The following is a 288,358-nucleotide window of genomic DNA, read 5'->3' as shown; positions in this document are numbered from 1 at the left end:
GACTCCACCAGGGGTATACTGCCCACCTGCCAGTCATAACACAGCACCGCGGGAGACAGCAGCATCCACGCGTTGAACGCCAACAGGTAGCAGTAGGTCAGGAACCTAGAGCGAGAAGACAAGAGAAGAGGAAAGAACGGAGACAAATAGAAAGAGAGAGGGGGTTCAAATGTTAACTATTGGTCACATTCGTTCATTACATGTACAGGAAGTTGAATCGCACTGTAGTCAATCACACTGTTTACTGCCAACAGTCATGAAAGAACATCCTGTTCCTGTTCTGTTGGTCATCATGTCCTCTGTGAGTTTAGATATGGGGGCTGTGTCCCAAATGGAACCCTATTCCCTCTGGTGCACTACTGTTGATCAGAGCTCTATGGGTCCTGGTCAAAATGTAGTGCACTACAAAGGCCATATGGTGCCACTTGGGACGCAGGAGCCCGAGCGGCTGCGCTATTGATTCTGTCGCACTGGGGGAGCTACCTGAGACCATTACATGGCCACGGACAGAAAGAGAGGAATGAGAGGTCTGCTTGACTGAGCAGGAGACAGAGAAGAGATGGAGAGAGGAGATGGGAGGAGTGGGGGAGTAGGGGAAAGGGAAAGGACTGGTAGCTGAGAGAGGAGAATGAGTAATGAAAGAAAACAGAGCGAGGGGAGCGGGAAGCGATAGAGAACACACACACACACACACAGACACACACACTGTTAAATCACAAAATGATTCTCCATTACAGTCAATGGCTGCCCCTTATCATTTAGAACAGATAAGCTGGCTCCTCTATGGAAATGGAGAGGCTTTAGCTCCAGTCTGAGTGGGTGGCCGTTCCTCTACTCAAGGACTAACTTCTACAACAAACACAGAGCTGTAAGGAACGGTTCTGTATGAACTGCTCTGTAGCTGAAGCTATGACTGGAGATGAGTTAGTGAGTTCGGTACTTGGGATGGTGAACTGTAAGACAAAACTTTTCAAATGGACACATAGTCGATGTGACTTGAAACAGCGAATGGTTAAGGGCATATTTGTGTGCTTCAGTGCACTGAAGAAAATGAATCCTAACACCCACACAAACCCTCACGGGCAGAAACACACACACACACACACACACACACACACACACACACACACACACACACACACACACACACACACACACACACACACACACACACACACACACACACACACACACACACACACACACACACACACACACACACACACACACACACACACACACACACACACACAATAGGGCGATGCTAGAAGTCATTTGCATGTGTGTGTTTCTGCATCCAAATGGCACCCAGCCCTATCTCTGGTCAGAAGTGCATGAGAACACTGTGATACCCTATCAGCATTCTCCTCCCACGCAGAAGAGCAGCAGCTTCAGAGATATGCATAGATTACACATTGATTATCTCTCTGCAGCAAAACAAGCTTCCCATAGAATAGATGGGGAAAGTCAATTCACCATTGATTTGGACAGGCGGGTTCAGATTGCCTGTTGATTTGAGAGGGGATGCAGGGTGAATATGAACTGCTGATATGTCATCGATTTACGGAGGAACATCTAACGCCGGGGGACGACATTAAGTGATCTATTGATAGCTTCACCTAACCTAGTGCTATAGTAGAATGAGGGGAAATCCCTGTTGAATAGGAGGCTAGATAAGTGCAATGGATGCATAGAATATCAACCTTCTCTTTCTGTTTTTGCCATCCAGTCAGGCTGGCTATTGAAGAGAAAGGAGCGGTAGAGATACTCTCTATGATCGGCTATGAAAAGCCAACTGACATTTCCTCCTGAGGTGCTGACCTGTTGCACCCTCGACAACTACTGTGATTATTATTATTTGACCCTGCTAGTCATCTATGAAAGTTTGAACATCTTGGCCATGTTCTGTTATAATCTCCACCCGGCACAGCCAGAAGAGGATTGGCCACCCCTCATAGCCTGGTTCCTCTCTAGGTTTCTTCCTAGGTTTTGGCCTTTCTAGAGAGTTTTTCCTAGCCACCGTGCTTCTACACCTGCATTGCTTGCTGTTTGGGGTTTTAGGCTGGGTTTCTGTACAGCACTTTGAGATATCAGCTGATGTAAGAAGGGCTATATAAATAAATTTGAATTTTAAATTTGAAAGACATACAGATAGACAGACATGCACAAGCATGAACAAACATGTGCACACACACACACACACACACACACACACACACACACACACACACACACACACACACACACACACACACACACACACACACACACACACACACACACACACACACACACACACACACACACACACACACACTTGGCGACTGACAGAACCAGAGAGTTAAACATGGAGGAGTATGCTCACCAACTGCCATGATCAGACTGGAACGGGACATAGATTCAATTCCCCCACCGCCCACAACCCCCCTCTCTCCCCACTAAGCACAACACGCACAGCATTTCCTAACAGAGGAGGAGGAGACAGGGCAGGGAGAAGTGAGGGAGGAGAAAAGAGAGAGAGGAAAGTGATGCATGTTTGAAAAAACGAGAAAGAAAAGGAAAGAGAGAGAAAACGGGAGAGGGAGAAAGAGAGTAATCAAGAAACAGAGAGGGACAGAAGAAAGAGAGAGAGACATCGAGACAGAGAGAAAGAATAAAGGAGGAAATGAATAGCAGTTGCTGACAGGTAGGTGATAGGAGGTTTGAGGACTGTAGCTGTGTCTCCTCGGTCTCCTGTGTTCCAGCATGTTCTCTCTGATCAAGAGTCCTGAAATCAGGTGTCAAACCAACCAGCTTAACAGTCTTAAAGGCTCACACAGTCATTATGTGAGGAGAGCACTCCACACCACTCAGCGCAGAGGATACTGACACACCAGAAAGACAAATACCCTTGAAATACACACACACACACACACACACACACACACACACACACACACACACACACACACACACACAGGTAAATAAATACATGCACGCACATGGGCACACACACACACACACACACACACACACACACACACACACACACACACACACACACACACACACACACACACACACACACACACACACACAGAAAAAGGCAATCACAGACAATGGCACTTGATGTTTAATGGATTAGAATGTGAGTTGCAGTATGACACTCAAGATTCTCAAAAAGCTGTCAGCATTAAATTTGATGTACACACTCAACTAGACAATTACACACACACACACACACACACACACACACACACACACACACCACACACACACACACACACACACACACACACACACACACACACACACACACAAATAGGCAATAACACACCTGACCTTTATGAGAAACGAGAGAGGAATAGAAAACGCTAAATCAACAGAAATGTCACTGGTCTGCAACATGGTCAGTTGAAGATAAAAACACGCCCACACAGTCCCATTAACCAGGCTGGGCTAGACTGTTGCATATCATTTGATAGGTTTGGTTTTTGAGCTTGAACTATTATGAATCATTAGTTATAAAAGGAGACGTGAGGGGGGCCATAATGAAGTTTGGGAGGGGCTGAGTGCAGGGAACACGGTCACATGGGGCAGTACTGATAAGGGGAGGAAGTGTTTAAGGCCCATATCTCTTAGCTCCCTGCCTAGCAATAAGGATGCAATGTGTAGCCATGAGGAGGAGACTCCACCCAAGGTGGGGTATGTATACAGTACCACGGGTGAAACCATGTCTAACGCAGCTGTATTGACCCTCTGGGCAGAATACATTTAGTTTAAAGCTTTCATAGAGTCTGTAGAGTTTTTACTCTGAAAATTAGAACCCAACAAATTCATATAGGAAGCAGCTACTTCTCCAGTCCCCCGCGGTTGATAAATCAGTAATACAAAACTGTAAACCGCAGTCCGCTTGTTTATTCAAATGAATCACTTAAGCACCTACACACACACCCACGCGCACACACACGCACGCACGCACAACACACACACACACACACACACACACACACCACACACACACACACACACAGCTACTTCTCCAGTCCCCCGCAGTTGATAAATATGTCATATCAAGCTGTAACCGCAGTCCGCATGTTTATTCAAATAAATCACTCAAGCACCTACACACACACACAGACAGACATACCTACACACACACACACACACACACAACCTCACACACACCATCACACACACACACAGGGTAGATTAATGACAGAAGGGAGGGCGCTGTGATGAATTATAAATGGATTGGCAGAGAACCGCTGACATGATGGATAATCACTTCTGCATCACCACAGATGGAGTGGGAATGAATGAACACAGACCACACGCACCAAGGACGATACACACTCTTCACACACACACTTCTCATACACACATATCCATATCTGACTGATTGGCAGAATCAAAAGGACAAGGTTAGTCTCAATCCTCAGTATTCACTACGAGACGCATCTCTTCATTAAAACATTATGGAGCACACTGACTGATGGATACATAGACAGCAAATAGATGGCTAGCTGGATGGAAATGTTTTTAACACTGAAACTGACATTCTCCTTTCTCAATGACAAGAGCATCCTTGAGACAGTGCCAGGAAGAAAGTAGGGAAGGAGGCAAAGAAGGATTGGATGTAGGGTATGAAGCGATTTGGGAAGTACATTTCCCAGGTGGCCTTGCAAGAGCTAATGACAGATAATCTGTTGCCAGAGGACAGCTACAGTGTCTGCCACTGCAGATAGGGACCAGAGTGCTACTGCTCACGCACTCGGAGGTCTACAACCATGGGGTAGGCCCTGAAGCCTGGGGAGCGGGTAGGAGGCTAACCCAGGGAGGGAGGCTGTTGTTTGGGTCTATTTGTGGTTCTCTGTATATTCATAGCCTTTTATACAACTTTTAATATAGTGGTTACATGTAGCAGGAAATACAGTATCCTAGCATTTTAGCATTGGAATTGATTTAACATGTCTGTGATAGGGCTAGGAATAACCTGGTGAGCAGGTGAGGAGAGAAGGAGGCTGGGTTGTCCTGCTCCGAGAAGAGAGGCATGGAGCCGCCCATCAGCCAGAGCCTGAAGGACATGATGATCGCCACCTACAGGAGGGAGGAGTGAACAGCAGGACATTACCATTCAACTCGACCTACATTTACAAATATCAACTTAACAGTGAAATGTACCAAAACCTAACATCAAACCGGTGCTTTAACCTACACATTCATCAACTTATATCATGTTAACTGTACCGAACATAACATCGAACCTGTCCTTTAACCTACACATTCAACATGATTGCTATACCAAACAGATGTGTACTGAGATATAGACATAGTTGTATGGTTGTGGTTGATTCTCACATAGAGAGAGACGGCACAGGCTCGTTTGAGGAAAGGGACGGAGATTCTGAGAAGATCCTTCATCTTGGAGCTGGAGAGGTGCCTGGAACACAACAACACGGAGAGATGAAAGGTCAGGGAACAGACCTATAATATTTGAGTCAGAGAACTGACACATACAGTTGAATCCTCCAACAGGGTTAATGGCATGTCTAGTCTCATCGGTTTACCTGTTCACTATTCCACATGTACACTCACTAAGGGCATTGAGACTCCATAATGGGGGATAGAGGAGGATGAGAGGAGAGGAAAGGAGAAGGGAGGTGGAGGAAAGAGAGGGGAAGAGTATGAAGTGTCTTATATAACAGAGGTGCACAGACAGAGACCTGGGGAGAGAAAGACAAGGGGAGAGAAAGAAGAAGAAATCAGTAGAGACAGATAAAAGAAAGACGGAAGTGAGAATATCTGCCAGAGCAAGTCAAGGAAGTGAGAGAGAGAGAGGAGAGAGAGGAGAGAGAGTCTGGAACTCTGGTGTCTATCTAATGCTACAGAGACATTAGAAAGAGAGAAGGAGAGTTTAAAAGAACAAAACAATTGCAAACGGGTGTCATTATCTTGTCACGATGTGTTTGTAAGCCTGTGCAATGCTGTGAAGTGCATTCTAAAAATCCCACAGTCACTGAGGCAGCAACACAGCGAGAGAGAGAGAGAGAGAGAGAGAGAGAGAGAGAGAGAGAGAGAGAGAGAGAGACAGAGAGAGAGAGACAGAGAGAGAGACAGAGAGAGAGACAGAGAGAGAGAGAGAGACAGAGACAGAGAGAGAGACAGAGAGAGAGAGACAGAGAGAGAGAGACAGAGAGAGAGACACAGAGAGAGACAGAGACAGAGAGAGACAGAGAGAGAGAGGGGAAAGCAGGGAGAGAAAGGGGCGAGAGATTCTGAGAGTCGGCAACGCTCACGCAGACAAAATTCCGAGCACGGAATGTAAAGAGACATGTCGACTTTGGGAAACATTACAGATTTGAGCTCCGCTGAAAAGACAGATTTCATGCTGTGTAGAAGAATGAGATGTAACAAACAAACAAACAAACAGACAAACACACACACACACACACACACACACACACACACACACACACACACACACAGAGACAGGTATTGTTGCGTTCTCAGACCTCTCCCTCTCCCCAAAGGCCTGATGGGCAAGACATCACCACGCATCCACACAACAGGACGTTCATTTGTCATGACAACTGTGACCGTGGTTTCAGGGAGGGATGAATGACGAGGTGGAGGGAGGGGGTAGTTTGGGGGTGGAGGGGAGAGACATTGAGATGTGGTTGATTGTTCAAGAGTGGAGCCACCTTCCTCGCACTGCTTAGTGATGCAGTGTGTGTGTCTGTGTGTGTGAGTGCAAGAGTGTGTGCGTGTATTGTCTGTCTTAGACATTATACACCAGGGATCAGTTACACACCATGGAAACATAGACAGACAACACACACACACACATCTCTATATGAAGCACACACATACACACAACATGGGCTTGCAGGAAAAACCCTCCAAAACCCCAAGGACTGAATAACATAAATAACTGTCACTGTGTAACTACTCTCGGCTGGGTGAATAACAGTCCATTCACAACAGGCTATGCTCCAGGCGGCAGGAGCGTTGGGCCAGTAACTGAGAGGTCGAAACCCCGAGCTGCCCTTGAACAGCGCAGTTAGACAACTGCTCCCCGGTCGCCGATGACCTGGATTAAGGCAGCCCCCCCCCCCCCCCCCGCACCTCTCTGATTCAGAGGGGTTGGGTTAAATGCAGAAGACACATTTCAGTTGAATGCATTCAGGTGTACAACTGAATAGGTTATCCCCCCCCTTTCCCTTCCAGTCATTTTTGTAACTCTCCTGCTCGGATGTGGTATTTCTTTCTCCTCCTCCCATGCCATTCAGTCTGTCGCCCTCACGTGCCACTGTTATTTATGCCCCCCTATCAGCTCAGTGGGGAAAAAGGGCCTGGGGTGAAAGTGTTCTGTATAGGAGTTCTGGATCAATGGCAGCGCCTCTCTACCTTCAAACTAACCACATTGTGTTTAAGGTACAGAGGAAAGAATTATATTCTGTCACACACACACACACACACACACACACACACACACACATATATACAGGTCTGACTTCTGCTTTCCACACATATGAAAAAGGAATGAGTTCTGCCTCTCTGCATGTGAGTGGACGTGTTTAACTATACTCGTGGAGACCAGAAAGGTGTGTGTGTACCTATTCCTGTTAATCCCCAGTAGATGTGATGATACCCTGGCACTTAACACTGTCTCATGTTACAATGGATTACCTTCTACTTAGGACTATCTTAGATGACAGCCCTGCACGAGGGAGGTGTGTGTGTGTGTGTGTGCGCGCACGCACGCGTATAAGAGAGTGCAAGGATGCAGCATTCATGGTTAAGTGTCTGTTGGCTTGGTTGGCACACTCTCCTTCTCAGGGGCGACTGGATGAAGCAGTCCCCAGCGTCTGCCCTGCCTTACACCTCAGGTCACCTCTGGGTCAAAAGGGCCGTAGGGATTTCTGTTCCTGTGGTGTGATGGGTGATGTAATGTGAAGGGCTGCGCACACAGCTACAGTGTAGAGGCCAATACAGGCAGGCCTTTGTCGCATCATGCAACGTGTGTGTGTGTGTGTGTGTGTGTGTGTGTGTGTGTGTGTGTGTGTGTGTGTGTGTGTGTGTGTGTGTGTGTGTGTGTGTGTGTGTGTCAATCTCTTGGTACCCCTTCCCTGTGTCTGCTGCCTAATGTCTGCCCGCCCCTTCTACCTGACCCATCCCATCACTACAAAGAGTGGTTCCTGTCCCCCTCTTCCTCCCCCATGGAGGCCCCTCCACTGTCTACAGAAACACAATCATCTCCCAGGCTATTCTCCTCAAGTGGGGAATCAATAAATCATCCCATAACACAAACACAATGGAACAGGAGTCCAGTGAAACTGTAGAAGCTCATCTGATTGGACCCTGCTGCAGGAAAGGACGCAGTGCTGTAATAGCCTCTGTAATACATCTGAACACACCATCCCCCTGTGTCTGTTCGCACGCACGCACGCACGCACGCACGCACGCACGCACACACACACACACACACACACACGCACACACACGCACGCACACACAAGCTTGTACACACATGATTATTTAAAACACAGAAAAAGGGCACTGTCCCTGGTCCGGGGGCATTGGCTGACACAGACTAGGTGCTGTTTGCGCAGCAGTCATGCTACATCTCTGTCCCTGCTGCTTCTCTGTGTTGAATAAGTGATGAGTTCTTTGCTTTATTATCGTACGACGCCGAGTTCAAACAGAAAGGGAGATCAGAGACTGGGTGCTACGGCAACCACCCTGCGGGGCTGGCCCAACCCACAGCGCTCATTTATGCTCACGGTTTATTGACTGGACAGAAGGAAAGGAAGTACCGTTTGGTGAGAATACGTTTTGGAGGAGACCGGAAAGACAATGTTCATGCAGTGTTAGGTGTTGTATCAATGGTGTGAGATAAGGCGTGGTCATACCAGTGTTTGGCAACCTGACAGTCAACCAGATTCCTCAGTGTATCTTAAGAGTGTGCCTCAAAACACTTTGTCAAGGAGTAGAAGGAAAAAGACAGGCAAATGGATAGGGAGTACACAAACACACTCTATAAAATAGCTTTGGAGTGAAACACACACTAACCACACACACACAATAAAACACACACACTATAAAACACACTACAAAATAGCTTTAGAGTGAAGGAGGAGCAGAACGTGATAGGGCAGAGAAGGAGTGTGTGAAACCTATGCACACAGACGCAATCTCACGCACCCAAGAGACCACTTTTATCCTTCAAGAAAGGGATAAACTACAGCAAAGCGGTGTGGGTTGGATGCTGAATCATTGAGCAGTGACAGCGCAGACTATCCTGGAGGGAGGAGGAGAGGAGGAGAGGAGGAGAGGAGGAGAGGGGGAGAGGAGGAGAGGGGGAGAGGAGGAGAGGGGGATTGGAGAGTTGGGGACAGTAATACGAGAGCTCTTAAATCCATGACGACTGTTTCCTTTGTTCAATCCTGCAGGTGATGTCCTGCCAAACGATCTCCTCTGTTGCGGTTGCTTTTAAAACACACCCCCCCCCCCATGTTCATTATGTCATAATCAAGATTAGGTTGCAGGGCTTTGAGAGCAGTGAAGCACAGAAATAACTGCAGCAGTACCCCAAACAACACTCATCCCCCTGCTAGATAGGGTCAAAGTCTGAATTATATAATCACCAAGAGAAAGATTAGGATTGGGAATCCGTACGGAAATAAAAAATTGAGTTTGTTTTACTGCGTGTGTGTGTGTGTTTGTGTGTGTGACATAAGGTCTACCATAGGCTTGACTGACAATGCTGACCAGTCATTTATCATACACAGAGAAACACACACACACACTTCTTGCTTACCAATCAACTCTGCACAGACCTTTTAACGAGACCCAGAGGCGTATCAGTGGAAGTGTAGAGGGGCATCTCTCCCATATTAAAACACATCTCTCCCATATTCCCTCAGTTTAGCCTCAATCTCACAATCTGTTTACTGAGAAACTTCTTGCTTTGCTGTTTTTTAAATCCCTCCAGTCCCTCACAGGGGCTGGAACTGAATGCTGTAGGGGAACTAAAATTGAGAGGGTAGAGTGATTACACACACACACACAGATCCGATTCATAATAGTACACTTAGCGCTCTACTGCTAGTCAGTTCCATTGTTGACCAATCAGCGTACATTCAGAGCTAGCCTGCTAAACTGAAATTAACACAGCTTAGTGCACATGACAAAAGGCCCACAGCCCAAAATCACACAAGACCAGGAAATGGGTTCCGCTATGCTGAGCCTGCTGCTTCACGCTCATTAGGATAGTGGGCTCCATTTTGGCTCTGATTTAGGCCGTTTCCTCCCAGTGAGGAGGTCCTGTCATAGGGAGAGGGTTACCATGTGCTCCATTCTGTGGCTGCAGGATTCTACTTCATTAGTAAGGCTCCATGTGTGGGTGAGTGTGGGAGGGAACTTGAAGGAGGTATTGTAGTTTGGTCGTAGGCTTGCCCAGGTAATTGGCGAAGGTGGTTGTGTATGAGAGAGGTTTTGTGTACGCACAGTAGTGTGTGAGGGTGTTAGTGCGGATATACCGCCGCTTGCCGGGAAGGTATTGTTCCAGCTACAGTGTGTGTGTGTGTGTGTGTGTGTGTGTTTGTTCCCTGGGTTGTGTGAGGCAGCATAACAATGACAGCCCATCACAGCTGTGAGATAATAGGTAGGGGGAAAGAGTGCAGGGATACATGTACCAATCCCCTTCACCTCGTTCACCCTGGGATTTAAAAACAAAACGCTTTTCACATCAGTCTGATGTCCGCATGAATTCACTTCTGTCCATAAGCCACTGGAAAGCTCCCCGCATTTCATGGAAATATGGAATTAGATGAGAGCGAGAGAGAGCGAGCAACCTGCACATGTCCTCTCCTCTTATTGCTATATGTATGGTTATTTTGACCCTTGATTATTGTTGTTACTGTTGTCCCATTGACAACATTGATTATTATTATTTTGTTAATATTGCAAATCTCCAAAGTAAGCTTTGGCAATATGTACATTGTCACATCATGCCAATATAGTAAATGTAACTAGAGAGACAGAGAGACAGACAGACAGACAGACAGAGAGACACAGACAGAGAGACAGAGAGACAGAGAGACAGAGAGACAGACAGACAGACAGACAGACAGACAGACAGACAGACAGACAGACAGACAGAGAGACAGACAGAGAGACAGAGAGACACAGACAGAGAGACAGAGACAGAGAGACAGAGACAGAGAGACAGAGAGACAGAGAGACAGAGGGACAAAGCGACAGAGAGACAGAGAGACAGAGAGACAGAGACAGAGAGACAGAGACAGAGAGACAGAGACAGAGAGACAGAGAGACAGAGGGACAGAGAGACAGAGACAGAGAGACAGAGAGACAGAGACAGAGAGACAGAGAGACAGAGAGACAGAGAGACAGAGACAGAGAGACAAAGCGACAGAGAGACAGAGACAGAGAGACAGAGACAGAGAGACAGAGACAGAGAGACAAAGCGACAGAGAGACAGAGACAGAGAGACAGAGACAGAGAGACAGAGGGACAAAGCGACAGAGAGACAGAGACAGAGAGACAGAGACAGAGAGACAGAGAGACAGAGACAGAGAGACAAAGCGACAGAGAGACAGAGGGTATTGTAATGCAGAGGATGGTGATGGTGCTGAGGGCCAGGGTCAGCCCCTCTCTAGTCCTCTTTAGGAACAGGAAGGCAGAGGAACGTGCCAGGAAAACCAAAGGACTAGAACATTCAGGAAATGGCCACCCATGATTTCAACTGGCAAATATGTTCCCATCTGCGCCTCCATAGATAGCAATCATCTAACTCAAGTCCCTGAGTTGTAAAGCATAAAGACCCCTCCTCGTCTGTTTCCTTTTCTATATCACCAGCAGATTTCTTGGGGTTAGGGGTCCCGTATGCTCTATGCTTCTGCAATCATCTAACTCAAGTCCCTGAGTTGTAAAGCATAAAGACCCCTCCTCGTCTGTTTCCTTTTCTATATCACCAGCAGATTTCTTGGGGTTAGGGGTCCCGTATGCTCTATGCTTCTGCAATCATCTAACTCAAGTCCCTGAGTTGTAAAGCATAAAGACCCCTCCTCGTCTGTTTCCCTTTCTATATCACCAGCAGATTTCTTGGGGTTAGGGGTCCCGTATGCTCTATGCTTCTGCAATCATCTCACTCAGGCATGAGTTCTATTTACAGAATCCATGTAGGCAGTCACAGTAGGTGGTGTTACGTGGTCGTCTAACGCTTAACGTCCCTGTATAATGTCTCTAATAGGTGCACACTGCCAGACGTCCTGTATGGTATAGCAGGTAGGCAATCATCTGAACACACTCCCCCTCACACTATACGGATCACTCAGTTTCTCCTTTACCTACATAACCCACTTATAGTATAATCATCTCCATCATTTCACATCTACACTAACATCTTTAACAATAAACACACACACACACACACACACACACACACCACAGGAGGCTGGTGCTACCTTAATTGGGGAGGATGGGCTCGTGGTAACAACTGGAGCGGAATCAGTGGAAAGGTATCAAATACATGGTTTAATGCCATTCCATTTGCTCCGTTCCAGCCATTATGATGAGCCGTCCTCCCCTCAGCCGCCTCCTGTGACATATACACACTAGGGCTGTGAGTAAACCAGTATCGCAATATTTTTTTCCATGGCAAACACAATGCAGACCAAACTCTGTGGTCCTTCAAAAACCTGCTGTATGTAACATATTGTGCTATAGGCTGGAAAATAAATACCTGTGTCTCTGGGTGACAGCATAATGATGTTTTTAATATTACAGTGGTTTTCCTGAAGAAGTTAAATCTGCTTTGTGTTTTGTTTCCTTGCCACGATACTAGACACACACACACACACACACACACACACACACACACACACACACACACACACACACACACACACACACACACACACACACACACAGTATAGAAAGGATAATGATGTTCTACAGAGAGGCAGTGTGGTACCAGAGTGGTAGTGAATAGGCTGCTAGGGAAACGGACAGGGCTCCATGCTGATTGTATTAGCATGTTAAGAGTATTCAGGTCTATTTCTGGCTGCTGGTTATTAATACTGAGGCCCAGCGCTGAGAGCAGCCCCTTCATTAGTAACTCTGCAGATACCACGGACCAAGATGTACCGACGCACACATGCATGCATGGACACACACAGAGATGAATAATGACACACGCACACACACTCACAGATGGACAAAGACACACACCCGAATGAAGACAAATACACACACCACCAACACTTTCAGCGTGCTTGACCTAAAGGAGAGAACAGATTCCTTGACATGGTGCAGCAGAGGGTTTTCCTGCAGTGTGTTCTCTCTCTGGGATATGACTTATTCAGGAGTGACGGACAGTCAGCTCATCCACCAGAAGACAGAAACCACCAGGGAGGTGAAGTGGTGGTCCAGACAAGAAAGACACAGGAAGAATAAGAGAATGAGAAAGAAAAAGAGATGAGAAGAGAAGAGGAGAGGTTATCATGGGAATCTATAAGCTCAGCATTCAAATCACTTGACTTTTTCCCACATTTTGTTACGTTACAGCCTTATTATAAAATTGGTTAACGTTTTTTGGAAAATTTTGCAAATGTATTAGAAATGTTAAACTGAAATATGACATTTACATAAATATTCAGACCCTTTACTCAGTAATGTGTTGAAGCACCTTCGGGCAGCGATTACAGCCTTGAGTCTTCTTGGGTATGACGCTACACATGTATTTGAGTTTCTCCCATTCTTCTCTGCAGATCCTCTCAAGCTCTGTCAGGTTGGATGGGAGAGGTTCTCATGGGAATCTATAAGCTCAGCATTCGTATACGCACTGTACACCCAACTCACTACACACACAAAAACAAGGGTGCTCAGCTTTCCGAGCACACACCATTCGTACCAGTCGACAGTTGTGCATGGGAACTTCATATACGCTTCAACCCTAACCGTCCCACTACACCCACACACCCCACCTGGGACAGACGAGCCAATCAGCTGTGTAGGAATGAAAGAGAGGCATTGTGGTCTGCTACAGAGCCTCAAGCCTGGCCAATAGGATCAGTACAGTGCCTTCAGAAAGTATTGATCCCACTTGATTTATTACACATTTTGTTGTGTTACAGCCAGAATTCAAAACGGATTAAATAGATGTTTCTTTTTTTGGGCAAATTAATTGAAAGTGAAATACAGAAATATCGAATTTACATAAGTATTCACACCCCTGAGTCAATACATGTTACAGCTGTGAATCTTTCTGGGTAAGTACGGAAGAGCTTTGCACACCTGGATTGTACAATATTTGCACATTATTCTTTTTTAATTCTTCAAGCCATTTGCAAGTCTTGCCATAGATTTTCAAGACGATTTAAGTCAAAACTGTAACTAGGCCCCTCAGAAACATTAAATGTCGTCTTGGTAAGCAACTCCAGTGTATATTTGCCCTTGTATTTTAGGTTATTGTCCTACTAAAAGGTGAATTGGTCTCGCGGTGTCAGTTGAAAAGCAGACTGAACCAGGTTTTCCTCTAGGATTTAGCCTGTGCTTAGTTTTTTTTTAAACTCCCTAGTCCTTGCCAATGACAAGCATACAATTCAAACTTCTACTTTTAAAAATCCATCTTTCCAGAAACAAGTCTTTCACCGTTGCCGCTTGCTATAGACCACCCTCTGCCCACAGCTGTGCCCTGGACACCATATGTGAATTGATTGCCCCCATCTATCTTCAGAGCTCGTGCTGCTAGGTGACCTAAACTGTGACATGCTTAACACCCCGGCCATCCTACAATCTAAGCTTGATGCCCTCAATCTCACACAAATTATCAATGAACCCACCAGGTACAACCCCAAATCCGTAAACACGGGCGCCCTCATAGATATCATCCTGACCAACCTGCCCTCTAAATACACCTCTGCTGTTTTCAACCAAGATCTCAGCGATCACTGCCTCATTGCCTGCATCTGTAATGGTCTACGGTCAAACGACCTCCCCTCATCACTGTCAAACGCTCCATAAAACACTTCAGCGAGCAGGCCTTTCTAATCGACCTGGCCCGGGTTTCCTGGAAGGATATTGACCCCATCCCGTCAGTAGAGGATGCCTGGTTATTCTTTAAAAGTGCCTTCCTCACCATCTTAAATAAGCATGCCCCATTCAGAACCAGGAACAGATATAGCCCTTGGTTCTCTCCAGACCTGACTGCCCTTAACCAGCACAAAAACATTAGTATCGAACAGCCCCCGTGATATGCAACTTTTCAGGGAAGTTAGGAACAAATACACACAGGCAGTTAGGAAAGCAAAGGCTAGCTTTTTCAAACAGAAATTTGCATCCTGTAGCACAAAATCAAAATCGTTCTGGGACACTGTAAAGTCCATGGAGAATAAGAGCACCTCCTCCCAGCTGCCCACTGCACTGAGGCTAGGAAACACTATCACCAGCGATAAATCCACTATAATTGAGAATTTCAATAAGCATTTTTCTACGGCTGGCCATGCTTTCCACCTGGCTACCCCTACCCCGATCAACAGCCCTCCACCCCCCACAGCAACTCGCCCAAGCCTCCCCCACTTCTCCTTCACCCAAATCCAGTCAGCTGATGTTCTGAAAGAGCTGCAAAATCTGGACGCCTACAAATCAACCGGGCTAGAAAATCTGGACCCTCTCTTTCTAAAATGATCTGCCGAAATTGTTGCAACTCCTATTACTAGCCTGTTCAACCTCTTTTTCGTATCATCTGAGATTCCCAAAGATTAGAAAGCTGCGGCGGTCATTCCCCTCTTCAAAGGGGGAGACACTAGACCCAAACTTCTACAGACCTATATCTATTCTACCCTGCCTTACTAAGGTCTTCGAAAGCCAAGTTATCAAACAGATTACCGACCATTTCGAATCCCACAGTACCTTCTCCGCTATGCAACCTGGTTTCAGAGCTGGTCATGGGTGCACCTCAGCCACGCTCAAGATCCTAAACAATATCATAACCGATATCGATAAGAGACATTATTGTGCAGCCGTATTCATCGACCTGGCTAAGGCCTTCGACTCTGTCAATCACAACATTCTTATTGGCAGACTCAACAGCCTTGGTTTCTCAAATGATTGCCTCGCCTGGTTCACCAACTACTTCTCTGATAGAGTTCAGTGTGTCAAATCGGAGGGCCTGTTGTCCAGACCTCTGGCAGTCTCTATGGGGGTGCAACAGGGTTCAATTCTCGGGCCGACTCTCTTCTCTGTATACATCAATGATGTCGCTCTTGCTGCTGGTGATTCTTTGATCCACCTCTACGCAGACGACACCATTCTGTATACCTCCGGCCCTTCTTTGGACACCTTGTTAACTGACCTCCAGACGAGCTTCAATGCCATACAACTATCCTTCCGTGGCCTCCAACAGCTCTTAAATGCTAGTAAAACTAAATGCATGCTCTTCAACCGATCACTGCCCGCACCTGCCCGCCCGTCCAGCATCACTACTCTGGACGGTTCTGACTTAGAATATGTGGACAACTACAAATACCCAGGTGTCTGGTTAGACTGTAAACTCTCCTTCCAGACTCACATTAAACATCTCCAATTCAAAATGAAATCTAGAATCGGCTTCCTATTTCACAACAAAGCATCCTTCACTCATGCTGCCAAACATACCCTCGTAAAACTGACCATCCTACTGATCCTCGACTTCGGCGATGTCATTTACAAAATAGCTTCCAACACTCTACTCAACAAATTGGATGCAGTCTATCACAGTGCCATCCGTTTTGTCACCAAAGCCCCATATACTACTGTAACGGCTGTCTTCTGTGGAAATGGACCAAGGTGCAGCAGGTTGCGTGTTCATCATGATAATTTATTAAATAAACGTGAACACGGGAAAAACAATAAACAAAAGAGAACGACAGACCGACAGTTTTACAGGCTAAGTACTTACATACAGCAGTGCAAAATCAACTACCCACAAAACCAAGTGACAAACATACTCCTACATATATGACTCCCAATCAGGAACAACGATCCCCAGCTGTTCCTGATCAGGAGTCACAAGACCAACACAGAACACAAGACTGCCACGTCCTGACCCCAAAACTACAACAACAGCTCCATCTGCTGGTCAGGACGTGACAGTACCCCCCCCTCAAGGTGCAGACCCCGGAATGCACCTAACAACGAAAAAACACCAACAAACAAAATCCCCAACAAAACCCATAAACAATAACCCCTAAACAATAAGGGAGGGAAGGGAGGGTGGCTGCCGTCAACGACGGCACTGTGCTACACCCTCCCTCCCCAACCCACCTATCCTGGAGGTGGCTCCGGTGCAGGACGTGGACCCTGCTCCACCCTCGGCGTCGCCCACTTCGGTGGAGCCGATAGCTGCGCCAGGCAGACGGACCCCTCGAGCCGGGCCGGAGGACAGGAGGGCCCCTCGGGCCGGGCCGGGGGGCAGGAGGGCCCCTCGGGCCGGGCCGGGGGGCAGGAGGGCCCCTCGGGCCGGGCCGGGGAGCAGGAGGGCCCCTCGGGCTGGGCCGGGGAGCAGGAGGGCCCCTCGGGCTGGGCCGGAAGGCATGCGGGCCCCTCGGGCTGGGCCGGAAGGCATGCGGGCCCCTCGGGCTGGGCCGGAAGGCATGCGGGCCCCTCGGGCTGGGCCGGAAGGCATGCGGGCCCCTCGGGCTGGGCCGGAAGGCATGCGGGCCACTCGGGCTGGGCCGGAAGGCATGCGGGCCACTCGGGCTGGGCCGGAAGGCATGCGGGCCACTCGGGCTGGGCCGGAAGGCATGCGGGCCACTCGGGCTGGGCCGGAAGGCATGCGGGCCACTCGGGCTGGACCGGAAGGCATGTGGGCCACTCGGGCTGGACCGGAGGGCAGGAGGACCACTCGGGCTGGACCGGAGGGCAGGAGGACCACTCGGGCTGGACCGAAGGGCAGGAGGACCCCTCGGGCTGATCCTGACAGGCCGGGCACCTCTGGCAGAACAGGGCAGTCCGGCCACTCTGGCAGAACAGGGCAGTCCGGCCACTCTGGCAGAACAGGGCAGTCCGGCCACTCTGGCAGAACAGGGCAGTCCGGCCACTCTGGCAGAACAGGGCAGTCCGGCCACTCTGGCAGAACAGGGCAGTCCGGCCACTCTGGCAGAACAGGGCAGTCCGGCCACTCTGGCAGAACAGGGCAGTCCGGCCACTCTGGCAGAACAGGGCAGTCCGGCCACTCTGGCAGAACAGGGCAGTCCGGCCACTCCGGCAGAACAGGGCAGTCCGGCCACTCCGGCAGAACAGGGCAGTCCGGCCACTCCGGCAGAACAGGACAGTCCGGCCACTCCGGCAGAACAGGGCAGTCCGGCCACTCCGGCAGTTCAGGGCAGTCCGGCCACTCCGGCAGTTCAGGGCAGTCCGGCCACTCCGGCAGTTCAGGGCAGTCCGGCCACTCCGGCAGTTCAGGGCAGTCCGGCCACTCCGGCAGTTCAGCGCAGTCCGGCCACTCCGGCAGTTCAGCGCAGTCCGACCACTCCGGCAGTTCAGCGCAGTCCGACCACTCCGGCAGTTCAGCGCAGTCCGGCCACTCCGGCGACTGTTGACTGGCGGGCAGCTCCGACGACTGTTGACTGGCGGGCAGCTCCGACGACTGTTGACTGGCGGGCAGCTCCGACGACTGTTGACTGGCGGGCAGCTCCGACGACTGTTGACTGGCGGGCAGCTCCGACGACTGTTGACTGGCGGGCAGCTCCGACGACTGTTGACTGGCGGGCAGCTCTGGTGACTGTTGACTGGCGGGCAGCTCTGATGACGACTGTTGACTCCTGATGCGTGGGGCAGGTATTGGACGTACCAGCCTGGAGACACGCACCTCCATGCTAGTGTGTCTAGCGGGAAACACCGGACCGAAAGGGCGCACTGGCGGTCTTGAGTGCAGGGTTGGCATCACCCCTTCCAGCTCGATGCTCCCCTTGCCCTGGCACCTGCGGGGCGCTGGTACTGGGCGCACTGGGCTGTGCGTCCGTATAGGCGAGATGGTGCGCACCTCAGCGTAACATGACGCCCTCCACCTCGTACGCACCTCCCTGTAGTCACGGGTAGCTGGCTTACGGCTCTTCCCTAGCCTGGCCAAACTACCCGTGTGCCCCCCCCAAAAAAAATCTTGGGGCTGCCTCTCGGGTTCCCTTAGCTCCCTTAACTTGTCCGCCCAGAATTTTCTTTCGTCCTGCCAGGTCCATTCTTCCATTTCCTTCTCCTGTGGCTTCCTCCTCTTCTGCTGCTTGGTCCTTTGGTGGTGGGTAGTTCTGTAACGGCTGTCTTCTGTGGAAATGGACCAAGGTGCAGCAGGTTGCGTGTTCATCATGATAATTTATTAAATAAACGTGAACACGGGAAAAACAATAAACAAAAGAGAACGACAGACCGACAGTTTTACAGGCTAAGTACTTACATACAGCAGTGCAAAATCAACTACCCACAAAACCAAGTGACAAACATACTCCTACATATATGACTCCCAATCAGGAACAACGATCCCCAGCTGTTCCTGATCAGGAGTCACAAGACCAACACAGAACACAAGACTGCCACGTCCTGACCCCAAAACTACAACAACAGCTCCATCTGCTGGTCAGGACGTGACAACTACCCACCACTGCGACCTGTACACTCTCTTTGGCTGGCCCTCGCTTCATACTCGTCGCCAAACCCACTGGCTCCAGGTCATCTACACGTCTCTGCTAGGTAAAGCCCCGCCTTATCTCAGTTCACTGGTCACCACAGCAGCACCAACCCGTAGCACGCGCTCCAACAGGTATATTTCACTAGTCACCCCCAAAGCCAATTCCTCCTTTGGTTGTCTTACCTTCCAGTTCTCTGCTGCCAATGACTGGAACGAACTGCAAAAATCTCTGAAGCTGGAGACTCATATCTCCCTCACTAGCTTTAAGCAACAGCTGTCAGAGCAGCTCACAGATCACTGCACGTGTACATAGCCCATCCAACTACCTCATCCCCGTACTGTATTTATTTATCTTGCTCCTATGCACCCCAGTATCTCTACTTGCACATTCATCTTCTGCACATTCTACCATTCCAGTGTTTAATTGCTATATTATAATTACTTCGCCACCATGGCCTATTTATTGCCTTACCTCCCTTATTTGCACATGCTGTATATAGACTTTTCTACTGTAGTATTGATTGTATGTTTGTTTATTCCATGTGTAACTCTGTGTTGTTGTATGTGTCGAACTGCTTTGCTTTATCTTGGCCAGGTCGCAGTTTCAAATGAGAACATGTTCTCAACTAGCCTAGCTGGTTAAATAAAGGTGAAGAAGAAGAAAAACATAACATGCTGCAGCCACCACCATGCTTGAAAATATGAAGAGTGGATTTGCCCCAAACATAACACTTTGTATTCAGGACATTTCTTTGCAACATTTTGGGAAGTTTTACTTTAGTACCTTATTGCAAACAGGATGCACTTTTTTAAATATTTTTATTCTGTACAGACTTCCATCTTTTCACTCTGTCATTTAGATTAGTATTGTGGAGTAACTAAAATGTTGTTGATCCATCTCAGGCTTTCTCCTATCACAGCCAATAAACGACGTAACTGTTTTAAAGTCACCATTGGCCTCATGGTGAAATCCCTGAGCGGTTTCCTTCCTGTCTGGCAACTGAGTTAGGAAGGACACCTGTATCTTAGTAGTAACTGAGTTTATTGATACACCATCCAAAGTGTAATTCATAACTTCACCATTCTCAAAGGTACATTCAATGTCTATTTTTTTACCCATCTACCAATAGGTGCCATTCTTTCCGAGGCATTGGAAGAACCTCTCTGGTCTTTGTGGTTGAATCTGTGTTTCAAATTCACTGCTCGACTGAGGGACCTTACAGATAATTGCATGTGTGGGGTACAGAGATGAGGTAGTCATTCAAAAATAATGTTAAAACACTATTACTGCACACAGTGAGTCCATGCAACTTATTATGTGATTTTGAAAACACATTTTCACTCCTGATCTTATTTAGGCTTGTCATAACAAAGGGTTAAATACTTATTGACTCAAGACATTTCAGCTTTTCATTTTGTATTAATTAGTAAACATTTCTAAAAACATAATTCCACTTTGAATTTATGGGATATTGTGCGTAAGCCAGTGACACAAAATCTCAATTAATACATTTTAAATTCAGGCTGTAACATAACATAATTAGGAAAAAGTCAAGGGGTGTGAATACTTTCTGAAGGCACTGTAGATCAGCCAAAGGTAGAGGTACAGAGGCTGTGATAAACCATTACAAAATCAGATATATGCAAACACTCCTGTATTGCACAAACTGAATAACACACACACACTCTCAATAACTGAACTTACTGTACATTGTGTGGTTGTGCAGCAGAGAAAAACGTTTGAGCACTGAACTTGAGGCTGAGTCTGCAGGACTACAAGTCAAATCTGAGATCAGCAAAGTGAGGGTGTGTTGAGGTGGAGTTAGTGGTTTACTGCATGTCTACACCAGGAGAAAAGTCATTACTGTAAGACCACACACTCTGATCTAATCAGTCAATAACGAGGCCGACCCAGTGTGTAAGTCAATTCTGTTTGGCCTCATCGTTTTTGAAATTAGCCTACTGGCTTTATTTGACTTGGCCCAGGCTTTCTCTAAAACAAGAGGCCAAACGAGAATTGAATTATCTGCCAGAGTGAACCATCAACTCTAATCAATGACAAATGAAACCTCACCGCCCAGAGAACTCTAAGCCACTCAGGGTCTGGTTTGGTTACACTGAAAGGTGTGTGTGTTATAGTATTATGGTCACCACTGAAGTAATAAACATCTCGGCTCCACAGAGTGGTTAAACCACATTATAAACTGGGTGGTTCGAGCCCTGAATGCTGATTGGCTGACAACCGTGTTATATGACAAAACATTTATTTTTACTGCTCTAATTACGTTGGTAACCAGTTTATAATAGCAATAAGGCACCTCGGGGGTTTGTGATATATGGCCAATATACCACGGTTAAGGGCTGTGTCCAGGCTCTCCGCGTTGCGTCGTGCATAAGAGCAGCACTTAGCCGTGGTATATTGGCCATATATCACACCTCCTCGGGCCTTATTGCTTAAGTACGCCTCTAAGAAAGGAGATGGAAAGGAAGAGCAGAGAGGAAGAGCAAGATAAGGAGGGAGGGTAGAGGGAGAGAGACCTACTCATAAATCTTTGAGAGGTATGTACACATAGGCTCCCTAGTTGCTAATTAGGAACGTCCAGAAGATACATTGAGCAGCTGCTCCGCTGAGCTACGAAAACAAATCTCTCGCCCTCTCTCTTTCCCTCTGGGTGTGATACAGTCAATTGTGCTGAGTCACAGGACATTGTCTCAAAAGGCATAATCACACTCACTCCCCAGGTCATTAAGATTTGATGAGAACGGGGTCTCTGCCTGTCTGTCCAGGTGTGTTGTTGTGTGAGCAGCTGTGCAGGCAGAGTGACAGCCCAGTCATCTAATATCCATAGAGTAACAGAGAGATGGCAGCTCCATCACTCAGCAGGCACCACCAGTCCCTATCCATCCACTTTTCATTCAGTCACCCACACACAGACACTCACTTCGTTTACAGTGAAGGGGAGGGAATACAAAAAGAGATAGGGGGACATTTTTACAATGCACAACAAACTAATAACCTCATGACAATTCATAGACAGATCTAATGCATAAAGTATATCATATTGCAGATTTCTCCGAACCCCTTTCAGAAAATCTAATAACACTTCAACATTGTGCTCAACAGAAACAGTAAAACCCCATTAAGCCTCACGGTGCAGTAAAAAAAGGCTACAGCAATATCGTACAGGAAGTACTGGTAATGCACCTGATGAAGGAAAACTTTAAAGTTGACCACTAGAGAAAAATCATCTCTATCTTACAAAAAAGTATGTCATTTTTTAACAAATGTCAAGCTATTCTTATAATTTAACGTTTGTTAACTTTTGTCTCTGAAGTTTCGAAGGACACTTGAGAGTTCATCCATATGAAGGGTTAACGCCATCCCCCTTACTGTTCATCCATATGAAGGGTTAACTCCATCCCCCTTACTGTTCATCCATATGAAGGGTTAACTCCATCCCCCTTACTGTTCATCCATATGAAGGGTTAACTCCATCCCCCTTACTGTTCATCCATATGAAGGGTTAACTCCATCCCCCTTACTGTTCATCCATATGAAGGGTTAACTCCATCCCCCTTACTGTTCATCCATATGAAGGGTTAACTCCATCCCCCTTACTGTTCATCCATATGAAGGGTTAACTCCATCCCCCTTACTGTTCATCCATATGAAGGGTTAACTCCATCCCCCATTACTGTTCATCCATATGAAGGGTTAACTCCATCCCCCTTACTGTTCATCCATATGAAGGGTTAACTCCATCCCCCTTACTGTTCATACATATGAAGGGTTAACTCCATCCCCCATTACTGTTCCAAAGTGCATAGCAATATTGTGTGAGGCAGAAATTTTAATGGAGACATAATTTTACTCCGTGAAACTGAGACACACAGTATATTATGCACGGGAGCATACCATCTCGATCTCTTCAGAAATCTCTTCAAACGCTAAACTTGATCAACTTTTAATAATACAGACAGAAGGAACAAAGAAAATAGCCACAAACAGGTGAGTAGAGAGATCGTTTTATGTATTCTCTTGTTTTCTTAAATTTAGAGTAGCTACAGTATCTGGGTTAAATTCTCTTTGGTAAAAATGACCCATTTATATGGCATGTAAAGAAATGACTTATCAAGATTGGTCCCATATGTGATCCCATCAGAATAAAACATCTCAACTGGAAACCATGAAAAGCAGTACCATAGGGTACTGACTCCAGTAAATACTTTATGGTTTCACCTCTGGTCTCTGTCTAGATACGGCCGCCTCCAGCAGTCGCCTGTCTGAAGAGCAGTTCCTGTTCGGTCTGTCTACATGTGTTCACTGAGCCGGTCACCACTTCATGTGGACACAACTTCCGCAAGGCCTGTATCAGCGGATATTGGGATACCACTTACCTGAGCCAGTGTCCATTGTGTAAGGAGAAATTCTACAGAAGACCTGAGCTTCGTGTCAACACAACGTTGAGAGGTTGTAGAACATTTTAAGATAACGATCAGAGGTAAAAATGAGTCCTCTGCCAAACCTGGGAAGTGTCCTGTGACATCTGCACTGGGAAGAGGCCCTGAAGTCCTGCCAGACCTCTTACTGTGAGACTCACCTGGAGCCTCAGAGTCTCAGCCTTAAAGAGACACAAGCTGATCAACCCTGTGGAGAACCTAGAAGACAGGGTGTGTAAGAAGCACGACAGTCCTCTAGAGCTGTTCTGTAGGACTGACAAATGTGTGTGTGTCGGTTCTGCACAGACCACAAGTGTCATGACACTGTCCCTCTAGAGGAAGAGTGTGGAGAGAGGAAGGACCAATTGGGGAAGACCGAAACAGAAGTGCAACAGTTGATCCAGGAGCAACTGCAGAATGTTTAGGAAATCAAACACTCAGATTTCAGCAAGAGAGATATTTGCATTGACTGACCCCTCCCTTTGTTTTTAACACTGCTGCTACTCTCTGTTTATTACCTATGCATAGTCACTTTACCCCTACCTACATGTACATATGACTGACTCGGTACCGGTACCCCCTGTATATATAGCCTCATTATTGTTATTTTATTGTGCTACTTTTTATTTTATTTTTTACTTTTGATTATTTAGTAAATATTTTCTTAATTCTATTTCTTGAACTGCATTGTTGGTTAAGGGATTGTAAAGTCAGCATTTCACGGCAAAGTCTACACCTGTTGTAGTCGGCGCACGTGACAAATTAAATTTGATTTGAAATGTGATTATGGTGGTAAAAACTCTGCCCCTCTGATCATCTCAGCTGTCAATCACACAGACTGATTAACAAGACTTATGTCTTGCTGGAACGGGAAACTATAACAGATCATAAATATATTAAACATAAATATACATGTATGTTTAATCAAGTGACATTACAAATGATTAGTATTTCAACTACTGTCCTCTGAAATCTTACAATCAAATAAAACATTTTGACTGCGATTTGTCTGAACCTTACAATCATTTATTTGTATTTACTGAAAAGGAAAACTAATCAAAGGAAATTAACCTGAATAAAAACAGTATTAAAAGTTGGATGACTTTGATTATTAATATTATTATTATTATTATGTCTATATATTTCTATGTTCGAAATTCCATGGGCTAAAGACAATGGGGCATATACACTCCAAATCTTAAGTGGATGATGCATCACTGTGTATATACTGTTATGATAACAGATCTTCTGTGGTGAATGGAAAAGAGGAAGAGGAGATCCTTTCCACTGAATGAATGTCAGTTAGTCATGTAGAGAGAGTTGGGGTGCATGTCTGGAACAGATAACAAATAGGCAGAGGTAGGAACTGAATACCATGTGTTCATTAATAACAGTCTGTCTACAGCTCATCTCCATGTGGAACAAAGTTATTAAGGAGGTCAAAGCAATGACGGTTGAGAAACAATTAAAACAGTGTAAGGGAACTTCAACCTTATAGTGCTGTAAACACAGACACATCACACAGTAATATTTCAAAAGGAAGGAGCTCAGTAATGTCATTTCGCTGTACGGGGGATCTTATGAAGGGTTTTGTATGTTTAACACCAGCACTAACCGCCTCAAATTTCTAATTGCTCTTCACGGACAGAAAACACACCAGTGAAAATAACTAGACACAAAAACCATTTAGATGGTCACATCACTTGCTATCTAGACCGGTGAAAATGATGAGAACATCCCTGTTTAAACTGTCTTCTTCATGTTACTCCGTCTTGGTTGACTTGTGATGGTAAAATAAATGTATCAAGAATGTTTGTTATCACTACATATTTTATGGCTGAACAATTCTAATGAATACATGTAAAGTTCTATTGCAGTAGATTTCAAGCAGTCCTTATGATTGTTCTATTGTCAAAGGGTCTAAGAGCACTTGAGAGAGAGTTCAGCCATGTAAAGGGTTAACTCTGTTCCAGGAAGTGTCACGCTCTGACCTTAGAGATCCTTGTTATTCTCTATGTTTGGTTAGATCAGGGTGTGACACAGGTGGGAAATTCTATGTTTTCTGTTTCTTTGTTTTTGGGCCAGTGTGGTTCCCATACTTAGGCAGCCTGTTTTCCACCTGAGTTTGTGGGATCTTGTTTTCTGTTTAGTGTCGGTGCCTGATAGAACTGTTCGCTTTGTTGCTGTAGTTATTTTTGTTTTAGTGTTTCTTGAATGAACTAATCATGACCACTTACCACGCTGCGCCTTGGTCTACTTCTAACATCAACAAGAGCTGTTACAGGAAGAGAAAACCTCACTGCAAAATAGTGTGGGGAGGAGCATTTCAACGTCACTATGCTGAACTGAAACTAAAGTGGAGAGAGATATTGTATGTTGTGTATGGGAGCAAACTCTCTCAACCTCGTCAGAAATCTCTGTTAAACAACTTCACAGTCTCCAGGCTTGATTTGATATCACAAATAGAAAGAACAGACGGCACTCATACAAGTGAGTAGAGATATTAACCTGGACAAGTGAACCTCAACTCTGTGTTTTAACGTTATTCTATTCTTCATCTCCAGTATGTTAAAGAAGCAATCAGCAGTTTAAAAAATAACAATGTGTGCTCCCCACCACTGAGGGATGTGGCTGGAGAAATGTAACCATTCTCAAACCCATAGACAGAGCAATGGATGCAAGGAATGACCATCCATGATATAAAAAAAATATAATTTTAACCATATTTTGAGGCTATACGTTACTTGTTTACATTTATTTTGTCTACAAACATTGGAGTAAAACAAGCTTATATTTTGGGTTCTGATGGAGTACAACAGTTGAACTAAGCTCATGAGGCATTTATAAGTTACATTCTTCAAGAATCAATGGGTACATATATTCATTTATAAGTCCAAATATGGCTGTATCTTCTGCAGAATGCTTCTTTAAACTCTCTTATGTAAAACTACTCATTTCTATGTTTAAACCATGTATTACGCTGGGTTATTATCATCCCATAAGGCCATGTTGACAACTTTAAAACTGAAACTATCGAGAGCTGACAGATACCAGGAAATGCTTTATTGTTTCACCTCTGGTCTCTGTCTAGATATGGCCACCTCCAGCAGTCTCCTGTCTGAAGAGCAGTTCCTGTGCTCTATCTGTCTGGATGTGTTCACTGAGCCGGTCACCACTCCATGTGGACACAACTTCTGCAAGGCCTGTATCAGACAGTACTGGGATAGCAATGACCTGTGCCAGTGTCCAATGTGCAAGGAGAAATTCTACAGGATGCCCGAGCTTCGCATCAACACTTTCATTTCTGAGATGGCTGCTGAGTTCAGGAAGTCAGTTCAAGCTAAAGCTACCAGAAGCCCAGACCAACACCAAGCCAAAGCCCAAGAAGTCCCTTGTGACATCTGCATTGGGACAAAGCTCAAGGCCCTGAAGTCCTGCCTGGTGTGTCAGACCTCTTACTGTGAGACTCATCTGGAGCCTCATCAGAGAGTCGCAGCCTTAAAGAGACACGAGCTGATCGACCCTGTGGAGAACCTGGAAGACAGGATGTGTAAGAAGCACGGCAGACCTCTAGAGTTGTTCTGTAGGAGGGACCAGACATGTCTTTGTGTCTTCTGCTTGAAAACAGACCACATGACTCATGACACTGTCCCGCTAGAGGAAGAGTATGGAGAGAGGAAGGCTCAGTTGGGGAAGACCAAGGCAGAAGTGCAGCAGATGATCCAGGAGAGACTGCAGAAGGTTCAGGAGATCAAACACTCAGTAGATCTCAGCAAGAGAGAGGCAGAGAGAGAGATATCAGACAGTGTACAGGTCTTCACTGCTCTGGTGCGCTCCATTGAGAGAAGCCAGGCTGAGCTCATTGAGGTGATTGAGGAGAAGCAGAAAGCAACAGAGACGCAGGCTGAAGGGCTCATTAAAGAGCTGGAGCAGGAAATCACTGAGCTAAAGAGGAGAAGCACTGAGCTGGAGCAGCTCTCACACACACTGAGGACCACCTCCACCTCCTCCAGAGTTTCCCATCCCTGTGCACCCCCCTACCCATCAATGACTGGTCTGAGATCAGTGTTAATAGTCATCTGTGTGTGGGGACTGTGATGAGAGCTGTGTCTCAACTGGAGGAGACACTGAATAAACAGATGGAGAAGCTGCCTGAAGTCAAACTGAAGAGGATACAGCAGTATGCAGTGGATGTGACTCTGGACCCTGATACAGCACATCCCTCTGTCATCGTGTCTGAGGATGGGAAACAACTGAGGTATGAAGACACAATCAATAATCTTCCTGGCAACACAAAGAGGTTTGCTAGATCTGCCTGTGTCCTTGGTAAGGAGGGCTTCTCTTTAGGTAGATTTTACTATGAGGTGATGGTTAAGGGAAAGACTAAGTGGACTTTAGGAGTGGCCAGAGAGTCTGTCAACAGGAAGGGGGTGATAACACTGACCCCTAAGAATGGATACTGGACTGTGTGGCTGAGGAATGGAGAGTACAAGGCTCTAGCTGGCCCTGCTGTCCCCCTTTCCCTGAGAGAGAAGCTCCAGAAGCTGGGGGTGTTTGTTGATTATGAGGAGGGTCAGGTCTCCTTTTATAATGTGGAGGCCAGGTCTCATATCTACTCTTTCACTGGCTGCACCTTCACTGAGAAACTCTATCCATTCTTGAGCCCCTGTTTGAATGATGATGGTAAAAACTCTGCCCCTCTAATCATCACTCCTGTCAATCACACAGAATGATTAACAAGTCTATGAGATTGTCACAGTATCCACAGAAGGTGGCGCCCCTCCTCAGTCGGGCGGCGCTCGGCGGTCGTCGTCGCCGGCCTACTAGCTGCCACCGATCTATGTTTCTGTGTCGTTTGGTTTTGTCTGTCTAGGTCTGCACCTGTTCCTTGTTTGTAATTAGTGTGGGGGTATTTAGTTTGTCGTTTTTGTTCAGGTATTCGTGCGGGATTGTTTTGCGTCTGTTGAAAGGGTTTTCGTATTTCACGCCGCCCGTTTTTGTGGAGCCGTTTGTTTATTGTTGCCGGGTTGCGCCCCGTGCGCTTTATTGTTTTGGAGCTGTGCTCCTGTCGGGTGTGTAGGCTCACTCAGCTTACCTCTGCATCTTCCCACCTGAAGGTGTTGATAAACATCTTTGTTTTTGGGACCTCCGTCTCCTGCCTTTGACTCTGACCCTTTCCGCTACCTGATAGTCGTGACAGAGATGCATTGTTGGAAAGGGAGCTATTTTTCGTAACAAATCATACAAATCAGTAGCCTACATTAAGTCAAGTCACATGAAAAAGTTCATTATTTAACTTTTCATGTATATTCTTGCAATCTTACAATCAAATAACACGCTCTCAAACCCTCTCTACCTCTTTGTCCCTCTATTACACTGTCAGTGATCTGTAACAGTGTTTAGCAAGAATTGATGTCAATGACTGAAATATAAATGTGTTGCCTTGAAAATGTTTGCTGGGCCAAAACAATCTATCTTTACTGCTAATAAAGATGTTCACGACACATATTTCATGTCTTTGTTCAAAATTGCATTGGCAAAAGACAGTGGAGGCATGGACACTAAAGATTAAGTGGGTGATGTATCACAGTGATGATAACAGAGTTTACAGTATTGTATTGCTTTTACCAGCTGTCACAATGCTTCCCGCTAACGTGGCAAATGCAAAATGTTCAGGTGCATTTAAAAAGCAGTTTGTTTTATTCAAAGCCTCACGCACATAATCGCACTCACACGCACACACTATAGGATTAACCAGAAGTCAGTGTGTAAACTGTTCAGGTAAATCCTGCAATATAAATGGGTTGGACCGCGGGTGTGAAAGCTTCAACAGGCTAGATTAATTTAAATCAGAAGCCACTGCCAGATTTCTGGATTGGGCTGCGCTCAGAGTATCCTTCCTTGGCAAATCATGCTGTTAAGACACCGATGCCCTTTGCCACCACGTACCTATGTGAGAGTAGATTCTTGGCCCTCACTAGCATAAAAACTAAATACAGGCACAGACTGTGTGTGGAAAAAGACAGACTCTCTCCAATACCACCAAACATTGCAGAGTTATGTGCATCCTTTCAAGCACACCCTTCTCATTAACCTGTGGGGAGTTATTCACAATTTTTGATGAACAAATACAGTTCTATATGTAAGATGGCTAAATAAAGAGCAAAACTATTGATTATTATTATATTATTATTTGTGCCCTGGTCCTATAAGAGCTCTTTGTCACTTCCCACGAGCCGGGTTGTGACAAAAACTCACTCATTCTAATGTTAACTAAACGTATCGTATACTGTGTGTGTGGAAGGCTTACAATGATGGCAAAAAACAACATTTGAGAGTGCGCTGACCCTGGTGCTAGAGGGGGTACGCAGCTGGAGATTGAACGTTTGAAGCAGTACGGGACTATAAAAAGTTTGGGAACCACTGCTCTACAGGAATTGACGGAGTCCATCCAAATCATCTCAGCTCCTGGACTCTTTCCACGCATTTCAATGCTGCATTAACACAATTACTTATCAATGACCCAAGACAAGCTCAGTTCATTCCTACCACTGTGACAATGAGTCTTCATAATGCTGCATCAACTGTACATTATCCCAGGGGCGTTGGCAAACACAATGTAAGTAACTTAATTGATGTCCCTCTAACTGCCCTGAATACCTCTGTTGATCCTACAGCTATTGTATGCAGTGATCATGTGCCTATGAATCAGAGTTATACTGTTAGCACTGAGGCGGTGTGCCCTAGTGGGAAGTCCACTGTGCGCAGCGCACCATGCACTATCAGCTCCAATATAAATAACATGAGCAAGCCTACTTCTGATAAGCTTCCCCAGAAAAGCATCGAAAACAATCAAGCAACCAAGAAACATGCTAAAAATATCCCATATTAACATATGTAGCCTAAGAAACAAGGTTTGTGAAGTCAAGAACTTTCTTGTAACAGATGACATTCATATTCTGACTAGGGTTGCACATTTTGGGGAATATTCAGAGGTGGAAACTTTCTGTGGGAATTAACGGGAATATATGCAAATTAATATTAATACCACTTAAATGTAGATGTTTTATGCATTGGATATATTTACCATATCTGGAGACAGAAACTTTTTACCTCATCATACTGTAAGTAGACATCATTGCAAATTATTAAATCCTTCCAATAGAAAAAAATTAAATGTAGTTATGAATTGAACATGAATTAAATGAGTTCTCTTCACATGGGATGATTTCACTGAACAAAAGGGAATATTGAATGTTCCCCAATGATCCATCTCATCTTCAAAAAACATTTTCAACATACATCTGGAAAATGATAGTCTGGAAACTAAAGCTGTGGTTGTCTTCCTCTCAGGCTTCCATGTCTTCTCCCTGGACCTCCTCAATGTCCACCTCTTGAACATCAGACTCTGAGGCCTCATCTTCACTGTCACTTTACAACCTTGTTGAGGATGGCTCGTTGTCAGGCTCAAAAAGCCTCAAATTTGCCAGGATGGACACCAATTTTTCAACCCTTGTATTGGTCAGCTTGTTGCGTGCTTTGGTGTGTGTGTTCCCAAACAAGGACCAGTTGCACTGAGGCGGCTGATGTTGGTGGGATTTGGAGGATGATGGAGGCAACAGGGGAAAGAGCCTCAGATCCACAAAGTCCCTTCTACCAGGTGGCTGATGAGATATGTAGGCACGACTGCCATATTGCATCTCCATCCCAAAGCCCTTGCTTGGAAGTGTACTTCGCCAGACTGCCAAGAACCTTGCACTCATTCAGGCCAAGGTGGCGAGACACGGTAGTGATGACACCATAGGCCTTGTTGACCTCTGCACCAGACAGGATGCTCTTGCCAGCATATTTGGGGTCCAACATGTACGCTGTGGCGTGTATGGGCTTCAGGCAGAAGTCTTCACGCCTTTTGATGTATTTCAGAACAGCAGTTTCGTCTGCTTGGAGCAACAGTGAAGTGTGCAGGGCAGTACGGATTTCTTCTGTTACATCTGCAAACAGAGTCTGAACATCAGACAGGATGGCATTGTCACCCTCAATCCGTGCAATGGCTACTGCTATAGGTTTCAGGAATTTCAGGCTGCTTACCACTCTCTCCCAAAATACATCATCCAGGAGGATCCTCTTCATGGGGCTGTCCATATCATCAGACTGTGATATGGCCATTTCTTGGAGACTCCTTCCCCTCCAGGAGACTGTCAAACATGACGACAACACCACCCCAACAGGTGTTGCTGGGCAGCTTCAATGTGGTGCTCTTATTCTTCTCACTTTGCTTGGTGAGGTAGATTGCTGCTATAACTTGATGACCCTTCACATACCTAACCATTTCCTTGGCTCTCTTATAGAGTGTATCCATTGTTTTCAGTGCCTTGATGTCCTTGAGGAGCAGAGTCAATGCATGAGCAGCACAGCCAATGGGTGTGATGTGAGGGTAGGACTCCTCCACTTTAGACCAAGCAGCATTCATGTTCACAGCATTGTCTGTCACCAGTGCAAATACCTTCTGTGGTCCAAGGTCATTGATGACTGCCTTCAGCTCATCTGCAATGTAGAGACTGGTGTGTCTGTTGTTTCTTTTGTCTGTGCTCTTGTCAAATACTGGTTGAGGGGTGGAGATGTAGTTAATTATTCCTTGCCCACGAACATTTGACCACCAATCAGAGACTATTGCAATACAGACCGCTTCTCTATGATTTGCTTGAACTCTGTTGAACTCTGCATCCAGCAAATGAGTAGATAAAGCATGTCTGGTTGGAGGGGTGTATTCAGGAATCTCTTCCAATACACATTGCCTGTGAGCATCAGAGGTGAACCAGTTGCATACACAGCTCAAGCAAGACATTCATCAGCATTTATCTGACTACGTTCCTCCATTGAGTAAAAAAAAAACGTCTGATTCCAGGAGGATGGTTATTTGTTGCTATCGATAAGGTGTCTGATTCATTATTTTCACCTCGAATAGAAGTAGAGGGACTTCTGTCAGAGGTTGCTTGTTGCTGAGGGAACTTTATGCACTTGGCCAGATGATTCTGCATCTTTGTTGTATTCTTCACATATGATTTGGCACATTATTTGCAAATGCACACAGCTTTTCCTTCTACATTAACTGCAGTGAAATGTCTCCACACATCAGATAGTGCCCGTGGCATTTTCCTGTAAAGATGAGAATAAAAAAAGTTTAAAAAAAAACTCTAATCCAATTCCATGTACAGATAAATAGCAGTTAGATTAAACAACTCCTTTGTAAGATAAATGTTTTAAAATGAAACATGTATGGAAACAGGTGAATTAACACTCCTCAGTTAGCAGGCTCAAGCAGGCTAAAACCCCCATAGTTAACAAGTTATAAATGATTTAAAAACACACTTTGCTGTAGGCTACTATTTACTAGTTAAGAAAAAAATCATGTATGTCATCTAAAATATATTCACCCCACTAAGTACTGTAATCAAAACTTACCAGAAAGCCTGTAGTCCGTGGCTCAGACAGTGTAGTAGTGTGGGCTCAATAGCATCTCATTAGTGTGCAAGATCTTGAGAATCAGCTGTACATGTGATGGAAGAGTGCACTGCACATGTGATGGAAGAATGCACTGTGCATGCAGAGGGTTACAATTCCATTGAATTGGGGATAGTTTAACCAAAATATGCCACAAGACCTAGAATTGCCTTATGTGTATCCTACAAAAACAAGTTACACTGTTTTAAGCTAACTTTTTGGATGAATTTAACAAAATTCCCCAAATTCCAGGGTTAACTTCCCCTTGGAAATTTCCAAAATAATTCAGGAAATTTCCACAAAGTTTCCGACCCTTTGCAACCCTAATTCTGACTCTCTCTGAAACTCACTTAGATCAGTGATTCTCAACTAGGGGGTGGGAGGATTTTAAGGGGTCGCGGGACAAGAAAAATAAAATAAAAACATTATTTTGAAAAGGTATGTGACACATCCAATGAGAAAATACAGATCTTCTTCTGACAGCTAGCTTGATTGACAGCTAACTATGCAGATTTGTTCTGCAGTTATTGCACATGTGGATAGGTAGCTGTCATTTAACTCATGTAGGCTTGCTGTCAGAGTAAAATCATGGACAAGTTTTTAAAACGTGCAGCTCCCTCGTCTACTGCTGCTTCCAATGTCAACAACAAGGCAGACAACCCGGTCCCTGTCAAGAGAAAATACGACCCCGACTACACCAAATATGGTTTTACATAGGGTGCATTCGTAAATTCGCTCTGGCTATCTACTCAGATTTCAGAGCACTCTCGTCTGAGTGTGCCAGAGTGCAGAATAACTGATGAATTTCCGAACACACCGATATACAGACGACAGACAGGGTGAGTAGACAGTAGTGCGTCCTATTCAACGAGCTGTTAGCTAATGGGAGCATGAAACCCTCCAAAATGAAACGTCACCTGGGCACCAAGCATCCAAGCAACAAAGATAAAACAGCTGATTTTCTTTTTTTTGTTTTAAAGGAAATGTCGATATCCGGAGGCCTCACAAGATTCATTGAACAAGGTATGCATGGGACATGAAAAGGCATTTCACGCATCATACCTTGTGGCCAAGCGCATTGCTAAGTGCAAAAAAGCCCACACCAATGCACAGAATATCATACTCCCTGCTGTGATTGATATGTGCATTGAAATCTTGGGAGAGTCAGCCGCCAAAAAACTTAAAACCATCCCACTATCCAATGAAACCATGAGGAGGAGAATCCTGGACATGTCTGAGGACATAACGCGCCAGACATCAGAGAGCATTAGTGCAAATGGCCATTACGCACTGCAGCTTGATGAATCCACAGATGTGGCTAACCATGTCATTCTATTGGTCTATGTCAGACACCAACTCTGCAGAGACTGTCTTTAACACAATGGATATGTACCTGGGCTCCTTGGGACAGGCCTGGGATGGGTGCGTCGATGTGACCACTGATGGGGCAGCTGCCATGACAGGAAAGCACTCCGGGGTAGTAAGAGGGATCCTGGAGATAGCACCGAGTGCGACGTGGAACTACTGCTTCCTACACAGGGAGGCATGGGCAGCGAAGCACGTGGTGCCTGAGCTCCACACCACTCTTCAGGATGTGATCAAGTGTGTCAACTATATCAAAAAGAGTTCCACGAAAAGCAGGTGTTTCCAGGCCTTCTGTAGGGATATGGGGAGGGAGCACCAGCAGGTGCTTTATCATGCAGAGGTCTGCTGGCTTTCCAGGGGTAAAGTGTTGGATCACTTTTATGAGCTTCGAGCAGAGATTGCTGCGTTTCTTTCGGAAAACATGTAAATCTCTGGCGGACTGAGCATGCGTTTCCCGGAAATGACACTGCCAAAGTTCTGGAGCAGCGTAATGGGAGAGTATCCTGTTCTCGTCTGTCACGCAATCAGAATCATGCTACCGTTCAGAACTACAGTTCAAGTCGGAAGTTTACATACACCTTAGCCAAATACATTTAAACTCAGTTTTTCACAATTCCTGACATTTAATCCGAGTAAAGATTCCCCGTCTTAGATCAGTTAGGATCACCACTTTATTTTAAGAATGTGAAATGTCAGAATAATAGTAGAGAGTGATTTATTTCAGCTTTGATTTCTTTCATCACATTCCCAGTGGGTCAGAAGTTTACATACACTCAATTAGTATTTGGTAGCATTGCCTTTAAATTGTTTAACTTGGGTCAAACGCTTCAGGTAGCCTTCCACAAGCTTCCCACAATAAGTTGGGTGAATTTGGCCCATTCCTCATGACAGAGCTGGAGTAACTGAGTCAGGTTTGTAGGCCTCCTTGCTCGCACACGCTTTTTCAGTTCTGCCCACAAATCTTCTATAGGATTGAGGTCATGGCTTTGTGATGGCCACTCCAATACCTTGACTTTGTTGTCCTTAAGCCATTTTGCCACAACTTTGGAAGTATGCTTGGGGTCATTGTCCATTTGGAAGACCCATTTGCAACCAAGCTTCCTGACTGATGTCTTGAGATGTTGCTTCAATATATCCACATAATTTTCCTTGCTCATGATGCCATCTATTTTGTGAAGTGCACCAGTCCCTCCTGCAGCAAAGCACCCCCACAACATGATGCTGCCACCCCCGTGCTTCACAGTTGGGATGGTGCAAGCCTCCCCCTTTTTCCTCCAAACATAACGATGGTCATTATGGCCAAACAGTTCTATTTTTCTTTCATCAGATCAGAGGACATTTCTCCAAAAAGTACAATCTTTGTCCCCATGTACAGTTGCAAACCGTAGTCTGGCTTTTTTTAATGGCGGTTTTGGAGCAGTGGCTTCTTACTTGCTGAGCGGCCTTTCAGGTTATGTCTATATAGGACTCGTTTTACTGTGGATATAGATACTTTTGTACCCGTTTCCTGCAGCATCTTCACAAGGTCCTTTGCTGTTGTTCTGGGATTGATTTGCTCTTTTCGCACCAACCACATTCCTGTAAAGCTTAGAGAGGATCTCATGTTAAATACTGTTGAAGTAATATGGCTACAGGTTAATCTGCCTCACCTAAAGCCCATTCTTGTGGGAAGCTGCTATAGACCACCAAGAGATAAGTCGGTATCTGGATAATGTGTGTGAAATTCTTGATAATGTATGTGATATCAACAGAGAAGTATATTTTCTTGGTCATTTAAATATTAACTGGTTTTCATCAAGCTGCCTACTCAAGAAAAAGCTTCAAACTGTAACCAGTGCTTGCAACCTTGTTCAAGTTATCAGTCAACCTACCAAGGTAGTTACAAACAGCACAGGAATGAAATCATCAACATGTATTGATCACATCCTTATTAACGCTGCAGAAATGTGATTTAAAGCAGTATCCAAATCCATAGGATGTAGTGATCACAATATAGTAGCCATATCAAGGAAAACCAAAACCAGTTCATACAAGAAGTTCTGTATTGATTCTTATGTTGATGATGTAAAGAGTATTTGCTGGTCTGTAATGAGGAGTAAACAGACGCTGCACTTGACACATTTATGAAATTGCTTATTCCAGTTACTAATAAGCATGCACCCATTAAGAAAATGACTAAAACTGTTAAATCCCCTTGGGATGAGGAATTGAAAAATGGTATGGTTGAGAGGGATGAAGCAAAAGTTATGGCAAATAAGTCTGGCAGCCCAATCAATTGGCAAACGTACTGCACATTAAGAAATCAGGTGGCTAAATAAAATATACTACGAAACAAAAATGAATGATATAAATAATGATAGTAAAAAGCTTTGGAGCACCTTAAATACAAATTTGGGAAAAAGGGCAGACTCGGCTCCATCATTCATTGAATCAGATGGCTCATTCATCACAAAACCCACCGATGTCACCAACTACTTTAATGACTTTTTCATTGGCAAGATAAGCAAACTTAGGCATGACATGCCAGCAACAAAACGCTGACACTACTTATCCAAGTACATCTGACCAAATTATGAAAGACAAGCATTGTACTTTTGAATTCCGTAAAGTGAGCGTGGAAGAGGTGAAATAATTATTGTTGTCTATCAACAATGACAAGCCACCGGGGTCTGACAATCTGGATGGAAAATTACTGAGGACAGTAGCAGACGATATTGACACATATTTTCCATCACTTCAATTTAAGCCTACTAGAAAGTGTGCGCCCTCAGGCCAAGAGGGAAGCAAAAGTCATTCCGCTACCCAAGAATAGTAAAGCCCTCTTTACTGGCTCAAATAGCCGACCAATCAGCCTGTTACCGACCCTTAGTAATCTTCTGAAAATAATTGTGTTTGACCAGATACAATGCTATTTTACAGTAAACAAATTGACAACAGACTTTCATCACGCTGATAGGGAAGGACATTCAACAAGCACAGCACTTATACAAATGAATGATGATGATTGGCTGAGAGAAACTGATGATAAAAAGATTGTGGGGGCTGTTTTATTAAACTTCATTGTGGCTTTTGACATTATCGATCATAGTCTGCTGCTGGTAAAAAGTATGTGTTATGGCTTTACTCCCCTGCTATACTGTGGATATCGCAGACCAACTGGCAAGTGTCATCCCTGACATTTTGAACCTCTCCCTGACCGAGTCTGTAATACCTACATGTTTCAAACACACCACCATAGTCACTGTGCCCAAGAAAGTGAAGGTAACAAGCCTAAATGATTACCGCCCTGTAGCACTCACGGCGGTCGCCATGAAGTGCTTTGAAAGGCTGGTCATCGCTCACATCAACACCACTATGCCGGAAACCCTAGACTCACTCCAATTCACATAAAGCCCCAACAGATCCACAATCACACTCCACACTGCCCTTTCCCACCTGGACAAAAGGAAAACATATGTGAGAATGCTGTTCATTGACTACAGTTCAGCGTTCAACACCATAGTGCCCACAAAGCTCATCACTAAGTTAAGGACCCTGGGACTAAACACCTCCCTCTGCAACTGTATCCTGGACCTCCTGACGGGCCACCCCCAAGTGGTAAGGGTAGGTAACAACACATTTGCCACACTGACCCTCAACATTGGGGCCCCTCAAGGGTGTGTGCTTAGTCCCCTCCTGTACTCCCTGTTCACCCAAGACTGTGTGGCCAAGCACGACTCCAACACCATTACGTTTTCAGAAGATGCAACAGTGGTAGGCGTGATCACCAACAACGATGAGACAGCCTATAGGGAGGGAGTCAGAGACCTGGCAATGTGGTGCCAGGACAAAGGAGCTGATTGTGGACAATAGGAAAAGTAGGGCCGAACATGGCCCCATTAACATCAACGGGGCTGAAGTGGAGCTGGACGAGAGTTTCAAGTTCCTTGGTGTCCACATCACCAACAAACTATCATGGTCCAAACACACCAAGACAGTTGTAAAGAGGGCACGACAACACCTTTTCCACCTCGGGAGACTGAAAAGATTTGGCATGGGTCCCCAGATCCTCAAAAGGTTATATAACTGCACCATCGAGAGCATCCTGACCAGTTGCATCACCGCCTGGTATGACAACTGCTCGGCCTCTGACAGTAAGGCGCTACAGAGGGTAGTGCGTATGGCCCAGTACATCACTGGGGCCAAGCTTCCTGACATCCAGGACCTATATACTAGGCGGTGTCAGAGGAAGGCCCAAAAAATGATCAAAAAGACTCCAGTCACCCAAGTCATAGACTGTTCTCTCTGCTACCACACGGGAAGCGGTATCGGAGCGCCAAGTCTAGGACCAAAGGGCTCCTTAACAGCTTCTACTCCCAAGCTATAAGACTGCTGAACATTTAATCAAATGGCCATCCAGACTATTTATATTGACACCCCCCCTCCTTTGTTTTTACACTGCTGCTGTTTATTATCTATGCACAGTCACTTCACAAATTACCTCGACTATCCTGTACCCCCACACATTGACTCGGTACCTGTACCCCCTGTATATAGCCTCACTATTGTTATGTAATTTTCTTGTATTACTTTGATTTTTTTTTTTTTAAATGACTAATTTATTTATTAAATATTTACTTAACTCTATTTCTTGAAGTGCATTGTTGGGTAAGGGCTTGTAAGTAAGCATTTCACTATAAGGTGTTGTAATAGGCGCATGTGACAAATAATATTTGATTTGATTCGTCACACCTAGAATACTGTTCAGTAGTGTGGTCAGGTGCCACAAAGAGGGACTTAAGAAAATTGCAGTTGGCTCAGAACAGGGCAGCACAGCTGGCCCTTAAAAGTACACAGAGAGCTAACATTAATGATAAGCATGTCAATTTCTCATCACTACTTGTTTTTGTAAGAAGTGTTGACAAGCTGAATGTACCGAGCGGTCTGTTTAAACTACTAGCACACAGCTCAGACACACATGCATACCCCACAAGACATGCCACCAGAGGTCTCCATGGTCTCACGTCACCCCGCTCCTCCGCTCTCTCCACTGGCTTCCAGTTGAAGCTCGCATCCGCTACAAGACCATGGTGATTGCCTACGGAGCTGTGAAGGGAACGGCACCTCCATACCTTCAGGCTCTGATCAGGCCCTACACCCAAACAAGGGCACTGCGTTCATCCACCACTGGCCTGCTGGCCCCCCTACCTCTGAGGAAGCACAGTTCCCGCTCAGCCCAGTCAAAACTGTTCGCTGCTCTGGCACCACAATGGTGGAACAAGCTCCCTCACGACGCCAGGACAGCGGAGTCAATCACCACCTTCCGGAGACACCTGAAACCCCACCTCTTTAAGGAATACCTAGGATAGGATAAAGTAATCCTTCTAACCCCCCCCCCCCCCCCCCTTAAAAGATTTAGATGCACTATTGTAAAGTGGTTGTTCCACTGGATATCATAAGGTGAATGCACCATTTTGTAAGTCGCTCTGGATAAGAGCGTCTGCTAAATGACTTAAATGTAAATGTAATGTAATGTCTCTTCACAATCCCCAAGTCCAGAACAGACTATAGGAGGCGCACAGTACGACATAGAGCCATGACTGATGCAAGCAGTAGAATCAGATTTAATACACAAAAATACACATTATGGGACAACGGGGAGTGTGAAGAGACACACAAGGTACAAACACACGCATACATTGTAACATTGTTGTATGGCGGTATTATACATTTTGTATTGTACATTTTGTATTGTAGATACAGTGCCTTCAGGAAGACTTTTCCACATTTTGTTACGTTACAGCCTTATTCTAAAATGGATTTTAAAAAAAAATAGATATATATATCCTCAGCAATCTACACACAACACCCATAACGACAAAGCAAAAACAGGTTTTTAGAAATGTTTGCAAGTTTATTACAAATTTCAAATAGAAATAACTCATTTACATAAGTATACAGACACTTTGCTGTGAGACTCAAAATTGGGCTCAGGCGCATCCTGTTTCCATTGATCATCCTTGAGAAGTTTCTACAACTTGATTGGAGTCCACCTGTGGTTAATTCAATTGATTCGACATGATTTGGAAAGGCACACACCTATATAAGGTTCCACAGCTGTAAGTGCATGTTAGAGCAAAAACCAAGCCACGAGGTAGAAGGAATTGTCCGTAGAGCTCCGAGACAGTATTATGTTGAGGCACAGATCTGGGGAAGGGTACCAAAAAAATTCGGCAGCATTGAAGGTCCCCAAGAACACAGTGGCCTCCATCATTCTTAAATGGAAGAATTTTGGAACCACCAAGACTCTTCCTAGAGCTGGCTGCCCAGCCAAACTGAGCAATAGGGGGAGAAGGGCCTTTGTCAGGGAGGTGACCTAGAACCCAATGGTCACTCTGACAGAGCTCTAGGGTTCCTCTGTGGAGATGGGAGAACATTCCAGAAGGACAACCATCTCTGCAGCACTCCACCAATCAGGTCTTCATGGTAGAGTGGCCAGACGGAAGCCACTCATCAGTAAAAGACACATGGCAGCCCACTTTGAGTTTGTCAAAAAGCACCTAAAGACTCTCAGACCATGAGAAACAAGGTTTTCTGGTCTGATGAAACCAAGATTGAACTCTTTGGCTTGAATGCCAAACGTCACGTCTGGAGGAAACCTGGCACCATCCCTACGGTAAAGCATGGTGGTGGCAGCATCATGGTGTGGGGATGTTTTTCAGTGGCAGGGACTCGGAGACTAGTCAGGATCGAGGCAAAGATGAACGGAGCAACATACAGAGAGATCCTTGATGAAAACCTGCTCCAGAGAGCTCAGGACCTCAGACTGGGATGACGGTTCACCTTCCAACAGGACAACCTCCCTAAGCACACAGCCAAGACAACACAGGAGTGGCTTTGAGAAAAGTTTCTGAACATCTCTGGAAACACCTGAAAATAGCTGTGCAGCAACACTCCTCATCCAACCTGACAAAACTTGAGTAGATCTGCAGAGAAGAATGGGAGAAACTCCCCAAATACAGGTGTGCCAAGCTTGTATCGTTATACCCAAGAAGTCTTGAGGCTGTAATCGCTGCCAAAGGTGCTTCAACAAAGTATTGAGTAAAAGGTCTGAATACTTATGTAAATGTATTTGTTCATTTATTTTATTAGCAAAAATTTCAAAAAAAATGTTTTTGCTTTGTCATTATGGGGTATTGTGTGTAGATTGATGAGTGAAAAAAACAATTTGATCAATTTTAGAATAAGGCTGTAACGTAACAAAATGTGGAAAAAGTCAAGGGGTCTGAATACTTTCAGAATGCACTGTATGTGGTGGTGTAATAATGTTATATGATGTAATGTCTTTAGTTTTATATGTAATGTAAGTGTTTTAATGTGTTTGGACCCCAGGAAGAGTAGCTGCTGCCAAGGCAGCAGCTAATGGGGATCCCTAACAAATACAAATCCCCATATTTGACTACAGGAAAACACTGAGCAGATCTCCCAATTAGACATGCCCTGATGGCCTACAGAGTTATGAAAGCTACCCAGCAGGGCACGCACACACACTAACACTATCTCCAGTGCTCCATTTCATAGGGACAGACAGACTCTCTTCAGAGGCTTCTTCATGTTCTAGAAGTTTCAAAGGGTTCTGTCTGAGTAAATAGAATCTTCAAAGTATTTCATCTCAAAAGAACTCACAGAAACATCAAAATACGTATCTCCAATACACATTTACACAAGGACACACACACATACACTTCAGGGACTTATTTTATACTATGTCTCATCATAATCATCATTTGCATCATCATCAACTTTTTAAACCAACTTAAAAAAAAAAAAAATTTAACACATAAAACACACCAACAAAATCCCTTGGGATAATTGTGCCACATGCACTGACTATAAAGACTCCTCTGAGGAGAGAGAAAATGTGTCACAATAGAAATCGTGTGAGTTTCTCTGTCAATTAGAGGTCTCTTTAGAAGTACAAGCAAGGCAGGGGGAGCAGAACACCCACGGAAAGCCACAGAGATCATTCCTAATAAGAAACACAACTGACAGTTGTGAACCTCCCCTGAAGAATGAGGGACAAAGCCCCAAATTGAACACACTCTATCATAAATACAGCAGATACACACAGGCACACACACACTAACTTGCATTAAGTTGTGTAGGTATGCAGGTTTATGGAGAGATGTACTCAAGAGTTGAACTCTTTGGTCAGCCTTATGCTTTCACTCATATCGTAAACCCCCCCCCCCCAACCCCGGACTCTAGCTCTCTCTGTCTGAATATTTTTAAAGCAGAGGGCCCCTCATATCTCCTAGTCGGCCTGTAAACATGAGGAGATGACATTATCGGGCAGAGCTAACACAGACCTAATGGAGCTGGAGGAGGGCTAATTCACAGGGCAGAGAAACGTCCCATAAACACTGTCTACCGCTGGGTTTCAAATGGCACCGTATTAACCATCTAGTAGACTCTCTGTATAAGGTAGACTCTGCTTATAGTGAATGTGGATATAGTGATGAAATTCTCCTGCACGGATGTGAACACTGTATGAGTTCTCTGTATTTCCATATGCAGGGCACTTTTGGCAAGGCGTACACAGTACATCAGGATGCTTGGAATAAGAGTGAAACACTGCGCTGTCAACCCAGACAGGAAGGGTTAAAACATCTGTACTCCCATCTGATAGGCTGCTCTCCAGTTGTGTGGGCCGGCGATAAACGGGTGCCAAACAATTTAGGCAGGAGAAAAAAAGCTCACCCCAACAAAAATCACCAGACATCTTTTTGATGAGGCATTTACAAAACAATCTCCCAATAAGTGTTCAGGCCCCTGGCCTGTGTGTGTGTGGGGGGGGGGGGGGGGGGGGGCTGGCTCATGTGTTGAATATTTGAATGACAATGCAGGGCAATCATCCATCTAAAAACAGGCCCTCACACCCCACTGGGCCAGATACACCGGAGAAAGACGTGATGGCTATCACTCTGTGACATTTTTTTGCTCTCTTCATCTTTCTCTCTTATTCCCTCTGTCGCGATCTCACTCACTCTTTTCCGTCACTCTCTGTCCCTCCTCTCTGTTGCATGCTCCCTTTCTTTCTTTCTCTCATCCCTCATTGTCTTTCTCTCCCTCCATTGTCACGTTGGCTTGTTTAAAATCACAGTTCCGGACCGCTTATCACCAGAGTATGTGAACGGAACTGGAGCGAAGCGAAGAGTGCCCAATTTGACTGGAGCGCGGAGTGAGATTACAAAAAGGCTGGAGGGTCGGCCTTCTCTCCTGCTTCAATTTCGCTCCAGTAGCGCTCATTTCATGAGCTCAGAGCATGCCTGGCCCAGCATGCATTTGTAGTCTACTTGTGTGCTGCTATAGCTCCTCGCTTTAACTACTGTCACGGAGTTCGCTAAATATTTCCGTAAAGAAACTCATAAAACACACAGGTGCTAAATCAAGGTGACTTACAAAGATGAGGAGCAAGAGAGGGAGTGTGGCGATGTAATGTCCACAACTAAAGAATCATTGTGGAATCTGAAAAGACACCTATCCCGAAAGCATGATGGTGTACTTTATTACGTGCACATGCTAAAAGAAAGGAACGAGGTGGGTTGCTAATTAAGTGGGAGATTTCTGTTTTGATTGGTTTATTTTGCCTAAAAACCTTTTGGCCTACCTTTAAACATTTTTATAAACAACTCTGCATTTCCGCCCAGCCTGGCAAGAGTGGCCAAAAGGGTGTCTAGCATCCCCAGTGGCTCTGCAAGAGCGGAGAGGGTGCTCTCTGCTACTGGCCTGACCATCACATGAGCCTAAAGCCACAAACTGGTTAAACTCGTGCTTCTAAAAATCAATTCAAAAAAAGCACTGAACCTAATAAAACATTTTTCATTTCAATTTTTGATTTAATACAACTAAAATGTTAAATGCGGAGCCCTTTATGTCCCTACCAGCCTATTGTGTCGCACTTGAAAATGTTTCACAATGTATTTCTTTGTAAGCTATAGCCTTGAAATAATATAGCCTGAGTCATTCCTTTTCGTTCCTTCTTAGTCTCCCTGTCTGGCTCCTGACCCATTTAGAGTGTTTATATGCGTTTTAATATGACATGTAGCCTATTTGAAATGATGACATTCACCTTGTCATGTTTACCAAAATAGCCTACTTTTCATCCAATCATATGGTTTGGTTTCAATACTTCAAAACCAAATGGTAAGACCAAGTAGTCACAAAAATAGATAGGTTTTGGTTAAATTGTGATTTTAATGAATGGAGCGAATGTGGGGTCAGTTTTTATTTCCTGTAAGCATAGACCGGTTTTTAGCGGCACGGTTGGAAAGGACTTGGAGCGCTGAGCAAGCAACGCTCGGTGAGCGATGAGCGGGATTTCCCACCGCTCAACACCGTTCACATACCCTGCTTATCACAGGCAAGAGAGCTGTGGCCCAAGGGCTCTCATTACAGAGTGCACACACACAGTGCACACACACAGGCTCACATACTATCTCCATCTTTCTCTCCCTCCTTAATTCCTTCCCTCTTGCTCTCTCTCTCTCTCTCTCCCTATTTTCCCTCCTACTCCCTCCCTCAGTTCCATCAGTTAGGCCAGCCTGTAGATACATGAACAGCTGTTGGTGTTTAATTAAGGCCCAAATTAAATCAGCATCTATTAAATCTTCCCAGCGTATCAAAGAGCCAGGCACAGGACAGGTGTGGGGAGAGATCTAACGCACCCCCAACATATCACTAACCTATCTCCAACGCATATCTAATGCATGTTGACAGCTACTGCAGTCCAGAACAAAGGGCGACCGGAGGGAAGAGGGGGAGAGGGGGGGAAAAGAGAAAACGAGTGATGGAGTGGGTGGAAATAGAGAGGGAGAAGAGAGTGAAAATGGACAAGAGATAGAGAAAGATAAAGCGAAGGAGAGAGGAAAAGCGGGGGTTTGGCTAGAAATGCTATTGGATCTTCCTCGCTGAATTCTTGAGATGATCCGCATTTCCTGTTCCCTGGCACCAGTATCAAAGACAGCACAGTGAGACGAGAGGCCGGAAAAGAGTGTGTTTTCACTGAATACTCTCTCCCTCTCCTCATCCTCTCTCTATGCCTTCTGAAACACATCCGTACACATAGTCTCTGTCTCTCGCTGTAACAGGCCCGTGGAGCTCACAGCAGACACATCACTTTTCTGCTCTATCCCTTTCTGCTGGGTTCATTCACAGATCACAGCTCCACTCACTCACACTCACACACACAGTCCGAGGTCTCCCAAACCGCAGGCCCCATGGCAGATACTGTAGGCTTTCAGAGAAGAAATATGCTGTGCGTGCGGTCAAATGAGAGATTCAATCTACTGCACTTCCACACACGCCATCCCTCAGAGAGAGTTCCTGTCACCACTGGTTGAGACAGAGCTCAGGGGAGAGACAGCGGACACTGATAGGGCTCTGGGCTCGTCTTTGGGGCTTTAACATACTGCAAAGGATTACACAAAAACCAAATGCGGGCGCACACGCACGCACACACACACACACACACACACACACAACCATTATTCTTTCACATCTGTCTCTCACCCTCTCTCCCCCCACACCAATTCATCCCTCCCTCCTTCCATCTCCACTCATCTCTCCATCGTGTTGTGTTGTGATGTCATAGCCACACCATAGAGATGGTGGTGAGGTTGGTGTGTGGTGAGTAGCAGATGCTAGTAGTGATGATGTTGGTCTAGGGGGGGATGAGAGAGAGTCCAAGCCCAGCATCAGTGCTTGGTTTGGGGTAGGACTCAAGACTGCAGTGCCTAGTGGTGGTGGTTAGAGGTATGGAACTCCACACATGAAAGAGGGGATGGAGAGGGGACTGAGGCCCAGGAGCGGTTTTGGTGGCTGAGGACAGGGAGCAGAGATCAGGGTTGTGGCCCAGGCACGGTGCCTGATTGTGGCAATAACTCTGGGCGTTCCCTGGTGGGTGGAGGGAATTGAAGTTGTGTGTGCAGTTTGTGTGTGTTTTCTGGCTGGAGACACAGAGGCATGTTACTGTGCCATGTAAACACACAGCCAGGCCAGGCAGCAAGCCAACACAGCTGTTCGGGGGTGTGTGTGTGTGTGTGTGTGTGTGTGTGTGTGTGTGTGTGTGTGTGTGTGTGTGTGTGTGTGTGTGTGTGTGTGGAATAGAACAATAAAACAAGTAAAACACAATTTCCTGCAAAAGCAACAACAGTGTACTGTAACTTAACAACAGAACAGTGTCTTAAAGCTATAGGAGTCAACATTGAAGTCACCACTAACTATTTAGCAGGCAGCTTAAGTCCAGAGCAACAGAGAGAAAAAAAACAAAGCCACAAGTAAGTAGCAGCAGTAGTGCTATGCACCATTCATCAGCCCACAGTAGGGGTTAGTGGTGCACTCATTCACTATCAGACCAGTACAGCTGTTGTAATACTACAACAATACTGAAGGCTATTACAGAGGCTTAGCAGTGAGTCTCTATGAGAGGCCTGTAGTCCAGGGCTGTCTGTCAGCGGTAGCACTCTCACACACACAGTTTGAGCGCTCCACTGTTATATTAAAAGGTTATATCAGATTAGCATGTCCATCCAGAGGAAGACATAAACAAGAGACACAGGACATGGCTTAGAGAGAGACAATGCCAAGAGTAGATTTCTGGCAGGACGGGGTGTGATGAGCAAACACAAAGAAAAACATCCAACTACTAAGCGACACATTTACACACAGAGACACACATGGATAGTGGCGTACACACACACACTCAGAAACACACTCTCACAAGGGTCGTGTGGCTGACTTGAGTGTTCAAGTCCCGCAGCCACACGACTCAATGACAGACGCCTGGGGCAGTTACCCTAACATAACCCCCTAATACACACACAAACGTCCCCCCTCACTGTTTGATTTGATTTGGATCTCTTTTAGTCCCCATTTGGACTAATCTTCCAAGAGTGCTGTTAAATCCTTTACTGTGTTAGAGGCCAGCCCACTGAACACAAGCTAATTCCAGCACATTCCAACACTTAATGGGGTGGAGGCCCCCAAAACATCTGGACCTGGCAGGGTGGACTACACACACACACACACAGCTGTCTATGTAACAGTAGTTTTCACCCGTCTCTCCCTTTGTCTGATGCTGTGTTACAATCCTTTGTAATATACACCCCAGAGAGGCAGAAACCAGGACATTCCCATACCAACATTTGGCCATACTGTTACTGTACACACACGTTATTCTGTTTCTCTTAGATGGTTGATCCACCAAATTAAGTGGCTGGCATATAACTAGCTCATACACACACACACACACACACACACACACACACACACACACAAGCTGACAATGGTGACAAAGGGCTTCTTAGGCAATCAAGCCATCTTAACACACACACACACAAGCTGACAAAGGTCTTCTTAGGCAATCAAGCCATCTTAACACACACAGAGTGGACTTACAAGAGGAGGGGCTTGCGGCAGAGCACCAGGGCGTCGTAGAACACACACACCCCGAAGACGGTGATGCCCGTCTCCTTGACCAGCATGGCACAGGTGCCCAGCAGCAGACTGGCACCCAGCGCCCACACAGACACAGTGGAGGGCAGACAGTCTGCAGAATCACACTCACCCACACTCCTGGAGAGAGAGAGAGAGAGAAATTAAGTCAAGAGAAAATGCCGCCCAGTGTAAAAAAAAACTCCACACAATCCGCCCTCCATAGTAGTGACAGAGAGAGGGTTGTCTCACCTAATATAGGAGAGAAAGGCCAGGAGGAACAGCATGCAGGCCAAGACATCTGCCCTGCCCACGATACCAGACACCTGCAACATACAGAGTTTGCATTAGTCCTGTGGCTCAGGTGACCCGGACAAACTGTAGACTAGCGACAGTGTAGAGTGGGTGTCCATAGGGAAGTCTATTATGTTACTAGGTTACACTGAGACACAACTCTGTTACATAACACTGTGTGTTGGTACAGTCTGTCAGAAAAGGTTCAGAGACAGTTTGGGGCAGGTTGGAGATGAAAGTACAGCATTACTAATTTCTGTATATTTACCACAAAGCGCCCTGATGTTTGAGCCTCTTCTCCAAGAGAGAGACCTAGTTAGGTGGCATTACATACGGTGTGATGTGTTAGCTGGTGATATGTTAGGTTGTGTTACAGTTCTGTCTGGGTCCGGGGTACGTTATGTTCCAGTGAGGTCTGCAGTTTTTAAGTCTCCGCTGCAGTGAAGTAGTTACAGACTGGATGAGCACACTGACATGTCCAACTGGGACTGAGATAAAGAACACAGAGAGAGACACAGATTGAGAGAGAGAGAGAGAGAGAGAAAAAGTCAGACTCTGAGAGATGAACTGGGTCAGATAGGAGTTGTGAGATCATAAATCTAAAAACCTCCAGGATAGGAAGACAGGGGGATGGAGAGAGGGAGGGGGTAAGGAGGAAAGAGGAGTGGGATAGCTAGGAGGACAGAGGAGTGGGATAGCAATAGATGAGGAGGCCGGGAAGAAGTAGATTGATTGCCACCCTCCAGAGAGTCTGTAAATATAACAGTCAGGTCCCAGAACCATTTAATCTAACTGGCAAGACAGCCTACCTCTGTCACTGTGTGTGTGTGTGTGTGTGTGTGTGTGAAGGTACAGGGACCTCGGTTTGGTCTGCACTGTGAACCCGAATGAATACATACAAAATATATTTTAAAAATACTAGGCCTACACTGCATTGTTTTCGTAAATCTGAGCTAAAAATAAAACAACATTTCAAGCTTTTCAGTAAAAGAAAACTAGAGCCTATGTGCACGTTGTAATCACTACTACAGGCCAAAACTAGTTTTGTGCAATGGCTTGGTCGTTAAACCAGGAGTCTCCATCATCCTTTAAATCTCCAGTTCGGGAACATTTGTGCTTCCCAGTAGATTAGAACGGCGATGGAGAGAGAGAGTATGTTGCCACTGCTCAACGAGAGTACCCTATGCAGCTGCCAACACATTAAACACGTTGACACATTTACGCTGACGTCACCCCTGTATTCCTACATCCTGAGCAAGACGGAAACGCCAAAAAATATAATTAAAAACACAACTTAATCTCCCCTCTGAATTCAAGCAGCCCTTCGCAGCTAATTCTGACCGGGCCAACGAAGTTACAAGAGCGATAGGTAGCCTATGTTAATAGCCGTGGATATGAGCCCATTATTGGTGGTTGAGAAGAATGGGGGGGTTTCAGCACTTTGTGAAAGTGCTCGAGCCACGCTTCGAACTTCGCTCCCATTTCAGAAAACAGGTAGTATCCGCTCTATATAAGCAAGCTAAAGCCGACGTTGTGAATGAATTGGCCAATGACCCTGTGTTGCGCTTACTACAGATGGATGGATGGACGTCCAAGGGCCACAGAGAGCTACTTAACAGTAGGTAGGTTTCCAATGGCCCAGATTTATTCGACAAAAACAATAACGTTGCGACATGTGTAATGGAAACTGCAGATATAGGAGACATTTTCAAAATATCTACAACATTTTTATCCATTTGACAAGTGTGGATTTTTATTTTGTCTTTTTTTTAAATATAAATTATGATTGGAGAATAGTTTTGAAGGTACGCGTAAGGTCATCATTTAATTCTAAATGCCTGCTGCTTGATAAATACATTTTTTCCAACTATAAAAAATATATATATCAAGGATTGTCCTGACTTTCAAGAATACCAGAATTGCTTTTCTGGTTGGCTGGCAAGTTTCACCATCCACTTATTTCAGAAGTCCAGTTGTGCACGTTTCACCATGGCGATATGTTGGCACATGATCATTATTAGAACATGGCTAATATTAGTAAAATATTGCATTCTATACATGCTGGCTTTCGCCGGCTATACCTGAGACATGAAACAGATGGGAGGGCATACAGTCTGTCACAAATGTATTAATGCGCAATTTGCCTAAATGAGTAATGGAAACACTTCAACCACAAACATTTTATTCGACATTGTAGGTTTTTGCAACAACAACAAAAAGGTTTGTTTGTTTCTGTGGCGTCATTGTGTCCAGCTGTTTTTTTTATCGACAATATAGTTAAACGGAAACGTACCCGAGCAGGCAATTGTCGCATCTATTTTCTATGCTAACGTTTTAAATTTCGAAGAAAAAACTAAAATCACTGGACAAGTTAATGGTACCATAGCTAGTGACAGCCCATTGCATTACCCAGGAGTGGGAAATGAGACGTAGCCTGCCGTGCTACAGACACGCCTCCTTTATGAGAGTAAAATAAGAGCGCATGTTTTCCTCTACCTAAGAAAAAATTATAGCATGATATGTCTGAGCCATGTTTGCATATTGATTTCACTCGCATATTGCACTTATTTGAGTGTTGTTGTGGAGTAATCGTTTGTTTTTATTTTAAGAAAATACAAAGTGTTGGTATTATTCCTGATGGTGCACTCATTAGTCATTTGTTGACTCATGATCATATATGGAATCAGGAATAGCAACACTTTGTATTTCCTAAATAAACAAAAATTAACTACAGTAACTGTTGGCATTTCCTTTTCCTGCTGTAGAAGCTCATCAGTAAAGCAGGGGGAGGAGCCCAGTATCTTATACATTTAATTCATGAGGAAGAAGAGAAGAGTCTTCCACCCTTCCCTGTCCTCACTCTCCTCCCTCTCTCCCTTTCAACTTCCTCTTCTCTCCCACCCCCTCATCCATTGCCCTTCATCCTTCACTTCCCCCCCTCTGTTCTTTCTCCCCTTTCATCTTCCTCTATCCATCCCTGCCTCCCACTGTGACTGAAACTGACTCGGCAGTGTCATCTCAGTACACACACACACACACGCGCGCTCTCTAACAATGTATTTCAACTCAAAAACACTCCCAGCCCTAACACTCACTTAAAATATCTAAATGTCCTACTCCATGGAGTACCAGCTGTGTGTGTGCAGTGAGAAACAGATATTCTAGTACATTCTGAGCCACACCCCTATAGGGCTGCAGCTGTTTCTAATAGAATGTGCTTTAGAGACACACCCTGCCCCCTAGAATTGTCTAATGGGACATTTGGTACTGATTTACAGTGTGTGTGTGCGTGCGTTCAGGTGTGTTCATGCGTGTGTGTGAATTAGCCTACATAACCCCACAACTCTTCCTGGTATGAGGCACGGCGTGAGGCGAGAGGGTTCCTCATGACTGGAACTCAGGATAATGCTGTTTCCTTAGGGGGGGGGGTGTTTGAGTACTCTATCCTGATCACACACACCCCTATTACAGTAAAGAACTACCTTACCACACACCCCTACTACAGTAAAGTACTACCCTACCCCACACCCCTACTACAGTAAAGTACCACCCTACTACAGTAAAGTACCACCCTACCACACACCCTTACTACAGTAAAGTACTACACTACCACACAACCCTACTACAGTAAAGTACTACCCTACCGCACACCCTTACTACAGTAAAGTACTACCCTACCACACACCCCTATTACAGTAAACTTATTTTTGTAACTTATTTTATACACAATGTTGCCGCTACCATCTCTAATGACCAAAAATTACTTCTAGACATCAGGACTGCGATTACTCACACCGGACTAGCAGAATCCTATTTTCCTTTCACGACTCTGACGAGCCCGACGTGAAGGATACACTGCTTCCTCGGGAACAGGCCCTGATCCCCATGATCTGCGTGAAGAGGAGGCGGAGAAAGAGGGGCCGAAGGTCGGGCTGACATCTGAGAATTCGTAGGCGATCGAATAAACCCCCACTTCCGTCCATTCTGCTAGCAAACGTGCAATCTTTGGACAGTAAAATCGACGAGATATGCGGAAAATTAAACTACCAACGGGACATTAAAAACGAACATTTTATGCTTCAAAGAGTCGTGGCTGAACGACGACAACATCAACATACAGCTGGATGGTTATTCGATGTACCGGCAGGATAGAACAGCGGTGTCTGGTAAGACAAGGGGCGGCGGCAGTCTATGTATTTTTGTAAATAACAGCTTGTGCATGATATCTAAGGAAGTCTTAAGCTATTACTCGCCTGAGGTAGAGTATCTCATGATAAGCTATAGACCACACTACGTACTGAGAGAGTTTGCATCTCTATTCTTTGTAGCTGTTTACATACCACCACAGTCAGAGGCTGGCACTAAGCATTGAATGAGCTATATTCCGCCATTAGCAAACAAGAAAACGCTCATGGAGAGGTGGCACTTCTAGTAGCCGGGGACTTTAATGCAGGGAAACTTAAATCAGTTTTACCAAATTTCTATCAGCATGTTAAATGTGCAACCAGAGGAAAAAGAACTCTGGACCACCTATACTCCACACACAGAGAGGCTTACAAAGCTATCCCTCGCCCTCCATTTGGCAAATCTGACCATAATTCTATCCTCCTGATTCCTGCTTACAAGCAAAAATTAAATCAAGAAGCACCAGTGACTAGATCAATAAAAAAGTGGTCAGAGGAAGCATGCTAAGCTACAGGACTGTTTTGCTAGCACAGACTGAATATGTTCCAGGATTCCTCCGATGGCATTGAGGAGTACACCACATCAGTCACTGGCTTCATCAATTAGTGCATCGATGACGTCGTCCCCACAGTGACCATACGTACCCCAACCAGAAGCCATGGATTACAGGCAGCATCCGCACTGAGCTAAAGGCTAGAGCTGCCGCTTTCAAGGAGCGGGACTCTAACCCGGAAGCTTATAAGAAATCCCGCTATGCCCTCCAATGAACCATCAAACAAGCAAAGCATCAATACAGGACTAAGATCAAATCGTACTACAGCAGCTCTGACACTCGTCAGATGTGGCAGGGCTTACAAACCATTACAGACTACAAAGGGTAGCACAGCCGAGAGCTGCCCAGTAACACGAGCCTACCAGGCGAGCTAAACTACTTCTATGCTCGCTTCGAGGCAAATAACACTGAAACATGCATGAGAGCACCAGCTGTTCTGGAAAACTGTGTGATCATGCTCTCCGCAGCCAATGTCATCTATGCATAGTCACTTTAATAACTCTTAACTACATGTACATACTACCTCAAATAACCGGCACATTGACTCTGTATCGGTACCCCCCTGTATATAGTCTCACTGTTGTTATTTCACTGCTGCTCTTTAACCTGTTAGGGCTAGGGGGCAGTATTGACACGGCTGGATAAAAAAACGTACCCGATTTAATCTGGTTACTACTCCTGCCCAGTAACTAGAATATGCATATAATTATTGGCTTTGGATAGAAAACACCCTAAAGTTTCTAAAACTGTTTGAATGGTGTCTGTGAGTATAACAGAACTCATATGGCAGGCCAAAACCTGAGAAGATTCCATGCAGGAAGTGGCCTGTCTGACAAGTTGTGTTTTATCTTGGCTCTTTTTATTGAAGACTGAGGATCTTTGCAATAACGTGACACTTCCTACGACTCCCATAGGCTCTCAGAGCCCGGGAAAAAGCTGAACGATATCGAGGCAGGCTCTGGCTGAAACACTTTATCGCGTTTGGCAAGTGGCCGATCAGAGTACTGTGGGCTTAGGCGCGTGCCCGAGTCGACCGAATGCTTTATTTTCTTTCCTCTGTTTACCTAAATGCAGATTCCCGGTCGGAATATTATCGCTTTTTTTACGAGAAAAATGGCATAAAAATGGATTTTAAACAGCGGTTGACATGCTTCGAAGTACGGTAATGGAATATTTAGAAATGTTTTGTCACGAATTGCGCCATGCTCGTGACCCTTATTTACACTTCGGATAGTGTCTTGAACGCACGAACAAAACGGCGCTATTTGGATATAACGATGGATTATTTTGGACCAAACCAACATTTGTTATTGAAGTAGCAGTCCTGGGAGTGCATTCTGACAAAGACAGCAAAGGTAAGAACATTTTTCTTATAGTAAATGTGACTTTGCTGAGTGCTAAACTTGCTGGGTGTCTAAATAGCTAGCCCTGTGATGCCGGGCTATCTACTGAGAATATTGCAAAATGTGCTTTCACCGAAAAGCTATTTTAAAATCGGACATATCGAGTGCATAGAGGAGTTCTGTATCTTTAATTCTTAAAATAATTGTTATGCTTTTTGTGAACGTTTATCGTGAGTAATTTAGTAAATTCACCGGCAGTGTTCGGTGGGAATGCTAGTCACATGCTAATGTAAAAAGCTGGTTTTTGATATAAATATGAACTTGATTGAACAAAACATGCATGTATTGTATAACATAATGTCCTAGGGTTGTCATCTGATGAAGATCATCAAAGGTTAGTGCTACATTTAGCTGTGGTTTGGGTTTATGTGACATTATATGCTAGCTTGAAAAATGGGTGTCTGATTATTTCTTGCTGGGTACTCTGCTGACATTATCTAATGTTTTGCTTTCGTTGTAAAGCCTTTTTGAAATCGGACAGTGTGGTTAGATTAACGAGAGTCTTGTCTTTAAAATGGTGTAAAATAGTCATGTTTGAAAAATTGAAGTTTTTGCATTTTTGAGGTTTTTGAATAACACGCCACAGGATTACACTGGCTGTTACGTAGGTGGGACGATTTGGTGCCACCTAGCCCAGAGAGGTTAATTACTTGTTACTTTTATATGTATTTTTTTGAAACTGCATTGTTGTTTAGGGGCTCGTAAGTAAGCAGTTCACTGTAACGTCTACACCTGTTGTATTTGGCGCATGTGACTAATAACATTTGATTTAAAGTACTACCTCACCACTCACCCTTACTACAGTAAAGTACTACCCCACCACACACCCTACCTCAGCAGAGTACTACCTTACCACACACCCCTACTACAGTAGTCAGTTATTAGCCTTGTCCAAGCCAGACCGGCCTGGGCCCATCCTGTTTCTGTAGCGTGAGGCAGCTTGATGTACAAGTACACCCCCTGAGCAGGACGCTAGTCAGTACCATACTAATCCTCTTCAACCCAGCACCAAACATGTCCATAAACCTATAGTGATAGACGGTACCTCTGACAGTGGTGACATAATGGTGACAGTGATACACTGAACTGTCCTGAACTGACACGAAGGTGTTTTAATAATAGCTATTGTGTTAACCAGAGCTGCTGTAATAGTAAGTATGGCTCTCCCACATCTCCACTGCTGTCTCCTGGCCTGCTCTGCTCTACACACACTGGGCTCTGTTCACTGGCGCGCACACGCACACACAAAACGCAGACTACCTCCTTCTAGCCAATTACATAATTTTGCAGGAATTTGAACACAGCTGCAGCTCCCCCACTCTAAACTTAACACGTGGAGTAGAATATACAATACAGCCCAAGGATACAGACCCAAACACATATTTTTTTCTTTCATATATCACACACACACTCTCTCTCAGGTCTGCAAAATATGTATTTTCTCAATAACATGGTGTTAAAAGTCAGGAGAAAATGATTCCATCTGCAGTATGGCGTCCCTCACCTCTGTCTGGCCTGTCTTTTCCCTACAGCTAAGACACTCAACGTCGACTTCGCCATGCCAACCATGTGTGTGCCTAAGTGGACCGCGAGACACACAGACGGTCAGCGGAATCCCCACATGACCTGACCAGTCTGTCTCAGCAGCCGCCATTGAGAAGAGAGGAGAGTGGGATGAATAAAGGGCTTTCAGCCTTGAACAGCACCTCCATTCACTGGCGGCAGATCCGAATGACTGCATCTTTATGGTGGCCATATTGGACAGGGAGACAGGGACTGTGTGATGCCAGGAGCTCCACAGAGAGGGGGGATGAGGGATAAGCCACTTTTTAATCTCTTGTCTTATTGTGGTGTTTGTGTGTCCCCCTCATCATCAGTATAAGTGAAGTGAACTCCAGCTGGTCCCCTGGCTAATGACGTAACCGGTTTACTGCACTGAGTTCATCAGACTCTGGTACCACTGGCACAGTCACTCACTGCAGAGACACAGCACTGCCAAAGACCTGCCACTACACAGCCCCGGCATCAGCCCCAGTCCTCAGAATGACTGACTAACTACTTACTGCATGACTGCCTAGCAGACCGACGCTGGGTGGAAATGGGACTGGGACTGAAGCTCCTGAAAATGTATGCTAGGGAGGCTAGTGCTGGTATGAGCTAGGAAGCTAAAGACTCATTCGAGTGGCTGTGGATGTGGACAGGGGTTATGAGCTGGAGGTTGGTCCATGATTAGTTTATGGTTTAGGGAGAAGGTTGGGCGATGAAGCCTGGGCTGAAACTCACACTGGGGACAGATGGAAGGATGAAGGGAAGTGCAGGATGAACACTAGAGAGACTAAGGCTGATTGGGATGCTAGACACAGACTGGGAGCAGCCCTGGTCTCGTCTCTCCCCTCCCCTCTGCATTTTCATCCTCCCTTCTCTGCTCCCTCTCTCTCTGTCTGTTAGGGGCTCAAGGGAGCACCCTGTAGAGCGCTATAGTGTTGCTCAGCTCTCACCCCTGCTGCTCTTTATTCAGCTCCCGCTCTCTCTCCCTCGCCCGCTCCTCCTTTTATCCTTCGCTCTCTCCTCCACCTCATGCATTCCTCTGCCCCGTCTGCCTCGCCCTCTGCACATTTTTCTCTTTCGCCCTTTTCATCTCGCTCTCTGTTTCACTCAGTGTCTCTGCAGAGCTCTAACTTCAACACATCAGCCTTTCTTCTTCCTTCACCTGTGAGAATGAATTATAATTCTCCTCCACACAGGATTTGCATACATTTCCCAAATTGTAAAAATTGCCTCGCTACTTCTCAAACATTCAAAACTAAATTCATGGAGCTGGAACTGCAATATGAAAACAGGAAGGTTGCCTTTTCCCGGACCTATTGAACAGGGACCTGATTCACCAGTAGCGAGACGAGTGAGTGAGAGCCCTGAGATTGTCTCACACGTGAAGGCACAGTTCGTCACAGATTGTCATGTCAGAGGATGACTGCATGTGTCACCAGGTCGTGGTACTCTACAGTATGTGAAGGAATCCATGTCATTGGTCTTACATGTGAGGGAGGAGTCATTGAGAAGAAGCATGTCTGCTAGAGGGGGTGTCATGTGTGTGTGCATACTCACAGCCTCAGTGTGTATGGGGTGCACCGCGAAGAGGAGGGCGGTGAGGAAGGCCAGGCGGGGGTCGTCGAACACGCAACGATCACACGTGTGCATGAGCAGACAGGTCACGGCACAGTGAAGACACACGTTGACCACATGGAAGTAGATTGGGGTCATTCCACCCAAGAGGATGTTCAATCTGATGGAGAGAGAGAGAGAGATTTGTAGTCACCATTTTACCATCATAATTAGAGAGAAAAGAGACTTATTCAAACTAAAACTGCAGGATATGAAACAGTCGCTGCTAATGTATCACAGCCACATTGTCAGGAACTGTGACCCTCCTTTACAGTTTCCTCCATCACCAATGACTACAGTCCAATCACGACTGGGGTCAATTCCATTCGACCTGAGTCAATTAAATTCAGGACGGGTATCTAACTTAAAGGCAATTACATGAATGGAACACAATTCAATTCATTTTTGTTGAGGATATTCCCTTCCCTTAATTACCCGATTTGAAACGGATGAGCCTAACCCTAATTATTTTACACATGAATGAAGCAGAGCATTTTGGAATCCCAGCACAGAAACACATATAATCTCCCTCTAAAGAAGCTTTTTGATGGTGTAATAAGGCTGAGATAAGCCAATTGGAATCTTCATAGAATATATCTCATATCTGCATATATTAGTCTGTTCAAATGACATTTTTACCACCCACACACAGTTATGACACATACTAAAGTCTCCATTACACACCCAGGTACAGAAAACCATTAGTTCAGGTTATATAAAAGCATTTCTCCGTCAGATTGTAATTACGATTCCTCCCCCGTCTCAGAGAAGAGAAGAATCCCAACCTCAAACCTCCATTATGAATTCAATTACAGTATTACACCATCTCTGTAAAACAGCCTGTTTCTCTCATCATTAAACAAGCACAGTCTGACTCCTAATGTGAAGAAACCCACACATTTCCAGGATGAAAGACTTGGAGAATCTGAAACTGAACTAAACTAGACCGAAGGGAATCTGAAGAGAACGTAACATGGGTTTTAAAATGGGGGAAAGACCGTAGAGCTGATTGTCATACCTAAGCGATAATGGGGATGCCTCATAAAAGCCAACGTCCAATCCATTAAGTGATGATGATAAGCAGGCTCCACCCCTCCTATATCCTGTGTTACATCCTAGATCATACATAGTGGATGTTGTAGGATGCCCTGGGGAGAGGGTATTAACCTGTGTAGGCCAGCCCTTTGATGTGATCTTGTTGTAGACCTTCTCAGTGTCATGGCGGATGTGCACTCTGTTATTAAAACTAATGCATTTCAAATAGTGACCAGAGACTGGACAGCGGACAATTTCCTGGCGATGTGATCTGACCAGGAAAAACAAGGCCTTTCTTATACCCTACGACTAGGATCTGGAGGTTTTCCACACCACATCCTCTGACCAGGAAAAACTCTAGGCCCACCACTGTACAGGTGTCATTTTTTTGTTTCACCATTGCCTAGCTACAGCACTGTGGTCCCTGTATTGTGATAGAAGAGAAGCGTTGAGCCCTGCAGGTAGAGTGGTTACACTGGTCAATGCTGAAACAGACAGGTATCCAGCTCCCAAAGGACACAGTAACTGTCCCCAGGCAGCCTGGCTGTGTTGGAGGGGACAGGGGATATGACAGAGGCATCAGCAGTTTGTGTGTCTTTACACTGCTGTATCATGTTTATACTGTCCTCTGGGTGGGATCCGGGAGGGGTGGGGTGCTGGACCGTAAGCTGTGACGTGATCTCATAGCCTGTTTTTCTGTCATTCTCTGTTGTTATCCCCCTCTCTTTTCATCCCATTCCCTCCCTCCCTCCCTCCGCTCTACCTCCTTATCTCCCCCTCAGTCCCCTCCTGCTCGCTCCCCAAAGCCATCGTTCCATTAACAGGCTACTTTAGAGTGCTTCAGGGGTGTGTGTCCTTCACCTTGAGGACCGTCTCAGAGGCCCGACAGTGATCACAGAAACACACTGCTATACTGAGCACAGAGCCCCCACAGGCACAGGTGTGTATGTGTGTGTGTGTGTGTGTGTGCGTGTGTGAGTTTGAGTTTATTTATTTATTTTTACAGGGACAGTGCACATTAATCAACGTTTCAGTAAAAGTGCCGGTTTTAGCCAGCCGGCTCATTTTCAACCGCAGTCGCTGGGCAGGTTATTAAAAACAATTACAATATAGACAATCACTGAGCGGTGAGCACACGCAGAGCAACATAGGACAAGCAAGACAGCATACACGCAGAGCAACATGGCACAAAAAGCAACAAGACGTGTGTGTGTGTCCATATGTACCACTGTCCCTGGCCCATATACGGTACATGTGTGTAAATAGGCACTTCGTCTCCCATAATAATGAAGCATACATGCAAATGTGAGTCAGATTTGCCCCTTTAGTCTGAACTTAAAGAGAACACAGAGGAGACCAGACAAGGTACTGTAGTGTCACTGAGACACTGACAACTGATCTCCTCCCTTCTCTCTGTGCCGTCACAAAGTATTAGACTACAGGCTTGAGACAGTCAGGAGTAGCTTGTGTATGTGCATGAGTGTACACACCACAGAGAATGCATCTGGCCCGGCTTTGGGCTGTGTGTAGATGGAGATTCAGCTGCTTGGCTTGGCAGCAGTGTGTGGGTAACCAACTGCAGAACCAGAAGGAGAGCGCTACACAACCAGATGCTCCATCCATCGCCTCAGAAGAGAGAAACCCATTCAAAGCCTCAGCACATCAGCCTTCCCTCTCCCCCTAACCAGCACACTAAGTATTCAGCACTCACACACAGCAGCTGACAACCTCTCTGTTGTCATAATCAGCATCTCGGGTCTTCAGCTCACTTATTTGAAATGCATTCTCTGGCGCATCGTGCGGTGTCGGGGAGCAGCAGCACATGGTTTTCAGACGGTTCAGGCTCTGAGAAGAGGTCAGAGGATGCAGCGACAGAGTGACAGTGGAGACGATGTCTTACTAAGCAATCAAAGTATTTGAATAGATAAGTCCCATACATAGGATGGTGTGCGTGCGTGTATCCACAGCCCTGTGCAAAAAGAAGCACAAAGCTTTACCAGGCAGAGAATGGGTCTGTCCTGTGGTTGTCTACCGCTTGATGGTTCATATTACTATTCCAGTCTTTTCATATGTATTGTTTATATTTCAACTGTATTGCCTACTAGGCCGCCATTGTAAACAACAATTTGTTCTTAACTGACTTGCCTAGTTAAATCAAGGTTAAATATCAAGCCTACATGTGCTAGATAGGAAACTATAGGCTCTGTTTCTGTCGACTTTTTTTGTGTGTGTAGTTTTCATATTAACACATCTTTCAAATAGTCTGCAGTATGTTTTTCATAAATCTGTGAAATCTGTAGGCTATTAATGTTTCTGGTTGACTAACGCCTGAGCCGAAAGCCAGAACTCTCCAGCGTCCCATGGCGCCGCCTGTGACACGCCCGCTCCAGTGTGTGTGCCCGGAGATTAAATTGATACTGGCTGGAAAGGTTCCCTTGCATGACGACTGTTTGTTTAGTTGATACAACACCATTCAACACTAACTTCCCAAAATGTGTCCGATAAATGTTCTGGAGTGTCAAACATATCCACCAAAATACATTGAAGTGAACGTTGAGTGCAAATTCAGGGATTCCACAGCAAGCAACAAGTGTGTAGGCAAAAAACGGTCAACATCTGCCCGGTCCAGCTAACATACTGTATGTCGACTAGGCTATTTGAAAATGTTTCAAGTTGCATTTCTGTAGCGTATTCTAAGATCAATGAGCACAAATAAAATCGGATTTTCTTGCGAGCGAGCAGTGTTCATGGCACGCTTCAGCAAGTTTATTCAACTGCGCAACCGGACCGCCGTAGCAGTCTGTTTATAACCCATTAGGCTACATACATGTTTGTTTATGGTAGGTGCAGATGTGCGTCTTTCATGACCGCTGGCGATCGTCCAAGCTCAACCCAGCTCAAAGCAAGAAGTAACCTACAATAGGCTAGCCTATGACTTAAGCCTATTTCTGGGAGCGGATACATGGTATTAATTGTATCCGATCACAGGTTGGATAGCTGACGAGGCCAGCGCATTTCTGGGCATTGCCACCAACTTCTGCAACATTGTTTCTCATTCCAGCCCGAGACCCAGCTGTTCAAGTTAACTACAGAGACTTTGCAACCGATGCTGGGAAGATAACCACAGAGAGTTATGGGGGAGAGGGGAGAGCGCGAACTTACTTGAAGGTGAGGATGCATAACGGTCTGTAGGACTTGTGGCTTGTGTTGTCCGCCATCCTCTTGCCCCAAAAGTCGTTGGAGAAGATGCTCTGCAGGCTGGACCCGGGCCGGACGTCGGGGTTATTGCTGATAGCCCACACATCGTCGTGCACGAACTCCCCGTGCAGAGAGTTGCTGTAGCACAGCGCGCACAGAGCCAGCAACACGGCATAGCGACCCGCTCCTTTTCCCGCTTCTAACGGGACCGACAGGCGGAGCCGGCCAGGGGTCTTCTCTCGTCCGTGTACTGTCATGTCGGCCCTTGCCTGGCAACAAGCCGCTTGGGTCTGGGAAAAAGCCGGGGTGAGTGGGGAGCCATATCCGTTCCGCTAGACAGGCAGGTAGCGACTGTGTTGCCTACTGTGGGCTGCGGGGACTGACTATGAAGCAGCCAGCGAAATGAGAAGCCTCCTCTTGACGCATGCGCACGGCGCAGTACCGGCCTTCGCAGAGCTAGAGGTTCATTAGCACCATCTAGATAGAAAATCAATAGCGCGCGGCGTACTGTTTCAGCCGACATGACCTTTATCTTTAGACTAGGACAATGATAAACGAATGATTGTCTAGGACGGGCCAGGCGGGGACGCGCTAATAGAGTGAGTTAGATACATGCCCGTGTCCTGTCAGTCTGAGTGGGAGAGATGAGAAAAACAAAGACCTTGTCTGTCTCTGTGAGCTCGAGGTCACGGACTCTTACCCTGTCAAGCGGGTTATTATACACTAACAAAATTAGGGGTTCAGCAAGGGTTCTTCTAAGATCCTCAACGTTTTTTGAAGAACCTTAGGGTTCTTGGCACTGAAATTTGCCCCCAAAGGGTTATTCCAAGAACCCCATAGGAGGTGGGGTTCATCGAGGAACCTCCTTAGTTGTTGGAGGTTCTTGCAGGAACCTAACTGCCCAACTGAAACACTTGGATTTTAATTTGGAAGGACAGCAGGTGCAGGCACTTAACTGAAAATGTAAAGATCTCCTCGTGATCTACATTAATATTGTTTTAGGATGATATTTGTGCAAATCTTTCTAAAACAGAAAATAGACACAATCCAATGGATATCAATCAACAAAGCAGTAAGAATATGTAGGCTATGAGAATATGTTGAAGGCTCGCTGTATTGGGTGCAGATGACTGAACTGCTCACTTCTGTGTCTGCAAGTACCTGAACAAAATCCAAGGTATGAATACTGTCATGTGCATGTTTTGTTAATCATCTGTATAATTACAATTTTTTGGATTCACAGACTTCACCCCGTACACCTCTGATGAATATAACAAGACACCTGTTCAATCACCATGCACTGCAAAATCATTCTGGCTATGGATACGGAGAACATCAACACATTAACATCAACACGCCAGGGAATTTACCCACTGAACTTGGGGCTCTAATGGGAGTTTACCTCATATTTACATGTTTTATTCTGTTTGGCACTAAAATCATAATAAACACTGACAACTAAACTATTGTGTTATTGTTATGCATATTATTATTATTATTATTAATAATAATAATAGGGGAGGGAGGGGTAGATTAAACAAATTAACCCCAAAAGGTTTTTCAAAAAGTTCGAGGATTCATTAAAAGGGTTCTTCGGCGAACTTATAGGGGTTCCCCCACAGTTTCAATTTGAAGAACCCCTAAATGATACCCCAGGAACCTTTTCTTTTTAGAGTGTACACTGAGTGTACAAAACATTAGGAACACCTGCTCTTTCCATGACATAGACTGACCAGGTGAATCCACATGAAAGCTTATTGATGTCACCTGTTAAATCCACTTCAATCAGTGTAGATGAAGGGGAGACGGGTATAAAAAAAAAAAGATTTTCAAGCCTTGAGACAATTGAGACATGGATTGCGTACACTTTAAAAAGAAAAGATTCCTGGAGTATCCTTTAGGGGTTCTTCAAATTGAAACTGGGGGAACCCTTATAAGTTCTTCAAAGAACCCCTCTTAATAGATCCTCAAAGAACCTTTTGAAGAACCTTTTGGGGTTAATATCTGAACTACCCCCCTCCCCTATTATTATTATTATTAATAATATGCGCAACAATAACACAATATTTTAGTTGTCAGTGTTTATTATGGTTTTAGTGGCAAAGCAGAATAAAAAAAATCTAAATGTGAGCCTCAAGTTCAGTGGGTAAATTCCCTGGCGTGTTGATGTTAATGTGTTGATGTTCTCCGTATCCATAGCCAGAATGATTTTGCAGTGCATGGTGATTGAACAGGTTTCCTGTTATATTCATCAGAGGTGTACGGGGGTGATGTCTGTGAATCCAAAAAAATAGTAATTATACAGATATTTAACAAAACATGCACACAACAGTATTCATTACTTGAATTTTGTGGTAAAATACTGTTTTGATGATGGTTTTCATTCACATATCTTGTCCATAATGTAGAGGCCTATGGGATATTCATTGAAGAGGCAAGGGAGGAGGATGGTACACGTGATCTCCATAGCATACCAATAGACATACCCTTGTATGCCTCATCGTCTGTATACCTGCAGACACAGAAGTGAGCAGTTCAGTCATCTGCACCCAATACAGCGAGCCTTCAACATATTCTCATAGCCTACATATTCTTACCTCTGTTGATTGATATCCATTGGAGTGTGTCCATTTTCTGTTTGAGAAATATTTGCAGAAATTTGAAAAGACAATATCAATTTAGATCATACAAGGGACAAACCTTACTTTAAATTGAGGAGATCTTTACATTTTTCATTTAAGTGCCTGCACCTGCTGTCCTTTCAAATTCAAATCAAAATGTTTTGGTTGGGCAGTTAGGTTCCTGCAAGAACCCCCACCAACTAAGGAGGTTCCTCAATTAACCCCACCTCCTATGGGGTTCTTGCAGGAACCTAACTGCCCAACTGTTAGTGCCAAGAACCCTAAGGTTCTTCAAAGAACTTTGAGGATTATAGAACCCTTGTTGAACACCTCATTTTTAGAGTGTATATGTGCCATTCAGAGGGGAATGGGCAAGCCAAAAGATTTAAGTGCCTTTGAACGGGGTATGGTAGTAGGTGCCAGGCACACCGGTTTGCGTGTGTCAAGAATTGCAACGCCGCTGGGTTTTTTATGCTCAACAGTTTCCCGTGTGTATCAAGAATGGTCTACCACCCAAAGGACATCCAGCCAACTTGACACAACTGTGGGAAGCATTGGAGTCAACATGGGCCAGCATCCCTGTGGAACGCTTTTGACACCTTGTAGTCCATGCCCCGATGAATTGAAGCTGTTCTGAGGACAAAAGGGGGGCAACTCAATATTAGGAAGATGTTCCTAATGTTTTGTAAGCTCAGTGTAGACACTGGTAATAAACATGTTTACAAGAGAGATAACCATAAATCAATGAACCATGATGATGGTTACGATGTGGGATATTGACCTGACCATAGCAGGTTACGATGAGTATAAGATTTAATATCCATCCACTTCCTTGTAGGCTACTGTACAGGGCCTACTGAAAATCAATCCATTGAAAAAACATCCACTAGGTCAGTATGTTAAATCTACACTTTCCAAAAACACCATACATAAAAAAAAACTCTTTCAAAGCATTACTTTAATCATTTCTAAATAGGCTGGTGTTGAGTTTGCCCTCAGCAGCAGAATGCAGGTATAGTGCCAGCCTGGTTGGTGGGAACGGCTGTTGTATGATGATCATCCATCCAGCGGGCCCTGCTACAGGCACACCAGCTGGCCACTGCAACCCCACACCACTCCTGCTGCTATTCTCCACAGAAACCTGTACAGTCAAGATGGCAAGTAATGAAGGGCTACATTCATATGCAGCAGGTAAAGGTGAAGGAATCGTCCAGTCCCAGTACAGAGACAGCGGCTATTCTCACACAGTTCAGAGCCAGTGTCAAAACCATCCCCGCTGACGCAATATGACTAATGGAGACCATTGCATACAGGTACTTGACTTCCAAATGATGTAGCACTTAAAAATAGTGTGTGTGTGTGTGTGTGTGTGTGTGTGTGTGTCCGAATATGTCCGTCCAGTTAAACATAGCCGTTGTCCCTCTTGTGGTTAAAACTACTCATTGCCATTCCTGTCCTGCCATGCCTGGCCAAACACCAGCCGACCACCAGTGCCCATGCCAATGACCCTCTCCATAAAGTTGCATTGGCAAGGCAGCATCATCACCTGTTGATGAAGAGGAATGGTTATACTTCTACAATGGCCTATTTGTTTTACCACCATCTGTTGGGAGGGAAATATGCCAACACAATCACATCCAGTATGAATTTGTTTGGGTTTGGTGTTTAATAATGCTAACAGTGTTTTAGGATGAATCCAATTCACACAGGCTGATACATACATACACAGATGAGGATGGACACACACACACACACACACACACACGTATGCACGCGCACACCACACACACATACAGTTCCCTTAAATATCCAGTGTTCCCACTCACATTAACATATCTGCCAGTTGCAGTCTGACGCCTGAGACGACTTTAGCTCTCCGACAAATGAAGGGTAGAGAATTAGGTCTCTTTGTGCCCTGTGAGGATGGTGGGCACAGAGTTTGTGTGTGTGTGTCAGTTTGTATGTGTGTGTGTCTGTTAGTGCAAGACAGTGGTGTGTATGTAGCCTACTCCATGTGTGTGAGGCTGTGGGCAAATCCAGCGCCACAACCTTGACAGACTGAGCCAAGGGTAGGATGTTTTTTCTCTGTCTGTTTTAGAGGCTTCAGGACAGGACTGAGCTGTGAGCTTAAATCACAGCTGCACTGAAGGACAAGCACAGATGGACCAGACTAAATAATGTCTCATTCAAGCAGTGTGGAGGACACCCATATAGCAGCTTCCCATAATCCATCAGGTTAGTCAGCTGATCTAATGCATATACACACAGTGGCGATTTTAGCATGTAAATCTCTGTGGGCAAAAAAATAAAATAATGTGGGATGCATGCCAGCAAAGCCACGACACAGCACAATACATTAATTGCACTATAACGGTGACAAACGGTGCCCACAAACTGTTAGGGCTTATATAAAGCTGTCCCAACAGCAGTCCCAACACCTTACCACTGCTGCATCTGGCTATCAGCGGAGCCTTGTCTGGCAGCAAAACAGTTCATTCAGCCTCATTTACTGCCTTTAAAAAAACATAGCTGATATGGCTGACTTGCTTAAACAAATGTGGGTTCTACTGACAATTGAGATGTACAAACTATGGCATAAGGGAACGATGAGCCGATAAGAGTCAATCCATCAGTTTGATTAAGACATCAATGAGCGAGCTAGGATGGACGTAGTCAATATAAATATTTGTTCAGCACTTTTGAAATGTACATTGACAGAATTCAGAACGTGGGCCGTTCTTATAGTGTTCTCCCTGTACACCAAGTCAGAACCGTCGGATAAATAAAGGGGGCATATAAGCAGACAATGAAAGCTCTTACAATATTCAATGATTACATTTCTCAAAAACAGTTTATAGGCTACATGTGCACCACCAAGTCAGAATAGTAGGTGAAATTAAGAGACCAAATTATTAGGGTGAGGCACATGGGCTACTAACAACTTACTACACAACATACATTTAGTTTTACCTCCTTAGCTACAGTATACATATCTCCCTGGAATATTACATAATTTATGCAGCAGCATACAATACATTTTTGGACTCACCTTGTGCTGTGCTCACTTGAACAGGAAGGTGGCATGGCGGTACTTTGTGGGCAAATGTTGTCATCAAACTTTGTCATCAAAGTCTGGCATTCTCTGGATTTATGGTGCTTTCAAGATAACTGGGAACTTGAAAAAAAACAAGGTTGAATCATGATGACGTCAGTGATCTTCAGGTTGTAGCTCTAAAAGGAGGCCAGAGTTCCGGATTTACAATTCCGAGTTGGATGACCTTTCAAAACGTATTTTCCCCAGTCGGAGCTTGTTTTTCCTGAGTTCCCAGTTCTCTTGAACTCATTGAAGTCAGATTTCGCTGAACCAAGTTAACAGTTGTTTTGACTGCGGCACAAATCATGCTTCATTGACAGCATGGCCAATGTTGAATGTTTATAATTTTAAACTTGGAAAAGAGACCCTTAATCCCAGACTTGGGACCACACAGGCACTCCAATGAATAGAAGGCTAGTGATTTCTTTGCAAGGCTTGCAGTTAGCCACTGATTCCTTCTATACCATTCATTGCTGAATTTGCGATTTCCAACTTGTTGTGTAATGTTTATGTCCAATGGCCGATGAGCACCGATACGTATTATCTATAATTTCTCTTCATTATATCTCTTCATATGACAAGGATTAAAAAGGATTTGCCAGTAGATTGTCGACTTGATTCATGATGACTGCTTGCTAAGATTTAGAAAGTATGATGTTGACATGATCAGTCCAATCAAAGCTACTGTAGATATAACGTGATTTGAAGTCATTTTATCTGTGGCCAATAGCCTTCTAATGTAACTCTATGGCAGCACCCAAGGGGCTTGAATTTTGTCCCCATGAGTAACACAACACTGAGCTAATCACTGAGCCAAATGTGGGGTTGAACCCCCCCATGTAAGGACATAGTGTGTAAGCATGGTTTGAGTGTGTGCTAGCTGGACCCAAGTTTGTTACTAACACTCATTCACTGCAGCAGAGTGTGTGTAACAGTCCCTGGATGTGGCAAGTCAGCAGCTACATGAGTGGCGGTGAGAGCAACACAGACTGACATCTATAACTGCCTACAAGACACTCATGCAACACTGCACCGCGCTAAGTTACACAAACACGCACAAAAGTGTGTTTCCACTCGTGATGAAAACGCATAGGCTATGTGCTTTAAATCAAATCATGTGCCGAATACAAGTGTAGACTTTACCGTGAAAGCACATTTTTAATAATGTATGAATAACATGTTTGACAAACACACTTCAATTGCCCTTTCTACTACTTGAGAATAGCTTTCTGTCACTACAGCTAGTGGGGGGTACTAGGGAGGGGGCTCTGATGGCACAGTAGGGGGTTGGCAAAGGGCACACTGATCACTGAACCATGTACACACCGCCAGGAAACAAACTGGCGTGCAACACCTGCAGACAACCACCTCCTGTGCCCTGAGTCCAGCATGACAGGACCTGGGGAGGAGGAGGGGGTGGGGCGTGCCTACTGGGAAAGACATGCTAAAGGGCAAAACAACTAAGTTGTCAAGTACTCCTTCCCTTACTCTCCTTCCTCCCCCTCTCTTGCTCTCTAGTCATTGCCAGAGGGTTGTGCAGTGACAGGATATCCTATCAGGGATGGACAACTTTGATGGTGGTGGGGGGCCACAACAAATCTGAACTCATGAGAGCCACAGTTGCTCACGGGGTGTAGAGAATGTTAGCTTTAGAGCAACTGCTGCAATCCTACACATTTTGCCATGGGACAGAAGATTTTGCAATTTGTTAACTAATTTCATGCAATTCTGCTCATTTTGCCATTGGGCAGATAGGAAAATGAGCTGTTTTACAGCTAATTTCCTGCAAGTGAACACGTTTTGCCATAGGGTGGAGAGATGTTTTGTGTAGAAATCGCACCTTGTATATTCTAACTTGCAACAGTTGAGACCCAACTGGAGTTTCTAAAAAAGATTGTATTTTGTGGAAATTGATCCAAGGGCATTTTAAATGTGGTGGGGTCCTTGGGCAGCCAGTTGTACATCCCTGACTTATAAAATGCATTTGATACTGTTGCTGTATCTACATCATCATGAAGGCTGTTCCAGGCCATTTCTTCACCCAGCAGCTGGCGTCCATCTGGCTACACAGATCAAGGTAGTCTTCTCGACCATTTGTTTCATCCATTAGCAGCTCGCTATTCACCTGGGTATAAATATCCATTTTGCGCACCAATGATCGCTCTAAACTGCGCAAGCGCAGTAGCCACGAGACTGCAGCGCAGAAATATCAGTCCGCAGAGAGAAGCAAGAGATTGCTCTGGTAAGTTGAGTGATGTTCAATGGTCACCAACCCGATTGGTCAATCGCCAAACATTTCTGTAAAAAAAGCAACGATAAAGCCTGTTTCTGTTTTCTTTTTATTCGTCTCGTGCTGTTGACCCGCTGGCCAATCGAATGGCTCAGATGACCGTGTCTGCAGTAATGAAGCAGGCACAAAAAAAGCTACAGCAAAGTTGATACTGTGAGATTTCTAAACGTTTAAAAAACATGTCTAGAGAGAGACTGTCAACAAATACAGCAAAGAGATGCTGTTTTTATGAATGAGTTCATGTTTAAGTTTCTACTCAGCACTGTCAACTGTATTCAGCGCTACAACAAGCATTGCACCAGTAATTAATGAGTAGGAACGTATTAATAGGCGTATTAATAGGCTTGCGTTATTATTAGTGGGTTGGGGGGTTTTTTTATATCAAGGAATATTTCACTTTCTCTGTTCATAGGAGTAACAACATGAATTTGTGCACGAGGCAGAAATAATGCTGTGCGACTGGAGTTTTGTAGTCAGCTGGAAGACATTGTCCCTTTTTGGTCAGTGTCAGTGGAGGAAAGAGAGAGAGGAGAGATGTTGCGAGGCAGATCCCCAGTCTGCTGCTCTCTCCCTCAGCTGACTGACCATCGGATGCAGGCACCGTCAGCCCAGTAAAATAAAAATATTGAAAATGTATGCTCACTCCTCAAATTTTGAACTATTATTTAAAAAGATATCAGCGCAATTCAAGCAAAGCCAATATGCAGTGATAATGTATTGGGCCTATAGCTTTCTGCACAAACCTCATTGCTACAGTACTGTTTTTAATTGGTTAATGTTGCATAGGCTTACGTTTTTTAAGTCATGTTAAAAAAAAAAATCTGAGCGGTAGATCTCGGCATGCATGTCGATCTTGACTCAGAAAAGGTTGGTGGCCACTGTTCTAGAGTATTTCCTGTTAACACTATCAACGTTTCCCTTTACTGTGGCAATTGTGATCGACTCAACATTAGCCACTTTCAATGCAACATACTGAAACAAAACAAACTATGCAAGAGATTTTGTTGTAGGCAGAACGCATCGGAGTAAGATTCTATTGCACTGACAGCACTACTCAGCCGGAGTAGGATTCTATTGCATTGACAGCACTACTCAGCCTGTATGGTGCAGCATAAACAATCAGAGTTGCAGTAGGCCTATATGCAAATAGACCATTGCCATATATGGATCTGTGCCGTTTACTTTGAACTGGAATGTGTTTACAGCATGAGCAGTCATGAGTAGATGAACTTGTGAGATCAAAGCAAGAGCTGCATGTAGCCACATGCACATTTTGTTCATATCCTTTGCTAGTTAGAGAATTAGTAGCCCAGTTATAGATTATTTGTAGTCAGCAGTAGGGGAGTGATTGCTTCCAACAAGAGCACAAAACATGTCCATTTCTAGACACTTTTGAAAAGCCAGTCAGGTAAAGAGCTTTTGTTTTTGTCTTAAAGGGGCAGTGTTGTATTTTGAGACAGGTTTGAATAATCTAAGTAGCCAATAGGCAGAGTGTAGCATAATTCGTCTAATTCTCTGTAGTAATGGTATGAGAATAATAATGCATTTTTCTTTGTGTTGGTTACTTGCATCAAAACAACACAACAGCATTGTCAGTCACCTTGTCTGAACAACAAGTGGATAAACAGGTTAATGTCAAGCCCTGCGTGTTCTTTTTCAAAAGTCTCGACATTGAACACCACACATTAGCTGCTACTGTCGGCTGAATGATAGAACAGCTATTTCCATGTTAAAATGTTATGGGATGCATTTTCTCCATAGTTTTTGTATGGCAGGCCTCTCTGGTAGGCCTACATTATGATCAAGTAGCCTACTTGGGAACTGTTAAAACTGTAACTTAAAGAGGGTACCGCCTCAGTGTTCCCAGTAAACTCCCTGGAAGCTGTACAGAATTGTCCATGTTTGCGCTCAGCAGACCTGAAATTTGCTCAGTGCCGGAAAACATTTGAGGGAACATTGCTGCCCACCGTATATTCACCTCACCATTCTGGGACCAGGAGAAAATCAAACATCTGCTCTCTCCGACTATAAAGAATTAAACGGTTTTGCCTCGTTAATTTGCTTCCCCCCCCCCCCCCATTGGAATGGTGCATCTGTGAGTGTTCAAGGTGGCGTTCTGTGCGCTAATTGCTTTCAGAATGCATGGTGCACTCACCAACTGCCGCAGCGCTCAGCAGGGCTAGGCAGGCCTACATTCCTGTGGGAGACGGAGCGTGTCGACCGCAATAGCCGTCATCCATCGGTTATGATACGGTGACATGTTCGAGGCGAGTGTGGGCCTCTCTTTCTACAATAGCGTTTGATTTCATTACCTTAGGCTTATAGGTCGGTGGCTGATTGCCACTAAACGAGCCTGCCTGGCAGTTATTCCACCGCCAGGCCCATCGCAGCACGAGGTGGTATTACATCTCACAGGTGTGTACTTGAGGAGGAGTCGCTCATTAGGAGGAGAGATGATTATGGTACTACTCAGGTATGAAGAGATTTGGGATGGACTCGTCAGACTAAACCTGTTATGGATTTTCCTGCCTGTGAGGTTTCTAATTTCATGAAGCTCACTCCACCCATCACCTGATGGTGCCAGAGACTAGGGGATCATAAACTGTCTACCCAAACTTCCAGTTGACCTCTGCCATCAGGCCACCAATAGGTTGCTTGGGGGCAGGATACCAGAGTCCTGCCTGCTCAGGTCAGAGCCTCCTCAGTCTCTCTCCAAGTGGACAACGGTGAGTGATGTTATTGAAAAGTGTGCATTTACTGTTGGTTGTTACTATTGCTAGTTGTTAATAGTAGTTTATGCTACGTGGTACTTAGTCCTTTGCTGATGTCACTATCTCCTTATAGTCTATTATTGCTCTTGTGCCGTTACTGGTTCCGTCTCATGCGGTTTACGGGTATATTCATTCACATCTCTGCTCTGTACAGAAGCATCTCGTATGTCCTCTGGAAATAAAGTTCTTTAGCGTGTGGAACGCTCTCTGAGGTTGCCTTATTCCTCTGAACGGGAAAGTTGACAATGAATCACAGACCAGCCCAACTGGAGAACCGCTCTCTTTCAAAACCCCTCCGGGGTTCAAGTAGAAGGGGCACGAGGGCAGGAGAGTGGCGCATGATTCATGATACGCAATCAGACTCCCTCATTACCAAAGCAAATGCAATTAACTGGTGTGTGAGCAGGGGTTGCAAAGTAGCCAAGACCCCCATTTAGGAATCAAATATCCCATTACTAATGCAGCGGGGGAGGGGGAGTAGTCAGCCGGAATGGGGCTTTAACCAGTGACCCTGTATTGTTACAATGCGAGGCAGCACACTTCAACCTGTGCCATAGAAGTCCACTCCTCTTAGCAGAGGCCAGTTTAATAGGGAGGCTACACTGTTTGTGGATGCTCCCTAAAAGTTGAGACCAGCACCTGGGAAACTTGAGAACTGTTTAAATATATATATCTCTATATATATGGCCGATAGAGACAGTCAGCACTGTCAGTCTGCATCTCTGTCTCAGCTTCATTGGCGTGTGGAGACGGTCCCTGTGTGCCCTGGACACACACACAACGCAGGAGAGAGTTCTCTGTGTGAGTGTGTTTTTGGATGGCTATAAAGGGCAGGAACTACCACATGACACAACATTCACTTCACCTGAACTTTGCCTACCCCCATCCATCTATCCATCCATCCATGTAAATGTTTCTGACAGAGGCACACACTGCAGAGACCACAGGCAGTTAGCTGCCCCAGAGAACAAACACACATCACAGTACTCCACGCAATAGTTAGCTGGAGACTTCAGCTCACTTTTTAACTGTGAGATGAAGTTATTTGGTTGCTGAACTGCAGCGAGGGCTCTCTCTTTGACTCGGCCCTTGTTTGCCCTTCTCATACTCTGCTTTAGTAAGACCACTATCAGATCTGATTAGCTTTGCCCAGCACACCAGGGTCTATGGCCATCACCATTACCTCCACTCTGCTCCCCAGGGGGAAAAGAGGCCACCAGGCAGGCTGGAGGAGAGGCACCCTGACTGGGACACAGGGGCCAGAGAATCCCCTTCATTATTACCAGGGCAGTAGACTAGAGTTTACTCTGTCTCTCTCTCTCACAGATTAGTGTAACAGCATCCTAGCATGGCCTGGAAGTGTCAGGTATACGCAACATCACCTACATAAAACTATCACACAGACCAATAGAAATGGAGAGAGAGGGAGGCTGTTTGAGAACATAATTCACTGCAGTGCTTAATTGCAGAGGCAGATTGCAACAGAACATTTTCTGGAGAGAAACAACTCCAGACACTAGTCGACAACAAATAACACACAAACCCTATGTTGGTTTCACCGCCCACAGAGTTCGGCAGCTCTTCAACGCTTGGCTGCTCCTTACTGTCCTGCACACACACACAGTCTTCAGTAGAAACTGCAGTGGGCTAGAACATACAAACTGCAGCCGAACACGCACAGAATACTAACACAGGGAGAGAGAGAGAGAGAGGGAGAGCAAGAGTGCCGTTGCCGCACCAAAACCCATCCAAGCGTCCCATCTGAAACATCAGGATCTGACTACCAATCCTGCAAGCAGAGCCCACTAGAGAATCAAATACGGACTATAAAATGCCGAAAGAAGCCCTTTGGTATTTGGACATCTCTAACATTCCAGAGGAGACTCCTTCCACAGTCGGCTCCTCTTTCTGGACAGCTGGGGAGATGAGAGAAAGAACTGTCGGTCGTGGAGAGATTCCCAGCTGTGATTTGAATTTGATACCCAAGTCCAGATAGTTGGTAGACTGGTGAAAGCCAGATCCCACCATGTTATGCCCTCTGTCTTGTGTCAGAACCATGGAGGAAGGGAGGAATCCCTTTTGAAGTATTTGAACAGGGCCCTGAGGGAAGCCTGTAAATGATGTTATGAGAACGTATTTGCTGATACTGTTAACCTACATGATGGCCAGTAGTTGTTCAATCCATCTGTGTGTTACTGAGCTGGATGTTTTAGAAATGAGGATTGATCGCAGCAGTGAACTCTGACCTAGTATTGATTCAACAGAGCAGGAAGAGGATGTTCAAAGATGGAATGTTTCAGCTACCGCAAGATCCTCTATGTGAAATCAAAATAAAATCTTAACACCCCCCCACACACACACACTAGTAACATAACAGGAAAAAGCACAGGGCTAGATGTTATGGGTAACCACTTACTGAGTAGGGCAGCGGTGAAGAACTGGTACTCGTCCTCTCCATTGTCATAGTCCAGGGGCGTGTTGTACTCCTCCAGGGGTGTCCCCTCCAGCCCCTCTTCATCCCAGTAGTCTTCATCATCATCCTCCTCCTCATCGTCGTCCTCGTGGCCTACGGGTGTGCAGGTCTGCTGTTGCATCATGGCGTTACGGTTCTCATTCACCTCGTCCTCATCGCTAGGGATCTCCTCTGTGGACACAACACACGTGCAGACAGACAGACAGGCAGAAAAGCAGGATGAATAGAAAAAGATTACCTTTCACCTTTTTGAAAGGCACAATTTTTCTTAATGCCATTTTAAATATGCCAAATTACAGTAACAGCTGCTTAGCTAACATACCTAACAATTTCCTTCATCCTAACCTTCCCTGAACCCTGCTGTTCCCAATAACACTCCTATATTCCCAGAAGGTAAATTAACTCAAATGGAGCGAATATGGAGACTAAATGTGACAGAGGAACACTCCAAGTCATTCCCTCTGAGATAGTCTCATCTACTACCTTTGTGTCTGACTGCACAACAACACTACAACCCCCAGAAGCACTCTGAATATTCTGGAACTCCCCAGGTTCTTTACACTTGACTGAGGAATGCCAGCACAGCTGCCCCGCGGCATGTAGGGAAATGTAGTGATGATATGACCTGAAGGCAGAGTGAGAAGTCAAGCGAGAGAGAGAGAGAGGTCCAGAGGTGTTGAAACCTGACCATAGATGTGTAAAGCAACACACATGAACAGCTGAGGACTGATTCCTACCACATCCATAGCTAGGGTTAGTAGTGTCTTAATCTTCTACCATTGACATTATCCCTGGCCCTACCCAATGGCTTCCAAGAAGCGGGTTTGATTCAACAGCATTAGCATCGCTCTTTTCCTTTCCTCTCCTCCTCTCTTGCCTGTTCTCCCCATTCCCCTCTCATTTGTCCTGTCTCCTCTCCTCCTCTGTCGCCCGTTTCCCTCCTCTCACCGTTCTGGTCTTCCTCCGGTACCCCAGTGCAGGCCAGAAGGTCTGGCTTGTTGAGGCGGGAGGAGTAAAGGTGTTTGAGCCCCAGGAAGAGGAGCAGGACGCTGGGGACAATCTGAGCCGCTATCTCCTCTACCACCACCGGCCTGGAGGGTAGCTCCATCAGAACACTCAGTCCGATGATACACATCTTACGGTCATGGAGCCTGGGAGAGAGAGGAGTGGAGAGAGGGAGAGAAAATGAACTCCAGGTAGGTGGTGAATAAATCATGTACAGTGTACTTACTGTAGGAGGTATAAGTATTGCATATCCCTTATGTTTTTACACTGCTATAGGAAGAACACAGTGTGACTCAGCGATAACTAACAATATAGTCGATGAAGTGGACCGTATACAGTGTGGCTCTAGTAGTATTTAGGGCACACGGTTTAGGGCACGTTGTTCATCCACTGTGTACTTTATAGTGGGTATTGTATAGGGCGTCGGACGTAGGGCGCATGGCTTAGTTTATACACTTACCCCAGGAAGAACTCGGTGTCATTCATCCACTGGTTGATGAAGTGAGCGGTGATGGGCTGTGGGGTGTGGGGGAAGTGCATGTTGTCCAGCGTGTGGATGAGCAGGGCTGGGTTGTAGTAGAGAGCAGCGATGGCCACCTGCAGACACATGGTCCTCAGCTCACTGGACTTCACACCTCGGGTTAGCCGCTCCAACACAGCCTCCACGAACAACGGGATACACTGGAGGAAGGGGGGAGAGAGCGAGAGAGAGCAAACAAGAGAGAGACAACTGTGCCAAATCACATGGGGGTGGAGAGAGAAGAATCAATACAATATTGATAGCAATCATCCCTCACAACAGGAGATTGAGGGTATGGAAAGGGAAAGACCGTGCAAACTTGATTTGGGCTGAACTGGGACCACGTCTACCCTTAAATACTACCCAGAAGCCTTCGCGGTCCCTCTCACCTGGTCGATGCCCCTCCCCCGACACTGGAGGATGATGACCTCTAGCAGCTTTGCAGCGTGACACTCTGCATCCTCACCTGCATCACTGGTCAGCACCTACAGCACAGGAGTCAAAGGTCAGAACATCAGACACTTCATCAAACTCTACCTGAACACACACACACACACACACACACACACACTCACCTTTTTGCACATGGTGTATATGACCTCTAAATATTTGGGGTTGGACAGGAGCATGTCTGTATCCACGGTAACGTAGTTGTGCAAAAGAGGCATCATATCTGAAAGAGACCGGACCGTGATCGTCAGCATGTTTGGCCAGTATCAGCGTCACCATCATGCCAGTCGACATTACATTCACTGTGATATTCAATGTTCTCCTAGACAGGCGTGTAAGTCCAATATTCTCACTAACAGGCTGTTGTCCAGTGACTCAGTACTGTACCCGTGAAGTAGTCAAAGCAGTCGTGCTGGAAGACCTCGTAGAGCACAGCCAGTAGCTGCCACATCTGAGGGGAGATGGTCTGGCAGGTCAGCCCAAACGCCAGGGACAGAATCTCCTCGTAGAACTCTGGAGGGGAGAGAGAAGAGGAGGAAACAGATCACAGAATTTATGTTTCCCTTTGAGAGATAAACAATCTTCCACAGTGACCCCCCCACTCTTCTTGAAGGAAACTACCATTATACAGGTTATTAACACAGAGCTGTATTGTCTCCACACACACACACACACACACACACACACACACACACACACACACACACACACACACACACACACACACACACACACACACACACACACACACCAATTACAGGCATGAATGGTGCTTGGTCATCTGGGATTTAGGAAGCACAAGGGGAACATCTTTTGGTAATTAGACAGTGCTCATTGTGCGACGGAAATGGACAAGGTGTTATACAAGACAGGGGGGTAGCTCAATGGAACAGGAAAGTGAGATTAATATGGTTATTGTGTAATGTGTGTGTGAAAAGCACACACACACACACACCCACACACACACACCCAAAAAAGGTCACACAGAAGAATAGACACACACAGCAAACAAATGAGCATGTGTGTACACACAAAAACAGACAGTGACGTGAGCACACACACCTGCCATACCTATGATGGGCTTCTGCAGCACCAGGCCTATCACCTGTAAACAGATGCCCTCCAACTGCTGAGTGATCTGAGAGAGAGGGGAGACGGAGAGAGGGGAAGAGAGAGAACACGATAACGAGAAGAACGAGAGGCAGTCAAGAGGGTGGGAGAGGAAAGATACAGGCAGAAAGAGAAAGAGATCCCAGGCTAATATCTGTCTGACGTGGGGCTGGCACAATTAACGTAGGACCAACAGTTATGGATAAAATAACAGTCATAAGCGGAAAAATGTGGAGCGAACAGCAGACTCAAGACAGAACGGCAGGGCATTGGTACGGTTGAGTGTTTCAGCGGTAACATGGACTCGTAAACAACGTTATGAAACGTCGTTGCTCCTCGCTGAAATGCACATTGTTCACTCAAATGACGTTAACTGACGTGGCTCCACGGACGCCAGTCCACCCATCATGCCATCGTCGATTTTGAATGGGGACGCCCGTTCTATTCATTCTATTTCTATGGCGGCACACGCAGTCAGGAGCGGAGAGGAAACACGGTTATTACGGAGAGAACAGTCATTTGGCTGGCCAATTACCGCCATCCAAAATTCCATGACCGTCACAGCCCTAGTCTGACATAGCATTTACAGCATGTTCAATAGCACTGTGTGTTCAAACAAAGCAGGGGAGAGGGAGCAAATCAATCACCAATCATCACACATTCAACTGGAGCTTCAGGGGACTAGATTTGGAATAGGGTGAGTGTGTGTGTGTGTACATCTGTAGAATGTGTGAGTGAGTGAGTACACGGTTTGTCTCACCTCCTTGTGATCCTCCATAACAGTGAGTATGGTGTCTATGGTGCTGAGGATCCCCAGAGCCATCACTGTCTTGTCTTCACTCTCCTCATACTCTTCACTCTGTAGCACCTTGGTGAAGATCTCAGCCTGGAGACACACATACGCAGGGGGAGTGAAGGCTTTCGCGTGTTTCGGTTTGGCTGTGCTCGCTTAAAAAATACCTTCGCTTGAAAAACGGGGGGGGGGGGGGGGAGCGACAATAGTACTGTCTGTCCATTTTGAGACGCCATAGCCAAAATAGTCTGAATTAACCTAACTAAAAAAATGTCATGCCTAGGAGATCTGAGTCACGCAATTTTACATCTAACTATGTTTGGTGCAGTATTTCTCCGCTACCGAAGTCGGCTTGCCTCGAGAGAAAAGTGTTCACGAACAGCCGAAAAAACCCCTAGCTGAAGACCAATAAAACCAATCAAACAAACTGTTTCAGATAGGAAGCATGCCTTTACTTACGGACCGACGGACAGACGGACGGACCCACAGACCGACAGGTAAGATGCACTCTTGCTTCTCACTCTTAATGTAGGATCATACTGGTGAAGATCGTATACATACAGACTCTTTCACTCACACACACACACACACAGAGAGAGAGAGATACTGTTAAACAGTAGAGCAGGCCAGTGGAGGCGTACCAGGTTCTGGGTCATGTCGACGGCGATGACAGCCACTTCCTGGTTGTACTCGCAGATCATCTTCTGAATGACATTAGTGAGGTCATCGTTCTCCGTCTCCTTAATGACGTGGAGCAGCTCCTGCATGACAGGCCGGATGTAGGGCCTGATGTAGACCTTAGCTAAAGAGAGGGAGAGAGAGAGAGGGTTCAGAGTGTGTGTGGGTGTCTGTGCTAGCGACGCTTGTGCATTTGTGTAAGCGTGTGTGCACGTCCATGCGTGTGTGTGTGAACCTCAGACCTTGCTCCTGGTTGCTGACCAGTGTCTGCAAGGCGATAGCAGCCTCCACCTTGACGGGCATCTCCTTGTCTGCTACGAGGCCCTGTTTGACCAGCTCCACCGCATTCCTCAGGACCAACTCGTTATGGAAACGCAGCGGGCTGAACGAATGCAGCACCCAGCACGACTGAAGACAAACACAGGGTCACAAATCACTGATCTATATACCACATGGATGGGCATCGCTATCAGCGTGGAGCCGATCCACATTATGTACAAATCAGCACTGTCCACTTCCAGTCACCAAAATGTGCAGTGGTGCTTCCCAACACGATCACCAGCCTGAAGATGGCCAGTAAGTAAAATAGCAGGGGTGAGGAGGGTAAAGAAATGCAGAAAGGGGAAGGGGGATGTTTATTCAATATAAAACAGGACTGACAGACCATTCTGACTCACATGGATGGACTGTAGGGAATGTAGCACCCAACAGGACTGTAGGTATAAAGAGGGAAGGAGCCATTTTAAAGATCGAAGAACTGCTAACACACAATCACACACATCATTTAATTTTTTTACCTTTATTTAACTAGGCAAGTCAGTTAAGAAAGCAAATTCTTATTTTCAATGACGGCCTACCGGGTAACAGTGGGTTAACTGCCTTGTTCAGGGGCAGAACGACAGATTTTTACCATATCAGCTCGGGGATTCAATCTTGCAACCTTTCGGTTACTAGTCCAACGCTCTAACCACTAGGCTACCTGCCGCCCTACATGTTCTTACACACCCATTCTCAGCTCCATGAGAAGAGTTGGGTTAGAGGGGCCCTGGAGTGAAAGCGCGTGTGTGTGTGTGTGTGTGTGTGTGTGTGTGTGTGTCTCACCCTGGCCCGGAGGTATCCCAGAGGGGAGTTGAGTAGAGGGAAAACGTAGTTCTGTAACATCAGCTCCATCTGCTCCCTGTACACCCTCTTCTACAGGACGACAACAGGAAGAGAGGACTCAGTCACAGATAGACTAAACAGGCCATAAAACAAGAGGGGAAAGTACAGACACACACACTGCTGACCTTCAGGAGGAGTTCGGCCAGTGAGCCGATGACGTGCAGCGCCCCATCCTTCCTGCGGGGGTCAGCAGAGGGCTCCATCATGATCTGGTGGCAGAACTCCATCATCTGGGGAAGAACCTGGGAAGGGGTGGGGGGGGCAGAGCAGTGATGCAAGTCATATCAGAGAAGACTCAGTTAAGGAAATTAGGAAAGTAAGCTATTTAGGAGTGCTGGGTAGTTTTTGTTTGGTTCTCCACTCACCTCCTTCCTCTTGCGGGCTGCTTTACACAGGAGGCTCTGGGCGGCGGTGGCAGGGAGGGCATGGTCATCATACACATCTGGAACAGAGAAACAAACCCAGCCGAGCTCACAATTTTCACTATGTCTATTCTATGGAAGCCATACATTTTCAAATCTAACATGTCATTATGTATACTGACCATACAATGTCCCACTACCTCCGTAACTAGGAACGTGTGTGTACTCACTGAACTTCATGCGGATGTACTCGTATGGATCCTCCTGCCACAGTTTCTCATCCTCGTCTTTGTAACACATTAGAGGGAAGATCACCTCCTGGCTGATGGTCTGTGGAACACACAGTACACACACACACTCAGGTTAACTACTAAAAGTGGAATTGTAACATCGTTTTCAGAAGCATAGCAGTATTCTGATTAGCTCGATTACTAAGTATATAAAACAGCTGATCTAAATGCTGACATAAAGATTAGACAAATTGAACTTTGACCATCACCTGCCACATACTGTAACTCAATCCAAAGTTGTAATGTCACAACTTTATAACAGACACACCACCATAATAACAATGTGTAATTTCACACATAATCCCACATTTGTGATGGAAAACCACTATATATATATATATATATATATATATATATATATATATATATATATATATATATATGGGGTACAGGTGTAGTGGTGTCTGTCTGACCCGCCTGCATGTGCGGCTTCATGTGTTTCCAGGTGAGGGAGTGAGACAGGCCCTGGTTCAGGTAGTTAAGAGACTTCTGGAGGACGTGAGGCGTGACATACTGCTTCTGACGGTGTTGGTCCAGCACCTTCAACAGGACCTGAAGGAGACCACCCAGAGACGAGGTCACATCAGATCGTACGGTGTCAGACTAAAACAGAAGACTACTGCCACACACACACACACACACACACACACACGATGTCATATTTAGAGTGTTACAAACTCTTACCTGTTGGATCCCTACAGCGTAGGTCTTCAAGAAAAAGTCTGCAAACTCAAAGTACTCCTTTGTCACGTTGCCTGGGCTTCCGTACCTACCGCACAAGTACAGAACAACATGGTTAGACTGAAAAAAAAAATCCAACGATCCACAAACACACAAACATATTCACGTCAACACACAAATACATCTCCCGTGCCCCCTCACCTCTCGAACAGTCTGGTGACGATGTGTAGGGCCCACTTCTTACTCTTCCACCACACCAAGTCAGGACGGTCGTCCTCATCCACCTCCAACGTCTCCTAGCAACCACACACACACACACACACACCCAGAGGTTCGCTACTCCCCTTCAATAAAAAGAGGTCGAAGAATTCGCAGAAGGCAGGTCTACACAATGAAGAAGGATGAAATTAAACTTACTGGGGGAACATCTCTGTCCATAACAGCTCTGAGGACCTCCATCCACTGGGTAATGACTGTGTTATTAATCAGCTGGAGAGGCAGGGAGTACTGCAGGAGCAGAGTAGAGACACGCTGGTATTAGTATCACACAAAGGTGCACACGCATGCCACGTGCAGTCAGTCCACAGACACTTGCACGCACAGTCAGTCTGTCGGTCACGTACACACACAGTCCCTTCTCTCACCTGTACGAGTGCGTGGAAGATCTTGAGGATCTGTTTCTGTATGAGGACGGAGAAGATGGTGCCGTCAGGCAGTAGCTGGGTGATGAGCTGCTGTATACGGGGCAGGAAGATCTGCATGGCTGCTAGCAACGGATCCCTCTCGTCCGCCTTCTTATACCTGACACACACACACACACACACACACACACCAGCAAAAGACAGCACGCAGACGTGATATCGTCGACAACAGGCTGGGTGCAATGACTGAAAAATGTAAATGGAATAATCATTTATATCATTCAGCTTATACACTAGAACTACTAAACTAGGACTGAAAATGGTGGCTCAAAACACAGCATCGTTACGACTTGGTCACTAGTGAGAGTGACGGGTCCTCAGGTGGGACAAACAGCGCCGGTTGGTTGACTCACTCGTATGTCTTGACCAGCTGGTAGAGGGCCAGCAGGCTGCCGTACCAGCTGCTACTGTTCTGAGACTGCAGGTACAGGCCGATCTTATCCACTATGGCCGTCCAGCGCCCAGGGAAGTCGTGCTTTATGATGGCTCGCAAACACACTGTCAACTGGGCCCTGGGAGAGAGAATACACACACACATACATCAGCATTGTATTCTGTCTATAACATGCCATCACTAAATGATCCTCCCATCCCTCTTCATTGGGCACTTGTAGTCACAGATTATCTATACAGTCAAGTGACCCGGTTTCAAAGGCTCTAGGTAGAGCAGAGGACCAGAGCAGGGCACCACCTGCCCTGAGTATCAGGCTAAGAGGTAAGGGTTAGTGGGTTAAGGGAGGTAAATGAGGTTAGGACCCACCGGATAGACTCGGGACACTGGATAATGCCCTCCACGATGTTGTCTCTGATCTGCGTGCGGTCGTTCTCGTGGATGTTGAAGGGGAACACCACCTCCCCTAGAGAGGGCTCGCGGTCCTGCCAGTACTGGCTCACCATGTTCTTTAGGTAGATGGCCGCTGGCGAACAGAGATCACTCAGACTGGCAAGACTGACACAATTCTACCTTACAATTCATTCATTCATTCAGTGTGCCAGTTTCCCGGACACAGATTAAGCTTAGTCCTGGACTAAAAAGCATGCTCGATGAAGAATCTTCATTGAAAGTGATCTTTTGTCCAGGACTAGGCTTAATCTGTGTCCGGGACGTCGGTCCAAAGTGAGACTATTATCAGTGTTGTTTATAGTTGTTGCATTGGTCCAGTGATGTTTTAAAAACAGCCAGATGCAGGTCTTTATGTAATGTTCTGGGGCAGGGTTTTTACCTGCTTGGCGAACAGGGAACTCCACCTGTTCAGACACAATGATCTGGAGCAGAGTCGGGGCGAAGTTGATGATCTTGTACGACTGGAACACACAAAATAAGACACTGCTTTTTAAAATGAGCTCAACCCAAATAGGACCACGTACAGTCAAGCGCCTGACTACTTCAGCGGTCAGTTTCACATCTAGAGCACACAGTGAGCACAGTGGTCAAAACCATTATATGACGACAGAGCGGAGTGTAAGGAGGTGGATTCCCCGGTTGTTTGTTGAGGTCAATACTAACTGAAGAACAAGGAAAATACAGAGCAGGTGAAGCATGTAGCCTATTCGCTTGCCAGACCAGTTATCAGATTTAAGGTAGTAAAAAAGAGCCATGGTCTGTCAAAGATATAACCAGCAAACAACAATTAAAAAAGGAGGGATATTTTGTACCGAATGCTTTCTCTTTACCTTGCTCTTTCTTTATCTCCCTCTATCCCTCCTCCTCTCCCTGTCAGAACTGCTCCTCCGCTGCAGAACAGTCAGCGTTCTGTCTCCAGCAAATTCTCCTAATTTCACTTGGTTGCGTCACTGACTGACAGGCATTTCATACACACACCAATAATTTGTCCTGATTAGAATTCACCGGTCAAATCCAATGAACCGTCAAAATTGTAAACTTTTACTATCGCTGGCTGAAATTGCTGCAATTGTTACAACGTTTCAACTCGCGCGTGACGTCTACAATGACAATCCAATCGGACACTTGCTAGCTACATTGTTTCACGATCAGCCCCATCTCCGGACTGTTGCACAGTGTGCGCACACTCCCTCACAATTCTATTGTTCTCCGGTGCAACAGTTTGTGTTGCCAGTTACATCACATGTCAATCTACTGTTTCGTGTCCTACACAATAAACAGAGAGATGCAAACATAAGTCCTTCTATAACTTATCATTGATCCCGAAACACGGCCTTATTGCGATCCAAATCATAAACACGGACAACCCTTTCTGGAAATTGGTTCATGCTGACCGGATAACAAAAACAACAAAGTTATTTTGGGCATCCACCCACCTGATTGAGTTCGTTTTCAGCCGCTATCCGGAGGTTGCGATCTATCGTCCCTTTCAGGGCTTGAATTATACGATTGGGATCCATAATGTCAAATCCAGGTCTAATCGAGTGGTAATTTCTATGTTTCACAATCACATATATGAACTGCTCCAGATTCAGCAAAGCGTTATGGAACTGCCCTAGCCCTGCCCCATTTTACCGGCAATCAGCAGGCGGTGGACGCAAAGCAATGTAAATAGTGTCGATTTACGGTAGCACTTCTTTCTTCTTCTCTCTGTAATAGGTATGGACAGTGCAACGATTAGACTTTACTGCCACCTTAAGAGCTGGAGTGGTCATGACTGAAAATATCCCTTCAGTCAATCATTTGTGGTAACCTTTGATTTGACGTGATGTTTCTTAACCAGAGGCGTAGGCAAGGGTGGGCCCACTGGGGAGCCAGGACCACCAAATTAGATTTAGCAACAACAAAACTGCTCTTTACTTGTCAGTGTTTCAAACAGGCCATTAGTCTTTTTACGTAAACATGCAAACACCATCATATAGAATTCATAGCAAGCAGTGCACTTAGTCCGATTTGATGAAATATAACAGAACAGATTAACTCACGGGATGGGTGGCCAAAAAGAGCATACTGAAAGCCACACCCCCAATAACCAACCAATATGACTGCATTGAGGCATGTCACTGTGCTTCTATGGCTAAATACACCATGCCACTGCCTACTTCGTTTGTTCATTTGACACAGCTGCCACCTTTTGAAGAAAGCGTGGAGTGAGATTTGCTATGTGAATTTCATTGCCCCCTGGCGCAACTCCTAGACAGGGGGAAATGTTACTATTTTAAAGCTAATTTCCTGCAATTCTATGTATTTTGACATGGCTTAGGCCTATGACCAGGGTAGAAAATATATATTTTTTAAAACACAGGTCAGGCGTATTCAGAATGCGTTGAACATTAAATGAACACTCAAAATTGGACGACTTGCTACTTTGCAATTTTTGGTGGGTGAAATGTAAAGTATGCCAAAAAAATGTAAACACTTTTTTAGGTGGTTTGACACTTTATTCAGACAGTAATGAAATCAGATAGGGAGACAGGCCAATGCTAGAAACGGTGGGAAGGTTGGAAGCAGGGATTAATCCCTGTTCTCAGGTGGAAAGTAGTGTGCAACATGTGGCAGGGTGTTACCGCTACATCAAGATTTTGGCCAGGACATTTTAATGGTTGATGGCAGTGGGTCTCCTTGTCCATATACTACTTTCAAGGTAAGGACGCCACAGACTAGTACACGTCCCAAGGCCTGGAAATGATTGATTTCCCACTCCAGGATGGAGAAGCTGACTTCATTATAGTATGGGGATTCTAGTGAGGGGATATAGGTAGCACCCAGGAGGGCATTTCTCCGTTAAGATCATTTCCTTTTGAATTTCTAGCCAAATGTAAAATGTTCCTGTTTTGATTAATTTAATAGAGTGATTTAGGTCTGCTCTATACAAAATTAGCATACCCTGAGTCCCTTCCCTGTTTCACAGCTGGTAGTTTGGTGGATGGGACTATCAGCTCTCTGTAACCTAGAGGGAAACCAGTGGGTCCGTCTCCTCTATACCATGTTTCTTGTAGGATGACAATGTCTGTATTTCTGATTTCTTTGGTGAAATCCAGCTTCCTGCTCTTTATGCCAAAGGCAGATGACCTCAGCCCTCGGATATTCCAGGAGATAATGAAGGCTTTTCCATAAAGTGTCCAATGTTGTTGGTCGTTTGGTTTGGGGGATGTTGATTGGTTGGGGTGGGGGTGTGGCGCTGTGCTCTGGATGTAAGTCCTCTCGGCGTGAGTCCACTATGTGTAGGTCGAGGGGGAATTTGTTTTAGAGAATTTGGCAGTATGTCCAACCGGCCCCACAACGTATAACCATGCCAGTCCAGGACCTCCACATCTGGCTTCCTCACCTGCGGGATCGTCTGAGACTCAGACAGCTGATGAAACTGAGAAGCATTTACCCTTTATTTTAGCCCATTGTTAAGAATGAGAATTGTTGCACTGATCATGCCAAAATAAATAGATAATATCTCCTTAAGACAAGTAGACATTAAATCTGCCACGACACCCAAGCCAAATGTTTTTATATTTATTGTCCCCTTCCCTCTAGAATCAAACTCACACTTTCGGGTTCACAATCTGTTTAACAAAATGTACATAGCTACAAATCAGGTCACCCTACCAAACGTCCCTGCTAAAACATACTGTAGGTCTGGTGCTGCCTTTTCGCTGTCAGAGCCTAAATGCCAATCTCTAAATCGACTTTAGTACATGCTGTCTAAAGGTTGCCTTGTGCAATGGGGACGGGAGTAAAAACATAACTTTGTTGACAATACTGTACATAAAACAGAATTACTCTTTTCACAGTTTCATCAACTGAGTGGATAACTTTCTTGATCTCCATTCAACTCCAATCTTGAGGGGCGTTTCTTTAAAACATCCATCCAATCCCTTACATAACTAGACCAGTCATATGCTACAATGTGCCGCAGTTCACAGTGCTGTGGCAAGACGAGACATGACAAGAGGTTACGCACGTGATATTAAATTGCAGGCGCAGATGCTCCGATTTCAAAACAATTTGGAGCATAGATGAAAAGTTAACTCGCCGACTATACAATGGACGAAATATTTAAATAAAATCTGTACTTTTCAATGCGTGAGATAAGAGGTGTGTGGTGAGTGCGTGAGAAGAGGGTCAAATGCATAGTTGGCTGGTCTGGATTTAGCGAACAAGACGGCAAATAATCCTGTGCCCTTATCACAGTCAACACCTCGTTTTTAGCTTTAAAAATAATACATTCTCTAAGCGCAAAATGTGTAGAACAGCATGAGATGAGCAATAAAACTGCACATTTCCTCTATGCCCCTGTTTTACAATTTCCTGCAACATTCTCTCAGCCCTTATTCAACATTCTATTCTCGCTTGTAGAGTTCGTGAGAGGAAACTTTCCTGATTCAAACGCTAGTTTCTGCCTGAAGTAGAATTCAATGTAATTTAACGTCGGGCTTCCAGTCTACGCTCAGCCCTACTTATAAGTAGACTACACTTAGTATAACATGGGTAGCCTTCACAAAACACATTTTATTAGGATATTTTAGTCCTCATTCGGACTCATCTTTAAAGAGTTCTTAACATTAAAATACATGAATAACATTGATACATTTTCTTTGTCGACAGTGTGGTCCTTGGGGAACCGATCTATACATGCCTGTAAAACAGAATGGTGGTGGGGAGTTGGTATTATACATTAGCATAATACAGCATATACTCTCATGGTGTTTCTGGTTGGAATGTAGACAACCTGTACGTACCATACTCAATGAGTGACCTGTCTGGTGAGTATGCAGGCCATGGAAGAACTGCCACATTGTCACCTTCCAGGAATTGTGTGCAGATCCTTGCGACACGGGGCCGTGCGTTAGCATGCTGAAACGTGAAGTGATTGCAGCGGAAGAATGGCACGAGAATGGGCCTCCGGATCTCGTCACGGTATGTCTGTGAATTTACATTGTAATCGATAAAATGCAATTTTGTTTGTTGTCCGTAGTTTATGCCTGCCCATACCATAATCCCACTGCGACCATGGGACACCGTTCACAACATTGACATCAGCAAACCACTTGCCCACACAACGCCATTCACGTGGTATGCAGTTGAGTCCAGTTGGATGTACTGCCAAATTCTCTAAAACGGTGTTGGAAGCGATTTATGTACACAAGTGTACCTGTTTAATGATTTATGGTTAAGCCATTACATCATGATGTTTAATCAGTTTCTTGATATGCCACACTTGTCAGGTGGATGGATTATCTTGGCAAATGAGAAATGCACATTTTAGAGATACGTTTTGTGCATATGGAACATTTCTGGGATATTTATTAGCGCATGAAAAATGGGACCCAAACACTTTACATGTTGCATTTATGTTCAGTGTAAATACATTTAAAACATCACAGCCTACATATCAGTATATACACACACAAAACAATCTAGGTTAAATAGGGGAGCAGTATTGTGCAATGAGGTGTTGCTTCGTTTTTTTTTTTTTTTAAAACCTCCTTTGCTGTCCACTTGAGCAATCTGAGATGGAACCGAGTTCCTTGCAAGGATGGCTCTAAATAATACTGTACGTTTTCTTGAATTTGTCCTGGATTTGGGGACTGAAAAGATCCATGTCTGGTGGGGTAAGTCTGTGTGTAAGTTGACTATGCAAACGATTGGGAATTGAACACTCCCAATTGAAAGAAAAGTGATGGTCAATGTCTCCTCTACCTTTTTGCCAAGAGACTGGAATGCATAGTATTGACATTAACCCTCTGACAATACCGATTAAGATGTGCCTCAGTTCTGGGCCAGCAACAGTTTTTCTAGGCCCTTTGCAGCACCTGACCATATAACTGGGCAATAATCAAGATAAGAGTACATTAGAGCCTCCAGGACTTGCTTTGTGGAGTGTGGTGTCAAAAAAGAAGAGCATCTCTCACAGACAGACCTCTCCCAGGCTTTACAACCATGGAATCAATATGTTTATGACCATGACAGTTTACAATCCAAGGTAACACCAAGTAATTTCGTCTCCTCAACAGAAACATTATTAATGATCAGATTCAGCTGAGGTCTAGAACTTAGGGAATTATTTTTACCAAATACAGTGCTCTTAGAGATGTTCCAGACTAGTTTATTACTGGTCACCCATTCTAAAACTGACTGGAACTCTTTGTTTAGGGTTGCAGTGATTTCACTAACTGTGGATGCTGAGCCCATAGGGTTGAATCATCAGCATACATAAACACACAGGCTTTGTTTTAATGCCAGTGGCAGGTCATTAGTAAAAAATAGAAAAGCATAGAGGGCGCACCACACTTTAGATGTTTAACATTAGAGATGCATCCATTAAAGAGAACCCTCTGATCTATTAGATAGATGGCTCTGAATCTGATATGGCAGAGGTTGAAATGTCATAACAAGTATTTTTCAACACGTTGTGGTCAATAATATCAAAAGGCTGCACTGAAATTTAACAGTACAGCTCCCACAATCTTTTATTATATATATATATATATATATATTTTTTTTTACCCCTTTTTCTCCCCAATTTCGTGATATCCAGTTACGATCTTGTCTCATTGCTGCTACTCCCACGGCTGGTTGTGACACAGCCTGGAGTCGTTGAAAATATGTATTTTCCAGATGTTGAAATCAGGCACATTTTTGGTTCTGAATGAAAGTTGAAAATAAGTCATTTATAAACATCAAGGCTATGATTGGTTCAGATTTGGTCTGGACCAGACCAAAATTATCCGTGGATGTTGAAATCAAGGCCGGTCTGGACACCACCAAATCTGAGCCAAACATAGACGTCAATGATTGGTTCAGCTTTGGTCCGGAAGTACCAAAAACCAATGTTCAGTTGATGTAGAAGTCAAGGCCCTTCCGGAACTGCACCAAAAAATAAAACTTCCAAAAGGTATCAGCGTCGGTCCGTGCTTACTGCTTACTGAGGTGTAGACTAGGTGTTGCCTTTAATGAATGCCCATCTTTTTGGTAGCATACAGTTTGCAAAACATAAAAACTATGTCCGGACAGGACCAAACAAAGATGTTTGCTCGTGCTTACTGGGGTGTAGCCTACAATGTCGGCCAGCAAGGGAATGTTATGAATGCACACCCATGTGGTAGGTCCACAGTTTGTAAAACAGGCCATTGCATTGGCTTTATTAGTCCTGATTGCTTTGACTATGTAAACTGAATATCAGCTACCCAACTTTATCGGGAGTTATCGCAAGCCTATTTGCAATGTCTTTACACAGCGGAAAATGCAATAGTATTTTCTTTTTCACTATGATCAGCTTGTCAACAAACAAAAAAAACTTACGGACACAAACTTAAACCACTAATCATGCCAATGGGGTAAAACTCCTGGACGTATTTTTAGGATACTTTGTTAATTAACATGACAGCGCATATTTTTGATAGAGGGCCATTTAGGTTAGACTATTTGATCGGAGAAAGCTTCATGATGTAAAAAGTGTCCGTCTCATTAAATTGTCATACATTTTATATCCTGCCTGTAGGCTACAGAAAAGGCCACATACTTTCGTCCATATCCTATATCTGCTACATGATGTATGTACATTTTTTGGACGGCATGTTGGTGGAGCGCTGCGTCTCTGGAGAGGCGCGCTGGGAATGGACAAGCAAACTATTTGGCGTCCCTGCCTTTGACAAAGTGGGCACTGCTTATTAAAGGGCGGCGTCAGAAATCACCTAAAAAGCCTATATGCCACTGGTTGAGAGATTGTTTTTGGTCAGAATTATGTGAGGTTGTGTGTTGTTGGTGAGCCTTTGGTCAGTTTAGCTCAGAAAAGGCCGCCCTCGTCAATCTGCTGCCACAGGCGGCGGCCTAATCCTACCTACAGAGCGGACCGGCCGTGCGGCTGCCATCCTCAGTAGCGTTCTAAATTGTCAAAAACAGGGGTTTCTCATTTATGGACAATACATTTTTCCTCCTCACCCAAACTAACATTAGAATTTTAAATTACAATGCTTTTCTTTCATTATTAGGCATTTCGTGCATGAATAGGATGGCTCACAGTTTGTTGTTGGCGTTTCATGACTGTTTGCTACTGAAACAGTAATTAAAGTAATTGGCACCATCAAAAGGTTGTGATAAATGAGCAATCTGATTCAATGCAAAATACACTGCTCAAAAAAATAAAGGGAACACTAAAATAACACATCCTAGATCTGAATGAATGAAATAATCTTATTAAATACTTTTTTCTTTACATAGTTGAATGTGCTGACAACAAAATCACACAAAAATAATCAATGGAAATCCAATTTATCAACCCATGGAGGTCTGGATTTGGCGTCACACTCAAAATTAAAGTGGAAAACCACACTACAGGCTGATCCAACTTTGATGTAATGTCCTTAAAACAAGTCAAAATGAGGCTCAGAAGTGTGTGTGGCCTCCACGTGCCTGTATGACCTCCCTACAACGCCTGGGCATGCTCCTGATGAGGTGGCGGATGGTCTCCTGAGGGATCTCCTCCCAGACCTGGACTAAAGCATCCGCCAACTCCTGGACGGTCTGTGGTGCAACGTGGCGTTGGTGGATGGAGCGAGACATGATGTCCCAGATGTGCTCAATTGGATTCAGGTCTGGAGAACGGGCGGGCCAGTCCATAGCATCAATGCCTTCCTCTTGCAGGAACTGCAGACACACTCCAGCCACATGAGGTCTAGCATTGTCTTGCATTAGGAGGAACCCAGGGCCAACCACACCAGCATATGGTCTCACAAGGGGTCTGAGGATCTCATCTCGGTACCTAATGGCAGTCAGGCTACCTCTGGCGAGCACATGGAGGGCTGTGCGGCCCCCCAAAGAAATGCCACCCCACACCATGACTGACCCACCGCCAAACCGGTCATGCTGGAGGATGTTGCAGGCAGCAGAACGTTCGCCACGGTGTCTCCAGACAGTCACATGTGCTCAGTGTGAACCTGCTTTCATCTGTGAAGAGCACAGGGCGCCAGTGGCGAATTTGCCAATCTTGGTGTTCTCTGGCAAATGCCAAACGTCCTGCACGGTGTTGGGCTGTAAGCACAACCCCCACCTGTGGACGTCGGGCCCTCATACCACCCTCATGGAGTCTGTTTCTGACCGTTTGAGCAGACACATGCACATTTGTGGCCTGCTGGAGGTCATTTTGCAGGGCTCTGGCAGTGCTCCTCCTGCTCCTCCTTGCACAAAGGCGGCGGTAGCGGTCCTGCTGCTGGGTTGTTGCACTCCTACGGCCTCCTCCACGTCTCCTGATGTACTGGCCTGTCTCCTGGTAGCGCCTCCATGCTCTGGACACTACGCTGACAGACACAGCAAACCTTCTTGCCACAGCTCGCATTGATGTGCCATCCTGGATGAGCTGCACTACCTGAGCCACTTGTGTGGGTTGTAGACTCCGTCTCATGCTACCACTAGAGTGAAAGCACCGCCAGCATTCAAAAGTGACCAAAACATCAGCCAGGAAGCATAGGAACTGAGAAGTGGTCTGTGGTCCCCACCTGCAGAACCACTCCTTTATTGGGGGTGTCTTGCTAATTGCCTATAATTTCCACCTGTTGTCTATTCCATTTGCACAACAGCATGTGAAATGTATTGTCAATCAGTGTTGCTTCCTAAGTGGACAGTTTGATTTCACAGAAGTGTGATTGACTTGGAGTTACATTGTGTTGTTTAAGTGTTCCCTTTATTTTTTTGAGCAGTATAGTTGAATTAGTCTCTGTCCATAATTTCATTTAAAGTATTTGAAAGCTTTTTTTCTATCATATCTTGTAATTTATCTTGGTTTAATAATACAATTTCTTTTCAGTTTAGTCAATTTCTCAATACAGTAAGTTTGCCAGTCAGATGTGCAGCCAGACTTATTCACTCTTTTTGCCTCATCCCTCAACCAGACGGCTTTAAGTTCTAACAGTCCGTTTCTTATTAGGTACAAGTGTAACCGATGTGAAATGGCTAGTTAGTTAGCGGTGGTGCGCGCTAATAGCGTTTCAATCGGGTGACGTCACTCGCTCTGAGACCTGAAGTAGTTGTTCCCCTTGCTCTGCGCGATGGGTAACGATGCTTCGTGGGTGTCAGTTGTTGATGTGTGCAGAGGGTCCCTGGTTCAAGCCCAGGTTGGGGCGAGGAAAGGGACGGAAGCTATACTGTTACACAAGCTTATCAATAACTGGAATAAACTACTTTGTAAATGCATCAAGTGCAGTGTCTGGGATGCTCCTCATTACACACATTAGACCACAAATACTTTTTATATCTCCCGACATAGGAATCAGTACAAAACGTTTTTTATGATCTCACACTATTTTAGACCCAGCCTTTGGAACTTTGGCTTTTCTAGATATGTCCATCCAAATACAGCCAAAGGGTCTGGATACAGCTTCAGAGAGTTATGCAGCATTGGTCAAAATGTGATCAATACACGTCGATTTATATAGTTGCTGTGCTGTTTTTAAACACCTTCATAGGTTGATTAATAACCTGAACCAGATTACAGGCACCGCTGATTACAGTGAGCAGTTATCTTAAGACAGTTTGAAAACCATTCTATATTCGGGTCATCCTTTGCATTATGAACTATTGCTAGTTATCACTTAGTGGCCTATAGCAGCACCCTAAAGAAGAGGCTTTAGATGAGGCAGGTGAATGTGCAACCACAACACTTCAACAGCATTAGACATGAGATCCTCTAAACTTTACATGAATATAACTCTGAAAATGTACAACTGAACCATAGGCATTCCTGTCTGTTCGCTAGATGTTATATCCCGGTATTGCTACTGCTGTATCAAAGGGATTATTAGACTGAGACTCAGATGGCCAATATATTAATGTTACTGATTTCATAAACCTTATTTCTAAGGCTACATACAATGAACAAAAAATATAAACGCAACATGTAAAGTGTTGGTCCCCTGTTTCATGAGCTGAAATAAAAGATCCCAGAAATGTTCCATATGGTGAGGAAATAGAATCAATTTTAGAATAAGATTGCAATGTAACAAAATGTGGAAAAAGTGAAGGGGTCTGAATACTTTCCGAATGCACTGGAAGAAGGGATAAAGTGACTAGGCAGAAGGATAGGTAAACAGTAAGAGTGTATGTGAGGAGTTAAAAAATAGTTAGTGCAAAAAGGGTCAATGAGAGTCTGGGTAGCTATTGGTTCAATGTGCTATTAAGGCTTCATATAGGAATGATTGGTGTCACCATATATACAGTCATTAGAGTAACTTACGACAATATACCTAATATCATCCTGTCTGGCCATAGGCTATGTAATCTAAATAGCAACACAACCTTTATAGGCTACTTGAATTGATTTTGGCAAGACAGCTTCAAAATTGTTCCAGTCAGTTGAGCAAAATCCAAAATTAAATCTAGAACCGGCTTCCTATTTCGCAACAAAGCATCCTTCACTCATACTGCCAAACATACCCTCGTAAAACTGACCATCCTACCGATCCTCGACTTCGGCTATGTCATTTACAAAATAGCCTCCAACACTCTACTCAACAAATTGGATGCAGTCTATCACAGGGCCATCCGTTTTGTCACCAAAGCCCCATATACTACCCACCACTGCGACCTGTACGCTCTCGTTGGTTGGCCCTCGCTTCATATTCGTCGCCAAACCCACTGGCTCCAGGTCATCTACAAGTCTCTGCTAGGTAAAGCCCCGCCTTATCTCAGCTCACTGGTCACCATAGCAGCACCCACCCGTAGCACGCGCTCTAGCAGGTATATCTCACTCTCACAAAGCCAATTCTTCCTTTGGCCGCCTCTCCTTCCAGTTCTCTGCTGCCAATGACTGGAACGAACTGCAAAAATCTCTGAAGCTGGAGACTCTTACCTCCCTCACTAGCTTTAAGCACCAGCTGTCAGAGCAGCTCACAGATCACTGCACCTGTACATAGCTCATCTGTAAATAGCCCATCCAATCTACCTCATCCCCATACTGTATTTATTTATCTTGCTCCTTTGCACCCCAGTATCTCCACTTGCAGATTCATCTACTGCACACCCTACCATTCCTGTGTTTAATTGCTATTGTAATTTCTTCACCACCATGGCCTATTTATTGCATTACCCCTCTTATCCTACCTCATTTGCACATGCTGTATACAGATTTTTCTACTGTATTATTGATTGTTTATTCCATGCGTAACTCTGTGTTGTGTGTGTCGAACTGTTTTGCTTTATCTTGGCCAGGTCGCAGTTGCAAATGAGAACTTGTTCAACTAGCCTACCTGGTTAAATAAAGGTGAAATAAAAATGGCCTCTCTCAACCAGAACCCAGGAGATATGCATTTGACACAGGCTTTTTGCGCCCTGTAAGCCTAGCCTACAAACTGAACTGGGCATTTGAGAGGGTAACAGGCAGCATTAATTGCAACCATACAGAGCAGAGGTGGCGCACCACAGGTGCCAGTGGTGAAGCAAATCATTTTTCCTGGGGCCTTTAGTTTTTCCCTGATCTGGTAGCCTAACCAGGTAAAACTCTGGACCTTACACATTGACGTGATTAGACTGTTGTAAAAAGGCTGAATATGGGCTATGGGACTAGAGTTTCTAATCAGGTCACGTGGTAAAAAGAAAACTCCCGGAAAAGCTCCAGGGTTTGGGGAAGATGGAAACCCTGTCAAACTCCAGCAACCTCAAGTTCATATGATTCATATTTAAGCTGGAGTGGTTGCACAACTAAATGCATTTAACAGAAATGTGTCTTCCGCATTTAACCCAACCCTTCTGAATCAGAGAGGTGCGGGTGCCTGCCTTAAAATTGACATCAACGGCGCCCGGGAAGTAGTTGTTGGGGGTTAACTGCCTTGCTCGAGGGCAGATTTTTCCACCTTTACTGGCCCAAAGTTCTTCATTGCTAGGCTACCTGCCGCCAATTGGAAAAGACAGTGCATTTGTTCTGGCTCGCCCATTGTTGAAAATAAATGCTGCTTTAAAAAAAATATGGACTGGGAATAGAGTAGGGGAACTCCAGCTAAATGATGCTGTAGGGCTAGCTAATGAGCCATCTTACTTTGTCAGACTAACGAAGAGGCTAGTTTAAGCTAGCTTGCTAATTTCTGTGGTGGTTCTCCCAGTAACATTACAGAATATAATGCTATCAAATGTAGCTTGGTTTAGGTCAAATGGTTAGACATTTAATGGAGCAAAAGTCACTAAAATATTTTATAAAAGTTCAAGACAAACTCCCATTTTAGCTAACCTGAGTATTTGTAGCTCTTTTGTCATTATAAAAATGTACTTGAATGGCTATACATAGAAGCTCAGTGACACCAGATGGATATGCAGGCACAATGCCTGCCGCAATCTGATGGACAGACTAGCTGCGGTGTTGTCCTTGAGGATGTAGGCCATGAGGACAGGTCTGGAAGGCACAGGGCCTACTTAACCAGATTGACATAACTTTTATTGGGCTGCTAGCGACATTTAGGCAAGTGCTGGGTGACACCAAATGCATTTCTGACATGCTTCAGTCACCCTCACTTGACCTAGCTAGAGCTGTGGACTATAAGCACGTCATTACATTTCAGCACTAGAGATTAGTTATTTTACGAAGCTAAGGAGAAAGGTCATCTATATTGCTCAACAGTGCAATCTCAGCATTGACAAGGTGACAAAAGGCAACAAGACTAGTCACATCCACTTTTGATAAGCGTAGGAATGAACAAGATAAATGATTTTTTTTTTTTGAAGGAGCATCTTCTATCCTATTTTTTTCATTATTTTTTTTGTTTTATTTTTTAAATAGTGTCAAGTCAGTTAAGAACAAATTCTTATTTACAATGACCGCCTACCCCGGCCAAAGTAGTTTTCCCACCCAGCGTCGAGTCAAGGAGAGCCAAGTTCCTGGTCATGGATGACTTTATTAGAGTATTCAGTAGTTCGTGAGCAAAAAACCCTGCAGAACACAGCTGTTCTGAGGCTGAGCTGCATAGCCTACATGTGTACTGTAAGATAGTCAGGATGGGCCTCTCCAGGTAGTCCATTGAACCCCCTTTGAGAGAGAGAGAGGGGCCAGTAACCCAAAGGTTGCTGTTTTGACTCCCCGAGCCGACTAGGTGAAAAATCTGTCTGTGCACTTGAGCAAGAAACTTGACTCTTGGTAAGAGCATCCAAATGACTAAAATGTCAAATGTAGGAGGGTTATCACAGTACTTGGCACAAATAATGCTGGTTAAAATGAGATATCAGAATATAACTCATAACAATTTATAAAAAATAAGACATGAACAGGTTGGAGGACGAATATATTAATAAGTCACCTTGTCCGAGAGTGATTTACATGGTTATCATGTCACACCAGGGTTGGCCTACACAAAACACAGCCCTTTCTTTAAGTGTTCCTAAAATCCCCTATGGGAAAAATGAAATGGAACCATTTCCCTGTTTGACCTCTAGGTTTATCTGGAACCTTGAGGGTTTTTCTTAAGTGACAGAATGTTTAAAATGATTTGTAAGTCACTTTTCATTACTGAATAATATCCAAGTGCATAATAAATAAAACACCCAAAAAGATAAGACAGGGTAACCAAAGTTATAGTTTAATATAACTGTTGGTTTCCAGGTTCCCAACTTATTGTTTTCAAGCTAATCAGATCAGTGATTAAAATCATAATCTCATCATTAATGCTGCTTTCAAAGGTTGATAATTATTCTATTCCAGTGAGGATACTGTTGTCAGACTTCTCTCTGCTACACGGCAAGTGGTACCACAGTGCAAAGTCCGGAACCAAAAGGCAACTTAACTGCTTCTACCCCCAAGCCATAAGGCTGCTGAACAGTTAATTCAAATATTTCTCTCAATTTGTTTACATACCTGTTAGTGAGCGTTTCTCTTTTGCCAAGAGAATCCATCCACCTGACAGGTGTGGTTTACAAGAAGCTGATTAAACAGAATGATCATTACACAGGGGCACCTTGTGCTGGGGACAATAAAAGGCCACTCTAAAATGTGCAGTTGTCACAACACAATGCCACAAGTTGAGGGAGCATGCAATTGTCACGCTGGCTCTAGGAATGTCCATCAGAGCTGTTGCCAGAGAATGCAATTCTCTTTTCTCTACCATAAGCTGACTCAACAATTTTAGGGAATTTTGCAGTACATCCACCCATCCTCAACCACAGACCATGTGTAACCTCGCCAGCCCAGGCCCTCCATCCGGCTTCTTCACCTGCGGGATGTCTGTCATGAACTGGCTCATAGCCGTAACAAAAAGGGATACAACATGGAGATCAAGGAATAACAAATATTTAACTAAAGTAAACAAGTAACAATGGTGTGTGACTCATCTGTAGTGTAAGTGAGTGTTACGTGCATACATGTGATGAGGGGTGTTGAGGTGCCAAAGCAAACAAAAACAGCCACAACTAAAATCCAACGGTGTGTCTGCATGGCTGTGGAGAGTCAATGAATGGGGGAAGGTGTATTCACCCCCAGGACACACCCGAGCCCATGTGTGTCCCATTTAGCTGACAACCCTCCCAGCTCCACCCACCAACATCCTATTAAGACAAACTAAGAGCAAAGAGATTGTCAGAGTGGGAGGGTCATCACCCCCATCAAACCAGGGACCACCAAGGACCCCAGACCAACAAAACAATAACCATGCCCAACATATTCCAAAGTGGAACACACCGCTAAGCCTAACAGGGGAAAAGACAGGCTATAGCTCCAGGTAACAAATGACATTATCCTCACCAAATCTCCCACTGAGGTACACAGCAGACTGTACTCACCTACTCAGACCGATGCTCTACTTGCTGTTGGTACAAGAGTTTCCAGTGTAGGCAGGGGCCTGGAAACTAACCAACGTTACTCTCCAAACGCAGACCACCAACTATCCACCAGTGGTCAACAACAACAAAAAAGTCAACAAAAAAAATTACATAAAACCTGCCGACACGAAGCCTACCAAAACGAAGCAATTCAAAAAAGCTGTCACAAAAGAAACAAAACACCTACAGAGTTATCACTTTAACTCCACATTTTCTCCCAAACAAATTACTCACACCAGTTAACTTAACACTAGTATTGGGTGTCCCGGTCATCAAAACAATGTCGCATGGATATCACCGGACAACCAAAAACACTGACACGTCTCTAAGGCACTATACCGAAGACTTATGACTAGGTAGTGAATACCAACCAAAGCACATCCCAAATACCATTAACTCATAAAGCAACAAAATACTAACCACCAAAATGTTTAAAAACCAACCTTATGATCCCAGATGAGCCCCCACGTCACAAACGGGCTCGTAACCAAAATGGAGACAACTTGGAGATCAAGGAGTAACAAAAATCTATTTATTAACTAAAGTAAACTATAAACAAGTAACAATGGTGTGTAAGTGAGTGGTTGCATGCATAAATGTGATGATGAGGGGTGTTGCAAGCTGCCAACGCAACAAACAAAATCCAACAGTGTTTCTGCATGGAGAGAGTCTCCTCAGTGAATTGGGGGGGGTGTATTTATCCCCAGGACACACCCGAGCCCATGTGTGTCCCATTTAGCTGACGACCCTCCTGGCTCCGCCCACCGACATGCTTTGAAGGAAAACAAGAGCAGAGAGAAGGAATTCGGCAGTCGGAGTGGGAGGGTTGTCACAGTTTGAGACCAGGCACCCGGACAGCTGATGAAACTGAGGAGAATTTATTTCAGTAATAAGGCCCTTTTGTGGGGAAAAACTCATTCTGATTAGTTGGGAATGGCTCCCCAGTGGGTGGGCCTAGCTGACAAATGGGTGTGCCTATGCCCTCGCAGGCCCACCCATGTCATGTGAAATCCAAAGATTACAGCGTCATTTATTTATTTAAATTGACTGATTTCCTAATATGAACTGTAACTCAGTAAAGTCATTGCATGTGTAACAGTGTAGGTTCCGTCCCTCTCTTCGCCCCAACCCGGGCTTGAACCAGGGACCCTTGCACACATCAACAACTGACACCCACCGAAGCATCGTTACCCATCGCGCCACAAAGGCCACGGCCCTTGCAATGCAAGGGGAAACCCTACTTCAAGTCTCAGAGCGAGTGACGTCGCTGATTGAAATGCTATTAGCGCGCACCACCGCTAACTAACTAGCCATTTCACATCGGTTACACTCACCCCCCCTTTGACCTCCTCCTTTTTCCGCAGCAACCAATGATCCGGGTCACGGCACCAATGTAACAGTGTAGGTTCCGTCCCTCTCTTCACCCCAACCCGGGCTCGAACCAGGGACTCTTGCACACATCAACAACTGACACCCACCGAAGCATCGTTACCCATCGCGCCACAAAGGCCGCGGCCCTTGCAACGCAAGGGGAAACCCTACTTCAAGTCTCAGAGCGAGTGACGTCACTGATTGAAATGCTATTAGCGCGCACCACCGCTAACTAACTAGCCATTTCACATCGGTTACACATGTTGAGTTTAGATTTTTGTTCAGTATACATACACTAAAGATCTTATATCATGGTCATACAATATCATGCAGTTACAGTGTTAGACACTCCAGGGAAACCATCCAGGCTTTAGTTCTTGCCCAGTGGGCTACTAAAGCCCCTGATCGGTTGAGTCATGTTTGTTAGTACTGGGCTGGAACAAAAGCCTGTACAGTGGCCAGGAACAGCACTGTGTTAGAGACTGGCTGCCTAGAGAAGCGTTTGAGCAGCAGCAGTAACCCTGGTGTGTCTGGGTTGTTCACTCCGCTGTTTTACTATAGGAGGTGGTATAAGTGAGGGCCTCATGGTGTCAACTGATCTCAGCTATTACCACCAGCAATGGGACTTGGCTACATACTGTACACTGAGTGTACAACACATTAGGAACATGGTCTTTCCATGACAGGCTGACCAAGTGAAAGCTATGATCCCCGATTGATCACTGATTCTATCAGCGTAGATGAAGGGTAGGAAACAGGTTAAAGGAGGATTTCTAAGCATTGATACATGGATTGTGTATGTGTGCCATTCAGAGGGTGAATGGACCAAGACAAAAATATTGAAGAGCCTTTGAATGGGCTATGGTTGGTCCCAGGCGCACCGGTTTGTGTGTGTGTGAAGAACTGCAACTTCCTGGGTTTTTCACACTCAGCAGTTTCCTGTGTGTATCAAGAATGGGTTAGCACCCAAAGGACATCCAGCAAGCATTGGAGTCAACATGGGCCAGCATCCCTTTGGAATGCTTTTGACACCTTGTAGTCCATGCCCCGACAAATTGAGGCTGTTCTGAGGGCAAAGTGGGTGCAACTCAATATTAGGAAGGTGTTCCTAATGTTTTGTACACTGTTTTGTACTTGACAATAATTACAGTTTTCAAACACAAGTATGAACAAAATCTAGTCTGTAGTTTAAGTCTCAATGGATAATTGACCCTTAGGGCTGGATCAAAAGCCTGGACAGTGGTTCCTCAGGACCAGGACAGAGGAAGAGAAAGTTACATTAACCCTTGCTCACCTTATCAGGTAGTGGCAGAGGAACCATCAGTTTTCCCCTTGGCCATCAGCATAGCATTGGTCTTAGCAGCCATCTCCACGCCTTCCCATTTGCTGTAGGCTTGCCCTCCTGAGATGTCCAGGGCCCCAGGAGACCTGCTCCAGGGAAACAATAGCTGAACTGGGACACTTCATATAGAGAATAGATATCCAAGAGCTAGGGGCTAATTTACCTGGCTGGCTAGCTTTTCATCTTGCTCAAGCCAATTTTGCAAGGAGGGCTAGCTAGTGTCTGCGAGGTTCTGTTACAAACAATATATACATTTACAATAGGGATATACTTAACATTGACCACCACAATAATACATTACTCACGTTCTACAGTGTACAATCTGTAGGACTCTGTTGAACTAGTTTTGTTGGTGGAAAGAGGGATAATAAATGCAGGTGAGAAACCTTTTATAGGAATGGCCCGCCTCTTTCCAGGTGGTTGTTATTGTTTTTTGATGGAGGTGTGTGGTGGCCAATAAGGAACAGGCTCCCCTCCAGGGTAGGGGGTAAGCGAGATTTTTCTGCAGTACTTGGCCGTGTTCCCCTGCTCAGACATTGCTGACGAATGCCAGATCTTACAACGCCTAGATAGGTATTTTACATATCAGCTAACCACATATGTTACAGCAATCTGATGCCCGACGGCATAGTTGATGACATGGCATGCAACCATTAGTTGATGCATGCAACGGGCACATATCTCGTGTAGTGGATATTTTAATCAATAATGAGGAGAGACAAGGTCAATCACCAATCAGGAGATTCACTTTATTAAAAACGTATCGATAAGGGAACTGGTCACACCACCAACAATGTGGTATACCATCTCGAGATAGGTGTAACATCAGAGATGACGTACAATGGTTCCAAACACCAACCCCACACATCCTGTGCCAGCACTTGACTTCCAGTACATAGAACTTGTTGTTTTGTTCAGTACTAAGAACACAAAAATACATATTTCATTACTTAGTCTCCACCTTGCTAAAAAAGAAACCAGGGTAGAGGATAATCTCCCCCAAGGCCCAAAGAGGGGGTGACTGACGCACAGACATTGTGGAGACAAGTGATTGGTTCCCCATTACTCACACCATACCTTCACATGGTTCTGATTAGATACACATTCACCTATGGAAACAATGTTCCCTTCTGACCTCCTTTGCCCTATTCTCTTTCTGATATTTTGCATAGCAACAGGGACATGTGATAGAAAAGCCTGACTTCTCCCCTTTCTGGGCCCCAGGTGACTGAGGCCCGTATGAGGGAGGAAGTGCAGCTGCCAACACCAGAGTCTGAAGGGAGACATTCTAATAACAAGATTTCAACAAGATTTCAACGTGCCCACATTTTGGGCATGTTCCTCTGCCCAGATGTTGCTGACGCATGCCAGATCTTACAACACCTGGATAGGTATTTTACGTATCAGCTAACCGCATATGTTATAGCAATCTGTCAGTCGATGGCACAGTCAAAGACGTGGCGCTCAATCATTGGTTGATGCATGCAACGTCTAAGCAGGGGAACACGACCAATATGTTATGCAGTGTTTTTTAAACCAAGTGGGAAGGCGGTAATTACCAGTTGTGAAGTTGTAAATACCAGTTGGATGCATTCGTGTGCTTTGAACTCATTGAGAAACGCAGACTAGCTAATGGCCAACAAGTTGCGTCAACCATGAACTAAAAGTACAGCTATCATGCTAGTAAACAAATTATAGTGTTAAAAAAACAGATTGCATTTTATGTTTTGTTACATTTAACTGCCCAAAATGATGTTAGAGGTAATTTCCTTAGTCTGGAATGCATCAACGTCTGAGCAGGGGAACACCACCAGTATTTGAGATGTACTCTATACACTATTAAAATGTATTGTGACACAGAAAGCTATTCAAGTAGAAAGTACAACTGAAGTGTGTCAATGTCACATGTTTTTCATACCCTATAAAATGTGATTTAGTATTACAAATACACTGCAATGTAATGTGCTCAACACCATATAAATGCACTGAAATAAGACAACACAAGTTTGAAGAAAGTCTACTGAAGCACAGATTATCAAGTGGCCGCTCTAACAATGGAAAGAAATGTCTTAAAAAATGGAAGGCAGTCGAGAGGCGGCAAGATCACGTGGGACCATTCTATCCAATGAGAGGGCAGATACGTGTGTGAACAGGAACAACTCCAAATTTGACACTCATTGACCTCCATACAAAAACTCCTTGCTTGGTGAGCATAACATTTTTTAAAAGCCATCTGCTGCAGAAGACAGATTTTGGGACCAGTTATCCCTGTCGCCTGACCTCTTTCTCTGAAGTACTGCAATAGTTCACCAAAGCTATTGTATTTTTAATGTACAAGGGATATGCTAGTGATGTTACACACTTGTTACATTAGTTTAACGGTGTAATTATACCTGTAGGAATAGCCAACTACTCTTAGACAGCAATACATTCACTGTAATCTGTAGGCTGAGGTGCTAATGCAAAGAGTGATATCATTTGACAAACGTGACAAACCATGCAGAGATGACAATATATCCTTTGGGAAAATAAACTAATACACTTGCCTTTCCACATGGACTATACATTTCAAGAAGATGCATGTCGTTGAGTAGAACTGTACAGCATCTAAAATGCATTTAACAATTGAGATAAGATGCCCACTTTTCTTTACTTTTACTTCACTGACTTTATTGTCCCCGTGGGGAAATGTTGCAGTGTTATGTACACGTTAAAGTGGCGTTTAAATACAAAACAAATTGACAATACATTGTTCATAACAGTTACATACCAATAAAAAGAGACTATTCTGCTGGCCTCACTGGGTCAATAGGAACATTAGCCCAAGCTATTTAGGAGGGATATCACATCTGGCACAAATGATTGTCTAGTTGTGTTTTTCCTGCTGAGGGGTGCCCTATACCTGCGCCCAGAAGGGAGTAGTTCAAAGTCCGGGTACAGGGGGTGGCTTGGGTCTAAAATGATTTTGTGAGCCTTGCGGAGGTCCCTGACCTTAAAGATCTCATCCAGGCCTGCCTGTCTGACTCCAAGTACCTTGCTTGCTGTGGTGATAATCCTTCCAGGCATATGTCTCTGGCTGACAGTGGCATTGCCAAACCAACAAACAATACAAAAAGTTAAAACACTCTCAATGAAAGATTTGTAAAACAGAGTCAGTACAGTACAATTAACGTTAAAAGATGCCAGCTTTTTGAGAAAGTACAGTCTCTGTTGACTCTTTTTGTAGATCAGGTCTGTATATTTACTCCACTGAAGCTTATTGTCCAAGAGGACAGCCAGATATTTGTTCTGACCTCTGATAGATGTTGCAGAGGTATTTGTTGTACGCTTCCTGAAGTCTATGCACATCTCTTTGGTCTTATTGGTATTGAGGACCAAGTGTGATTCGTCACACCACTCATTTAGGACCGGGCCATGGTGTGCCTCGTCGTCGTGCAACAGGCTGATCAAGGCAGTGTCATCAGCCAACTTAACGAGGTGTCTGTCAGGATGGGAACTAGTACAACTATTAGTGTACAAGATGTACAGGAGTGGGGACAAAACACATCCCTGAGGAGAGCCTGTGTTGGTGTTGCAAATGTCTGACCCACTGTGACCGTCGGCTCAGGAAGCTAGGTAAAGCCCCGCCTTATCTCAGCTCACTGGTCACCATAGCAGCACCCACCTGTAGCACGCGCTCCAGCAGGTATATCTCACTCTCACAAAGCCAATTCTTCCTTTGCCCGCCTCTCCTTCCAGTTCTCTGCTGCCAATGACTGGAACGAACTGCAAAAATCTCTGAAGCTGGAGACTCTTACCTCCCTCACTAGCTTCAAGCACCAGCTGTCAGAGCAGCTCACAGATCACTGCACCTGTACATAGCTCATCTGTAAACAGCCCATCCAATCTACCTCATCCCCATACTGTATTTATTTATCTTGCTCCTTTGCAACCCAGTATCTCAACTTGCACATTCATCTTCTGCACATCCTACCATTCCCAGTGTTTAATTGCTATATTGTAATTACTTTGCCACCATGGCCTATTTATTGCCTTACCTCTCTTATCCTACCTCATTTGCACATGCTGTATATAGAGTTTTCTACTGTATAATTGGCTGTGTTTGTTTATTCCATGTGTAACTGTGTCAAACTGTTTTGCTTTATCTTGGCCAGGTCGCAGTTGCATATGAGAACTTGTTCTCAACTAGCCTACCTGGTTAAATAAAGGTGAAATAAAAAGTCCAACAGCCACAAAACCAGCCCCCCCCCCCCCCCCCCCCCATCTAAGGAGAAGTCCCGAATGAGTCTCTGCCAGAACATAAGGCTGGATTGTGTTGAAAGCAGAAGAAAAGTCAACCAAAATCCTGACATGGGGGCGGCAGGTAGCCTAGTGGTGTGAATAACCAAAAGGTTGCAAGATCAAATCCCCGAGCTGACAAGGTAAAAATCTGTCGTTCTGCCCCTGAACAAGGCAGTTAACCCACTCTTCCTAGGCCGTCATTGAAAATAAGATTTTGTTCTTAAATGACTTGCCTAGTTAAAGGTCAAATAAACATGGGATTTGGCACCCTCTAGATGTCTGTAGACCATATTGAGGAGAGTAAGAATTGCATCAACACCTCTGCTGGGCTGATAGGCAAACTGAAATGGGTCGAGGAGCTTCTGGGTGACGCTGAGAATATGACTTCACAATTTAAGGCATTTCATTACTATGGATGTCAAGGCGACAGGGTGGATGTCATTCAGCACAGAGGGATTAGATGCTTTAGGAATTGGTACAATGAGTTTTTCCTCAATACTGGCACGTGTTGCTGGTCGAGTGAGGATTGGAAAATGTCTAAAAACACCAGCCAATTGTTCAGCACAGTGATTTAACACATGTCCACTTATTTTGTCTGGGCTTTTGTGTGTGTTATATCCCCTGAACTTCAAAACATCAGCCTGTTTAACAAACCTCAAACATTAACGCTTCCATTTGTTTTACAGCCGACAAAGTTGCCCGATTCAATTCTTGAGAAAACATTTAGTTCATTAGCCATGTTCTGGCCCTCGTGTCTCCCAAGGTCTGCACTGGTTCTCCCTGCCTTTGTGGGGGGCACTAGGCCATGGATTTAATCCCTTGCTAGGCCACCCTTGAGTTTCCTGAGAAGAGGGTCCCCTCCACAGTTTGCTTGTATGCCTCCTTGTCCACCAGTATCTGTCTTTTGATCTCACGTTGTACATCTCTTAAAGCCGGTCTGTCACCCTCAGCATTAACTGCCTTCCTATTAAGTAGTGATTTTAGATTTGATACCCAAGGCTTGTTATGGAAGACTTCACAGATTTTAGTAGGCATAGCCTACTGCTGACAATGGACCAACCACTACAAGTGAAGAAAGAGGTAGTGCCATGCAAAAACAGAAGACAACTGTTCAACTGCTGAAACATATTTTTTTTATTCAGGCACATTGAGGGATTACATCTCCATAGGCAATATGGCCTTTAGTGTTCAGAATCACACCATAATCCCCACCCAACCCCGATCACCCCACACAGCAAGGCAGCACAGAATGCATTTAAAGTGCTTAGCATTGTCAAGTACAGTCCATTATAATTCATATTTCACCCATCATACATTAGCCATTCAATGAATTTACCCAGTCATTCAGAAAACAAACAAAAAGCCACCAATTCATAACATCTCATTTAAGGTCTTAGAGACCTGACACATTGTAACTAAAGCGGACCTGCTACTAGAAATAAAAGTGTGACACCCAGTACAGCAGCAGTAGTGTATAGTAGAGGCAGCTTTCTGGGTTAATGTGTAACAACTATTCACAATATAACAGTTTTAGTCAGAAAATGGAGGGTCGGTCTCTAAGCACCACAACCAAAAACCAAACATTACATGGGAAAATTCTCACATTATGGGTCATGAAAGGTCAAGCCAGCAGGAAGTCTTCCCCTCTGCCCCTTAGTGACCCGGAAGTAGTTAGTGGTTGCAATTTACAGGGTAAACAAAAGGGTGATCCTGAAAGGTTTGAACATTGAACACACCCCATACACTCCAGGACTGGGGTAGGCAATGAACCCAGCACTGGGTGGGGTATGCAGTCTGCCACATGAAATGGAAAATGTAAGTTTCTCCTTTTTAGTGCAAAGCAATAGTCTCTCCTCCACCTGTATCCTCCATGTTGGCTCAAGAGGCCACAATAGCTCAGTCCTGGTAGAGCAGGAAGCCAGAGAATGTGCTGTACTTCCAGCTGCTGCCATAGATGGAGCCGCGGTGCAGCCGCAGCCACACCTGGTCTCCCTGGTACAGCTGCAGGATGGAGTGGTTGCTGGCCGTCTCGTGGTCCGGAGCCCCGTCGTTGGCGTACGCAGACACCATCACCTCGTCGTTGCGCATCAGGTTGACGTAGAGCGGCACGTTGACCGCCAGCTTGAGGATGTGGAAGAGGAAGACGTAGGTGCCATTGGCTGGGCAGGTGAAACGACCCACGTTGGTGTTGAACATTTCCCCCAGGTTGCTGTGGAGCTGGTCAAAGGCGATGGGCTGGTCCAGGGTGCCCGGGGTGTAGTTGGCTGTGCGGGCTGCTGTGAAGGCCACGCGGAGGGGCTGGGGATTCTGGGGGAGCGGGTAAATGGGTACGTGCATCAGGGTGTGGGGGGCATGAGGGGTGAGGTCCATGCCAACACCATGCAGCGAGTCGCCGTGGGCGGAGTCCACCAGGGAGTAGTTGCCCTCCCGGTCTGGGCTGCTCACCTGGGAGGAGTCACTCCAACCTGTTGCGGAGGACCAATCCAAAGCCAGTTAACTAAGCCCCCCAAAATACCCAACCAATCAGAGATTTTGTTTTGTATCAAGCCAGAAGAATGAAGTGAACTTGCCACTATTATTGTGCCTTTGTCCTGCATTGCCTCCACCGCGCCTGTAGCTGTGTTGGTAGCCAGTGTCCTAATGGTGAAGAACACACCATTAAACAAGTCAAAACCTCAAAACGTATCACTTCAGCAATCTATACTAATGTACATAAAATATCTGATTGTGCACACAGATTTGGGAAGCAGTGTCTTACCCGAGCTCCGTACAGGTGAGCCTGGGGGATGAAGCCTCCTCCTGGGGAGAACAGACCAGCACGAAACCCATCAAACCCAAGGGGAAGGGGACAGATGAAAATTGGATTGTGAAGGCTAACTCAAAACCTTGTAATATTATGATAATGTCATGTGGAAACTGTAGTGAGGCAAGGGAAAGGAGTTTACTTGATCCAATCCATTAAGGTTTATAAGCTCAATCTGAATCAGTAGGAGACATGCATAAGCAGAACAAGATAGGATAGAGGGAAAGGATGAAAGATGGAATTGAGGGATGAGAGAAGAGAGAAGAGGATAAATACCTCTGTGCCCACCAGAAGAGCGAAAGTAGGAGTGTGCCAGCCCCTTGCCACCACGTGCAATACCTCTAACAGATCCTCTGTAGTATGATTGGTCAGAACGGCCCATGGTGCCACCTGATTGGCCAGGGGACAGGAAGATCTGCCCACCACTACCCACCAGACATTCAGACTGGTTCACTGCCCAAGGGAGAGAAATAAGAGTAGACTTGGTCGTATTCATTAGGAAGAAAACAGACAAACAAGGGGTGTATTCATTACGTCTTACAATGGAAACCGTTTACCAATAAGAACCAAACTGGATGACAATGGGGAGGGAGGCAACTGAATTTGTCCAATATAAACTCTCGTTTCCTGCGTATTGAATACACCCCTGGACTTGCCCAATGAACTAATTTGAGTTTTACGTTGCAAAACATTTTCTATTTCCTGCCCTAATGAACACAACTCTGGCATACCCGACTGTAGGTGTTCGTCCTCCGACGGAGCAAACTCCGGTGGGGTCTGGGTGCTGGTGGTGACATAGCACAGGTTGTTGGAGTCCGAATAGGGGATAATATCGGATTTAAAGTCTCTAGTCGGAAGTAAGGGGGCGTTCACCTTGAATACCTTCAACGACAAAAACAGACCCAAGGCTCATACTAAAATGTCTCTCAAAGACTAACTAGGAGTGTATTCAGACTAAAGCCTCTTTGCCCATTCTATGACCACGTTAAAAGCATGGTAGGGTAGACTTACCGAATGCATGGTCTGGAAGGGAACAGGGGGGTCCATGGGGAGTGTACGTCTGCTGGGAGGGGTTGAAAAGGGCTGCCCTTGGGTGGGGGTACAAGGAGGCACCACCCCGTTACAGGGGGATTGCTTACCGGATTCAGAGATGGGAGTCTGGGTACAGAGAGGGAACACTGTCAGGGGAGACCTAAAATCAGAATAGTATGCACTTTAGGCTTGCCAATCCTACATGTTCAGGGAATGAGTTGTTTTACCCGAGCAGAGGTCTTCTCATCCAGGGTGATGGAGGACTCCCTACGGTAGAGGGGAGGAGGAGCGGGGCAGGAAGTCTCACTCTCAGACAGCAGCAGACATGGATCCTGGAGAGGACAACCATTGTGCTTTATAAAAAGCTTCATAACAGTTGTGGAATCTAAAATAAGAAAATATCATTGCTTTAATGGGTCTCATTTAACAAACGGGAGTTCTTACAATGGTTATGACGTGAGCCAGGTCCTCTGTAGTTAGGTCCAGGTCACAGCTCTCTAGACAACCCCCATCTCCATTGGTCAGACTGGGTTTGTCATCAACAGGGAGGAGTTTAGAAGGCAATGGAGTGGACTGAGGGAGGACAAAAAGATTCATCTTAAAATACTTACTCCAATAGTCAAAAGCTTAAATAACAGAGCCCTGGTCAAAATTAGTGCACTAGAATATGGTGCCATTTCACACACTTCTCCAGATCTTACATGCAGTGTTTTGGGGAGAAGGTCCACTGGGCTTCTCCTTGAATCTCTCTGTGCTGTTGAGAAGAGGTAAAACATATGTTAAATATTCTCTGTTCTGCTAGATGTCAGCCACTTAAATAACAACTTTGTTGTGATAGGCTACCGAGTGGAGAGGGGGATCCAGAGGCACGCCGGCCCAGTCTAGGATGGCCGTTAGTGGGTGATCCTTCTCCATCCAGAAGAGAGTCCTGGAGACGGGATTAATCCAGGATTGTATTTATTAGGCACCCAACAAAAGACAGACTTAAGTCCATGTAGTCCCTCCCTGTTTAACGTTTATTTTTGTTTTCGGCGCAGTGTGACGTGGTAAACCCGACCCAGGTGGAACATTGGAAATGATCGATGGTTTTTCACCTGGAAATAACCTCTGAGCAGTACTGTACCTGCATGAAGCTGAAGGAGCCTCTGATCTTGGTCATCAGGTCCTCCAGCTGCTGTTTGCGCAGGATGGGGTCCTTGGGCAAGGAAGACTGGGAGTTGAACACCTCCACAGGGGTGTCCACACGAAGTGCCTGATGGAAATTACAATATGATGGAGTAATATGGACAGGTCCATCAAACCTAAGAGATGCAAGGATAAGAGTACTCACAGCTGTGGCGTCCCGCTCCCTTTTAGACTTCGCTCTTCTCTGCGGAAACATAGTCATTGAGTTGTATGATTGATCTGAATAAGATCAGCTAGCCCAATCCCAGTGTTAAACCTGACCATTATTAGAGGTCACAACTAGTCTCAAGTTCCAACTGCCCTGAGAGTTCAGCTATCAGAGAATAGCTCACCTGTTTGGGTTCGGCATTTTGTTTCTTGGAGGTAACTGGAACTTTGGAGATTAACACAGCCGCCCCTCTAAATGCTTTCTGGATTACAGGTTGAGTGGAGTCGGACTCCATATCCCATGAGTCCGGTGGCTCCTGTTCCTTCATAGCCTGGAACTCAGCCTTCCAGTTCTGAGTAATGGGAGTGTCTCGACACCCATTGGGGTCTGTGTCAGGCAGGTAGTGTCTGTTAAGAAACTGGCATCACCCACAGACTATCAGCACAGCAGTACGATATCCACAGTGCATTCAGGTAAATAGCTTAAGGAGAACGCTGGTTGAACGTTGATAAAGTAGTGGCACACAACTTGCAGGAAATGCATGTTGGTGGTTCTTACCTCTCTGCTAGGCACGTCTTTTTTGTTTGACATCATTAGGGCTGCAAGGCAAAATAACATCCAGCTAAATGACTAAATGTTGTATACATTCATTGTTCTATAGCCAGTCTGATAAGTAGCTTTTGAATAAGAATAGTGGCACCGTTGTAGACTTACTAGAGAGGCTGGCTGTCTGAGACACCGTCTTCTTGGTCATCGGATCCTCTACTTCCTTGGGACTCTTGCTCGGAGGCGGCGGTACACAATCAAAGTACCCACAATCCATCAGCTTCGCCAACTTTGCCTTCAGGACCTTGTCTGCAAACATTCAAATGCATGCGTTTTAATCATGGCAGCTAAAGTAGTTCAGCAAATGGCAGATAAAGTTGAGGATACCAGTCATAGTAAATGGAGTATCTGTGCAGGTGTTTAAAAAGGTACAGGACAGGTAGTGTTTAAACTCACAGGTGGTTCCGGCTACTGCTTTATTTTTCCCCTCCAGCAGGTCCAGGTAGACCAGGGCTGCTCTCTCCATCTGATCCTCCAAACTGGGACACAGTAGAGGGGGATCAGACTAGTCTTCAATCAACACAGACATGTGAGAGTGTGTTTCATAGTAACTTATGCTGTTGTCCCTCAAGTCCAACAGAATGTGTGGGTGTGTGTGGGGTGTATGGTGCGCACATCTGTTTCCCCAGTACCTCACATTGTTGTCCCTCTTCACGCCCAGTAGTTCAGCGAGCTCAAGCAGGCTCTGTAGCTCTGCAACCTGGAGGTTGCGGGCAGAGAGGAGGTCCTTCCTGATGTGCTCGTGCTGCAGCAGGGTCTGCAAGAGGAACTTAACCTGCAGCACTATGCACAGCCTCCTCCTCTCTACCTCCTGCTTGGCCATCTGCTCCTTCTTCAACGCCTTCTTCTGGGCCTTTAGCAGCTAAAGGGGGGTGGTTAGATGGATTTTATGGACCAATCCCAAAAATACTCCTACACATAGGCCTGATCACTAGACCTAGGCCAATCAACTGGCTGTTGTGGATTTCAAATGTCTGAATGGGTGTTAGTTAAAGTCCATTATGTTGTCTTGCAAAAATACAAGATGATTCATCATGAATCTGGAGAAACAAGTGATCTGTTGACCAGCTAACAGTTCTACATTACTGACCATGCACTTATACACAGAAGCAAGGAATGTCAAACTTTACCATGAAAGCAATCAAGGCATTCAAGCAGGAGAATGGACCAGCAGTGTGCTAATTCCCAACTCAGCTGTTCAATGGGCTAAAGCCTCCAGTGTACAATCCATTGACGAGGCTGGATTCCAATCCAATAGGTCACACCCTTTCTACCCTCATTGACCTATTATCAGACACTTGAAATGAATGGAGAAGCACCATTCTGACTATGCATAAGAAACTACGCCTGGTCTACCAAAAGGAATGCATGTGCTGCTCTGCCCATCCCCATACATACACACAGCAGCACTATGATAAGCAGTGGCAAACAGAGATCCTTACTTCCTGTGTTAGGCCACCAAGGGTCTTGTGCAGCTCCTGGGCGAACTGCAGGTTGTGGATCACTTCATCATACTTCTCCACTGCATCCTGAGACACATGGAAAGAGTTCAAAAGGCAACATCTCAATCGTCTGGTTGAAAGAAATGTACTGCTTTTATTACCACAATTGGAAATCCTGTTCTTACTATCTGGTCTTGATTGAGTGATTCCCCATGTTTCAAACGCTTCCTGTAGTCTTCCAATTTAATCTGTGGATACAAACACTTACAATGTCTATATGTATAGTAACATGCAGGAAACCCTGAAAGGAATGGTAATGTCTCCATCTACTCAAACACCCACCAAACCCCTAATCTTGTCAAGTCACCCATCCTACCCACCTTCTTTTTCTCCAGGTTGCGGATCTTGTGCTTGAGGCAGATGAGGCCGTCCTCGATGTAACTATCGTAGCCCTGGTAAATGGTGGTGGAGGCTGCCAGGGCCAGCTGGAGAGAACTCAGCCCACCAGGGGAGCCAATCTTGGGGCTACCTGCCTTCAGGCTCCCCCGCCTCCCCTTCTCGGAGCACTCAGGTGAAGGAGAGACATCCCGGGCTGGGGATGGAGAAAGCTGCACCATGTTCAGATTCTCACTGGAGGGGGTTCAAGACAGAACAGGTCATGTCATGACTGGTGTCCATTGGATATAAATGTTGGCTATGAAATGTGTGATATTCTTGCATCATCACTATCAGATGTTGCTTTAAAAAAATGGGCCAATTTAATTTCTAATAGAAAGGATATCGTCGTCGTCCCCCTCCTCCCAATTATCCTTTCCAACTGTGAGTTTTCACAAATGTGCTAATGTTCCAGTAACGCGCTAGCCTCAACCGCCACTGGGTGATTGCCAAACCGGTGATAGTGCATTTTTGTCCATTGCACAGCCGGTGTGATTACGTATGGTGTTGATGGATTTTAATTAGAGAATCGTGAAACAACAGATATAAATCACATAGCACGCGACAACGTTACTAACAGATCGTTAAAACAATGGTTATTATTTTTAAACGGATTCCCAAACACATACCGAATGTGTGCGCATTTTGTGTCGCCGATGGGATTCATCTCATGCTTAAAGTTGCGTAGATTTTTTACATTTTGTTTGGGCATCATCAGGCGTGGATTTTCATTCTATGGAATCTTCTAAAAAGCTTCAATCTTAATCAGTATCACATCTTTCAGACCCCGACATGCCCGCATCTCTTCTTCAAAAGCCTACTCTCTCTACTGAGCACAGATGCCCCAAACACATCCCAAACCAAAATTCAAAAAATGCAGAGCAACTCGAATACTGCATTTTCCTATGCCATCATTATACAACTAGTATGCAGTTCTTGAAAAATATGTAAACATTATAAATTGAAAACCCACGTCGTCATCCTTGTTTAAAGTGCCACGTCTAGAAAACAGCTGACTAACCTCGTGGCTGGTTGTGTTGAAAATGCTGTTGCTGCAAATCCCGAATCCAGGCGCTTGCTATCCAAACACCAGATAAAGTACTGGTAGACCTCTCTAACCCGTACAAACAGTGATGTAAGTTTACAGAGGGAAACGTGTGCGAACTCATGCCTTTATATAGGCCTACCTTTCTATACCCAAACATTGAGGGAGTTCGATTAGGCGTAATTGCTATGGCCCGTGACATGAACGTGCAAAAGCGGGGAGGGAGGAGCAACCATCTCAAATTGAACAGTAATCTGTGCGGATCGGTCATGTTGTCAACAAGGCAGCATACATCGTTCAGAAACATGCATCATCTATTTTCTATAAAATGTATGTTCGAATTTTCAAGTTTGTTTTAATTGGAAAGGCAGATAAAGCCTTTTTATCAAACGCTTTTGTGCAACAACAAAAATATTAATTACTTTTGCCTGTGAAAACATAGAATCGTGCTCATTAGTGCTACTCCACCTGCTTAACCTACACCACTTTAATTTTGAGCCCACTTCGCTTTCGGCCAAAATGGGGCACCTGGCTCACGCCTGGGAGGCAGTCTGGTTCCAAAACGAAAATAATCAAACCCGGTTCACCGGGGAAGTTCCGGGGCATTAATCGAATTCCCTTATTGGGACCGCTGGGGTGCAGAAAATCGACGTGACATCATATAGCACCTGATTTGCACGCGCATCCACATCCAACACCCCAATTTAGGGCTGGGCGATTAATCGTATAAGCTGTACATATTTATTTTACTATATACCAAGTGAGCTACACCGGTAAATCATCCACGGAGCGTTTTGGATTTTTAAAATTTTAATGGTTAGTTTGTTAAATTGAGTAATGAAACTAGAACAATTATAACTGAGAATTTACTAGCACAGCCAAAGACACTTTATTGTCTATAACTCAGTGTTGGGACCATAGACATTATTGGGACAGCTTCCGAAGCGGGAGAAAAGGCATAGAAATCGGTTCAAAATAAGAACTGCCATTAAATTATTAAAACATACATTGTCACAGAGGGAAATCAATAAAAATAACTGTTTTTTTTTTACTAAATAGAGGCAACGTAAGTGTGTAAATAACGATAGTACATGGGGCGGCAGGTAGCCTAGTGGTTAAAGCGTTGGACTACTCACCGGAAGGTTGCAAGATCGAATCCCCGAGCCGATAAGGTGAAAATCTATCGTTCTGCCACTGAACAAGGCAGTTATCCCACTGTTCCTAGGTCGTCGTTGAAATGTTGAATTTATTTTTAACTGATTTGCCTTAACATGAAATTAAGAAAATGAAGGACTACAAGGAAATGCTGGAATTGAACAAATAACATTACTTCTAATCAAGAGGATTTTGATTCCAATGAAAAGTTAATAGGATGCTTTTGTCCAATTTCCTGTAATTCTGAACATTGTTTTCATGTCTTATGAAGTGTTCATACATTGCCTTCTGACTGTATTCATCCCCCTTGACTTATTCCATATGTTGTTGTGTTTCAGTCTGAATTCAAAATTGCTGACATAAAAATAAAAATCTCACCCAAAACATATTTTTTTGAAATTTTAGCAAATTTATTGAAAACGAAATACAGAAATATCTATAAGCATTCACACCCCCAAGTCAATACATGTTAGAATCACCTTTGGCAGTGATTACAGCTGTCTTTCTGGGTAAGCCTAAGAGCTTTTCATACCTGGATTGTACAATATTTTCAAATGATTCTTTTTAAAGTTCTTCAAGCTCTGTCAAGTTGGTTGTTGATCATTACTAGACAGCCATTTTTAAATCTTGCCATAGATTTTCAAGCAGATTTAAGTCAAAACTGTAACTAAGCCACAGGAACATCAACGTTGTTTTGGTAAGCAACTCGTATATTTGGCCTGTTTTTCCTTTTCACTCTGTCATTTAGGTTAGTTTGTATTGTGGAGTAACTACAATGTTGATCCATTCTCAGTTTCTCCTATCACAGCCATTTAACTGTTTTAAAATCATCATTGGCCTCACGGTTGAAATCCCTGAACAGTTTCCTTCTGCAACTGAGTTAGGAAGGACATCTGTATCTTTGTAGTTCTTGGGTATTGATACGTCATCCAACGTGTAATTAATAACTTCACCATTATCAAAGGGATATTCAATGAATGCTTGTTTTATTTGTGCCTATCTACCAATATGTGCCCTTCATTGTGAGACATTGGAAAACCTCTCTGGTCTTTGTGGTTGAATCTGTGTTTGAAATTTACTGGTCGACTGAGGGACTTTACAGATAATTGTGTGTGTGGGGTACAGAGATACGGTAGTCATAAAAAACAATATTATTGCAGAGTCCATGTATACTGAACAAAAATATAAAAGCAACATGCAACAATTTCAAAGATTTTACTGAGTTACAGTTCATATAAGGAAATCAGTCAATTTAAATAAATTCATTAGGCCTTAATCTATGGATTTCATATGACTGGGCAGGGGTGCAGCCATGAGTGGGCCTTGGAGGGCACAGGCTCACCCACCTGGCAGCCAGGCCCAGGGAATCAGAATGTCTTTCCCCACAAAAGGGCTTTATTACAGACAAAAATATTCCTCAGCACTCTCCGACAGACGAAGAAGCCAGATGTGGAGGTACTGGGCTGATGTGGTTACACGTGGTCTGCAGTTGTGAGGCCGGTTGGAAGTACTGCCAAATTCTCTAAAACGACATTGGAGGCAGCTTATGGTAGAGAAATTAACATTAAATTAGCTGGCAATAGCTCTGGTGGACAATTCTGCAGTCAGCATGCTTAATTGCACACTCCCTCAACTTGAGACATCTGTGGCATTGTGATGTGACAAAACTGCACATTTTAAAGTGTCCTTTTATCCCCAGCACAAGGTGTACCTGTGTAATGATCATGCGGTTTAATCAGCTTGTTGATATGCCACACCTGTCAGGTGAATGGATTATCTTTGCAAAGGAGAAACGCTCACTAACAGGGATGTAAACAAATTTGTACTCGAGGAAAATACACTTTCTGTGCATATTGAACTTTCTTTTTTTTTCAGGTCATGAAACATGGGAACACTTAACATGTTGCACTTATATGTTTGTTCAGTGTAAGCACATCTTTACTACTGAACTTATTTAGGCTTACCATGAAAGGGGTTCACTACTTAGATGCAAGACATTTTAGCTTGTAACATTTGTAACATTTCTAAAAACATAATTCCACTTTGACATGGGTATTACGTGTAGGCCAGTGACTCAATTTTAAAGTTAGGCTGTAACAAAGATGTGGAACACGTAAAGGGGTGTGAATACATTCTGAAGGCACCATATCTAGGGGGCCTGACTTCCAGGGGGGGACCCAAACTCTCCTTCCTTTAGGTGTTAAAAATAACCCTGTGTAGGTCACCCCCCCCCACCTTGCGCAAGGTTCAAAATAACAGTACACAACCTTCATTTTTACAGATTTAAGTAGACACCAATTTAAGATTACCACAGCTATAGTTCCATAAAACTATAAAACACCCACAGACATTGTCAAATACATGCATATTAAGTAGGCCTAGTGTTAAAATACATTATGGTGGCCCTCAAGTCGAGCATCTTGGTCAGCCTGTAAAACCAAGAGTATCCACTACCTTTCCTGGGTACTTCACCGTTGCTTAGGCGATTTCACTAAATACTACCACATCATCCAAATATGCCTCTGAATTTTCCAGAACACGTAGAACGATTTGCATAAACCTTTTGAAACTACCACTCAGGGGCTGGCCAGAAACATCTGTGGAGGCACCGTAGAAAAGAGCGGGTTAACAACCTAGACAAGGCTGGTGAATCATTAAAAAAATAAAGATCCCTTAAGTGCATATGAAATTTGACTACCGTTAACTAAATGGCTATAGAGACTAGCCTACTTTATAAAGACTAGATTTCACACAATACATCATTATTCAGATAGTTTTATGATCTGAAAAAACATGGTTTGTTTGAGGATGATGATGATGACAGATGGTTTTACTATAAAAACACAAACCATGTCAAAACAGGGCATCTTCACATGGGCAATAAAGGAAATATACTTGAACTTTAAGATTCTACATGGTTGCTACAAAATTAGCAACAATCAGTATTCAACACAGGCTATAGCAATGATTGAGGCTTTAAATATGGCCTCCAATTAGAACGCTTAGTTAAAAACATTGTTAAAGACAAACAATATATACATTTGGGCTATACACCACACCCATTACTACATTTCTATACAAGCATCTTTGACTCTGTTGAACCAGTTTGGTTGGTGGAAAGAGGCCTAATGAATGCAGGTGTGTACCATTTATACTATGAATGGCCCTGCCTCTTTCCAGGGGGTCATTATTGGGTTTTTGATTACCCCTGAAGAGCCGTTCCCCAAATCGCCACCAAGGGCCACACACACCTTTATAATACAGTATGATAGTAATATTCTGTGTCTAATGTAGACCGTCTTCATGATGGCTGGTTCAGACAGTATAGTCTTAGTACAATCATGGTACAAGTGATCTTTCAATTTCATTATAGTTAAAGTTATACTTTTTAGCCATGCTATTGTATCCTTGAATTAAAAGGGACAAAGCTTCAAGAAGGTTCATGGCTTTTGTGTAAAGATACATTTATTTCAAAACAATTAGGCATATTCCAGAGATTGAGAAAAATGTGACTGATACCTAAAAGCAAACTCGACAAACTACATTTAATGAACAAGTTTAAATTAAAATGTGTATAAAAATACAAAATTTGCTTTGAGAAATAAATGGGTACATTCCGAGACAAATAACAGTGCATAAATCTACCACATGCGAGTAGCACTACCACATAAACTAAGCATATTCTACAGACGTATAGGCCATCTCAGGAGAATTACACCTAGTTTGGTTACAAACAAAATCTATGAATAATAGTATAGTTTTGATATAATCCATATCACAGTATATGGCAACATTTTACATAATGTGAATTGAATAGTATTGGCCCACTGAACTTTAATAGAACAAAGGTTATGGCAGTTACAGGAGAAAGTAATAAAAGTCAATAACCCAAAAAATATATACAAGCACATACAAATACATTAAGGGAGCAATGACCACTTTCCCTAACGTTCAATCAAACATGAAGATTAGAGGAATCTAAAGGAACATAAAAAAAATATTACTACTTTATATAGTCCATGTCTGATGCCTTTATACATAAATACATTACAAATAGGGTTGCGTAGTAAAGCTTTGATCAAACCATGGTGACCATCTGTATATTGAAATAGCTGCCATCATACACAGAGTACAAAACATTAGGAACACCTTCCTAATATTGAGTTGCGCCTCCTTTTGCCCTCAGAACAGCCTCAATTCGTCGGGGCATGGACTATACAAGGAGTTGAAAGCGTTCCACAGGGATGTTGGCCCATGTTGACTCCAATGGTTCCAACAGTTGTGTCAAGTTGGCTGGATGTCCTTTGGGTGAGGGATCATTCTTGATACACACGGGAAACTGTTGAGCATGAAAAACCCAGCAGTGGTGCAGTTCTTGACACAAACCAGAGCGCCTGGCACCTACTACCATACCCCATTCAGAGAAACGTTAATCTTTTGTCTCGCCCATTCACCCCCTGAATGGCACACATACCCAATCCATATTTCAATTGTCTCAAGGCTTAAAAATCCTTATTTAACCTGTTTCCCCTCCACATTGATTGAACTGTACATCACAGGTGACAATAAGAGATCATAGTTTTCACTTGGCCTGTCTCATGGAAAGAGGAAGTGTTTTGTACACTCAGTGCTAATATTAACCATATGCAGAGAATAAAATACTGTATATTGAACATGATAGTTTACACAATAATGAGTATGCATTAATTTGTCATGTGAGCTTTCACATCTAGATACTAATAGAACAAATACATTGACAGCTCTACAATACACCCCCCCCAGTATGCAATGCAAATACAGGCTCTAGTCCATTTCACTGACATGTAGAATAAAAGGCTAAGAAATAAAATGTCTGTTTCAAAAAATATTACCATGGTTTAAAAATATTTAAATTATATGAACAGTAGTGGATAGGGCAGGAGATACAGAACAAGACTACACATTTCTTGAAATAAAAGTGACGACAACAGTAGCCTACATGAGGGATGTTGGAGGGGCTTTCTAGATTATCATGTACTGACAATTGTATAGAGCCACCCTCAATATCCATGACAGTCTTGGGACATATAACAAGACTAAGAACAACATTTTTGTGATCTATTCATTACGTTGTAGCCTTCTTCCTTATATACACACACAAAAATATCCATAACTGTACAGTATTTGCGCCAAACAGGCAAAGTGACAGACGAAAATAGTGTTATTATTTCACCACTAACATCATGCAAAAGATGTAGACGGATTTATACAACCTAGTCCTGCAGGACTCAAAAAGTTCTGGAAAGGCATCAAACTTAAAGCACAATTAAAGGGCATCAAAATTCTCAATAGAAGAAAACCAGGGAAGCTTTTTGGTTGGCCCACTCAGCCAGTCTTTTCTTGACATCATAAGAGGGTCCATAGGCCTCGTTCCATTTAGCACCATAGCCCCTTCCCAGAACCCTGTTTGCGTTCAAAGAACTGAAAAAGGAATAAATAAGTGTCCACTATACCATCGCCTTCAGATATGCTCTAAGGGGCTAGGAAACTAAATGGAACTGGTCTGTAGACTGAGATAGGAAGTGCTCAAAAAGTGCTGCTCCAAGGTCAGTTTGTGGGTTTTAGCTTATATTGGTTCAGGTGAGGACTGGAGATCGAGAGCACTTGCATCAAGATCACTGCTTAGAGGGCACACTATAGGCTCCCTCAAACATTTGAATGTGCTTTGTATGGACATCCAAAAGACACTGAACAATATCACTGGCCTTACATATTACAATATCAAATATTAAATGTGCACTGGAAAGACTATAGTATCAATAACAGAGAGTACACCTGGTGCACAATCAAGGCTGGATATGACATTGGTTGTGTACACATGTCCCTTTACCAAAGAAACCTTCTCCAAAGAATAAGGCTCTGGTCAAAAAAAAAAAAAAAAAAAAAAAAAAAAAAATCACTGAATTGCTTCCCACTTTTCACACCTCTGACAAATTGATTGCCAAATTTCTACAGCTTTACCCTTACAATATTAGGTGTCCGATCAGTGACCATGTGGATTAAGGGAAGGACAAGCAAAATAAAAAAGGAGAGAGTAAATTCTTTCAGAAAGTGACCAGGGCCAGTGTGTATGTGTGGTACAGGACAGGAGAAGGCAAAGTGTGGAAGGCTGTTCTCTATCCTAATGCATATGGCTCTATCCTAGTGGATATGGCTCTATCCTACTATAAAAAAGGTACAGTTCCAGAGGTCTCCATTTCTCATACAGCTTTAGTGGATCCAGCATTTCATATTGAAAACAAATATTCACAATCTCATAGCACTCAGAGAGAAGGGGGGGGGGGGGGGGGGGGTGCAAGAGTCCATCGTTGTTAACAGATATAAAATAACAAACCTTGCCCTCCTGGTACAGAACACAACATTTGATAAGTAGTCCAGCTGCTCTTGAATAGAAAGCAATCCCAGAAGACTGTCTTGAGAGCGCTCCAGGACGTCAAAAAATCCCAACGGTCTCCATCTGACTTCTGTAGAGTGTCATGCGATTTCTCTGTGAGATATTACGACATCAAATCCCCACTGTTCCTCCGCCCCTCCTCATCTTTGACCTGGGGGAGTGGGTGGGATGTTCGGTGGCGTGGAGCTCATCACGTTCCCTCTGCTCGCCTGTGCTTCCTCCTCCTCTGGCTTGTGCTGTCGTTTCTTCTGGCAGCAGGGCTTGTAGAGGTGGGGGTCTAAGAGTACCTCTCCGAAGCGTCCCTTGTAGATGATGCCACAGCACACCTTCTGCCTAAAACCCACAGAGGACGGTCAAGACAGCAAAGCATTATAGTGAGAGAGGGAACCAAATCAAACAAATGTACCATGAAGGAGGATTAAATAGGGCTATGGAGTTAATGATGCATTAAAAGGATGAAATACAGCGTATGAACAAAAACTGGTCGAGTATAACATGGGTTGTATTCATTTGGGCACAAGGTAGCAAGGCATTTTGCAACAGAAAAAAAAAAAAAGTTTCTCATTGGAAAAGTTCAGGTAGTTCCTCATTAGTTTCAGTCCATTTGGTGCCTGATAAATATGACCCTGATTCCACCATCCTAGCTATTACCTTTTCCAGTAGGTGAGGTCCAGGAAAGAGAAGACTGGCGAGTGGGTGGCACCTGGTGAGAGTTCCACGTCCGAGCCCTCGTCTGATTGGTTGCTATAGCTGGGAGAATGGGCAGGGGAGGCACTGGAGGTGGTGCTGAGGGCATCAGAGTCTGTGGGGGCAGGGCGGAGCACAATCAGAAACTCATCTCAACTTATAACATAGCAGGCATGGTTCAGATAAACATCTGTAATATTTATTTTGGAATTAATCCAGAAATATCAATCAAGGTCTCTTGTTTCACAGCCCTTTAGGCAGGACAAATAATGGAGAGAAGAGTTGTGATCCATTTACTTTTGAAACCCCAAAGTTTACACTGCACAAGGCAGCGTAGCCGAGCACAGAGTATCATCTGCTTACTGCGTCTCTTGAGCTCCTTCTGCACTTGGCTGATCTGGCTTGGCCTGGCTCGCCTCTTCATCTTAATCTTCTTGGACCTCACTGTCATCTTCCAACTTGACCCTGAACCTTTAGCATCAACAACCTGTGACCCAGGAGAGAAGGGTTGAGTGACGGATGGATGTCTGTTTCCAAGGTAACTGCATGAATGTATAGAATGGCCTATAGGGCAGCAAATAAACAGTGTACTGTATCTAAGGAAAAGCGGTTATTATACACCTACAGGTGTTGCGTCAGTCACTCCCTGTAATAGTGTTGTCTTAAGACCTATTATATGGAATACTGAGAGTGGATGGATTCTGAGAGGCCTTACATGATTCCAGTTCTTTATGGATCCAGCTGGGAGTTTCTTCCACCTTTTCACCAGGAGAACACAGGCATTACAGATCTCCCCAAAACGCACCTCACTCAGCCTGGAGGAACAAATTAGAAGGGAGAAAGAAAGAATGAATGATGACAGCCTTGAAGCTCAGCGTATGGTTATTATTATCCCTGCTCCAGTCAGTGCGAGTCGGTCAGAGCTATTTTCTGCCAGAACGCTTCTCCTGTTGACTTACGTCACCGGTTACCATAGCAATGAACCGACGCATACTGGCCTGGCCAATTGCGGACAGGCAGAGTGACAAGGTGAGGACGTAAAACTCTTTCAATTCTGGTTTCATACAAAAATACTTATTTAATGAGATGAAAAGGGAAATGTGTCCTAGTTTGATAAACTCCATGGGTAAAAGACTCAATTATTTAAGTTATTGCACTGGGAGTTAAAACAAAACTGTTTCCAAAACGGAATGAAAATCTAATTGCATTACAGTGACTTGAGTGCGTGGCGGTAACGGGGTAGCATAGTCATGAGAATGAACACTGAGAAAAATCCTAAAACAATTACAATTTCTGTATTGTCCAAATCTGACAGTCTTAAGGCCTCAGACCTCTCTACCCCCAGAGTTGAGCTGCAGAGAGGAGCTGGACCTGCCCAGGGTCTGAGCCAGTGTATAGAGGAGTGGTCCACTCACCCAAAGCAGCTGTGAAAGTCCCTCTCATAGCGCTTGCTGTCGGTGAAGCGGGAGCTGGAGGACTTGGCCCGACAGATACAGCAACCGTCTAGGCTCCGGTACATCTTGGGCTTGTGGAAGCCAAACATCTGGAACACACAGGATGGGGGAAATGAAGCAATGATCACTTACAAATATGTTTATGTACAAATCTGTGGATATGATATGTAATCTGGCAAGGATTATGATGACACACCTATGGGTCTATTTCTCAGAGGATAGTTTACTAATTCTGCAGTATACAGGTAGGTTGACTTTTTATTCAAAAGGTCCACTGTTCATAAGAGTTAACAGTCCTAAAACCATCTCATGAGACTTCAGTTCACAACAGCATGGAATAACAGTCTTCATAATTCACGCACATGGCCGTAACTACATACAAGGACAGAGGTCCGGACTTCAGTTATTTTTTATAATTTGAAAAAAAGGACAGTTTAAAACCATCCTGCAACTCCTATCTACAGATCCCCCAAACAAGCAAAATCAACTCTTGAAGAATGACTGCACAATTGGCAAGTAGTTTCTTATATGTCAGTCAGGAGGCTAGCTGCCGGCAGAGACTTCTATTGTGGTTATGTTGAAGGGTTCTGACTAGAATTACTAAACCAGCTGATTGATTGTGTATACACACACACAAAGTCGGTTGTTTACATACTCAGATTGGAGTCATTAAAACTTGTTTTTCAACCACTCCACTAATCTTTTGTTAACAAAATATAGTTTTGGCAAGTCGGTTAGGACATCTAGTTTGTGCATGACACAAGTCACTTTTCCAACAATTGTTTATAGACAGATTATTTCACTTAAATCACAATTCCAGTGGGTCAGACATTTACAGCCTTAAAAACAGCTTGGAAAATTCCAGAAAATTGTCATGGCTTTAGAAGTTTCTGATAGGCTAATTGACACAATGAGTTAATTGGAGGTGTACCTGTGGATGTATTTCAAGGCCTACATTCAAACTCAGTGCCTCTTTGCTTGACATCATGGGAAAATCAAAAGAAATCAGCCAAGACCTCAGAAAATAAATTGTAGATCTCCACAAGTCTGGTTCTTCCTTGGGAGCAATTTCCAAATGCCGTCACACCGCTCAGGAAGGAGACATGTTCTGTCTCCTAGAGATGAACGTACTTTAGTGCGAAAAGTGCAAATCAATCCCAGAACAACAGCAAAGGACCTTGTGAAGATGCTGGAGGAAAAGGGTACAAAAGTATCTATATCCACAGTAAAATGAGTCCTATATTGACATAACCTGAAACGCCACTCAGCAAGAAGAAGCCACTGCTCCAAAACCACCATTAAAAAAGCCAGACTACGGTTTGCAACTGCACATGGGGACACTTTGGAAGTATGCTTGGGGGTCATTGTCCATTTGGAAGACCCATTTGCGACCAAGCTTTAACTTCCTGACTGATGTCTTGAGATGTTGCTTCAATATATCCACATCATTTTGCTTCCTCATGACGCCATCTATTTTGTGAAGGGTACCAGTCTCCCCTGCAGCAAAGCACCACCACAACATGATGCTGCCACCCCCGTGCTTCACGGTTGGGATGGTGTTGTCCGGCTTGCAAGCCTCCCCCTTTTTCCTCCAAACATAAATGGTCATTATGACCAAACAGTTCTATTTTTGTTTCCTCAGACCAGAGGACATTTCTCCAAAAAGTACAATATTTGTCCCCATGTGCAGTTAAAAACCGTAGTCTGGCTTTTTATGGCAGTTTTGGAGCAGTGGCTTCTTCCTTGCTGAGCGGCCTTTCAGGTTATGTCAATATAAGACTCGTTTTAATGTGGATATAGATACTTCTGTACCTGTTTCCTCCAGCATCTTCACAAGGTCCTTTGCTGTTGTTCTGGGATTGATTTGCACTTGTCGCACCAAAGTACATTCATCTCTAGAAGACAGAACACGTCTCCTTCCTGAGCGGTGTGACGGCATTTGGAAATTGCTCCCAAGGAAGAACCAGACTTGTGGAGGTCTACAATTTATTTTCTGAGGTCTTTGCTGATTTTAGATTTTCCGATGTCAAGCAAAGAGGCACTGAGTTTGAAGGTAGGCCTTGAAATACATCCACAGGTACACCTCCAATTGACTCAAATTATGTCAATTAGCCTATCAGAAGCTTCTAAAGCCATTACATTTTCTGGAATTTTCCAAGCCGTTTCAAAGGAACAGTCAACTTAGTGTATGTAAACTTCTGACCCACTGAAATTGTGAGAGAGTGAATTAATCTGTCTAAACAATTGTTAAAATGACTTGTCATGCACAAAGTAGATGTCCTAACCCACTTGCCAAAACTATGGCTTGTTAACAATACATTTGTGGAGTGGTTGAAACACTTAGGTTGGAGTCATTAAAACTAGTTCATGTAAACTTATAATATACATACACACTACTAAGTAGGGTTGCACATTTTTGGGGTATATTCAGATGTGGAATCTTTCCGTGGGAATATATGCAAATTAATATTAAAACCATTTAAATGACAATGTTTTATGCACTGGATACATTTACCATATGGAGACAGAAACAAACTTTTTCATAAGTAGACATAATTGCAAGTGATTAAATCCTTCCAATAGAAATAAAAAAATGTAGTTTTGAATTGAACTTGAATCAAATGAGTTGACTCTACACATGGGATGATTTCACTGAACAAAAGGGAATGTTGAATGATCCACAATGATCCATAGCATCTCCCAAAAAACATTTTCAACATACATCTTTAAAATGATAGTCTAGAAACTAAAGATTTGGTTGTCTTCCTCAGGCTTCCATGTCTTCTCCCTGGACCTCCTCAATGTCCACCTCTTGAACATCAGACTCTGAGGCCTCATCTTCACTGTCCAACCTTGTTGAGGAAGTCTCAATGTCAGGCTGAAAAAAAGCCTCAAATTTGCCAGGATGGCCACCAATTTTTCAACCCTTGTATTGGTCAGCCTGTTGCGTGCTTTGGTGTGTGTGTGTTCCCAAACAAGGACCAGTTGCGCTCTGAGGCTGCTGAGCTTGGTGGGATTTGGAGGATGGAGGCAACAGGGGAAAGAGCCTCAGATCCACAGTTCCTTCCACCAGGTGGCTGATGAGATATGTTGGCACGACTGCCATATTGCATCTCCATCAAAGTCCTTGCTTGGAAGTGTACTTCGCCAGACTGCCAAGAACCTTGCCCTCATCCAGGCCAAGGTGGCGAGACATGATAGTGATGACACCATAGGCCTGGTTGATCTCTGCACCAGACAGGATGCTCTTGCCAGCATATTTGGGGTCCAACATGTACGCTGTGGCGTGTATGGGCTTCAGGCAGAAGTCTACACGCTTAATTTCTTCTTGCATCTGCAAGCAGAGTCTGAACATCAGACAGGATGGCATTGTCACCCTCAATCCATGCAATGGCTACTGCTATAGGTTTCAGGAATTTCAAGCTGCTTACCACACTCTCCTAAAATACATCATCCAGGAGGATCCTCTTGATGGGGCTGTCCATATCGTCAGACTGTGATATGGCCATTTCTTGGAGACTCCTTCCCCTCCAGGAGACTGTCAAACATGACGACAACACCACCCCAACAGGTGTTGCTGGGCAGCTTCAATGTGGTGCTCTTATTCTTCTCACTTTGCTTGGTGAGGTAGATCGCGGCTATAACTTGATGACCCTTCACAAACCTAACCATTTCCTTGGCTCTCTTGTAGAGCGTATCCATTGTTTTCAGTGCCATGATGTCCTTGAGGAGCAGATTCAATGCAGGAGCAGCACAGCCAATGGGTGTGATGTGAGGGTAGGACTCCTCCACTTTAGACCAAGCAGCCTTCATGTTCGCAGCATTGTCTGTCACCAGTGCAAATACCTTCTGTGGTCCAAGGTCATTGATGACTGCCTTCCGCTCATCTCCAATGTAAAGACCGGTGTGTCTGTTGTCCCTTGTGTCTGTGCTCTTGTCAAATACTGGTTGAGGGGTGGAGATGTAGTTAATTATTCCTTTCCCACCAGCATTCAACCACCCATCAGAGATGATTACAATACAGTCTGCTTTCTCTATGAGTTGCTTGACCTTCACTTGAACTCTGTTGAACTTTGCATCCAGCAAATGAGTAGATAAAGCATGTCCGGTTGGAGGGGTGTATTCAGGAATCTCTTCCAATACACATTGCCTGTGAGCATCAGAGGTGAACCAGTTGCATACACAGCTCGAGCAAGACATTCATCAGCATTTATCTGACTACGTTCCTCCATTGAGTCAAAAAACCTGATTCCAGGAGGACCACGAGCTGTTGCTATCAATAAGGTGTCTGATTCATCATTTTCACCTTGAATAGAAGTAGAGGGACTTTTGTCAGAGGTTCCTTGTTGTGTGCGCCGAGGGAACTTTATGCACTTGGCCAGATGATTCTGCACCTTTGTTGCATTCTTCACAAATGATTTCGCACAGTATTTGCAAATGTACACAGGGTTTCCTTCTATATTAGCTGCAGTGAAATGTCTCCACACATCAGATAGTGCCTGTGGCATTTTCCTGTAAAGATGAGAAAAAAAAGTTAAAACTAAAATACAATTCCATGTACAGATAAATAGATTAAACAACCCCTTTGTAAGATAAATGTTTTAAAATGAAACATGTATGGAAACAGGTGAATTAACACTCCTCAGTTAGCAGGCTCAAGCAAGCTGAAACCCACATGGTAGCAAAAACTAACTAGCAGAAATTGTTAACAAGTTAGAAATGATCAAAACACTTCGCTGTAGGCTACTATTTATTAGTTAAGAAAAAAAATTGTGTCATAAAATATATTCACCCCACCCAGTATTGTAATCAAAACTTACCAGAAAGCATGTAGTCCTTGGCTCAGACAGTGTAGTAGTGTGGGCTCAATAGCATCTCATTAGTGTGCAAGATCTTGAGAATCAGCTGTACATGTGATGGAAGAGTGCACTGCACGTGTGATGGAAGAATGCATTGTGCATGCAGAGGGTTGCAATTGAATTGGGGATAGTTTAACCAGAATATGCCACAAGACCTAGAATTGCCTTGTGTATCCCACAACAAAGATTCACTGTTATAAATTAACTTTATGGATACATTTTTGCAAAATTCCAAAAATTCCCAGGCTTAATTTCCCATGGAAATTTTCGGAAAAGTTTCTGACCCTTTGCAACCCTACTACTAAGTTCTCATAACTTTACTTTAAAGAGAGTAAGTAGGCTACTGAGAGACAGTGATGTGGCACTCTGGTGAGGCTGAGGCATGCAGGTGAACGCAGAGAGACAGAGACAAAGCTCTGAGGTTTCCCCCCTGAACATTACAATTGTATAGCTAATAGGCTGTGTTTGTAGATTGACTGAGGTGAAACAACCTACAGCAGCCAAGTTGATAATGGCCAGAGTCATTTTTGCTGTTCTCCAAACAGCATTCTGAAGTGTTTTAATTGTATAGAAAAGCAGTAAATGGTTATGGCCCTATTCAGGCATTACTATGAACATAATACACAGTCATAGGCCTGCATCACACAATGCTGTGGAGATGAGCCCCCTTAACGCTTGCTTGCATGGCCTAGAGTCCCAGACAGAGAGAACTAGGTTATCCGTCATCACGTCAATGAGACCGGAACAGGACAGCCTGGCCATGTACCGCGACGCTGTTATGCAACCGCAGTGCTGATGCAACGAAAAGCCATGTGGTCCCGACTCCCCATGGCAGGGATGAGGGCATGTGGCAGCATCCATGTGATGCTCGAATGTCAGTGGTCACAAAGCCGATTATGATATGAAAAATCGATAAAAGGGAGTTGATACATCGTGATTGAGGCTTTGTTTCATCATGCCAAGGATGTAAAAATGTTAAGCTAAACACGGTGAATTCATTTGCCTACTTTTTAACAAAAGATTAAACTGTAAAAACCATAAATGTGGTCAGCGGGACTGGTCGTAAATCTTGAACGGCACAAACGATTGTATAATACCAGCTCTGACGTAGAGCCAATTGCCTCACTCGAAAATGGCAACATGCTTCGACGGATGCAGGCATGGTGCCGACTGTACACTGAACCGGTGGTGTGCTTGCGAAATTTACTACGATCAAAATATCTGCTTTGAATCGTTTTTTCATCCATAATTAGATCAAATGTAACAACCACTGCATTGTCGACTGGTTTAAATAATATTTTTTTGTTGTTGTTTAAAAAGACCTGCATGCGTCGAGAATGTACATCGATCATCACCACCCACGGAGAAAGCATGGTCCCCTCTGGTTCCCATACATCACAAGCAGCATCCATAATCAGACACAATTTGACCAGTTTACGTGTAAGAATGCTGCTTCATAGAGTTCGTACAACAACTACTTGATACAAAGTGTCACTTAACACCGCATCTTTCTCCATGACTAAGTCTATGTTTTCCGAATAATTCTGCGTCAATGGAAAGGTTCAAAACCCATGGCCGGATTGTGAACACATGCACATTTTCAGAGAAGCTGGTTGCTACCTACATTTAGGAATTGTATTAATCCAAGTGTGAAATAAAGGATATAAGACCTGAACAGTCCATGCATGCAAACAAGTTCCAGGGTTGAACAATATTGAAAGGAGACCAGTGGCATGTTTGGCGCAGAGCCACACACCCACATGTCACTCAAACGACGCCCAGTCTTTCTCTCAGATTGGAATTGTCATTTGATAAAATAAAACGATAAATCACAACGAAATTGTTAACTCGTAGTCAAGTATTCTAGCCTACACCGTTTGCATGCAAGGTTGTTGATGCGGCAGTATGGTGTCTTTTGAAAACGAAACCAGCCTAGTCTACATAAGATCAATAAGTTATTTGAAAAAAATACAAACAACTAATTAAAACAGTGCGGGTTACAATGGTTGTGTTGTTGCACAGAAACAAACATTTGTAGGACTCTAGTCCTGATCAAGGAATGTGAGCATTCATTGTCACCGGACACCAAATGCCAAGCAGAAGAAAGGAGCGCGCATATTAACACGAATACAATTCACAGTGCTTGTCATTGGCTGTCAAACACTGAAGTAAAAAACATTAGTTAACTCAAAAAGTACAAAACAATTTAAGATATTAAAAAAAGGTTAAATGGCTTTCCGAGATATTTAACCATGTTAAATAGCCTACATCCTCGAATAACTTCAGCGCATAGCGTGAAGATTGTTTTAAATAGAATTTGTTGTCTGTTTGGCAAAGTAATGTCCTTACCTTGATTTATAGTCAATGATGAATGAGTTGTAAAGATGATAAAAGACGTCGTTGGTAGGCTATTTAAACGCATGTAAACGGATGTTGCCGTTTTACTGCGTGTCTGGGGGAGAATCTCATATGTATTAACTCGCATCCTCTCTCCTCACCTCCTTTTCAAAAGCCATTGGAGGAAAATGTCGGAGGGAAGAGACCTCTGGCTTTCTCGTCCAATGGGTTTTGAGGAGAGCAGAGAGGACGCGAGGAGCGTACATTTGCGATTCTCCCAGGAGTATTTAAAAATGTTAACGCATGCGCGTTTGGCAACTCCACCATTTTCTGATTTTCTTCAATCAAACCAATTTACATACGAAACTGACGTTTTGACTGCGTCTGCATTGTTTTGCCCATACAAGGAGGTGAATTACGCGGGAAATGGTGGGGTGGAACCAGTTGAAATCTGTGCGCTGTGAATCGAAGAAAGGAGGCGTGACTACTTCAACAATATAGTGGCAGCATGTCTGTAGGTAGGCTACGTGTGGTACGTGGAGCACAGTAGATCGACTATTATTTGGATTTATTTTTGTAATAATGCAATAAACACAACATGAAAATGTTATTCATCTAGAAAATAGTCGTAAAATAACAGGATGTACCATGTAACAAGAGTTGTTTTTGTAGTGAAACAGGAATCAGAAGTAGCTCAATGAGTAAAACGTTATATTGTTTACTATTGAATTCTCACGAGGATCATATGTCATCTCCAACCATAGAGGTGATCTCAGTATCACAAGGGACATGTATTTTACCTGAGGGCTGGGCACGCACACACACAACATACACAGTAAACAGTTTAACATATTGAGCAAATTTTTAATGAAGTGCATCATAAATATCAGAACAGAACAGTGATCATTGACTCTTATATGGACATAGGACTCCTTTCATCACATGATCTCCTCCCACCGGACACACAGTTTACATCTGCACTTGTGGGAAAGGAAAGGTTCAGTAGTAGCATTGCCTACCTGGTAACAATAGGACCGATATTCCACCTGGGGGAGGGACAGCGTTTGTCACACAGGTTTATGTAACAAAGACAGAAGTAAAGTACAGGACTACTGAATGAGCCTAGCTGTAGCGGTGTGTGAAGAGAAAGTATACAGCCGAGTAGCGGAGTACACCGCAAAGTAGCACTTTAGGAGATGCAAAGAGGGACCTTATTCTACTTATTCTCTCAACACTAGACAGACACTTTTCTCACAGCTATGCACTAAACACCTATACATAGGGTTGATCATCCTCCTATGTTTGTGGCTTCTTATACGTACAGGTAGATAGGTTTGTAATTGTTGGAATCCGTGATACATAAGACAGTAGGAACCTAGTCGCAGGACCAAACTGTGAATGTTATAGAAGGAAAGTCACATGGATCAACATACAGAATGTAATTTCAAAATATTTCACAGGCGGCCCTTTGCCCCGATCACAAACAGTGTCTCAAAGTTTCTTGATTACTACCACAGTTTATAAGAATAAATACATAAAATCAGAACATTAAAAACAAATGCTCTGTCCTTTTGTGAGTTAATACTGAAAAAAACAAACCTTAAGTATTGTGGTTGAAACACTGAGTTAAAATTGTGATTCGGAATCTGTCAATTGTTTTCCCTTTTTGGTTGGGTTCAAATCTATTGTCTGGTCATAGTTAGCCTAACTTTAGTCAACATGTATTTTGATCACCCTTTTTAGTCCACATGCATAAACGTCATATTTACACTTGTTGTTACAGAAATATAAGAACATGTTCATTAAGGATTGACTGAAAAAGTGGCAAGAGATCTATTTTAGATTGAAAAATACAACCAGCTAGAAATAGTCCCAGAAGGAGTTAACACTCACCAGAAAAGAACCACTTATCATAGGAAGGTTTGAGGCATTTATGATAAATACATCATTAGGGGTTGTATGGTTAGGGTCTTATTGCAATTGTTTTAAATTCCAGTGTATTTCACATTAAATAAGGGGCTGGAACATTTCAATACCACACAGAGTAGGAAACTGTCCTAAAATGTCCATTTGAGATCAACAATCACACAGATCTGACGGACCACACACACACACAAACTGTGCATGATAGAAACCAGGATGAAATTGAATACATTGACCATTACAATTTCTAATATAAAAATAACATTAGGAGAACACATTCACTGAGTGTACAAAACATTATGAACACCTGCTCTTTCCATGACACTGACCAGGTGAATCCAGGTGAAAGCTATGATCCCTTATTGATGTCACTTGTTAAATCCACTTCAGTCAGTGTAGATAAGGGGGAGGAAACAGGTTAAATAATGATTTTTAAGCCTTGAGACAACTGAGATATGGATTATATACGTGTGCCATTCAGAGGGTGAATGGGCGAGACAAAATATTTACATTTCTTTGAACAGGGTATGGTAGCAGGTGCCAGGCGCTCTGGTTTGTGTCAAGAACTGCAACACTGCTGGGTTTTTCCACACTCAACAGTTTCCCGTGTGCATCAAGAATGGTCCGCCACCCAAAGTACATCCAGCCAACTTGACAACTGTGGGAAGCATTGTAGTCAACATGTGCCAGCATTCCTGTGGAACATTTGACGCCTTGTATAGTCCATGCCCCAACGAATTCAGGCTGTTCTGAGGGCAAAAGGGGGAGGTGCCCCAAATCTCAATATTAGGAAGGTGTTCTTAATGGTTTTGGACACTCTGTACATACACACGCACACACACAGTTTGAAATAGGGTCAGGTCAATGCCTGTAATTTGGTTGGAATGTCCATGCAACCCTAGAAAAGCCCCTGTCCTCCTAGGAAAGACCTATCCAATCCAATGCAGTGGTTGTGTCCACCAAGATCTGCTAGCCAATCTCAAAGCAGAGCAAATGTTCAGTCCAACACAGTAGGTGTATCCAGTCCAACACAGAAATGAGCCAACATCCAATCAAAAAGCTGCATTACACACAATGTAGTGCTGAAAGCAGATGAATCCAGTTTTCCTTTCCTTTGTTGTCAACTTCATCCAAATTATGAAGTTTCACCCACAGATATTCCCAGTGCAGAGACTATGGAGAGGCAGCAGGGGCAAACAGTCACTTTCTGTTTGGTTTCCTTTTTCCTGGCTGACTATGAACCACAGGCATGCTTGCTAATGCTAACGCTAGCTGAAGTTGGAGCAGGATCCAGCAGACAGAGAGATAGGATCTCCATCACACAGGCTAAAAGTGTCCATTGAAGAGCTACCTACAGTGGGCTACACACATCTAGCACATAGTGAAACATCCATGGGTTTTCTTTAAAAACAGTCCCTTCTTATTAAATATCAAAAAGGATATTTTTCAAAACCACAAGCTATGTAATAATAATACTGCATCATCACTCAATGATCCAAAGAACAAGCTTCTGCTCTGTAGCAGTGGGATCGACTCTGTTTACATAGTCCTCACTTCCTACTTCCTCCCTATGCGGTGACTTTTCCCAGAGTGAATCAGCTGAAGCATGCCTCTACAACAACAACAACAGTGAAAGGGCAAAAGGGAACAGAGCACAGGTTTCTGGGTAATGTAGTCACGGGCTGGGTGGTTTCCCAGCAGAATGTGTGGTAGGGGTTAAAGGTCGATGCCCTTGACAAGCGAGGCTTCCAGGGTGATGGGGAAGTCGTGGAGGGTCTGCAGGACAGCGATGAGAGCATTGACCGTGGTCCGGTCCCGCAGCAGAGCAGACTCCTCGTACATCTGCTGGATCACTGGACACTCCAACAACAGAGGGAGCCACTGAATCAGCAGACGATCTCTAGATAGATAGATAGATAGATAGATAGATAGATAGATAGATAGATAGATAGATAGATAGATAGATAGATAGATAGATAGATAGATAGATAGATAGATAGATAGATAGATAGATAGATAGATAGATAGATAGATAGATAGATAGATAGATAGATAGATAGATAGATAGATAGGAGCGAGAGAGAAAAGATAATTAGGAGTATGTTTGCTAAACAGTTGGTTCCATGTCACCAATGAGACTTTTCAGAAGGGTGATGTTGATTCCCAATACAGCCCTCTGGATGCTTTGTGCCAATAACAACTACAGCTCAGTTCTGCAGCCCCATCTCTGTCTCACTGTGTGTGAGTGGCGCCCTCACCTGGCCCCGAGGCAGACAAGCAGCTGGAACTTGCCGTCCTTGCCAATGTTCCTGGGTGAGGAGTTGATGGCACTGACATAGTGACAGAGAGAGACACAGGTCAGGCCCAGGGGCTCAGCAGTCTCCTGCATGTCCCCCATCTGGTCTGCTGACTCCATGTAAGCCAACGCCTTCTCTGTTGAGGGGGAGAGGAGGAGATATGTTAGGGAGATGGGAACAGAGGAGGAGATCAGGAAGAGGAGAGGGGACAAGGAGGTAGGGTCTACTGTAGAAGAACTTTGTAACTGCTGCTAAAAAGAGCTTTATATATATATACACACACATTTGTTTGATTGATTGATTTAGAGCTAAAAGAGTATGTCCAGTCTACAGGGGTTCACTCTTTCTCCCTCGATTGTATTTGAACCTTTGATCTGTGCAAGTAAAGTACTCTATGAAAACCCTCCTCTCCTCCTCTCCTCATATCCTTATTCATATCAGTCAAAAGCTGTGATATGAATATTAATAAAAAGATGAAGCAGCCGTTTCATATGACCGCTAAAGCAGCTACCTGCAAGGTTACTTTGAGTATCAAAGGGACTTTTTAATGGACTACTTTATTTCCATTGGGGAAGTTCAGTATGCAATATCCTAGTTTTCACCACTAGAGGAAAGCCTATCACAAAGATCTATAATCATACCATAAAGATGGATAGCGGGTGCACCTGAGCACCTTCATAGAAGAAGAATAACCCCTCAATCCATCTCCATGTATCATACGTAGGGAGAAATATGTGGTATTTCTAGGTTATTCCACTAGATGGAGGCAGCGGTGTATAGGTAGGCCACTCACCCACAAAGTCCCAGACAAAGACAGTCTTCTGGAAGAGGCGGGCGGACTTGAAGCCGTTGTGGAAGAACTGCTCCAGCGCCCCGACCAGACCGACCTCACCACACAGTAGGATGGTCAGACTGCCCCTCTGGAGAGAAGGAGGGAGGGAAAGAAAGAGGGAGGGAGAGTTTCAGAAAGAGACCGGTAGTATAATTTCATTAACCTTTGAGACTAAAAAAAAAGGTTCCAATTGTTGATTCTCAACAACAAACATGATGCAACACTACCCGTTTGAAGCACCAATTAGAAACAGTGAAATGTTCACTTAAAATCAACATAACATTCTCTTTATTCTCTTCAACACTGTTCTCATATTCCCCCTCACAGAGTTAACCAGCCTGTGACAGTGTAGAGCATTTATACAGCACTATAAAGGCCTTTTTCCTCTAAAGGCCCTTATATTAGCTGCGGCTAATGCTATACTATTCATCCAGTTAAACTAATGTAGATTCTGAGTAAACGGCCCTCTCCAGGGGTTTAGACTTACATTTACATTTTTACATTTTAGTTATTTAGCAGACGCTCTTATCCAGAGCGACTTACAGTAGTGAATGCATACATTTCATACAATTTCATACATTTTTTTCTGTGCTGGCCCCCCGTGGGAATCGAACCCACAACCCTGGTGTTGCAAACACCATGCTCTACCAACTGAGCTACAGGGAAGACTTGTTTCAAGTTTCAGTTTCAAGTTTTATTAGTCGGATATACGGGATACGCGTGGTGTACATTGTCCAATGAAATGCTTACTTGCAGGTTCCTTCTCGACAACACAACAATAAGAACTAGTAAAAGATAAGAATACGAACAAAGTAAATGACAGTAGAATAGAATAAACATTTTAGCATAAGAATGATACAGGAAGGCACAATTTATAGTACAATATTTCCACGTGTATTGGAGAAGGGGCGGATGGGGGGGAACTGTATAAATGTAGCAGTATAATAAGAGTCTGGTAGCAGCAGTTGTGATGATTGATTAAGTGCAGAGAAACAGAGCAGGTGGTCAGTCCAATTCAAGTGTTCAGCAGTCTGCTGTCTCATAGAGAGAAGCTGTCTCTGAGCCTGTTGGTATCAGACCTCATGCTCTGATACTGTCTGCCTGATGGTAGCGGGAGAGAACAGCTCGTGGCTGGGGTGTGTGGGGTCACCATCTATCCTATTGCTGTTTCAACAGGGGTCTATTAGTGGCCTGGGCTCCACGCCAGTCATTTGAACCATTTCCTATTACTGCATGAACTTCCTCAATTGAAACACCATTATACCAGAGCCATAAAACAGACTCACATAATGAACGCTGCCACCTCAGAGAGGGAGGGAGGGAGGGAGGGGAGGGAGGGAGGGAGGGAGGGAGGGAGGGAGGGAGGGAGGGAGGGAGGGAGGGAGGGAGGGAGGGAGGGAGGGAGAGCGCGAGAGCGAGAGAAGCCGGAGGGGAGCACAGAGAGAGTAATTCTACAGAGAGAATAAGAGTATATTTAAAGTAATTCTACAGAGAGAATAAGAGTATATTTAAAGTAATTCTACAGAGAGAATAAGAGTATATTTAAAGTAGTTCTACAGAGAGAATAAGAGTATATTTAAAGAGAGAGTGTGCAGACGGGGTTGAGGGGATTGTTAAGCACTAGAATGAGTTCAGCGTGTTTATAATGAAAGAGAAACAGCATCTGCTCTCTGTCCTGACATCCTTCCCAGACAGAGCACCACAGAGAGACTATTAACCTGCCAGATGAGGAGAGTGCTGCAGCAGTCAAAAACCTATTATACAGATCCTTCACTGTCTGAACTCAAATGAACAGATTAAATGGATAACATGGAGCAGGTGCTTGTCATTTTTCTCTCTCTACCACACACACACACACACACCTCTTTCTCAGGCTTGTGGAAGTGCTTGCAGATGCTGTTCACTGCCTCGCCGATGGCCTCCTGGATTTGAGCTGAGGTGGGCTCTGCAACGGAAGAGAGAGAGGAGACAAGAAGTGAATATCTACAGTTATGTCAACAGTAAATCAGGTATGCTATGTCATGTCATGAAGGGGTGTTACTCACTGTATCCGCGTCCTCCCATCGAGGTAATGCTGACGCGTCTGGTCTGACCCGGGGAATGCTGCATGTCGGGCGTGCGACACCCTCTCCCAAAATCCTCATCGGCGTTGGGCAACGCCAGCTCACCAATCAGAACGCGCTCCAGACTGCCGTCGTCCACGCCTTTGCCAAGCCACCGCCCACAAGGGAACTTGTAGGTGTGTCCTGTGATCTCGTTGCGGACCATGACACAGTCCACCAACCATTTAGCCAGCAGCCCAGAGTTATCATGACCCAACTGGACTGTAGTCAGCTTACCCAGGTTTTGACACTATAGAGAGAGACGAGAGAGAGACAAATCAGCATCAAGATGTCATTACATGTTTTTCCTATGTTAATTCACAATGACAATTCAGAAATCATTTGTTAACAACAACAGTATGACTGCTAATTCTATAACTATGCAGTGTAATCCTCTATCAAATCTAGTCCTACTCATCTATCCAATTGATCAACTAAAAGTCTACATTAGACCCAAATACAGCCAATTCATACAATATGCCCTTGAATGCCACTTAGGAGAAAGTTGCGTCCCCTTTCCAAACCTTTTAGTTGAAGGTGAGCTTGGTGCATTGAGTGATATGCATAACATCAGCACCATGTCAAGGAAATGTTCATGTAATGCTAAACTACACAAAGTGGCATTCAGGAACAAACACATACCCCTTCATAAATCTAGAACACCATTAATACCATATAACCAACAGACGGTGCTCAGACCAACCCATCGTTGGCGAAGCCCTCAACCCAGAGAGAGAGAGAGCTGGGTCGTATTCATTAGGGCACACCGTAGCAAAATGTTTCGCAACGGATAACAGAAATAGGAGTGTTTGTTATTGGACAACTTCAGGTAGCCCCTCGCCCGTTTCAGTCAGTTTTCTTCCGTTTGGTTCCCAATGAATACGACCCTGGAGTCTATGGTACACAGTGAACATTGAGTCTGGGATGATACAAATGGGTCCGGTGGAGAGAAGGAGGGAGGGAGAGGGAGATCACGTTTCTAACCTTGAACATGGCGTCGATGTGAGTGTGTGGCCTGAAAGCAGACTGGGGGAGATGAAGACATGTGTTAGGACATGATGGACAGCACAAGTGGGAGAGGATGGACTTGGGATGCTGGTTTCTAGTAGACTACCCTTCACCAGGCTACAAACCAGGCGTGTACCCAAACCACCACCATAGTAGCAAAGTTCCTCTAGAGAGATGGTCCACAGATCTATACTGAACCGTTAGCCATCACCCAAACCGCTCACAAAGCCACAAAGAGCTACCACCCAAAACTAGTGAACACGGCACCACTCAGAACGGTAGACACTATGAAAAGGCTCAGTAGGTAGAGTCATGCACTTCCTGCGAGGAAGGAGGTAGGAAAGAAGACAAACGGGAAGTCTGGGTCCATCCGCTCATTGTGTCCGGCAGCATCTCACAGAGTTAACTACTATTCAAGCATACTTCCAATATCTACCAAGTGGAATTAGCTACATGACCCCAACTTGTAACTCATCAAGTTGGAAGGTATCAGAGCAAATAGTCACACAAAGATGAGTGAATGGATAAATGAACGAGTGAATGAGGAGATAGGGGATTAGTAGTAAGTATGGAATGGTAGAGAGCGAGTTAGACAGAGTCTTCTGCCTTATGAGACCATGCGTGAGTTCATGCCACAAAAAAGGGAACAGCCACCCACTTCACCCCAGTGGGCACCGAACAATGACTCAGTGATGTTCTCAGCAAAACCCATCAATCGATGCTGACATAACCTTGCTGCAGAACGTCACAGAGACATGAGAGGAGGCGTAGGGGCCCTGGCTGTTGGATCATAGTTCAGACTCACATCGAAGGTCATCTCCAGGACGTTCTTGGTGATCTGCCTGACGCCCGAGTCGCCCAGCTCACCCGACACACACACCCACGGGTTGGAGGTCGTCATGGCGTTGCTCAGCTTCTTGATGGGGATGATGACGGCGCGGTACGGGATCACTACAGGGACAAAAAAAAATTGTACAGTCCCTCTCAGTGCAACACAGAAAGAATAAATGTATTCATAGTTTTATAGTTAAATATAACAAGGGCAAACTAAAATCAGGGAGATTTCAGTGGATTGCACTGCTTTAAAGTAATAATTAATTTATGAATTTTACTATAAAAAATGATCCCAGTTTCCCCTAACAGCAGGCAAGGGTTCCAGAGAAAGCAAATCCAGGGCTATTGGTGATGTGTGTGAGAGAGTGTGTGTGAGAGTGTGTAAAAGAGAGAATCTTATCTGGTGCTGCTTCAGTGCAAACTGCTATGTGAATAATGTAATCCTGCTTTCAATCTTTGATTAGATGTACATAGCCTCATGCTTTATTCAGGTTAACACCGTCTCTGCCATTGATCCAAGTTATAGTCCTATACATCTACATTAACCGCCACGGAAAACAGTGACAGGCCAAGGCAAGCACACCAATTAGGACTCTCAAAAGCCTACCATCCATCCTCTCCCCAGTGGCTGAGTGGAAAGATTTGCTCTGGGTGACTTGAGGTAAGTTAAAGTGGTTGACTTGTAGTTAAGTTGTTTTAGCTAGTGTGCAGACTGATCGAGGTAATGGCACCGGGGAAGTAGAATTAGTCAACCATCTTATAATATGACTGTGTTCTGTATAGGATGAGGTAAATTAGTGGTTATATTATGGTCATATTGAAGTTGAATTGTGGTTATGTTGAAGTCCTACTCACTGATGGTGGTGAAGACACTGGTGAAACAAAAGTAGTCGACAGTGTTGAGGGAGAGCAGGTGAAACAGGAACTGCTCCTTCTCCTCCTCACAGCGCAGGAAGGCGTAGCGCTTATACAACTTCCTGGAAACACCACAACACACACTTAATACACATTAACCATGGCTTCGACACTGTCAATGTGAATAATATTGTGTGTGTGTGTGTGTACAGTTGAAGTCGGAAGTTTACAAACACATTAGCCAAATACATTAACTCAGTTTTTCACAATTCCTCACATTTAATCCAAGTAAATATTCCCTGTCGTAGGTCAGTTAGGATCACCACTTTATTTTAAGAATGTGAAATGTCAGAATAATAGTAGAGAGAATTATTTATTTCAGCTTTGATTTCTTTCATCACATTCCCAGTGGGTCAGAAGTTTACATACATTCAATTAGTATTTGGTAGCATTGCCTTTAAATTGTTTAACTTGGGTCAAACATTCCGGGTAGCCTTCCACAAGCTTCCCACAATAAGTAGGGTGAATTTCGGCCCATTCCTCCTGACAGAGCTGGTGTAACTGAGTCAGGTTTGTAGGCCTCCTTGCTCGCACACGCTTTTTCAGTTCTGCCCACAAATTTTCTATGGGATTGAGGTCAGGGCTTTGTGATGGCCACTCCAATACCTTGACTTTGTTGTCCTTAAGCCATTTTGCCACAACTTTGGAAGTATGCTTGGGGTCATTGTCCATTTGGAAGACCCATTTGCGAGCAAGCTTTAACTTCCTGACTGATGTCTTGAGATGTTGCTTCAATATATCCACATAACTTTACTTCCTCATGATGCCATCTATTTTGTGAAGTGCACCAGTCCCTCCTGCAGCAAAGCACCTCCACAACATGATGCTGCCACCCCCGTGCTTCACGGTTGTGATGGTGTTCTTCGGCTTGCAAGCCTACCCCTTTCTCCTCCAAACACAACGATGGTCATTATGGCCAAACCGTTCTATTTTTGTTTCATCAGACCAGACATTTCTCCAAAAAGTACGATCTTTGTCCCCATGTGCAGTTGCAAACCATAGTCTGGCTTTTTTATGCGGTTTTGGAGCAGTGGCTTCTTCCTTGCTGAGCGACCTTTCAGGTTATGTCGATCAAGGACTCGTTTTACCGTGGCTATAGATACTTTTGTACCTGTTTCCTCAGCATCTTCACATGGTTGATTTGCACTTTTTGCACCAAAGTACGTTCATCTCTAGGAGACAGAACGCGTTTCCTTCCTGAGCAATATGACGGCTGCGTGGTCCCATGGTGTTTATACTTGCATACTATTGCTTGTACAGATGAATGTGGTACCTTCAGGCGTTTGGATATTGCTCCCAAGGATGAACCAGACTTGTGGAGGTCTACAATTTGTTTTCTGGGGTCTTGGCTGATTTCTTTTGATTTTCCCATGATGTCAAGCAAAGTGGCACTGGGTTTGAAGGTAGGCCTTGAAATACATCCACAGGTCCACCTCCAATTGACTCAAATTATGTCAATTAGCCTATCAGAAGCTTCTAAAGCCATGACATAATTTTCTGGAATTTTCCAAGCTGTTTAACGGCACAGTCAACTTAGTGTATGTAAACTTCTGACCCACTGGAATTGTGATACAGTGAATTATAAGTGAAAAAGTCTATGTAAACAATTGTTGGAAAAATTACTTGTGCCATGCACAAAGTAGAAGTCCTTACTGACTTGCCAAAACTATAGTTTGTTAACAAGAAATTTGTGAAGTGGTTGAAAAACTCGTTTTAATGACTCCAACCTAAGTGTATGTAAACTTCTGACTTCAACTGTATGTGTGTGTGCGTGCGTACTTGGTTAAGGCTTGGCGGGACAGCAGCTGTTTGAGGTGTTGGGAGAGTAGCTTCTTCTCCAGAGAAAGACGGATCCAGGCCCTCGCTCTGCCCACATCAGTCTTTATCTCCCCCATACTCTGGATGTGCCTGAGAAAGGGAGGCGTGGAGATGTGAGAGAGAAGGTGAGGAGATAAGAAAAATAACAGCAAATAACAAAACAAATTGTTGACTCACATGGATAAAGTTGTGAGATATTACCATCTACCTATGACACATCGTAATGTACAGGCACAGTGGTAGGTAATTCATACCTCATATCCTGTATGACGGACGCTCGCAGTGATGGCATCCCTATTGACGACTCAGACTTTCGTCTCTCTGGACCATTTGACACTGTGGGAGGGAGAAAGAAGCACACACATCTCAGCTTTGGCAGCGCTCCAATTGAAAATAAATCTATCAAATGCCACTGGAGTGTGAAAGGTCTGTAGATTCATTTGAAAATGGAGTATTTCAGGGGATTATTGGGTATGGATAGTGTGTGACTGAATGGATTGAGGGTAGGCGTGACATGTGTTTTATGTCAATGTTGTATATTAAATGGACCATGTAAGGTGTGTGTGTACGTGTATGCGTGCGTTTATATACGTGTGTGTGGGTGTTCTTACCTGGTGACTCTGCCTGCTGCTGCTCCAGTTTCTCCTCTCTGGCCTGGTAGTGCAGCAGGTGGGACCACAGAGCTGACTTCCCCTACAGGGGTCACAGTCCAGAGGTTAGAGGTCAACCCACACACTGTTAATAGCCAATACACTCCCTAATACAGGAAACACTGCACTGCCAATAGCTAATACATTCACTAATACTGCTAGACTATAGACAGAGGATTACCAGTCAATAAGCCTAATGAAATAGGGTCATATGGTTATTACTATTACACCTGATTAACCAAAGTGTTGGTAGACTGACCTCTGACCTATAGCCAATAGCAGGTTCTTCCAAGTAGAGCACTGAGCATCAGGGGGGTTTATATTGTAAACGCAATGTCGTCATTACGATAAAACCTGACTAGAGAGAGTGTCTGTGCATGTATGCGTGTGTGTGTGTTTCTGTTCAGTGCATGTGTATGCACGTGTGTGTGTTTGTGTGTGTCTCTACAGACCTGTTTGACTTGTAGGCCGTGGCTCCAGATCCTCTCCAGCAGGTCACAGAGGGAGGCGATGAGAGTGTTCTCCTCCAGACCTGTGATGTTGGCCTCCCCATGACCCAGCTCCACTGCCTCCCTGCCCATCTTCTCCACCAACATACGCTTAGTCTGGAGACAGGAGACACAGAAACTTGACCCACATAACATGACCCCTACACATAGGATACAAACAACTGGTTTGTAGACGAACCAATCCCCTCATAACTACACAACATTGGACTGATATACATTGGAGACACATAGAAACTGCAACCACAACTTGACCAATACCACAATATATTTCACCTGTACAGACTCACCTTCATGCGACACTCCTTGAGTAGTCCCTCTACAAACTTCCAGTTGGTCTGAGCGATGACGGCAGGTGAGAGGTCAGACAGCTTGGGCTGACGGAGGTTCTTCCCCAGGCTCCGAGCCTCCTGCATGTACTTCTGATGGAGACATAGACAGAGCAACAGTCAGCTCTGTCTGTAAATCTCTACAGTCGTGGCCAAACGTTTTGAGAATGACACAAATATTAATTTCCAAAGTTTGCTGCTTCAGTGTCTTTAGATATTTTTGTCAGATGTTACTATGGAATACTGAAGTATAATTACAAGCATTTCATTAGTGTCAAAGGCATTTATTGACAATTACATGAAGTTGATGCAAAGAGTCAATATTTGCAGTGTTGACACTTTTTCAAGACCTCTGCAATCCGCCCTGGCATGCTGTCAATTAACTTCTGGGCCACATCCTGACTGATGGCAGCCCATTCTTGCATAATCAATGCTTGGAGTTTGTCACAATTTGTGGGTTTTTGTTTGTCCACCCGCCTCTTGAGGATTGACCAGAAGTTCTCAATGGGATTAAGGTCTGGGGAGTTTCCTGGCCATGGACCCAAAATATCGATGTTTTGTTCCCCGAGCCACTTAGTTATCACTTTAGCCTTATGGAAAGGTGCTCCATCATGCTGGAAAAGGCATTGTTCATCACCAAACTGTTCCTGGATGGTTGGGAGAAGTTGCTCTCGGCGGATGTGTTGGTACCAATCTTTATTCATGGCTGTGTTCTTAGGCAAAATTGTGAGTGAGCCCACTCCCTTGGCTGAGAAGAAACCCCACACATGAATGGTCTCAGGATGCTTTACTGTTGGCATGACACAGGACTGATGGTAGCGCTCACCTTGTCTTCTCCGGACAAGCTTTTTTCCGGATTTCCCAAACAATCGGAAAGGCGATTCATCAGAGAAAATGACTTTACCCCAGTCCTCAGCAGTCCGATCCCTGTACCTTTTGCAGAATATCAGTCTGTCCCTGATGTTTTTCCTGGAGAGAAGTGGCTTCTTTGCTGCCCTTCTTGACACCAGGCCATCCTCCAAAAGTCTTCGCCTCACTGTGCGTGCAGATGCACTCACACCTGCCTGCTGCCATTCCTGAGAAAGCTCTGTACTGGTGGTGCCCCGATCCCGCAGCTGAATCAACTTTAGGAGACGGTCCTGGTGCTTGCTGGACTTTTTTGTGCGCCCTGAAGCCTTCTTCACAACAATTAAACCTTGAAGTTCTTGATGATCTGAAAAATTGTTGATTTAGGTGCAATCTTACTGGCAGCAATATCCTTGCCTGTGAAGCCATTTTTGTGCAAAGCAATGATGACGGCACGTGTTTCCTTGCAGGTAACCATGGTTGACAGAGGAAGAACAATGATTCCAAGCAACACCCTCCTTTTGAAGCTTCCAGTCTGTTATTCAAACTCAATCAGCATGACAGAGTGATCTCCAGCCTGGTCCTCGTCAACACTCACACCTGTGTTAACGAGAGAATCACTGACATGATGTCAGCTGGTCCTTTTGTGGCAGGGCTGAAATGCAGTGGAAATGTTTTTGGGGGATTCAGTTCATTTGCATGGCAAAGAGGGAGTGCAATCAATTGCAATTCATCTGATCACTCTTCATAACATTCTGGAGTATATACAAATTGCCATCATACAAACTGAGGCAGCAGACTGTGAAAATTAATATTTGTGTCATTCTCAAAACCTTTGGCCACGACTGTACACCCAATATTAACCATTACAGGTGGATGGAGGGACATTTCTCAGTTGGGTCCAACTGTAAGAGGTTGTGTAAGGCTAGGATTGAGGGCAGACATTGATCAGAGAGAGGGCTGTGGTTTTTGTACAGTCTTGAATACCTTTTAGAAAACATTGGGATGTGGCGGGGGGGTTATGTGCTCGTAGAGAAAACAAGACAAAGTAAAAATAACATTTTCTGTTTTCTGTTTACTTCTCCACAGAGAGTTGAGGCGCTGAGCCCATTTCAGTGACACACTGGCGAGTTCACTCTAGTTGACTTAAATTGGCTTGAATCTGAAATGATTCTGCCATCTTATATGATTTTGTATTGTTACGACTCAGTAATTCCTTTCTCATCTCTCTCCTCCCCACAGAGATACAGAACTATAATAGGGTAGGAAGAGGAGAGAGATGAGGGAAAACAAGATCCACTGCAGAGCCATGACTCACTCTTTCAGTGCTGTTGACTTTAACTGTGTCAGGTGCAGGAGTGATCTATCAAACAGAGCCACTGTGTGTGAGCAAGCAGGGATTATGGGTATGTGTGAAGCAGGACTGGAGTGGAGAAGTGGAGTGGGGGTCATCTTGGGGGTAGGGGTAGATTTTGGGGGTAGAGGTAGTTTTTGGGGGTCAGTGGGAGGGTCTGTGGGGGGTCCGTCACTCTTCCACGTACCAGGCAGCACTCAGAGGCAGACTTTTTTGGTGGTTTGAGAGGCGGGGGAGACGCCTTGTCCCACTCCCAAAACGCCATGGAATTCTGCAGGACTAGACACCCCTCTACCTGCTGAGAGGTGGTACGGCCCAACCCCAACGCACAGGACCCACAGAAAAGACAGGAACGAGAAAAGAAAGGAAAAGAAGCACCATGCACATGAATGCACAGGACATTCAAATAATAGAAAGAAACTAAAAAACAAAGAGAAGAGAAAACAAGCTACAGAAACAAACATGACATCAGTTAAGACAAGGACGGACAGGCTTCGAAAGCAGAACCAAGCTAAGACGAAAAGAAGAAACTCAACAGAAATCAAATAAAAAGGAACATAAAGACATGCTATGGAACCAGAGGAAGAGGCGGCGGAGAGGATGAAGAGGGAGGACGGTGTGTCGTGTCCGTACCTCTTTGAGGTCGTTATCTAGAGTCAGGTGTTCTGTTTGTTGTCGGTGACGGTCTTTCCTGCGCTGAGCCGTAGCGGTACGATTGGACCACCTGCTGACAGACACAACACTGTTAACCGCATAAACATTTATATAGACTCTACTCAACTACATAATACAGATGGAAGATTAGTGATAAACACTTGTTAACTTGGACTACATCACCGTAACACAACTGTAAAGTATATATTACGTTCATATAGCCATTCTATGTTCAAACCATTACCATTTTTTCCCAGAAACAATGCCCGTCATTGGTTGGCTCTTCGGTAATGGCATCATATACTCACTTGTTATTGGTGGGTCCGACTGAGAGCACGTCAGACTGCAGCTTGGGGAAGAAGCCCTGTTCATATTTGCCCTGTCCAATCTTCATATCCAACAGGTGGGGGTGGATGGCTGTGTGGTCGATCTTCATCAGCCGCTGTTCGATGGCCTGGGCTGGGCAGGGAGATCAAATCAAGAGGGGGGGATTTGAGTAAGGCCTTCTTTTGGTATAACCACTACTTAAGAATACATTTAGTACAATGCAATGACTAAACCTTTGAGTTTACTTTGAATGGAGAGACATACACACACACACAGGCTGCCACTCTTGTGCTCCTCTAAACAAAGCTTTGGCAGGACATCAAAGCACTGTGTTAGTTCAATTCATTACAGGACATGCTTTACTGCGGCCCTTTCATCCTCCTCTCACCCTCTTTATCTATAAACACCCCGCTCTCTTTTTCTCACTGCTTGCTCTTTCTTTCTTGTTCTCTCTGTTTGCTCTCCAAACTTACCTCCTCCTCTAACCATTTCCTTTCTTTCTTTAACGAACACAAGGTAGAGAAAACAGACGCAGTACGACTCAACCCAAACCAACAAGGCATCCGTCAATGAACCCCTGCTCGCGGTGATAAACAGCGCATCTGTTGGTGAGGTAATTCTTTACATGGCTCGTATGAGATATTTTTTCTGTCTAACAAAACCCACCGAATGCGTCTTCCAATCTCAGTCCTCATTGTTTGTCAGACAGGAGAGAGAGGAGCACCGGAGTGACTGAGGGAAATTAAGTAGAATAGAAGAGTTTCTTTTGTGTGTATAATTGGGGAACTGCACGCGCCACCACCTCTGAAAGAGCTCACCCTGAACAATTAGGCTTTAACAGCACTCGTTCCATTATAATCTGCCAATGTCGGACCCTGCCAATTGACTCACCTATACCTCTCACAGACGTGAGCACGCACACACAAACACTCATTGTCTGTGAGAGTGTCTGGTCAGGTCTTTTTATCTTAATTAGTACTCATTTGGTTTGCCCTCGTTAAGTCTCTGCTGCGCAGGCAAAAGGAAGTGAGGAAGCCAGAATCAGGACTGACTCAGTGGGGTAGGGGCGGCGGGGGTGTTTTGGGGGAAGCGCGTGTGTGTTTGTGTGTGTGAGCGCGAGAGAGTGACAGCGCGAGAGAGAGAATGAAAGAAAGAGAAATAGAGCGTAGAAGAATGAGCTTTGTGGGGTGAGGCTTTCTTTGAGACAAAGACAAATGGGCAGAATAGGCCAAGGGGAGCACCTGCTGAGTGGAGAGAAGACTGCTGTTTCCAACGAACACATGAAAAGAGGTCAAGAGGGAGAAGAGGCTGACGAGATGGAAAGCAGTAGGATGGATGTGGAAAGAGATGGATTTAAAAGGAGTCCTTTTAAAATGGAGTCCTGTGTGACCTCTTAAAGCATCGTTGGTATGCCAGCCAGGCAGACAGACCGATAGAGACAGCAGTCATCCACAGCATGCTGATCAGACAGACGGCACAGGAGAGCACATTCTAATTCAAGTCCAAACTTTCAATTAGTCCCTCTCCTTTCTCTACCTCTATCCATATTTCTCTGTTACCTACCAAAGACTCATTTTAAACGACTTTAGATTTGTCCTTCAATTCCACCTGTCCCTCTCTGTCGATCTCTCTCACACCCACACACACCACCCCCCCCCTCTTCAGACTCACCTGACTCCTTGAGGATGGTGCATCTCTGGTAGTTGGAGGACCGCAGACTTGGGGCTCTAACGTTGTATAGACGAGCTTTATCGATGCGTCCGTCAAACACGCGGAGCAGTGGCTCCTTCTCCTCCCATTGGGACATGATCTTGTTGTCGATGAAGGTGGCGAACATCTGGGTCTCGATGAAGTGGGACAGGAAGGGCAGGTAGGGCTCCGGCTGGTCAGACAGAAAGGATGCCTGGAGAGAGGGGAGATCTGTTAGTACAGACACAGATACATTAGCATGACCTTGCAGGGAAAGACATGAAAACAAATACTAGTAGGTAGGGAAAGCTACAAATGTAATTACAAAATGATATAGGTACACACAGGGATGGACAGAAACTACAAAATAAATGTACAAAAAAACCATAAAGATCAATGTATCAAAATAAACGACAAAATACTTGTCTTTTGAAATGTACTTAATTAAAAAGACATATTTTGTATTTAGAACTACATTTACTTGCTATAACTGTGTTATGTTGTTGTTTATCTACCTTAGTTGAATGCACTGACTATTAGTCACTCCGGATAAGAGTGTCTGCTAAATGACCAAAATGTAAAAATGAACTGCAAAGCACACTGGGTATATTTATTGGCCTTGCTTAGGGGTGGAGATCCTTAAAATACTACTCAGCATGCTTTGAAATTGTTCAGCTATTTATACACATTTATATTTAGTTAATTTAGAAGGCGCGCTTATCGCACCATAGTTCCATCAAAGGGGGCCACAAAATCATGAACAGCTATAAAAAAAATGGTATAGAAAAGTATTTTATACTTTGAAAATACAAATTACAGCTCTCGAAAGTATTTTGTTACAAAATACAGTGCCTTCAGAAAGTATTCAGACCCCTTGACTTTTTCCACATTTTGTTAGGTTACAGACTTATTCTAAAATTGATGAAATCGTTTTTCCCCCCCTCATCAGTCTACACGCAAAACCCCATAACGACAAAGTAAAAACAGGTTTTTAGACATTTTTGCTAAAATATATATATATTTTCAACTGAAATATGACATTTACATAAGTATTCAGACACTTTACTCAGTACTTTGTTGAAGCATCTTTGGCAGCGACAACAGCCTTGAGTATACTTGGGTATGATGCTACAAGCTTGGCACACCTGTATTTGGGGAGTTTCTCCCATTCTTCTCTGCAGATCCTCTCAAGCTCTGTCAGGTTGGATGGGGAGTGTCGCTACACAGCTATTTTTAGGTCTCTCCAGAAATGTTCGATCATGTTCAAGTTCAGGCTCGGGCTGGGCCACTCAAGGACATTCATAGACTTGTCCTGAAGCCACTCCTGAATTGTCTTGGCTGTGTGCTTAGGGTCATTGTCCTGTTGGAAGGTGAACCTTCACCCCAGTCTGAGGTCCTGAGCACTCTGGAGCAGGTTTTCATCAAGGATCTCTCTGTACTTTGCTGCGTTCATCTTTGCCTCGATCCGGACTAGTCTCTCAGGCCCTGCCTCTGAAAAAAAATCCCCACAGCATGATGCTGCCACCACCATGCTTCACCGTAGGTATGGTGCCAGGTTTCCTCCAGATGTGACGCTTGGCATTCAGGCCAAAGAGTTCAAAAACTCGAAGCGGGCTGACATGCCTTTTACTGAGGAGTGGCTTTGATCTGGCCACTCTACCATAAAGGCCTGATTGGTGGAGTGCTGCAAAGATGGTTGTCCTTCTGGAAGGTTCTTCCATGTCCACAGAGGAACTCTAGAGCTCTGTCAGAGTGACCATCGGGTTCTTGGTCACCTCCCTGACCAAGGCCCTTCTCCCCCGATTGCTCAGTTTGGCCGGGCGGCCAGCTCTAGGAAGAGTCTTGGTGGTTCCAAACTTCTTCCATTTAAGAATGATGAGGCCACTTTGTTCTTAGGGACTTTCAATGCTGCAGAATTGTTGTAGTACCCTTCCCCAGATCTGTGCCTTGGCACAATCCTGTCTCGGAGCTCTACGGACATTTCTTCGACCTCATGGCTTGGTTTTTGCTCTGACATGCACTGTCAACTGTCAGACCTTATATAGACAGGTGTGTGCCTTTCCAAATCATCTCCAATCAATTTAATTTACCACATGTGGACTCCAATCAAGTTATCTAAACATCTCAAGGATGATACATTTTGAGTCTCTAAGCAAAGGGTCTGAATACTTATGTAAGTAAGGTATCTGTTTTTCATGTTTAATACATTTGCTAAAATTTCAAAAAACCTTTTTCGCATTATCATTATGGGGTATTGTGTGTAGATTGCTGAGGATATGTATTTATTTAATCCATTTTAGAATAATGCTGTAACGTAACAAAATGGAAAAGTCAAGGGGTCTGAATACTTTCTGGAGGCACTGTACATCGAAGTGTAGTTCAGCCCAGTGCAATATAAATAACTAAATACTCAGAAATAATTGAAATACATATTTCAAATACAAATAACAGAAATACTGCCCAACTCTGGGTGCACAGCACGTAGCATAAACACACAGCAACCAACTCTGTTTTCTGGCTGTTTGCTGATATGAATGTATTTCCCCAGTGATTTTATAAATGCAAACACTGTTATTGCCAATACCGCGTCTTAACAACTCTGGCTGTGTTCGTCTTACTTATTCATCAAATGGAATATTTTCATAGTGGATGGGTTTCAGGAAAAAATTTAATTCAGCATCTCACAAACATGGTAATTCCCCAGTGGACTTCTACTATCACACAACACAGGCCTCAATAAACAGCCCGCTACATCAAGGTAAACAGTGTGCGTGTGTGTGTGTACATGTCTCTGTGTGTCAACCCATCACCTTATCAAAGTTGTGCATCTGCTCTCGGTTGGTGAGCCAGGACTCCAGGTCCGGAGCGCTTTGGATGACGAAGGCCTCATAGTCCGCGAACATCGTGGTAAACCTGCTAGCGAATACCTCCCTCAGCTGTACATTCAGCTTAGCGTTCCTCAGCTCCTCCTCTTCGACTGCCGTCCTCCCCCCCTGGCCCTGGCCCTCTCTCTCACCCCCTACCCCCCTCAGGGCTTCCACACGGACCCCCGTTCTCTTAGCCAGAGCCTGGAGTCTTTCCAGAGTAGCGTTCCCTTGGAGAAGCTCCAACACAGCTAACTGCTCCCCTCCTAGGTTCCCATTCCTCCCATCGTCCTCTAGCTCCCTCAGGGCCTGTTGGCTCTTCAGACCAGGGTGACGGGTAGAGACGGACCCAGGGGTGGTGGTGGTGGAGGTGGAGACAGAGGTTGGAGGAGCGCCCCCCACTGGGGATATGCCGTAGTGGAGGAGGACTTCACTGAGCTCCTGGATGAACTCCGGTTTGTTAGGGAACTGGGGGAAGTCCTCAGGCAGCTCGATGCAGTGGTTGTCAATGTCCACGAAGCACAAGTTAGCCTGTTAGGAGAGAGGGAGGATTGGAATAACATGGAAGATTATACAACAATTATAACATAGCTATTGCTCAATGAATAGAAAATCATAGAGGGGTGTGTTGGGGTTGGGGACTGGACATGCACAGATTGAGTATTGGGTAACTGGGTCAGTATGTGATTGACACGATAAAGAGATTAATGTCAGTAATAAACCCAAATCTGATATAATGGAGTTACTGTGACAAACCACCAGCATTACGACAAAAACCCTGTGCTCAAGGGTAGTGTGCCAGACCACACAGAAACAAATACACACGCTTGCACACCAATCACAACCACAATTCACATAAAATCACAGTCATGCATACAAATTCAAAACACACCTATGATCCCTAGTGTCTTACTCTAACAGATACACTCAGATACACGCACACACTCAAAAACCAACCATAATTGCAGCTTACAGTGGTAGAAATGGGCTTATAGCCTTCTCTCCCCAAGCCCCAGTCTAATGTATTACACTGCCACTCCAGCTCTATAGCAGTCCTCCATCTGAGACACTCAGCCCTGGGACAGGGGAACAATGATACTGTACAGTCGTGGCCAAAAGTTTTGAGAATGACACAAATATTAATTTTCACAAAGTCTGCTGCCTCAGTTTGTATGATGGCAATTTGCATATACTCCAGAATGTTATGAAGAGTGATCAGATGAATTGCAATTAATTGCAAAGTCCCTCTTTGCCATGCAAATGAACTGAATCCCCCCAAAACATGTCCACTGCATTTCAGCCCTGCCACAAAAGGACCAGCTGACATCATGTCAGTGATTCTCTCGTTAACACAGGTGTGAGTGTTGACGAGGACCAGGCTGGAGATCACTCTGTCATGCTGATTGAGTTTGAATAACAGACTGGAAGCTTCAAAAGGAGGGTGTTGCTTGGAATAATTGTTCTTCCTCTGTCAACCATGGTTACCTGCAAGGAAACACGTGCCGTCATCATTGCTTTGCACAAAAATGGCTTCACAGGCAAGGATATTGCTGCCAGTAAGATTGCACCTAAATCAACCATTTATCGGATCATCAAGAACTTCAAGGTTCAATTGTTGTGAAGAAGGCTACAAGGCGCACAAGAAAGTCCAGCAAGCACCAGGACCGTCTCCTAAAGTTGATTCAGCTGCGGGATCGGGGCACCACCAGTACAGAGCTTGCTCAGGAATGGCAGCAGGCAGGTGTGAGTGCATCTGCACGCACAGTGAGGCGAAGACTTTTGGAGGATGGCCTGGTGTCAAGAAGGGCAGCAAAGAAGCCACTTCTCTCCAGGAAAAACATCAGGGACAGACTGATATTCTGCAAAAGGTACAGGGATCGGACTGCTGAGGACTGGGGTAAAGTCATTTTCTCTGATGAATCGCCTTTCCGATTGTTTGGGAAATCCGAAAAAAAGCTTGTCCGGAGAAGACAAGGTGAGCACTACCATCAGTCCTGTGTCATGCCAACAGTAAAGCATCCTGAGACCATTCATGTGTGGGGTTTCTTCTCAGCCAAGGGAGTGGGCTCACTCACAATTTTGCCTAAGAACACAGCCATGAATAAAGATTGGTACCAACACATCCGCCGAGAGCAACTTCTCCCAACCATCCAGGAACAGTTTGGTGATGAACAATGCCTTTCCCAGCATGATGGAGCACCTTGCCATAAGGCAAAAGTGATAACTAAGTGGCTCGGGGACAAAACATCGATATTTTGGGTCCATGGCCAGGAAACTCCCCAAATCCCATTGAGACCTTCTGGTCAATCCTCAAGAGGCGGGTGGACAAACAAAAACCCACAAATTTTGACAAAGTCCAAGCATTGATTATGCAAGAATGGGCTGCCATCAGTCAGGAAGTTAATTGACAGCATGCCAGGGCGGATTGCAGAGGTCTTGAAAAAGAAGTGTCAACAATGCAAATATTGACTCTTTGCATCAACTTCATGTAATTGTCAATAAAAGACTTTGACAGTTATGAAATGCTTGTAATTATACTTCAGTATTCCACACACACACACACACACACACACACACACACACACACACACACACACACACACACACACACCACTTCCAGGCTCTACTGTCCCTGTGGAAGGATGACTAGGAGTTACTGTACACCTGAATACATCACATTAGCATTTACTGTCTGGCATCTGAAACGCTGGGTTTACTACCAATTGACTATAGTTTAATAACAGCATTTGCTAGGCTCCAGAGGTGAATTTCAAAACTCAACATTTTCTTCTCCATGTATTTCTGGGTCCAGGTTTGACTCATGTGCATTGCTCTGTGAGGGCTGCATCAGCTGTCTGTGCACAGATCTGACCTGATGTGGATTGGCCTAATGGAGGTTTATTTAGGTAGTGGAGAAGACTGCAGGCCATCCGCCTGATTTAGGAGCTGCGGAAAAAGGAGCATGCACCCCGCTGGGTGATTGTACAGGCACACAACGGTTGGCCTAGTTTCGGTTAAAAGCCATTGGTTCCTCTTTTGCATTAACAAGAAAGGATGGAGGATCAAGAGGGACAAAATGACATGAAACTGTTGGTATTCATGAGTGTGTGCATGTGCATGTACTTGTTTGGTATTTTCTATGCAAACATGACTAATATGATTAGGAGACAGATTATTGTTCTGCCATTTGAAATGGAAATGAGATTAATTATTTCTACAGAGCCAGGGTTCAAAAAGGCAAGTCTTTCATTCATTAATTTGTTCATTCACATCCTCTCTCTATGATCCTTCCCTTCTTCCCATTTGCTTTCAGCCCTTCTTTCATCCCTCCATTTCTAGGTCATCCACCTCACTTCAAAGAATCAATCAGAAAATAGAGATATTCCTAAATTAAAACATTTGGCACCGCGTGCTCTTCAGGGGAGGATCCGGAGGAACACAGAGGGGCAGAAAATTGGATTGTGTGGAGGCAGGAGCAGCACCAGGGAACGTCGTCGGATGCTGCACTGACTCGGATAATTACCATGCATAAGGAATGGGCCAGATTAATGAGCGGTGGGAGTGGGAGGGAGGGAGAGCCCTGAAGCTGGGAATCTCTTTAGGGCGTTCCAGACCATTAGGAGTCTTATCTCGTCCCTACACACATGCTGTGCACCGAGGGTTCCATCGCTTTCACTGTCTGAGGAGGAGGCCGCTCAAGCTGGGAGGAAGGAGGAGGGAGAGGGTACAGACACACACTATCCCAAAATCCACTAAGCCGTTCCAGAGAAATATCCATTTGAGTTCCTTCCACACAGGAGTAATAGGGGTCTATGCAAACACATTGGCCTGTGAGTGATAAAACCGATAGAAGTATCTCAGAGAGGTTTAAGCGCTCTCCAACAAACTAAAATGAACTTCCAATAGACGTTCCTCCACAATAAGAGTCTGAAAGCTGCATTTTTCCACTTCCCGCTCAGTCTGAATAGAAGCCAGGTAGTCTGCCTGTGTGCGTGGGAGGCTCATTGTGCAGAGTCAGGGTTGGATGGCCTTGGACAGTGTGCATTCAGCAACAATGAGCCCTTACTGTATCTGCCTATTGTATGGAGAGACACACTTACAAATAAAAAAACAGACCCATTCAAAGTCGCACACACACACTGACACACACAGTAGTCCATACCTCCTGTGGCAGCTCTAGTTTGGAGCGGTCGGTGCCCTCCTTGGACTGCAGGCCCATGAGGTAGGGCACGGGGGCATCCAGGAAGTGCAGCAGTGATGCGGGTAGTATGGGCACGTATACATGCTGCCACTGGAATGGGAAGAGCAGGGTGGTGATGCCCTCCGCAACTGTCATCAACCGCTGGTAGTCTGGAGAGAGGTAGGGTAAGGGAAGGGGGGGGGGGTAAGTTGGGAGGGGGAGAGGTGGTTGAAAAGGAGGGGTGGAGTGAGTGGTGATTGGAAAGGTGGTGGGAAGCGGGGAGGGGGTAATAAAAGGGAGATGTTAGAAAGAAGAAGCAGAGAATAACTTTAAAATCAACCGATCAAAATTGAATCTGGGGGCAATACGGGGGAATTCTGTTTTGATGGATTCAATTTAAATCACCATTCTCTCTGTGTGTGTGTGTGTGTGTGTGTGTGTGTGTGTGTGTGTGTGTGTGTGTGTGGGGGGGGTTCTTGCGGGTGTGTGTTGGCCTGCAGTGTCTCCTGTTCCTGATTAAAGATTAGTACCAGTGATCTCAGGCTGGCTTTGGCATTGAGTTCAAGAGTTCCATCATCAGATATGAATAAAATGATCAGACCGTAAGCCTGACTGACCTCCATAATAAAACAGCAGCACCCTACACCAATGTATCCACTCAACCTCTCTCCCTCTATACCCTTTTCTCCATCCCTCACTCGCTTTCACTCTCACCGCTGCTCAGGCACACAGGTTCTGTGTACTTTCATTCAAAATGCATTACACTTTTCAAGGTCGACAAAGCATTAAACAAAGACCTAGCCAATTTACATTCTACAAGAGAACTAGGGGACCTAGCATTTTTATATTGCGTGTGTCTGAGAGTGTGTGTGTGTGGGCGTGTGTGCGTGGATCTACCTTTCCTCAAAGTCCGTCTGCAAGTGACCACCTTGCCATTCAGATATAAATACACAGACCATCGCATGCGTATCACACACAGATAGACGCTCTCCTACAGACACATGGACAGACACTCTAACTTGCCCTCTCTCGATTCCCAAATCTAACCCCCCCCCAATACACATATAAGGTCTCAGGTCTGGGACAGACAGCTAGGTGCATTGAACATTACACTGCACACACAATATATTCCAATACAGAGCATGGATCCAGACAGGCTACATCTTCTCTCTGTTCCCGGGACTAATGGTCGGTTACTGTGTATTAGACAGAGTAGCTGTAAGGATCCAGATGCTCTTTCAGAGAGCCGAAAACAGCTCCACTTTAGCATCTCCTCCTCTCTGTCTCATGTGCAACTAACCATACTAATAACACGCTAACACTAATGCTGTGCAGAGAGCACACCAGACCTGGCCATTAATCAGTGTGTGTGTGTGTGTGTGTGTGTGTGTGTGTGTGTGTGTGTGTGTGTGTGTGTGTGTGTGTGTGTACGGCGCACACTGCAGGAGCACCTGTGTCCATTAGCCACTGTCGGCGCCTCGAATTCTCAATTTTGAGGCCTGGCTTCAAACAAGTCATTAGGAACAGAACAGGGGTGCTTGCAGGTGCAACTGTAATGGACGGTATGCATCTCACACCGAAGAGGGGCATAACTTACCCCACCTGCCATCCTGCCTCCCATGGAGATGACTCGTAATAATGGAGCGAAGGAGGGGGGTCCGGTGTGAAAAGGTGTATGTGTGGGGGGAGGGGCATCTGTAGGGGCTCCTACTTATAGGATATTTATGAGAAAACTGAAGACGCACACGATAGATAGGAGTAACAATACCCTGATAAAAGACTTGCGCCACAGGACACGCAGAAAATGGAACGAGAGTCCTTTAGAAACACTGTGAAGGTGTAGTTTGAGAATCACAGTAACGCATTATACGATTGGATCCCAGATAAGAGATAAGACCGATAAGACAGAGAAATGAGATCAAGACCAACACGCAGAGAACGTGTGGTCGCGAAAGAGCGAGACGGAGTGAGAAAGAGTGGGAGAAACCGAGAGAAAGACAGAACTAAAAAGAGAGTGTGAGAGTTCACTGAGTAAACTTGCTAGCTCAGCTGTGGTGCACTGCACACCCACACACTCGTACAATAACACACTGACCGTATACAAGACAAACCCCTCACACTGCAATACTCAATTATGTATGAGGGGAAACCTAGAAGAGCTGCAGATAACTTGGGACTTTTACATGACTTTACTAAAGCAATGCATACAATAAAAGGAAACTACACAGCACACTAACCATGTATTCGTATAGCACAAATGCACCAATTTGCCCTTCGGCTTCTAGTCTACCAAAGAAACGGTTGCAATCATTTTAACTTTAACAACTTCAAAGTGCTGCCAACAACCAAGGGGGTCAATTGCTTGAACATGCCTTTTTGGCATTCCCTGTGGGAAACCAGTCTCTCTCTGGAATAAACAGAGCAATTAGAACCACACAACAAGGGAGATAAGAGCACAAAAATGAGGATAACCCAGTTTATTACCAAATATACTCTCGCAAGCCTCTGCGTGTTGAGGGTTTTAACTTGACACGGCCTGCTGTGTGACGCAGAGACCGAAAGAGTGATTCTTATTAAAAAGGATGATTCATGGTCCTTTACTCATGTCTCAGCAACTCTATCCCCTCTTTCCCTCCCCTCTCATCCACGGTTTTGATCGTATTATGTGAAGAAAAGTTTAGCCCCTTATTCAATATGATTTAACTGCGTCTCGACAGACTTCATTAAAACACAAGCCGTGCTGATTTGACACCAGCTCTTCCTATTTTAATATTCAACCCGGCAGATGTCAGACTCCAGTTTTCCCCAACACGAAAAACATCAAAGCACCCTGCAAAAGCTCACAGGGGGTGAGGGGTGGAAATAAGAGTGAAAAAAAACGGAATAATATTATTCTCTCGTCCGACGTTGACCTCACCTCCCACCGTAGTTCAGCTGATTTCAGGCAGAGATGATGCGAGAGCGTTCAACTCTATTTTACAGGGCCATTAAACTTCCACAAGACCCTCCAATACTGCTTTCCAATGGAGGTTTACGTGTAAAATATTGTATATTATTGCTTGATAAATAAGGGAATGCATTGCATTGTCAACATCTGCATACGTCCAACATAGGATACAGTTGATCACAACGCTGCCGAGGCCAAGTGGAAAATGCGAACGGAAGAGACAAAGATCGGCATCTGTGTTTCAAGGTTGAACATATGACATGAGGCAACTCATAGTGAAACTGTCAGCCATTGGGACTGGTCTCTGTCAGACACAGTCTCAGAAGGGAAGAGACTAGCCAATAATGGTAAACAACAGAAACCAGGTGCACTCCCAGCACAGAGAGAGGGGGGGAAGGAGACATGGTGTAAAGTCCCCTCATTTTCATACGAACAGTATGCGTTTGATCAACCACCTTATTGTGTGCGCTGACTAGGTCTCTCTGGATGAACGCAGGGATTTTTCTGCTATTGAAATCCTTGGGCGGGCCGCCTAAGCGTTTTTTCTGGTCGCCTAATTTTCAGGATGGAAAAGCGCTTTCAGTGTCAACTTAAACGACTAAAACCCAGATATATATGTATGTAGAGAAGATAATGGACCTGTATATTCTTTATTTATTATATAATCTTTGAGAACTAACAATCACCAAAATAAAAGTCAAGGAGAATTGAAAGAGCCCTAAAAAATGATTTTAGCAGTATACATTTTATTATTATGTTTGAGCAAAAGAACACTGAATTAGCCATCGCAAAATACATAGAATTGCAGGAAATTTGCTTTAAAACAAAAGTCCTCAGCTCTATGTAGAATTGCAGGAAATGTGCTTTAAAACTGCAACCTTTTCTCTTAACTACATGTCAACTTGTTTAGAATTGCAGGAAATTCGTTTTTTTTATTAAAAAAAAAATGCTTAGCTCCATGGAGAAATGTGTAGACGTGTAGGAAATTTGCTTAAAAATGCCAAAGTCTCTACACTGCTAAGACAGGGCCTCAAATTTGCTTTAAAATTGTGCCCCTGCCACACCCATCACTTAAACCCATTTTTGATCAAGAAAAAGACCCTGGAATGACTAAAATATAAAATAGTGATTAATAATATTATTAATTACATCTCAGATCCATGTCCTCCATTGAGGTGCAGGATTGGACTAAACGCCTGCCTGCCACTTCCTTCCCGTGTCCCAACCAATGAGTGCGCGAGGATCATGGTGGGCACTGGGCAGGTTCCGTCTGTCATGATTTCATTGGTTGTTGATGGATCAAATAAGACAAGGAGGACATATGGCCAACCTTGTCACATTAACACACATGCTGCATACCAAATGGCACCCTATCCTATATATTGTGCACTACTTTTGACCAGAGCCCAATGTGCCCTGGTCAAAGGTAGTCAACAATATAGGGAATAGGGTGCATTGGGACCCATCAAAAGAACATGTTACAGATGCAGTTTCCGTGCGTCAACCCTTCCATGAAAGCGCCTCCAGGCAAATCAAGCACATTGTTTTTATTATAGAGGAATTAGAATTCCTTTTAGCAGCCGTGTCGCAGGGTAGGAGATAAATGGGATGCCGCCAACGCTTCCCGGTGAAAAATGAGGAACATTAAAACGTTACTGGAATGTTTTTTCATTCGGAATGGAGAGGTTAATCATTCTGTTTCAGGAGCGATTCCGTCTGACAGTTGGTTTAATAAATTAAACATGGGAGATCATTTCTCATCAAAGGATAGATGACAGATGAGTGGTGATGGATGGGAGCGGAGGTAGGAGGAGGGAGGCCTGTCTCTGTCGTTTTCTCTCAAGCAGACAGAAATGGCATGATGCTAGTAACAGTCCCTTTGTTTGAATGACATCAACTCAACTAATGAACTCCCATGCATTACAGATAATTACATTAGAGACATTAAACTCCATCAACTCTAAAACAAATCAAGAGCCACTTAATGGAAACTCACAACCCATTAGTTCATTAGGCAAGACTACTTTCCATTACAAAGGACGCCAATGGACCAGAACCACCCAATCAAACATTCAACAGACAAGAAGCTCTCTACATGTCTCTTTCTCTGCAACAGTCTTCAGCCAATCAGATAATGGTATCCTGTAGTTTAGTCTAATGTATTCTACAGTGAAGTCTATGGCAGATACACTCAGTCTTGGCCTGACGTCTACAGACTACTGTCTGGCTGTTTGTCCTTTGACTGACCATGCTTCCTAATCCCAGCCACTCTACTCTACAGTCAACCTACATAGCTCCAGTCCCAGGGAGAGGAACAGCACTCTACCACACCCAGATCACAGTAGTCTAATCCTAAACTCATTTGGGCCAGGGAGTCAGGGCCAGGACCACAGATTACACCCCAGTAATGACATAGCCAGTCATGTTCCATTGGCTCCAGCTGAGGGGATGCGTTGAGGAATAGGGAGGAATGACTTATCCGAACCATCCCCCAACCTGGTATCTGTCATCACCATACCACCTGGCTGGAGAAGCATCCCCCACACAACAACCTGCTGCCAAGGAATGTAGAGGCAGAGAGGAGTGTGTGTGGGCATGTATAATACGCATCCCTTACCCTGTGAGTAGAGCAGAATCTGCATCTCCAGCAAGGTACAGTTGAACAGCTGCACCAGGTTCTCTACCCCCAGCAGAGTGAAGGTCTGGCCCAGAGGGAAGTCAGCCAGAGGCAGCTCCCCAGGCCCAGGACGCTGACACACGATGGGCTCGTACACCCCGTGGAACTTCAGCGAGCGCCCCGGAGGGGGCAGGGGCACCTCGTACAGGATGTTGTGCACGTAGCTCTCCAGGGGGAGGGGCGGGGGCGAGGCAGCCGTGACGGCCCAGTGCATCTGGGACAGGAAACGGCGGCAGCCGTGCATGAAGGGCATGGGTGTGATCAGACATAACGCCTTGGAGACATAGAGGGTGTCCCGCGACGCGTCGTAGCCGCCGCACGCCGCCGACCGGCACGAGGATGAAGATGGAGAATCTGCTTCGTCCAGGCTGCTAGCCAGGGAGTCCATACTGGAGGAGGAAGAGGAGGAGGGGGTGGCGGAGGAAGGGTTCTCAGCCTGGTGCATCTGGTAGAGGGTCTGCATGGCCGAGCAGATCTGAGGCGACGTCACCTCCTCGTAGAAGGTGTGGACGAAGCCGTAGGTGCGAGAGCCGTCCTCCCGCGTGATCAGGAAGGAGTGGAACTGGGGCTCGCGGTTGTCTGCTTGTGTCCTGAACGACAGGCCTTTGGGCATACAGAGCTACGGAGAGAGAGAGGGAGGGGAGAGAGACAATAATAATGATTATTAATGTGGTTTTAATAACTGAGATAGTTGACAGAACCAATGCAGAGGTCTTACATCAGAAACTACTGAGACTGCATGTACCAGACTATACGTGTACCAGATTGTGTGGGTGTGTGTACATGTGTGTCGCATCCCTAATCAAGTCAGCATAATCTGCTTAGATAGCAGCCCAGTCAGCAACACAACCGCCAGCATGAAATAAAATATGGTTGATTATCTCCATTATGTTGATTTGCAGAGCTGAGCTGAATACAAAATGAATCATCACACACACACACAAACCCATGTCGCTAACACAGATAAACAAGCAAACAGGCACAGCCCTGTAGTTGGCCAATGTTCTATTCGGAATGGGTTATAAGAGTGGTGAGTGAATCATGGTTTCAACTGATCACTACTGACAAGATAATAACTCCCACACTACCCTAATCTGTCTGTTCTGTGTGGAAACATCCGAAATGCTACATTTTCTCCCCAGAAATTAGATTCTGTACGCTTCCAAAATCAAATCCTTCTCTCCCAAGAAATATCCTGAAACCATACGGATCAAGGAGATAAAATTCCTCCCTGGAAGGGAGGGAGTTGAAACCTATGTTGAAGATGACAAAGGGATTCTAATATCCCTTTGCAACAATTGGGCCCATCTGTGCTAATGAGCAACGGAGTTGGTCCCGTTAACCTGACCTACTGTAGGTTGGAACCATGGCAACATCAATATCAACAGGCAATCATCAGTGCAACTCTTCATTCATGTTGGAGGACATTTCCCTAAACCAACACGGCTCTGAAACACATTATACAGTATCAACAACTCACTGTCTGACATGTTGCATACATATACAAGTGACTCCGTAGCACAGCGGCTTCATCTAATCCCATTGACACACTTCCATTGAAGTCTCCCTCAAAACTCTCTTCCTGTTCTAACAAAGGGAGCAGAAACTGTTGACAGTGAAGGCTCTAGGCTTAAATGTCATCCCACCCTCCTGTCAACCGTAACTGTGTCTGGGGCCATCAACCTGGGCCTCAGCTCTGTCGTTAGGCTCAGAATTACTTCCGATAGACATTTCGGAATTCCTAGCAGAACATTTCACAGTATTATTGGATAATCCCAGGTAATGTTCCCATCTGTTAAACTATCCCCTTATTCTGGCACGGACACAGGAATTGTGGGGGGTTCTGGGTGAGTGACGCACTGATGATTATGAAGCAATAAGCTCAACAACCTGAAACACATACACACTCATACTCTCTCACACACACACACACTCATGCATATCCTTGGGCACTTTCTCACACACACTCATGCATATCCTTGGGCACTCTCTCTCACACACACACTCATGCATATCCTTGGGCACTTTCTCACACACACTCATGCATATCCTTGGGCACTCTCTCACACACAGCTCTCCTTATTCACACACACCTGACTCAGGGCCGATTAACAAGAAAATCGAATTAGTGCAGACAGACAGACAGACAGACAGACAGACAGACAGACAGACAGACAGACAGACAGACAGACAGACAGACAGACACAGAGACAGACACAGAGACAGACACAGAGACAGACACAGAGACAGACACAGAGAGAGATAAATAAATAAATAATAATCGAGGGGGGGGGGGGGGGGGATTTATGAGAAAAGGATTGGGATATGAAAAGCAATCATCAGAAGGCTTTGTTGCTAGGCCCAAAGGGGCAGGAAGCGTGATTACTCTAAGGTCCCCCTATGGGTAGGGAGAGTAGAGATGAGAGAGGACGGGAATGAAGGGAGAGTGGGAAAGGGGATATGGATGGTGAGCGGGATGGAGATACTATAGATATAAATAAAGGGGGTTAGGTTGAGGCAAGCAGGGAGAGGGCTGAGATTCATAATGGTTCTGCCATCGGAGCGTTCATAGGTGCACTTCAGACCTGGAACTGCTTGTTCCATTTCAGACCTGGAACTGCTTGGACCACACCGCACAATGGGCCGTCGTTTCCATGCCGACGTAAGCGGAGAACCCGGTGTTAATAATTCAGCGGTTCTGACGCCAGTGTGTGACGTAATGGCCAGCACCAACGGAAAAATAGTGACCTTGCATCACGAGAGGCAACGGTCAGCCGACACCCAGCGCTTCCTGAACCTCCTCTATAGGGACTTGAGGGATAGGTATCAATGTCAGCTACCTCTACTGGGGCTCAATATGCTGGGCTAGGCAAACACACACACATTGACCCACACACACAAATACACAGACACCACAAACACGTCAGTGGATCCAGATCATTGAGCGACAGGTCAGCGGGACCTTTGGCACTCCCTTCCATGACAGGTCTTGAGTGATTCAATACATGATTAACGTAGTCTTCTGGTTTATCATTTCCTGCAGTGTATGGGTTATTTAAGCAATAAGGCCTGAGGAGGTGTGTTATATGGCCAATATACCACGGCTATGGGCTGTTCTTAGGCACTACACAACGCCTGGACACAGCCCTGAGTAGCGGTATATTGGCCATATATCACAAAACCCCGAGGAGACTTATTGTTATTATAAACTGGTTACCAATGTAATTAGAGCAGTAAAAATACATGTTTTGGGCCTTTCGGGTGGCGCAGTGGTCTCAGTGCTAGCTGTGCCACCAGAGATTCTGGGTTTGAGCCCAGGCTCTGTCAGCTGGCTGCGACCGGGAGGCCCATGGGACGGCGCACAATTGGCCCAGCGTCGTCCGGGTTAGGGAGGGTTTGGCCGGAAGGGATATCCTTGTCTTATCGCGCACTAGCGACTCCTGTGGCGGGCCGGGTGCAGTGCACGCTGACCAGGTCGCCAGGTGTACGGTGTTTCCTCCGACACATTGGTGAGGCTGGCTTCCGGGTTGGATGTGCATTGTGTCAAGAAGCAGTGCGGCTTGGTTGGGTTGTGTTTCGGAGGACGCATGGCTCTCGACCTTCGCCTCTCCCGAGTCCGTACGGGAGTTGCAGCGATGAGACAAGACTGTAACTACCAATTGAATACCACGAAATTGGGGAGAAAAAAAGGGGGTACTTTTTTTTTTTTTTAAATACATGTTTTGTTATGCCCGTGGTATACGGTCTGATATACCATGGCTTTCAGCCAAATCATAATTCAGGGCTCAAACCACCCAGTTTATAAAATCCAATAAAGCACAAATTCAATTTCATCATCACCATCTTAACTTTTCCTTTTTTCTCATGAATGCAAATATTTGACAATACAAAGCTTTGTCTTATTAGATATTCCCTCCCCTAAAGTTACTTTCCATCCTGGCACGCTTCCCCTACCCTCATCCCGTCAACACGAAACAACTCAATTTAAACCCAAACTGCAGAAAAGCAGCCACAGTCCATGTAGCGCAGCCTGCAACCCCCCCTGGGTAAATCCATAGAGACAGAAGGGATTTGGTGCCTTTGCCCCATTACCCAGGATACCCTCGAGAGAAGGCACAGCATTGTGTCTTAATCATGAGCCTCTCTACTCCAATGGTGTGTGTGTGTGTGTGTGTGTTGTTATTTCTTAAAGCATTGGTTGGAATAATCCTAGCATGCCCTTTCTTTCCCCTGTAAACAATCTAAAAGGCCTTTCAATGCCTAGTTGGGGTATTGTTAGAGTCAATAGCCCCCGTTTATCCTCCTTGTTCCCCAATAAGGTCCCTCCATCCATTCCTTCCTCCAACCCAGTTTGGTTCCCTGCTGCCCACTCATTAGATAGAATAGAGCCTGTTTATTGTCCTTCTACTCCCCTCATTCAGGGTTAAGTAGGTTACTTTCTAAATGTAATCCGTTACAGTTACTAGTTACCTGTCCAAAATTGTAATAAGTAAAGTAACTTTTGGGTTACCCAAACTCAGTAATGTAATCTGATTACTTGCACTTTTGGATTACTTTCCCCTTAAGAGGCATTAGATGAAGACAACAAGGATCCATCAAACACATTTAGTGTGTCATCATAGTGGTCTCTGACTTGTGGTCAGACTTGCTCATATGGAACAAACTAAAACGCGTTCTGTTTTTCAATGCTGAATTGAAAGTCATTGAGAAAACAGAAAAGTATCAATGTATTTTTTTCACAAACATCCTTTCTGAATTAAAAAGTAATCCAATAAGTAATCTAGTTTTTCAAAAGTATCTAATCTGATTACATTTTTTTTTGCCAGTTACATAACTGATTATAGTTACAGTTTTTCCGTAATCAGATTACATGTAACTGATTATAAGTTATCAGTTACCCCCCAACCCTGCCCTCATTTCTCCAATATGGTCCCTCCATCCATCCATTCACCACTCAGTTTGGCTCAGAGCTCAGCGATGGTTCACCCACCATGTTGACAGCATCCTGGTCGAAGGGGTTCCACTCCACGTTCTCAGGGTAGTGGGCCAGGACTTTAGACTTGAACGTCCTCTTCAAGGGGCTCTGCTCAAAGTTCTCCCCTAGAGAGGGAGAGAGAAAGAGAGAGAGAGAGAGGTCAAGTCTCTGGACAACCAAGTTGACTAACTAAAGATATTGCTGTGTGTCAAAGTGTGTGTGTATGTGCATAAGAGGGGGATATCAAAGATCATCATAAGGGAATACAAGAAAGAAGAAAACAAGAATGAGCACAGCTGTATGGTGCACAGCATTCTGGGATATCTCATAGGTGGAATTCCTATCTGTCAACAGATGTGCTACGAAGCTTTCCACTCCCCCTTCCCACACACACAACAATAAATATTTCCCCTTGCCGGCCTTCCTTGTTCTGGTTCCCCTCACTTTGCCAGCCTCATGTGTAAAACAGCACGGTGCAATGAACAACACATCTACATCATTAATCCACAGCCTTTATGCTAGGCTGCTATAAGCTTCAATGCTACACAAGTAACAGTGTATATTTAATGGGGCAGCAGTGTGTCTAATGGAGTATAAGCAGGACCATGTTGGCTCATATGTCAGACAGCTGCACTGACTACAACATCAGGTTCACTGAGCAAGGAGCAGCTGGGACCGTGTCATTAGCTTAGTTTAGCTAAGCAGTGTGCAATCGAGTCTTATCCATTTCCTTCACTACTGTGTGACTTCTCTGTAGCTTCCTAGCATGGAATCAGATGACCTAGTTACTACAGATATTGTCTCTTTGTTGGGGTTCAATACCAAAACTAACAAGCCATGATCAGGATTGTCCAACTATTGACTGTTGCTTCCAATCAACTCTGTTTACTGAGAAGTCTCAGTCGGCCATTAAATAAATCTTAGTGCTAATCCAGGCACACTAGTTCTTTAACTGTGGGAGACTAGGTCTCCAATACTACAGCAACAAAAGGGAGACCAACACCCATTGATTTCAGATAAGTGAAAAGGACCGTTAGATGGGCCGGGTCATATCGATCATGATGACCGTTTCCGCGCCTTTTGATGATGCGAGTGAGGTCAGAGGGTCGTGGAAGGATGAGGAGAATGGAGGGAGGAGCAGAGTGATTGTTTTAAATGTGACACAATGATCACTCCATGGTGAATGCAACTATCTCAGATCAATGTAATGTGTTTTGCAGAGACAGACTATTCATCTTACTATCACCATCAGTAAGAACGATTGGAAGGTTACAGTGTTTACAACACAAGATGTACATGTTGTTGATTTAGTTTGCTGTAGTAGTGGGACAATCTGGTGGACAGTTACCATTGCAATCTTCTTCTCCTATACTAGTAAACAAGGAAATGACATACACCGGAGTGTGAGGGCTGTGTGGTGGAGGAATGAGGCGAGATCGGGACACACTGCTGAGTTAATGTAAGGAGATGGAAAAGTAGAGATGTTAGACAAGCCTTAACCTGCACTGCTTTGATGGATGCTGATGGCTGACGTGAGCTAGGGATTTGGTTAACGCTTTAGGCATTTGTGTTATTGTATCAGTGTGTGTGTGTGTGTGCGTGCGATAAGAGATGAATAATGCAAATGGAAGTTGACATTTTGGCAGCGTTAGTGAACACTCTCCCACTCTGTCATGTAGAGACTAGAGAAAAAACAAAGGCTACAGCTGTATAACCTCAGTCCTACAGAGGGATGTCTCTCTCTCTGTGTGTGTGTGTTAATCTTTGAATTTCCAACACTAGACTTTACAGATATCCAATGCTAAATGGATGGCATGTCTTCAGCATGTAAACACAATGCCAAGACATTCATCTGCTGTTAAGCCCTCTTATATTGTCTCTGTATCTCCATTGCTCTCGAAACACACACACACACACTATCCTGCCATCTCTTGCCTAGGTGACTTGCAGTGCCAGTGGGCTAGCTCCTGGTTTCAGTGTCTGTGTGGAGGTGCAGTGATCTGAACTGGCAAGTGAAGGATGCCTAAACTCTCTTAAGGCCCTAAGCTGAGACAAACAGGAGTGGACAGGACAGAGAGGAGAGGGCCTAAGCCTCTTTCCTCTCTAATGACACTCTCTCTCTCTTACTCATTCTCTCCATCTCGCTTACTCACTCTGTCTCTCAAAGTTAAACCAGGACACACACGTGAAATAAGGGAAAGAGAGAGAGAGAGAGAGAGAGAGAGAGAGGAGAGAGAGAGAGAGAGAGAGAGAGGAGAAAGCCAAACATCCACTCTCAAAAACAACAGTGAGAGAAGAGGGAAATAGACTGGTAAAACTCTTTCATAAGAGAAAGAGGAGGAGGGTGAAGGTAAAAATAGCCCGCTTCAGAGGAGAGTGACTGATTCAGAATAACAAGCTCTGAGAACCTGGCCCACATACAACGACTGGGGAAGGGTCAACTGGAAGAGAGAGCGAGATATATATGGAAAAATAGCTATGGAGAGTAGGAGGGTCTTAAATAGGAGGAGGGCGTGATGAAGGAAGAGGATATAATATGCAAGTTAGTATCTGAAGGGAGAGATGGGACACTATGCAAGTTAGTATCTGAAGGGAGAGAGGGGACACTATGCAAGTTAGTATCTGAAGGGAGAGAGGGGACACTATACAAGTTAGTATCTGAAGGGAGAGAGGGGACACTATACAAGTTAGTATCTGAAGGGAGAGAGGGGACACTATACAAGTTAGTATCTGAAGGGAGAGAGGGGACACTATGCAAGTTAGTATCTGAAGGGAGAGAGGGGACACTATGCAAGTTAGTATCTGAAGGGAGAGAGGGGACACTATGCAAGTTAGTATCTGAAGGGAGAGAGGGGACACTATGCAAGTTAGTATCTGAAGGGCTGTACACCCCCACATGGGATTGAGTTGGTGGAGTTTACCTGCGGCTGCTGTATCGGGGTCCCTGCCTTGGCGGTCAGCCTCTAGCCATTGGTACAAAGCTATGGTGGAGGCACATGCAGAAAAGGGACAGAGGAAACAAACAAAAAAAGCCCATGTCAAAACAAATGCAAAAAAAGCACACAAAAGCAAAATGAATCAATGATTAAAGCATGATGAATGAGCCAAGCATGAACATGAAACGTAAGTCGGACACATCAAAACAGAACATGGCATCATGGGGAAAAAAAACATGGCAAGTCCCAATAGTCTCAAACCGCTTCCTTTCCTTCACGACCACTGATCCGACAACATTTGATAGGTATAAGCAATACATTATCAATCTATCCGGATCTTATATGTATCAGTGGTAGTGAAGGAGAAGAGACGCTGGAGAGGCAGCTGTGTGAGAGTATCGGGGACAGACAGAGTAAATGTATTAGCATGTTGCAGTGACAGTGTGACATGATGGCGCAGAGGGTGCAGTGGCTTATGGCTTATCGCTAGTTAGTGAGCAGCAGGCTGTCTGGCTGCAGGCTGGACCATGTCATTAGGATGACATTCCCTGGCAACGTCAAAGCAGAAGCAGCCTGCACAAACCCCAGACCTGTTGTGTAGCAGAACTCACAGCTTCAACCAAACACCACAATACATTTTGTTTCCTGTAGATTTCCTGTTATATACCACGACAGACTGACCAGGTGAATCCAGGTGAAAGCTATGATCCTTTATTGATGTCCCTTGTTAATTCAATCAGTGTAGATGAAGGGGAGGAGACAGCTTAAAAATCCTTCTTGAACCTTTGAGACAATTGAGACATGGATTGTGTATGTGTGCCATTCAGAGGGTGAATGGGCAAGACAAAATATTTAAGTGCCTTTGAACGGGGTATGGTAGTAGGTGCCAGGCGCACCGGTTTTTGTCAAGAACTGCAATGCTGCTGGATATTTCATGCTCAACAGTTTCCCGTGTGTATTAAGAATGGTCCACCACCCAAAGGACATCCAGCCAACTTGACACAACTGTGGGAAGCATTTTAGTCAACATGGGCCAGCATCCCTGTGGAACGCCTTTGACACCTTCTAGAGTCCACGCCCCGACAAACTCAGTGCACACACTCACGCCAGAAACGGCACCATCTTGAATCGCACACTATCAAACATTCTCTCACACAAACATGCCTAAATCATGCATGCACACTGCACAGCCCAGTCTCTCCTATACCAAGCGGAGTCATTCAGAGCCATTGGTCTGCAGATTAAAGGCCCTAGCTAAGTCAATAAACCTCTCCCAAACGACTGACTGACTAAGCCACAGACCTCGGACTGTCTCTCATGTCTAACCAGGTCAATGATCAGAGCGGAGCCACCGGTGTGTGTGTGGGTTGTCTCTCACTGAAGGGATCGGCCCTGAAAACCGAGCTCTACAAACACACAAGCCCAGGAGACTGAAGGGTCATTATGGTCTCTCTCTCTCTCTCTCTCTCTCATATTATAGCACAGCAATACACATTGTGTCCACTGGCCAGGTGTGTGGGGGGGGGGGCTGTGTAATGACAGACCCTGAGGTTATCACTTTCTGAATCATACTTCTCCCTGTTGTACAGCTTTATGACAGCAGCACAGGGCTCTGTCAAGTCATTACAGCGGTCACTATCATTACTCCAACCCTGACTCTGCAACACTCATATGGAGATCACACACACACACACACACATGCCAACTGAATACCTCAGTATCTATGTTATATAATGCCATAGCACTTTGTAGGCTGCAATCTCTCCCTCCCTCTCCCCATCTATGTCCTTGTCCTTCTCTGCTGTGGACACATTCTTTATCCCAGTCTCTATTTACAGAATAAACTGTCATGAATCTGCTTTGTATACAGCTTCAAATCTGTTGTTTTGATATGTCAGTTGTAAATGAACTGGAAGATCATTTATATATAATGATGCTGATGAACTGGGATAAGAGAAGATAAGAGTCCTCATGGGCGCGCGCGCACACACACTACACACTGTGAGAAACATACACTACACACTGTGAGAAACATACACTACACACTGTGAGAAACACACACACACACACACACACACACACACACACACACACACTGTGAGAAACACACACACACACACACTGTGAGAAACACACACACACACTGTGAGAAACACACACACACGCTGTGAGAAACACACACACACACACACACTGTGAGAAACACACTACACACTGAGATAAACACACACACACACACACACACATTGTGATAAACACACACACACACCACACACTGTGAGAAACACACACACTGTGAGAAACACACACACACACACACACACACACACACACACACACACACACACACACACACACACACACACACACACACACACAATCCTGTGCAACAAGAGAGGCACAATGCCAACCACTGCCTTATCTCGCTATCTCCATCACTCCACCTTTCCCCTCTCTCTGCTCTATCACTCCATATTTCTCTCTCTCTGCTCTAGCACTCCATCTTTCTCTCTCTCTGCTCTAGCACTCCATCTTTCTCTCTGCTCTCAGTCCATCTTTCTCTCTCTGTCCAGGACAGTCTCTCCATTACAGATGCAGTGTGTAGACCAGTGGAGGTACAAGGCTGCTCTCTCTTATCGCCCCTTTCACACGGCAATTCATCTCACCACCAGCACCCCACACACACACACACACACACACACACAAAGGGGAGTGCTGTCTGTAACTGATGGTGACCTTCAGGTGTGTGTTTGCCAGGCCACTGTGTGTCAGTCAGCACCACACTGTGTGGTGTTACATGGGGCAGGGCTCATGCATGCACACTCACACTCACAGAAACGTACACACATATACACAGACAGAGATGCACGCTCACATGGATACAAACTTGCAGAAACGTGCACACACAAAATTGATCTGTTGTCCCCAATACAAAGCTAGTTGTGAGTGATTGTAATGATATGAGGAATACTAGGCAGCCGTATTAAGCTGATTACCCATTGGGCTGGAATGGGTTACGGGGTCCTATTGGGATTCTACTGGGAGACCAGGCTCAATGAAAACCAATCCCAATTAGTCGACTGGTCAATTGTTTTGTCGTTAGGCTGTTGGTCGACAGAGATTGTTTAAGTGGAGCAGTAACACATATACACACACACACACACACACACACACACACACACACACACACACACACACACACACACACACACACACACACACACACACACACACACACACACACACACACACACACACACACACACACACACACACACACACACACACACACACATATATATACACATACACACTCCCATCTCAGTGAACTAATCCATTGCGGAGACTGAGAAAAAGCCAATATGTTGGATCGAAAAATGTGGTAGGAGGTGCCATATGGAGGGTGTGACGTAAATGCGGAGCCTACAGAGGCATGCAGAGGCCAAATCAAGCTCATCGCCATGCGCCTCCAAAATGTTGTAACAATGTGGAGGGCTCTCACATTGACATGATTTGTTGACAGTAGGTGGGGGCGGTACATCCTGTATAAACACAAACTCACGTCCTTGACAACAGCTCTGCAAAGCGCCAGAAGTATGAACGCCTGACTTCTGCTGAGGCCATAATCACCCTAAATGCTGCATGGCCAATGCAGACGTCGGATTGATGCACAATGCACTTCTCTCTCCAGAATGCGCTCTCTCCTGCCAATGTGTCAAACATTCACTGTTTCACAACTTCCTTGTGTGAATTGTTTGCATTTGATTGTCGGTGTATATCAATTCCCCCATTACATATATCACCAGTCATACATTTATTAAATTACATGTCATTTCTAATCTACAACGTTTGTTACTTTGGTTACGGTAATTTATTTTAACGCATTCAATATTATTATTCCAGTCTACGCGTTCTCATTGTCGGAGTGGACACATAGGTTGTGTATTCTGCAAACAATGCTACACTTGGTTTATTTCATTCCATTTACGAGTTTTGATCATTTAGTCATTGTCTTGTTTGGAGCGCTCCTGTCAACGTTGAGTAAGGATGCGCACGCATAGAAGTAGAGCTATAGGCTACCTGGCCTGCGCGCAAATATAGGCATAGAGATGTTCTCATTTGGGGATCTGATCGTTTTTCTGATTGGTACCACCACTAACGACCCGTGGAGCTTCTCGAAGTAATGTTTTCTTCACCTCAAACAGCGAGCAAACTAAGTCTGTTTTTACATCCATTGACAATTACAATAGTTCCTCAATCTATTTGAAAAATATTCCCAGCTCTCTCCCTTTCGATTACCACTCAGCGCGCGATTTATAGCATATTCATTTTTAATCAGGATATTTTCTACCTGCAGGCTGCAATGTTTTTATTTGTTGGCTTCAGGTAGGCTATTTTACATTGTTGCCAATGGCAATAGAAGTTACTATTTAGGTTTGTATCATTTTCATTTAGATTTGGATTAAATTTTTTATAAAACCACATGACAATGATTTTGAGATATGAAAACATTGTAATAAATTAAATGAAACTGTTTCATGAAAATATGCATATGAAAACCATAACTGGCATGCAGATAGGTAGAAATGGTAATATCTAAATTAGCATTCGACATGAGAAATGTTGCCAACTCCTTGTGTAGCCTAATACCAGCCATTAGGAGCAGGAGGAGAATAGTTGGGTCAGGTTAAGGCTTGCATATAGTTGATTTGATTAAAAACATGTCAACCAATCGATTGGTCAAAAGAACAGACGACTTTTGGTCGACCAAGATTTGTTTTGAGTCGGGACAGCCCTAGCACACACATGTACAAACATGTGTCCCCTGTTGCTTCACGTGAGAAGTGGAACCGTGACCACAGCTAAAAGGATTAAAACACAGCATGCAGATTCATTTGGACTCAAAGACCAGATAACAGCTCAGTCGTCCACTACACTGACAATAGACACACACGCAGACAAACACAAATGGATAAACTGAGGAGAAAGCCTCAGAAACCTGTCCGTCTGTGACTGAAGCAATAACACAAACAATCCCATAATCACACTCAACCTGCCATCACTCGCACGTACACTTACTCATTGGAATGAAGAGCTTATTTTATTTCAAAATAGCAGCTACGCTTATTCAACTTCACATCAACTACATGTGTTCACTGTTTAATTCCCTCTTCATTTTCCTCTTCATTTTTTTACATTTTAGTCATTTAGCAGACGCTCTTATCCAGAGCGACTTACAGTAGTGAATGCATATATTTCATACATTTTTTCCCCCCCGTACTGGCCCCCCGTGAGAATCGAACCCACAACCCTGGCGTTGCAAACACCAGGCTCTACCAACTGAGCCACAGGGAAGACTCAAAGTCAGAGGGAGGAGAGCATCCCCTCTCATCCCCCGTAGTCCAGACAGTGTCTGGTTGCCATGTGAACCCCTAGAACAGGGAAAGCATTTAGCCCCACCAGAGCAGTCCCATTAAAAGTGAAGAGCAGCAGTCTAGATACACAGTAAAAGGCCAAGGCTATATTACCTCTGTGAGGAAAACCCTCCCAGCACACTGCCAAACGGTCTGCTCATTCAAAAAAGAAATGTTTATTTTTTTTTAAATGAGAGGAGGCCACAGCTTGTGTGCGATGTCTTAATTTCTGGTTGTTTTTATACTTTGGGATTGTGTGTGTATAGTTGTATTGCTAGATATTGCTGCACTGTTGGAGCTAGAGACATAAAATGCGCACCTGCCATAACATCAGCAAAACTGTGTATGCGACCAATAACATTTGATTTGGGTTTCTATATTGCACTCTTTATTTCCCTTTCTTTCATTCTCTCTCTCTCTCATTCTCCCTCTCTCTCTCTCATTCTCCCTCTCTCTCTCATTCTCCCTCTCTCATTCTCCCTCTCTCTCTCTCATTCTCCCTCTCCCCCTCTCTCCCTCTCTCATTCTCCCTCTCCCCCTCTCTCCCTCTCTCATTCTCCCTCTCCCCCTCTCTCATTCTCATTCCCTCCCTCTCTCTCATTCCCTCCCTCTCTCTCATTCCCTCCCCCTCTCTCTCATTCCCTCCCTCTCTCTCTCTCTCTCATTCCCTCCCTCTCTCTCTCATTCCCTCCCTCTCTCTCTCTCTCATTCCCTCCCTCTCTCTCTCTCTCATTCCCTCCCTCTCTCTCTCTCTCATTCCCTCCCTCTCTCTCTCTCATTCCCTCCCTCTCTCTCTCTCTCATTCCCTCCCTCTCTCTCTCTCTCTCTCTCTCTCATTCCCTCCCTCTCAATTCAATTCAATTCAATTCAATTCAATTCGCTTTATTGGCATGACGTAACAATATACATATTGCCAAAGCTTATTTTGGATATTTACAATATAAAAATAAATACAAATGAGAATCAAATATTGTCAACGGGACAACAGTAACAACAATAACCAAGGGTCAAAATAACCAACACATTGAACAATAACAATAATCATACAGTAGAGGACATGTGCAGGTTTATTGGTCTGTCAGACACTGTCCCTCAACTTATGGCAGGCAGCAATGTAGTGCGCTGCCAACCCACAGCTCTCTGCGTCCTCCCCCAACAGGACGGGTAGCCTATCCTCATCAGAGAGGTCTGTGAAACCTTGAATAAGGGTTTCAAATTTGGGGAAATGACACTCTCTAATTGTTTTATATTTTTGACATTTTGTCAGGAAATGCAGCTCCGTCTCAGGTTCTGCTGTGGTGCAGTGGTTGCACAGCCTTTCCTCTACAGGGAGCCAGGTTTTCCTGTGTCTACCCTTTTCAATGGCAAGGCTGTGCTCACTGAGCCTGTACTTTGTCAAGGTTTTTCTAAGGTTTTGATCAGTAACCATGGTCAAATATTTAGCCATAGTGTACTGTCGATTTAGGGCCAGATAGCACTGCATTTTGCTTTGTGTTTGTGCTTGTGTTTCCCAATAAGCAATGTAGTTTTGTTTTGACTGTGTTGTAATTTGGTTTATTCTGATTGATTGGATGTTCTGGTCCTGAGGCTTCAGTGTGTTAGTAGAACAGGTTTGTGAACTCAGCCCCAGGACCAGCTGGATGAGGGGACTCTTTTCTTTGCTCAGCTCTTGGCATTGCAGGGATTGGTAATGATATGAGAGGGGGTCACTGTATTTTAGATGTTTCCAAAACTTAATTGCTCTTTTTTGAGTTTTTATTATTAGTGGATATTGGCCTAATTCTGCCCTGCATGCATTGTTTGTAGTTTTCCTCTGGACACGTAGGAGAATCTTACAGAACTCTGCATGTAGGGTTTCAATGGGGTGTTTGTCCCATTTGATGAAATCTTGTTTTGCAAGTGGACCCCACACCTCGCTGCCATAAAGTGCAATTGGTTCAATGACATATTCAATTAGTTTTAGCCAAATTTTAATAGGTATTTCAATTTGAATTTGCTTTTTAATGGCGTAGAATGCCCTGCGTGCTTTCTCTCTCAGTTCATTCACTGCCTCATTAAGGTGTCCAGTTGAGCTTATTTTTAAACCTAAGTAATTGTAGTGTGTACAGTACTCTATATATTTTGTACCAATTGAGAACTTTGGTCTAATTCCCTGAGATCCGGATCTTCTCTGGAAAATCATTATTTTAGTCTTTTTGGGGTTTACTGCCAGGGCCCAGGTCTGGCAGTACTGCTCTAGCAGGTCCAGGCTCTGCTGTAGGCCAGGTGCTGTGGGTGACATCAGGCATAGGTCATCTGCGAAGAGTAGGCATTTAACTTCTGAATTGTGGAGACTAACACCAGGGGCTGAGGATTTTTCTAGAATAGTGGCCAATTCGTTAATGTAAATATTGAATAGTGCAGGGCTCAGATTGCAACCCTGACGAAGGCCCCGCCCCTGGTTAAAGAATTCTGTTCTTTTCTTACCAATTTTAATGCTGCACGTATTGCCAGTATACATTGATTTAATTATGTCATATGTTTTTCCCCCTACACCACTTTCAATAACTTTGTAGAACAGTCCTGTATGCCAAATAGAATCAAATGCTTTTTGGAAGTCGATAAAGCAAGCGTATATTTTGGTATTATTTTGGTGGACATGTTTATCTATCAGGGTGTGTAAGGTGTAAATATGATCAGTTGTGCGATGTTTTGGTATAAATCCAATTTGGCTTTTACTCAAGACATTGTGCTTATTAAGGAAGTTTAGAACTCTTACATTGATGATACTACAGAAAACCTTCCCCAGGTTACTGTTCACACAAATGCCTCTGTAATTGTTAGGGTCAAATTTGTCTCCGTTCTTAAAGATTGGGGTTATGAGTCCTTGATTCCAGATGTCAGGGAAATAACCTACACTCAGGATCAAATTAAACAGTTTTAATATAGCCAATTGAAATTTTGCACTAGTGAGTTTGAGCATCTCATTTTGGATGCCATCAGGTCCGCATGCTTTTTTAAATTTGAGGGCCTGAAGTTTCTTATAGAGCTCCTGGTCAGTAATTGGGGAGTCCAATGGGTTTTGATTGTCCTTTATAGCTTTTTCTAATCCATTCAACTTCTCATGGATTTGGCGTTGTTCTGCGTTTGTGTCAATTTGAACGGTGTTGTAGAGTGTTTTGAAATGGGTCGTCCATACGTCACCATTTTGTATCGCTAATTCCTCTTGTTTAGATTTTTTTAGTTTTTTCCAATTTTGCCAAAAGTTGTTTGTGTTTATGGACTCCTCAATTAGTGTCAGCTGCTTGCTGTTGTACTGTGCTTTTTTGGTTCTGAGTGTACGTTTATAGAGTTTTAAAGTCTCACAGTAATGAAGGCGTAGTTCACCATTATTTGGGTCTCTGTGCTTTTGGTTGGATAGTGTTCTAAGGTTTTTCCTTATAATTTTACAATCTGCATCAAACCAGTTGTCATCTGCGATTTTTTTAGTTTTGTTTTTTATCAATTTCAATTGTGCTTCTTTTGCCGTTTGCCTGAATATATAGTTGATGTTTCGTACTGCTAGATTGATGCCTTCTTTACTGTGAGTGAATGTGGTATCCAGAAAGTTATCTAAGAGTGTTTGGATATTTTGGTTCCAGGTTGCTTTCTGGTATTCTTCTGTGCTGTTTTGGGCCCATCTGTATGAATTTCTGATGTTGTACAGCTTACTGGGCTGTGAATGTGTGGTTGTTTCCATGTCTGTTCTTTTGAGGAACAATGTAATTTGGCTGTGATCAGACAGAGGTGTTAGTGGCTTGACAGTGAATGAGCTGAGAGAGAAAGGGTCCATGTCTGTGATCATATATACCTCTCTCTCTCTCTCTCTCTCTCTCTCTCATTCCCTCCCTCTCTCTCTCTCTCATTCCCTCCCTCTCTCTCTCTCTCTCATTCCCTCCCTCTCTCTCTCTCTCATTCCCTCCCTCTCTCTCTCTCATTCCCTCCCTCTCTCTCTCTCATTCCCTCCCTCTCTCTCTCTCATTCCCTCCCTCTCTCTCTCTCATTCCCTCCCTCTCTCTCTCATTCCCTCCCTCTCTCTCTCTCATTCCCTCCCTCTCTCTCTCTCATTCCCTCCCTCTCTCTCTCTCATTCCCTCCCTCTCTCTCTCTCATTCCCTCCCTCTCTCTCTCTCATTCCCTCCCTCTCTCTCTCTCATTCCCTCCCTCTCTCTCTCATTCCCTCCCTCTCTCTCTCATTCCCTCCCTCTCTCTCATTCCCTCCCTCTCTCTCATTCCCTCCCTCTCTCTCATTCCCTCCCTCTCTCTGTCTCTTGTTCTCTCTCACACACAATTTCTTGTTCTTTCTCTCTCGCGCGCCCCTTTGTTCTTCCGCTCTCTCAGGCACCTGAATCACACACCTGTTCACCAGTGTTTTCCCTGTTGTTGTTTCCACTAAACCTTCATGTCACACGGAGCCACTGAAAGTTACATTTCTCTCTCTTTCTGTGCTCCTATTGCTCATAGAGAGAGTGACGCTTGGGACATGAAGTGAAGCTAGTTCAGCACGCTAACCTCGCATGATGAGTAACCTCGCATGAGCATGGGTGACCTCAATACAATCCAATCCCAATTCATATCTGCTTTATATACACCCTAAGATAACACACCCCATCTCCCTCCATCCCCCAGTCTCTTACTGGCTATTATACTGTAGTGGTTGGCAGACTATAGCTGTCCATCTATTTACTGTCAGGCAGCTCATCAACCGCTCTGATCCAGGGTTGGGCAGTGTTCATCAGAGCTCACTATGGTCCATTTTGGCTGGGAGACCATTACATCACATTACATCACAATAACCGTAAAAGTGTATGCGTGTGTGTGTGTGTGTGTCTGTTGGAACCTGCTACCTCAAAGAGCAACCAGCTGAGGAGGAAGATTGCTACTGTTTAATGAAGTGCACGCACACACACGCGCGCACACACACACACACACACACACACACACACACACACACACACACACACACACACACACACACACACACACACACACACACACACACACACACACACACACACGGAAAGGGGAAGGACAATAAGAGACAATATGACCTTTGACACAGAGCGATAAGAAGGGAAAAAACACGAGATTCATCATAGTGGTCCCCCTGCTGACAGGTCGACTAAAGTTCAGAGGTGGGGGGGGGGGTCAAAGGGAGCAGATAAAGACAGTGGATGTTCCACAACATTCCTGAAGTCAGCCTGTGCTTTGTCTCTGTATAGCACACAACAGGGGGAGCTGTGCATGTATTATAAAATACAATCATGATAATCTACTACACTGGAATGTGTAACAGAGATGCACGGAGGTATAATTCAGGAGCACAAAAAAGAGACATGGGATATAATATATTGAAATCTTACATCCATTTGAGCTCTGATCAGTCAACACAAGCCAAAACCAAGCCTTCTACTCTCTCTCTGTGTGTGTGTGTGTGTGTGTGTGTGTGTGTGTGTGTGTGTGTGTGTGTGTGTGTGTGTGTGTGTGTGTGTGTGTGTGTGTGTGTGTGTGTGTGTACGATATTTGATATTTTGGGCAATGACAGACCGTGGTCAACGCAGTCCGACCTAGGAAATCACTAGGAAAAACATAAGTACTGCATGATGTGACTAATACGTCACTAATGATGGCATGCGCTCTGATGGTTGCGCTTCCAGCGGAGAGAGAGAGACAATTCCACTGCTGCTCTGCTTGTGTAGCAAGAAGGTTAGGAGATAGTTTAATCAATGGAAAATGGAATTAAAATGACAGAATTAAAAGTGAAATGAGATTGAAAGGCTACAACGACCAAAAGCCAACAGGTAGGTTGGTTAGTTAGCTAGCTTCTGTCGGGTTTGATTCAGTCAAGACAGGTAGTACTCTGTAATCAGATGGGATGACAAATAACGAGCAAGAAGTTAGTCTAGCGCGAGTCAACATTAGTTGCGGTCGCCTCCCTCCATCCTGTGTGTTTCGCACGCACGCACGCACGCACGCACACACACACACACACACACACACACACACAGGGCCTCTACACCCTAACAGCTGCTCGCTCTTTGCCTTTTGAAACAGGACCTCTAACTCCCATCACCATTTGTCCTCATTCAGATTATTCAAATTCAAATCATGAAGTGTTTAGAGAGTAATTATAGGGACACTAGAGCGCTTGGTACCAGGCCATTAACGAGGGCCGTTAGCCAGTTTGGTAGGCTACCCATCAGCGCCGTTCATTTGCGCAGTTTTGGATTGGGATTACCGTGACCAACGGTCAAAGGGAATTTGACTGCGGTCATGACTTAATACGGTCACCGCGATAGCCCTAGTCCAAGCCAGACCAGAACACCTGACAGACAGAACGTGAGCCGATAACAGATCAAGGATTTGAATGGAGTAGTGCAGAGGAGCACACACAGGTTACCATCTCAAACACTCTCACAACACTCATAAGTGACAACACCTTTAAAACAAGACAAGTAGCCTCCCTTATTCAGGCACTTCTGAAAGTGTCATTTTCACATCTATCTACCGGTGATTGTGATGAGCTGAATTCCATTGACAGGTACGAAGTCATGGAACTCTATCCAATGTGCTCATTCATTTCATGGCCTATCAAAGGCAGCAAAAGCCATTCTCTCCCCAACACCCTCTCTCATTCCTTCTCTTTCCTACCTACCTCTCTCTCTCTCTCCCACTATATTCCTTCCCTCTATCTCCCAACCTCTCCCTCCTACATTGTCCCTCCATGACACATAATTTGCTGTAATTATTTCCATCCATAAAAAATTAAAGCCACACACACACACACACACACACACACACACACACACACACACACACACACACACACGTGTTCTCCCTCATTAGGAAACACTGGCCATTTACAGCAGCAGTAAGCTCATCTATACAATCAGAAAGTCACACACACGCTCCAGACGGGGATGTGTTGTATTCAGCAGGCTGGGCTGCAGGGTGTTCATATGTGCTATACTGAGGGAGACTATAGTAGACAATACATGCAGCTGGGGATGGCAGCCACAGAGAATGATTGAGAGGCTTTGTTGCCATGACAGAGTTGGCGTCTGTTAGATGTGGCAGTAGCCAGTGTGTGTGTGTGTGTGTGTCTGTCTGTCTGTCTCTGTGTGGCTGTAGCCATAGTGTGTGTGTGTGTGTGTCTGTCTCTGTGTGTGTGTGTGTGTGTGCGCGCATGTCTGTATATGCATGCATGCGTGTGTCATCGGGTTGAATCAGCTCTGTGGGATCGTAGCAGACAGAGTTGCTTTGTGGGTGGTTGACAACAGTCTGTCCCGATCGTCACCCAGCCCTGACAGAGATGGGAGCCTGCACTATGAATGGATAGATGTGACATTCTGCAGTAGGGCCCATCATGACAGACAATCCCATTGGCTTCTTGACTTTAACTTCTAAAAGCATCTCCATAGCGGAGTGTCTCCTGAATACATTATGCCACTATCCTCAGTGAATGAAGCCTGTGAAATGACAAAGTAGGAACAAAGAAATCTGATGAAAAAATATGAGAAATGTACAGGTTGTAAAATGAAAAAGATAGTCTTAAATCATGACTTAAAGCTTAATACAATTGCAAGACTAATAAAATGGTATTATTATAGCTAGTAACATTTCATGATTTGGCTAACATTTTCCTGCCCCAGCTAGGAACAGTAGCTCAGTGTTAAAAGTTAGCTGTGCTGCCTCCTGCAGTGCTGGCCCTGTTCCCATTGGCCCATTGGGCTTCTGAACACATTCCAGTATGCACCAGACCAGCACCTGTTCAGGCTGGGCACTGGGCCTAGTCAGGATACACACACACACTCATGTACACACAGTCACACACACACACATATATACAGAGATACAAAGACAGGCGAATGAAGCCACACTTTCTCATACACGATCATGTACAATGCACACACACACACACACACACACACACACACACACACACAACTCTTCCCCCATAACCTGCAACCACACCACCCACAGCGCTGGACACACTCAACCAAGACTGGCAGTACAACAGTGCTGGACCCACCCATCCAAGACTGGCAGTACAACAGTGCTGGACCCACCCATCCAAGACTGGCAGTGCGACAGTGCTGGACCCACCCATCCAAGGCTGGCAGTGCACCAGTGCTGAACCCACCCATCCAAGGCTGGCAGTACAACAGTGCTGGACCCACCCATCCAAGGCTGGCAGTACAACAGTGCTGAACCCACCCATCCAAGGCTGGCAGTGCAACAGTGCTGGACCCACCCATCCAAGGCTGGCAGTGCACCAGTGCTGGACCCACCCATCCAAGACTGACAGTGTGACAGTGCTGGACCCACCCATCCAAGGCTGGCAGTGCGACAGTGCTGGACCCACCCATCCAAGACTGACAGTGCGACAGTGCTGGACCCACCCATCCAAGACTGACAGTGCGACAGTGCTGGACCCACCCATCCAAGGCTGGCAGTGCACCAGTGCTGGACCCACCCATCCAAGACTGACAGTGCTGGACCCACCCAACCAAGACTGGCAGTGCTGGACCCACCCATCCAAGACTGGCAGTGCGACAGTGCTGGACCCACCCATCCAAGACTGGCAGTGCTACAGTGCTGGACCCACCCATTCAAGACTGACAGTGCTACAGTGCCCCACCCACCCAACCAAGACTGGCAGTGCTACAGTGCTGGACCCACCCATCCAAGACTGACAGTGCTGGACCCACCCAACCAAGACTGGCAGTGCTACAGTGCTGAACCCACCCATCCAAGACTGGCAGTGCTACAGTGCTGGACCCACCCATCCAAGACTGGCAGTGCTACAGTGCTGGACCCACCCATCCAAGACTGGCAGTGCTACAGTGCCCCACCCACCCATCCAAGACTGGCAGTGCTACAGTGCTGGACCCACCAACCAAGACTGGCAGTGCTACAGTGCCCCACCCACCCAACCAAGACTGGCAGTGCGACAGTGCTGGACCCACCCAACCAAGACTGGCAGTGCGACAGTGCTGGACCCACCCAACCAAGACTGGCAGTGCTACAGTGCCCCACCCACCCATCCAAGACTGGCAGTGCTACAGTGCTGGACCCACCCATCCAAGACTGGCAGTGCTACAGTGCTGGACCCACCCATCCAAGACTGGCAGTGCTACAGTGCCCCACCCACCCAACCAAGACTGGCAGTGCTACAGTGCCCCACCCACCCATCCAAGACTGGCAGTGCTACAGTGCCCCACCCACCCATCCAAGATTGGCAGTGCTACAGTGCCCCACCCACCCATCCAAGATTGGCAGTGCTACAGTGCTGGACCCACCCAACCAAGACTGGCAGTGCTACAGTGCCCCACCCACCCAACCAAGACTGGCAGTGCGACAGTGCCCCACCCACCCAACCAAGACTGACAGTGCTGGACCCACCCATCCAAGGCTAGCAGTGCTACAATGCTGGACCCACCCATCCAAGACTGACAGTGCTGGACCCACCCAACCAAGACTGGCAGTGCTACAGTGCCCCACCCACCCATCCAAGACTGGCAGTGCTACAGTGCTGGACCCACCCAACCAAGACTGGCAGTGCGACAGTGCTGAACCCACCCATCCAAGACAGACAGTGCTGGACCCACCCAACCAAGACTGGCAGTGCTACAGTGCTGGACCCACCCATCCAAGACTGGCAGTGGTACAGTGCTGGACCCACCCATCCAAGACTGGCAGTGCTACAGTGCTGGACCCACCCATCCAAGACTGGCAGTGCTACAGTGCTGGACCCACCCATCCAAGACTGGCAGTGCTACAGTGCTGGACCCACCCATCCAAGACTGGCAGTGCTACAGTGCTGGACCCACCCATCCAAGACTGGCAGTGCTACAGTGCTGGACCCACCCATCCAAGACTGGCAGTGTTAATGTGAAACCAGCAATAGAGCAGCACCACATCTGTTTCCTGGCATCAAGATAAACAGGTAGGGGGAGGGTCGCCACCTTGTAGTCTCTTAATTATCATACATGATCTTTACATGAGGGGTCTTGATGTGCAGGGCCGGATGTGTGTGTGGGAGAGTGTGAGACAGAAGAACAGTGTGTGCATAAATACGTTGGTGTGAGTGTACATCTGCTTTCTGCTTGCTTGTTTGTCAGTGGCAGTGTGTGTGTGTGTGTGTTGTGTGTGTGTGTGTGTGTGTGTGTGTTGTCACAATGGTCATGTGTCACAGCCCAGATTAGCCTGGCTCTGATGGCCCTATTCAGCACTCTATTGGCCTGAGTACGGTGCTGTCACCACTCTGTCATTCTCTCAGCCACTGCTTTGTCCCCTCTCTCCATGAGGGGGAGAGAAGAGAGGGAGGGAGGGAGGACAGGGGTAAAATAGAGGGAAAGAGAAATGCGAGCCTGGGTTAGTGGGAGGAGGGTGAGGAGAAGGCAAGAGAAAAGAAAGGAAGGGGGAAAGGAGGTGGTGTGTGGATGACAAATTTTTATTCAGGCACATGCACCACTCTCCCAGGGGTCCTTCGTTGAGCCAGGTTGAGTTATCCCAGCTTAATGACTCACTGTAACGTGATCCTATGACAGGTCAATTAGAAGGTGTTGCTGATCCCTATGCTAAATGTGGAAGTGTAGCTGAGGAAGGGAGTGAGTACAGGTGCAGCTTAATAAACACTGTTTACACTATAGGTATAACAATCATCACAAAACAAAGGAAAGAACAACTCATTAATCAACATAAGACGCATTTCTACACCCTGTAATAACTGATGGATCTGAACAAAACAGAGGGGAAAATATAGCACACACATGTTTGTGATGTGGGATTTAGGAGGGGGGGGAAAAGCTTCTGCAACAGATCTTTTATCCCTGCTAAGCTGGGTTCACCACTGTGGAACCTGTCCAACATTCTTCCCCCATGACACAACGGCATCATCGGCCCTGCTTGTTTAGGAGAGAGAGGGGAGGGAAGGGAGAGAAAGATGGAGCTTTAAAGTATTGGAAAAAAAAAAAAAAAAATCGATACAGTTACAAATCTGTATATTATTTTTGACGATATATCGTATCGTTTTGACAACGTCACAATATTATTTTGCGCTAGTTTGCTGTAGCTGCACCAAAACTAGCTTGTTCTCCATTTTCTTTTTAAATAGGGAGCGAACAGATAAGGTAAAAATCAGTCGTTCTGCTCCTGAGCAAGGCAGTTAACCCACTGTTCCCTGGGCGCCGAAGACGTGGATGTTGATTATGGAAGCCCCCCCTGCACCTCTCTGATTCAGAGGGGTTGGGTTAAATGCAGAAGACACATTTCAGCTGAAGGCATGCAATTGTCCATCTGACTAGGTATCCCCCTTTCCCAATTCAATTTTCAGCACTTTTATTTCCATGACTGATCAAAACTTGTTTTCTCAAGGCTCTCTGCAGCAGACATGGTGAGCAATAGGTTTAAAACAAACAAAAAAAATCACAGTATTGAATCACAATACATATCGTATTGGCACCTAAGTTAATGTGATAATATTGTATCGTGAGGCCCCTGGCAATTCCAGCCCTACTTTAAAGGGAGATACAGAACAGAGAAACCTTTAAGTTGACACTCCATAGCGCCACAGCTACACCATTGTAATTCATGATGGTGGCAGCACACAGTTTCAGACAATTTCAGTTTACAGTTTCAGACACCGATTCCTCCCTTATAAACAAAGTTACGGGACTATTTTGCATAATGACAGGCATGTGACTCTTGCATCTTGCCCCAGATGGCAGGTATATGCAACTGGGATTAGGATTTCCCAGCATGCTGTGCAGGGGGTGTGAGTGAATGCTGGCGGCTGTATCACCGTGCGAGGGGCGGTACAGGCTGTTTCAGGAGTGATAAACGGATATAAATAAAAGTAAAGACACTCCAGGAGGGGTTTAGCACTGCAGGGCAACATCACTGGAGTGTGAGACACACACACAGGCAGTCCTGTGTTTATGTCAGTGGTGCACTGGGGAGTGAACATGAAGCAGGAGATAGACAGAAAACATTTACCCATCCTGGAAGTGGTACCTGATGAAAGGGGGAAACAAACTGACCTGTGGAGAAAACTGTATTAGGACAGCTATTCGCTACCTGTCCTAATTATGTTTTGAGGTCAGGAGCAACTTATAATTCAGTAATTGAATGAGGGCAGTACTAACAGCTGTTTTCATGGTAGCAGTGCAATAACAAGGTGACGAAAACGATGACGATGATGACTGGTGACTGGTCCGAGCTGACTCAGTGTCCACCAAGCTGAGTGTATTCAGGTGGCCAGGTGTTCCTCTAGAAGAGTCATCTGGGTTCAGTAGGTTCATGTAGGGTTTATATAAAAAGTTCATGTAGGTTCATCCAAATGTTTATTTCCACAGGGGTAGAAGCCAGCTGCAGTAGAGTACAGCCTGACTGACCCCAGCCTCCTGTCGAAAGACAGAGTGAGGAGAAAGGAGAGAGCCTGCCAGGAGGAGAGAACACTGAAGAGGGAAGGTGGAATTGTTGGACTGAGAAATACAGAGAGCACGCAAGTGAAATGGCAGATGGAATGTGAATAAAAAGAAAGAGGGAGGGAGGGAGCGAGCGAGCGAGAGAGCCTTAGAGGACGAGCACAGAGCAAAAGGAGACCAGAATGAGGGAGTGTGTGGATGACAATGTCAAAGAGAGGGATAGACGTAGGGAGAACAAAGGAGAGTGAGTGAAAGAGAAAGAGAGAGATAAAGAAGAGAGTGAGAAAACAGCTGTAGAGTTCAGTGTAGTGTACAATAGGGAGAAGTGCCAGCTCTCAAACCTCTAGGGGCAAACTCTGCCAGCCTGCCTGACGTTTCCACCACCCGAAAATAACCAGCCACAAACAGCCAGCCACATTCCATATAAACATTTCCCTTCCCTTCAGTTTATCTTTATCATTATCTTGCCCACGAAAAGCCTAGCAATGCCATTCCTGCAAAATAAACAAACAGTCTTTCTGGCAAAAAACAGGATATACAGTATAATGGCAGATGGGAGGATTTGATTCAGATATAAAGGATTGCTATATTTCTACACCAGTAACCACATGGTAGATTGTTCATGATCACTTTAATTAAATAAAATAAAAATATAACGGTGGTAAAACTTCCACTGGCAGCACATTTCAATTCCTCAGAGGCAGATTGGCCCTCGGCACTTGAGGAGAGGGAACTGTCATCAGTTAGAGATGGGGGAGAAAAAGAGAGAGGGGGAGGAAGACCGAGAGAGCGTAGAAGAGAGAGAGAGGAACTAAACATCTGAAACTCTCTCTCAGTCTCCTTTGATATCCACAGATAAGGCTTTGGCTTGGATGGCCCTCAGACTAATTACGGTAGTATTACGGAGCCTTCTGTAGACTAGTTCCTCCCCACAGTGCTGTACACACATCCATGCAGCACGACCATGTAAGAGCCTTCTGTAGCTTTTTAAGAGCCCCTATCAGCCCAACAAGGGCTGAGATCACACAAACAGGCACATTGAATGCCAGCGGCGGCCATCTTTGATCCATTCGTCTCTAAGAGCTGGGCGTAGTGTCAGTGAGGGCTCTGAAGAAAGGAAACTATTTCTTAAAATTACTACACGTGCACGTGAATGTGTGTGTGCATAAAGGGTCAAATATGTTGCTGCCTCGATGCTTCCAAAAGGCCAACAACTGACAGCCAACATAAATAACCTAAATATAATTAGGCCTAGGCAGAGTGAGAATGGGACTATAGTGGTGGAGGGGGTGGGGTCTCTACCGAACAACCCATCTACCCCTACCGCACATGTTTTGTTTAAAAGCCGTTGGTTACCATGGCAACCTGTTACGCATCCCGACGCTCTGTGAAGAGACTATGGCCCTGGTTGAAGTGAGGTTACATCATCCTGTTTCAACCCTATAAAAACATTTTAATTGCGTTGCCCCAATAGAAGCCCCATGGCCACCTCAGAGAGGGGGGTACCTGTGTGTTGAGAGGAGTGGACACATAAGTTGATTGACAACCAACAGACAATGCTAAGGTAATTTCACAACAAAGGAGAGAGAGAGAAGGGTCACTTTTATTACAGAGAGTGAAAAAGGGTAGATGTGGTATGAGTGAGAAAGGAGAGAGAGAGTGTGATTGAAATGCCATTGATGAAGGTGGGAGGGGGAATATGGACAGTTACGTAAGGCCCTCCAGCCCTACGCCTCATACTGTGGCCTTCAAATGGAAGAATGAAAATTGAAGGGGAAAAGTGTAGAGATAGAGAGAGAGAGCGACAGAGAGAGTGAGACAGAGACAGAGAGACAAGTGTGTGAGTGGTGGGTAGGGTAAAATCAAATCAAATTGTATTAGTCACATGCGCCAAATACAACAGGTATAGATAGACCTTACAGTGAAATGCTTACTTATTCTTATCTGTATTAAGAGATAAAAGTAACAAGTATTAAAGAGCAGCAGTAAAAAAACAATAGCAAGATTATATACAGTTGATGTCAGAAGTAAAAATTCCCTGTCTTAGGTCAGTTAGGACCACCACTTTATTTTAAGAATGTGAAATGTCAGAATAATAGTAGAGAGAATTATTTATTTCAGATTTGATTTCTTTCATCACATTCCCAGTGGGTCAGAAGTTTACATACACTCAATTAGTATTTGGTAGCATTGCCTTTAAATTGTTAAACTTGGGTCAAACATTCCGGGTAGCCTTCCACAAGCTTCACACAATAAGTTGGGTGAATTTTGGCCCATTCCTCTTGACAGAGCTGGTGTAACAGTCAGGTTTGAAGGCCTTGCTCGCACACGCTTTTTCAGTTCTGCCCATACATTTTCAATAGGATTGAGGTCAGGGCTTTGTGATGGCCACTCCAATACCTTGACTTTGTTGTCCTTAAGCCATTTTGCCACAACTTTGGAAGTTTGCTTGGGGTCATTGTCCATTTGGAAGACCCATTTGCGACCAAGCTTTAACTTCCTGACTGATGTCTTGAGATGTTGCTTCAAAATATCCACCAAATTCTCCTTTCTCATGATGCCATGTATTTTGTGAAGTGCACCAGTCCCTCCTGCAGCAAGGCAACCCCCTCAACATGATTCTGCCACCCCGTGCTTCACGGTTGGGATGATGGTTTCCAGCTTGCAAGCCTCTCCCTTTTTCCTCCAAACATAACGATGGTCATTATGGCCAAACAGTTCTATTTTTGTTTCATCAGACCAGAGGACATTTCTCCAAAAAGTACGATCTTTGTCCCCATGTGCAGTTGCAAACCGTAGTCTGGCTTTTTTAAGGCGGTTTTGGAGCAGTGGCTTCTTCCTTGCTGAGCGGCCTTTCAGGTTATGCCACTATAGGACTCATTTTACTGTGGATATAGATACTTTTGTACCTGTTTCCTTCAGCATCTTCACAAGGTCCTTTGTTGTTGTTTTGGGATAGATTTGCACTATTCGCACCAAAGTACGTTCATTTCTAGGAGACAGAACATGTCTCCTTCCTGAGCGGTATGACGGCTGCGTGGTCCCATGGTGTTTATACTTGCGTACTATTGTATGTACAGATGAACATGGTACCTTCAGGCGTTTGGAAATTGCTCCCAAGGATGAACCAGACTTGTGCAGGTCTACAGTTTTTTTTCTGAGGTCTTGGCTGATTTCCTTTGATTTTCCCATGATGTCAAGCAAAGTGGCACTGAGTTTGAAGGTAGGCCTTGAAATACATCCACAGGTACACCTCCAATTGACTCAAATGAAATTGTAAAATGTTTGGGCAGAACTGAAAAAGCGTGTGCGAGCAAGGCCTACAAACCTGACTGTTACCCTCTGTAGTGCCTTGCGGTCAGATACCGAGCAGTTGCCATACCAGGCAGTGATGCAACCAGTCAGGATGCTCTCGATGGTGCAGCTGTACAACTTTGAGGACCCATGCCAAATCTTTTCAGTCTCCTGAGGACAAATAGGTTTCGTCGTGCCCTCTTCACGACTATCTTGGTATGCTAGTTTGTTGGTGATGTGGACACCAAGAAACTTTAACTCTCAACCTGCTCCACTGCAGCCCCGTCGATGAGAATGGGGGCGTGCTTGATCCTCTTTTTCCTGTAGTCCACAATCTTCTCCTTTGTCTTGATCACGTTGAGAGAGAGGTTGTTGTCCTGGCACCACATGGCCAGGTCTCTGACCTCCTCCCTATAGGCTGTCTCGTCGTTGTCGGTGATGAGGCCTACCACTGTTGTGTCATCGGCAAATTGAATGATGGTGTTGGAGTCGTGCCTGGCCGTGCAGTCATGAGTGAACAGGGAGTACAGGAGGGTACTGAGCACACCCCCTTGAGGGGCCCCTGGGTTGAGGATCAGCATGGCGGATGTGTTGTTACCTACGCTTACCACCTGGGGGCGGCCCATCAGGAAGTCCAGGATCCAGTTGCAGAGGGAGGTATTTAGTCCCAGGGTCCTTAGCTTATTGATGAGCTGAGGGCACTATGGTGTTGAACGCTGAGCTGTAGTCAATGAATAGCATTCTCACATAGGTGGTCCTTTTGTCCAAGTGGGAAATGCCAGTGTGGAGTGCAATAGAGATTGCATCATCTGTGGATCTGTTGGGGCGGTATGCAAATTGGAGTGGGTCTAGGGTTTCTGGGATGATGTGTTGATGTGAGCCATGACCAGACTTTCAAAGCACTTCATGGCTACAGACGTGAGTGCTACGGGTTGGTAGTCATTTAGGCAGGTTACCTTAGTGTTCTTGGGCACAGGGACTATGGTGGTCTGCTTAAAACATTTTGGTATTACAGACTCGGACAGGGAGAGGTTGAAAATGTCAGTGAAGGCACTTGCCAGTTGGTCAGCACATGCTCGCAGTACACGTCCTAGTAATCCGTCTGGCCCTGCGGCCTTGTGAATGTTGACCTGCTTAAAAGTCTTACTCAAATTGGCTGTGGAGAGCGTGATCACACAGTCTTCCGTAACAGCTGGTGCTCTCCTGCATGTTTCAGTGTTATTTGCCTCAAAGCGAGCATAGAAGTAGTTTAGCTCGTCTGGTAGGCTCATGTCACTGGGCAGCTCTCGGCTGTGCTTCCGTTTGTAGTCTGTAATGGTTTGCAAGCCCTGCCACATCTGACGAGCGTCAGAGGCGGTGTAGTATGATTCGATCTTAGTCCTGTATTGATGCTTTGCCTGTTTGATGGTTTGCTGGAGGGCATAGCGGGATTTCTTATAAGCGTCCGGGTTAGAGTCCCGCTCCTTGAAAGCGGCAGCTCTAGCCTTTAGCTCAGTGCGGATTCTGCCTGTAATCCATGGCTTATGGTTGGGGAATGTACGTCTGGTCACTGTGGGGACGACGTCATCTATGCACGTATTGATGAAGCCAATGACTGATGTGGTGTACTCCTCAATGCCATCGGAGGAATTCCGGAACATATTCCAGTCTGTGCTAACGAAGCAGTCCTGTAGCTTAGCATCTGCGTCCTCTGACCACTTTTTTATTGATCTAGTCATTGGTGCTTCTTGATTAAACATTTTCTTATAAGCAGGAATCAGGCAGATAGAATTATGGTCAGATTTGCCAAATGGAGGGCGAGGGAGAGCTTTGTAAGCCTCTCTGTGTGTGGAGTATAGGTGGTCCAGAGTTCTTTTTCCTCTGGTTGCACATTTAACATGCCGATAGAAATTTGGTAAAACGGATTTAAGTTGACCTGCATTAAAAGTCCCCGGCTACTAGGCGTGCCGCCTCTGGGTGAGCGTTTTCTTCTTTGCTAATGGCGGAATACAGCTCATTCAATGCTGTCTTAGTGCCAGCCTTTGACTGTGGTGGTATGTAAAGAACAACAAAGAATAGAGATGAAAACTCTCTTGGTAGGTAGTGTGGTCTATAGCTTATCATGAGATACTCTACCTCAGGTGAGCAATAGCTCAAGACTTCCTTAGATATCGTGCACCAGCTGTTTACAAAAATACCTAGACCGCCGCACCTTATCTTACCAGACGCCACTGTTCTATCCTGCCGGTACATCGTATAACCATCGAGCTGTATGTTGATGTTGTCGTCGTTCAGCCACGACTCCTTGAAGCAAAAGATGTTACAGTTTTTAATGTCCCATTGGTAGTTTAATCTTCCACATAACTTGTAGATTTTATTCTTCAAAGATTGCACGTTTGCTAGCAGAATGGAGGGAAGTGGGGGTTTATTCAATTGCCAAACAAATTCTCAGAGGGCAGCCCGACTTTCGCCCCCTCTTTCTCCGCCTCCTCTTTACACAGATTACGGGGATCGGGGCCTGTTCCCGAAGTTATTTTTGGTCATAAGAGACGGTAGCGGCAACATTATGTACAAAATTAAAATTAAAAATAAGTTACAAACAATGCAAATCAACGAACAAAAAAAACACAATCGTCTGTCTTCTTCTCCGGTGACATTTTAGGGTAAATCATTTGTTCACCCCTAAATGTTTATACAAACTGACAAAGAATCCCTTGTTTAATGTCAACAGTCCTCAACTATCTGGTGATGCTTACTGCTACAGATGGCCAGAGAGGAAACAGATCACCGAGCCCTAACGACACCTGAGCAACTGTGTGTGTGTTTGTGTGTCTCTCTCTAAGGCAACATGCAAATTAACAATCTGTGTGTTCATCTGCTGGCACGGATTGCAACAAACTGAAATAGTATGCTACTTTACATAGAGCAGCTCTCACAGATTGAGGCCTCAACAGTGGAGTATAAAGACAACATCCACCGTACAATTTGACTACAGATGGATAAGATGTGAAGGAAAGCTGAGAGAGAAAAAAGAGAAAATAGATGAGAAAAGAGATTAAATAATGGTGGATGGATTAAGGCTTTCAGAAATCAGAACTGGAACCAGTTGTAATTCAGCACATCATCCTCCACGAGCCAGCACAACAAGCCACCATTACCATCCTTCCCACCAGATAGAGCTGTAAGTTAATACAGCTGGATTTCCCCCATCATAACGCCACTGACACCTTTCATCAATCACCATGGCGTGGAGCTCTGCGTTCACCAACGCCCCATCAGATCTCATACAACAGTCCATCTGTCTCCATTACAAGCTTCCTGCTTTCACTCTTTACATGTCAGACCATAGCCTAACAAGTAGGTTGTGAAAACGCGATTTGGTGATGAAAATGAACTTTATGTCATAAAATACATTTTACCAAGACAAATATGATTATTCCATAACCTAATACATCTGATAATAAACACCGAGCCCTGTTGATATAGCAGTGCAGGTTTCTCGTGAACAACTTTTGAGGATTTTACATTTAGTGGCCGTCGTCATCGAAATTGTTTCCAAGGGTCGCAAAAAGCTAAATTAGCATGACGAGCTGAATTAAATTTAAAGGTTTTGAAAATAAAATGATTGGTATACGCTCAGCGCTCCATTGACATTTCAAATAAAAAATTGAATAATTTCACAGAGATATGGTAGCTTTTTTGAAAAATCTTTAGAATTAATATGAAACGTGTACACTAAAATATGAAAATACTACATGTCTCCATCTTCCGTCTATATTTTTTTCTATTTTTTATTTTCTATTTCACCTTTATTTAACCAGGTAGGCAAGTTGAGAACAAGTTCTCATTTACAATTGCGACCTGGCCAAGATAAAGTAAAGCAGTTTGACACATACAACAACACAGAGTTACACATGGAGTAAAACAAACCTACAGTCAATAATATAGTAGAAAAATAATTCTAAATAGAAAGTGAGAAAATGAGGTGAGATGAGGGAGGTAAAGGCAAAAAAAGGTCATGGTGGCGAAGTAAATACAATATAGCAAGTAAAACACTGGAATGGTAGATTTGCAGTGGAAGAAAGTGCAGTAGAAATAGAAATAATGGGGTGCAAAGGAGCAAAATAAATAAATAACAGTAGGGGAAGAGGTAGTTGTTTGGTCTAAATTATAGATGGGCTATGTACAGGTGCAGTAATCTGTGAGCTGCTCTTAAAGCTAGTGAGTTTTGTTGTATTGTTATATCCTGCGGATTCGAGAAGAAAGATGGCAAGTTGAATGGGAAACTGAGCCTGTCAGGTAGCCATTAGCCTTAATTATTGCACAGAATCCAGCTTAGCTGACAGAATGCAATTTTCTGAATTTTTTACCACTTTTTTAATCTAGCCTCCATTGATTAGTGCTTTTTAAAGTAAATTTGGTTTTGGTTTGATACATTTTAAAAAAGCACGGTTTTTGATTTCTGTTTCGATTTTTTTTTAAACATTAAATGCATTATTAAATAATGACATAAAAATTATCAATGGAAATTCCAATGCTAAAAATTGTGAACATTCAATTGCCAAAACATTGAAAATATTCCATTGTCTCTGTCAGGTCCACATCGAGTAGACAGCAATCGAAAAATAGGAAATTACTATGAAATAATAAAATATTTTGTTTTTATTGAATTAATTATTTTTTATTCCATCATCATCTCATCTCTGCTCAGGCAGAAGCAGCCAGCCAGCCAGCCAACGTTCTCTCTGCTCCCCATACTATACTGTCTTTAGTCATCCTATTTAGCTGGGCTAGCCTGCCTAAGCATGCTGCAGAGCTGCCCGACCATCATTTTACTAGTTTTTCAAAGTAGCTAAGGCATACTTTCACCAACTGTCTCTATCCCTCTCTCTCGTCGTTGTGTACTTTTCCTCTCTCATGCGGTCTGTGTGAATTTAACCTAATGTAGCAGGCGTACAAGTGTATCCGTCTCTGTCAGAGTCAGAAAAAACAGCCGCAATGGATTATGGTCATAGTAGTTAATTACCACGTTTCTGCGCTGAACTTGACTGAATACATGCGTAAATGAAAACTACAACTCCCTTCAGCTCAGCGTCCCACTTTCTCGTGAATTATTTGATTTCTCTCTAGAGAAACGACGCGTTGGGCCCAGAAAAACCTGAACCAAATGGAATTCAAGTAATTGAACCGATGTCAGTCAAATGGTTGTTTAATAAACCACCCCCCCCCCCCCCCCCCCCAATTAAAAAATAAAATTGTATGTTGGTTACTCGCTCAGCACTACTGGCCATCCTTCAAGGGTAACAACTCCAATAACTTTTGAATGGATTATGATAGGAGACAAAGTTTGGGTCATTGGTTTTCTTAGAGGATTAATGTAAACTCACCGCATTCAGTACAAATGTGCGCAACCGCGACATTCAAACGAGGCTGCAAAGAAAACTAATGGGACTGTAGCGACTGTGTCCACTTCAAAATCTGGGGTGTGAACTACGTTTCTATTCAAGCGTTGATCGACATGGTAATGGCTCTATAGTATTGGAGAAAAGTTGAAAAAAACTAACCCTCCGCTACATCGTGACGTGTCATGCCGTAACGTACAGCACGCATAAAGCAACTATTTCTGTCTTACAATCTCTCTCCACCAGGTGTTGCACTTCTCTCATCGTTTAAAAACAAGAAATGGACAGTGACGGGGGTAAGGGGGGGGATATCTAGTCATTTTTTGCATCATCACTGCAAGCATCATGACTCTCAAAGCCGCTGTTAACTTATGAAGATCACTTTAGCACCGCCCTAAAAACCGATTCAAATTCGACACAAACCTTCAAATAGGTATGTAATGACACTTTATATAAACTCTTTATAGTGTTTTATTTACATTTTAGAGGCGATAAGGTGATAAGCTGGACAAATCGAGTGAAAAAAAAAGCCATTTTGCCACACACATCTCTCCTTCTCACTAGCACGCATTAGTTTCGCTTCCCCACCCGCCATTTTTAAAAAGACCCGACGGAGCTCATTGCCTTCTTGAATCATGCAGAAACGGGCAGCGTGGAGGTCATGTAATTGATTCTGTTGGAAAGGGGAGAAATTGTGCTTTACAATGGTATTGACATTAAAGTTGATCTGGAAGTGTTACGTTTTTTGGGCGCTAAAATAAGGTCAATTGTACGGACCAAGGCGATGTACAAAAGTGAGTGAGTTTATGTTATCTACACAATCTTACCCACTGGTCAAAAGATGCACCCTATAACAAGGCTTCCATGAAGAGAACGGTTGCTCCTGAACTGGGTTAGTGTTGCTGATCCATTGAGAGTCGAGGGTTGACTTGATCCACGTTACACAAGCACTAGAATGAATACTATCAAAGGATAACAGACAGTGCCACCCCTAACCCTAACCCTAACGTATGGGAATAATCTACGTACACTCTGAATAGTTCAGTACAGCCCTTTGCTATGATCTACTGTAACATTCATCTACATGTAACCTACAGCATATAAAACATAAAAACAAGGCCATCACAAAAGATGAACTGAAACGCACAAAAATAGTTTGACTAATGTTGGGTTTTGAGAATATGAAATATACTTATCAATGTCGCTGATGGAGTGCTGAGGTTTAGAAGGTCTACACCAGAAGTTAAGGGTTGTAGGAGGAAGGTATATAGTGGGTGCAACTAAGCTTGGAATGTGTTGAGTGCAGGTCGCAGTACTGATAAGGGGAGAAACCATTGAAGGCTCATATCTCTTAGCTCCCTGCTTAGCAAGAATGATGCAACGTTTAGCGATAAGGAGGAGACTCCATCCAAAGTGGGGTATGAATACCACCACGGGGGAAGCCATGTCTGTGTCTGAATTACAGCTGTATCGACTCTTTGGGAAGAATTAACCTTGGTTAAGCTTCTCTAGTGTCCGTGAGGTATTTACTCTGAAAATTAGAACTTAACACGACAGAAACCATGGACAGATTGCCTTTAGGTAGTCCGTCTGACGTTTCCTGTCTTTATCATCACAGATGCAGCCAGGGTACCTAACGCAAAGTGCCTTTTGTAACAAGCTCGGACACAAATTAAGCGAAAGAAGTGCAGAGTTGGGTACAACAAAAGAGCTTATTTCCCTGGTGGGGAAATTAGGCTTTCAGAGAACAGAGATTTACGCTTTGTGTTTCATCCAGGAAAACACACAATGACATTGGTGTGTGCCCTGATAAATGCTTAACAGCTGGAAGGAGATTACGCCCATCCACATATGAAGCGGCTACTACTGTTCATTCACAATCTCGACACTCCAATCCATTCTCATTTTAACAGCCGAGTACTACAGACTCCAGCCAATTCCCTCTCAATAGAGAGCAGGTGGTTAGGAGAGCCTATAGCAGCGAGATATTTGAACTGAACTCAGAATGAATCAACTGAGAATGTCTCCGTCAGATTTTGTCCAGTATATTTTTCAGATAGGAAAATACCGAATCATTCTAAAGTCTCGCAATTCATGGATTTCGGTCTATTACAAGATTAAACACATTTCTAAGAAATTGGCTTCATCCAACCCCTCCCTCCTACTTTCCTCTTCTCAATGGAAGCTTTCTCATTATAAACTCCAGTCCAACTCCTCAACACCAAACATATCTATACTGTCATGGTACAGGAGATTTTGTCTTTTGCTGAGTGTGTGTTACAGAAAAGAGCTTTAGCAGCATACAATCACAGTCCTCCAGCAGTGTGAATGTCTACATACCAAATGGCACTCCATTTCCAATAAAGTGCACTACTTTTGACCAAAGTCATATTTGCCCTGGTAAAAAGTGGTGCAATATTTAGGGAATAGGGTGCCATTTGAGACAAAACCAATGTGAGTAAAAATAGAACCCAGTGACTGAGGTTAATCTGTGCTGCCAGACACTGCTACTGACTGACTGTTTACTACAGGATATATCAAACCAAGAGTGGGGCTTACACGAAGACAAAAATCAAAAAGCTATTCCTCAATGTTATTTTTCACCCCAAGCCTAGATGCTCTTTTAATCTCATGCTCTGCCCTTGCCCTCTTGTGCACTCTACCCGCCTCATTCTCTCGCTTTCCATCTCCCCATCTCTCCCTCCCTCCCTCCCAACTCTCTCTCCCTCCCTCCCTCCCAACTCTCCCTCCCAACTCCCTCCCATCCCTCCCTCCCAACTCCCTCCCATCTCCCTCCCTCCCAACTCCCTCCCATCTCCCTCCCTCCCATCTCTCCCATCTCTTTCTCTCTCTGAGATATTGAGTTTATGTAAACAGTGGTGCAGTCCTAATCTGACACACTGAACAGAACATCCGTCTGAGCCTTTTCACTAAACACCGAGAGTCCTACTATTTATCCTCATCATCAGACAATACAGACACCAATAAAAAAAGACCATTTGATTGTATTTCATTCATTCTAGACACTCACAAATTTGCTATCCTCTCTGTCAGCAGATCATTCATTATATTTCCATGGAGCAGACAGCAGGGGTATAATGTATGTTTTACATAGAAACAGAATGGCTAGAACAGACAGGGTTCTCTGTTAGCGCTAGTCCTGCATTGCCAGCCCATTGTCCCTCTCTGCTCCATCCTTTTCCATAATCGCCGCTCTGCATGAATCATCAGCGCGTGACGGAGAAGAGACAGTCCTACCCAATGATTACCCAGTCTTTCAGGCTTTATGAATGCCGTGACACCGCCCCCGGGCTACTTATTACATGTCTTTATCATGGCGGTGTATCTGTAGGCCACTCAGGCGCCCTGATATTACATTTTGTTATTAATGTTCATAAACTTCAATTAATCTACTCAGTCTGCAACTCAAGAGTTCGTAAAGTTCTGGTTTAAATAAAACAGACATAATTCCCAGTTTACAATAGTCTAAAAATGTTTATTCACGAGGGTACTCTCCAGTTCATATACAAAGACCTCTATTTTATACCAGGCTCCTTCTTTACGCACACACATACACACAAACTTTTAGGAGAGTTCTCTCCTCCAGAGTTCTCAACACTGTATATCACTACCCAGCCGACAGTTCCATTCCCCCGAGATTAGGGAAACCTTGAGGGCTACTCCCTCTCATATCATAAACGCTCAGAGTTCTAGCTAGGTCGGGTCAAACATAGGTTAATGGTTCTCGGTGTTTTCTTAAAACACACTCTCATATTCCTCTCTTATCCTAGTCCATCCTAGTTAGACCTTTATGTTTAACAATTTAATTACTCATTATACATGCTACATAAACTATATCACTAATAGTTAGGTCTCAGGGTAGAATTATTTAATCATTTATCTTTAAACATATAATTCTTCTATCACGCCCTTAGAGAGAGCAGCAGAGGCTGTCAACATGAGTCTTGTAGGGACAGCCTGGGGACTGTGTGTGTGCGCGCGCGTGTGTCCATGTCCTGTGCAAGACACTGAGAGAGCGAGACAGAGAGAGGGAAAGAGAAACAGAGAGAGAGATCAATGTGTCCTATCTGATTGCGATCACATATTGTTTACCCAGCAGGTTTATCACAGGGCACAGGTTGCTGGATGAGTTGGAGCTCGGTCAAAGAACAAAGTCGACATGACCGGCCAGCTAAGCATCACCAGACAGACATAAACACACCCACACTCTGTCGAAGGCACACATCATGTTGAAAGATCACTTCCCAGCAGCCACAACAGAGAATGCCTTACAATTAATCCCTAGCAGACCATACTGTGAACCAATAAGATTCATATTCTGGGGTTGTCATGGTGACTAGATGTTCTGGAATGTTCCGAGGGCCTGCTTGTTCCTTGGAGGTTGTTGGTGTTGTCGTTTTCCGACTGGACTTCTGGACTGGACAGCCAATGTGACACGGCTTTAGCCTCTATCAAGTCGTTGAATCAACTTTACTGTTGGCTACACTGGAGCTCTTCAAATATATTCACAAATTCTCTCAAATGTATCTGAACAACCATCACCTAACTAAGTACATTGAAACCGATATTAAAATAGAGATTCATACATGTTGACATTTGACGGATTCTAATAAAATGTAACATTTTTCAAGTTAAACTGTAGTTTAGTGAATGATTACTGTGAGTATGAATGGAGTTCAGGCCATGAAACTTGTGTGTATGCTAATTTAGAAATGTTGACCTAATCAGATAAGAGGAAATTGCCTAGGATCAGAGAGAAGGGTCAGGCCCGGGAACAGAAGATGGACGGGGTGTGATTCTGACATCTGGCTAAACAAAGAGAGGACCATGGACGTTCCACAGGGTAAAGGAGGGAAACTCATTGGGGTCATAAAATGTATAGCTGGGGAGGTGACACCTACAAGAGGGGGGGGGGGGGGGGGGGGGGTGACCAAAAGGAAGGAAGATTATAAAATGTGTTGTGAACTTTCTAAATGTATGCACTCAGCTGACTGTATCCTTGGTATTAAACACTTGAAACCTATATTGAGCTTTTGGTCTCAATTCCTTATTGCAAAGAGATTGCAATAGCATTTGCCGTTTTAACACATTACATCAAAATGCTTGTTGGACAAATTCACAGATGACAAAAGGGCTCTAAAACCACATCTGCCACACTAAGCCCAAATATATTGCATGTCTGTGATCATAACACACCTCTAGCAATCTCTATAAAAACATGCTTCTCTTCTCATTCATCAACTTGTCTGGCTGGCACACAGAAATTATGTAAGAAATACATTTCAGCTCTTAAATGGTCTAACTTACGCAACATGAATAATCCCTGACTGTCCAGTAGCATGGCCTTACACTGGACGCCAGGTCGCCGTGGCAAGGCACCACCAGCGCCCGTTGCCTACCACTACCTTGGGCTGTAATCTATCACGGGAGACGGCCCTGGATGGCTGCCGTGGTGATGGCTATCGGGTGTTAGTTACATAAGGAGATTTACAGCCGGCGCCCCTGATATAACAGCGCAACGTTATTATGAGGAGGAGGCCGGGTGCTGTTCTGCTGACGGTGTGACCCGTGTTGCTAGGGACGCGGGCGGTGTAGTATTATTATCATCCTGTGATTGATGGAAATGAACCAGCGTGCATTTAATCACACACAGCTATTCATCTGAGAGGGACTTTCCCCTCGCTTTCATCCAGAAGCATCTTTCTTCTTCTACATTTCTATCCCTCTCTTGCCCTTCATAAATTCTCTCTCCCCCTCTTCCCTGTTCTTCCTCATTTGATTCTCCCAAAATATAACTTTCTCTTGCCTGTCTTCCTGAGTCCCCACCTCCCCTCACCATCTGTAACCCTCTCATTCTTTCTCCCTATGGCATATCTATTCACCTCTCCCTATGGCATATCTATTTACGCTATGGTACTCCCGATCACGGCCAGCTGTGATATAGCCCGGGATCGAACCAGGGACCGTAGTGACGCCTCTAGCACTACGATGCAGTGCCTTAGACCGCTGCGCCACTCGGGAGCCTACATGTACCGGGTAGGCTTTGCCTGGCTACCCAGACTCCTTTCTCCGTTCAAACGCTATGCCACGCTCACTGACGTTTGTTTTTGGATATTACCATACCCCCCAACCCTTCACCAAATACGAACACATTCGGGCCATCTGATTGGTCCCAGAAACCAATGGGTTGGGCCAGAGCCAGAACACACGGGGTGAAGCGGTGCATTCAAAGTACATAATTGGATTTGATACTTTGATTGGTTATAGACGATCCAATCGTTGACCACTTTGTTTTCACCACAAACCACGTCACCCAAACAATTTTAAATTCAGACTAAAGTCTGTCGCGAACGACAGAACAGACACAGAATTTAGCATGAGGAGTCAGGCTAGGCTAGACCACCACTGATTGTCATATATTGTGGCTTAACTGACGTTGACTTGTATGTAATATACATTTGGATTCTCATAGTTGAGCAGAGTGTACAGACGGACTCATTGTAGAAAACCACAGGAAGTCTTCAAGTGCTCTTGAAATTGACAATATAACAATGGCACTCTACAGTGTCTATTCAAGTCCAGCTTCAATCCCTTCCAAAGGGGACATATTCCTAGAAAGATCACAGCCATAGCAGCTTTTAAGAACATCCATGTTTTGTCCAACAAGAAAAGAGTATCACACAACACTCCAGTCATTTGAATGTCGAATGAGGATTATTGAGGCTACCTTAATGATGTATAGTTATTCCACTTGTCTCTTCTCTCTTCACCTCAAAGTGTAAAGCTACAATATTTGGTTACAGTGATTGTCAGCACATTCCTGTGGCTCTCACTTCTATTATGGAAGATAATTGGTTCCTAGTCAATAGGCTTCTCTGCCAGTACTGTTTCCACACAGATAGCTGCATAATAATAACTGATGGAAAAAGAGAGAGTGAAATGTCTGATAGTGACATTTCCATATGCTGACCGCCTCACAAACATACAGTACCAGTCATAAGTTTGGACATATCTACTCATTCAAGGGTTTTTCTTTATTTTTTTTTACTATTTTCTACATTGTAGAACCAAAAAAGTGTTAAACAAATCAAAATATATTTTATATTTCTTCAAATAGACACCATTTGCCTTGATGACAGCTTTGCACACTCTTGGCATTCTCTCAACCAGCTCTAAATTAAAAAATATATAATAATTCACTGTTATTTAACTAGGCAAGTCAGTTAACAACAAATTCTTAATATAATGACAGCCTTGGAACAGTGGGTTAACTGCCTTGTTCAGGGGCAGAACAACAGATTTTTACCTTTTCAGCTCGGCGATTTGATCTAGCAACCTTTCGGTTACTGGTCTAACGCTCTAACCACTAGGCAACCTGCCGCACCAGGTAGCCGAGGAATGCTTTTCCAACAGTCTTGAAGGAGTTCCCACATATACTGAGCACTTGTTGGCTGCTTTTCCTTCACTCTGCGATCCAACTCATCCCAAACCATTGTCGTGGAAATCCTTACACAGGGACACTCAAAGTCAATCTTAAATGAATCATTGTCTATTTGTCAACGCGATGGAGAGGTTTCAACCAACTCAATGCACCATAGTACACGTCTGTCAGAAAACTCTGCCGGGGCAGTCCCAACAGTTGTCTAATATACGGCTATACACAGACAACTTATATTTGCATTATTTAGCATAATTAATTAATCATTACCGTTTTGTTTCATTCATGTGACCGACCAATACTGTTTCATAACATGTGACAGGCCAACACCTCACGAGGCTTCTCTCTCTCTAAGCTGAGACCTTGAAACTGAGATATCTTTCGTTCGTTCTCAAAACATGGTCGTTCGCTCTCAAAACAATGTCTGGGCATACTGCCAAATTGCAGCAGCTGATCGGTGTCATTTGTACAGTCAACCACTTGCATGAACACAGAAATTGGTTTATAGAACAGGACATGAAGAGAGCACAGAAATTAGTTAAGAATATTATTAGTTATAAGAATAGCACAAACATTAAAATGTCCCTTACACCATCTCAATTGGGTTGAGGTCGGGGGAATGTGGAGGCCAGGTCATCTGATGCACCTCTCCATCATTCTCCTTGGTCAAATAGCCCGTACACAGCCTAGGGGTGTTTTGGGTCATTGTCCTGTTGAAAAACAGATGATAGTCCCTCTAAGCACAAACCAGATGGGATGGCATATCGCTGCAGAATGCTGTGGTGGCCATGCTGGTTAAGCTGTTGGGGCTAGGGGGCAGTATTTTTAAGGCTGGATAAAAAAACGTACCCGATTTAATCTGGTTACTAATCCTACCCAGTAACTAGAATATGCATATACTTATTATATATGGATAGAAAACACCCTAAAGTTTCTAAAACTGTTTGAATGGTGTCTGTGAGTATAACAGAACTCATTTGGCAGGCAAAACCCTGAGACATTTTCTGACAGGAAGTGGATACCTGATGTGTTGAATTACCTTTAAGCCTATGCCATTGAAACACACAGGGGTTGATTAATGTTTTGGCACTTCCTATTGCTTCCACTAGATGTCACCAGCCTTTACAAAGTGTTTTGAGTCTTTTACTGTGAGATCTGACCGAACAAGAGCCATGGAACGGTGATGGCCGATTAGACTCTGGCGCGCGAGTTCATGTTGGGTACCCTCGTTCCAATACGTTATAAAAGAGAATGCATTCGTCCACCTTGAATATTATTCATGTTCTGGTTAAAAAAGGCCCTAATGATTTATGCTATACAACGTTTGACATGTTTGAACGAACGTAAATATATTTTTTCCCCTCGTTCATGAAGTGAAGTCCGGCGGGCTTAGATCATGTGCTAACAAGACGGAGATTTTTGGACATAAATGATGAGCTTTTTTGAACAAAACTACATTCGTTATGGACCTGTGATACCTGGAAGTGACATCTGATGAAGAGAATCAAAGGTAATGGATTATTTACATAGTATTTTCGATTTTAGATCTCCCCAACATGGCGGCTAGTCTGTATCGCAACGCGTATTTTTCTGGGCGCAGTGCTCAGATTATTGCAAAGTGTGATTTCCCAGTAAGGTTATTTTTAAATCTGGCAAGTTGATTGCGTTCAAGAGATGTAAATCTATAATTCTTTAAATGACAATATAATATTTTACCAATGTTTTCTAATTTTAATTATTTAATTTGTGGTGCTGACTTGACTGCCGGTTATTGGAGGGAAACGATTTCCTCAACATCAATGCCATAGTAAAACGCTGTTTTTGGATATAAATATGAACTTGATAGAACTAAAAATGCATGCATTGTCTAACATAATGTCCTAGGAGTGTCATCTGATGGAGATTGTAAAAGGTTTGTGCATCATTTTAGCTGGTTTTATGGTTTTGGTGACCCTGTCTTTGAATTGACAAAACATTACACACAGCTATTGTCAATGTACTCTCCTAACATAATCTAACTTTATGCTTTCGCCGTAAAACCTTTTTGAAATCGGACAACGTGGTTAGATTAAGGAGATGTTTATCTTTCAAAGGGTGTAAGATAGTTGTATGTTTGAAAAATTAGAATTTTGACATTTATTTGGTTTCAAATTTGCCGCTCTTGAAATGCACCTGCTGTTGATGGAGTGCACCACGGGGGGGACGCTAGCGTCCCACCTAGCCCATAGAGGTTAAGTGTGCCTTGAATTCTAAATAAATCACACAGTGTCACCAGCAAAGCACCATCACACCTACTCCTCCATGCTTCACAGTGGGAACCACACATGCGGAGATCATCCGTTCACCTACTCCGCGTCTCACAAAGACGCGGTGGTTGGAACCAAAAATCTCAAATTTGGACACATTAGCTCAAAAGGACAGATTTCCAAAGGTCTAATATCCATTGCTTATGTTTCTCTGCCCAAACAAGTCTCTTCTTATTATTGGTGTCCTTTAGTAGTGGTTTCTTTTCAGCAATTTGACCATGAAGGCCTGATTCACACAGTCTCCTCTGAACAGTTGACATTGAGATGTGTCTGTTACTCTGTGAAGCATTTATTTGGGCTGCAATTTCCGAGGCTGGTAACTCTAATGAACTTATCCTCTGCAGCAGAGGTAACACTGGGCCTTCTTTTCCTGTGACGGTCCTCAAGAGAGCCAGTTTCATCATAGCGCTTGATGGTTTGTGCGACTGCACTTGAATAAACTTTCAAAGTTCTTGAAATGTTCCAGATTGACTGACCTTCATGTCTTAAAGTAATGATGGCCTGTCGTTTCTCTTTGCTTATTTAAGATGTTCTTGCCATAATATGGTATTTTACCAAATAGGGCTATCTTCTGTATACCACCCCTACCTTGGCAAAACACAGTTGATTGGCTCAAACGCAATAAGAAGGAAAGATATTCCACAAAGTAACTTTTAACAAGGCACACCTGTTAATTGAAATGCATTCCAGGTGACTACCTCATGAATCTGGTTGAGATAATGCCAAGAGTGTGCAAAGCTGTCATCAAGGCGAAGGGTGGCTACTTTGAAGAATCAAAAATATATTTTGATTTGTTTAACCCTTTTTTGGTTACTACATGATTCCATAGCTGTTATTTAATAGTTTTGATGACTTTACTATTATTCTACAATGTAGAAAATAGTAATAATAAAGAAAAATGAGTAAGTGTGTCCAAGCTTTTGACTGGTACTGTATGTTGTTTGACTTCCAGAGATGTAACAATGTTGTTTTTACCACAGGATGAGCCCGTTCATACAAAGAGCTGCGTTATATGGAACACCACAAACCTCAGAGGTATTAAACAGTAAACATGGTCCGTAACTGACAAAAGGTGGCACTTCAAAAATAACCGAGGACAAAACACACATTACCTCCCGATCACCATTAATATTTTTACCTAGTACCCATTGTGGACTGTGAGTCATTTTAGTATAAAAGAGAAAGACAAAGTGGAAGAATACGCGACAGAAAAGCAGCAACACAGTCAACGTCACTTCAGAACAATCAATCTACAAAAGCTGTAAGAGAATCTGCTAGAAGCTTATAGCCACAAAAATGTGATTTCATCAATAGCCTACTAACACTGAACACCACTATCTAAACAAGGCTCCTAGGCCACCAGTATAAATAACGTTAAGCCTCTGGCTGGCCTTACCAAAACAACAACTCCCCGTCCCAGTTAGGCTGGGTTTCTGTACAGCACTTTGTGACATCGGCTGATATAAAAAGGGCTTTATAAATACATTTTATTGATTGATTGAAGACATTTTGGTTGAATGCAAGTGTCCTTTTCCTTTCATTTCTTCGTCCCTCACCCACTACACCCCATTCTCCCACGTCTGCTGTTGCTGAGCCCAGGGAGAGAGGGAGCATATGGGAGACCGGGTCAAGGGTCAAACAGGGAGTGGTGTGTGAAATGGGGCGCACAGTCCTCAGTGATCAACTGCTCGTTTTGAGACTGGTCGGGGGGTATTTGTGTGTTTGGAGGGGGGTTTGGGGGACCGACGGTGCTACCGTGGCAACGGGCTCCCAGCAACAGCAGCCCCACCTATCGCCCACTCCTCCCTGAGGCTGGGTATCCATCAAGATCAGGTGGGTCAGTTACAACTTCTAACCTCTGATCTTTAACTTAAAACACTTGACAGGTCGACAGTGATCGATGGGGGTAATGATGGTAACAGTATCCCTGACATGGATCTAATGAGCTTCTTGCTAGACTATGCTGTAAGGACAGAGTAGCCTACGTTAAACCAAACAAACAAATTGTTTTTCCCCCATTGAATTCCAGTCCGCGTCGACTTCAGCGTCTGGACATTGTCACTGCTTTTTTGCATAAATGTTATTAGCGTTAAAGCGTGGAGCACTGCTCAGTGTAGCCTGGAGGAGCTGTCTGAATGGATTAAACTAACAGGCTTAACACAGCCTACAGATAGACAGCTCTGCCTACTGCCTAGCTAACTGGCCTGACTACAGATTACACTACAACACACAGGAGACGATGGCATAGAGAGATGGAGGAAATCACTACACATCGGGGAGAGAGAGAGAGAGAGAAGAGAGGAGAGAGAGAGAAAAAGAGAGAGAGAAAGAAAGAAAAACTCATATGAGAGAGAGCGGGAAGAAGAAATAATTCACTGTGTGACCATTAAAAGTGTCCTCAGCTATGGAGGACATTTAGCTTCCTCTCTCCTTTGTCTAGAGAAACCTCCTTGGTCACATGACCAAAGAACTGAAGGTGTTAGCCACAATGTTGACCTATTGGCGGGGCTCGCTGCCTGTGCCATTAAACCCCTACAACTCATCCAGAACGCCGCAGCCCGTCTGGTGTTCAACCTTCCCAAGTTCTCTCACGTCACCCCGCTCCTCCGCACACTCCACTGGCTTCCAGTTGAAGCTCGCATCTGCTACAAGACCATGGTGCTTGCCTACGGAGCTGTGAGGGGAACGGCACCTCCGTACCTTCAGGCTATGATCAGTCCCTACACCCAAAGAAGGGCACTGCGTTCATCCACCTCTGGCCTGCTCGCCTCCCTACCTCTGCGGAAGCACAGTTCCCGCTCAGCCCAGTCAAAACGGTTTGCTGCTCTGGCACCCCAATGGTGGAACAAGCTCCCTCACGACGCCAGGACAGCGGAGTCAATCACCACCTTCCGGAGACACCTGAAACCCCACCTCTTTAAGGAATACCTGGGATAGGATTAAGTAACCCTTCTAACCCTCCCCCCCCTACCTTCCCCCCCAAAAAAGATATAGATGTTCTATTGTAAAGTGGTTGTTCCACTGGATATCATAAGGTGAATTCACCGATTTGTAAGTCGCTCTGGATAAGAGCGTCTGCTAAATGACGTAAATGTAAAATGTAAATGTATTAATATGAATTAGCATAAGTGTTAGGCTATGGGTTTATGTTATCAGATTCCTACATGGTCATTAGCATATGTCAACAAGGGCATGCGTCAGCGCTGGCCTGTGTCATCATTAGCATATGTCAGTGTTGTATTAGCATTATCCAAGGGCTGCATTGTGCTGACTTCCAGACTGGCTCCTGGAGGACAGATGGCCAAGGCCAGCAGTAAAGCCCATCAAATCCCTTTGTGAGGCTCCTTCACTGGGATTGCTGACACCTCCTGTCCCACCTCAGCCCAGTTCAGCTAGTTCCTACAGGCCTACATTCAGTTATCAACATATAGGTCATTACACCAGAAACACCAGTACACTTGTACACCCCTGCTCTCCAGGGACACGTACAGAGTTCTAGAGACAGACACTAGTAAATATGTGCATGTATTAGGCAATACAGTTTATGAATGGGGTTGAATTACTTGTAAGATTTCACTTTTCACCTTTTTATTCTTCTTTTTTTGAACCTTTATTTAACTAGGCAAGTCAGTTAAGAACAAATTCTTATTTACAATGACGGCCTACCGGGGAACAGTGGGTTAACTGCCTTGTTCAGGGGCAGAACGACAGATTTTTACCTTGTCAGCTCAAAGATTCGATCCAGCAACCTTTCGGTTACTGGCCCAACGCTCCAACCACTAGGCTACCTGCCATCATCTTAATCCATCAGTGTCAAATATGGCATACATGATCCTATAGGTAATGACAGGGTAACAAGCAGTGAATACAAGTGGGAAGACACTTGTCTATGTGCGATTGAGTGTGACTGGGAGAGAGGTTAGTGTGGGAAAATTAGGATGACAGACAGGTGTGAGTCTGAGGTATGAAAGAGGGAGACCGGGAGGAAGGATGAATGGACAGGGATAAAAGAGGGGTAAGAAAGAGGTGGTCAGGGACTACTGGAGCCGATGGAGAGACTCTCCCCTTTCCTCACCCCTTCCAAAGAAACAGGATCGACTCCAAATGAAAATTCTCACCTGACGGAGCACATAGCATCATTGAAGGATTGCTTACTGAAAGCTGAACCTGAACATCTGTTGTTAATCTGTTGTTTACTGGTACAGGCTGCATCTTAAGTGTGTTTGTGATGTTTGTCGGTAAGACTACCTCATTTCATATTTATGGATGCTTTCCTGGATGCCTTTCCCATCAGTGGGGCGTACGAGTGAGGGTTGTGCGGTAAGGAAGGGGTGAAGAGAGAGAGCAAATAGCTTTCCCACTACAGCTGGTGCCAACCCCGCCTCTCAGAATAGCACACACCCCTTCTCACTTTTCAGCTCCCCCCCTGGACCACAATGCACCTGGTCCTCGAATACAGGGAACGAACAACACATTGGTGGCGGGCCTCTGTTAGAGTGGAACTATTTCTGTCAGTCTAGTCACCAGCCAGGATATATATAAACCACTTCAAGAGTCTGATAAGTCAGTGAGTGAGACTTCTATTATAGTGCCACCATTAAAGCGATACTTTGGGATTTTGGCAATGGAGCCTTTTATCTACCCCCCAAGAGTCAGATGTACTTTAACATGCTAGCTGTTCCCATAGACTTCCAGTCATTGTGCTAATGCTAGTTATCATTGGCTCGCAAAACTACCTCTTAACTTCCTTCATACTGGACTCAGAGACACAACAATGGTATCCATGAGTTCATCTGACTATGGGATAGTAGATAAAGGGCTTCATAGCCAAAATCCCAAACTATCTCTTTAATAGGAGTGACACCCACTTCAACTCTCCTCTACTTTGGAAATGTTTCATCTCTGAAGGACAAGCATTGAGGTCAAAGCCAACAAAAAGTGTGGTACTACCATGCTCACTGAATGAACAAATACTGAACACACACACCTAAGGAGATAGATGGCATCCACTGGGAAAGTTACCCCCCCCAGCAGCCACGCATGCAGTCAAATCCAGAGGAAGTCTGGCCCTGGTGCCTAGAACAATGGGCCTGGGGAAACAGGCCTATTGCCACACAAAGGGAATGGGAGGGGGATGGAAGGAGGGGAATCACAGCCACATTCACAGCCCAAAATAAGCAAGGCCAAGCCTGAGCCTAATGTGGATCAGACTGAAACCAGCCCAGACCAAACCAGCCACTGTAAAACAGGATACACGCCAGGCGTGGGCTGTTATAGCGACAGATAATATAGACGAAGCCCATAGCGAGTGGCGACATGTCGATGTCAATGATATCCATCACGGCAATCTGAGGAGTGTCGTGGGGGAGGAGAGTGATGGGCGACCGAGCAGCCTGATCTGAATTGCAAATGAATGTCAGTGTGGCTGTTCAGTTGTTCACTGGGGCAGATGACAAAGCCCTGGGGAGAGATTGGGATGCTGAGGAGGGGAAAAGAGGTGAGGGAGGGGGGGGGGGGGGGGGTAGATAATGGTCTACCAAGCAATGGCTCCTGTAATGGATTCTGATAGACCTTTTCCCACCGTGTCTGTGGATAAACAATGCTACGTTAACGGACCGCCACAACAGCCCACAATCAACTACTAGAAGATCAATGGAGAAAATGTTGTAGGAGACTACCATACTCCAAAAAAAACACACAACCTAATCACAGAGACCCATAGACATAATGGACCACAATGCCCAAGTATGGGTATTCCGTAGTACTTTCTGAGAGACTTCGCTGAGTAGTAGTATGTAGGATTAAGAACAGTAGAGTTTTGACAGGTGGTGGCGTCTCAACTAATGTCTGCAGACAGATTTGGCAAATCGCCTAAAGAAACTAAAACTCCGTCCCGCAAAGCTTTGTTAATCATCACACCAGAGATGCAGTCTCTGAATGATCTAATCAACAGCAACACCGGCATCATCACTCTGTCCACTCTTCTACCCAATCACTCCAACACGCCATCTCTTTCTCTCACCCTGTCCTTTCCTCTCCTTTCCTAACATGGCTCAACTCCTCCGACTGATAACTTGTGCCGCAGTTTCACACAGGCAGATGCTCAGAGAGTTGGGGTGATCAGTGTGAGGGCAGCAGACAGGGAGGCATATGGGCTCAGTGTGGTGGATGCTCAGCGGTGTCACATCTGAGGATCAACGATGCGCCACAGCCTGAGAGCAACACACACACTGGCAACAAATGGTTCCGATGCAGACCTAACCACAAGCAGATAAAGAGAAACAGAAACATGAACTTAAACACACACACACACACACACACACACACACACACACACACACACACACACACACACATTTATAGAGACGAGAACATCCCACAGTGTCATAAACTAATCCTCACAGAATCAAAAGATTAGAGAGATAATAACACCCAGACAGCACTCAGTGATTGTCCTAACATCCTGCCCCCATAGAGGTTAAATGTGTCTGATTAAACATGCAACCAAAGGAATCCTGAATCCTCCCATTCTAGAGTCTTGTGCTTGGAAAGTACTAGTAAAGCTGTTCCAATGGACAAAGGATTCAAATCGGAAGCAATCCCAGCTCACTCACTTCAGGTAAAGCTGCTCCATGAACACACACAGACCGTTAAGCAATTCTCAACTTCTAGTTATATAGGCTCAGCCATGGAGACGTGATATCATATGCAGCGACAGTATGACGCGACCACACAGGAACATTTTCTACTCATCCAACAGAACCACATGTGCAAAGCTCTCAATGTCAAAGAAAGCTCCCTTTCCTATAGAAGTATTATGTCACAGAGGAAAGGTTTTAATTCAACAGGAGAATAAGAGTGTGAATCTGCCAGGTAATTCAATATGAACAGGCTGCAAGCAAATTAAAAACATGCTGCAACACCAGAGCACTGTAATTTGGCAGTGTTCCAGTGACTCTGAACGCAGCCCAGTTGGCCCCTGAACGCAGCCCAGTTGGCCCCTGAACGCAGCCCAGTGGGGGCTGGCTGGGGATCGATGGAGGCCCTCTACTTTGTGCTTAGGGGTCTGTGCACTTTGCTCAGTCACTGATGCAAAACTGAAGGGGTGACCCTGAAATCAATACTGGACCTGCATGGTTAACAGAGAGTACTTAGAGCTTGCTATTGCACTGAACAAACACACAGCCTCACCAAACGGAGAAAGGACCCGAGTCCAAAGCTGATTGAACCTTGAATATGTGCAGATATAGAATTTCAGCTCTTTTTGACTGAGGGGTTAATGGGGTGTTAACTATTGTATTATTAAAATAACAATGATTATCCTTAGTAGCAGCCTTTGTAAACGAAAACATCATAAAAGCCTCCAGTGTTCTGCACTGAAACACCAGCCTCATAAGAAGTGTTGGCGTTTTATCATTGAAATAATGACATAATAGCCATTGCTTTCTCACTCTCTCTTTAGTCCACACAATCAGCCAGGACAGGTCTGACAAACAAGTGAAGGAATGTCCCCAATACCTTTAACTCAGTTTACCAGAGACTACAATAATGTAAACAAGGTGATGTCAGGCTGCAACTGTAGCCATTGTCCTAATGATGTTGTTTTTAAACACAGCACATCATTTATGACCTTTAGAGACTGTAAACTTTGTTCCAAATAAAGTATACGCACTGATAATGTCACTGAGATGCATGTGTATTAGTTTAAAATGAAATAGTCCGTTTTAAGAAAAACCCGTTGTTTTTGTATAGTTACCTCATAGGGAAAAGGTTCATTTAAATAAGTAAGTATTCTTACCGGCTAATTCGTCCGGTTCCAGCCCAGTTTCGGTGTCTATTCCGCATATAACAAAGTAGTGAGCGAAGCGGCAGGGCGCCGCTCCAGACGCCGCGTTGGTCCCACTCATCTTGGATCACAGTTCAGCGTCCTCCGGTTCCTAGTACTCCAACCGAGACATCTACATAGCGATAATTAATCTGGTTTAAAAACTATCCTTTACTCTTTGTAAATGGCAGAATGATAGCGCTCCGACGCAAGATTACATTAGTTTACTCTTCGTGAAATATATATTTAAATGTATTGAAATATCGAAGAGAACACTTGCTGGTTGTCAGCTCTTGGTCGCACAGACAATACTGATCGAACCGAATGGTAAGAGCGAGCTCTGTGTGTGTGTGTTTGCTTCCATGCCTCGCGAGGGCGGAGGCTCGACGCGTGGCAGGGCGGGACATTCAAATCAAATCTGATGCATACATTAGGTGGATAATGTGCACTGTATGTCGTCTACATGTTAATCAATATTTTGCATTCTGCAGGCTATGTTTAATTTTCTCTGAATTGATTAAGGTTAATTAAATTATTTATATGGACATTATCTCATGAGATGGGCCTAACAAATTAACAAGCCTGTTATTTCCCCAATATTCCTATCCCATGAAAACAGACACCATGGACTTCCTCAGGTTAATGACTGGTGAGGTTAGAGTTTTAGCACTGTGTTGGGAAGGGCCTTTTCCTCCACAGCCCAGTGCCTCTCCTCTGACACCTGTGCAGCTGAGATCAAAACACACACAGCTCATTTACAGCCAGTCAGACGACAGTGTGGTATTATGACCCCTTGCTGAGAACCTGTCTTCCTGCCACAGAGTCTGAGGAATAAAAGGGGAGAACAGGGAGGAGAATAGAAGAGAAAGGCTACCATTACATTGGCTGACTCCATAACTCTCTCTCATGGATTGTGTGAATACTGGCTGGATTTTAACCCTACGATACCCAGGCAAGGTCAGCCATGTACAGAATCCTGTAGCCTATTAAGTAAAAAACTGGGGTTGAGGAAAACAATAACAGAAACAAAAGCTGACCTCAAGTACCGTAATTTCCGGACTATTAAGCGCACCTGAATATAAGCCGCACCCACTGAATTTAAAAATATATATTATTTTGAACATAAATAAGCCGCAGGTGCCTACCGGTACATTGAAACAAATGAACTTTACACAGGCTTTAACAAAACACAACTTGTAACAAAAATAAATAGGCTTTAACGAAACACGGCTTGTAACAAAAATAAATAGGCTTTAACGAAACACGGCTTGTAACAAAAAATACAAAATTAGCATTAAGCTTTAGTTGTCTTTTTGCACTGAGTCAATTCCTCACGCTGCTGTTTCCAACTTCTTATCATCGACTCATTAAGACCAAGCTCCCATGCAGCAGCTCTATTTCCTTTTCCAACAGCCAGATCAATCACCTTCAACTTGAAAGCTGCATCATATGCATTTCTCTGTGTCTTTGCCATGATGAGGGTGACAAAATGACTACCGTAATCAGAATGATGGGAGGTTTGAGAGCGCTCGATTTAATCTAAACAGTAAACAAAAAAGTTGTTTGACCTTAACCCGTTCGGCAATTTCATTGGTCTAATGAAAGCTTCATGCCGCCAAAAAACTGAGCACGTCACAAAAAATTGAAAGCGGGAAAAATCCATATATTAGCCGCGTCATTGTTTAAGCCGCGGGGTTCAAAGCGCGGGAAAAAAGTTGCGGCTTATAGTCCGGAATTTACGGTATGTAAGGTTAGCACTTTTCAACTCGTGAAGAGATATCTTTTATTATAAATTGGGTGGATTGAGCCCTGAACGTTGATGGGTTGACAGCCGTGTTATATCAGACCGTATATCACGGGTATGACAAAACAGTTATTTTTACTGCTCTAATTACTTTGGTAACCAGTTTATAAATTGCAATAAGGCACCTCGGGAGTTTGTGGAATATGGACAATTTTGTGGCTCCTGAATGGCGCAGCGGTTTAAGGCACTGCATCTCAGTGCTAGAGGCGTCACTACAGACACCCTGGTTCGAATCCAGGCTGTATCCCAACCAGCCGTGATTGGGAGTCCCATAGGGCGGCGCAAATTGGCCCAGCATCGCCCGGGTTTGGTCGGTGTAGGCCGTCAATGTAAATAAGAATTTGTTCTTAAATGACTTGCCTAGTAAAACAAAAGGTTCAATTATTTTTTATTTTTTAAATACCACGGCTAAGGGCTGTTCTTAGGCACGACGCAACGCAGACCATATACCACACATCCTCGTGCCTTATTGCTTAACTATACATTCTCAACAGGTCTCCACCACTCTTGTCCTTGTAGGCAGCAGTTTCTGCTTGGCTTTCTTCAATAAATATACAATAAGTGTTGTGTTTAAACAGAAAACATGACTGAAGATTCTGTTATCTGTTCTGATCCATTCACCTATTTGAGTCTCTCAAGTATCAACACATAGGAGAACGGAGAAGCCTTGCACAAGCGAGTTACTGAATGAAAGGAACATTAATATTGTACTGTGCTTCCCTCTGGTGGTGTAACTGTGTGTCTCAAATGTGGTCTTTGGCTGGTGGTGGGGGTAAATAATACTACAATTCCCTTCATTGAATGCTGTGTAGTCTGAGAGGACAGGTAAAGACAAAAACATATTTTCTGTATTTATATATTTGTTCAGTGCCATAACAATACAGTAAACATCAGAGGTAAAATAAAACAGTACAACATAAAAATTGACAAAAACTGACATATAAAAATGTGTAAAAAGACGGCATTTCGACCAATGTTTAAAACGAAGTATAAAGCCAGAGACCTGTAAAGTACATACATTCCTCAATACCCAAAACATTAGCAGTAGTTGAATTTAACTACAAATAACATCTACGGCCACAGATAACTATAAACCCAGTGCAAGGAACTACATCAAACAAAGTGATAACGGCTTTCAAATTTCATTTGATGACGGATATCTATGATTCATTTTATCACCAGTGTTAAAAAACCTGTTACAATTGACACATTTTTATGTACGGGACAGCAGAATCTCAGAAAACAATAAGTTCAGTCTGGTTTCTCCCCTTTAGCTTTGGTTCTGGCCGCAATAAAAATAGTCAATAAAAAAGACTGTAAACATACAAAATACAATTTACAATACCATCACTATGATGATTCAATCACTATGATGCTCTAACAATGTAAGCAAACAATACTATAAGAGTACGCGAACACCAATCACCCTTAGGTGTCAAGAGTAACAATAACACATGGTATATAAAACATTCTTCAGACTGTTTCAACAACAGCTAACCGAACCTATTATAGGGAGAGAAATCTGATGTTTATTCATTTAAAAACAGATACAAACATCAAATCAAATTTATTTATATAGCCCTTCTTACATCAGCTGATATCTCAAAGTGCTGTACAGAAACCCAGCCTAAAACCCCAAACAGCAAGCAATGCAGGTGTAGAAGCACGGTGGCTAGGAAAAATTCCCTAGAAAGGCCAAAAACCTAGGAAGAAACCTAGAGAGGAACCAGGCTATGAGGGCTGGCCAGTCCTCTTCTGGCTGTGCCGGGTGAAGATTATAACAGAACATGGCCAAGATGTTCAAATGTTCATAAATGACCAGCATGGTCAAACAATAATAAACATATAGAAAAGTAAACTGCATAATGTAGCCTAAATATGGCTTTATAGGCACTGTCTGTAATGCTTCAAGTTTTAAAAAAGTACAGCATATGCATAATGCCAGGTTTGAGGTAAAAGTATTGTCTTTACCAGTTGCCATCAACTACTTTTCTGTCTCGTGTATCCTGTCAGGGCCGACTGATATGCTTACCAATCTCCTGACCACCGCTCGATCCATTCATCCACAGGAGAGCTATGGTGACTGGCTGTTGGATCAACTCTTCTCCCTTGGCTGGAGGATGAATGGTGACCACGATGGAGGCTTACATTCTGAGAGGAACCTGGATGTTGACCGTGAGGGAGGCTTGCATTCAGAGAGGAACCTAAGATGCAAGCATAAGAAAGCAGGTGAGAAATATTCACATTAGCACTGTAGGAAGTAGCCGTCCCCCAGCAAGTGGCTTTCCAAGTGGAGATGAAGGATCAGTAAGGCAACTTTTCAGTTCAAAAGTCTATTCAATCTACACAGGATCCTGGGAACACTGCCTCAGCATATACTTAAAACATGGCTAGAACATGTTCCAACCCAGTCAACACAAGTCGCACTTACATAGGTTTCAGTTACCCAACAAGTTGGTATTGACGTTCTCATCGATGAGGCTGATTTTTGCACGCTCTGAACAAGTACATCAACATTTTCCCCAAGCTTATTCTATACTTTATGGGTCATTCCATTTGATTAGAATCACTTTTTGACTGCACCACTTTTGATTTGAATGAAACTTTCCATACATGTTTGCCCACGGTAGAAGTGGTCAGAAAGTGTCTTTTTGGACCCTAATGACAAAACAGATAGGAGACAGAAGTGCTCCATTTTGACTGATTTTGCATATCCCATTCAGTTTATGCAAAAACATGTCAACTCTATTTTTTTCGCTGTATCTTAAACCCTAATTGACATATTCTGAGGTGAATGTGTTGTGCCCACCGTCGGTTGAGACACAGCATACTCTTGCCAATACTTTTTTGTAAGCTTTCAAATTATATCATACTCAACCGTTTACCTTTTCAAGTGATGAAGACATGGATGTATGGTAGGGTATGCAAAATCGTCAACTTTGGGCACCTCTATCTCCTGAATGTTTGGGCTTTTTGGATCAAAAACTCACTTTCTGACATCTTCTACCATGGGCAAATATGTATTGGAAGTTCTGTTCAAATCAAAAGGGGTGTGGTCAAAAAGTGATTGAAATCAAATGGAATTACCCTTATCAATTACATATGGTAATGAATTATGTCACATTCTGTGAGAGTTTCGAAATACACCTGTCTGTCCACCCTTATCACTTTGACTCCCAATTTTACTAAAGGTTATATTGACGCAGGCTCACAGGCCTGTGTACAATTGCATGATACATTTGAGTTCACTACCCAGCTCCTATAAATAACATAACACATTTTCATCTAGATGATTCCAATCAGAACACAACATCAAACTGTCTACGTCTGACACTTTTCTAAAAATAAAAATACATATACAACTCTATTTGAAATACTGGGAAATCATTGGTGCAATTGTAAAAGTAGCCTACCATGAGAGGCTAGCATAGCCTGCGACTTACCTTCAATTTCATTTGGCCTCTTCTTCTGCTTCTCTGACCACTTGTAACCAACTACAGTTATTTTTACTGTAACCAGAAGAAAGTTGTAAATAACTGGAAATCCAATCAAATGCATCTAAATATTGACATGTAGTGTGTTATTCTGTGTGGTCGTTTTTAATTCCAATGCTAGCTATACATATTACACAAAAACTTTGAGGGAATACATGCCATTTTCTTTTTCCAGTGGCTTGTGATTGGTGTCCTTACCCGAGTGTCTGGAGTCTTTCGGAGGTTCACGATGGAGAGACTTCGTCCAATGCTTTGCCTGAACAATGCTCTTCTTCATCAAAATGGCAGCAGGCTCCTGCATTTCCCGCTTCCTTTTGAAGCTCTTTTCACATGCACCGCTTGGTCCAGGCTTCAGCTCCCCTATATCTTGCCGATTCTCTTCCCTTATAGGGGGCTGTTGCTTCGTATTCTGGCAGTTCACAGAAGCATCTTCCTCTTCATCGTCAGAACGCTGTGCATCTTCCGGATCTGTGTAAGACCTGTTGAACATTACGTCATTTTCATATTCACAGGGCTTGAAGTAGTGCACGTTCACTGGATTCAAAGGAAAGTTGACATTCCGCTTGGGTTTCGGCAGAGAATCGACACATTTAAGAATGGGTCGAATGATCCTGGTCTCCGAGCTGGATCTGGGACTGGCCTGTGGACCTTCCACTTCCTCTGGAGGACACCCAGATCGTCTACGAGTCCGGAGGGTTGGAGTCGGGACAAAGCTGCTCTCCCAATCTGAGAACACCTGCTGCCTCGCAGTAACTTTTGGGCCAAAATGTCTGTTGCCATGTTGCGGTGATATCCTAGCCAGATTAGGGAAAGCATGACTAGCTGGGCTATAACCATTGGGACTGGCAGGCTTGATAAAAGGTTTGGGCTTGTGTGCCACTCTTGCAGGTTTGTTCAGCATTTGTGATTCAGGTGAAGCACTGGGAGATGTCTCTTCTCTGTTCTCTCTCTCATTCCCATCCTTTGAAACCTCTGGAGTCCTCAGAAGCTTCGGAATCCTTGGCAGCTTTAGCTTGGGGGACAGCGAGTCGTGCTCATGCTCACTTTTTGACAACGTTCCTTTCTCATTCCTATTCAACACCTTCGGAATCTTTGACAACATCTGTTGGGATGTCAAGTCGCTCTCTGCCTTACATTTTAGTTTCTTGCATGAGTCAGGATTCTTAGAGACCATTACACCTAAACCCAGAGGCTCTCCTCTATCCTCCACCCACTTCTGCCTTGGTGGGGAACCTTCCTCTCTCTTCCAGCTTGGTGGGGAACCTTTACTGATAAGATATTTGGGCAAGGACAGCTTTTTCAATCTGACTTTTAGGGGTTGAATTCTTTGCTTGTGTTTGACACCGTTCCTCTGCCTCTCTTTGACAACAGGAGACACTGACTTTGCAGGGGAGTGGTGTCTGCTAGTTTTGTTCGGGGATTTTGTCTTTGGCATTTTGGGGACTTCCTCAGTATGTGTTGAGCCATTTGTGGAAGGCTTTTTGGGGATGTTTATGGAGAGTTTGAGAGGAACAGTGGTAGTTGAGGATCCCAGCACATGGAGGGTTTTCACCCCAGGGCACGGCGGTGAGTTTCTACTGCTGCTGTCCTTGTCTCTTTCCACCAACTGGCATTGTAACTCTTTGGAGTCATCAGAGCTCCTGCCTTCAGTTTCAGTTGAATTTCTCCTCTTCGGTGGCTTATTGTCCCTGGATTGACTGCCCTCACGCTCTTTCTCAGTTGATGATCCCCTCTTCTTGTCTTTGCATCGATTTTCATCACTCTCAGTCAAATGTCTCCTCTTGTGTGACGCATGTGGCTTCTTGTCCCTGCGTTGATTATTCAAAGTTGCCTTCACCCCAGAGCTCTTAGGGGGTTGGGATGGTGACCGTCCCCTCTCTGCTCTACCATGACGTTTCTTGGGCTTTTGTCTGTCAGATGATGCTGGATTGAGGGTTTCCTCCTTTTCCATTTTTTCTTTTACTTTTTTCTTTGACTTGGAGGTTTTGTATTGAGTGACAAAGTCAGCAACTTTGCCATACTTATCTGCAGGTGAACCACAGTCCTCTATAAGTGAACACCACTTGTCTGCTATGATGTTAGCGCTTAACTTAGAGGGGTTTTCAACCTTGGGAAGTGGTAATGTACTCGTCTTACAGTCTTGGTCCTTCTCTTGCCATCTTTCCCTATCCTCAGAACCAGGACTGACTTTGCTTTGGGTAGTATGTTCTTGGGCTGACTCACAGGGTGCGTTCGCATCAGTTTCAGGCTCTGTCCTTTTAACATTAGAAGCATGAACCTCAATCTGAGCATGTTGTTCATTAGGGTTCTCCTCTGTCTCCTGATCTGAATCCTGAATTGTATCTAACCAGAAAATAAAGTCAGTGATCGTTGTGACACCTATACAATGCTGCATTTCTCCCTCTGTCTTATTGTCACTGGATTGATTGTCATCCCAATCTTCTTCAGTTGATTGTATCTGCTTCTTGTCCCTGCATTGATTGTCCACAGTCGCCTTCCCCCCAGAGTCCTTAGGGACCTCTTCTGTCTCCTGATCTGAATTGTCGCTTGTATCTGACAGGGTAAAGCATTGAGCGATTGTTATGCATCTTGTACCTTGCTGCAATCCTTTCTCTCTCTGACAACTGGTGCATAGGCCACTTTCAAACCCGTTGTCACTTTCAATAATACAAGGACAGTAGCAGGACTTATCTAAGCTGCCACTTCCTATATTCTCTAGTTGCTTTGTTTTTGTCTTGTCTTTGTTTTCAGAGCATGGTTCATGGGACCCGAGTTGGAGGTCAGAGCCATTTTCGATCTGGCAAAACAGTCTCATGGCATCCTCAGATGTCAGGATGGTCAAATTCATTGGGGAAAGAGGGTCTGCGTCCGAGTCTGTTGTGAGGTCTGTGACCGTTTTGAGGTCTGCATCTGTTTGGCAGTTTGAGTCTGTTGCGAGGTCTGCGTCTGGTGCCTCTGTTTCAGCAAGCAGTTTCAAAGCATCATCTGATGTGAGGACGGTCAAAATCATTGGGGAAAGGGGTTCTGTCTCTGAGTCTGCATCTGTTGGGAGGTCTGTGTCCGTTGGGGGGTCTGTGTCCATTACAAAGTCTATGTTTGTTGCGAGGTCTGAGTCTGTTGCTTCTGCTTCAACAGGTTGTCGTACAGGAAAGTCCACAGTCTCCAGCTTGCTGTGGAAGGTGTCATCTATTTTGACTCCCCCAAACACTTTGGAACTCTCCTCTGCTTTATCTGGTATGAACCACAGAGACCAAGCTCTTCCAGAATCTTTGTCAATGTTATACAGCTTCTCGTTGACATTTAACCATGATGACCTGTAACCCACTTGGGAAGAGCTGTCAACATGTACTGGAATGGGAAACTTCTCGACCACTTCCCCCAGTGATATACCACTGACTGCAAAGAGAACCACTGCTTCCTCATCCTCTGCGGCCCAGGCAGACACATCTTGCATGATTTTCTTATCCCTTTTATCTTTTAAAGCTTCTACCAGGTTAGAGGTTTCCCCGCCCCAATACTGCTCCAATATGGCCTCTAGACAACCATCCTTTGCCTCAGTGATTGTTGCTGCATTCTCCAGATAAGTAACCAGTTGCTGCAGCGTATGTAACTTGAACTGAACTTCAGCAATTGTGGACAAATCAAGAGTTATCTCATCTGCACCGTTAGAGCTAACTTCCACGATTGTCTGGGTACCCCCGATGCGTACAATATCAGTTGCCTGAGGGATGGTGTGGACAAATGGTGAAGGTGAACTCTTGTTCATCTGTGTGATGACCTGAAGGACCTCATCATTGTCCTCTATAATAGATACCAGTGAACTTGTTGCAGATGCATCTACAGGCTTATCATACTCCATAAAACTCTCAACTTGAACCGTCTCATTTAGGACAGATAGAGAACTTGCATCATCTTTAGCTCTTTCCCACAGACTTTCCATTTGTTGTTCGTTGATGGACCAGGCCTGTAAAATCTTAAATGGCACCTCATTGCCTGTATTCTCTGTCTCCATGGGCTCTGGGAACTGCTGTGGATCCATTGGAGGGACGATAGCTACGGGGGGCGGAGTGGTGGCAACTACCGTCAGTGTCATGCACCTGGGGGTGGACTTTAACTCCAGCCGTATAGTGGAGTCCTCAGCACTAAATCTCTCAGGGGGCCTCACCTGGTTGTCTTTGGTGTTAAGATGTAGGTGCGTTTTGCCTGCTTGTAAAATATCCATCTTCTCTGTGCTGGATTGTTGTGCCTGGGAGGGGTCTTGTGTTGAGTTGTTCACATTTACGGGTCCATTTTTAGATCTTAAAACACTCTGAAGCCAGTCCTGTATTTCATTGAGTGAGATCTTATGTTCATGAGGAGGTTTTTCCTGAGGTGTCTCAGTGAGAGGTTTGGGAGAAGGAGAGGGAGCATGTTGCTGGTCAGGGGTGGAAGAGGTCTGGGTGTGAGAAACAAGAGCAGCATTGCCAGGAAGATTATCTGTTTGTTGTGTTATGGCTTGGGAAGGAAAACTAGGTCTTAGAATACCATGGCTGTCTGCATTTGTTACCTGGGCTGTTTTTAGGTCAACGACACCAGATTCTCTACCTCCCGTGGAAGGGAGATCCATAGAAACACACTGCTGTGCATTTGCAATGAAGGCTTGCACAATTGATGTAGAATCTCTCACCGGACCTGCTGTTCGTCCTGATGTTGTTTCACTGTGTTTGTTGTTGACCACAGGAACAGTTAGAATGATGTTGACGTTTTGAATGTCTGGAGAACTGTTTGTCGTAGTTTGAGAAGGGTTGACATGCTTAGCCTGGAAGACCTGCCTGGGTGACCAGCTGGAATAGGCCCTAGAACATCCACTAGACCCACCCCTCGAACGTCCACTAGACCGACCCCTAGAACCACCCCGAGAACGTCTACTAGAACTACCTCTAGAACGTACACTAGAACCACCCCTAGAATTTCCACGGAAACCACCCCTAGAACGTCCCCTTGAGCATTCAGTAGAATGCCCCCTTGAAGGTTCATTAGCATGTCCATTGGAATGGGTGGGATCTAACATCTGCCATTTGCTTTCCAAGTAATGGAGATTGTTATGATTCACTATCCAACCAAACATATAATCCTGGTCAGTGTTATGGTGATGGGAAATATCCTCATGCCCTCTTTCGACATTGAGTGGGGTTAAAAAGTCATTGCTGGGGAAGTGGGGTTCATGCTTAGCCCATGTTTCTGTTCTCTCTCCACTGCGGTGTAAGTTTACATTAGGGGGTGCCTGGCCTCTCAAGGGTCCATAGAGATTGGGCCAATCCCTTATGTTCTGACTCTGAGCCATTCTGTGATGTTCTTGATGATACAGAGGAGGCGTCTGGGTCTCTTGTGCCCGATGTCCACGGAAGTCCATTTGAGAGTTTTGTCTCTGGGAGTTGTAGTGGGCCCGCATGGCAGCTTCATCCTCACGGTTCAGCCACTGGTGTTCGCTTTCCTTTTGGGTGAGGTACTGCCTTTCACCAGCTGGGGGATCACTTTCCCAGTGAGCCATATTATGGCGGCTGTATCCGTCACCATCGCTCCATTCTCTTGATCTGGCATTTTCACAAGCGTTATCTATGTTGTCCCAGCACATTGAGCTGGGTTGCATTTCAAGCATATGGGGCACCATCCTCAAAAGTTGAATTGAAGAGTTTAATTCTAGAGAAAAAAAGAGAGAAACAGTTGTGAAAACTATGCAATGGTTATCCATCAATCAAGTTGTTGATTTTTCTAACATACACTGCAACTCTGAAACATGTTTAGGACATGTGACTGCCAGTTCAGACAATATGGGTTGATATTTAGAGAGCAACGCACAATTCACAATCAACTAACACCATCAACATAGTACATACTCATATAGGAGGGGCCTGTGCCCCACAGATAGCAGTCTGGGCAGGAGGAGAGTTCCACCTCAGGTCAGGTTGACCATCCACACCTATTTGGTGTATAATATGGCATTGTTGATATCCAAGGCCCTTTCTCAGGATTAAACCAAGGTAACTTGTCTCAGGCTAATCATTATTATGACAATTGACCACACAACAACTGTCTACAGCCTTGAAGTGATGCAGAGATGCAACCTTGAAGTAAATGAATCACAATGGTTAACAGTTAACATAACAATGGAGCCTATTCATTCCTAGCTATGTAGACAACTTCCCTCGAGTCACACCAGGTTTTAAGCTATTGGCTCTTCTCGGGTTGGACCAAAGTGGAATACTACAGGTACGATTAATTCAGCCAGCTAACTTTAATAAGCAACCAGATACTATTGATTTTCTGATTCATAAAAAAAAATCTAAACTTAGATATGGGTTTTCGTTTGTTGAATGTATTAGACCATTGCCCATTTCAAGTGTAGCTTTCTAAAAAATGTAGTTATATAATATTTAGGCAAGTTAGTCAGCTAACTCCTTTTTTCCTGCTTTGTAGTATAACCCTCTGGGCTGCACAGGAAAAAATAATACATTCTAATCAAAGTTTATTGGTCACGTACACAGTTTAGATGTCACGTCCTGGCCAGTATAAGGGTTAATTGTCATTGTCGTTTGGTCAGGACGTGGCAGAGGGTATTTGTTTTATGTGGTTCGGGGTGGTGTTTTGGTAAAAGGGCATTTGATTTAGTATTTCCGGGTTTTTGGTTTATGGTCTATGTTTATGTATTTCTATGTGGAGTCTAGTGAGTGTGTTTCTATGGTTGATTAATTGGGGTTGGGACTCTCAATTGAAGGCAGGTGTTTTCTCTTTGCCTTTGATTGAGAGTCCCATATATTAGGGTGTGTTTGTCATTTGTGGGAGATTGTTTCTTGTCTAGCGTATGTGAGCCTGAGAAGACTGTCTGTACATCGTGAGTTCGTTTTGTTATTTTGTATGTTCATTTTGAGTTTATTAAATGTTCAAGATGAACTCTCAATTCTGCTGCATATTGGTCCTCCTTTTCCGACGATGATTTCGCTATATCGTCAGACGACGACGAAATCCCTGACATTAGAAGTTGTTATAGTGGGTGCTTATGTTACTAGCTCCTAAGAATGCAGTAAAATGTCAAACGAGTACACAAAGTATAAAAAAAAAAAAACATTTATAATAAAATCATGTTGTAATGAATCCAATTAACAACCCAAATAGGACTGTAACAGCAGTCTAAATGCAATCTATATGTATATACACTGGATGTGTAACGGGTGTCGTGTGTGGAGGACCAAGATGCAACAGGAAAATGTATACTCATCTTCTTTTTTAATTATTGAAGAAGGTGAAACAAAACAAGTATACAATATGAAAACGACACTGACAGTTCCGTCAGGTGAAGAACACAAAACAGAATACAACTACCCACAAAGGGACAGGTGAAAACAATGTGCCTAAGTATGACTCTAAATCAGAAACAATGATGTACAGCTGTTCCTGATTGAGAGCCACACCAGGCCAACAAAGAAATACACAACCTAGAATCCTAGAATACCAAAGCAAGAACATACACCAAAAACCCCGGAACACATAAATACAACACCCCTCTACATACACATAACCCCCGAACCACATAAAACAAATACCCACTGCCACGTCCTGACCAAACTACAATAACGAATAACCCCTATTACTGGTCAGGACGTGACAGGATGAATTTACACAAGATATAATAAGAATTATATATTAGAGCGAGCTATGGCAAGAATAATTTTTTGTTGTTGTCATTTAGCAGATGCTCAAATCCAGAGAGACTTACAGGAGCAATTAGGTTTAACTGCCTTGCTCAAGGGCAAAGACAGATTTTTCACCTAGTTGGCTCGGTGATTCGAACCAGCGACCTTTTTGTTACTGGCCCAACACTCTTGGCTACCTGCTGCCCCAGTAAATAAATAAATATGCAGTGTGTATTGTTTGATTCTAGTTTAAGATATATTTATTCATGTTACCATATCTTACTGATAACTTTACATGTATAAGGAAGGTTGGGGTCAATGAAGGGGGTAATAGGAAGGGATGTGGTGTATGGAACGTTAATGAGTGTGACAAGGGGAGTGCAGATAGTTTACATTCTGTCAGAAATGTTATCGTTGAATATCAAGGCTTCTAAGGAGACAGGCAAAGGAAAACAATCTGGTTTTAGACACTGATAAAGGTAGGACAGGGAGGAGCGAGTAATTCAGTCCGAGGTCAAGTAAACAGATGGTCCCTGGGACTAAACACTTCCCTCTGCAACTGGATCCTGGACTTCCTGACGGGCCGCCCCCCAGGTAGTAAGGGTAGGTAACAACACATCCGTCACGCTGATCCTCAACACAGTGGCCCCAGGGGTGCGTGCTCAGTTCCCTCCTGCACTCCCTGTTCACTCATGACTGCACTGCCAGCCACGACTCCAACACTATCATTCAATTTGCCAATGACACAACAGTGGTAGGCCTGATCACCGACAACGACGAGACAGCCTATAGGGAGGAGGTCAGAGACCTGGCCGTGTGGTGCCAGGACAACAACCTCTCCCTCAACGTGATCAAGACAAAGGAGATGATTGCGGACCACAGAAAAAAAGAGTACCAAGCACGCCCACATTGAAATTGACGTGGCTGCAGTGGAGCAGGTTGAGAGCTTCAAGTTCCTTGCTGTCCACATCATCAACAAACTAACATGGTCCAAGCACACCAAGACAGTTGTGAAGAGGGCACGACAAAACCTATTCCCCCTCAGGAGACTAAAAAGATTTGGCATGGGTCCTCAGATCCTCAAAAGGTTTTACTGCTGCACCATCGAGATCATCCTAAAGGGTTGCATCACTGCCTGGTATGGCAACTGCTCGGCTTCCGAACACAAGGCACTACAGAGGGTAGTGCGAATGGCCCAGTACATCACTGCGGCCAAGCTTCCTGCCATCCAGGACCTCTATACCAGGCGGTGTCAGAGAAAGTCCCTAAAAATTGCCAAAGACTCCAGCCACCCTAGTCAAAAACTGTTTTCTCTGCTACCGCAAGGCAAGTGGTGCCGGAGCGCCAAGTCTAGGACCAAAAGGCTTCTCAACAGCTTCTACCCCTAAGCTGTAAGACTCCTGAACATCAAGTCAAATGGTTACCCAGACTATTTGCAGTGCCCCCCTCACCCCCTCTTTACACCACTGCTACTCTCCGTTGTCATCTATGCATAGTCACTTTAATAACTCTACCTACATGTACATACTACCTCAAATAACCGGTGCCCCTGTACATTGACTCTGTATTGATACCCCCCTGTATATAGTCTCGCTATTGTTATTTCACTGCCGCTCTTTAATTACTTGTTACTTTTATCTCTTATTCTTATCTGTATTTTTTTTTAAACTGCATTGTTGGTTAGGGGCTCGTAAGTAAGCATTTCACTGTAAGGTCTACACCTGTTGTGTTCGGTGCTTGTGACTAATAAAATTAGATTTTAAGAGAGAAGAAACGGTCCACACACATACAGTGGGGGAAATAAGTATTTGATCCCCTGCTGATTTTGTACGTTTGCCTACTTACAAAGAAACGACCAGTCTATAATTTCACTGGTAGGTTTATATGAACAGTGAGAGACAGAATAACAACAACAAAAAAATCGAGAAAAACGCATGTCTAAAATGTTAGAAATTGATTTGCATTTTAATGAGGGAAATAAGTATTTGACCCCTCTGCAAAACATGACTTAGTACTTGGTGGCAAAACCCTTGTTGGCAATCACAGAGGTCAGACGTTTCTTGTAGTTGGCCACCAAGTTTGCACACATCTCAGGAGGGATTTTGTCCCACTCCTCTTTGCAGATCTTCTCCAAGTCATTAAGGTTTCGAGGCTGACGTTTGGCAACTCGAACCTTCAGCTCCCTCCACAGATTTTCTATGGGATTAAGGTCTGGAGACTGGCTAGGCCACTCCAGGACCTTAATGTGCTTCTTCTTGAGCCACTTCTTTGTTGCCTTGGCCGTGTGTTTTGGGTCATTGTCATGCTTGCATACCCATCCACGACCCATTTTCAATGCCCTGGCTGAGGGAAGGAGGTTCTCACCCAAGATTTGACAGTACATGGCCCCGTTAAATGATGCGGTGAAGTTGTCCTGTCCCCTTAGCAGAAAAACACCCCCAAAGCATAATGTTTCCAACTCCATGTTTGACGGTGGAGATGGTGTTCTTGGGGTCATAGGCAGCATTCTTCCTCCTCCAAACACGGCGAGTTGAGTTGATGCCAAAGAGCTCCATTTTGGTCTCATCAGACCACAACACTTTCACCAGTTGTCCTCTGAATCATTCAGATGTTCATTGGCAAACTTCAGACGGGCATGTATATGTATTCTTGAGCAGGGGGACCTTGCGGGCGCTGCAGGATTTCAGTCCTTCACGGCGTAGTGTGTTACCAATTGTTTTCTTGGTGACTGTGGTCCCAGCTGCCTTGAGCTCATTGACAAGATCCTCCCGTGTAGTTCTGGGCTGATTCCTCACCGTTCTCAGGCTCATTGCAACTCCACGAGGTGAGATCTTGCATGGAGCCCCAGGCTGAGGGAGATTGACAGTTCTTTTGTGTTTCTTCCATTTGCGAATAATCACACCAAATGTTGTCACCTTCTCACCAAGCGATGGTCTTGTAGCCCATTCCAGCCTTGTGTAGGTCTACAATCTTGTCCCTGACATCCTTGGAGAGCTCTTTGGTCTTGGCCATGGTGGAGAGTTTGGAATCTGATTGATTGATTACTTCTGTGGACAGGTGTCTTTTATACAGGTAACAAGCTACGGTTAGGAGCACACCCTTTAGAGTGTGCTCCTAATCTCAGCTCGTTACCTGTATAAAAGACACCTGGGAGCCAGAAATCTTTCTGATTGAGAGGGTGTCAAATACTTATTTCCCTCATTAAAATGCAAATCAATTTATAACATTTTTGACATGCGTTTTTCTCGATATTTTTGTTGTTATTCTGTCTCTCACTGTTCAAATAAACGTACCATTAAAATTATAGACTGATCATTTCTTTGCCAGTGGGCAAAAGTACAAAATCAGCAGGGGATCAAATACTTTCCCCCCCCCACTGTATCCTTCCACGCCCACAAAGGTTCTAGCATCAGGCAGGGCCATGACTACACCAGTGAGAAGAACCAATTACGTTTCTGACTAGCAACAGAGATTTATTGGCTGTCTAGATGTGCAAGGAGTTGACTCCGCCTAGTTGGAGGGAATAAATATTTGCGCTTGTGCAATCATACCTTGTCTTCTGCAGCTGTTTGACCCAGTGGATGATTAAACTTGGTGTGAGCTTTTTCTAGTGGTCCGTTTGAGTTTTTAGTATAACAGTATAAACAGTGTAACTAAAATGTGATGTACAGTAGTAGAGATGTTAGAATGGGCCATATCAAGAATACAGTATTTAAATACACAGGGTGAAACGGGAAGTGTCCAGTGGTTTAATGTATCTATAAAATGGGACAACAGCATTGGTTGTGTGTGTGTTAGTGTGTGTTTGATAGTGTGTGTGTTTTGAGTGAATGAGCATCACTTGGTAGACGGTTAGTGATGGCTGCTCAAAAGTCTGATAGCCTGGCGATAGGCCTGAGAAAAGGAAATTATGGCGCATTTCCATTGAGATTTTACCCCAGTGTTTTGACCAAAAGACTCTGAATTTTCTCTATCCGTCTACACAAGATGACACCCGTGTCTCGCTGGGCCATGCCTCCAGCGAACCTGCTCTGACTTAGAGCCAAGGTTAGGCTACTGGTACTTTCCAGCCTGCATTTACATAACAATGGCTAAATGAGAACATGGGTTTACACCTTCAACGGTGAACACCTTCTCACAAAGCAACTGTCTTAATTATGTAGAGGTTGTTGATTCTTGTTGAAGTCCTCACTCTCAGCCCTAACTATGGTAACACAATTTCCCTAGTATAACATCAGGATGTATACACTAGTGTAACACTGGTGTTACAGTAAAAAAAAAATACATTTAGAGGACAATAATATTAGCAGTGTCGTGGAAATATCGAGTCAAATATTTCTCAGATACCGGAGCTTGTGAATACAAATAGACTTTATTACAAACAATAACAAAGTCAAGCAATTCCATGGGAGAACTAACTTTTCTTGTTACAGACCTCAGGCTTTATAGGTTTCCACCTTCAAATAACACACATAGTCACTCACCTCTATGTAGATGGTTAACTCCCCTTGGCCTTATGCCACCATTATCTTCTTGTACCAATTCTTGCTTGTTAATGCCCACATCTGCTTCAGTTTAGATTATATTGGTGGCGGCGCCATAGTGTTAATACAAAAAATAATACATTTATTGCATATATACTTTCCTAGTATAAGTGCTTTTCTAATAATACTTGATTAGAACAAACATAGGTTGTTATTACAGATACATGGCTTTGGTGACTATATTTATTAACCTGTCTGGGCTAGGGGGCAGTATTTTCACGGCCGGATAAAAAACATACCCGATTTAAACTGGTTATTACTCTTGCCCAGAAACGAGAATATGCATATTATTAGTAGATCTGGATAGAAAAGTGGTGTCTGTGAGTATAACAGAACTCATATGGCAGGCAAAAACCTGAGAAAATTCCAAGCAGGAAGTGGCCTGTCTGAGAATTTGTAGTTCTTCTTTTGATTCTCTATCGAAACTACAGTATCTCTGGGGTTACGTAGCACTTTCTAAGGCTTCCATTGGCTCTCTAAAGCCTTCAAAAAGCGGATTGAGGCATCTCCTGTCTCTGGGCAGAGTATAGTAGCTCAGTTTCTCAGTGGTCTGCCTGGTGACTAAGAGATTGGATATGCGCATTCACGAGACCATGCGTTTTTTTATTTTCCTCTTTGAATGAATACACTATTGTCCGGTTGGAATATTATCGCTATTTTACAAGAAAAATACCATAAAATTGATTTTAAACAGCGTTTGACATGCTTCTAAGTACGGTAATGGAACATTTTTTATTTTTTTGTCTCGAAATGCGCTCGCGCATTACTCTTTGGATAGTGACCTGAACACACGAACAAACCGGAGGTATTTGGACATTACTATGGATTATTTGGAACAAAAACAACATTTCTTGTGGAAGTAGCAGTCCTGGGAGTGCATTCCGATGAAGATTAGCAAAGGTAATACAATTTTTCTAATACTAATTCTGAGTTTAGTGTGCCTCGAAGTTGGCGGGTGTCAAAATAGCTAGCCGTGATAGCTGAGCTATGTACTCAGAATATTGAAAAATGTGCTTTCGCCGAAAAGCTATTTTAAAATCTGACATAGCGATTGCATAAAGGAGTTCTGTATCTATAATTCTTAAAATAATTGTTATGTATTTTGTCAACGTTTATGATGAGTAATTTAGTAAATTCACCGGAAGTTTTCGGTGGGGATACATTTTATGAATATCACACGCCAATGTAAAAAGCTGTTTTTTGATATAAATATGAACTTGATTGTACAAAACATGCATGTATTGTATAACATAATGTCCTAGGAGTGTCATCTGATGAAGATCATCAAAGGTTAGTGCTGCATTTAGCTGTGTTTTGGGTTTCTGTGACATATATGCTTGCTTGGAAAATGGCTGTGTGATTATTTTGGGCTATGTACTCTCCTAACATAATCTAATGTTTTGCTTTCGCTGTAAAGCCTTTTTGAAATCGGACAATGTGGTTAGATTAACGAGAGTCTTATCTTTAAAATGGTGTAAAATAGTCATATGTTTGAAAAATTGAAATTATTGCATTTTTGAGGTTTTGTATTTCGCGCCACGCTGTTCCACTGGCTGTTGAATAGAGTGGGACGGTGACGTCCCACCTAGCCCATAGAGGTTAACTAAGGTACTCATTTTCTGCTTACTGTAAGGGTGTTTAACTGGCGGCAGAGAAGTCAGACGCAGGAGAGAAATAACCGTGTTTCCAACGGCACAGTTTATTTACAAAAAAACACAGGAAAACATAATAATAAAAATCAATGGGTAACATAACCTAACGCACACCAGTACAGACGTACACATACACTTACAATAAACAATCACCGACAAGGACATGAGGGGAAACAGATGGTCCATTACACAACATGTAATTGATGGGATTGGAACCAGGTGTGATGGAAGACAAGACAAAACCAATGGAAAATGAAAAATGGATCAATGATGGCTAGAAGGTCGGTGACGTTGACCGCCGAACACCGCCCGAACAAGGAGAGGGAGCAACTTTGGCGGAAGTCGTGACACTTACATTCTGTTTTTACATGTCTAGTGATTAACTCCATGTTGACCCAGTCTGTACACTCCCATGGATTCTGCTAACGTTCTGTTTTTATATGTCCAGTGGTTAACTCTTTGTTCAATCAGCTCTGTCTATTCACCTTTTATTTTTTTTCGTTTATTTTACCGTTATTTTACCAGGTAAGTTGACTGAGAACACATTCCCATTTACAGCAACGACCTGGGGAATAGTTACAGGGGAGAGGAGGGGGATGAATGAGCCAATTGTAAGCTGGGGATGAGCTCAGCCTTTATTCTGCTTACACGTCTTATTAATTAACCCTATGTTTTCTGTCTCAATACTTCTGGGAGAACAGTCTGGATACTGGAAAATCAACCATAGTCATGAATATTTCACCTACAGTAGTTATAAGCAGGAAACACAGATTGGAACCGTGAGAGGGACTGACTCATGAGGGATGAGGTAACCCAGTGGTGTGGAGTCACAGGGGGTTGGAATGTAGATTAAAAATGGTGTTTCCTGTCTAAGATCGCAGGTAGGTCTAAAGGCCATCAGCTCTGGAGAGGAGAACCTTGAGACTGACAGGCCAACTATTCTGCATATGCCATCATATTGATCCACTGTGCCATGCAGCCAGTAGGATGCATCATACAATTGTATTTCTCTTTTTGAAAGTTATATATTGGGGCTCCTGAGTGGCGCAGGGTCTAAGGCACTGCATCACAGTGCAAGAGATGTCACTGCAGTCCCTGGTTCGAATCCAGGCTGCATAACATCTGGCTGTGATTGGGAGTCCCATAGGGCGGCACACAATTGGCCCAGCAATTGGCCCAATTGGCACACAATTGGCCCTGGCCTTCTAGGCAGAGTTCCTCTGTCCAGTGTCTGTGTTCTTTTGCCCATCTTAATATTTTATTTTTATTGGCCAGTCTGAGATATGGCTTTTTCTTTGCAACTCTGCCTAGAAGGCCAGTGTCGCATCTTCACTGTTGACGTTGAGACTGGTGTTTTGCGGGGGCTATTTAATGAAGCTGCCAGTTGAGGACTTGTGAGGCGTCTGTTTCTCAAACCAGAAACTCTAATGTACTTGTCCTCTTGCTCGGTTGTGCACCGGGGCCTCACCCTCCTCTTTCTATTCTGGTTAGAGCCAGTTTGCGCTGTTCTGTGAAGGGAGTAGTACACAGCGTTGTACGAGATCTTCAGTTTCTTTGCAATTTCTCACATGGAATAGCCTTCATTTCTCAGAACAAGAATAGACTGACGAGTTTCAAAAGAAAGATCTTTGTTTCTGGCCATTTTGAGCCTGTTATCGAACCCACAAATGCTGATGCTCCAGATACTCAACTAGTCTAAAGAAGGCCAGTTTTATTGCTTCTTTAATCAGATCAACAGTTTTCAGCTGTGCTAACATAATTGCAAAAGGGTTTTCTAATGATCAATTAGCCTTTTAAAATGATAAACTTGGATTAGCTAACACAACGTGCAATTGGAACACAAGAGTGATAAGAGTGATAAGTGTAAAAACACTTTAAGGGGCAATCAGCAGTTGCTACATCATTTTTGTATAAAATAATGTATGATATGTCCCCACTGATTCTTGAATATAGCTTATAATTGCCTCATGAGCTTAGTTCAACTGTCGTACCCCATCAGAACCCAAAATATACAGTACGCATGTTTTACACCAATGTCTATAAACACTATATACAGTGTCGACCTGTCATTCAGGGCAGGTGGGGCAGACTTCAAGGCATACTTAAACAGCATGGCTACCACAGCAATATGCAGCAATAAGCCATCCCATCTGGTTTGCACTTAGTGGGGTGGACTATCATTTGTTTTTCAACAGGACAATGTCCAGAGTGTCCAGAGATGCAACCTCTCTTATCATCACTCAGTGCCTGGGCTTACCTCCACTGTACCCTCATCCTACCATACCCCTGTCTGCACATTATGCCCTGAATCTATTCTACCACGCCCAGAAATCTGCTCCTTTTACTCTCTGTTCCCAACGCACTAGACGACGAGTTTTGCTAGCCTTTAGCCGTACCCTCATCCTACTCCTCCTCTGCTCCTTGGGTGATGTGGAGGCTAACCCAGGCACTGCGTGTCCCCAGGCACTCTCATTTGTTGACTTCTGTAATCGAAAAGGCCTTGATTTCATGCATGTTAACATCAGAAGCCTCCTCCCTAAGTTTGTTTTACTCCCTGCTTTAGCACACTCCACCAACCCTGATGTCCTTGCCGTGTCTGAATCCTGGCTTAAGAAGACCACCAAAAATTCTGAGATTTCCATACCCAACTACAACATTTTCCGTCAAGATAGAACTGCCAAAGGGGGAGGAGTTGCAATCTACTGCAGAGATAGCTTGCAAAGTTCTGTCATACTTTCCAGGTCTATGCCCAAACAGTTCCAGCTTCAAAAATTTAAAAATGAATCTCTCCAGAAATAAGTCTCTCACTGTTGCCACCTGTTAAAGACCCCCCTCAGCTCCCAGCTGTGCCCTGGACACCATATGTGAATTGATTGCCCCCCCATCTATCTTCAGAGTTGGTTCTGTTAGGTGACCTAAACTGGGATATGCTTAACACCCCAGCAGTACTACAATCTAAGCTAGATGCCCTCAATCTCACACAAATTATCAAGGAAACCACCAGGTACAACTCTAAATCTGTAAACATGGGCACCCTCATAGATATTATCCTTACCAACTTGCCATTCAAATACACCTCTGCTGTTTTCAATCAAGATCTCAGCGATCACTGCCTCATTGCCTGCATCCGCAATGGGTCCGCGGTCAAACGACCACCCCTCATCACTGTCAAACGCTCTCTAAAACACTTCTGCGAGCAGGCCTTCCTAATCGACCTGGCCCGGGTATCCTGGAGCACAGCACAACTTTGATTCCAAAAATGTATTGTATGCAGCTGATGTCATATACCAGGGAGATATGCAGGGGCGCAACTTTCACTGCCCCCCCCCCCACACACACACACATTCTGAAATTGCATTTTTGTCCCCCACAGTTTTATCATTGGAACGTGATACAAAACGAGGCAACGGTGTGCTTTAGGACCATGTGGATGCCTCAGAGCGGTCGGGTATGCTGTTTGGAGTGTTTATCTGACTGGAAATAAAAAATAAATAATGATAATAATAATTATGTCCCCCTCACTTCTAAAACCAAAGTTGCACCCCTGGAGATATGTATACTACGGTCTAACAAAGGAATACTATGTGTATGTTGTGTAATAAGCCGTTAGTAACCCATGTGCCTCACCCTAATAATTTGGTCCCTTTCCCCCTACTGTTCTGACTTGTTGGTGAAATGTCTTCATCGAATATTGTAAGAGCTTTTATTGTCACCTTATATGGCCCCTTTATTTATCCTACGGTTCTGACTTGGTGTACAGGGAGAATACTGTAAGAATGGCCCATGTTCTGAATTCTGTCGCTGTACATTTCAAAAGTGCTGAATAAATAGTTATATTGACTACGTCCGTTTTAGCTTGCTCAGTAATGTCTTTATAAGAATTATGGATTGCCTCTTATCCACTCAACGTTCCACAGTTTGTACATCTCAATTGTCAGTAGAAACCAAGAAACCACATTTGTTTAAGCAAGTCAACCATATCAGGCAGTAAATGAGGCTGAATGAATTGTTTAGCTGCCGCTCCTGATAACCAGGTGTAGCAGAGGTAAGGTTTCAATCCATGGTGCTGAAAAGAAAGCTCTGCTGTTACGACAGCTTTATATAGGCCCTAACAGTTTCTGGGCACCGTTAGCCACCGTTATAGTGCAATTAACTTTGTGTTGTGTCTTTGCTGTCATGCATCAACAAATAAAGGGTTACCCCACCAAGATTTACATGCTAAAATCGCCACTGACTATTTAGCCTCAAAACATGGTAAAAACTATACTTTTGATATCATGGATGGTCAGTCCTTGCATCCATAGCGCTGTATATGAATTTTAGACTGGTTACATTTCTCCAGCCCCAACCCTCAGCTTTTTACAGAAACAGTGTTAGGGATTCACATAGTTATTGTTTCTATTGCTGATTGCCGCTTTAAGATGTGTTACAAAATGACGAGCAAACACATTTAAACGGTCCTCCATATTATTTGGAGGACCGTTTATTTTTGGGGGGGACAAATATAAACTACTGTTCAACATAGACAGCATTGTTGTTCATGTCAACCATTGGATTTTCCTAAGGGAATATAGACATAGGATACTTACAGAAAGCCTGCGCCGCTCCTCTCTTTCACATACCGCAGATCAGCGGTAAACGCATATCTCCAACCGAGATTTAGCAATCAATCACTCTTCTTCTGTGGGGTTTATCGGCGATTGGCATCCAACGTTATGGCGCATTACTGCCAAAAACACAAATTTCTTCTGTTAGAACTTCTTCAAATGTTTATCTGGTGAGCGAGCATGGCTGGTACTAGCAGATTCAAGTTCCACGCTCCCAGAGTTTTCTCCGCTCCTGTCGTGGAAAATTGTCTTAAGAATAACACTTCTTACAAGAACTTGTAAATTCAATATAGACTTTAATACAGAGTAGTAAAGCCGAGCCGGTCCTCGGAACAACTGCCTTCCTTAGGCCCCGGCTCTGCTTTTATGCACATACAATACATATGTGCATAAAAGCAGAGCGGGGGGGACGGGGGGGACACGGGGGGGACACGACCCCCCCATCCTGGGAAAAATATGATTTGTTCCCCCCAATATATCACTGAAACATAACTATGTAATTTAAATAATATTAATAATACGCAATGAAAGCAATTGTGCTGATTATAGACACTTAATAGCGCGTTTTTAAGTTTCAAAACCCTTTGCCTCACAATGGTTTGATCCACTGCCAGTTCCTTAGCTTGCTAGGCAACAGAGAGGTCGTATCTACTGTCTGAAAGGCACTCAATGCACGTAACTGACGTGAGGTTAATCCAGTAAATCGCGCACACACACTAGCTGAATATGCAGAGCTAGCGCGCAAATATTAACTATTAAGCTAGCTAGTACCTATTCCATTTATGTGGCGTCGTCAAAGATGGAATCTTTGCTATCGTCAATTTATTCCAAGATCAGCATGCAGATGATGTAAGTTAGTGCTTCAAAGTCCCTGTGATAAGGTTAGCGATAAACTGAAATCCAAACTGAACAGAACTACACTCTCTTCTACCATTGTCTTAAATATATTTAATGGTCTCGTTGCAAAAGCTAAATTGTCGCAAGGGAACTTTTATTTATTTATTTTATTTCACCTTTATTTAACCCGGGTAGCAAAGATTATAGCAAACACCACAAACTGAATTGGTGCTCGCTAGCTTTGCAAATTCAGCTATTGTTGGAAGCCAGCCAATATGAAACAAACTATTAAAATTACAAAAGGTTGCAGCATATGTTGTGTAAATGGTGAACTCATACAGCTGTCAACTCTTGTCATTTTAATCCGTTTCACATTTGCTAGCTACCTTTTAGATCGAAGCCCAAATAGAATGATTGAAGATGATAGAAGCCCATCTTCTACTGTAAATAACCTACACACTGTGTGTGTAGCCAGCCAGCCAGCCAGGTAGAAAAATGGCAGAAAAATAAAAGACGGACATCACAGTATTTTTCAATACACCAAAACGCATAGTAAGAACCCTAGTAGCCTAATATCTCAAAGACTAGTTGATAAAATGTTCATAAGAAAGAAATGAAATTCTAATGGAAATGTTTCACAATGATGTCATTAGGCAGAGCAGGCAACAGATGGCACACAGACAGCAGCGTTGGGGACAGATATGCAGGGACAGACTGGCAGAGACAGGGAGTCTTGTAAAATAGGAACATAATTGGAAAATGCCATGGATACCCCCAATCTCAACTTAAACTGGTGACTGAACTAAGATTTGTTAAAGGCAATGGTATTGCTGTTGTGATTAGTTGTGTAGTTTTGGGTACCGGTAGTTAGGAGTACGGCAAACACCTTATTTCTTTGGTTCCTCAATATACATTTACCATATTACAATGTAGGCTATGTGTTACAGCACTACTTTTCGTGTCCCTCTCAGGAATTGCTCTTGAGAATATTTCATGTAATTGTCCCCTCCAAAGTTGATATCAGATTTTCGCCCCTGATGGCCATACATTCAGCTTGCCTGGCCATTGCGTGGTTCCTACTTGGGGATGTATGGTCACCTGTTATCTCCACTCAGGGCCAGCTGCCATTCTCCTCTTTCGCTAGCTAATGTATTTCTATTTTTCCTTCCTTCAGCACGTCTACCTTTCTCCCACACGCCTTCAACTGATTGGCAGTATTCTCTAACCATTACTTTTCTGAAGAAAGTAACAAAAAAACAAAACCAATATTACAACAAGACAAATTAATGAACAGGAATACGTTATAATTTCTCTGCGGTTTTAGGTTTTGTTCTTGCTATAATTTATACTTTTTTCTTCCTGAAATAATTTGACCGTAGAGCAAGCTCAAACAAATAACCAGTTGTTTCATTGTGTAATTTTTGTAAACATTTTTTTACTGAACTAATGCTTAGTGATACGGAAGGAAAGATTATCTATAGATCGGAAACGTGACCTTTTCTTGACTCTGCAGCTATTGTCGTGGAATATTGCCTCAAAAATATAACACTCTTACAAAAACTTGTGAATTCACTATAGGCTTTAATACAAAGTAGCAAAGGCGAGATGGTTTCCCTAAGCACTGGCTTTGCTTTTATACACATACAGCATATGGGTACATCCCATATGTAAATGCAGTTACTAGCCTTAGTCCTTCTGCCACCATTATCTTTTAGTCCGAGTTCTTTGCTTGTTTACGCCCAGTAACGCCCATCTCTGCTTCTGGTTAGGTTATAATGGTGGCAGGGCCCCTTATGTCATACAAAAAAATAATACATTTATTGTATACTTATATTTCACCTGTTGGTCATTTTACTACCATCCTCTTTCCCGTGTCCTTCTGACATTAGTATGTCTGACTGTCATAAATGTACTTATGGCCCTGACTTAATGCATCTATTAGTTATGGCCAGCTGCCATAAATGTACTTATAGCCTCAGCTAATGTATGTCCAGATGCAACCAATGTACTTATAGCCTCAGCTAATGTATGTCCAGATGCAACCAGTGTAATCATTGTTCTTGTGTTTCCTTAACATAGCAGTTGTACCTAGCTACATTATATTAACTCCCACCCTATTTAGAAAGCATATTCAATGGTGAAATTCCATCCATTGCCAAAAACATGTTGACTCTATTGGAGTTTTTCCAGTGCATATATGTGCCTATTACACATTTCGTAGTAGTCAGCAGGATAAGTGCACTCTATACGTGTGTCTAGGTCATTAGACACCATTAGACATGCACCTGTCTGGGGAGTGGCATGTCTGGTTAATTTTGTACTATTGCTATGGCCGAATATTTACTGTTGCTATGGTTACGCCTATTGAGAATTCTGTAGCACATGTATGCCCATTATACATTTTGAAGTAGTCAGCAGGATAAGTGCACTCTATACAGTGGATTTAAAAAGTCTACACACCCCTGTTAAAATGGCAGGTTTTTGTGATGTAAAATAATGAGACAAAGATAAATCATGTCAGAACTTTTTCCACCTTTAATGTGACCTATAACGTGAACAATTCAATTGAAAAACAAACTGAAATCTTTGAGGGGGAAAAATAAAAAACTCACAATAACCTGGTTGCATAAGTGTGCACACCCTTAAACTAATACTTTGTTGAAGCACCTTTTGATTTTATTACAGCACTCAGTCTTTTTGGGTAGGAGTCTATTAGCATGGCACATCTTGATGTGGCAATATTTGCCCACTCTTCTTTGCAAAAGCGCTCCAAATCTGTCAGATTGCGAGGACATCTCCTGTGCACAGCCCTCTTCAGATCACCCCAGAGATGTTCAATTGGATTCAGGTCTGGGCTCTGGCTGGCCCATTCCTAAACGTTAATCTTCTTCTGGTGAAGCCATGCTTTCGTGGATTTGGATGTGTGCTTTGGGTCGTTGTCGTGCTGAAAGGTGAACTTCCTCTTCATCTTCAGCTTTCTAACGGACGCCTGAAGGTTTTGTGCCAAAATTGCCTGGTATTTGGAACTGTTCATAATTCCCTCCACCCTGACTAAGACCCCGGTTCCAGCTGAAGAAAAACAGCCCCAAAGCATGATGCTGCCACCACCATGCTTCACTGTGGGTATGGTGTTCTTTGGGTGATGTGCAGTGTTGTTTTTGCGCCAAACATACCTTTTGGAATTATGGCCAAAAAGTTCAACCTTGGTTTCATCAGACCATAACACATTTTCCCACGTGCTTTTGGGGGACTTGATGTTTGTTTTTGCAAACTTCAGCCGGGCTTGGATGTTTTTCATTGTAAGAAAAGGCTTCCGTCTTGCCACCCTACCCCATAGCCCATTCATATGAAGAATACGGGAGATTGTTGTCACATGTAGCACACAGCCAGTACTTGCCAGAAATTCCTGCAGTTCCTTTAATGTTGCTGTAGGCCTCTTGGAAGCCTCCCTGACCAGTTTTCTTCTCGTCTTTTCATAAAATTTGGAGGGACGTCCAGTTCTTGGTAATGTCTCTGTGGTGCCATATTTTCTCCACTTGATGATGACTGTCTTCACTGTGTTCCATGGTATATGTAATGCTTTGGAAATTCTTTTGTACCCTTCTCCTGACTGATATCTTTCAACAATGAGATCCCTCTGATGCTTTGGAAGCTCTCTGCGGACCATGGCTTTTGATCTGAGATGCAACTAAGAAAATGTCAGGAAAATCCTACTAGAACAGCTGAACTTTATTTGTGATTAATCAGAGTCACTTTAAATGATGGCAGGTGTGTAATGACTTCTATTTAACATGAGTTTGAATGTGATTGGTTAATTCTGAACACAGCCACATCCCCAGTTATAAGAGGGTGTGCACACTTATGCAACCAGGTTATTGTAAGGTTTTTCATTTTCATTTGTCCCCCTCGAAGATTTCAGTTTGTTTTTCAATTGAATTGTTCACATTATAGGTCACATTAACAGTAGAAAAAGTTCTGACATGATTTATCTTTGTCTCATTCTTTTACATCACAAAAACCTAACAGGGATGTGTAGACTTTTTATATCCACTGTATGTGTGTCTAGGTCATTAGGCACCATTAGACATGCACCTGTCTGGGGAGAGGGCATGTCTATTTATTTGTGTACCGTTGCTATGGCTCGAATGTTTCTAAGCCCAAATATGAAACCAAACTAACATTAGTGCTAGGCAAAAAGATAATGGTGGCTAAATGCCAGAGGGGATGAATCATTAACATAAAGAGGAGTTAGTATGTGTATGATGTAAGGATGAAACCTGTATAAAAACCAGCTCGGCTTATATTACTTTGTAATAAAGTCTAATTGAACTCACAGGCTCCGGTATTTGAGAAATATTATTGACTTGAATATTTCCACGACAACTCCGGGGACATTGTCATCGAAGTTGTCATAGAATGACATGGCATTGAAGTTGTCATGCATGTCTTGTCGTAGAAATATTGGTTCAATAATATCGCTCAGATACCGGAATCTCTCAAATAGACTTTATTACAAAGTAACAAGCCGAGCTGGTCCAACTGCCTTCCCCAGTCTCAGCACACTCCTTTTATACAGTTTCATCCTTACATCACATACATAGTCACTCCTTTTTATGTAAATGATCCATACCCTTTGGCATTCAGCCACCATTATCTATTTGTCTTGCTTCTGTGGGGATATTCCAGTACATGTATTATGCATGTTAGAGTAGTAAGCAGAATCAACGCACTCTCAAGCCATTACCTAGTCCCATGAGGTTCATTGGAAGTTCACTCTATATGTGTGTCTAGGTCATTAGGCTAAGGGAAGCCATTACCGAGTCTCGTGAGGTTCATTAGACGTGCATTAGGAGCATAGGTTTGTATTACTTAAGCACCATTAGACATGCACCTGCATTAGGAGTGTGCGTGTCTGTTTAATTTTGTATCATTGCTATGGTTCCGCCACCAATAGAATCTGTGCCCTAATATATGTGCCAATAAGAAAATGGAAACCAAGCTAAAATAAGTGCAAGGCAAAAAGATAATGGTGGCTAAATGCCAAAGGGGATGAATCATTAACATAAATAGGAGTTACTATCTGTTATGAGTACCTCGTCATGCCGTACGGGTTGATGAATGCTCCATCAGTTTTCCTTTGTAGACAAGATTTTCAGGGACCTGCACGGGCAGGGTGTAGTGGTGTATATCGATGACATTCTGATATACTCCGCTACATGCGCTGAGCATGTGTCCTTGGTATGCAGGGTACTTGGACGACTGTTGGAGCATGACCTGTACGACAAGGCCGAGAAATGTCTGTTCTTCCAGCAGGTCGCATTTCCACAGCAGGGGTGGAGATGGAGAGTGACCTCATTGCAGCCGTGCGTAATTGGCTGACTCCCACCACTGTTAAGGAGGTGCAGCGATTTTTAGGGTTTGCCAATTACAACCGGAGATTTATCCGGGGTTTTGGCTAGGTGGCTGCTCCCATTACCTCACTGCTGAAGGGGGGTCCCGTACGGTTGCAGTGGTCGGCTGAGACGGACGGGGCTTTTGGGCAGCTAAGAGCTCTGTTTACTTCGGCTCCCGTGTTGGCCCATCTGGATCCCTCTTTGGCGTTCATAGTGGAGGTGGACGCGTCCGAGGCTGGGATAGGAGCCGTGCTCTCACAGCGCTCGGGTACGCCACCGAAACTCCGCCCCTGTGCTTTCTTCTCGAAGAAGCTCAGCCCAGCGGAGCGTAACTATGATGTGGGGGACCGTAAGCTGTTGGCTGTGGTTAAAGCGTTGAAGGCGTGGAGACATTGGCTTGAGGGGGCTAAACACCCTTTCCTCATCTGGACTGACCACCGCAACCTGGAGTACATCCGGGCAGCGAGGAGACTGAATCCTCATCAGGCAAGATGGGCCATGTTCTTTACCCGTTTTGTGTTTACCCTGTCCTACAGACCAGGTTCCCAGAATAAGAAGGCAGACGCACTGTCCCGGCTGTATTACACAGAGGAGCGGCTCATTGATCCCACTCCCATACTCCCGGCCTCTTGCCTGGTAGCGCCGGTCATGTGGGAGCTGGACGGGGACATTGAGCAGGCGTTGCGTACAGAGCCCACTCCCCTCCAGTGTCCCGTCAGGCGTATGTACGTTCCGTCTGCTGTCCGTGACCAGCTGATCTATTGGGCCCACATGTCACCCTCCTCTGGCTATCCGGGGATCGGTCGGACGGTGCGCTGTCTGACTGGGAAGTACTGGTGGCCCACCTTGGCTAAGGACGTGAGGGTTTATGTTTCATCCTGCTCGGTGTGTGCCCTATGTAAGGCTCCGAGACACCTGCCCAGAGGTTACCCGTTCCACAACAACCTTGGTCACATCTGTCTGTGGATTTCTTAACCGATCTACCTCTTTCACAGGGAAACACTACGATCCTGGTCGTTGTGGATCATTTCTCTAAGTCCTGTCATCTCCTCCCTCTGCCCGGTCTTCCTACGGCCCTACAGACTGCGGAAGCCCTGTTTACTCACGTCTTCCGGCACTACGGAGTGCCTGAGTATATAGTGTCTGATCGGGGTCCCCAGTTCACGTCGAGAGTCTGGAAGGCATTCATGGAACGTCTGGGGGTCTCGATCAGCCTTACCTTGGGTTTTCACCCCGAGAGTAACGGGCAGGTAGACAGAGTCAACCAGGATGTGGGCAGGTTTCTGCAGTCCTATTGCCAGGACTGGCCGGGGAAGTGGGCGGCATTCGTGCCCTGGGCCGAGATGGCGCAGAACTCGCTTCGCCACTCCTCCACTAACCTGTCCCCCTTTCAGTGCGTATTGGGGTACCAGCCGGGTCTGGCGCCATGGCAGCAGGGTCAGACCGAGGCTCCTGCGGTGGACGACTGGTTCAGGCATGCGGAGGAGACATGGGAGGCCGTCCATGTTCACCTCCAGCATATCGCGCTTTGCCAAAAGACCAGCGCGGACCGTCACCGCAGTGAGACCATGGTGTTCGCACCGGGGGACCGGGTCTGGCTCTCGACCCGAAACCTGCCCCTCCGCCTGCCCTGCTGGAAGCTGGGTCCGCAGTTTGTGGGGTCATTCAAAGTCCTGAGGAGGGTGAACGAGGTGTGTTACAGATTACAGCTTCCCTCTGATTAACCCCTCGTTCCATGTGTCTCTCCTCAGGCCGGTGGTGGCTGGTTCGCTCCAGGAATCTGAGGTGCGGGAGGTTCCTCCGCCCCCTCTGGATATCGAGGGGGCCCCGGCGTACTCCGTTCATCCATCCTGGATTCGAGGTGTCGGGCGGGGGGCCTTCAGTACCTCGTGGAGTGGGAGGGGTACGGTCCGGAGGAGAGGAGGAGAGGTGCTGGGTCCCGGTTGCGGATATTCTGGACCCCGAACTGCCACGGGAGTTTCACAGTGCCGGCCGGATCGCCCTGCGCCTCGCCCTCCGGGTCGACTCCGGGGCCGGTGTCGGCGCGCCACTGAAGCCGCGCGTCAAGGGGGGGTATTGTCACGACTTCCACCGAAGTCGGGCTCCTCTCCTTTTTCGGGTGGTGTTCGGCGATCGACGTCACCAGCTTTCTAGCCATCGCCGCTCCATTTTTCATATTTCTATTTGTTTTGTCTTGTTTCCATACACACCTGGTTTTCATTATCTAATCACACTGCATGTATTTAGTCCTCTGTTCCCCTCCATGTCTTTATGTGTAATTGTTTATTGTTATGTGCGATGTTCACGTGCTATACTTTTGTACATGTTCCGTGTTTTCTTTTGGGCACTTTGATGTCATTTTGTGCCTATTTCTTGACCGGAATAAAAGTGCATCTGTTAAATCTACTGTGCTCTCCTGCACCTGACTTCGCCTCCCGTACACAGCCGTAACAGTGAAGTAAGGATGAAAACTGTATAAAAGGTGTGTGCCGAGGCTGGAAAGTCAGTAGGTCCATGGGCCAGCTCGGCTTGTTACTTTGTAATGAAGTCTATTGGAATTCACAAGTCCCGGTATCTGAAAAATATTTTTGAGTGAATATTTCCACGACACTTATAACTTGTTTACGCCCATCTTAACTTGGTTTCCCCTCCTCTTATTGGCACAGACTTCAGGGCATAGATTATATTGGTGGCGTAACCATAGCAATGATTTATTTTTTTAAATACAGACATACACTCCTAATGCAGGTGCATGTCTAATGCTGCCTATAGGGTTGGGTAATGGCTTCAGAGTGCATGTCTAATGGTCCTCATTGGATTGGGTAATGGCTTCCCTTAGGCATAATGACCCAGACACACATAATGTTTTTTCCTTTTAAGTCTATATTGATTCTGCTTACTACTTCTAAGATGCATAACACATGGACTGGAAAATCCCCTATAGTCTAAGGGAAACTAATACACATATTTGTCTCTAGACACGCTAGTGTGGTCCTACTCCATCTACATATACATTCATTTCTGGAGTTGATCAATGTAACATATGCTCACAGAAGGAGAATAAAATTAGCTTCATGACAATTGTGTTAGACAACTGTACTGTGTGCTAGCTATTATCCAAGTTGAACTAGAACCAGACAAATCAGGATTTGAGGAAGGGGAGTATGAAATGTGGCAATATATAATAGATAAGCTTGCCAAGAAAACTCTGCAGAAAAGAGAATACAGAACTAAACCAGATGTTCCTTGCCTATATAAGCTAAAATGGATGTGTCTAAGAAAGTCCAGAAAAGGTCTCACCTGCGCAGGTCATTACTGAATAAACCCTGGGTGAACGCTTAACAGTTTTTCGATTACTCTAGCTAATTTTTTACAACACTGCAACCCATCAGTCTGTATCAATCACCCATACTAATGAATGGCTCTTCAGACAAAATAATAGCAATACACCACACTCTGCCAGTTCATTTAACATTTCCATGAGGTTTAATACCATTCAGAAAATGTACAAATGAAACCAGTGTTCCTTGGAAGTTGGAGAAGGATCGAGACAGAGAGAAGCCACAGAGCAGAACAGTGCAAGGCCCTTACTTCACTCTCTCTCCCTGTTACAGGAAACAGATATGTAGGAGTGAAGGGCTTAAGTGTGTGTGTGAGACAGACACTGCCTGATCAGCGGTCCTCTCCAGCAGGAAGTGCAGTGGTCGACCTCTTCCATTGTTTTGTACTGAATCGTCGAAAACTTGCCTTTCCTCTTGCTCTCCTTCTAGATCACCTTCTCAACCTCTTTCTTCTTCCCACTCCCCTTACCACCCCTACTCTGGGCCTACCTACTTTACTCTGGGTGGGGGTGTGTGTGTGAGAGATCAGTGTGTATCCGTCTAGACCAGCGTGTCAAATCTATGGCCTGCGGCCCAGATCCATCCCGCGAGCCCCTTCAGTCCGTCCCACGGGAGGTTTGAATAATGTAAAGAAAAATAAACATTCAGGGATAAACTCATTATACATTTAAATTGACTAAAGTGAAATCAAAACTGTGTATAAATGATAATGAACCTACATTTATAGTCTCTTCACTCTTTCCAGTTTGCACACAGTCATCGCAAAAAAATCTAGACAGTCTTTGAGCATAGAACATTCCAAAAGTGTTTTAAAAACAATTTATTTTCAAATGTTGATGGCGAGGAAATATAATACATTTTAAGTGCGATCCTCCAGACCTCGGTGGAGAACGAATGTGGCCCACGTGGCAAAATGTATTTGGCACCTCTGGTCCAGACCGTTACTCATGATCAACTCCTACTAGAAAGAGGAAATACACATTTTCCAAATGGGCCTTTTCAACTGCTGTAATGGGTGCGTGTTGGTGGCAGGGAAGTCAGGCGCAGGAGAACGAACTTGGTAAAACGGAGTTGTTTAATAAATGCTGATAAAACTCCAAAAACCAAAATGTACAAAATAACAAAAGTGGGTACAAAACCTGTCGCACACCAACATAATACATGCACATCACGCGGTTCCCAACATAAGTGCATGTCTAATATTATTTGATTAGTACAAAAATATCTTCTTACTACAGATACATGGCTTGTGGTGCCTATATTAATTAACTAAGGTACACATTTCAGCTTACGTTTTCTTTTTACATGTCTAGTGATTAACTCCATGTTGATCCAGCTCTGTACATTCACCTGGGCTCAGCCTTTATTCTGCTTACATATGTCTATTAAGTAACCCTATGTTGATTCTGCTCATTATTTCTGGAAGAACAGTCTAGGTACTGGAAAATCCCCATAGTACTGGAAATTCTCCAACAAAGCCAGGGTGAAGTCTGGACTGAAGTTCACCTCCAGGATCTGAAACTTCATCACACGTTCACCTGATCCAGGAACAGATCATAGAGGGTTAGATCATACACTGGATGTTATTAGCAGGGGTTAATAATGGATGACATTTAAATGGAACTTATTATATAATACAACTAAAATGAGGTTTATGAGAAATTAAGAAATACAAACTAAGTGTGAGAAATTTGATTAAGTATATGGGCTTTAGTATACAATGGTAAGACTCTGCAATGTATCACTATTGATTTATAGATGAACAGTGCCATTGTACCCATCCCCTGGGGGAAACTATCACTACAGGAAACTCCCACTAAGATACATAGCAGTTTTCCTGCACACTGAGGTGCTCGCAGATTAGTGAAACTAAATCGCTTTAGGATCAGTATCTGTGTTATATATCACTAATCACCTGTTAAACCATTCAATCTACCTATGACAGATTTGAGATTACAACATATGCTATTTAACAGACACTTTTATCCAAAGCGACTTAGTCAGGCGTACATACCTTTTACGCGTGGCCCCAGCAGAAGTCGAACCCATAACCCTTGGCATTCCAAGCGCCATGTTCTACGAACGGAACCACACAGGACCACATTTGAAATAACAGAAGGTAACTAACCAACTGCACTCTCACCCTCCTAGCCTGCTAGGTCGTAAATTCTTTATGTCCACAAAACTTTACGCAGCTACTGCTGGTCCTCCGCTACTCCCCCTCCTGACATTAGGAGTAACCATCAAAAAGCAGAATTTGGTATCCTAGGTGACCTTTCTGAGGCTAAGGCCGACAGCTGTAATTCAGCTATAAACACTTTCAAATGATAGTTTACTCTGGCCCAGAGGGTGGAGATGTGTTGACCAGGGCCTAAGCAATTGGAGAGCTTATAGAGATAAGATGAGTATATAATGAGAGGTTTGTCCTTCAGTTCTTCAGCAGATTGGTACAGACCTTCCGAGGGACATGTATCTCCACATGCATGTGAGAGTCTATTAAAAAAAAATTAAATATAAAAACTTGTTTGCTTTATCCTTTTATCCAGCATTTTCCACACCTTGAAAAAACATATTACTCTCAACAAGACCAGTAGCCATACATGAGTTTTAGGTCTGTAAATGTAGGGACCAAAAAATACAGAGTAACAACCTTAAGCCTACACACATCTTACAGTTTTATGCAGCTGCTGCTGGTCCTCTGCTGCTCCCCCTCCTTTCCTTACAATGGCAGTACCATCTATCACAGTTACCATGTATACACAGTGGGAACAGGAGGACAGCTGGTCTGGCCTTGAACTGGCTAGTCTCAGAAACAATAGATCAAATCAAATGCATTTGTCACATGCACCGACCTTACCTTGAAATGCTTACTAACAAGGCCTCATTTATCAATCCTGCGTAAGCACAAATCTGTGTGTAAACCATGCGTGGGATCATTTCCACGCAAAGTGTGAGATTATCAATAAGAACGTGGACAATAACAGTTAGCCTATCTATTGTTTCTGAGACGGTAGCCAGTTCAAGGCCAGACTAGCTGTCCTCCTGTTCTCACAGTGTATACAGTTAGCCCATCTTGTGAATGTGTGAGGAACTCAGTGAGGAATGTAGAGCTCTCACACGTACACACACGGGGAGGTACACAAACGTACACACAAACGTATGCATTAATACACCCAGGCCTCACCTCTGTCCCCAGTGCCCCACTTGAGCATTGGGTCTACAGCGTAGATGGCCCGGGAGGGGTAGGCACACAAACGAGGCTGTCTGGAAGAGCTCTGCAAATGCCTTGAACAACTCTCTCAAATCAAATCACATTTTATTTGTCACATACACATGGTTAGCAGATGTTAATGCGAGTGTAGCGAAATGCTTGTGCTTCTAGTTCCAACCATCCAGTAATATCTAACAAGTAATCTAACAATTTCACAACAACTACCTTATGCACACAAGTGTAAATGAATGAATAAGAATATGTACATAAAAATATATATGGATGAGCGATGGCCGAACGGCATAGGCAAGATACAGTAGATGGTATAGGGTACAGTATATACATATGAGTAGTGTAGGGTATGTAAACATTATATAAAGTGGCATAGTTTAAAGTGACTAGTGATACATTTATTACATACATTTTTAATTATTAAGTGGCTAGAGATTTGAGTCAGTATGTTGGCAGCAGCCACTCAATGTTAGTGATGGCTGTTTAACAGTCTGATGGCCTTGAGATAGAAGCTGTTTTTCAGTCTCTTGGTCCCAGTTTTAATGTACCTGTACTGACCTCGCCTTCTGGATGGTAACGGGGTGAACAGGCTGTGGCTCGGGTGGTTGTTGTCCTTGATGATCTTTTTAGCCTTCCTGTGACATTGGGTGGTGTAGGTGTCCTGGAGGGCAGGTAGTTTGCCCCCGGTGATGCGTTGTGCAGACCTCACTACCCTCTGGAGAGCCTTACGGTTATGGGCAGAGCAGTTGCCGTACCAGGCGGTGATACAGCCCGACAGGATGCTCTCGATTGTGCATCTGTAAAAGTGTGTGAGTGTTTTTGGTGACAAGCCAAATTTCTTTAGCCTCCTGAGGTTGAAGAGGCGCTGTTGCGCCTTCTTCACCACGCTTTTTCTGTGGGTGGACCTTAAAAACAGACAAGATGTTAAGTGGTCTTCCAGTTTCGAGCAGTCGTCTGAGGTGAGTGAGTACTTTAGAGTTAATATTCCGAAAATTATGTATGAAGAAGACTAATCATTGAAAATTGGCTTCACATGACAAATAGTAGAAAAAAACATATTGCAAAAATAATTTAAGGCCTCATTTGTACACAGGCCAAGAATAAAACAAGAACAAAATAAACCTAATGTACCACACATACACATGACAAAACTGGACTTAATGAAATGTACCCAACTGCAATATAATCAGGGGAGAGACAAATCTCCAGCCACGATCACCACACAGGTTTAGAACAGCCAAATCTTTTGCCGCAAGCTGCAGATTCTTTGCCTTATAGGACAGTGCATCATGGACAATCGCAATTGGGTAAAGAGATTTTGTAACTCTGTAACCTTAAATTAAGTGAAACATTTCCTATTTGCTTTTTTTATGTATGAAAAACAGTGTGTGTATATACTGGCATTTTTGATACACAATGTTCAATTGATAACACATAATGGAACTTACAGAAGATAGGTGTAAGACTATGACCGGTGTAAAACGCACAGAAAACACAGGGGCCTAAAAGATAAACATAGACACAATTGAGATGCGAATGTGGATAATTAAAATAAGCTTCAATCAGCCCATGGATCCATTTCCAACTGGCATGTCTATTGGTACAATATAACATCAACATTTGCACAAACTGAGAGTTTGACTGTGTGATATTAGGTTGCTTCTTGTGTAAATATTTTCCGTCTGGATTTTAATGATTTGTATGTCTACCGTTAAAAGTTGGGTGTCACTTAGAAATGTCCATGTTTTTGAAAGAAAAGCACATTTTTTGTCCATTTTTAATTTTTAATCTTTAATAAAAATATATCCTTGGAGAGCTCTTTGGTCTTGGCCATGGTGGAGAGTTTGGAATCTGATTGATTGATTGCTTCTGTGGACATGTGTCTTTTTTACAGGTAACAGGCTGCGGTTAGGATCACTCCCTTTAAGAGTGTGCTCCTAATCTCAGCTCGTTACCTGTATAAAATACACCTGGGAGCCAGAAATCTTTCTGATTGAGAGGGGGTCAAATACTTATTTCCCTCATTAAAATGCAAATCAATTTATAACATTTTTGACATGCGTTTTTCTGGATATTTTTGTTGTTATTCTGTCTCTCACTGTTCAAATAAACCTACCATTAAAATTATAGACTTATCCTTTCTTTATCAGTGGGCAAACGTACAAAATCAGCAGGGGATCAAATACTTTTTTCCCCCACTGTACATTTTATGTTTAGGTTTTCAATATATCAAACTGTTTCTGCAAATTCGGCATATTGCTTGTTTAAAAAATACAAGTAATATGATTATTGTGTCAGATGTTTGTATAGATAGTACATTTTATGTTTAGGTTTTTAATATATCACAAACTGTTTCTGCATATTCATGAAATGTTAAATAAGTGTCTCATGAAGCCAATACTAAAGGACCAATTGACAAAAGTTTACATAGTTCAAATGGATAAAAAATAACTTTTGTATCTAATAGTACATCAAGTGTACTTCATAAGAGGGGAGAACTGAACTTCGTGCCCCCCCCCCTCCTCCCCCCCCCCCCCGATTATATCTGACCTTTTGTACTTCGTTTTTACTGTTTTATTTCAATTATTTCAACTAAATAAATACATTTCAATTATTTTTGTACTTCGTTTTTACTGTTTTATTTCAATTATTTGAAATGTTAAAGTATCTCATGAAGCCAATACTAAAGGACAAATTGACAAAAGTCTACATAGTTCAAAAAATTCAAAAAATTTACTTTTGAATCTAATAGTACATCAAGTGTACTTCATAAGAGGGGAGAACTGAACTTCGTGCACCCCCCCCGATTATATCTGACCTTTTGTACTTAGTTTTTACTGTTTTATTTCAATTTTATTTCAAATGAGGCCTTAAATTATTTTTGCAATATGTTTTTTTCTACTATTTGTCATGTGAAGACAATTTTCAGGTTTATTTCGTTCTTGTTTTATTCTTGGCCTGTGTACAAATGAGGCCTTAAATTATTTTTGCAATATGTTTTTTTCTACTATTTGTCATGTGAAGCCAATTTTCAATGATTAGTCTTCTTCATACATAATTTTCGGAATATTAACACTAAAATACTCACTCACCTCAGACGACTGCTCGAACCTGGAAGACCACTTAACATCTTGTCTGTTTTTAAGATTCCTTTTCTAAAAGCTTTAACTAGAGCAAGGTATTGTGTTTAATTTGAAAACAGCATAACAGTTTGTAAAAGCAGAATATTTCAAGTCATCCCACCCCCTGTCACGTCCTGACCAGTATAAGGGGTTATTTGTTATTGTAGTTTGGTCAGGACGTGGCAGGGGTATGTTTGTTTAGAGTGTTTCGGGGTTTGTTGGGCTATGTTCTTATTTAAGAGGGGGGTTTGTTTAGAGTGTTTCGGGGTTTGTTGGGTTATGTTCTTGTTAGTCTATTTCTATGTTAGTTCTAGTATGTCTATTTCTATGTGGTGTTTGTTGGGTTGACCTTCAATTGGAAGCAGCTGCTCCTAGTTGCTTCGAATTGAAGGTCCTATTTAAGAGGGGTGTTTTTCTATGGGATTTTGTGGGTAGTTGTTTCATGTATAGCTGTATGCCTTACAGGACTGTTTGTCGTCATTGTTTTTGTATATGTTTGTTTTGGTTTTCCTTCTTTCTGCCAAATAAAAAGAAGATGAGTATACACATTCCCGCTGCGTTTTGGTCCAATCCATACAACACCCCCCTAACCTTTGAACAATGAGTTGTTGTTAAAATTTTAACAAACTGTATACATGTAGACCCCAACTATTAAGAGTGTAATTGTCTAGCACTTTTGCCTATGATTGTCTAAGCTCACAGACATTTGTTGTTACAGCCTGAATTCAAAATGGATTTTCTTTCTCACCCATCTACACACAATACCCCATAATGATAAAGTGAAAACATGTTTTTAGAAAGTTACCTTAGCTTTCTTGGGAACTGGAACAATGGTGGCCCTCTTGAAGCATGTGGGAACAGCAGACTGCGATAACGATTGATTGAAAATGTCCGTAAACACACCAGCCAGCTGGTCTGAGGGAGAGGAGAGAAGGGGGAGAGGTGAAGCGTGAGAAGGGGGTAGAGAGAGAAAGATAAGAGAGAGAGAGAGAGGTGGAGATAAAGGATAGAGGGACAGAGAGAAAGAGATAGAGGATGGGAGTAGAGAGAAAACGATAACTGTATTATGTACAGTGTTGGGGGTAACGGATTAAAGTTTCAAGTTTTATTAATCGTATGTACGGGATACACATTGTCTACACAGTCCAACTAAATGCTTACTTGCAGGTTCCTTCTTTACAATGCAACGATAAGAAATAATAAAAGAAAAGAGTACAAACATAAAGTAAATGGCAGTAGAATAGAATAAACATTTTAGTATAAGTATAATACCGGAAGGCACAATTTATAGTCCGATATTTATACGTGTTTTGGGGAAGGGGGAGATTGGGGGCAAGTGTTTGAAAAAGTAAGGTGTTACGTATTCAGATTACTTTTATGATTAACGGAGTAAAGTAACTTTTTCAAATTGGGTAATATTATTACAGTTACTTTGTCAAACAACGCGTGTGTTACTTTCAGAATCATATCTGTACCGGGAGCGTGTTTCCATGATCCGGTCTTGACTTGTTTCCTCATTTAGTTCTCCAGCGAGCGGAGAAAGGCTGTTTGGAGAAATGCAATGACAGCTGCATTAAGAACACCTTCCTAATATTGAGGTTTGGGGCACTTCCCCCTTTTGCCCTCAGAACAGCCTCAATTCGTTGGGGCATGGACTCTACAAGGTGTTGAAAGCGTTCCATAGGGATGCTGGCCCATGTTGCTGGCCCATGCTTCCCACAGTTGTGTCAAGTTGGCTGGATGTCCATTGGGTGGTGGACCATTCTTGATACACACAGGAAACTGTTGAGCGTGAAAAACCCCAAAGTGTTGTAGTTCTTGACGCACTCAAACCAGTGCTCCCGGCACCTACTACCATACCCCATTCAAAGGCACTGAAATCTTTTGTCTTGCCCATTCACCCTCAATGGCACACATACACAATCCATCTTAATTGCCTCAATGCTTAATAATCCTTCTTTAACAGGTCTCTTAACCAGACTCCTCCCCTTCATCTACACTGATTGAAGTGGATTTAACAAATGACATCAATAAGGGATCATAGCTTTCAGCTGGACTCACCTGGTCAGTCTGTCATGGAAAGAGCATGTGTTCTTAAATGTTTCGTATGCTCATTGAATATGCTTGTGTGACTTACGTTATGCTATTCAGCTGAAGCATCCAGTTGGGTGAATAAATCAGATTGTCACGACTTCCACCGAAGTCGGTCCCTCTCCTTGTTCGGGCGGCGTTCGGCGGTCGACGTCACCGGTCTTCTAGCCATCGCCGATACACTTTTAATTTTCCATTTGTTTTGTCTTGTTTTCCCACACACCTGGTTTACATTTTTCTCATTACTTGTCATGTATTTATCCCTCTGTTCCCCCCAAGTCTGTGTGTGAAATTGTTCATTGTTGTGGTCGGCACGCTTCTGGCTGGTTTGCGCCAGGTTTGTTTTATTACCCGTGCGTTGTGGCATCCTGTACTTTGTACTTGGGTTTTGTACTTTGTGCTACCTCATTTGTTCGTTGGGCATTTGTTTTGTGACGCGGTTGCGTTCTGTGCCCCTATTGCCTACTAAAGTGCTTTGTCCACTCATCTCTGCTCTTCTGCGCCTGACTCCTATGCACCAGCTACACTCACCCTTTGACACAGATAGCATATTCCGGGTCTCCGGTCACAGGGGGTACACTTCCCCAAACATGCTCACTAATATGCAGCAACCCTTCTCTTCTTGTACTATGACTTTACACATCAAAACATCCCAAAGGCTTAAAGCCTCAATCCACTTAAACTTAAATCACACTAAAGCAAAAATGTACAATCTATCAGTAAATATGGCTAATTAAGCATCCCATATATAGCATAGCGTTTGTAGATTAGCACAGGAAAGCAGCACCACAGATGAAAGGGGAAACTAGTGATCATCAAACCTGAGTTAGCAGTACTGCATAGTGACTGTGGTGGTTAATTTCTTTACTATCAAATGAGGAGAGACAAACTTATCACACAAGTCACAGTTATACTTAAACTAAATCGTTAATTGTGAGAGCTTTGCAATAGCGATGGCTGGTCGACGAATCACCGTCTCTGATGATCGCCAACACAAAGGCTACTGAGATCTTTTATAGCAAAGATCCACCTCCTAGTCGACATAACAAACCACAGATGTTTGAAACGGGTCACAAGGTGAGACTTTTTAAATGAGAAAGGATGATCCCGTAGCCAGATAGCATTCACTGTAAATTATCGTTCAGTTTGGCCCCTAAGACGAGGTTCCGATCTCGTTCCTGGTACACATAAAACAAAAAAAACAATGGCATAAATCAATTGTCAACTCCAGATACTCCCATCTCAAGTAATACCCCTTCTTGACCACACTCCTGGACAAGCTCACTGAGGGGAGTGAGCCTCTAGGTCATACACTATCCCAGGATAAGTATAACATCGGATATGACATACAATGGTTCCAGACACTACAACACACATCCCCCAATGCCAAAGGAGGGAGTGACTGGCGCACAGACATTGTGGAGACAAGTAATTGGTTCCTCATTAATCACGCCATCCCTTCACATGGTTTAAGAATAGGTAAAGACAAATTCACATATGAAGACAATGTTCCCTCCTGTCCTCTTCCCTTTCTGATATTCTGCATAGCACCAGGGACATGTGAAAGACAAGCCTGACCTCTCCCCTCTCTGGGCCCCAGGTGACTGAGCCCCAGCTGAGGGAAGAAGTGCAACTGCCAACACCAGAGTCCCAAGGGATACATTCTAATAACAAGTATATCACATAAGCATATTATGCAGATAAGACATCTTATGTTACACAACTAATTCTGATTCTTCCGCAACATGACGCGATACACTCACTACATACACTGCTGCTACTGTCTATGATCTATCCTGATGCCTAGTCACTTTACCCCTACCTATACAGTACCTCAGGAACGTATTTAGACTTTAAAAATATAAAATAAAACAAATTCCTCAGCAATTTTCACACAATACCCCATAATGACAAAGCAAAAACATGTTTTTAGAATTTTTGCAAATGTATTAAAAATAGAAAACAGAAATACCTTATTTACATAAGTATTCAGACCCTTTGCTATGAGACTTGAAATTGAGCTCAGGTGCATTCTGATTCCATTGATCATCCTTGAGATGTTTCTATGACATGATTGGAGTCCACCTGTGGTAAATTCAATTGATTGGACATGATTTGGAAAGGCACACAAATGTCTGAAGATGGTCATAACACTTCTAAGTGCATGTCAGAGCAGAGCAAAAACAAAGCCTTGAGGTCGAAGGAATTGTCGGTAGATGATCCGAGACAGGATTGTGTCGAGGCACAGGTCTGGGGAAGGGTACCAAAACATTTCTACAGCATTGAAGGTCTCCAAGAACACAGTGGCCTCCATCATTCTTAAATGGAAGACGTTTGGAACCACCAAGACTCTTCCTAGAGCTGGCCGCCCGTCCAAACTGAGCAATCGGGGGAGAAGGGCCATGGTCAGGGAGGTGACCTAGAACCCGATGGTCACTCTGACAGAGCTCTAGAGTTCCTCCGTGGAGATGGGAGAAACTTCCAGAAGGACAACCATCTCTGCAGCACTCCACCAATCAGGCCTTTATGGTAGTGGCCAGATGGAAGCCACTCCTCTGTAAAAGGCACATGACAGCCCACTTGGAGTTTGCCAAAAGGCACCCAAAGGACTCTCAGACCGTAAGAAACAAGATTCTTTGGTCTGATGAAACAAAGATTCAACTCTTTGGCCTGAATGCCAAGCATCACGTCTGGAGGAAACCTAGCACCATCCCTACGGTGAACCATGGTGGTTGAAGCATCATGCTGTGGGGATGTTTTTCAGCGGCAGGGACTGGAAGACTAGTCAGGATCGAGGCAAAGATGAACAGAGCAAAATACAGAGATATCAGGACCTCAGACTGGGGCGCAGGTTCACCTTCCAACAGGACAATGACCCTAAGCACACAGCCAAGACAATGCAGGAGTGGCTTCAGGACAAGTCTCAATGTCCTTGAGGTATCAGGTTTGAATTTAAGACCCAGATGCAGACTGTTGGAGTAACAATGTTTACTATGGCAACAGGGCCGGCAAACGACAGGTCAAGGCAGGCAGGTGTCGATAACCAGAATAGTGGGCGAAAGGTACAGGACGGCAGGCAGGCTCAGGGTCGGGTCAGGCAGAGGTCGGTAATCCAGAGTTGGGGCAAAGGTACAGGATGGCAGGCAGGCTCAGGGTCAGGCAGAGTGGTCAAAACCAGGAGGGCGAGAAAAAGAGAGACTGGGGAGAAGCAGGAGCTGAGACGGAAAAACGCTGGTTGACTTGACAAACAAGACAAACTGGCAACAGACAAACAGAGAACACAAGTATAAATACACAGGGGATAATGGGGAAGATGGGTGACACCTGGAAGGGGGTGGAGACAATCACTAATACAGGTTAGTGGTGCCAGGACAACAACCTCATTCCCTCAACATCAGCAAGACCAAGGAACTGATCGTGGACTATAGGATGCCCCCATCCACATCGATGGGTTTGTTGTGGAGTGGGTCGAGAGCTTTATGTTCCTGGTCATCCACATCACCAAAGACATAACATGGTCCGCACACAACCGAACAGTCATGAAGAGGGCACGGCAGCGCCTTTTTTAACCAAAGTGGCTGAAAGGATTTGGCATGGGCCATCAGATCCTCAAAAGGTTATACAGCTGCACCATCGAGAGTACCTTGACTGGATGCATCACTGATTGGTATGGCAATTGCACCACACTTGACCGCAAAGAGCTACAAAGGACAGCCCAGTACATCACTAGGGCCAAGCTCCCTGCCATCCAGGACCTCTAGATCAGGTGGTATCAGAGGAAGGCCCGAAGAATTGCCAAAGACTCCAGCCACGCAAACCATAGACTTCACTCTGCTACCGTCCGGCAAACGGTACCGGAGCATTGGCTCTCGGACCAACAGGCTCAGAGACAGCTTCTACACCTAAGACTGCTAAATAGCCAGACCGCCAAATAGTAAATTAATGGTACTCAAACTATCTTGCACTGACCCTACGCACAGTCACTAGACTTTACATACACACACAGTCACTCCCACACAAATCCCCCACACATTCAAACACTATATACACATCACACATGCAGACACAAACCCTTTTACACTAATTTGCTGCTGCTACTCTTCTTTATTTTACTCTTACATTATCTATCATGATGCCTAGTCAGTACCATTGATCTGGTACTGGTACTCCCTGTATGTAGCTCCATTCATGTGTATATTGTGTCAGTTTACATTTTATTTTGTATTCTCATTTGTATTTTTTTTACTCCACATCGTTGGGAAATGTTCGTAAACAAGCAGTTCACTGTAAAGTCGACACCAGTTGTATTCGGTGCATGTGATAAATAAAATGGGATTTATTGGTTTCCTATGAAAAGAAAGAAACCCAGAATAGACCAGCATTTTTTGGTGAACGCCAGCATGACTGAAACTTGTTTTCACGACTTCCGCCGAAGTTGGTCCCGCTCCTTGTTCGGGCGGCGTTCGGCCGTCGACGTCACCGACTTCTAGCCATCGCCGATCCACTTTTCATTTTCCATTGGTTTTGTCTTGTCTTCCATCACACATGGTTCCAATTCCATCAATTACATGTTGTGTAATTAACCCTCTGTTCCGCCCATGTCCTTGTCCGTAATTGTTTCTTGTAGTGCTTGTGCACGGTATGCTGGTATTTACCAGGTTTTGTTTGACCCATTTCATGTATTGTTCTGTTGACGGTGGTTTAAGTTTATTAAACGACACCGTTGTAAATCAGTTTTCGCTCTCCTGCGCCTGACTTCTCTGCCGCCAGTACGCACCGCATTACACTTGTACAAACGAAATGTCTTGAGTCAATAAAAGCTGAAATGTCTTGAGTCAATAAGTATTCAACCACTTTGTTATGGCAAGCCTAAAGTTCAGGAGTAAAAATGTGCTTAAGAAGTCATAGTGTTTAATATGATTTTTGAATGACTACCTTATCTCTGTACCCCACACATAATTTACAAGTTAAGCAGTGAATTTCAAAACACATATTTATCCAAAGACCAGCAAGGTTTTCCAATGCCTCGCAAAAAAGGGCACATATTGGTAGATGGGTAAAAATGTAAAAAGCAGACATTGAATAACCATTTGAGCATGGTTTAGTTATTGATTACACTTTGGATGGGGTATCAATACACCCAGTTACTACAAAGATACAGGCGTCCTTCCAAACTCAGTTGCCGGAGAGGAAGGAAACCGCTCAGGGATTTCACTATGAGGCCAATGGTGACTTTAAAACAGTTACAGAGTTTATTGGCTGTGATAGGAGAATTGAGGATGAATCAACAACATTGTAGTTACTCCACAATACTAACCTAATTGACAGTGAAAAGAAGGAAGCATGTACAGAATAAAAGTATTTTTAACATGCATCCTGTTGGCAACAAGGCACTGAAGTAATACTGCAAAAAATGCCCTGAATACAAAGTGTGATGTTTGGGGCAAAACCAATACAACACATTACTGAGTACGACTCTACATATTTCCAAGCATAGTGGTGGCTGCATCATGTTATGGCTATGCTTGTAATCATTAAGGACTTGGGAGTTTGTCAGGATAAAAAAGAAATGGAAGACCTAAGCACAGGCAAAATCCTAGAGGAAAATCTTATTCAGTGTGCTTTCCACCAGGCACTGGGAGATGAATTCACCTTTCAGGAGGACAATAACCTAAAAACACAAGGCCAAATCTACACTGGACTTGCTTACCAAAAAGAGACAATGAATGTTCCTGAGTGGCCTAGTCATAGTTTTGACTTAAATCTACTTGAAAATCTATGGCAAATAATGGGCAAATGTTGCACAATCCAGATAGGGACTTACCTAGAAAGTTATAACCACTGGCAAAATGTGCATCTACAAAGTATTGACTCAGGGGTGTAAATACTTATGTAAATGTGATATTTCTATATTTCTGGTTTTAAAACTATTCTTTAGTCTTTGTAAATGGCAGAATGATAGTGTTCCGACGCACAATTAGATTCGTTTACTGTTATTCAAAGATATATTTAAATTTACTGAAATATCGAATAGAATACTTGCTGGTTGTCAGCTCAAGGTCACGAGGACAATACTGATCGAACTGAGTGGGAAGTGCAACCTAGGTGTGTGTGTGCTTGCTTCCCTGCCTCTCGAGTGCAGACACTTGACGCGTGGTAGGGCGGGTGATAAGAGAATGATCTAATAAAGCTAAATTAATCAATAAACCATGATGAATTATTAGTCATACAGCATGGTTAATGAATAATCAATGTAATGATCAATGTAGTGATCGATTGGTCTGATTAGTTCCAGAAAGTCCAGGAACCACTGGAGAGGGAAAGAAATGTGTGTATGCAATTAGTATAGAGAGCAGGGGACAGATGGTAAAGGGAGTAAAACTTCAAAGGGTTCCTAACCTTGAGGGAAAGGAACAGGCTGAGCTAGATAGTGATAAACTGTGTGTGTGAAGTCAATGGGGGATGCAGGTCACCAACAGTTTGTGTGTAAATGCATGTGCGTAAGTAAGCAAGAACTATAAAATGACTGTTTTGTTATCCTGACATCAGAACATTCTCATGAATAAAGCTACAGAAACTTTTTGCAGAAAGCTGAGTCCTTGCCTAATTATTTAACCCATTGTCTTACAAACCTTGGGCATTAGTCAAGGCAAATTGATTATTGATTATTATCATCAAGATATCAAATTATTCTAACAGCGGGACATTAAAATCAAATCTGATGCATAAATTAGGTGGACAATTTGCACTGTATGTAGTCTACATGTTAATCAATATTTTGCATGCTATGTTTAATTTTCTCTGAATTAATTCAGTTAATTAAATTATTTTTATGGACATTATCTCATGAGATGGGCCTAACATACAGTATCAAGCCTGTTATTTCCCCAATATTCCTATCCCATGAAAACAGACACCATGGACTTCCTCAGGTTAATGACTGGTGAGGTAAGAGTTTTAGCACTGTGTTGGGAAGGGCCTTTTCCTCCACAGCCCAGTGCCTCTCCTCTGACACCTGTGCAGCTGAGATCAAAACACACACAGCTCATTTACAGCCAGTCAGACGACAGTGTGGTATTATGACCCCTTGCTGAGAACCTGTCTTCCTGCCACAGAGTCTGAGGAATAAAAGGGGAGAACAGGGAGGAGAATAGAAGAGAAAGGCTACCATTACATTGGCTGACTCCATAACTCTCTCTCATGGATTGTGTGAATACTGGCTGGATTTTAACCCTACGATACACAGGCAAGGTCAGCCATGTACAGAATCCTGTAGCCTATTAAGTAAAAAACTGGGGTTGGGGAAAACGATAACAAAAACAAAAGCAAACTGACCTCAAGAATGTGAGGTTAGGACTTTTCAACTCGTGAAGAGACATCTTGTATTATTAACTGGTTGTTTGAGCCCTGAATGCTGATTGGCTGGCAGCCGTGGTATATCAGACCGTATATCACAGGCATGACAAAACATTTATAATTGCAATAAGGCACTTTGGAGGTTTGTGGTATATGGCCTATTTTGGGGATCCCGAATGGCGCAGCGGTCGAAGGCACTGCATCTCAGTGCTAGAGACGTCACTCAAGACACCCTGGTTCGAATCCAGGCTGTATCACAACCGGCCGTGATTGGGAGTTCCATAGGGCGGCGCAAAATGGCCCAGCGTAGTCTGGGTTTGGTCGGTGTAGGCTGTCATTGTAAATAAGAATTTGCTCTTAAATGACTTGCCTAGTAAAATAAAGATTCAATTATTATTTATTTTTTAAATACCACGGCTAAGGGCTGTTCTTAGGCACGACGCAACGCAGACCATATACCACACATCCTCGTGCCTTATTGCTTAACTATACATTCTCAACAGGCCTCCACCACTCTTGTCCTTGTAGGCAGCAGTTTCTGCTTGGCTTTCTTCAATAAATATACAATAAGTGTTGTGTTTAAACAGAAAACATGACTGAAGATTCTGTTATCTGTTCTGATCCATTCACCTATTTGAGTCTCTCAAGTATCATCACATAGGAGAACGGAGAAGCCTTGCACAAGCGAGTTACTGAATGAAAGGAACATTAATATTGTACTGTGCTTCCCTCTGGTGGTGTAACTGTGTGTCTCAAATGTGGTCTTTGGCTGGTGGTGGGGGTAAATAATACTACAATTCCCTTCATTGGATGCTGTGTAGTCTGAGAGGACAGGTAAAAACAAAAACATATTTTCTGTATTTATATATTAGTTCAGTGCCATAACAATACAGTAAACATCAGAGGTAAAATAAAACAGTACAACATGAAAATGGACAAAAACTGACATATATAAAAATGTGTAAAAAGACGGCATTTCGACCAATGTTTAAAACGAAGTATAAAGCCAGAGACCTGTAAAGTACATACATTCCTCAATACCCAAAACATTAGCAGTAGTTGAATTTAACTACAAATAACATCTACGGCCACAGATAACTATAAACCCAGTGCAAGGAACTACATCAAACAAAGTGATAACGGCTTTCAAATTTAATTTGATGACGGATATCTATGATTCATTTTATCACCAGTGTTAAAAAACCTGTTACAATTGACACACTTTTTATGTACGGGACAGCAGAATCTCAGAAAACAATAAGTTCAGTCTGGTTTCTCCCCTTTAGCTTTGGTTCTGGCCGCAATAAAAATAGTCAATAAAAAAGACTGTAAACATACAAAATACAATTTACAATACCATCACTATGATGATTCAATCACTATGATGCTCTAACAATGTAAGCAAACAATACTATAAGAGTACGCGAACACCAATCACCCTTAGGTGTCAAGAGTAACAATAACACATGGTATATAAAACATTCTTCAGACTGTTTCAACAACAGCTAACCGAACCTATTATAGGGAGAGAAATCTGATGTTTATTCATTTAAAAACAGATACAAACATCAAATCAAATGTATTTATATAGCCCTTCTTACATCAGCTGATATCTCAAAGTGCTGTACAGAAACCCAGCCTAAAACCCCAAACAGCAAGCAATGCAGGTGTAGAAGCACGGTGGCTAGGAAAAATTCCCTAGAAAGGCCAAAAACCTAGGAAGAAACCTAGAGAGGAACCAGGCTATGAGGGCTGGCCAGTCCTCTTCTGGCTGTGCCGGGTGAAGATTATAACAGAACATGGCCAAGATGTTCAAATGTTCATAAATGACCAGCATGGTCAAACAATAATAAACATATAGAAAAGTAAACTGCATAATGTAGCCTAAATATGGCTTTATAGGCACTGTCTGTAATGCTTCAAGTTTTAAAAAAGTACAGCATATGCATAATGCCAGGTTTGAGGTAAAAGTATTGTCTTTGCCAGTTGCCATCAACTACTTTTCTGTCTCGTGTATCCTGTCAGGGCCGACTGATATGCTTACTAATCTCCTGACCACCGCTCGATCCATTCATCCACAGGAGAGCTATGGTGACTGGCTGTTGGATCAACTCTTCTCCCTTGGCTGGAGGATGAATGGTGACCACGATGGAGGCTTACATTCTGAGAGGAACCTGGATGTTGACCGTGAGGGAGGCTTGCATTCAGAGAGGAACCTAACATGCAAGCATAAGAAAGCAGGTGAGAAATATTCACATTAGCACTGTAGGAAGTAGCCGTCCCCCAGCAAGTGGCTTTCCAAGTGGAGATGAAGGATCAGTAAGGCAACTTTTCAGTTCAAAAGTCTATTCAATCTACACAGGATCCTGGGAACACTGCCTCAGCATATACTTAAAACATGGCTAGAACATGTTCCAACCCAGTCAACACAAGTCACACTTACATAGGTTTCAGTTACCCAACAAGTTGGTATTGACGTTCTCATCGATGAGGCTGATTTTTGTACGCTCTGAACAAGTACATCAACATTTTCCCCAAGCTTATTCTATACTTTATGGGTCGTTCCATTTGATTAGAATCACTTTTTGACTGCACCACTTTTGATTTGAATGAAACTTTCCATACATGTTTGCCCACGGTAGAAGTGGTCAGAAAGTGTCTTTTTGGACCCTAATGACAAAACAGATAGGAGACAGAAGTGCTCCATTTTGACTGATTTTGCATATCCCATTCAGTTTATGCAAAAACTTGTAAACTCTTTATTATTTGTTTTACCTTTAACATCAATTATCAAAAACATGTCAACTCTATTTTTTTCGCTGTATCTTAAACCCTAATTGACATATTCTGAGGTGAATGTGTTGTGCCCACCGTCGGTTGAGACACAGCATACTCTTGCCAATACTTTTTTGTAAGCTTTCAAATTATATCATACTCAACCGTTTACCTTTTCCAGTGATGAAGACATGGATGTATGGTAGGGTATGCAAAATCGTCAACTTTGGGCACCTCTATCTCCTGAATGTTTGGGCTTTTTGGATCAAAAACTCACTTTCTGACATCTTCTACCATGGGCAAATATGTATTGGAAGTTCTGTTCAAATGAAAAGGGGTGTGGTCAAAAAGTGATTGAAATCAAATGGAATTACCCTTATCAATTACATATGGTAATGAATTATGTCACATTCTGTGAGAGTTTCGAAATACACCTGTCTGTCCACCCTTATCACTTTGACTCCCAATTTTACTAAGGTTATATTGACGCAGGCTCACAGGCCTGTGTACAATTGCATGATACATTTGAGTTCACTACCCAGCTCCTATAAATAACATAATACATTTTCATCTAGATGATTCCAATCAGAACACAACATGAAACTGTCTACGTCTGACACTTTTCTAAAAATAAAAATACATATACAACTCTATTTGAAATACTGGGAAATCATTGGTGCAATTGTAAAAGTAGCCTACCATGAGAGGCTAGCATAGCCTGCGACTTACCTTCAATTTCATTTGGCCTCTTCTTCTGCTTCTCTGACCACTTGTAACCAACTACAGTTATTTTTACTGTAACCAGAAGAAAGTTGTAAATAACTGGAAATCCAATCAAATGCATCTAAATATTGACATGTAGTGTGTTATTCTGTGTGGTCGTTTTTAATTACAATGCTAGCTATACATATTACACAAAAACTTTGAGGGAATACATGCCATTTTCTTTTTCCAGTGGCTTGTGATTGGTGTCCTTACCCGAGTGTCTGGAGTCTTTCGGAGGTTCACGATGGAGAGACTTCGTCCAATGCTTTGCCTGAACAATGCTCTTCTTCATCAAAATGGCAGCAGGCTCCTGCATTTCCCGCTTCCTTTTGAAGCTCTTTTCACATGCACCGCTTGGTCCAGGCTTCAGCTCCCCTATATCTTGCCGATTCTCTTCCCTTATAGGGGGCTGTTGCTTCGTATTCTGGCAGTTCACAGAAGCATCTTCCTCTTCATCGTCAGAACGCTGTGCATCTTCCGGATCTGTGTAAGACCTGTTGAACATTACGTCATTTTCATATTCACAGGGCTTGAAGTAGTGCACGTTCACTGGATTCAAAGGAAAGTTGACATTCCGCTTGGGTTTCGGCAGAGAATCGACACATTTAAGAATGGGTCGAATGATCCTGGTCTCCGAGCTGGATCTGGGACTGGCCTGTGGACCTTCCACTTCCTCTGGAGGACACCCAGATCGTCTACGAGTCCGGAGGGTTGGAGTCGGGACAAAGCTGCTCTCCCAATCTGAGAACACCTGCTGCCTCGCAGTAACTTTTGGGCCAAAATGTCTGTTGCCATGTTGCGGTGATATCCTAGCCAGATTAGGGAAAGCATGACTAGCTGGGCTATAACCATTGGGACTGGCAGGCTTGATAAAAGGTTTGGGCTTGTGTGCCACTCTTGCAGGTTTGTTCAGCATTTGTGATTCAGGTGAAGCACTGGGAGATGTCTCTTCTCTGTTCTCTCTCTCATTCCCATCCTTTGAAACCTCTGGAGTCCTCAGAAGCTTCGGAATCCTTGGCAGCTTTAGCTTGGGGGGCAGCGAGTCGTGCTCACGCTCACTTTTTGACAACGTTCCTTTCTCATTCAACACCTTCGGAATCTTTGACAACATCTGTTGGGATGTCAAGTCGCTCTCTGCCTTACATTTTAGTTTCTTGCATGAGTCAGGATTCTTAGAGACCATTACACCTAAACCCAGAGGCTCTCCTCTATCCTCCACCCACTTCTGCCTTGGTGGGGAACCTTCCTCTCTCTTCCAGCTTGGTGGGGAACCTTTACTGATAAGATATTTGGGCAAGGACAGCTTTTTCAATCTGACTTTTAGGGGTTGAATTCTTTGCTTGTGTTTGACACCGTTCCTCTGCCTCTCTTTGACAACAGGAGACACTGACTTTGCAGGGGAGTGGTGTCTGCTAGTTTTGTTCGGGGATTTTGTCTTTGGCATTTTGGGGACTTCCTCAGTATGTGTTGAGCCATTTGTGGAAGGCTTTTTGGGGATGTTTATGGAGAGTTTGAGAGGAACAGTGGTAGTTGAGGATCCCAGCACATGGAGGGTTTTCACCCCAGGGCACGGCGGTGAGTTTCTACTGCTGCTGTCCTTGTCTCTTTCCACCAACTGGCATTGTAACTCTTTGGAGTCATCAGAGCTCCTGCCTTCAGTTTCAGTTGAATTTCTCCTCTTCGGTGGCTTATTGTCCCTGGATTGACTGCCCTCACGCTCTTTCTCAGTTGATGATCCCCTCTTCTTGTCTTTGCATCGATTTTCATCACTCTCAGTCAAATGTCTCCTCTTGTGTGACGCATGTGGCTTCTTGTCCCTGCGTTGATTATTCAAAGTTGCCTTCACCCCAGAGCTCTTAGGGGGTTGGGATGGTGACCGTCCCCTCTCTGCTCTACCATGACGTTTCTTGGGCTTTTGTCTGTCAGATGATGCTGGATTGAGGGTTTCCTCCTTTTCCATTTTTTCTTTTACTTTTTTCTTTGACTTGGAGGTTTTGTATTGAGTGACAAAGTCAGCAACTTTGCCATACTTATCTGCAGGTGAACCACAGTCCTCTATAAGTGAACACCACTTGTCTGCTATGATGTTAGCGCTTAACTTAGAGGGGTTTTCAACCTTGGGAAGTGGTAATGTACTCGTCTTACAGTCTTGGTCCTTCTCTTGCCATCTTTCCCTATCCTCAGAACCAGGACTGACTTTGCTTTGGGTAGTATGTTCTTGGGCTGACTCACAGGGTGCGTTCGCATCAGTTTCAGGCTCTGTCCTTTTAACATTAGAAGCATGAACCTCAATCTGAGCATGTTGTTCATTAGGGTTCTCCTCTGTCTCCTGATCTGAATCCTGAATTGTATCTAACCAGAAAATAAAGTCAGTGATCGTTGTGACACCTATACAATGCTGCATTTCTCCCTCTGTCTTATTGTCACTGGATTGATTGTCATCCCAATCTTCTTCAGTTGATTGTATCTGCTTCTTGTCCCTGCATTGATTGTCCACAGTCGCCTTCCCCCCAGAGTCCTTAGGGACCTCTTCTGTCTCCTGATCTGAATTGTCGCTTGTATCTGACAGGGTAAAGCATTGAGCGATTGTTATGCATCTTGTACCTTGCTGCAATCCTTTCTCTCTCTGACAACTGGTGCATAGGCCACTTTCAAACCCGTTGTCACTTTCAATAATACAAGGACAGTAGCAGGACTTATCTAAGCTGCCACTTCCTATATTCTCTAGTTGCTTTGTTTTTGTCTTGTCTTTGTTTTCAGAGCATGGTTCATGGGACCCGAGTTGGAGGTCAGAGCCATTTTCGATCTGGCAAAACAGTCTCATGGCATCCTCAGATGTCAGGATGGTCAAATTCATTGGGGAAAGAGGGTCTGCGTCCGAGTCTGTTGTGAGGTCTGTGACCGTTTTGAGGTCTGCATCTGTTTGGCAGTTTGAGTCTGTTGCGAGGTCTGCGTCTGGTGCCTCTGTTTCAGCAAGCAGTTTCAAAGCATCATCTGATGTGAGGACGGTCAAAATCATTGGGGAAAGGGGTTCTGTCTCTGAGTCTGCATCTGTTGGGAGGTCTGTGTCCGTTGGGGGGTCTGTGTCCATTACAAAGTCTATGTTTGTTGCGAGGTCTGAGTCTGTTGCTTCTGCTTCAACAGGTTGTCGTACAGGAAAGTCCACAGTCTCCAGCTTGCTGTGGAAGGTGTCATCTATTTTGACTCCCCCAAACACTTTGGAACTCTCCTCTGCTTTATCTGGTATGAACCACAGAGACCAAGCTCTTCCAGAATCTTTGTCAATGTTATACAGCTTCTCGTTGACATTTAACCATGATGACCTGTAACCCACTTGGGAAGAGCTGTCAACATGTACTGGAATGGGAAACTTCTCGACCACTTCCCCCAGTGATATACCACTGACTGCAAAGAGAACCACTGCTTCCTCATCCTCTGCGGCCCAGGCAGACACATCTTGCATGATTTTCTTATCCCTTTTATCTTTTAAAGCTTCTACCAGGTTAGAGGTTTCCCCGCCCCAATACTGCTCCAATATGGCCTCTAGACAACCATCCTTTGCCTCAGTGATTGTTGCTGCATTCTCCAGATAAGTAACCAGTTGCTGCAGCGTATGTAACTTGAACTGAACTTCAGCAATTGTGGACAAATCAAGAGTTATCTCATCTGCACCGTTAGAGCTAACTTCCACGATTGTCTGGGTACCCCCGATGCGTACAATATCAGTTGCCTGAGGGATGGTGTGGACAAATGGTGAAGGTGAACTCTTGTTCATCTGTGTGATGACCTGAAGGACCTCATCATTGTCCTCTATAATAGATACCAGTGAACTTGTTGCAGATGCATCTACAGGCTTATCATACTCCATAAAACTCTCAACTTGAACCGTCTCATTTAGGACAGATAGAGAACTTGCATCATCTTTAGCTCTTTCCCACAGACTTTCCATTTGTTGTTCGTTGATGGACCAGGCCTGTAAAATCTTAAATGGCACCTCATTGCCTGTATTCTCTGTCTCCATGGGCTCTGGGAACTGCTGTGGATCCATTGGAGGGACGATAGCTACGGGGGGCGGAGTGGTGGCAACTACCGTCAGTGTCATGCACCTGGGGGTGGACTTTAACTCCAGCCGTATAGTGGAGTCCTCAGCACTAAATCTCTCAGGGGGCCTCACCTGGTTGTCTTTGGTGTTAAGATGTAGGTGCGTTTTGCCTGCTTGTAAAATATCCATCTTCTCTGTGCTGGATTGTTGTGCCTGGGAGGGGTCTTGTGTGGTTGTTCACATTTACGGGTCCATTTTTAGATCTTAAAACACTCTGAAGCCAGTCCTGTATTTCATTGAGTGAGATCTTATGTTCATGAGGAGGTTTTTCCTGAGGTGTCTCAGTGAGAGGTTTGGGAGAAGGAGAGGGAGCATGTAGCTGGTCAGGGGTGGAAGAGGTCTGGGTGTGAGAAACAAGAGCAGCATTGCCAGGAAGATTATCTGTTTGTTGTGTTATGGCTTGGGAAGGAAAACTAGGTCTTAGAATACCATGGCTGTCTGCATTTGTTACCTGGGCTGTTTTTAGGTCAACGACACCAGATTCTCTACCTCCCGTGGAAGGGAGATCCATAGAAACACACTGCTGTGCATTTGCAATGAAGGCTTGCACAAGTGATGTAGAATCTCTCACCGGACCTGCTGTTCGTCCTGATGTTGTTTCACTGTGTTTGTTGTTGACCACAGGAACAGTTAGAATGATGTTGACGTTTTGAATGTCTGGAGAACTGTTTGTCGTAGTTTGAGAAGGGTTGACATGCTTAGCCTGGAAGACCTGCCTGGGTGACCAGCTGGAATAGGCCCTAGAACATCCACTAGACCCACCCCTCGAACGTCCACTAGACCGACCCCTAGAACCACCCCGAGAACGTCTACTAGAACTACCTCTAGAACGTACACTAGAACCACCCCTAGAATTTCCACGGAAACCACCCCTAGAACGTCCCCTTGAGCATTCAGTAGAATGCCCCCTTGAAGGTTCATTAGCATGTCCATTGGAATGGGTGGGATCTAACATCTGCCATTTGCTTTCCAAGTAATGGAGATTGTTATGATTCACTATCCAACCAAACATATAATCCTGGTCAGTGTTATGGTGATGGGAAATATCCTCATGCCCTCTTTCGACATTGAGTGGGGTTAAAAAGTCATTGCTGGGGAAGTGGGGTTCATGCTTAGCCCATGTTTCTGTTCTCTCTCCACTGCGGTGTAAGTTTACATTAGGGGGTGCCTGGCCTCTCAAGGGTCCATAGAGATTGGGCCAATCCCTTATGTTCTGACTCTGAGCCATTCTGTGATGTTCTTGATGATACAGAGGAGGCGTCTGGGTCTCTTGTGCCCGATGTCCACGGAAGTCCATTTGAGAGTTTTGTCTCTGGGAGTTGTAGTGGGCCCGCATGGCAGCTTCATCCTCACGGTTCAGCCACTGGTGTTCGCTTTCCTTTTGGGTGAGGTACTGCCTTTCACCAGCTGGGGGATCACTTTCCCAGTGAGCCATATTATGGCGGCTGTATCCGTCACCATCGCTCCATTCTCTTGATCTGGCATTTTCACAAGCGTTATCTATGTTGTCCCAGCACATTGAGCTGGGTTGCATTTCAAGCATATGGGGCACCATCCTCAAAAGTTGAATTGAAGAGTTTAATTCTAGAGAAAAAAAGAGAGAAACAGTTGTGAAAACTATGCAATGGTTATCCATCAATCAAGTTGTTGATTTTTCTAACATACACTGCAACTCTGAAACATGTTTAGGACATGTGACTGCCAGTTCAGACAATATGGGTTGATATTTAGAGAGCAACGCACAATTCACAATCAACTAACACCATCAACATAGTACATACTCATATAGGAGGGGCCTGTGCCCCACAGATAGCAGTCTGGGCAGGAGGAGAGTTCCACCTCAGGTCAGGTTGACCATCCACACCTATTTGGTGTATAATATGGCATTGTTGATATCCAAGGCCCTTTCTCAGGATTAAACCAAGGTAACTTGTCTCAGGCTAATCATTATTATGACAATTGACCACACAACAACTGTCTACAGCCTTGAAGTGATGCAGAGATGCAACCTTGAAGTAAATGAATCACAATGGTTAACAGTTAACATAACAATGGAGCCTATTCATTCCTAGCTATGTAGACAACTTCCCTCGAGTCACACCAGGTTTTAAGCTATTGGCTCTTCTCGGGTTGGACCAAAGTGGAATACTACAGGTACGATTAATTCAGCCAGCTAACTTTAATAAGCAACCAGATACTATTGATTTTCTGATTCATAAAAAAAAATCTAAACTTAGATATGGGTTTTCGTTTGTTGAATGTATTAGACCATTGCCCATTTCAAGTGTAGCTTTCTAAAAAATGTAGTTATATAATATTTAGGCAAGTTAGTCAGCTAACTCCTTTTTTCCTGCTTTGTAGTATAACCCTCTGGGCTGCACAGGAAAAAATAATACATTCTAATCAAAGTTTATTGGTCACGTACACAGTTTAGATGTCACGTCCTGGCCAGTATAAGGGTTAATTGTCATTGTCGTTTGGTCAGGACGTGGCAGAGGGTATTTGTTTTATGTGGTTCGGGGTGGTGTTTTGGTAAAAGGGCGTTTGATTTAGTATTTCCGGGTTTTTGGTTTATGGTCTATGTTTATGTATTTCTATGTGGAGTCTAGTGAGTGTGTTTCTATGGTTGATTAATTGGGGTTGGGACTCTCAATTGAAGGCAGGTGTTTTCTCTTTGCCTTTGATTGAGAGTCCCATATATTAGGCTGTGTTTGTCATTTGTGGGAGATTGTTTCTTGTCTAGCGTATGTGAGCCTGAGAAGACTGTCTGTACATCGTGAGTTTGTTTTGTTATTTTGTATGTTCATTTTGAGTTTATTAAATGTTCAAGATGAACTCTCAATTCTGCTGCATATTGGTCCTCCTTTTCCGACGATGATTTCGCTATATCGTCAGACGATGACGAAATCCCTGACATTAGAAGTTGTTATAGTGGGTGCTTATGTTACTAGCTCCTAAGAATGCAGTAAAATGTCAAACGAGTACACAAAGTATAAAAAAAAAAAAAACATTTATAATAAAATCATGTTGTAATGAATCCAATTAACAACCCAAATAGGACTGTAACAGCAGTCTAAATGCAATCTATATGTATATACACTGGATGTGTAACGGGTGTCGTGTGTGGAGGACCAAGATGCAACAGGAAAATGTATACTCATCTTCTTTTTTAATTATTGAAGAAGGTGAAACAAAACAAGTATACAATATGAAAACGACACTGACAGTTCCGTCAGGTGAAGAACACAAAACAGAATACAACTACCCACAAAGGGACAGGTGAAAACAATGTGCCTAAGTATGACTCTAAATCAGAAACAATGATGTACAGCTGTTCCTGATTGAGAGCCACACCAGGCCAACAAAGAAATACACAACCTAGAATCCTAGAATACCAAAGCAAGAACATACACCAAAAACCCCGGAACACATAAATACAACACCCCTCTACATACACATAACCCCCGAACCACATAAAACAAATACCCACTGCCACGTCCTGACCAAACTACAATAACAAGTAACCCCTATTACTGGTCAGGACGTGACAGGATGAATTTACACAAGATATAATAAGAATTATATATTAGAGCGAGCTATGGCAAGAATAATTTTTTGTTGTTGTCATTTAGCAGATGCTCAAATCCAGAGAGACTTACAGGAGCAATTAGGTTTAACTGCCTTGCTCAAGGGCAAAGACAGATTTTTCACCTAGTTGGCTCGGTGATTCTAACCAGCGACCTTTTTGTTACTGGCCCAACACTCTTGGCTACCTGCTGCCCCAGTAAATAAATAAATATGCAGTGTGTATTGTTTGATTCTAGTTTAAGATATATTTATTCATGTTACCATATCTTACTGATAACTTTACATGTATAAGGAAGGTTGGGGTCAATGAAGGGGGTAATAGGAAGGGATGTGGTGTATGGAACGTTAATGAGTGTGACAAGGGGAGTGCAGATAGTTTACATTCTGTCAGAAATGTTATCGTTGAATATCAAGGCTTCTAAGGAGACAGGCAAAGGAAAACAATCTGGTTTTAGACACTGATAAAGGTAGGACAGGGAGGAGCGAGTAATTCAGTCCGAGGTCAAGTAAACAGATGGTCCCTGGGACTAAACACTTCCCTCTGCAACTGGATCCTGGACTTCCTGACGGGCCGCCCCCCAGGTAGTAAGGGTAGGTAACAACACATCCGTCACGCTGATCCTCAACACAGTGGCCCCAGGGGTGCGTGCTCAGTTCCCTCCTGCACTCCCTGTTCACTCATGACTGCACTGCCAGCCACGACTCCAACACTATCATTCAATTTGCCAATGACACAACAGTGGTAGGCCTGATCACCGACAACGACGAGACAGCCTATAGGGAGGAGGTCAGAGACCTGGCCGTGTGGTGCCAGGACAACAACCTCTCCCTCAACGTGATCAAGACAAAGGAGATGATTGCGGACCACAGAAAAAAAGAGGACCAAGCACGCCCACATTGAAATTGACGTGGCTGCAGTGGAGCAGGTTGAGAGCTTCAAGTTCCTTGCTGTCCACATCATCAACAAACTAACATGGTCCAAGCACACCAAGACAGTTGTGAAGAGGGCACGACAAAACCTATTCCCCCTCAGGAGACTAAAAAGATTTGGCATGGGTCCTCAGATCCTCAAAAGGTTTTACTGCTGCACCATCGAGATCATCCTAAAGGGTTGCATCACTGCCTGGTATGGCAACTGCTCGGCTTCCGAACACAAGGCACTACAGAGGGTAGTGCGAATGGCCCAGTACATCACTGCGGCCAAGCTTCCTGCCATCCAGGACCTCTATACCAGGCGGTGTCAGAGAAAGTCCCTAAAAATTGCCAAAGACTCCAGCCACCCTAGTCAAAAACTGTTTTCTCTGCTACCGCAAGGCAAGTGGTGCCGGAGCGCCAAGTCTAGGACCAAAAGGCTTCTCAACAGCTTCTACCCCTAAGCTGTAAGACTCCTGAACATCAAGTCAAATGGTTACCCAGACTATTTGCAGTGCCCCCCTCACCCCCTCTTTACACCACTGCTACTCTCCGTTGTCATCTATGCATAGTCACTTTAATAACTCTACCTACATGTACATACTACCTCAAATAACCGGTGCCCCTGTACATTGACTCTGTATTGATACCCCCCTGTATATAGTCTCGCTATTGTTATTTCACTGCCGCTCTTTAATTACTTGTTACTTTTATCTCTTATTCTTATCTGTATTTTTTTTTAAACTGCATTGTTGGTTAGGGGCTCGTAAGTAAGCATTTCACTGTAAGGTCTACACCTGTTGTGTTCGGTGCTTGTGACTAATAAAATTAGATTTTAAGAGAGAAGAAACGGTCCACACACATACAGTGGGGGAAATAACTATTTGATCCCCTGCTGATTTTGTACGTTTGCCTACTTACAAAGAAATGACCAGTCTATAATTTCACTGGTAGGTTTATATGAACAGTGAGAGACAGAATAACAACAACAAAAAAAATCGAGAAAAACGCATGTCTAAAATGTTAGAAATTGATTTGCATTTTAATGAGGGAAATAAGTATTTGACCCCTCTGCAAAACATGACTTAGTACTTGGTGGCAAAACCCTTGTTGGCAATCACAGAGGTCAGACGTTTCTTGTAGTTGGCCACCAAGTTTGCACACATCTCAGGAGGGATTTTGTCCCACTCCTCTTTGCAGATCTTCTCCAAGTCATTAAGGTTTCGAGGCTGACGTTTGGCAACTCGAACCTTCAGCTCCCTCCACAGATTTTCTATGGGATTTAGGTCTGGAGACTGGCTAGGCCACTCCAGGACCTTAATGTTCTTCTTCTTGAGCCACTTCTTTGTTGCCTTGGCCGTGTGTTTTGGGTCATTGTCATGCTTGCATACCCATCCACGACCCATTTTCAATGCCCTGGCTGAGGGAAGGAGGTTCTCACCCAAGATTTGACAGTACATGGCCCCGTTAAATGATGCGGTGAAGTTGTCCTGTCCCCTTAGCAGAAAAACACCCCCAAAGCATAATGTTTCCAACTCCATGTTTGACGGTGGAGATGGTGTTCTTGGGGTCATAGGCAGCATTCTTCCTCCTCCAAACACGGCGAGTTGAGTTGATGCCAAAGAGCTCCATTTTGGTCTCATCAGACCACAACACTTTCACCAGTTGTCCTCTGAATCATTCAGATGTTCATTGGCAAACTTCAGACGGGCATGTATATGTATTCTTGAGCAGGGGGACCTTGCGGGCGCTGCAGGATTTCAGTCCTTCACGGCGTAGTGTGTTACCAATTGTTTTCTTGGTGACTGTGGTCCCAGCTGCCTTGAGCTCATTGACAAGATCCTCCCGTGTAGTTCTGGGCTGATTCCTCACCGTTCTCAGGCTCATTGCAACTCCACGAGGTGAGATCTTGCATGGAGCCCCAGGCTGAGGGAGATTGACAGTTCTTTTGTGTTTCTTCCATTTGCGAATAATCACACCAAATGTTGTCACCTTCTCACCAAGCGATGGTCTTGTAGCCCATTCCAGCCTTGTGTAGGTCTACAATCTTGTCCCTGACATCCTTGGAGAGCTCTTTGGTCTTGGCCATGGTGGAGAGTTTGGAATCTGATTGATTGATTACTTCTGTGGACAGGTGTCTTTTATACAGGTAACAAGCTACGGTTAGGAGCACACCCTTTAGAGTGTGCTCCTAATCTCAGCTCGTTACCTGTATAAAAGACACCTGGGAGCCAGAAATCTTTCTGATTGAGAGGGTGTCAAATACTTATTTCCCTCATTAAAATGCAAATCAATTTATAACATTTTTGACATGCGTTTTTCTCGATATTTTTGTTGTTATTCTGTCTCTCACTGTTCAAATAAACGTACCATTAAAATTATAGACTGATCATTTCTTTGCCAGTGGGCAAAAGTACAAAATCAGCAGGGGATCAAATACTTTCCCCCCCCACTGTATCCTTCCACGCCCACAAAGGTTCTAGCATCAGGCAGGGCCATGACTACACCAGTGAGAAGAACCAATTACGTTTCTGACTAGCAACAGAGATTTATTGGCTGTCTAGATGTGCAAGGAGTTGACTCCGCCTAGTTGGAGGGAATAAATATTTGCGCTTGTGCAATCATACCTTGTCTTCTGCAGCTGTTTGACCCAGTGGATGATTAAACTTGGTGTGAGCTTTTTCTAGTGGTCCGTTTGAGTTTTTAGTATAACAGTATAAACAGTGTAACTAAAATGTGATGTACAGTAGTAGAGATGTTAGAATGGGCCATATCAAGAATACAGTATTTAAATACACAGGGTGAAACGGGAAGTGTCCAGTGGTTTAATGTATCTATAAAATGGGACAACAGCATTGGTTGTGTGTGTGTTAGTGTGTGTTTGATAGCGTGTGTGTTTTGAGTGAATGAGCATCACTTGGTAGACGGTTAGTGATGGCTGCTCAAAAGTCTGATAGCCTGGCGATAGGCCTGAGAAAAGGAAATTATGGCGCATTTCCATTGAGATTTTACCCCAGTGTTTTGACCAAAAGACTCTGAATTTTCTCTATCCGTCTACACAAGATGACATCCGTGTCTCGCTGGGCCATGCCTCCAGCGAACCTGCTCTGACTTAGAGCCAAGGTTAGGCTACTGGTACTTTCCAGCCTGCATTTACATAACAATGGCTAAATGAGAACATGGGTTTACACCTTCAACGGTGAACACCTTCTCACAAAGCAACTGTCTTAATTATGTAGAGGTTGTTGATTCTTGTTGAAGTCCTCACTCTCAGCCCTAACTATGGTAACACAATTTCCCTAGTATAACATCAGGATGTATACACTAGTGTAACACTGGTGTTACAGTAAAAAAAAAATACATTTAGAGGACAATAATATTAGCAGTGTCGTGGAAATATCGAGTCAAATATTTCTCAGATACCGGAGCTTGTGAATACAAATAGACTTTATTACAAACAATAACAAAGTCAAGCAATTCCATGGGAGAACTAACTTTTCTTGTTACAGACCTCAGGCTTTATAGGTTTCCACCTTCAAATAACACACATAGTCACTCACCTCTATGTAGATGGTTAACTCCCCTTGGCCTTATGCCACCATTATCTTCTTGTACCAATTCTTGCTTGTTAATGCCCACATCTGCTTCAGTTTAGATTATATTGGTGGCGGCGCCATAGTGTTAATACAAAAAATAATACATTTATTGCATATATACTTTCCTAGTATAAGTGCTTTTCTAATAATACTTGATTAGAACAAACATAGGTTGTTATTACAGATACATGGCTTTGGTGACTATATTTATTAACCTGTCTGGGCTAGGGGGCAGTATTTTCACGGCCGGATAAAAAACATACCCGATTTAAACTGGTTATTACTCTTGCCCAGAAACGAGAATATGCATATTATTAGTAGATCTGGATAGAAAAGTGGTGTCTGTGAGTATAACAGAACTCATATGGCAGGCAAAAACCTGAGAAAATTCCAAGCAGGAAGTGGCCTGTCTGAGAATTTGTAGTTCTTCTTTTGATTCTCTATCGAAACTACAGTATCTCTGGGGTTACGTAGCACTTTCTAAGGCTTCCATTGGCTCTCTAAAGCCTTCAAAAAGCGGATTGAGGCATCTCCTGTCTCTGGGCAGAGTATAGTAGCTCAGTTTCTCAGTGGTCTGCCTGGTGACTAAGAGATTGGATATGCGCATTCACGAGACCATGCGTTTTTTTATTTTCCTCTTTGAATGAATACACTATTGTCCGGTTGGAATATTATCGCTATTTTACAAGAAAAATACCATAAAATTGATTTTAAACAGCGTTTGACATGCTTCTAAGTACGGTAATGGAACATTTTTTATTTTTTTGTCTCGAAATGCGCTCGCGCATTACTCTTTGGATAGTGACCTGAACACACGAACAAACCGGAGGTATTTGGACATTACTATGGATTATTTGGAACAAAAACAACATTTCTTGTGGAAGTAGCAGTCCTGGGAGTGCATTCCGATGAAGATTAGCAAAGGTAATACAATTTTTCTAATACTAATTCTGAGTTTAGTGTGCCTCGAAGTTGGCGGGTGTCAAAATAGCTAGCCGTGATAGCTGAGCTATGTACTCAGAATATTGAAAAATGTGCTTTCGCCGAAAAGCTATTTTAAAATCTGACATAGCGATTGCATAAAGGAGTTCTGTATCTATAATTCTTAAAATAATTGTTATGTATTTTGTCAACGTTTATGATGAGTAATTTAGTAAATTCACCGGAAGTTTTCGGTGGGGATACATTTTATGAATATCACACGCCAATGTAAAAAGCTGTTTTTTGATATAAATATGAACTTGATTGTACAAAACATGCATGTATTGTATAACATAATGTCCTAGGAGTGTCATCTGATGAAGATCATCAAAGGTTAGTGCTGCATTTAGCTGTGTTTTGGGTTTCTGTGACATATATGCTTGCTTGGAAAATGGCTGTGTGATTATTTTGGGCTATGTACTCTCCTAACATAATCTAATGTTTTGCTTTCGCTGTAAAGCCTTTTTGAAATCGGACAATGTGGTTAGATTAACGAGAGTCTTATCTTTAAAATGGTGTAAAATAGTCATATGTTTGAAAAATTGAAATTATTGCATTTTTGAGGTTTTGTATTTCGCGCCACGCTGTTCCACTGGCTGTTGAATAGAGTGGGACGGTGACGTCCCACCTAGCCCATAGAGGTTAACTAAGGTACTCATTTTCTGCTTACTGTAAGGGTGTTTAACTGGCGGCAGAGAAGTCAGACGCAGGAGAGAAATAACTGTGTTTCCAACGGCACAGTTTATTTACAAAAAAACACAGGAAAACATAATAATAAAAATCAATGGGTAACATAACCCAACGCACACCAGTACAGACGTACACATACACTTACAATAAACAATCACCGACAAGGACATGAGGGGAAACAGATGGTCCATTACACAACATGTAATTGATGGGATTGGAACCAGGTGTGATGGAAGACAAGACAAAACCAATGGAAAATGAAAAATGGATCAATGATGGCTAGAAGGTCGGTGACGTTGACCGCCGAACACCGCCCGAACAAGGAGAGGGAGCAACTTTGGCGGAAGTCGTGACACTTACATTCTGTTTTTACATGTCTAGTGATTAACTCCATGTTGACCCAGTCTGTACACTCCCATGGATTCTGCTAACGTTCTGTTTTTATATGTCCAGTGGTTAACTCTTTGTTCAATCAGCTCTGTCTATTCACCTTTTATTTTTTTTCGTTTATTTTACCGTTATTTTACCAGGTAAGTTGACTGAGAACACATTCCCATTTACAGCAACGACCTGGGGAATAGTTACAGGGGAGAGGAGGGGGATGAATGAGCCAATTGTAAGCTGGGGATGAGCTCAGCCTTTATTCTGCTTACACGTCTTATTAATTAACCCTATGTTTTCTGTCTCAATACTTCTGGGAGAACAGTCTGGATACTGGAAAATCAACCATAGTCATGAATATTTCACCTACAGTAGTTATAAGCAGGAAACACAGATTGGAACCGTGAGAGGGACTGACTCATGAGGGATGAGGTAACCCAGTGGTGTGGAGTCACAGGGGGTTGGAATGTAGATTAAAAATGGTGTTTCCTGTCTAAGATCGCAGGTAGGTCTAAAGGCCATCAGCTCTGGAGAGGAGAACCTTGAGACTGACAGGCCAACTATTCTGCATATGCCATCATATTGATCCACTGTGCCATGCAGCCAGTAGGATGCATCATACAATTGTATTTCTCTTTTTGAAAGTTATATATTGGGGCTCCTGAGTGGCGCAGGGTCTAAGGCACTGCATCACAGTGCAAGAGATGTCACTGCAGTCCCTGGTTCGAATCCAGGCTGCATAACATCTGGCTGTGATTGGGAGTCCCATAGGGCGGCACACAATTGGCCCAGCAATTGGCCCAATTGGCACACAATTGGCCCTGGCCTTCTAGGCAGAGTTCCTCTGTCCAGTGTCTGTGTTCTTTTGCCCATCTTAATATTTTATTTTTATTGGCCAGTCTGAGATATGGCTTTTTCTTTGCAACTCTGCCTAGAAGGCCAGTGTCGCATCTTCACTGTTGACGTTGAGACTGGTGTTTTGCGGGGGCTATTTAATGAAGCTGCCAGTTGAGGACTTGTGAGGCGTCTGTTTCTCAAACCAGAAACTCTAATGTACTTGTCCTCTTGCTCGGTTGTGCACCGGGGCCTCACCCTCCTCTTTCTATTCTGGTTAGAGCCAGTTTGCGCTGTTCTGTGAAGGGAGTAGTACACAGCGTTGTACGAGATCTTCAGTTTCTTTGCAATTTCTCACATGGAATAGCCTTCATTTCTCAGAACAAGAATAGACTGACGAGTTTCAAAAGAAAGATCTTTGTTTCTGGCCATTTTGAGCCTGTTATCGAACCCACAAATGCTGATGCTCCAGATACTCAACTAGTCTAAAGAAGGCCAGTTTTATTGCTTCTTTAATCAGATCAACAGTTTTCAGCTGTGCTAACATAATTGCAAAAGGGTTTTCTAATGATCAATTAGCCTTTTAAAATGATAAACTTGGATTAGCTAACACAACGTGCAATTGGAACACAAGAGTGATAAGAGTGATAAGTGTAAAAACACTTTAAGGGGCAATCAGCAGTTGCTACATCATTTTTGTATAAAATAATGTATGATATGTCCCCACTGATTCTTGAATATAGCTTATAATTGCCTCATGAGCTTAGTTCAACTGTCGTACCCCATCAGAACCCAAAATATACAGTACGCATGTTTTACACCAATGTCTATAAACACTATATACAGTGTCGACCTGTCATTCAGGGCAGGTGGGGCAGACTTCAAGGCATACTTAAACAGCATGGCTACCACAGCAATATGCAGCAATAAGCCATCCCATCTGGTTTGCACTTAGTGGGGTGGACTATCATTTGTTTTTCAACAGGACAATGTCCAGAGTGTCCAGAGATGCAACCTCTCTTATCATCACTCAGTGCCTGGGCTTACCTCCACTGTACCCTCATCCTACCATACCCCTGTCTGCACATTATGCCCTGAATCTATTCTACCACGCCCAGAAATCTGCTCCTTTTACTCTCTGTTCCCAACGCACTAGACGACGAGTTTTGCTAGCCTTTAGCCGTACCCTCATCCTACTCCTCCTCTGCTCCTTGGGTGATGTGGAGGCTAACCCAGGCACTCCGTGTCCCCAGGCACTCTCATTTGTTGACTTCTGTAATCGAAAAGGCCTTGATTTCATGCATGTTAACATCAGAAGCCTCCTCCCTAAGTTTGTTTTACTCCCTGCTTTAGCACACTCCACCAACCCTGATGTCCTTGCCGTGTCTGAATCCTGGCTTAAGAAGACCACCAAAAATTCGGAGATTTCCATACCCAACTACAACATTTTCCGTCAAGATAGAACTGCCAAAGGGGGAGGAGTTGCAATCTACTGCAGAGATAGCTTGCAAAGTTCTGTCATACTTTCCAGGTCTATGCCCAAACAGTTCCAGCTTCAAAAATTTAAAAATGAATCTCTCCAGAAATAAGTCTCTCACTGTTGCCACCTGTTAAAGACCCCCCTCAGCTCCCAGCTGTGCCCTGGACACTATATGTGAATTGATTGCCCCCCCATCTATCTTCAGAGTTGGTTCTGTTAGGTGACCTAAACTGGGATATGCTTAACACCCCAGCAGTACTACAATCTAAGCTAGATGCCCTCAATCTCACACAAATTATCAAGGAAACCACCAGGTACAACTCTAAATCTGTAAACATGGGCACCCTCATAGATATTATCCTTACCAACTTGCCATCCAAATACACCTCTGCTGTTTTCAATCAAGATCTCAGCAATCACTGCCTCATTGCCTGCATCCGCAATGGGTCCGCGGTCAAACGACCACCCCTCATCACTGTCAAACGCTCTCTAAAACACTTCTGCGAGCAGGCCTTCCTAATCGACCTGGCCCGGGTATCCTGGAGCACAGCACAACTTTGATTCCAAAAATGTATTGTATGCAGCTGATGTCATATACCAGGGAGATATGCAGGGGCGCAACTTTCACTGCCCCCCCCCCCACACACACACACATTCTGAAATTGCATTTTTGTCCCCCACAGTTTTATCATTGGAACGTGATACAAAACGAGGCAACGGTGTGCTTTAGGACCATGTGGATGCCTCAGAGCGGTCGGGTATGCTGTTTGGAGTGTTTATCTGACTGGAAATAAAAAATAAATAATGATAATAATAATTATGTCCCCCTCACTTCTAAAACCAAAGTTGCACCCCTGGAGATATGTATACTACGGTCTAACAAAGGAATACTATGTGTATGTTGTGTAATAAGCCGTTAGTAACCCATGTGCCTCACCCTAATAATTTGGTCCCTTTCCCCCTACTGTTCTGACTTGTTGGTGAAATGTCTTCATCGAATATTGTAAGAGCTTTTATTGTCACCTTATATGGCCCCTTTATTTATCCTACGGTTCTGACTTGGTGTACAGGGAGAATACTGTAAGAATGGCCCATGTTCTGAATTCTGTCGCTGTACATTTCAAAAGTGCTGAATAAATAGTTATATTGACTACGTCCGTTTTAGCTTGCTCAGTAATGTCTTTATAAGAATTATGGATTGCCTCTTATCCACTCAACGTTCCACAGTTTGTACATCTCAATTGTCAGTAGAAACCAAGAAACCACATTTGTTTAAGCAAGTCAACCATATCAGGCAGTAAATGAGGCTGAATGAATTGTTTAGCTGCCGCTCCTGATAACCAGGTGTAGCAGAGGTAAGGTTTCAATCCATGGTGCTGAAAAGAAAGCTCTGCTGTTACGACAGCTTTATATAGGCCCTAACAGTTTCTGGGCACCGTTAGTCACCGTTATAGTGCAATTAACTTTGTGTTGTGTCTTTGCTGTCATGCATCAACAAATAAAGGGTTACCCCACCAAGATTTACATGCTAAAATCGCCACTGACTATTTAGCCTCAAAACATGGTAAAAACTATACTTTTGATATCATGGATGGTCAGTCCTTGCATCCATAGCGCTGTATATGAATTTTAGACTGGTTACATTTCTCCAGCCCCAACCCTCAGCTTTTTACAGAAACAGTGTTAGGGATTCACGTAGTTATTGTTTCTATTGCTGATTGCCGCTTTAAGATGTGTTACAAAATGACGAGCAAACACATTTAAACGGTCCTCCATATTATTTGGAGGACCGTTTATTTTTTGGGGGGACAAATATAAACTACTGTTCAACATAGACAGCATTGTTGTTCATGTCAACCATTGGATTTTCCTAAGGGAATATAGACATAGGATACTTACAGAAAGCCTGCGCCGCTCCTCTCTTTCACATACCGCAGATCAGCGGTAAACGCATATCTCCAACCGAGATTTAGCAATCAATCACTCTTCTTCTGTGGGGTTTATCGGCGATTGGCATCCAACGTTATGGCGCATTACTGCCAAAAACACAAATTTCTTCTGTTAGAACTTCTTCAAATGTTTATCTGGTGAGCGAGCATGGCTGGTACTAGCAGATTCAAGTTCCACGCCCCCAGAGTTTTCTCCGCTCCTGTCGTGGAAAATTGTCTTAAGAATAACACTTCTTACAAGAACTTGTAAATTCAATATAGACTTTAATACAGAGTAGTAAAGCCGAGCCGGTCCTCGGAACAACTGCCTTCCTTAGGCCCCGGCTCTGCTTTTATGCACATACAATACATAGGTCCACCCTTTATGTAAATGAAGTAAAACCCCCTATGCGTTCTGCCACCATTATCTTTCAACCCAATGGATAACGCCCATATCTGAGGATAACGCCCACATCTGCTTTTAGCTCTAACATAATGGTGGCTAAACTCTCCTCATATGGATATGAAAATAATGCATGCATTGCATGCTTATGCTTGGCATATATTTAGTCATGGCCATCAGGGGCGGAAATCCCGGGGGGGACGGGGGGGACACGACCCCCCCATCCTGGGAAAAATATGATTTGTTCCCCCCAATATATCACTGAAACATAACTATGTAATTTAAATAATATTAATAATACGCAATGAAAGCAATTGTGCTGATTATAGACACTTAATAGCGCGTTTTTAAGTTTCAAAACCCTTTGCCTCACAATGGTTTGATCCACTGCCAGTTCCTTAGCTTGCTAGGCAACAGAGAGGTCGTATCTACTGTCTGAAAGGCACTCAATGCACGTAACTGACGTGAGGTTAATCCAGTAAATCGCGCACACACACTAGCTGAATATGCAGAGCTAGCGCGCAAATATTAACTATTAAGCTAGCTAGTACCTATTCCATTTATGTGGCGTCGTCAAAGATGGAATCTTTGCTATCGTCAATTTATTCCAAGATCAGCATGCAGATGATGTAAGTTAGTGCTTCAAAGTCCCTGTGATAAGGTTAGCGATAAACTGAAATCCAAACTGAACAGAACTACACTCTCTTCTACCATTGTCTTAAATATATTTAATGGTCTCGTTGCAAAAGCTAAATTGTCGCAAGGGAACTTTTATTTATTTATTTTATTTCACCTTTATTTAACCCGGGTAGCAAAGATTATAGCAAACACCACAAACTGAATTGGTGCTCGCTAGCTTTGCAAATTCAGCTATTGTTGGAAGCCAGCCAATATGAAACAAACTATTAAAATTACAAAAGGTTGCAGCATATGTTGTGTAAATGGTGAACTCATACAGCTGTCAACTCTTGTCATTTTAATCCGTTTCACATTTGCTAGCTACCTTTTAGATCGAAGCCCAAATAGAATGATTGAAGATGATAGAAGCCCATCTTCTACTGTAAATAACCTACACACTGTGTGTGTAGCCAGCCAGCCAGCCAGGTAGAAAAATGGCAGAAAAATAAAAGACGGACATCACAGTATTTTTCAATACACCAAAACGCATAGTAAGAACCCTAGTAGCCTAATATCTCAAAGACTAGTTGATAAAATGTTCATAAGAAAGAAATGAAATTCTAATGGAAATGTTTCACAATGATGTCATTAGGCAGAGCAGGCAACAGATGGCACACAGACAGCAGAGTTGGGGACAGATATGCAGGGACAGACTGGCAGAGACAGGGAGTCTCAGGTAAGTTTGTTGAGTCTTTGTTTGGCAACATTATGAAAGGTTCTCAATTTTTTTTACTTGTAAAATAGGAA

General features: G+C 44.1%; 5 protein-coding genes, 2 long non-coding RNA genes and 1 pseudogene across 17 annotated transcripts in view; 1 reads left to right on the top strand and 7 right to left on the bottom strand.

Annotated features, from left to right (window-relative positions):
- Window positions 1-62,654, bottom strand: part of LOC106609308 (protein O-mannosyl-transferase TMTC1) — a 91,432-nt gene extending 28,778 nt beyond the window's left edge. The window contains exons 1-7 of the mRNA XM_014207977.3: window positions 62,240-62,654; window positions 57,986-58,163; window positions 48,698-48,771; window positions 48,410-48,586; window positions 5,341-5,422; window positions 4,976-5,079; window positions 1-105 (exon numbers count right to left, since the gene is read on the bottom strand). The exon at window positions 1-105 is cut by the window's left edge and continues 85 nt beyond it. Of these exons, the coding sequence (XP_014063452.2) occupies window positions 1-105; window positions 4,976-5,079; window positions 5,341-5,422; window positions 48,410-48,586; window positions 48,698-48,771; window positions 57,986-58,163; window positions 62,240-62,532 (1,013 nt within the window). The 5' untranslated portion in view covers window positions 62,533-62,654. The remainder of the gene's footprint in view (window positions 106-4,975; window positions 5,080-5,340; window positions 5,423-48,409; window positions 48,587-48,697; window positions 48,772-57,985; window positions 58,164-62,239) is intronic.
- LOC106609310 (E3 ubiquitin-protein ligase TRIM21) lies at window positions 26,161-29,610 on the top strand. The gene is given in 3 exon segments (XM_014207979.3): window positions 26,161-26,596; window positions 27,198-28,087; window positions 28,090-29,610. Coding segments are annotated over 3 exon segments (1,905 nt in total). The 5' UTR covers window positions 26,161-26,331; the 3' UTR covers window positions 28,840-29,610.
- A 12,262-nt stretch (window positions 62,655-74,916) lies between the features above and the next one.
- On the bottom strand, window positions 74,917-85,769 carry LOC106609311 (importin-8). Its single transcript, XM_082977218.1, has 24 exons — window positions 85,556-85,769; window positions 84,499-84,580; window positions 84,036-84,192; window positions 83,629-83,787; window positions 83,219-83,375; window positions 82,992-83,081; window positions 82,776-82,870; window positions 82,578-82,662; window positions 82,311-82,445; window positions 81,834-81,933; window positions 81,607-81,683; window positions 81,367-81,483; window positions 81,182-81,271; window positions 80,323-80,488; window positions 80,044-80,204; window positions 79,370-79,495; window positions 78,571-78,637; window positions 77,887-78,012; window positions 77,625-77,722; window positions 77,439-77,534; window positions 76,990-77,210; window positions 76,473-76,675; window positions 75,439-75,695; window positions 74,917-74,967 (listed from the first exon to the last, which is right to left on the bottom strand). The coding sequence occupies exons 1-24, from the start codon at window positions 85,637-85,639 to the stop codon at window positions 74,917-74,919; spliced, it is 3,000 nt and encodes a 999-aa protein (XP_082833344.1). The 5' UTR covers window positions 85,640-85,769.
- Window positions 85,770-108,063: 22,294 nt separating this feature from the next.
- On the bottom strand, window positions 108,064-115,771 carry LOC106609312 (caprin-2). Of its 3 annotated transcripts, none has more exons than XM_014207990.3 (21): window positions 115,626-115,771; window positions 114,550-114,799; window positions 114,355-114,417; window positions 114,170-114,256; window positions 113,360-113,589; window positions 113,124-113,206; window positions 112,836-112,976; window positions 112,680-112,720; window positions 112,306-112,539; window positions 112,119-112,157; window positions 111,912-112,040; window positions 111,632-111,716; window positions 111,490-111,542; window positions 111,233-111,361; window positions 111,016-111,120; window positions 110,768-110,914; window positions 110,488-110,638; window positions 110,033-110,209; window positions 109,712-109,752; window positions 109,524-109,590; window positions 108,064-109,418 (listed from the first exon to the last, which is right to left on the bottom strand). In XM_014207990.3, exons 2-21 carry the CDS (start codon window positions 114,784-114,786, stop codon window positions 108,850-108,852), a joined length of 2,808 nt encoding a protein of 935 aa, XP_014063465.1. In that variant the 5' UTR covers window positions 114,787-114,799; window positions 115,626-115,771; the 3' UTR covers window positions 108,064-108,849. The 3 variants fall into 3 exon arrangements, with proteins under 3 accessions (XP_014063465.1, XP_014063463.1, XP_014063464.1); XM_014207988.3 differs by lacking the exon at window positions 115,626-115,771 and adding an exon at window positions 115,234-115,599; XM_014207989.3 differs by lacking the exon at window positions 115,626-115,771 and adding an exon at window positions 115,234-115,599 and having other exon boundaries at window positions 110,096-110,209.
- A 4,480-nt stretch (window positions 115,772-120,251) lies between these two features.
- Window positions 120,252-132,762, bottom strand: LOC106609314 (SIN3-HDAC complex-associated factor-like; annotated as a pseudogene). The gene is made up of 6 exons (XR_014392927.1): window positions 132,587-132,762; window positions 125,340-125,467; window positions 124,640-124,739; window positions 124,288-124,411; window positions 123,889-124,039; window positions 120,252-123,570 (listed from the first exon to the last, which is right to left on the bottom strand). The product of XR_014392927.1 is annotated as an SIN3-HDAC complex-associated factor-like (transcript).
- Window positions 132,763-133,417: 655 nt separating this feature from the next.
- Window positions 133,418-215,698, bottom strand: LOC106609315 (DENN domain-containing protein 5B). 7 transcript variants are annotated; one of them, XM_014207992.3, is made up of 22 exons: window positions 215,338-215,698; window positions 171,223-171,282; window positions 168,317-168,426; window positions 163,267-163,945; window positions 157,685-157,872; window positions 153,469-154,053; window positions 150,641-150,872; window positions 148,951-149,101; window positions 148,622-148,715; window positions 145,750-145,881; window positions 145,406-145,558; window positions 144,915-144,996; window positions 144,558-144,639; window positions 144,265-144,393; window positions 142,426-142,547; window positions 141,542-141,687; window positions 140,713-140,754; window positions 139,672-139,978; window positions 139,489-139,571; window positions 137,588-137,714; window positions 136,756-136,930; window positions 133,418-136,397 (listed from the first exon to the last, which is right to left on the bottom strand). In XM_014207992.3, the coding sequence occupies exons 1-22, from the start codon at window positions 215,444-215,446 to the stop codon at window positions 136,214-136,216; spliced, it is 3,972 nt and encodes a 1,323-aa protein (XP_014063467.1). In that variant the 5' UTR covers window positions 215,447-215,698; the 3' UTR covers window positions 133,418-136,213. The 7 variants fall into 7 exon arrangements, with proteins under 7 accessions (XP_014063467.1, XP_014063468.1, XP_014063471.1 ...); XM_014207993.3 differs by having other exon boundaries at window positions 148,622-148,712; window positions 215,338-215,697; XM_014207996.3 differs by lacking the exon at window positions 171,223-171,282.
- Window positions 215,699-218,008: 2,310 nt separating this feature from the next.
- On the bottom strand, window positions 218,009-239,457 carry LOC123739087 (uncharacterized). The gene is made up of 4 exons (XR_006767624.2): window positions 239,118-239,457; window positions 220,861-226,341; window positions 220,612-220,677; window positions 218,009-219,372 (listed from the first exon to the last, which is right to left on the bottom strand). It is a non-coding gene; the product is annotated as an uncharacterized LOC123739087 (long non-coding RNA).
- A 10,274-nt stretch (window positions 239,458-249,731) lies between these two features.
- LOC123743830 (uncharacterized) lies at window positions 249,732-286,865 on the bottom strand. Of its 2 annotated transcripts, XR_014392925.1 has the most exons (6): window positions 286,502-286,865; window positions 268,252-273,724; window positions 268,003-268,068; window positions 266,543-266,714; window positions 255,857-255,966; window positions 249,732-252,726 (listed from the first exon to the last, which is right to left on the bottom strand). It is a non-coding gene; the product is annotated as an uncharacterized LOC123743830 (long non-coding RNA). The 2 variants fall into 2 exon arrangements; XR_014392926.1 differs by lacking the exons at window positions 249,732-252,726; window positions 255,857-255,966 and having other exon boundaries at window positions 262,372-266,714.
- Between the last annotated feature and the right edge of the window lie 1,493 nt (window positions 286,866-288,358).

Source organism: Salmo salar, chromosome 07 (genome assembly GCF_965601325.2).
Source record: "Salmo salar chromosome 07, fSalSal1, whole genome shotgun sequence".
Taxonomy (NCBI): Eukaryota; Metazoa; Chordata; class Actinopteri; order Salmoniformes; family Salmonidae; genus Salmo; species Salmo salar.
This window is presented reverse-complemented; position numbering and strand designations above follow the sequence as displayed.

Excerpts from the sequence above, each read along its gene's own strand:
- LOC106609311 (XM_082977218.1), bottom strand. The coding sequence starts at position 85,639 with ATGGATCCCAATCGTATAATTCAAGCCCTGAAAGGGACGATAGATCGC. Across the intron at positions 83,376-83,628 it reads CAGCTGGTCAAGACATACGA|GTATAAGAAGGCGGACGAGA; the intron begins GTGAGTCAACCA and ends TGTGTGTGTCAG. Across the intron at positions 83,082-83,218 it reads TCTTCCACGCACTCGTACAG|TACTCCCTGCCTCTCCAGCT; the intron begins GTGAGAGAAGGG and ends CTGCTCCTGCAG.
- LOC106609312 (XM_014207988.3), bottom strand. The coding sequence starts at position 115,319 with ATGATGCCCAAACAAAATGTAAAAAATCTACGCAACTTTAAGCATGAG. Across the intron at positions 114,257-114,354 it reads CACTCAATCAAGACCAGATA|GATGCAGTGGAGAAGTATGA; the intron begins GTAAGAACAGGA and ends CATGTGTCTCAG. Across the intron at positions 111,362-111,489 it reads TTCTCCCCAAAACACTGCAT|TCCACTCCATTGCCTTCTAA; the intron begins GTAAGATCTGGA and ends GTCCTCCCTCAG.
- LOC106609315 (XM_014207992.3), bottom strand. The coding sequence starts at position 215,446 with ATGAGTGGGACCAACGCGGCGTCTGGAGCGGCGCCCTGCCGCTTCGCT. Across the intron at positions 150,873-153,468 it reads AGATGCACAACTTTGATAAG|GCATCCTTTCTGTCTGACCA; the intron begins GTGATGGGTTGA and ends CCCTCTCTCCAG. Across the intron at positions 139,572-139,671 it reads GATGGGAGGACGCGGATACA|AGCCCACCTCAGCTCAAATC; the intron begins GTGAGTAACACC and ends CTTCCGTTGCAG.